At 41.7% G+C, this 288,358-nt stretch overlaps 3 protein-coding genes across 4 annotated transcripts; 2 read left to right on the top strand and 1 right to left on the bottom strand.

Annotated features, from left to right (window-relative positions):
- CLN6 (ceroid-lipofuscinosis, neuronal 6, late infantile, variant) lies at positions 7,906–26,065 on the top strand. 2 transcript variants are annotated; one of them, NM_001243614.1, is given in 7 exon segments: positions 7,914–8,103; positions 15,033–15,147; positions 19,371–19,469; positions 20,719–20,907; positions 21,222–21,277; positions 22,800–22,922; positions 24,694–26,065. In NM_001243614.1, coding segments are annotated over 7 exon segments (939 nt in total). In that variant the 5' UTR covers positions 7,914–8,017; the 3' UTR covers positions 24,965–26,065.
- On the top strand, positions 34,166–44,377 carry CALML4 (calmodulin-like 4). Its single transcript, NM_001244619.1, is given in 5 exon segments — positions 34,166–34,405; positions 34,488–34,518; positions 38,685–38,825; positions 40,977–41,165; positions 44,065–44,377. Coding segments are annotated over 5 exon segments (462 nt in total). The 5' UTR covers positions 34,166–34,402; the 3' UTR covers positions 44,163–44,377.
- Positions 46,718–176,846, bottom strand: PIAS1 (protein inhibitor of activated STAT 1). Its single transcript, XM_003121749.6, has 14 exons — positions 176,796–176,846; positions 137,453–137,897; positions 100,592–100,676; positions 100,293–100,340; positions 96,917–97,007; positions 96,141–96,275; positions 88,979–89,084; positions 75,547–75,620; positions 63,325–63,485; positions 61,272–61,402; positions 60,365–60,545; positions 55,651–55,793; positions 51,640–51,677; positions 46,718–50,747 (listed from the first exon to the last, which is right to left on the bottom strand). Exons 1-14 carry the CDS (start codon positions 176,817–176,819, stop codon positions 50,454–50,456), a joined length of 1,956 nt encoding a protein of 651 aa, XP_003121797.3. The 5' UTR covers positions 176,820–176,846; the 3' UTR covers positions 46,718–50,453.

Below are 288,358 nucleotides of genomic sequence, written 5' to 3'. Positions count from 1 at the left end.
CTGCAGCGGCCCAGGTCGCTGCTAGGGCACAGGTTTGATCTCTGGCCTGGGAACTTCCACATCACGAAAACTGCATGGCTTGCCTGGTCAGACAGTTCGTATGGTGGTATCTAAAGAGTGCAGGCCCCAGAGGCTGGCTGCCTGGTTCAGTGAGGACTATACCAGCCCCAGAGGCTGGCTGCCTGGTTCAGTGAGGACTAACTATACCTGGTTCAGTGAGTGACTCAGCCTCTCTGTGCCTGAGTTTCCTCCTCTGTAAGCAAGACAAAAGTTATTCCTGTTTAGGGCTAGTGCGAGAATCAAATGAGGTCAGACACATAAAGCAGAGCCCAGCATACAGCAACTGTGCTATAAATGTCCATTGTTAAGAGTGAAAGAAAAGGACCCTGAATTCTTCTCTGGGCTTTGCACCCCTGAACTCCTGAAGCAGGAAACACCATGTAAGTTCTGGATTTAGAAGCTTGCATCAGTTTTTTCCATCATGGGCTCAGTCAGAAGCAGGTCCTTAGAAATTCTTTAGAAGGGAGAAATTTGAGGCCCACTGACCTGCCTTTAAAAATGAGTCTAAGAAGTTCCCTGATGGCTCATTGGGTTAAGGATCTGGTGTTAATGCTGCAGCTCCAGTCACTGCTAGGGCGCAGGTTTGATCTCTAGCTCAGGAATTTCTGTATGCTGCAGCCACAAACCAAAAAAAAAAAAAAAAAAAAAGTCTAAGATTAAACATAAGTAAACTTAACTAATGTTCAGGTAAGAGCTCAAGATGTGGCATCATGGCAGTGGCAAGCCCTGGGACCCTCTCAGCCCCCACAACCCCACCAGAAGCAGGTGGGAGGGGGAGGGGCTGGCCGAGAACAACTCAGCTGGGCTCTGATGGGGTAGGCAGACTTCTGGACAAGGTCTGAATTTGTAACACACGTAGTAAAGATTGATCTCTTCCATTAAGGTAGTGCGAAAGAGCACAGAACCTCCTCATGGGACTTTCATTGAAAAACACAGGCCCAAAGTAGTGAACTGCCCACTCCTTCCCTGGCCTGTCTGGTTAGAGAGGGAGCAGCCGTGACTGTACAGCATCTGGCCTCACTGACTGGCCTGGGGTGAGCACCTGCCTCAGTCCCTCCATGAGAACTTAGAATTGGCTCAGAGGAGTCCAGGCTCATTCTGCCTGTCTCCTGGATGTAAGCAAAGTAAACTTGGAAGCTGCTAGCTGAGGCCATTTGCTGCCAGTGCTCCCTAGGACACAGGGCAAGCCAGTTTCAGGGAGAAAAAAGGCTGGAACAGAAGCAGAGCTGGAGGGAGGTGGCTTTCTGGGTTCTCTGAGTTCAGGCCCTGGTTCTTATCTGTTCCCCAAGGAGCTTTAGTGCATCCTTGTACTTAGATTTCCCTAAGAAGCCCCTCTATTGTTATAGTATAAAATGGCTGAGAGTTCTCACTGTGGTTCAGCAGGTTACAAACCTGGCTAACATCCATGAGGACATGGGTTCGACCCCTGGCCTCTCTCAGTGGGTCGGGGATCTGGCATTGCAGTGAGCTGTGGTGTAGGTTGCAGACGCAGCTGCAGCTCGGATCCCACATTGCTGTGCCTCTGGCATAAACCGGCAGCCATAGCTCTGATTGAACCACTAGCCTGGGAACTTCCATATGTTCTGGGTGTGGTCCTAAAAAAACAAAACCAAAAAAAAAATGCTTTTTGTCATCAACCTGGCCCCAACTTGTTTCTAGCAGTCACAACCACAGGAATCTTATGAAAACAACTGGAAGCAAACACCTCCTTCTGTCTTTTTCCCCACAGTGAGGTCACCCTCCCAGCTTCTTTAAGCATGATTTCAGCCTGGAGGAGGGTGTCCTACAGGTGACCCCAGCTGGCCGAGGGGGTTGGGGGAGGGTTGGGAGCCAGTCTCCACCTCCTTCCACAGTCCCTCCCCCTTTCCCCAGGCCTGTCTTCTCTCCCCTGGGGTCTGTCCTTGTGTAGCCTTCAAACCACGTAAGCCCAGTTGCTCACATGCAGAGGTCCCTAAATTTGGCCTTTCCTGACCACCTTTCTCCCAGCATAACTGCCCCGTCTCTGTCCCATTTCCTCTTTGTCTGCTCTCCTGAGTCCCCACTTCTGAGTTCAGAGGTCTGTGCATCAGGCCTCCCAGGTGGTGGCTACAGTCTAACGGGATTTCAGAGCCTTCCAGAGAGATGATGGATATAGCTGAACCTATTGAGGTAATCACTTCAGACTATATGTAAATCAGATCAAGATGTTGCATGCCTTAACCTTGTGCAGTGATGTTATGTCAGTTATTTCTCAACAAAGCTGGACAGGGGGAAGCCTTCCAGGGGTCAACCTGGAAGGTTGATGTTTTGGGAAAAGAAAAAATTTCCAGAAGTTCTTAAGTTCTTACATAAACTTCATAGAGACATGAGGATTAATCTCACTGGATTAGGAGTGAGAAGATGAGACTAGTCCTGGCTTTGCTTCTGACTCACTGTGTGACTTCCAGCTTCAGTTTCCCCAGCAGCAGAATGGCAGAATTGAAGGTGATGAAAGGCTTTTGGGAGCCTTTGGAGAACACCTCGGTCAGCACCTTGGAAATGGTAAGGGGCAAAAGAGATGGTCCCTGGGGCCCCGTTTCCCTTCACGCGGAGTATCTGCTCTCTACACCGAGTATCCTTCTTTGATGTTGTCTTGGCCCAGGTTTCCGAAGAAGCAGATCTTGAGACAGAAGCACACATGTGAACACTCTATGAGAAAGCACCGTGCCAGGAAGCTAAGTGAGGAAAAGGTGGGATGAGAGAGAAGGAGATGGTACAGGGGCTTTGCTGAGCTGGCTGCCATAAGCATCCCCTGGTTACTGAATCAAGTCTGGCTTCTCACCACTTGAAAAAAATCAACCCTTGCAAAAGCTGGTAGAAAGACAAGTTGCTTTGAATCAGAATGCTGGCATTCTGGGGGGATGGTGGACTGACTCATCGTCCCCCAGGAACCATCTCCGAAGAGTCTGCTCAGCCATGAAAGTTTTTAAAGGGAAAAGGGGAAGTGATTTCAGCTAATCATTGAGATGGGGTCAGAGTCATTGCTGTCCCCCACCGTGTGCAGGCTTGTTGTGCAGGCTTCTGGACTTCCTGTGATTTTTCTTTTGGTACTATCTTGTTCACACAGTTTGTTCATGAGATTACTGGAGGGGAAGCTAGGGAGGAGATATGGCCATCTGTTAATTATTTCGTCTTCACTTCTACTTCTTTGATCTACAGAAAGAACCAACAGATTAGGCAAGGTATTGTGTGTTCAAAAGATCTGAGAGGGGTGCCAGGGCCAGAGGAGTAGAGCATAGGGGTGCCTGGTTTAAGGTTAGAGACAAGACCAAGGGGCGACCTGCAGAGAGCTCTTTCCTGCCAAAAGCTGCTTATACCCTGATGCTAGATCTTGCAGGACCTTCTTTAAAGAGGCCATATGAACCTTAGGACAGGCTACCAAGAAAGAGGAAGAGAAAGGAATTCATCTGCGCACCCCTGTTTTTGTTGGTCAAAGATGAGACCCATGGGGTGTGTGACACTCCTGCACTGAAGCCAGGAGTTTGGGGGAGCATGGAGTTGCCATTTGCTTGTGCTGGAAACAAGTGGCAAGACCTGGAAGACAGGTGTAGCTGAGGATCTTAGGCAGTAAATTAAAAAGGAGCTCATAACCTGGTGGCTCAGCAGGTTAAGGATCTGGCACTGTCATTATTGTGGCCTGGGTTGCTGCTGTGGTGTAGGTTCAATCCTTGGCCTAGAAACCTCTGCATGCCATAGGCACAAACATCTGCTAAAATGAAAGTCAAAACCGCTGGGCTCTATAATCCCCAAGGACCTACCCAGCTGAAAATTTCTTTGTTGCTGGTCACTGAAATGGCAGCTCAGATTCCTGAGACCATTAGCCCTTCTGGTGGTCAGAAACCATGTCCCCAGGGAGTTGCAAGCAAGTTCCCTGGAAATTTGTACCCCTCAGTGCCCAAGAGTTGGTGCCAACTTGGCTCTATCCCCTGGCATCTCCCAATTCCCATGCAACAGGAAGGCTAAGGCAGATGGTGTTTTTAAAGAGTCCCGATGGGACAGGAAAGAGGGGGGCTGATAATCCAAGCAGGTGGGGGGAGTTTTAATTTTGTTCATTCAGAAAGTCCTGGCCTCCCTGCCAGCCTGGACTCCACTCCACTCAAGGGGCAGCTGTTGGCTCCAGACAGAAGGCAGATTTGTTGGTATTTAAGGGATTGGAGGATTAAATAGGCCAGAGAGGCCCCCACCACACAGTCTCATCCTCTAATGGCTGGAAGCCCACCCCCTGAGTATTATTAAATCAATGATTACATCCCAGGGCACTGCACGCCCCTTCCTTTGGAGCCCAGCAGGCTCCCAAAGCCAGCAGAGAATGAGAGAGTCGGCTCAGAGTGGGAAGCCTCAATCCTTCTTCTCTGGTGTATGCAGAGATCAATCTGTAGATGGAAGATCAGACGCACCAAAATTAATCCTGAGATCCAATCTGAGTGATGTTACAGGCTGACCTCGTACAGCTCCTTTTTAATTCACTCAGGACACTGGCTTTTTCTGCTGCAAAATAGAATAGCCCCTGTTCTGCTTATGATGTGGCGAAGAAAGCAAGCTATAAAGCCTGTCCTTTAGTGAGGCAGAGCTGGGCCTTGGGGTATGGTCTGTGGGCTGCTGGAGCCCAAGATGGGGCTGATGGAAAATGGCCTCAACGTGGGCACCAGCCACAACCAAGATGGGACATGTGGGCTCAATCAAAAGGAGAAGGAATAAACCCAATTTTAAAAATCTCTCAAAAGAAAAGATAGGAAAGAAAATAGAATGGAATTAGGCACAGCTCAAACCACTCACACATAGTGGGAGACCTCAGGTCCAAAGACAGACCATTGTAATTAACAAACCCAGAAGTGCCAGGCTCTGTGCCAAGTGCTTCAGGTGCCTTATTTCATGGAATCATCACAACGCCAATGCAGTAGATGCAACAGGCTCCTCCTTGTTACAGATGAGTAAACTGAGCAATTTACCCAAGTGTCACAGCTAGTTAGCAAGGGTCCCAGAATTGAAACCCAGGCAGTCGGCCTGGCAGATAGTTCTTTGCCCTTTGTTCTCTTTGCTCACGGGGATGCTATCTCCTAGGCATCCTCCAAGGTTCTAATTCTCCTCTATATCCCATGACTTACTAGTCCATCTGCCCAGCTCCCAAGTCTGGCCTGAGTTTCAGGTCCATGGATCCAACAGCCTTCCTGACCCATCTCAAGCTTAATGTGTCCAAGGATGAATTCTCAGTTAGCCTCAACCTGCTCTAACCCACTTCCCAAGGGGCCCCTCCACCATCCACCCAGCTGCAGAACATGGCAACTACCTAAGTTCTTCCCTCCTTACCCCTGACATCCAAGTCACAGCATCCCGTACAACTCTTTTTTTTTTTTTTTTTTGGTTTTGTTTTGTTTTTTGCTTTTTAGGGCCACACCCATGGCATATGGAGGTTCCCCAGTCTAGGGGTCCAATCGGAGCTACAGCTGCCTATCTATGCCACAGCCACAGTAACGTGGATCCAACCAAGTCTGCAACCTACACCACAGCTGACGGCAATGCCGGATCCTTAACCCATGGAGCGAAGCCAGGGAAGGAACCTGCAACCTCATGGTTCCTAGTTGGATTCATTTCCGCTGCACCACAACAGGAACTCCCTCCCCTACAACTCTTGATGTCATCATGTCTCTCCTTCCCACTGTCCCTGTAACCAGCCCAAGACCCTCACTAGAACAACAGTGCTCCACCTCCGAGTCTCCAGTCCTGCCTCCTCTCCTCCATCTCCCTCTCTCTCACCCCCTGCCCCTGCCCCGTGCTCTGGAGGGAAGGGTCTAAACTCCAAATACTGCGTGTGTGCCACTCCCCTGCCCCAAAGCCTTGCACTGCCTCTCACTGTTCTCAAGATAAAGGCACTGGTCTGTTCTCCAGCTGAATTCCTGTGGCTCTTCCCTGGCCCCCGGCCCTCTGCTGCACTCACTGACCTTCTTTACCTTCCTCCAAACAAGAGGGTCTCTCTGGATTCCTGACTGGCTGTTCTGACTGCCAGGAATGCTCTTACCCACCCCTTGTGTTTTAGGCTGACTCTTGCTCAGACCTCACTGTCAGCTCAGAAGTCCAAAGTCACAGCTAGAATGTCGATCTGAAATCAAGTACCCCAAACCAAGTTCATGATTAATCTATCCCAAACTAGCCCACTTTGACTTCAACTCTGTGCTAATGGAACACACTGATCAACCAGTCAGGTGACTAAAATTGTTACTGTTGATAACATCAAGTGGTCAAAAAAATGTCACCTGTCATTTCAGTAAACAAAGGATGTTGCAGCCATAAAGTCACGAGCCATGGCAGCTGCCCCGAAGGTGCACCCTGAGGTGAATTAAGGATGGAGAAAAACAGGATAATGGCCCTTGATAGTTAAGGGACACATCAAAGGAATGATTTCAATGAGTCCAGAAAAAGTAGAAAAGAGAAAAAATAGAAAAGCACTTGATTAATGGTAATCTTCTGATGTTTGACTCTTTTTTTTTTTTTCAGCAAAAATTTCTATTATCCTGGTTCCTCCCTTAACCTCTGTGGGTGGAACAGTTTCTCAGAGCTATCTGAGAGGCTACCAGCTGCCACTATAACCCTCAGGAAGGTCCCCAAATACAACATAATTCTCAACGTTCAGGTTGTGCTTTTTTTCAACTGACAGTCATTAATGTACAAAAATTACTATTATAGATGTCATGATGAATATACAAACCCAGGTCGTTTCTCCAGGGCAAGATGGATCACCCTGCCAGAGAATTTTAAACTAGGGCTACCCTGATTCCTGAAACTACAATTAACAAATGTCACAAGACACTGATTAATTACAGCTTCTTTGCTCTTCTCTTTTGGAAAACAAAACAAAAAAAATTCCTCTAACTCAATGACTAAATTGGAGTGGAACTGAGCGAGGCTTGTCTCTCACTCCCTCATTTGGTACCCTGCAGTAAACCCTCTATCCTTCACCAGAACCTGGTGTCAGCAGATTGACTTTGCTGCAGGTCCACAGCACACCCACTGGGTCCTCCAGAAGCCTGTCTGAACCCACCCTCTCCAAGTCTCTGCGCACACAATACTCAGTACTTTCCCCAGCACATCACTTACCAATCCTCCTCCCACCACCCCTCAAATGTAAGCCCCACTACAGCAAGATTCATCTGTTCTTGTATGCGCAGTGCGCTGCTCACAGCAAGAGTTAATACAAATTTTAATGGGAGAGAAGGAAGTAACTTTTCCGAATCCACTGAGCCCAAGCGTGACAAAGCCAGAATTGGAATCTGCGTCATCCCACGCCCCCGCCCCCCAGCTTGGAAAAAAAGTCTCTGCTCCTGTGCATCCGACCTTCCTATCCCACGGCTTATTTAATGCCTAGCGTCAAGTGCCACAAAGTTGACATTTTCAGACGCGACATCTTCCATCTGCGGAATGAAGGTGCGTAGCACAGTGGGGAAAGGACATGAACCCCTCTCCCCAAGGACAAAGGAAATCTCGCCTTGCCTCCTCCTCAGGGAAGCATTCCGGTCGGGTGAGTCATTTCCCACGTGCTTAGTCTGCCTTAGACCAATATCTGAGTCTCAGGCAGCCTAGGCAAAGCCTCCCGCCCCTTGTCAGGAGCGGATCCCAGCAAATCCCAGCCCCAGTTGGCCCGAGGCAGGGTGCGCCTGCCTCTGCCTCCGCCCCCGCTCCCCGCTGGGGACGCCACCTACCTCCCGCCCCGACTTCCTCGTGTGGAGCTCGCCCCGCCTCCCTTTCCATCCACCGGTCTCGGAGTAGCACCCGCCGTTCGCCCCGCCCCGCGGGGCCCCGCCTCCGGCCCGCACCTCCCCTCTCCGCGCTCTCCCGAGGGCCCGCCCCAGCGGTTGGCCTGTGTTGTAGCGGCCGCCGGGCCCACCGAGCCAGTCTCCAGCTCGGGACAGCGTGGTGGAGGGCCCGGCCTGCCGGCGGGGCAGCCATGGAAGCGGCGGCGCGGAGGCGGCAGCAACCGGGAGCGGCGGGCGGCCCGGGCGCGCAGCCGGGCGCCTCCTTCCTGCAGGCCAGGTGGGCGCGCGCCGGGCGGCGGAGCGGAACCGCGGCCCCACCACGTGACCGGGCGGGATCGCGGCGCCGGGGCTGCGGAGCCCGGGATGGGTCTTTCCCCCTCTGGCTCTGCAGCTGCTCTCTCGCCCACTCGCCTGGGCCCCGCCTCCGCGCTCTTTCTCTTCCCGGGCGAGCCCTCCGCCCAGGGAGGCTCAGCAGCCTTGACCGGCTTTGGGACAGTCTGTCAGCTAAGGGACGTCTTCAGGGGTCCAAGAAACCTGGAGGGGTGGGGGTGGTGAGCCTAGAGGACACCCCCGCTCACTTGAGTCCCCAAGGCTCCTGCAAGCCCCAGGCGCCACCCCGAGTTCTCCTGCCCCCTCAGCCATCAATAGGAGTTGGATTCTGGTGTTAACATGAGGCTCACTCCTTGCCTCAAGGAACCCAAGAATGTGGGAATGTAAATGAAAGACAGCGAAGTGTGGAAGCTCCCCTCGGGAGAAAATGAGGAAGGGCTTTTCTCACAAGGTTGCTGTTCTCTCGGGAAGAAGTTAATGGTTTATTTAGTTGAGACGAGGCACTTGGGGCGGGGGAAGGTACAGAAGTCATTTTTATTTTATTTTATTTCAGGGAAAAAATCGATTTATTAAGATAGGACGCTAGTGAGACGTGCAAGCGGGCAGGCAAGGAGGCTCTGCCAGAAGCAACTTTTAAATCTTTCCCTCCACTCTGCCTTCATCCCGAAACATTCGTTGCCTATTACAGGCATTCATTAAGCATCTCTGGTGTGCCCCGCTCTGTGTCAGGCGCTGAAATGGTGGATGAGGTGAAGCCGGAGAGTCCCAGAGTCCAGAAGGACCTGGGAGGGACAGAATCCAAGCAGGGGCTGAGAGGTTATCTTGGAGGACTTCCTGGAGGTAGTAGCATTTGAGGTGCATCTCAAAATACTCAGTAGGTGACAGGGGAAGAAAGGCTGTTCCAGCTTGAGGAAAGGCAAGCGGTGCAGTGGTGCTGGAGCTTTCCATGTGTACAGTGGCAGGAGGATGCAGACTGGTTGCAGGCTGGAACCTGAATGAGAGCCTAGAGTGCAAAATTTAAGGAGACGCTCACTCTTGGAACACTCAAAAACCTTCCATGGCTCCCTTGCGCCTATTTAAATGTTGGGCCTATGTGCCTTAATTGCCTCACCCTAAATGGCAGGTTAAGGATGCAGTTTTTGTTCTGTAGGGCACAGGGGAGCCATGGCAGGTTTTTGAGCAGTAGCATGCTCAGAGTCAATTTTAGGAAGTCTGTGGTATGATTTGGGCTGAGGGAAGAAATCTGAGACACTTGGCTGAGAGTAGCTTTCTTCCGCTACTGAAGGACAGCTCTTGTTTTGGATCCCCTGCAACTTAGGAGTCAGCCTTAAACTGGGATAGCCCAGTTGGAACGGTCTGTGAATATCAGATATGGTCAGCACTTTATCTCAAGTGTGGGGTTTCCACATGCAGAATCCTACTCAGTCTTTTTGTATTTTGTATATATGAAAACAGGTCTAGAGAAGGTTACATCATTTGTTGTACAAGAACCAGGGCCTAGCCCCAGGGCTTCTGATTTCAGGCTTCTGCTCTCACTACTCCATTCTGGCTGCTGAGAAGTGATGTCCCTCTTTATTTCTGCATGAGCTCCCCACCAGCCAGGGTGCTAATGAGGGTGGCATGTAGGGCTGGCTCTCTTCCAGGGTGTCTCTGCCCCCCTCATTGGCTGCCTCTAGGCAGATTCTCAGTATTATTACTGCAGAAGACAGTAGACAGAATCATCTTGTCCAACTCCTAGGATGCTTGGATTTCCACTGATGCTTCCACACTTTGCTTACCTACCTCTAATGACAAGGTGCTCACTACCTTTCAGTGGAGCCTATTCCAGCTTCTGCCTGCTATGGCGACAGTTTTTTTTGGTTTTGTTTTGTTTTAATTATTGTAGTCAAAGTAGTATATGTCTATGATTAAAATTGCACAGTTGGGCTTAAAGCAAAAACCAGTGGTCCTTTGTTCACCTCTCCCTAGCACCAGAGACAACCACGTTAGCTTCTTTTAGGTGTTTCTTTTTCCTTTTTTTTTTGACTGCACTGTGGCCCTCGGAAGTTCCCCAGCCAGGGATTGAACCCACACCACAGCAATGACAATGCCAGATCCTAGACTCCTAGGCCACCAGGGAACTCCTAGCTGTTTCTATCAGAATTAAATTCCTATTTCTAAATAATAGTAACAAGTGCTATGTATGTAGCACTTTCTATGGACCAGGCCCTGTTCTAAGTTTCTGTATGTATCAATTCAACCACAGCTCTTGAGGTAGGATGTGTTGTTATCCTCCATTTCACGGATGAGAACATTGAGGCCCAAGAGGTAACTTGCTCAAGATTTGGTTACTGGTAGAGCTGGGATATGAACCCAGGAAGTTTCTAAAGTCCATGCTCTTAAAAGCTGTGCTCAATTACTATTTCTTAGTTTATCAATTTTAGCCTCTAAGCTAATGTTACCAACTAATTTTCTGTTATGATTTGGTTCACTTCTACGTCCCCCATCTTCATGAGATGGTTCTTTTTATTTATTGTCATTTGTCTTTTTAGGGCTGCACCTGCAGCATATGGAGGTTCCCAGGCTAGGGGTGCAATTGGAGCCACAGCTGCTGTCCTACACCACAGCTCACAGCAATGCCAGATCTTCAACCCACTGAGCAAGACCAGGGTTCGAACCCACAACCTCATGGATCCTAGTTGGATTTGTTTCCACTGCACCACGACGGGAACTCCGAGATGGTTCTTTTTATCACCATTTTTAGTTTTGCTCTATGTTACTTTTGTAGCCTTAGGGAATATGTATATACCATTATTTCTTTTTTAGTCAACTATGAGACTATCTCTCTTTTTTTAAGTTTGTTTTTTTACTGAAGTATAGTGGATTTACAATAAGGGCAGTATCTCGATTCCTTTTTAGAAGGAGAATATTAGTACCCTACTCAGCCCTTTACCTTTCTTTACCCTTTCTCCACTCCTGTCATCTGCAATTTTACTTTCAAGTCATCAAAGTTGACAGTATTTCCTCCTTTTTTTTTAAGCATTTCCATATATTGTTAAGTCTAAACTTTGAAAATCATTATACAATGTTTTTATTAGTTAAGCCATGTAAATATTGTTCCCTGCAATAATGGAGTAATGTTTAACATTTATTTTCTCATATTACTTTTGTTTTTCTTGGCGTTGCTAATTGCCTTTCCTTTTTTTTTTCTTCCCCTTCATTTTCTGCCTTTGTTTTCTCATTTTTTGTTCAAAGTTTTCATCACGTCAGGTATTCCACCCTTGTGTATACAGAACCAAAATCGGCTCCTCTGTAGTCCCCATTCACTGGTCCCTGCTTGACCTCACCACGGCCGAGGTGCCTCCGTTTTCTGCCAGGTGGTCCTGCAGGTGCTGCTGCTGCTTTGTTTCATCTGTGTGTTGTGTGCTGTATGGTATACGCTCCCCAACTGTCGTGGTATCCGCTTTCCCAGATGGGAGACTTGTAAAGCTGTGGCGGAGAGCACAGGCCATCCTTGTCTTGGGTTACCTGCCACAGTGCTTTCACCATTGCTCTCATCAGGAGTTTCTGATGATGGAGGCCTCGGGCTGGCAGTCTGGGGGCTCAGTGTGTGGAGTCTGTGGAGTGAGGAACTTGGGTTGGGCTTGAAGGTGCTCAACGCCAGGACAGGGACTCGGGGGAGGACACCTTCACCTCCTTGATCTGCCTCCCTTGCTCAGAGTCCCAGCAGACAAAAACCAGTCAGATGCTCACCAATCTTGATTCCCAAGCTTGGTGTCTGCCCTGCACCTGCTCTTTTCCTTCCTGCCCTGTTCAGCCAGGCTGGACACATGCCAGGGATCCCCACTGACCGAGCTGCCCGTTGAAGTGGAGGAGGAAATAGTTCCCTTGCCCCTAGTCTCTGCTTGGTGTCCACAGCGGACACCACCCTGTCCGAGACCACCCTGTGGTGCTCCCCAGGTTCTCCAAATGCCTTTATTTCCTGTACCAGACATCCTGCTCTTGGCCCAGTTTGGAGGTTTCCAGAATGAAAGACTGAAGGCTGTTATACTCCGTCTCTGTCCAAGTTCTTCAGGCTTGGGGATTGTCACCGGTGGCTTTGTGAGGTCTTGCCCTGATGGTCATTGAGGGCAAGGGGCAGGGTGGGGCCCCACTTTTCATCAGGTCAGGTATTTCACCCTTGTGTGTATAGAACCAAAAATCAGTCCCTCATTTTAGATGCATCTCAGACACTCTTCAGGGTTAGTTTCTGAATATCTGCCCAGTCTGAAGGCCCAGCAGCTCCTCCCTTCCCTTCTCTTCCTTCTGCATTAAGCCAGGCAGCTCTGCTCCCTGCTGTGTCTTTCTCACTTCCAACTCCAGGCCTTGGATCCTGCTCCCTTGCTGCTTTTCTGCCTAGTTACCTCCACCCTTTGGGGTTCCCAGGCTCCCTTCCTTCCTGCAGGCTAGGCATCCTGCTCCAGGCCACACTGATCCCTCTCTTATCTTGATCTCCTGCTGTGCCACATAGCTTATAATAATCAGAAACAGAATATCACGCTACTTAGAGCACGGGTTTTGAATCCATATAGACCCAGATTTGAATTCTCTGCTCTTTAGGATTCCTGGATTGCAAGTAACAGAAAGCGCCCCTCGCAAAACAGAATGTACTGCCTCACGTGACCAAACCATGGCCCTGAGGATGCCTGGAACTGGGAATGTGAACCCTCTCAGGGCTTTGCCTGTAGTTTTCCCCTGCTCCTCTCTGCAAGGCTGCTTCGTTCTTGCCTGGCTGTCCCTTGAGGCTGGAACCTTGGCCACAGGCAGCCCTGGGCTCTCATCCTTGGCACCCCCATACCAGAAAGGAAGGTGCTCTTTCCACTTCTAGTTGAAAAAGTCCCACTGGGCTGGCCTGGATCACTGGGCCTCCCTGTGGCTCAGGAAACATCATACCTCACCAGAAGAAGCAAGGAGTGGGAAATAGGCTGAAAAAGGAATAGGTGATGCAGCTTCTTCTTGGAGGTGTAACCTTGGTTAAGCCCTTAACCCTTTAAGCCTCAGTATCCCCATCTGCAAAGTGGGAGCCTCCCGGTATTGCTGTAGGGATTAGATGAGAAGGTGCAGATGAAGCTCCTAGCGTAGCACACAGTCGGCACTCAGTAAGTGCTGGAGTGCTGAGTAGAGGAGGGGACAGGCAGACTTAACTGACCTAGGAAAGACCCCCTTCTATCTGTCTTGTGGCCACCAGAGGATGATGAGATCCCCTAAGAGCTTGCCTCCCTGTCTCTGGGTTGCTCTACAGCCCAGCATGGACCATTCTTGGAACTGGCTGAAAGGGGCCCCAGAAAGTTATAGAAGCAGTAAGTGTTGACAGAGGAAAACCTTCACGGTGCCTCTAAGCTGATGTTTGCCACTGAAAAGAATGAGTAACTGCTGATTGAGACTGTTTTATATTGGCCCGTAATCAGGTACTTAACTGAGGGCTCTGGAGACTGCAGAGTCACATGACATAGCTCCTGGTCTTGGCACTAACAGGGCACCAAAACTCACACATCCGTCATCTTAGGAGTAGCGGGCTGCTTATGCACGTAGTGGCAGGGACGCTGTAAAGAGGATTTGTCCTCTGTTGGGGAAGTTGGTGAGTTGAGAGAACCTTAAAATCACCCTTCTTGAGGGTCTAGATAAGAGCAAATCTCCAGCTCTGTGACGTCATGGCCGGACTGGGAGTTAGGGATGAAGCGCTCCCTGTGGTGAGCTTTGGGAAAAGCTTTCTCAAGGAAGCATTCTTGGAGGTGGCGGCACAGGCATGTTCTTTGAACTTCAGCTGATCTGTTTGTTGCAGGAGGGATAGGCATCCAAAGATGTGTTGTCAGATGGTGCTCTGTCTCTTGTCTCTCGCTTCACCTTGTCCCTGCTGACTTCCTTCTTAGGTTTCACTTTGGATTGCTGAGAAGGAGGACACCAGGAGCCCTGTTCCGACCTCCTCATGGTTCAGAAACCAAGGGAAAGGGAGGCCCCCTGTTCATCCCAGTCTGTAGTCTATAAGGCATGTCTCACTAGAGGGCTCTGATTGGTCCAGCTCAGGTCACATGCCCATCCTGTGGACCAATCACTGGGGATATGGTGATGGGCTAGAGGTTAAAAAAAGTAAGCTCTGGGGAGTTCCCATCATGATGCAGTGGTTAAACCTGACTAGTATCCTTGAGGACACAGGTTCAGTCCCTGGCCTCACTCAGTGGGTTAAGGATCCAGCGTTTCCGCGAGCTATGGTGTAGGTCGCAGACCAGCTCTGATCTGACGCTGCTGTGGCTGTGTTGTAGGCCGGCAGCTGTAGCTCCGATTGGACCCCTGGCCTGGGAACTTCCATATGCCCTTAAAAAAAAAAAGAAAGAAAGACAAAATATGAAAAAAAAAAAAAGCTCTGGAATGTCATCATTTAGGATCAAATATTTAGCTCTATAGCTTTTGGCAAGTTACTTAACATCTTGGGCCTTATTTTTTTCATGTGTGAAATCAGAGTAGTGTTCTAGTGTTTCTTTGAGGATTAAGAGAGTTAATTGAGATAACACATGTGAACAGCTGTAATAGTGCCTGGAATATTGAAAGTGTTCAATGAAGATTAGCCATCACCATGTTTTTCAGCCACACTTGCATTCTTTGCCCCATCTGACTTCTCCATCATTCTATAGGTGAGGAAGCCCAACAGGTTTACCTGTTGGGCATTTTCTTTTTTGAATCATAGAGGAACTAAGGTTAGGGCAGATGGATGCCTTCCCCTAGACCACAGTATTTCCAGCAGAACCTTTTCCTAGAACTTAATCATGTGTGTTTCCTCCTGCCTCCAAATCTCTGGCTCATCCGAGGAGTGAAGCTTCCCACGAGAGAAAAGCTGAGCCTTCTCATCCACTCCTTTCCCAGGCACAGCTCCGTCAAGGCTGATGAGGCTGCCAGCACAGCTCCCTTCCACCTTGATCTCTGGTTCTACTTCACACTGCAGAACTGGATTCTGGACTTTGGCCGCCCCATTGCCATGGTGAGTGTGAAGTTGTAGACAGAGCCCGAGCCAGCAGTGAAGAGACAGAGTGACATGAATTAAGAGAGTGGCCTCAGACCAGCCATTGCCCCTACCAGAAAACTGAGAATAGACCTGGATGCTTTCATGTCCTTTAGTTCTACATCTGGGACCAGCCATCATTGAGGAGGGTGGGGTCTGGAGGGCCTGAATAGTCATACTGTGCACCTGCCTCCCCCATATCCCATATCCAGGCTTAAGCAAAGCACCAAGTCAGAGAGTGAGGTATGGGAAAGGATCCCATCAGCCGTCCCCGAGCCTTAGGATTGTATTGTTTTTCTGGAGGTGAAGGGTATAGGCTGACTTTGCATATCGTATGACTTGAGTCTTGAGTAATTTTTAGTGCCTTCTGGTGAAACTGTCCCCTTCCCTGTAAGGCTATTTCATGCATCATGGTACAGCAGTAGCCTCTACAGAGATTAATACTGGAAGGCCACTGAAGCCCCTGACTTGTAATTAATAGATAGATAGATAGATAGAAGGTGAAAAAATTGAGGACCACCATGTTCCAAGATGTTAATTTTTAAAAACATTTTATCGTAGTTGATTTATAGTGTTGTGTTAATTTCTGCCCTACAGCAAATTGACTCAGTTTTCATATTCTTTACCATTATGGTCTATCGCAGGATATTGAATATAGTTCCCTGTGCTAGACAGTAGGACCTTGTTTATCCATCCTCTGTATAATAGTTTGCCTCTGCTCATCTCAAACTCCCAATCCTTCCCCCCCGGCCCCGCCCCTTGGCAACCACAAGTCTGCTCTCTATAAGTGTGTTTTTGCATTAGATGCTTATGGCCTCTTCTTTTTGCTTTTTTTGTGAATCTACTGTATGTTTTTGATTTGTGGTTGCCCTGTTTTTCAAATATATTAACCCTTTCCTATAGCTACTTGCTTTAGACTGGTAGTCATACAGGCTCAAATACATCATAGCGGGGTGGGGGGGGAATCTGCATTTTCTTACTTCCCCCACATTTTATGCTTTTGATGTCCTCTTTTACAACGTCATGTTCATTAATGAGTTAATTGTTGCATGTGGGTGGTAAGAATAACAATATCCAACACTGAAACTGACACCTCATACATGCTAATGTGGTAATGCAAAGCCCGTAGGGAAGGCAGTTTGTCAAGGTGATAACTAATACCTAGAATAGTGCCTAGCAAGAGATGAGCTCAGTATACTTGTACTGAATGAATATTAATAACAACAGTAAGGTAGAAATAGCAGTTAACATACATTGAGTGCTTAGTCTGTTCCAAGCTTTTTATGTGTTTAAACGTAGGTAGTTCTCACGTCAATGCTATTATTAATCTCAGCTGTATAGTTGAGAAGACTTGAGGATAGAGAGGGTAAGTAACTGGCTCAGGGTCACCCAACCAGCAAGTGAAGGAGCCAGCATCTGCCCCTAGAGCCACCCGCTTTTGTCATGTAAATATCCAGAACCCTAATATGTTCATCTCTCCTGACTCAGTAAGACCCCTTCCAAGAATCTTCCTTGGAGATATAATCAGCAAGAAGACAGTCTCTGTACCAAAGGTGTTCATGGCAGTGTTGCTTATAATAGCAACTTGGAAGTGACTTCATTGTCCAGCGGTAGGGACTGGTAAATCAACTTTGCTACATGCGGTATAGGGGATGCTCCCTGGGGATTAAACAGGAATTGTGGAGACTACAGAACAGCCTGGAAGATTTAAGGAGAAAAAAGATGCCTAAGTGGCATGCATACTGATGTCCAGTCAGTAACAACGCTGATAATTGTGTACACATTGGATCAAGGTGTTGAAAGGGAAGAAGAAAAGCTTCCTGGCTGCAGTGTTGGGAAGGAGGTATGGCAGATGTTGGGTCTCCTTTCTGCAAGCTTTCCATAAGGTTTCTATGTTGCTTTTTAAATGTAGGTGAGGGAGATCCTATGTGGCTCAGTGGGTTAAGGATCCAGTGTTGTCACTGCATGGCCTGGGTTGTGGCTGTGGTGCCAGCTTGATCCCTGGCCAGGGAATTACACATGCCAAAGGCACAGCCAAAAAAAAAAAGGTAGGCATTCCCGCTGTGGTTCAGTGGGATTGGTGGCATCCCTGTAGCACTGGGATGCGGGTTCAGTCCCCGGCCCAGCACAGCGGGATAAGGATCCAATATTGCCTCAGTTGTAGCATAGGTTGCAACTGTGCAATTATGGCTTGGATCTGATCGCTGGCTCAGAAATTCCATATGTCACAGGGTGTCAAAAAAGAAGGAAAAAAAAATACGGGTGAAAGAAAAGGGACTGAGCCATGAGTCAGTGCAACCAGTCAGGTTTGTCAGTGATGTTGGGCAAATCACTGTTGTCTGGGCTTTGGTTCTCTCGCCTCTAAGAGGACTGGTTGGACTAACTGCTCTGAGCCCCTTTGCAGCATGAAGGTCCCAGATACTGAGGGACAAAGGAGCTGCCCATCAAACTTGTGTTACAGGGAGAGGGGAGATGAGACCAGGTGTGAGCTCCATGGCTGTCCCATCTCACTAGGATTCAGCCTCATCTGGCCTAATAGATCTCCTGTTGGGCAAATCACTTCCCCCCCCTGCTCAGAGTTGCTGTAGCCACTGTAACCCTAAGTAGGCTCAGCAGAAGAATATACATTTGAAAAGCTTGTGTATACACTGGAGCTTTTCAAATGTATACATGATAGTTCCAAATTTCTAATAACTACAAAATAAAACTTTTTACAAATTATAAAAGTAGGAGTTCCCATCATGGTGCAGTGGAAACAAATCCGACTAGGAACCATGAGGTTGTGGGTTCAATCCCTGGCCTTGCTCAGTGAGTTAAGGTCGCAGATATGGCTTGGATCCCACACTGCTGTGTGGCGTAGGGTGGCAGCTACAGCTCTGATTTGACCCTTAGCCTGGGAACCTCCATATGCCACGGATGCGGCCCTAAAAAGCAAAAAAAAAAAAAAAAAAAAAAAAAATAGTGCTTTCAGCTAGCCCTGTTTGGTTGAAGACTTGTTTATTTCTGGTATTTTTCTATCACAAAGAGTATTTCAGCCACAATATATATCTTGCCATAGATAAAGATACAGAGATGCAAACACACAGCAAGTAAGAAAGAGATTGAGATTCCTGTATCCTGGGAGTTTTATTTCTGTAAGTTGGCTTTATCCAGCATGGCATTTTTTTCTTTTTCTTTCTTTTTTAGGGTTGTACCCTCAGCATATGGAGGTTCCCAGGCTAGGGGTCAAATCACAGCTGCAGCTGTCAGGCTATGCCACAGTCACAGCAATGCCAGATCTGAATTGAGTCTGTGGCCTACACCACAGCTCATGGCAATGCCGGATCTTTTAACCCACTGTGCAAGGCCAGGGATCGACCCTGCATCCTCATGGATACTACTCGGGTTCATTACCACCGAGCCATAATGGGAGCTCCAAGCATGGCATTTTTTTCATTAAAAGAGGTAAATATTTAAATTTTTGATTGAAATGTATGATGATTACACATGTTCTCAGTCAGCAGATACGGGAGGTACAGTTTGGCAGGATGAGGGTGGGGAAGTGTTTTGACCCCAAATAGGGGTTTTCACACTGACCTGACAAGGCTGGGACTTCCTGGGGTAGACCAGTAGGAAGAACAAGGGCATTCCAGACAGAGGGACGGCCCTGGCTCCCCTGCCTCTCTTGGGGAAGGTAGGGAAAGAAGAACTGAAGCTGCTGTGTAGAACTTATTTTTCCTTTGTTTCATAATGTGTAGTTTCAGCCTGATGTGGAAGTGGCCCCTCTGCTCAGGGGATAGGGTCTTTTTCTACACCCAGGTGGCCAGGAGATCATATTATCATGCCAGATCCCGAGAGTCCATGTAGACCCCCGGGCCACATTTCTTGTGTTATAGATGGGGAAACCGAGGCCTGGAGAGGGGAGGGACTTGCCCAGGTCACCCGGAAAGTTGGTGGCAGAACAGAGTTCTGCCACCAAAGGAGTTTCCCACACTAAGGCTGGAACCCAGGGACCTTTAGTTGGGGACACTGGGTCAGGCCATGAGCCTGGGGACAAGTCTCTTTACCTTCTCTGGGACTCAGTTTGTCTGTCTGAAGACACCTTCACCTCAGTGCTGCTGAGAGGATCCCCAGAGATCGCAGAGAATTCAGTGGGTGCCAAGGAGGTTCTGAGGGCCTCGGGGCTGTGCCCGGTGAATGTCACTCTTCCCCTTGCTCCGCAGCTGGTGTTCCCTCTTGAATGGTTTCCGCTCAGCAAGCCCAGTGTGGGGGACTACTTTCACATGGCCTACAACATCATCACACCCTTTCTCCTGCTCAAGGTATACTCCTAGGCTCCCTGCCCCCGCTTCCCAGCCTCACCCCTTCCTCTACCCTGAGGGCCCCCAGAGAGGCAGGGTTGTCTCTGCCCAGCAGGGATGGAGAAGGCCTCCCCAAGGAGGGGCTCTGATGTGGGCCTCCACCTGGTGTGCCTGGGGGAGACCTTCAGGCAGGAAGACCTGAGACAAGGCCATGCCTGAGGAACCATAACACATCTGGGGAGGCTCAGGCACAAGGGGTGGCTGGGTTGCCCAGGGAGAGGTCAGGGACCAGCTGAGAAGGTGGGCGGGGTGGGGGGCAGATGGCAGGAAGGGCAGCAAAGGAGGGTGAACTCTTTACCTGAGAGACCTCTGGGAGCACAGAGCTTGCTCCTAGAGGGCGCTGGGAGATGCCACCTCCACCACAGCTCCCGGCAGATCTACTGGCTTTGTGTTTTGCCAAATAAGGGCTTTTAAAACAACTATCACCTTCTACTATCCCTATCATTTTGTTTTTAGAGAAACATTTCAAATCTCCAGAAAGTAAGAAGATATAATGTCAGAATTCTGAGGAGTCTTTAAGTAGTTTGGTCAGTTGCTCAGAAATGGGAGGGTCAGAGTTCCGGTCGTGGCACAGAGGAATGAATCCAACTAGGAACCATGAGGTTGCGGGTTTGATCCCTGGCCTTGCTCAGTGGGTCAAGGATCCGGCGTTTTGTGAGCTGTAGTGTAAGTCGCGGACATGGCTCAGACCTGGCGTTGCTGTGGCTGTGGTGTAGGCTGGCGGCTACAGCTCCGATAAGACTCCTAGCCTGGGAACCTCCATATGCTGTAGGTGCGGTCCTAAAAGAAAAAAACAAAAAACAGACAAACAAACAAAAAACCAGAAGTGGGTCTCAGCAGGCCAGCCCCAACCGGGAGCAGAACTGTGAGTGGTGGGAGGGCAAGGCCTGGAGCCTGGATGCCTGTGTTGAAGGCCTGGTGGTCACCTCCAGGACATGGCTGTGTGTGATGCTGGGCAATGAGCTGGCCCAGCTGAGTCTGTTTCCTCTCTGGGAAAAGAAGGCGCTGTTCCCCAGCCCCTGCTGGGTTCACAGGGAACAAGTGAGACTCTGGAGACTCACCAGCCCCCACTAAAGGGACCCACCAGTTTGAGAGTGACTTTCCAGCTGGTGGCGTCCTTCTCACTGCAGGTGTGAGGGAGGGAAGCAGAGGGTGTCTCCTATCCTGACAGGGGCAGGGGTCATGCTGCCCGGCCTCCCTCTGACCTCAGCTCATCGAGCGGTCCCCCCGCACCCTGCCACGCTCCATGATCTACGTCAGCATCATCACCTTTATCATGGGCGCCAGCATCCACCTGGTGGGCGACTCCGTAAACCACCGCCTGATCTTCAGCGGCTACCAGAACCACCTGTCGGTCCGAGAGAACCCTATCATCAAGAATCTCAAGCCAGAGACGCTGGTGAGCACCCCTGACCGCTTCACTGCATACAAGCCCTCCGGGCACAGTCTGTCCTGGAGGCCAGAGAGACTGCCCTACCCATCCCGGTGACCTGGGGAGGGAAGGTCAGTGGCCAGGCCAGGATGCTCCTGTGTTACCAGGAGACGGCACACGGGGTCCCACCTGGGCTCCCTCCTCCTGGTAGGGAGGGACTGAGAGCGGCTGGGGAGGCCTGGGTGTGGGGGAGGGGAGTGGTGGCCCGCGGGCTGCGCGGGCCTGGGCACCCTCGCTGAAGCCCTTCCCCCTCTCCCCTGTGTCGCCTCTGCTGCCCCCAGATCGACTCCTTTGAGCTGCTCTACTACTACGACGAGTACCTGGGCCACTCCTTGTGGTGAGTGATGGGCCCCATGGCCCCAGCCAGCTCTGCCTCGCAGGCCTTGGTGACACCGAAGCCTTGGGTCTCCAGGTCTCCAGCGCAGCGGCTGGAATGGCGTGCACTTACGGGGGTGGGGGTGGGGGCGCCGCGCCTGGGCTGCGCGGGGCAGCCGGACCCTGGCTCCAGCCGCGAAGCCCTCCGCCCCTTCCAGCCCGCGGTGCCCGCGGTGGCCACTAGAGGGCAGCGAGCGGCTGTGCTCCCTGGGCTGAGGCTGCTGCGCCGTAAACAACCCCCTCCCTCCCAGCTCTGGGGATGGGAATGAGAAAGGCGAGGGGACCCCGCCCTGTCTGGCCACGGTCTGGGTCTTGGGGTCTTAGGCGTGGAGGAGGAGAGGAAGCTTTGAGTGAGGAGGGCTGGCTGGACCAGGTTGGGGGGCCGGGTGGGAGTGGGGGTGCTGTCAGCGCCCCCCCACCCCACCATGCTCCTCCAAACTCCCAGAGGAGCTTCTTCCTCCTACCCCTTCACCCACTGTGGCACAAACCTCACAAATGCAGGCTCAGCTACAGGAGATTCAGGGCCCTGGCTGGGGGCAGGCATCTGTTCCGACCCCCATTTTATAAACAAGATGAGCTTGGCATCTTGTGGGCGGGGTTGTGACCCGTGGGTTGAAGTTAGTGACCCTCATGTCACATGTGCCCTGTACGTGGTCTGTGGGGGGCCTGGAAAGTCAGTGGGTCCCTGGATAGATTGGCCTCTTGGCAGTTCTCCCCGGCCTTGGCCACAGGACCCTACCCTTGGAAGGAGGGGGAAAGGAGGAGGAGAGAGCAGCAGAGGCTTGGAGAAATGAAGGAGCCGAGAGGAGTGGGAGCGCGTGGAGGCCCCAGGCGGGGCAGAGGGAAGCGGGTCATGCGACCAGGTGGTGCATGGGAAGAGGGAGGGCTCGGGAGAGACAGCACAGGCGGTGGGCAAGCGCCTGTGTGTGGAGGCAGGAGACAGTGTACCAGACGTGTGTTTGGAAAGAGGGTGAGGCTGTGTCTTCACAGAGCTCCTTGGAGGCCTCCAACAGGTGCTCTGCCCCCCACCCTTTTTCTAAAACACAGACCTCAGACCTCTCCCTCCTCAGCCCTGCTGGGTGCACCCATTTCCAGGCCAGTGAGAGTCTGAGGCTGCTGGTGTTTGGGTGCGTCAGTGAAGCAGAGGTACCCCACCTGCACATGGAGTGGGCGAGGTGGCCAGGGCAGTATGGGAGGGACCTGCCCCCCACCCGCACCCCCTAGCCTGTGGGCCTCTGATCCTCATGTGCTCAGGGATCAGAGGCCCACCCAACATCCTGCTTCCTTTCTGGACCCCCTACCTGGGAAGGGTTGTCAGGGAAGAGCGCCCTCACCCAAATCAGGCATCTTTGTAAACCGTTAAGTGACACTGCCTGGGATGGTGTGGGGAACCAGTACAAGAAGGGGTGGGGACGAGGCCCTTGGGTGGGCAGGTGGGCAGGGCAGCCAGGCAGGCCTCAGAGACACCGGCTTCCCTGTTGCAGGTACATCCCCTTCTTCCTCATCCTCTTCATGTACTTCAGCGGCTGCTTCACTCCCACCAAAACTGAGAGTGTGATGCCGGGGGCGGCCCTGCTCCTGGTGGTGCCCAGTGGCCTGTACTACTGGTGAGTGGACGTCGGACCTGGGGTGGGAGAGGGGCGGGGCACTCGGTGAGCCAGGTAGTGAAGTGTGCACTGGAGCACAGAGCTGCTGTGTGACCCCGGGTGAGACGCTCCCCGTTTAGGTCCCTGCTCTTTCTCTTCTTCTAATGGGGACTGTGACACTGCCTTATGGTGACCGTTCTTTACCAGAAAGCCAGGTCTCAGAGTGCTGTCTTGGGGCCAATAGAATCCATCTGCAGTGCCAAGGCCTGTAGGGGCCTCAGTTTCCTTCTCTGTGAAGTGGGGGAAACACCTGCCTGTCTCTCTGTGGGACACAGTGAGAATCCGGGAGAGAGAAGAGGGCTCCATAAACTGTAAAGCATCATGGAGATGACAAGGACAGATGGGGTGGGGGGATTCTGTGGACTTAGGGGCTCCCCGCCTGGTTTCTTTTTCCCTCCAGCTCTCTCTTCCCCTTCCAGAGGACCCAGGCCTTAGTCAGGCTCTTAACCCTCCTCTTCACTTCCGCTCTGGGGACAGGCTCCTCTGGGAATTGTGGGTATCCTGTCAAGGACTGACCCTTCTCTGGTGGGGAGTCTCCAGCCAAATGAAACGGGCCTCCTGTCCTGGGGCCAGCTCCAACCCACCTCCAGGGGTGCCAGGGCGAATCTGTACACCTGCTGAGGACAGGATTAAAAAGAATGGGTGGCAGTTACAGCTGGAGGGGAAGAGGGAGGCAAGAGGAGCTTCGGCCCGCTCTTACCCACGGCGCATTAGTGCAGCGGCGACTGCAGAAGGCTGCTTATTGAATGATATGCTTTTCCAAGAGTATGGTTTTTTGTCATTAACCTTGAGAGATAGGGCCACGTATGCCCCCTTTATGAGTAAGAAAACAGGTTCCAAGATGTCATGTGAATTTCCCAAGGTGACACAGCCACTAGGTTGCAGAGCTATGGGTCAGCATTGTGGTTTTCTCTAGGGGCAGGTGGACCAGATAGCTTCTCAGAAGCCCTCTCCCAAGTGTTTCTGAGTCCTGGCCATGTGTAGGTACTGCCTTAAGAGCTGGAGGGAACCCTGGGAGATAAGACTGTCCCAGTCCACAGGGAGACAGTAATGACAACCCCATACACTGAAACTGCATCCCCAAACTCAAATGCATCAAGCAGGCATCAAGCAAGGCAGTAGGGAATGGTGGGGACTGTGGCAAGCTGCAGAACAGCTGTTGCTTTCTCCTCTGATCAGTTCCCTGTCACAAGGGAATACAAGCCTACCATGAAAACCAGAGCTCCTCATCTGCAGGTGATCCATTTGAATATTGGCAGCTAACTTCGCTTTTTAAAGAATAGTAACTCTAGGAGTTCCCATCGTCGCTTAGCAGGTTACAAACTCAGCTAGTATCCATGAGGTTGCAGGTTCGATCCCTGGCCTCGCTCCGTGGGTTAAGGATCTGGCGTTGCCATGCGCTGTGGTGTAGGTCACAGACTCGGCTCGCGTCCCATGTTGCCGTGGCTGTGGCCGGCAGCTGTAGCTCCAATTTGACCCCTAGCCTGGGACCCTCCATATGCCTCAGGTGCAGCCCTAAAAATAAGTGAGTAAATAAATAAATAACAGTAACTCTCCAAGGCAAATCATTATGCTGCATATGGACCACAGCACAGGGCGACGTGGTTCCTCACTCGATGCACTTGCTGTTGGGACTGACTGGACCAGCAGCCTGGTACTTGGGTAGAGGAAGGGATGTGGGCAGGGTGGGCTATGGTGGCGATCACCTCCCCTCCTCCACTGGTCTCCTCAGGTACCTGGTCACCGAGGGCCAGATCTTCATCCTCTTCATCTTCACCTTCTTCGCGATGCTGGCCCTGGTCCTGCACCAGAAGCGCAAGCGCCTCTTCTTGGACAGCAACGGCCTCTTCCTCTTCTACTCCTTTGCCATCACGCTCCTGCTCGTAGCGCTCTGGGTTGCCTGGCTGTGGAATGACCCTGTACTAAGGAAGAAGTACCCAGGTGTCATCTACGTCCCTGAGCCCTGGGCCTTCTACACGCTCCATGTCAGCAGCCGACACTGAGCCCCCGGCCCTGGCTGCTGGTGCTCTGCCGGGTGGGAGGTGGGCCATTGAGGGTGTCTGAGCATGTGGGTGTGTGTCTGTGTCTGTCTCATGTGTGCGTGGCTGAGAGCACGGGTGCGTGAGTTTGCGTTGTGCACATGGATGGGGTGTGTGCGTGTGCTGGCTTGTGCACGTACAGTGAGTGTCACTGTGAGAGTCACTTGTTTTGGTCAAGTCTCTGCGGTTTGGCTCTTCTCAGGACGGGATCTGGTTTGAGGCAGTGTGTCCCGGCCAGGCCCTGGGCCCTGTCCTCCTGTGCACCTGACTGGAGTCAGGCCCTCACTCCCACTGCTCAGGGCTGTCTCTTCTCCTGGGGGTCTTCCAGTAGCTGCACAAGAGAGGCCTGAGTGGGGCAGAGGTCAGGAGGGGACTTGGCCTGTCACCCCCTGACCTGGCTCACTGCTCAGACCCGCCCCGACCCTGGAGGCCGGATGACACAGGTTACATGAACTTGCTGTGTGTTCATGAGCAAAGTGCACCCCTCGGGAGGGATGAGTGGTTCTACCCGGCCCCTGCCCCCTCCTACCCTGGGAGGGTACACACCCCAGATCCTCACCGAACCTCAGGCTGCGGGGAGCCAGAGACCAGCCCTTCCCCTAACCTGATCTTGGCGCCTGGCAGTGGCTATGCCCCAGCCACGTAGCTCTGCCAGCAGCTGTCTCTACCCTCTCCCCGCAACCACAGGTTTTTAGTGGCAGCTGGAGGCAGAGTTCTCCCTACTTGCACTGTGTCCTGAGCCCCTCAGCAGGGACGGGGACATCTTGTCTCAGCCTGAATCTACACCTTCCCCCACACCAAGGCCCTGCGCCCAGAAGAGGGAGGCCTCATCCTGGGACCCCCTCTGCCCCCACCTCCCCAGACACTGGACCAGGTCTCCTCCCACAGCTGATCTCCCAGCAGAATCCTGCGGGCGGCTCAGAGGCCCCGCCTCCTCCCCTGTGCTCTCAGGGAGCCCTGTGCCTCAGATTCTCCTTTCATGTAGGGGTCCCTCCCAGCCCCGTGAGTCCTGTCTGCTGGCAGCATCTGGGCTGAGGGGTGTGAATAAAGGTGGTGTGAATCCAAGCCTGCCTGCTGCTGCTGCTGCTGCTGCTTCTTGGGGTGCGAATTTGGGAGGAGGAGGGTGAAGCAGAGAAAGGAGTGGCTGGTCTGGGGCCTAGGCAGGAGCCCTGGGCAGACCCTGAGGGCCCACTCAGCCCCTTATGCTCCCATCTGAGAGCAGGTGCTGCCATCCATGCCACTTAGTAGGTTGGGGGGCCGCCAGGAAGCAAGGCCTCTTAGTGCCAGCTGTCTTCAGAGGCGTCTGGGGGCTGGGACTGGGCCTTTCCAGACCTGCCCCTCAGAGATGTCTCCTCTGATCCCCTGGGCTGTGCTGCCAGCCTGTTCCAGAGGCTGAAGCAGAGGGTGCCCTTGGCGGAAAGGCAGGGAGGCTGGTCTGTGGGAAGTTGGCACTTAGCCTTGGGCAAATCACTTGATCCCTTGGAGCCTCAGCTCTTGGTCTTTGAGAGTCACTGTGCAGCCACCAGGGACTTACTGAGCTACTCTTAGCAGAAAACACAGAGGAGGCTGCATGGGACAGGAAATGCTTGCACCATCATAGGCCATGTTGTGATGAGAAAAACACCTTTTGATGAAAGCAGCTTTGTTTTTCAGAATTGCTGCCTCTGCATTCTAGTGTGATCACCCTTCTCCCACCCAGAGTCTGGACATAAAGATTGGAGTTTAGGATTCCAGCTGTGAGTTCCTGTTTTGCTTTTCCCGGGCACCTTTTAAAATAACCACTTAAGGGATTTCCCATCATGGCACAGTAGAAACAAATCTGCCTAGCATCCATGAGGATGCAGGTTCAGTCCCTGGCCTTGCTCAGTGAGTTAAGGATCCGGCATTTCCGGGAGCTCTGGTGTGGGTCATAGATCCAGCTCAGCTCTGGCGTTGCTGTGGCTGTGGTGTAGGCCGGCAGCTGCAGCGCCAATTCGACCCCTGGCCTGGGAACCCCCGTATGCTGTGGGTGTGGTCCTTAAAAAAATAAATAAATAAAATAACCACCTAAGAATTTAAACCCATGAAAAGTTAGCAGCCTCTGTCCCCACCCCCACCTTATAAATACCAGGTGCTTGCTGTCCTCCATCTCCTGCTCCCTTAAGGCCTGGGATGGAGGATGGCCCTTCCCTCGGCTCCTTGTGCCCCCTGGATTCTGGGATCTGAAATAATAAATCTTGTGACTTTACTTCCTTTGTGGGGATATATTGAGACTGTGCATTCAGTCAAAATGACCCCATGGGTTTCACTTCCCCAAAGTGGGAGCTGGATGTGGAGGGAGCTCCCTGCTGCCCCCATGTGGGTGGATCGTGCCCTCACTCAGCAGGTCATAATCTGCATTTTCTTAATTCAGGGTGGGCTCTGGCCTCTCAACACACAAGGGCCCCCACCTGCCCAGCAACCTCATTTGACTCCTTCCCACCTCTAGCCACTGCTCCTCCAAAGCCTCTCCAGGGCCTATTCTCCACAGAAGTTCTTTATAGATATCTTCTGAGCAGGTGCAGGCCTGCTTAGGTGGGGTCTGAAGCTTATACAATTTAGGGGATGCTTGATAAGAAACAAACAAAAAAAGTGAATAATAAATTACATCTAAAAATGATGTTTAGAATTGAAAGGAAATCACAGCAAATTATTGGAGCCTTGGAGATTTGTGTTTCTCTTGACCAAGGTCTCTTTGGGCAGTTTAGTGAAAACCATTCCCTAGAAATATTTAACTGCAACCTGGCTTCACCCTGCCTAGAAGATTCTAGGTCAGTGGTCCTCAAAGTGGGGCCCTGATGGGCAGCATCTGGATGGCAGAGGAAAATGGAAATTCTTGCTCTTCTGCTGACTGAATCAGAAATTCTGGCGACGGGGCCCTTCAGGTGACTAAAATCTCTGCCCCCAAATTATGTTGAGGTGGGTTTTGCTTCTCAGGTTGAGTTGAAGTGTAGCACACATACAGCACAGTAAAGCATACAGCTTGGTGAATTTTTGTGTAATTGGACCCGAAGGGAACCACCACCCTGTGCAGGTGTTTTCAATCAGGAGCGATACCTAAAAACAGAAAAAAGGAGCTGGCAAGGGTATGTCAGTTGGGGTGCCTTTGGAGACACACAGCCCCAAACCCCAGCACACACTGACCTAAAGCCAAGGAAATGTCATGTGTGTGGTCAGCCCATTCAAGATGGCTGTCCTCGGAGTTCCCGTCATGGCGCAGTGGAAATGAATCCGACTAGGAACCATGAGGTTGCAGGTTCGATCCTTGGCCTTGCTCAGTGAGTTGATGATCCGGCATTGCTGTGAGTTTTGGTGTAGTTCGCAGACGCAGCTTGGATCTGGCGTTGCTGTGGCTCTGGCGTAGGCTGGTGGCTACAGCTCCAATTAGACCCCTAGCCTGGGAACCTCCAAATGCTGAGAGTGCAGCCCTAAAAAGGACAAAAAAGACAAAAAAAAAAGATGGCTGTCCTCTTGCTCTCTCTGTCCTTTGCTCAACTGGCCCCTGCTTTACTCACATAACTATCCAATTCTCTTAATTATAAGGCTTAACTAGTCACTGGTAACTGATGAGCCCACCTGACATCAACTCCCCCTATAACTGGTAGCCTCTGGTCCTGGGGGTGGAGAGGATTGCTGCTTTGTTCTGCCTGCTATTCACCGTAGGGGTGCAGCTCCAGGATGGTGCTTTGGATGGGTAAGTTCTCCCGTCCAACAAATTGTTGGTTTCTCTGTTACTGTCTCCAGGCTCCTTCTCTGGTCTGAAGGCTGGGCCACCAATGGGCAAGCCAGCCAAGAGGCCAACAAAGCTCCCATGAACACTGGAAAATGGAAAGTTTTAGGGGAAACTAGGGGTGGTCGTCTACTCGAGTATGGAGCCCTGTGACATCTGTCTTTTCTTTTTTTTCTTTGGCCACTCCTAGCACATGGAAGTTCCTGGGCCAGAGATTGAACTCGAGCTACAGCAGTGACCAATGCTTAACTGCTAGGCCACCAGGGAACCCTGGCATCTCTCCTTGATGAATGGGGGCCGCCAAGAGACTACGGGAAATCGGGAGTTCCCATCGTGGCTCAATGGTTAACAAGTGAGAACCATAAGGTTGCAGGTTCGACCCCTGCCCTTGCTCAGTGGGTTAAGGATCCGGCGTTGCTGTGAGCTGTGGTGTAGGTTGCATACGCAGCTCAGGTCCCGCATTGCTGTGGCTCTGGCATAGGCTGGCAGCTACAGCTCCGATTCAACCCCTAGCTTGGGAATCTCCACATGCCGTGGGAGCGGCCCAAGAAACAGCAAAAAGACAAAAAAAAACAAGAGACTACAGGAAGTCCCTTGACTCCCTAAGGGAGTTGTGAACTGTTGGCTGCTGTTACTGTCGGGAAAAGAACCTAGACAGCAAGGCGGTGCCCGTGGCTGTGAGCTGGCCACTGCTTTGGATGCTGAGAAAGGCCACAGACACTGAGCTAGTGGCCAAGGCAGAGGTTAGGAGCCTAGAAGAGGAACTCTAGGCCGGCCCAAACCGAAACTGCTGAATCGTTAATGGCCAGATTGAGGAAATAAAATGGGAAGTAGAGATGTTTGCCTGCCGAGGGACCTGGCTGAAGGAAGGCAGCTTCCCTGAAAGAAGGCTCGAGTGGTCATGGCCCATCCAAAGGAGACCCTCAGAGTTCCCATCGTGACTCAGTGGAAATGAATCTGACTAGTATCATTGAGGGTGCATGTTTGATCCCTGGCCTCATTCAGTGGGTTAAGGATCCAGCATTGCCTTGAACTGTGGTGCAGGTTGCAGACTCAGCTCGGATCTGACATTGCTGTGGCTGTGGTGTAGGCTGCCAGCTGCAGGTCAGATTCAGCCCCCTAGCCTGGAAACCACCACATAGCATGGGTGTGTCCCTAGAAAAAAAAAAGATGGGGGGACCCTCGAGCTGTGGGATCCTGCTGAGAGCCTCCGTCCCACAGGATGCAGATGAAGGGCCGATCCCCGCCCCAGAGCGGAGGCCGCTGACCACCAGGAGAGATGTCCCTCATCCATCACGCTGATGATATCCCGATAACCCTGGGGTCGCCTTCCAGGATAAAAGCTGCAGCCCCCTCGGATCATCTACTATAAAGATGGAAGGAACTGAGATGGGAAAAAGAGTAGCAGCCTCCACGCTCGAGGCTCCCATGACCGCATAGGGCTGGCTGGTGAATGCAGACAAAGTGCAAAGACCTGGATTATCTGTCAGATACTGGGGTGTTATCTGGTTGGGGTGAGACAAAAGTGGCACTCTCAGCAGTTACTGACAAAATGCAAGCATACCCCCATCCCACCAGCTCTAAACAATTAAACATGTCTAGGGCTCCATGGCTATTGACGGCCTTTCATCCCTCATCTGGCCCAACCTTTGCAACAGTATAGGCTTGTGAAGAAGGGGGCTCATTGGGATTGGATCCAGGGGAGGAACATGCCTTCACCCAAGCCCAGGTGGCTGTTAAACAGACACAGGCTTTAGGGATATTAACTCGGGGACAGGCTTCTAAGTTGAATGTGACCCCAGCTACCTGGAAGGATTGGGTTGGGGCCTGTGGTGATGGCAAAATTACAAGAGTACCCTTTGGCTTCTGGCCCCAGCAATAGAAGGGCGCAGAAGGATGTAGCGTGATAGAGCAACAGCTGTGTGCAATCTACACAATGTTTGACAGCAGGTGAAAGACATCACGAAAGGTACCCTAGTAACTTGTATGTAGTCACTTATCCTGTAGCTGGGTGGTAGAGGATGCCTTCCAGAAGCCCAAGTCCAGGCCTGCCCCAATCCAAACCATAGTAGCTAAGTACCATGCCTATTGAAGTCTGCATAGCACTTTATCTAGCAGCCCATTGAGTGTAGAGTTACATGCTGTCTTAGGTCCAGTTACATGCATCACTGGGGCCCCCACCAGCCTGACAAGACAGCTGATCCTCCCGAGATACCATCTTTAGCGAAGGAAGGTGGAGGCCCCACCCCTTCGGAAGCTTGGTGTCGGCCTGGGGTAACTCACGTGGGTGGACAGCGGGGGCCACCAGCCTGTGACGGACACGATATGGATAGATATACTCCGGGGCTTCTCCTACAGGGAAAGGACCTCGAAAGTGACCAAGGAACCCACTTTGCCAGCCAGGACGTTCAGCAATGGGGTGGTAAAAATGATGGACAGAGTTGCCTTCATGACTCGGCAGTTAACGAACCTGACTAGGATCCATGAGGTTTGATCCCCGGCCTCGCTCAGTGGGATAAGGATCCAGCATTGCCGTGAGCTGTGGTGTAGGTTGCGGAAACGGCTTGGATCCTGCGTGGCTGTTGCTGTGGCGAAGGCCGGCAGCTGTAGCTCCACTTAGACCCCTATCCTGGGAACCTCCAAATGCCATGGTTGTTGGCCCTAAAAAGCAAAAGGAAAAAAATGATGGTCACGGACATCCCCTTTCCCCCGACCCCACTGCTGCTGGACTAACTGAAATGATGAACTACTTGCACAACAGTTGAGACGGGACACTCGCTCTCCCAACATGCAGACCAGGAGGCTAACTCAAGCTCTCTGAGCCGTAACTGAGCATCCCAGCGTCTATGCCATGTTAACTCAGAAGCAGCTAGTCAATACCATCCAAGTTTAACTGTTGACTCCCAAAGGACCGTTGCCAACTATCCGGACAATAACTCGTTTTTGCCCATACCACAGACTCTAACACTCCCCCGCCCCCCAGGGGAACACACTAGAAAATGGCCCTGGGTCTGGCAGGTACATCCCCGTGGCTGGGGTTTGCTGCCCTGTGGGGAGTAGGATTAGAAAGGGATTTAGTGATTTCATGTATCTTCTACCTGGCCCCACCTAAGACCACTAAGGTAATTAATCCAGGCTGCTAAGAATGGCACCATTATATTACCCCAGGGTTAGTTGGTATATCATCTCTGCAGTGCTTGGCACCAGCTGTGGAAACTGAGGGTGGATGGGCGGTGTGGTCCTCCTGGCCAGGACAAACCCACGGGCAGGGATGCTATTTTCTCAGGATGCTGGTACGGGTTGTGTTTGGTTTAATGGTTATGGTTTCTCCTGTGTTGTGCCTTAAATTTCATCCCTAGCCCAAGCGGAGGGCCACAGCGGTGGCCTCACTTGGAAATGAATCTGATTGTTGAGTTTACAGCGAGACGCCATTGTCATCCTCCTCTGGACTTCATGAAAAATCGACCCAATAAGCACCTGGCTCCAAAATTTGCCCCCCCCCCCGGTGAATTACTATCTTTAGTATCCTGACTATCTTACTCTTGATATTTTAGCTGCTGAGTTGTCTGCACTGCATTTGTGGGGTTTGGTTGCAGTGCACCTCTGTTCCTCCCCCCAGGAATATAGTGGAAAAGAGTGGGCTGAGACTGCAGGGCATGTAGGGATGGAGTGTATGGTCAGCCACTCAAGATGGCTGTTCTCTTGCTCTCTGCACAGCCCCTGCTCGACCACTTCCTGCTTCACCTGTATCCTACTTGCATGACTATCCAATCCTCTTAATCATAGGGCTTAATTAGTAATTGCCTCTTCACTTGCCCCCTGCCCCAGCCATTGGTTTCCCTGGTACCTGATGAGCCAACCCAATGTCAACTCCCCCTATAAAGAGTAGCTTCTGCCATGCCCCCCCACCCCCCAGCAAGAAATGTCCTACCTGCCATCTGCCATACACAGTGGGGTGCCACTCCAGGACTTGGCTTCAGACAAGATGCCCTGTCCAGTAAATCACTGGTGTCTCTGGCCCTTAGCTGGATGAAGCCCAGCCACGTCTCCCCTGAGAGTCCCTTTCCAAAGGCAGGACGATTCTGAGTGCATTTTTGCCTGGACACTCCAGCCCCCCCAACCCCCTGGCCCCCAAGCTGCCACTCTGTGCCCCTCTCGCACTTCCATGGTCCCATCTCCTTTCCCCACCTCCCCCCACCCCAAGGCTGTTAATGAGAAGCTCCCCTCCTCTCTTGCTCTCCACCAAACTTTCCTCTTCTCAGCCCCAACAGGGAGGGGTCAGAAGCCTCCAGCTGAACATCTCTAGGTCTAGAAATGGGTGTGAAGGTGACTGATAGTGTAGAGGTAAAGGGAACCTTCCATATGGAGGCGGTTGGAGGAGGGAGGGAGAATGGTGGGCAAAGGAGGGCCCCACCTGTCCATGTGTCCCCACAGATTAGCAACAGGTCCCTCCTCTGTGCATGTGCAGCCCCTTTGCAGGCTTCACTTGTCCCTGGGCTGGGAGCTCTGGTGCTGCACACAACCTGTGCTGCCTTCTGTGCTGGTCCTAATAAGGTGGGTGGACCTTGGAGTTGGGGCCCCCAGGCCGGGCAGCCACCAGCCGTGGACAAGGATACAGCAGGTATCTGGGTGCCCAATGGGGAGAGCCCAGCTGTGCCGGGTCCAGCAGCTCCACTCACATCCTCAGGGGCTATGGGCAGCTGTGGGGGTAGAGCTCACACCACTGAGGAAATGGGGAGTCAGCAGCTTCTGCAGGAAGGGTGGGGGCTGCTGTGGTAAGAGGAGGGAAAGGAAGGAAAGTGGGAGGCTTCCTGGTGGAGAAAGTCACCTAAGAGGCCCCTTCTAAGCCCCCTGGGTAGCCTGTCTTGGGGCCAGATCTCCCAGTGCAGTTACCTACCCCTCACCCCCAGACCCAGCCTGAGTCCCTGGAAGGAGGGGAGGGAACTCTCACACATGAGAACTGACAGCACTCTGGCCTTTGACTCTCAAAAAGCCCTATGATGAGGTCCGGCTAGGACAGTGAGGCACAGAGCAGTGTAATGACATGCCAAGGTCACTCAGCAAATGGCTTGAGATCAGCAGGGCCTGTGTCCCTTCTGTCCATAGCATCCCCTGACTCTGGGGGTGGAGGTGGCTGTCACAGGGGTGCCATCAGGGCCGGGTTTTCTTTCACCTACAAGATGGTGTATGAAGAGCCTTAAGGCAGTGTGCCAAGTGCCTGACACCTAGGTGGAGTCTACCAGCCTCCAGAGAGAAAGACCCTGGCATCCCCTTCTGTGTGTCACCAACCCCTTCTTAGTGTCCACAGAGGGTTCCTAGGAAGGAACAATAGCGTTTGTCCCTTGGCTACAGAGCATCAACTTCCGGATGCAGGACTGTATGAAGGGGAAGCCCTTGTGCAGCTCTGGCCTCTCAAACCCCAAGCTGCTACCCGGCCCAGGGAGGCAAGCAGGCAGGCCTGGAACATCAGCAGAGCACAGGAAGCTGGAATCTGACCCCTGGCATTGGGCCTGGTCTCCATGGCAGCCGTGGATTTATTACCCGGGCCTCCACCCAGCTTGGTGGACTTTTGACTTGAAGTGGAGAGGAAGAGGAATGAGAAGGCGGTGCAGGGGACAGAGAGTGCACGGGTGGCAGCCGGAGGACCCTGCGTGATGGTAAGTAGGGGTCACTGTAGCCTGGCAGGGGCAGGGGGTGTTCGTGGGTCCCTCCCTGACGGTTTTTCTCTCTCTGCTCCAGGCCAAGTTTCTTTCCCAGGACCAAATTAATGGTAGGTTGAGTTTTCTTTTTCACTAGCAACTCACAGCGAAATATGGGTCTCATTAGGCGAGTTGCTCTGCTCACATTTTGTTGGTGGGTAGGAAGGCGGCTACAGCTTCGGCTTCAGGGCAGGGGGAGAGCTGGGCCCACCCATGGGCAAGGGGATGGCTGTTGGGTGGAGGCAGGTTGCAGTGGGGAGGGGCAAGGCTTGGAGGAAGGAAATGTCAGTGTTATGTTGTCAGTGTGATTTACAAGACAGTGATGGAAGAGGGCGCTCACTAGGTTTTCCTCCAGAACCTGCTGGTTGGGTTTAGGGAGGGAAGGGGAGAGGGGGTGGACCGAGAGATGCCAGCCACTGGCTGCAGCTGAGGGCCTGAAAAAAGAAGGGGCTTTGTCATTGGCTGAGAAAAAGGGCCCAGGTCTGCATTCTCTGGCAGGTTGCATCTACTCTCAGGGCCTCAGTCTCCTTATCTGTAAAGAGGGATCAGCTTAAGTGGTCTCTGAGGTCCCTCTGCCCTGTGACCAAGCCTAGTTTGGTGTAGGGAGCACTTTATCCCCCGGGTCCCCTTTATTTCTCACTGTGCCTGGTTCTGTTTCCCAAGGCCAAGCCCAGAGAGTTGGGTTACACAGAACGCAGGGGCCCAGATCTGATAGGGGAGGCCCAGCAGGGCTCAGGTTGGGAGGTAAACTGAGGCTTGCCTGGGCAGGGATTCCCGAGTTCTGGGTACCAGGAGCTTGATCTAAGAGGGAGAATGGGTGGGTGGATGGCAAGTTCCCAGTAGGCACCTCTGCATAGACCGCTGGATATCCTTACCCCAAAAGAGGGCCCAGAGCAGGGGCTTCTCTTGCCCAGATCTCAAGGCAAGACTTGGCTGAGTCTCACTGAGGCTGACAGCTGCACTGCAGCCCCATCACCCCACCAATACCTGGTTCTGAGCCTCAGTGACCATCCCTCTGGGGCCTCTGACTCTCCCAGAAGGAAGAAGGTAAGAGTGAGTCCCTTTGTATCCTAATATGTGACACAAAGAAAGTGACAACAAATGTTTAATGAATGATTAGATAGGGTGGCTGGATGGAGTGGGAAGACCCAGGGAACTTGGAGGCAGCAGATCTTGGCTCCAGTCACCTGTGAGCCTCAGTTGTCTCATCTGTGAAGTGGGAACAAAGACACTGCCTCACCAGGCTGCCATGAGAGACAGAGGATGTCAGCCATGAACCTGACATGGGGCCTAGGTGTCACCTAGATGTGTGCTGGAGCCAGCTTTCCCTGCCTAGCTTGAGCCAGCTGGTACAGTTTTAGGAATTTTTGGGAGCAGGTTGTTAAAATCAGCCATTAAATAATGGAAGATGAAAGAATGTTCCAACCTCTCTCTCTGCTACAAAACATTTTAAGATAGCTTTATAGCAATCAATAGTGCTGAAGATTTGACAGATTTCCATTTAATGAATATAATTTGCGCAAAGGTAACATAGTTTAATAGAAGGTCACTCATCAGGCTTAATGACAACATGGTCATTGGGAAAAGAGTTGCATTCACCAGCATGCCACCTCCTGTCACGGTTAAATTGAAACTGAGTTTGGCAAAGGGTACAAGAGCTGGCAGAACTCAGAGTCTGATTAGCTAGATGGAATGTATAATCAAGAATATTGAATATTTGTAAATTAGCCGCACATCCTAAGTCTATAAATCTTATGCTACGTACATATATCACCAGAGCTGGTTGTTACATTCGCCAGCACAAAACTGGTCTTATCCTAGGTCCCAGGGTAGGATTTTTTTCTCACTTTGGGGTATTGGTATTTGCAAGGGGAGAACCTAAAGGGGATTTTAAATTCAATTTATTGAAGCCAACTTGTTCTTTCAACAATCTGAGTCCTTTCTTTGTGCCAGCTCAGCTCTAGGCATTAAAAATACAGCAGTGCACACAAGAGCCCCAAATCTCTGTGCTCATGGGGCTCCCCTTGCAGGGGGAGGGGACAACAAAGGGAAGTAGTAAAAAAACCCAGGATGTTAGATGGGCAGCTTGCAGGGAGAAGAGCCGGGAAGGAGGGGAAGGAAGTGTGGAGGTCGTGTGGGGCCGGGGAGAGGGTGGAAGGAGAGGAGCTGTGTTGTTCCAGCACAGGATTCCAAGGTCAGATCCATCCTTCCAGATCTTTAAAGGCAGGAAGACAGAACATTTTTTATGTAACTGTTAGGAGATGGGCCCCTGTTTGACCCCAGCCCTCTGATACCAGGGGCCACAGGCCCTTCTGATGTAGGACACGAGGGAGGGGGGCAGTTTACCCGCCTGTAGAGCCTGGTGGATTCTAGGCTCCAAGAGTGTAACAATCACTTCCTGACAATGGCCAGGTGGGGACAGCTGTCATAGGATGAATTCTCAGGAAGGCAGAAGGCCCACTGCTCAATAGAGGAAAACCCAGATGGAAGATGAAGCAGGGTGGCCAAGAGAGGGCCCCAGGAGGGGCAGGGGGAGAGCTGAGTTCCTGCAGGGCGGCCCTCTCTGACCCCATCCCCACCGGCACTGGGCCTTCTTGGAGGGAATTAGGTTTTGCAGGAACCCAAGGTGGGGTTAGGCCAGGCTCTGGCTCTGCTTCCCCTGGGCCACTCCAGTCCCTGCCACCAGGTCCTGATGGTGGTCTGCCCCTCCAGAAGCCCAGGCTCTGAAAAGGTGGGCAGTTTCCCTTCAACCTCCCTACAGGCACAAAAGTAGCTAATTGTCCCTAAACCTTGCTGGCCAGATTGCTTTTTCTTAGCAACTTCCCTGAACTCCTGCGCTGCCAGTGGAGGCCTTCATTAGGGAACATGAAGAGGCCCTACCTAGGTCTGGGCTAGGGGGCAGGGCCTGCCTTCTCGCTTCTGCTCTGCTGCCCTCTGGTGGCTTCTGCCTGGGACTGGAGATCCCGTGTGGCCTCAAGGGCAAAGCAGGCTGCCCACTGCAGACCCTCAGCAGCTCCAGCCTTCCTTGGCCCTTCTGCACAATGGGAACAACAAAGGTACCACATCGTAGGGTCACAGTGAGGATTACTCAAGGGCCTTGGGGTAAAGTGCTCAGTAGTACAAGCTGCCATGTTAGCTTTGTTACCATCAGCTAAAGAGCAGCTGGCCCAGGCCTCAGGGACTAGCTGGGTGGCGTGAGAAGCAGGAGAGAGCAGGGCGCTGACAAGGATCATGCAGGGTCTTGCACGTTGTCAAGTGGTCCTCAAACAGGAACCCCACCCCGCAGGCCCCAGGGATTAGATGGGAGTTTTGACCAATTCTGATGAGAGCCCCAGGACCACCCCTACGCCTGGTCAGAACCTGTGAGGAGCCCCTTATCTTGCCCAGCTACTCGCTGACCTCACTGTGCATCAAGGGCTGAGGCCATGGGGAGATGCAGGTGGGGGCCGGCTCAGCTGGACTCAGGGGCTGTGGATCTGGAGGCCTTGGTTCTGACAGCCACTTTGCCTCCAGCAGGGGAGAGAGGGTTCGGGGAGAGCAGCAGGCAGGATCCTGGCAGAGCCTGGAAGGCCTGTTTGGCAGTGTCCCTTGAAGTCTTAAAAAGCAGGGCCAGGGCCTGTGTCAGAGCATATCTTGAGAGTCCAGCAGCCTGGAGGCCGGTGGCTGAAGAAGTGCTCACAGCTGTGATTATTGTCACCACATGTGAGAGACTCTCTGCCAGGCCTTCCCAGAAGGGATTGCTGGTCCTCCAATAACCCAGAGGTACTTTTTATCACATAAGTTTTCCTGCAAAACCTCCTACGAGTCTGGACCCCTTGCTGTGGGCTACTGATCTCCCTGGGCTGGGCCTCTCAAGGCTGAGAGAGGCTTTGCAGAGGTTTTTGTCAGTTGAGGAAGGGAGCAAGGAGGGAGAGAGAGGCGGAAGAAGGAAAGTCAGTAGAGGGAAGGGATAGGGCTGACATTCCGTTAAATACAAATTTCAGATAAACCAATATCTACTGCATAGTTAAAAGTAAGCCCCACGCAAAACTTGGGATTGACTTAACAATAAAAAAATAGTCATTGTCTATCTCGAGTTGACTTTACCTGGGCAGCCCTGTATTTTTCTGTGCTGTATCTGACTGCTCTAGGAGGGGAGGAGCAGGAGGAGGCCAAAGGAGCGGGGGGAGGGCCAGGGAGAGGATGGGGGGGCAGAGGGTGAGAGAGTGCTCCTGACTCTCTCTCTGGGCTGTGGCAGAGTACAAGGAATGCTTCTCCCTGTACGACAAGCAGCAGCGAGGGAAGATTAAGGCCACTGACCTCCTGACTGTGATGAGGTGCCTGGGGGCCAGCCCGACGCCGGTGGAGGCACAGAGGCACCTGCAGACTCACAAGATAGGTAAGTAGGTACTTGCCAGAGAAGGAGGAGTCTGGGCTGGTGGGTGGGTGCTCGGTCTAACAGCAGTGCTCCTGGGGAGGGCCCAACAGGTGGGGGCGGATGGTAGGGGTGTGAACAGCTCAGAAATTTGTGGGGCAGGTGGTGGTCAGAGTTCAGGGCTGGGAGCTGTGGACACATGGCTAGATGTGCTGTGTATGGCTCTGGCTTCCTTGAATCCTCACAGCCCCAGTGCCACCCCTGTCTCGGAGGGCCAGGGGATCTAGGCCATTCCAACAAGGTTGTTGCGAACCTGCAGTCCAGACAGCGCTAACATTGTTTTGAGAGAACAATGGCTCTTTACTATTTGTCATGTGCTTAGCTCGACAACCCAGTGAGGGAGGCATTATCCTAATCCAAGTTTTACAGATTAAGATCAAGATGCAAAGCACATTAGGTAACTTGCCCGAGTGCTTAAGCCAACACTGGGATCAGGCTTGGAACCTAATTCTTTTTTTTTTTTTTTTTTTTCCCCTCTCTCCTTTTTTGGCTGCCCCTTGGCATATGGAGTTCCCAGGCCAGGGATCAGATCCGAGCCACAAAAGTGTGACTTATACCCGACCTGAGGCAATGCTGGATCCTTTAATCCACTGTGCTGGGCTAGGGATCAAACCTATATCCTGGCACTGCAGAGATGCCACCGATCCTGTTGCACCACAGCGGGAACTCCTGGAACCCAATTCTAATTTCCAGGATTGACCTCCAATTCTAATTTCCAGGATTGACCTCCTTAAAAACAGTGCGAAACTGGAAGAAAAAATATATAGGAAAACCCACCCAAAACATTACCAAGTGTTTCTCTCTGGTGATAGAATTATAGATGATTTTCATTCCCTTGTTGTTTCCTGTATTTTTGACAATGGGAACATACAGGACTTTTTTTTGTGGTCTTGCTTTTTTGGGGCCACACTCGTGGCATATGGAGGAAGTTCCCAGGCTAGGGGTCAAATCGGAGCTGTAGCCAGTGGCCTACACCACAGCCACAGCCACAGCCACATGGGATCTGAGCCGCATCTGCGACCTACCCCACAGCTCACAGTAATGACAGATCCATAACCCACTGAGAGAGGCCAGGGATCTAACCTGAGTCCTCATAGATACTAGCTGGGTTCATTACTGCTGAGCCTTGACCGGAACTCCCATACAGGACTTTTAAAACCTGAAACAAACAAGGTTTTGTTTTAAGAGAAAGAGAGAGGGGTGTCAGAGGCTGGGATGGCTGTTTGCATTGGCAGGTGGACACTCAGGCAGGAACAATGATGGGGTGGCCTGGAAAGAACTCCTGCTCAGCACCTGTCTGGACTTCCTTTCCTCACCTCTCCCAACCTGCCTGCTGGGTTATCCTGAGGTCCCATTGGAGGGCGCTTGCCACAGTGCTGGGAGCCCAGCCTCGGGAGGGGTGGGGAGGAGCCTCTGAAGGCCTTAAGCTCAGTGATGGGGTCCTCAGTGACTGAGACCCAGCTCTGAAGGGTGGCGGTTTTCTTTGGTTTGTCTCCTCCAAACAGGAAACTGTGGTCAGAGGCAGTTCTGATTTCCTGCACTTGCCGTCCAGCGAGAGCCAGGGCTGAGGGCCCCCAGGCATGCCTGGAGGAAGGGCAGGGGCTGGGGAGGTTGAGGTGGAGGCTGCAATGAAGGGAAGGGCAGGTAAACATCCCGGGGAGGAGATTGAGGTTGGAGGCTTGAGGCCCCAGGTGGGGGGGGTCATCCATCCGTCTTTAGGGATGTGCCACAGTAGCTGCTAAAGAGGGACAGACATGTCAGTGCAATTCCTGCCAGTTCAGGTCAGAAGCATCTAGAAGGGAGTAGAGGAGGCAGTGCTTCATTCTGGTCCTGCCACTGCTCAGAGGTGACTCTACACTCTGAGCTCTTCTGTCTCCTTAGTGGGCAAAGTGAGATGATAACCTTGTTGGGAGGATTAAGTGAGGCATACCGGTGGTGGGAACTCAGCAGAACAGGCTGCATCCTCTTCCCCATGACCACTGCCACCACCATGGTGCTTCCAGAGTTAGGTGGCCCTTGAGCTGGCCATGAAGGCTTGGGCAGGAGACCATTTGGCTTCCCCAAGAGGAACCTTTTCCTCTTTGCTCACTCTGCTGTGTTTGGGGGTTCCCCCAGACAAAAATGGAGAGCTGGATTTCTCTACTTTCCTGACCATCATGCACATGCAAATGAAACAAGAGGATCCAAAGAAGGAAATTCTTTTGGCCATGCTGATGGCAGACAAGGAGAAGAAAGGATACATCATGGCATCTGAACTGCGGTCCAAACTCATGAAACTGGGGGAGAAGCTCACCCACAAGGAAGGTAATGGCCTGATCCCCCTCCTCCCCCAACAGCAAGAGATGATTAGGGAGTTTGGCGGAAGGCTATCAAAGCCCAATCCATGTCACCAAGGTTGTGCAGGCTCTGCATCCAATGGATGCCTCAGAAGGCCGTGACTAGATGTTGAGCTTGGTGAATTCTGGCCTTAAACCTGGGGGAAACCAAGTTGGGATCTATTTGGGCATCACTCCGTGTTAAAACTTTCACTGTGTGCTTTCATTTAGATTGTGACACTCCTGGGCACACTAGTGCCCCCCTCATACTGGTTAAAGCAGTAGGTGCAGTGTGTAGCTTATGAGCGGCAGAGCTTGGAGCTGCATGCAAGTCTATTAGACACTTGTACCCCAGCACCCCTCAGACTCTTTCCTCACACCATAGCTATCTTCTAGAGTTTCCGTGGCTGCCAAGAGTTTCTAAATTGAGGTGTTACTTTTGCTTCCTTTCCTCATGACCAAGCCAGTTTTTAGAGCTCTTCCAGAAGGTGTCTCTGGTGGCCATTGCCTCACACCTTCCCTGCCCTCCTGCCTCAGAGCAGGATGAAGGACTCAGGTCTTCTGGGAAAGCCTGAGGTCCATGGAAAAGGGCGACCCCAGTGCTGGGCCCTTTTCCAGCATTTTTCCAGCCTGCCGGATGGGCTCCCCAGTCCAGCCATAGCAGTCATCCCAGGTCACCGTCAGAGCCCACAGCCACCAACACCAGAGGCTGGGATTTCTAGTTAGGGCTCTGGGCTTGCCTATGATCAGGGGAGGAGGACACAGTGAGTAGAGGGAAAAAGGCTTCAGTAGCAACGAGCCTTTAGTCTTTCATTAAATCACAACAAACCATTGGAGGGTGTGTAAATTGTGGTTTGAACTAGATTTGAATTCTGGTTCCCCCTCCTTCTACAAGACCTCAGATGAGTTTCTTAACCTCTCTCACCCTCCTCTGTCTTCTCATTGGGAAACAAGGCTACAATAGATAATCACTAAGGTCCTTCCAAGAGCTAACATTGTATAAAGCAGTCTGCTGAGATTTTATCTGCAGTCACAAAGGCACAGTGCAAAGCATGTAAAAATAGCGCTGCAGAAGGCAGATGGAGCTTCTTCCCCCCCACCGCCACCAGCTTTTTCAGGCTGGCAGCTAGCACGATCTCATCTTTCCTTGTGGCTGTATGAACAGGAAAATACGGGCTCTCATTCCCTCCCTGGCTCTGTGGACACTGCTTGGCCTTTTATGTACCAGGTGGAGTGTTAGCAGAGGGGCCTTAATTCTTATGGTTAATGATCTCTAAAGCAATGTAACAGCCCTCAAACTAAACACATCTCTCACTTAACCAGAAAACAAACATTTCAAAGAAATTGGCCAGGGTTGCAGGCAAGCAGAGACTGATGTCCCTTCCGTTGGCTGTGGGAAATAGGAAAGATGATACTAGAAGTAAGACTCCTTTACTGTCGGTGATGAAAAAGCTTCGGTTTGATAACAGAAGCATCCTTGGAGCAGTTGAGATGGCTGCCAGGGAGGTGCTCTATGGGTTTACAAGGAACTGCCATTCTGCTCAGAGGGCATCCTTAGTTTCTGCTGCTCATCTTCAGGACAGTTACAAGCTGTAGTGGTTGGTGCTGGAACTCATGTTGGACCTGTCCATTTGGACAGTTTAACCAAGTGGTTGATGGGTATAAATAATATAAACTGCAGTCTCAATCTTAAAAAAAAAAATGCTGAGAAGTACTATCAGCTTAAGCACAGAGCAGGTAATTATACTTTGGAGGAGGATGGTTAAGCAGGAAGTCACAGGATACTTTCTAACTAACTGCCCAGAATTATGCGGGAGCAGTGAGACAGGGTTGTATGACGGTGAGGATGGTCCTGAGAGGCCACTGGGGGAAGATATAAGCTGGAATGGCTCTTCTTGGACAAGCTAGTACTTTGTACCAGGAAGCCAGAACCTGAAGAAACAAGTAAATGAATTTTTTTTTTTTTTAATATTGGAGAAACATCAGAGAACAAGGGCAATTTTACAGGCTTTGTGCTTAGGCACAGTTGAATTTATTTTCTCTTATACTACCCCCACATCCAAAACACACATTTCTTTTTTCTTTTTTTTTGTCTTTTTTTTTTTTTGCCATTGCTTGGGCCGCTCCCACGGCATATGGGAGGTTCCCAGGCTAGGAGTCTAATCAGAGCCGTAGCCACCAGCCTACGCCAGAGCCACAGCAACGTGGGATCCGAGCCGCGTCTGCAACCTACACCACAGCTCACGGCAACGCCAGATCGTTAACCCACTGAGCAAGGGCAGGGACCGAACCCACAACCTCATGGTTCCTAGTCGGGTTCGTTAACCACTGCGCCACAACGGGAACTCCCAAAACACACATTTCTAAAAGGGGTGATGGTGGCAGATAATTGTCACAAATCCCCCCCCGGGGTGGGAGACTTCAAGTTGGAAAGACAGGCACGCAGGCTAGGGACAGGCCAAAGCCTGATAAGGGGAGTGGCATGACGGAGTGGCAAAGGGTGTCTGTTCTGCAGGGGGCTGAGGGTGGGTTGTGGAAGGTAAATTCATGCCTAAGCTTCCTGGAAATGTTAGCACAGGGGTCAGATATTTTTCTGAAAGAAACAAAAAAAAAACCTGTACCATGACTTGAGTGACTGATTCCTTACCAGTATACCTGCTACCTGGGTCCTTGCACAAAGCCTAACTCAAAGTTGAATCCATAGTCTCTAAGGGGACGAGGGTGGATTGTTCTACTCACTGGTTTACTTCCTCGTCTATGGGAATGGTCAATTGGATGCTCAGGGAAGACCTCTGGGGAGGGCGCCCCCCATCCCCAACCCACAAGAACTGGATGTCCCATAGCCTAACACTAAAGCCAAACTAAAAAATTAATGTGATTTATTGCAGTGGATGATCTTTTCAAGGAAGCAGATATTGAACCTAATGGCAAAGTGAAGTATGACGAATTCATCCACAAGGTCACCATTCCCGTGCAGGACTACTGAATCAAGAGAAGGAGAGAGCCTCCCCTGGGCCTGAGAACTCAAACTGATGCATTTTTAAAAAGAAATGTGTTCCTTTCACTGGAGGGAGATGGCAAACCCAGCAAGCACACAGAGCTGACCACAGCGGAGAATAGCTTAGTAAGGAAACTAAATGACTTCGGCTATGGTATTAGCTAAAACAGCATGTATTTTAATAAAAGACTTTTTTGACTTTACTACCCTGAGTCCGGCCCTTTACACATGCATGAGCCTATGGTTTCAAGGTGGGCCAGGGTTCCAGTCCTGGCTGCCATTTCCCAGCTATAACGTGACTTTGGGCAAATCATTTCACCCCTTAAAACCTTAGGATCCTCAATAAAGTTGGATTCCTACTTCTTACCTCATGGAACCTGTTGAGGATGGTCTTGAAAATGTCTTTGCAAATTGCAGAGCACTGTGTAATCCTCAGTTGCCAGGGTAGGTTCCTCCTAAAAAGGGCAATTTACCAAAAGAAATATATCCCGTATCTGGGTTCTGGAACCATCTTGCACATTCCCAAGATAAAGCCAGTGCTAGCTGAGAAACAGCAACAAGCAAAGAGCTCAAACAAACCATGGCAACATTTCTTGGAGCACCACAGGGCCACATGCGAATTCTCATTCCCAATGCATAGTGATGTTCAGAAGACTCATTCCTCAACAGAATATGGGCGAAAACAGGTTAAAACAAGGCAGCATCAGCTAAACCCTGGGAAGCATGATCTTACTTTATACCCCAAACCAAAGGAAACCAGATGTAATGAGGTGCATTCACTGAGGCTTTGCTGAGTTTGAGAAGACCCTTAATGATACTTCAGGATTTTGAGTGTTCCCCTGGCACATCAGAGAGGTTCACGGAACTAGGATGGTCTGTTCAAGTGGGCAGAATTGATCACAGGGTTCAAGCCATTTCCTCAGGACTAAAGGAAAAGTATAAGGGGTGGAACAGGCCATTGCCATGGCACAGCAAGAGCTCCAGAAAACAGCAGTAGGGGTACTGGTCCTGCTGGGAGCTTTTCCAGCTCAAGCGGCTTTTTAAGTTAGTTATGTAACCAGGAGGTGCCAGGCTGGTGCTGGCTGTGCACTCATCAAACTTGTGGATCCACTGCTAGTGTCAGGACAGCCCTAAAAAGGGCTGGAGTCACACACCAGCATGTTGAAGGGGGAGCAGGGCAGAACTCTAAGGACAGAGATTTTCATCCTTATATGTATCGAAATTGGGCTCTCTGGGCTGTGGCTTCATCTAACGATGCCGTAGTGGCTAAAGCAAAAGAAAACCAAATTAAGAGGGAGGTGTGTCCCTCAGAGATTTACCCATGACACAAATCTAAGGGCCAGACACAAAGGAAACTGCAGGGGAGAAAACAGTCATGGTGCAACTATCTCACAATGCTGCATGGCTTCAGACCAAATGGAGGGCCTGAGAAAGGAGAGCTGCTTTTGTTTCCCTAACAGCGTAACTGCCAATGGAAGTGAGCAGGGATTCCTAGGAGCAGCAGAGCAGGCTTTTGTGGGGGGAGGCAATAAAAAGCCTCCTAAACCACAAAGTAAGTGAAGTTGTGATTGTCTAGCTGGGGATCCTAGGTTCACAGTTACAAGAGATCCAGGTTTTGTGGGGTCTAAGGACCTGGAAGAAGCCGGAGCAAGTGAGGGGCCCCAGTGCTCAAACTTCATTACCTTCAAGGTAACTCCACCTGTGAGCTGGCTGGTTAGATGTTGGCACCCCACGGAGAACCAACCGCTCTATTTCACTTTTAGGCAAGGCTCAAGGGTCCTAGCTCCACATCTCTTTTTAACTCAGCATGGATATGAGGAAGTTAGTCCTGCACAGCCAATCTGGAATGTGAAAGATTGGATAGTAGATAGCTGTGATTTAGATGGTAGAGGCAAAGCAAGTTTTGGGCTATAACAGTGAGGGTATGTTCCTCCAAAACTTTACATCTTGATATGCCACATACAATGGTACCTGTATGGTTTTAAAGCGCATGTTATTAATCTTATTTGCCTAACAAGAATCTGAAGTGTACCTTGCCAAAACACCCAAGTGGTGTGCAATGGCCATTAGAACCTGGGGCTCGCGTCCACTGACTGTGTTTCTAATTATGGATGTTCAGTGGGTAGGATTCCAAGATCTTAGATGTTCTAGTGACTTAAATCTCTACTCCAGGAAAGGCTTTGACACCACCCCATGTCCAGGTTTCATGCACATTCCTGAAATTCCACTTGGTTTACCCAGCACCTAGTATTGTTTGCAAAAAAGGCCACAGTGCTCTTAACAATCAACTTGCAGATTAATTAAACAGATTTAAAACTAAATAGACTCTGGGTCATTACAAAGCTAGCCAAATTTGAGTAAGAAAGGGGAACGATGGCTGTATATTCATTACTTACCCTCAAAGCATGTTGCAAGAGAATGGGTTACTTGTCCTGCTTTGAAATTTCTGGATCAAAGGGGCCCTGGAAGCACAAAGCATTGTCACTTTTTCTCACAGGGACCTTTACCTTGTATACGCAGCAGTGCATTTTACAGAAGACAAATTAACTGAAGGGTTTTCTTTTATTACATCTAAAGAGCTCTACATAAACAGGTAACATTCAATAGGTAAACAATTTTTTTTTCCAATGCATGTAATAAATATTTTCACTTGGTACTTTTATACAAACTGACATTGGTCTACTATACATTTTTAAAAGCCATTTTACTGGTTTGGCATGCGGTATGGAAATTCTAAGAGAGAAAGTTTTAAGGCAATGAATCACAGATTTTAAGTTCATGGAATTTATGGTAACTTTTATATCTGTTTATATACATTTTCCCCTTTGTTAATTAAACAATTAACAGCAGCACACTCCCGGACCACCAGCTATTCTCCCTCCCTCTTTCTGAAATCTTTGTTTTCTTTTAATTAAAAAACAGAAATCAACATGTATTGATAAAACAAAATTCTTACTAAAATAATTTCAAATATGCTTTAAAGTCCTGAAGATCTTGAAGTGTTTTTTATGTGTTTAAAATTGGAACTGTTTAAAAACAATGTTTTTTTTCCCACAATTAGGAATTAAAACTCAGGATACATTTTCATTCAGTTTCAGACATTTGAGTCAAAGGAAAATCTGCCAAGAAATCACATTTTTCAGAAGCTTAAATGAATCTTTGCTAAGTAAGTCAGTAATAATAGAGAACTGTGATAAATCTAAATTAAAAGAAGTAGAAAATTTTTAACACTCAAAATAAATTAGTCAACCAAGTGTGGCATGGCTAAGGTCCAGATTGTTTTCAAAAGATGTGTTCAAATAATGCCCACAAAATAATTAAAAGCCACTTCAACCCTGCTAGTCAAACAGCTATTTTATCAAAGATGTGTGTGTGTACACACACACACATACACACACACACACACACACACAGAGGGTACTATACAGAAACACAAACTTATGCACACCTATTATGAATGACCAAAGCAAGGGGGGTGGTGGCAACTTGACTAAAGATTCTGAGACTTATTTGTCCACAGACAGCATGTCAGTGTTATTAGCATGGGTGTGGGAGTGATGGTGGGCTAAGGAAAAAAATAAATGATTACGTAATTTTTTTTTTTTTTTTTTTAGCTTAGAAGATAAAGATGCAGTGCATGACTCCACTAATAATTACTATGGAGCATAAAATTTCCATTGACATATCGGCTGTGAGACCAACAGAGTGATAACTACTACTGCTGCTGCTGCTGCAAAGTCTTAACAACTGAAGGGAACAAACTCCTTAGAGTGGAATGAACTAAAATAAAAAGACAACTGAATGGTTAGTTTCTCTTGTGGAGACATGACCAAAGCCACTAGACAGACATTTATTTCTCCCTGTTACCTGTTCTTCCCTTGGGTTGGTGTAACACAGGACACTGAGGGAAAATAACCCTCTCCAAAACTGGGCTGAAGAAAGTAGAGGGATGGGTTTTCAACTGGATCATTCAAAGAGTTTGTAATTCAGCATCATACACAAAGTTATTGATCAGAATTTTGAGCTCACTAACAATGACATAAAAAAGAAAAGAAAAAAACCAAAACTATTCATTTTATCTTAGGTAGCTGAATTAATAGAAACATTTCCTATTACAACATGAAGTAAGAAGCAACTCCCCACAATTCAATTTCTACCCCAATCTGAATTTAGACACAAATTATAATACTATTAGATATTAGCCTAAGTTAAGATGGTAATGAGAACTCTAAAGTGTTTACTCACCATAACACCAGATTCATTAAAAACTTAACTATTTCCTGTTTTAACTGACAAAGAACTTTTTTTTATTGCAAATTGTTTAGTGACTATAACTCAGCCATGTATGTGTGAAATACACATGCGTAGGGGAAGACTATATAACTCACTTGTCACTCGCACATATGTCTATAAATACATATATACACACACACATATACATATCAATACCAACTTGTTTTTCAAAATTCAAGTCAACAATTTAGTGGCAGAGTGATGCTGTAAAAATAGGTATTTTTAGATGCCACACAGTCATGTGAACCATTCATTTTATCATACAATTGAAGATATAGCCATCATGAATTCTAACTGGATTAAAGTAGTAGGTCAATCTGTTACCACTGCAAGGTTTAAAATGACAATTTTATACACAAAGGTGGTCCTTCATCAACTCTGAGAACATTGACAGTTGTGATATAAAAAAATCCAATCTGGAAAAGTGGTAATCATTATGCCCCTTCTTTACCTTTTCTGTTAAACCTGCTTAACCAATCAGCTAAAAAGTATTTTCAACACCTTCAGCTATTACCTGAAGAATGTCATCTTCTCTGACGAGGATTTTGGAACACAAGTAAAACCACGTTTTCCTTCCCTCCAACCCTCACTCAATCTCCTGAAAAACAGTTTCAACATATTTACATGTTCCATTATTAATAATAGATCAGACAGATCCATGAATTCTTAAAAAAATTTGACTTTCCTATGTCATGCTTGTCTTTAAAAGGTGAAGGAGAAAAAAAAAAAACCAAACAAGATAACTAGGCTAAAAAAATAAGTACACTTGGAACCAGAGAGTAAATACTACTAAGGATCAAGCTCATTTTGAATTTCAACTGTTTATCAGATGGATAGATTTCTACAGATTGACATGTATGGTGCATAGTATTTTCTGAAGAGAATTTACTTTCAGGATAACTGACTTTCTTTTTTGAGGTGATTTAGCCTTACCTCTGTTAGCTGCACAGGACACCCAACAGGGTTTTCTAAGCTATTTTTACTTCCTACTTTGGTATGAAGATCCTACATGAAAACTTGTTACTCTGTGGCCAAAAAAAGCAGGTGTTCACAGACTTGGTTTAAATACATAATACTGGCAATCCAAATTTAGAGTAAAGAACTAGACTAAAGTGTATTATTCACAGGTCGGCTAAACCTACTCCTTACCCAGACGGCTTTATTCCAATCTCTGAAACATATTCTCAGGGGGTATCTAGCAAATAAAGAGAATATGTGATGGAGAACATGCAATTGGGATAGTCAATAAAAATGCTCATATGTGAGTTCAAAACCTTCAAAGCACTTTGAAAGAAGCAGGCAACTGATTTATCAACGAATGCAAATTCGGGAGAAGGAACAGTAATGACAGAAAAATACACACAGACACACACATTGAACACACACACCCACAAGCTATGTCCTGAAAATACATAGGGAATGCAGTGGGACAGATGAGTTTTATAACTTAAGGCTGGATAAAATATGCATACACACAAACAGAATCCAAGTCTGTCATTTCTAGAAAATAGAAATTAAAACTATCCCCCCAGCCCCTCCCCATAACAAAGAAAAGCCCACAATTTAAAACTTCATACATGCAATTCCTTTTCTGTTATTGCAAATAAAATAATGCCATTGAAGTAAAATAAAACCAAAACCATAAGACAAATGATGAAAAAAATCTTCAGAATCCAGAAAAAATGAAACGAAGGTGGTTTGTGGGTACTTGTTTTTTTTTTTTTTTTTCTTTTCTTTCCTTTTTTTTTCTTTTTTTAAACAAGTGTTTTATCAGACAGGCAGTCTTAGATTTATATACAAAAGTAAAACTGAAAATATAGTTTTGTTCTCTGTACATTTCTTTTAATTTTTTCCCTAAAAAAAGGAAAAAAAACACGCTTGTGTACTTTTCTAAACAGAATAAGGTAAAACATAGCACAAAGTTCTCTTCTTTCTGCCAAGTTCATTTAATCTGGGATGGGGATGGGAGCAGCAGGGGCAAGAGAATCAGTCCAATGAAATAATGTCTGGTATGATGCCGAAGATGGATGCCGTGTCTGTGCTGCTCCTGTTTGCAACGGTGTGGCTATGGCTCTCCCTTAAGCTGTTGGAGGATACCAGGCTGCTGTTACTGCCACTACTGCTTCCATTGGTGGTTGGCAGAGAAGTACTGCCTCCTGCACTTAACTGATCGAGAAACATCTGTGAGGAGGTATATGGAAAAAACCGAGACGAGTGTAAGAGGTCTTGATCATCTGAAACTGCTGCTGCTGCAGCAGCAAGGAGGGAGGTGTTATAATGCTAGGTAGGGGAAAGAAAAGACAAAAAATAATGTTAATTATACTCATAAATTAACAAACTTTCTTCTCACTAGAGCAGAGTCCTAAATTTAACATTTCTGAGTACCTGATGTTTCTGAAATATTTAGTGAAACATTTTGCAAAATCAAATAAATGGGCCTTATACAAGGATCATATCATTGATTTTAAGACATTTTTATATCTGAAATGTGGGGAGATATCAAAATAAAAGTTTTATTGTTTTTTGTTTTAATTTGTATTGCAAGCAGTTCTCAAAATGCTATTTCCAAACAGACATATGCTCAGAAGCAGCAGGAAAGAGGACAGTCCATTTTCTTTCTCTTCTGAAGATAGTTGGCCAAGAAATTTATCAGTCAATATGACTCCCTGCCCCGCTTCTTTATAAAACAGTACTGGGAAACAACAAATAGACACTGTTCTTACTATATATTCAGGCAAAGCTGAAACAAAGGGACTTTTAAAAAATTTTTTATTTTTTAATTCAATCAAAAATTTTTTTTTAGGGTCACACCCAAGGCATATGGAGTTTCCCAGGCTAGGGGCTGAATTGGAGCAGCAGCTGCTAGCCTACGCCATAGTCACAGCAATGCAGGATCCGAGCCACATCTGCAACCTACACCATAGCTCACAGCAACACCGTATCCTTAACCCACCAAGGATCGAACCTGCATCCTCATAGATGCTAGCCAGATTCTTTTCCACTGAGCCACAAAAGGAACGCCACTAAAAATTTAAAACCTTAACAATAGTAAGTATGACTATTTTGAATTTTCTAAGGAAATTTATTTTCTTTCTCTTGGCTATATATTATACTTTAAAGTATTTTAATGTAGAATTAAAATAACAGTAATTTTTTTTTTCATATAACATACCTGATTGTCTCCTGATAAGAAAGGAAAGAAATCTAATCCTGTGGGGAGAAAAATATTTTAGTTAAAAAGAAAAAGAAAGAAAACACCCTCCCAAATGCCCTAATACCAAAAAATAAACAAACAAAAAAACAAAAAAAAAAATCTTAAAAGCTAAATCTAAATTCACTTAGAATTTTATTTAAACAAAGAGAGTTAAGCTGAATGTTTTATGTCTTTCCCATCTCTAGATTACTAAGGCTGAAGTCCAAGCTTTAGCAGTGCTTTGGGCTCCCAGTGACTCCATTTGTGAGACCTGTTAAATCTAACACTGATCCCTTAAACTGATACAACACTTTTCACAAAATGCTCTCCCTTACTCCTCTAAGCAACCTTTCAAACTACTCTCATTACCCCCCCACAAGTAACCCATGAGGTATGTCATTATTTTTGGCCTCATTTTGTGGATGAGAAAGTTTGAAGTTGAAAGTCATTAAGCAAGTTGTAAGATGGGTTTTCTTTCTCAAATTCATTCACTTTCCACTATCTGTCCCAGATTCTAATTAAGACTCTTGAGTGACATGAGGGGGCAAGAGATCTGGAGAGGTGTCTGACTGCTGGCATGGAGGTTATTACAGAAAGACCAGCCTTCATCCCTGGCTGCCAGGAAGTCACTACAAGCTGGCCTCTTCCAATTCACATTCACGTCCATATTGCTCAGCATGTAATATGACAAAGAGCAAGAAAAGCAACGTGAATAAAAGACATCATTAGGATACCTAAACTTGGACAAAAGTACAACAAGCAGATATAGATAAAAATATGACAATGCCACAAATACTTCAGGGATCCACTCACTGCCTACACTAGAACAGATTATATATAAGGATCTGTAAAATGTATACTACTGTGTCTTGTGATCATGAGTTTAGCAGTCTGCTAAGTGAGAAATAGGGCTGCACTGTCCAACAGGGTAGCCACTCATCATCCGATGTGGCTATTTAAATTTACTAAGATTAAGTAAAATGAAAAATTCAGTTCTTCAGTCACAGTAGCCATATTTTAAATCCTCAATAACCACAGGTGGCTAGTGGCTACTGTACTGGTCAGTACAGATTACATTTCTCTCACTGCAGAAAGTTCTATTGAACAGAGCTGAAAGGCAGCTTCATAACAATCACTAAAAATCTACTCCACTGAATACTAATTTGGCAAATGTCATTACTGTATTCTGTTGCATAAGTGAAAGAGTTTCTCTAGGGAACACACCTAATATTGGGAGTTACTGGGCCACAGGGTATGTATGTATTCGATTTTACTACTAAGTTGTTCTCCAAGTAGTTTTAATAATTTACACTAACATTGAGGATAATTATTTGCGCTGCAGCTCATCAATATCTGGTATTATTAGACTTTTCCATTTTTTACCAATCAGGTTGGTATGCATTGGTATTTCTTTTTTTTTTTTTTTGGCAAAGAAGAAAAAATAGCTTTGTTGCTTTGCTAGGCAAAGGGGGCCACAGCAGGCTAATGCCCTAAAGACTGTGTCCTCATTGTTATTTTAATTGCCTTTTACTGATTATTAATGACATAATGTTTATATCATGGAATTCAATATTGACTGGAATAATTTAACTCCATGAAATATTTCATAATTATTTAAATATTATAAAATATTTGTGAAGTGCCTCTCAAGCTTCTTGCCCATTTTCCTACTGAGTTATCTGTCTCTTTCTTTCTTACCTTTTTTTTTTGCTTTTTAGGCCTGCATCTGCAGCATATGGAAGTTCCCGGACTAGGGCTTAGATTGGAGCTGCAGCTGCTGGCCTGTGCCACAGCCACTGCAGTGTAGGATCTGAAGCTTGTCTGTGACCTACACCACAGCTCATGGCAATGCCGGATCCTTAGCCCACTAGGTGAGGCCAGGGATAGAACCCACAACCTCATGGATCCTGGTCAGGTTCATTAACTGCTGAGCCACGAAGGGAACTTCTGTCTTTTTCTTTTTGATTCATACGTGTATTTTATACTTTTTGAATATTAGTCATTTGTTGTCATGTAGGTTGCATATATCTTCTCCCACACTACAGTTTTTCTTTCTATTATCCTTTTGGGGTCTTTTGATGAAAAGGTTTTAATTTAATGTGGTAAAATGTATAAAATTAAAAAGACATGATCGCTTACAAATATAAACCATGGATAGTCAAAAATCATTTTTTTAAGAAATTCCCTTTCCAAAATATTTTCATATGGTCCTCATCTCATCTTGTAGATATATTAATGCATAGATTTATCTTACTCATTTTAATAGTTATACAACATTTCTTTGTTTAGTTGTATTTTATCTAATGGGTTTTAAGATATTCTCAGGGATACAGGGAATACAGCCATTTTTTTTTGTTTTTAATTTATTTTTGGCCATCTCCACAGTATGTAGAAGTTTCCAGGCCTGGGATTGAACTGTGCCTCAGCTGTAACCAGGGCCACAGTAGTGACCGACAATGCTGGATCCTTAAGGCACTGAGCCACAAGAGAACTCCCAGCCAGTGTTTTATATGACTTTAAAGGGAGCTTTAAATGGAGAATAATCTGTAAAAATATTGAATCGCTATGTTGTACAACTGAAGTTTATATTGTAAATCAACTATACTTCAAAAAAATTTTAACAAATAAAAACAGATTATCAGGGGTTTTTATTGTAAATAATACTACAGGAAATATTCATGTACATATTCCTTGGAACATTTGTATGAATAAATATGTTAAATATTCCTAGAAGGTAAAAAAAAAAAAAAAAAAAATCTACTCAACTATCTCAGTTCCCAAGAATCCTTGCCAGTGACCCTGAATTTCAGTGCAGGGAAGGGGTGGAGGAAAAGTTCTACTTTATGCGTTTATGGCCATTTTAAAAAAATGTTTTTAGATTATTCAAACACAAATTATTCAATTCGCTATTATACAAATTATTCAATTACAAAGATGAGAGTAAATTTTTTGCATAATGTAAATGTAAGTGATTAAGGACTCAAAATACATTGTAGAATTGAGTATAATGACATTTCAAATTACTTTCAGAAAGAAAAGTCAGTTTCACCAGAACAAAAATTAAAATTTTCCATTGTTTCAATTCTGCATTATCTAAAAGATAACACAACATAACTACCCACAAATCCTGCTGCATTATAACCAGATTCAGGGAATAAAAAATATTTTTTCTTTTTAAGGCCATACCTGCGGCATATGTAAGTTCCCAGGCTAGGTGTCAAATTGGAGCTATAACTGCCAGCCTACGTAACAGGCATAGCAATGCAGGATCTGCAACCTACACCACAGCACATGGCAGTTCCAGATCCTTAACTCACTTAGCAAGACCAGGGACTGAACCTGCATCCTCATGGAAATTAGTCAGGTTCATTACTGCTGAGCCACAACAGGGACTCCCAAAACATAATTTTCATAAATATCAAAATTCAAAGCAACATGCAGGAAGTCATTCAGAAACAGGTTGCAGACTATTTTGAAGCCATAAAACCTAAAGGTCATTGCACTGTTTTTTACCATTGGTGTAAAACACTGGCTATTGATGAAGGTACTAACAAGGAACTGAGTCTGTATTTATTTATGACTGCAGTATTATATTTCCTCCAGTTTCCTAGATCCAACCCTCTGGTTTTTTTTGTTTTTGTTTTTTTTTGCTTTTTAGGGCTGCACCCATGGCATATGGAGCTTCCCAGGCTAGGGGCTGAATTGGAGCTGCAGCTGCTGGCCTGTGCCACAGCCACAGCAGCATGGGATCTGAGCCGCGTCTGGGACCTACACCACAGCTCACAGCAACGCCATATCCCTGACCCACTGAGCGAGGCGAGAGATCAAACCCACGACCTCATGGTTACTAGTCGGATTAATTTCTGCTGCACAAAGGGAATTCCTCTTTTCTCAATCTTTCAATTCTTCCTTAGACTGCACAAAAGCAGCTTATAGGGATCAAAGGCATTCATAATGCTATGTGACAACAGAGAAGAACCACTGACTCACCTTGTAAGTCATAAGGCATGGGTGTCATGTGGAAAGGATGTCTGTAGTCTTGGATGAGGGATGTGTTAATATAGCTTGTGTCTACAGCAGGTAGGCTTGGGGTGCGTGACACTGGAGATGCTTGATGTGGAAGACTCAATATGCTAGAAGAAGAAAAGGTGGGCAAAATTTTCATGAGTCAGTTGAACTTTTAAATTTAACAAAAGGGGTGCATCTGACAGTGAGTCCCAGTTTTTGTGCTGTAAATAAAAACAAAAGATAAGCAAAGCAATATATAATTTAGACTACCATAATTATTAGGAAATAATCTGTAAACTTAATAGCATCTTGCAGAGGCAACAGGGAAAGAGAGATAGATGCAATGGCATCCAACATTCATATATCACATGATGTCTTTGGAACATCATCTACATTTTCAGAATGCAGGAGGAAGGCATGGCTGAACCACTTCAATGGGATACGAGTGAAAAGAATCTAGAGCAGACAGAATTCTGAAACCTTTAAAAAATAAGCACTAGAGTATTGACAAGTAAAAAGTATAGGTAAATCCTTGTAAAGAAAATATATACAAACAAGACTAGAGGAATGCATCAATCTGCAGTGAGGAGTTCACAGCTGGCCCCTAGACTTATAAGATTTATGAGAACAAAAACTAGGTACTGTTTATCCTGATATATATATTGCCCAGCACAGTCATTAGCACACTGTTTGCACAAAATGCCTGCTGAATGAAGGAGGACAGCAAGACAAGTAGCAGTGGTGCTCCAGAGTGAACAAGAGTGGTGAAGCCTTTTTATTTTTTTAATTAATTAATTTATTTTTTGGTCTTTTTTTTTTTTTTTTTTTTTTTTGCTATTTCTTGGGCCGCTTCCGCAGCATATGGAGGTTCCCAGGCTAGGGGTTGAATCGGAGCTGTAGCCTCCGGCCTACGCCAGAGCCACAGCAACTCGGGATCCGAGCCGCGTTTGCGACCTACACCACAGCTCACGGCAACGCCGGATCCTTAACCCACTGAGCAAGGGCAGGGACCGAACCTGCAACCTCATGGTTCCTAGTCGGATTCGTTAACCACTGCGCCATGACGGGAACTCCATGAAGCCTTTTTAAAAAGAGGTATAATTGGAAAAAGAAAAAAGAACAGAGAGAGGGATTCTGGAAGAGCAGAACGAAATATTTAAGTAGCTAATTAGTTAACTCCTTTTTTTTTTTTTTTTCCCCCCTTTCTTTACAAAAAATTAAGGAAAAGCAAAAAGGAGGGAGAAAGGAAAAAGGAAAGGAAGAACCAAAATTATTTTGAAAAGAAAAAGAAAGGATTCTAATAGTCCTGAATGAAAACATAAGGGTCATATACTATCCCAATCATACAAGAGGCTAACAGATAAGTTATAGAAAGTAAAGAGAAAATAAGGCAGAAAGAGGTTGTCTTTTGCTTTTAAATCTTCATGTAAGGTACAGGGGAGGGGGTATGGAGATGCAATTTCAATGGTAAAGAATATTTCAAAAGTTGCCAAGATTGGAATGGAGTTCTAGCTATGACCTTCTACCATATTTTTATCAATGGGATATGAAGCATAAAATATACTCTCTCTCATCCACCTCGTAAAAATGTTTTCTCTAATGGAAGCTCAATTAAACCTCTTACATCTATAAAAAGTACCACTTTCCATTAGCTATCTCCTTTGACAATGCATAAGGGATTATAAGAGAGACTAAAGCAGTTGAAATGCTTGTCTTTGAAAACATCTTGGTATACCAAACAGCGAAGGAAATTTCTGGATAAATACTAAACAGTGGTTGAAGGCAGCAAAATGTTTTATATTTGCTGATGCGTGCCTCTTTCTAATTCCTGGCTGGCTCCTTTTCTTTCAATTTTGTGATAATGTTCTAACAACGCATTTCCACCTTCATACAGAACAATAACACAACATGCTGGGTTTAGGTTTCTATTGGCTAGTCGTTATTGTAAAACAGTCAATGATACTGAATGTAGTGGTATCCTTCTAAAAATGCCATAAACCTTCAAGTTGCTTATTTTTATTTGAAAAGAGAAAAAGGTCTGGCATTTGCAAATGTTCTCTCTGGGTTCAATTAGTCACTGGGAAGCTCAGGAAGTACTTAATGCATCTAATGTAATTTTCCAAATATAATAAACAAGCTATTTTTGGAAAAATAGCAAAGCAAATATTTGACAAAGAAAAATCAGATTTCTAAACACTCAAAAAATTTCCTTTAAGGAAAAATGTTTACATGCATATGACTACTATCAATATTCTAAACAGTGAAATATATAAAATGATGTATTTAATCTATAAAGTATTTCTATAACCAGTTTTACAAAATATCTTTTAATGCATTTAAAGTAATAATATGATGATATGTTTTTGGCCATACTATGTTAAATACAGTCATACTGTACTGAAATATATATATATTATTAAATATAAAATATCTTAGAATTAAAATTCAATAGAAATTTGTTCTAACTATGCCAGCTTTTGGTATTTTGACTTTTCTTTTTCTCCCACTCAGATTTATAAAAGAGTTGGTGTTTGAGCTCCCTGGTGGCTCAGAGGGTTAAGGATCTGGTATTGTCACTGCTCTGGTTCAGGTTCGATCCCTGAACTGGGGAAGTTGGTGTAATAACAAGGTCAGGCTTGGTGGATAATAGCCATCAAGGTAGGCTTTCATCAGAGGTGGATGTTCATGAAGTAGGATGGGAAGCAGAATTAGTGTTCAAATATTTATTTTGTTTAAAATAATGATACTGCTTTTAATGTGTGTACTTGTTTGTATGCTGAAATAAGCTACTCTGGAGTGAAAATATCAATGTGTAATATATCTGATTGTATTATGAAGACTCCTGAAATAGTCAAAGTCCTTTAATGAGAGGAGCTACAAATCATGATTGTGTGCTTTTACTGTTGCAACTTCATCTTTCAAGTAACTACAAATATATTTAAATAGATCTTTTACCTTCAAAACAGTATCAAGCCTGAAAATAATCTGACTCGCACAGAAATGCCCTCTCCTGGTCTGATATTAACTTCCCCTCTTAAACCTTGAAATCTGTTACAACTTCTGCAGACTTCCCTCCTCTCACATTCTTCTTTCAGGCACTACAGTTCGTCAGAAGATTTTAATAACTCTTATTCAATTATATCAGGCCACATAACTCTCCTGATATATATACCTAAAGGGGTCACATCTATTTCTAGATTTACTTCAGTGTGCAACAACTGTGCCTCAGCAGAACATGAAGTTTTGTTTTGTTTTTTGTCTTTTCTAGGGCTGCACCCTCGGCATATGGAGCTCGAATTAGAGCTGTAGCCGCCGGCCTATGCCACAGGCACAGCAATGTGGGATCCGAGCCGCGTCTGCGACCTACACCACAGCTCACAGCAATGCCAGATCCTTAACCCACTGAGCGAGGCCAGGGATTGAACCCGCAACCTCATGGTTCCTAGGTGGATTCATTAACCACTGCGCCACGACGGGAACTCCCAGAACATGAAGTTTTTTGCTAGGAATTCCCAAAGTGTCATGAGACTAACAGTCCGTTTAAGAGTATAGCTAAAGTTAGCTACTTGTTTGATCAACCTCTACAAAATGTTAAACTCTTTAAGGTTAGGACTGTACTTACTTTATAATCTCCCGTTTGATTTTATATAAAGTAGATAAAAGTGTTTCATGAAGTAAACTGAAGCATAACCAAGGTACACTACTACTGATATGAGACTAATGGGAAGTATGGGAAATGAATTTTCAAACGGAAACTACTATGTACTGCAACTCAGAAGTCTTATAGACTTGTCTTTTTTTTTTTTTTTTGTCTTTTTAGGGTTGAACCCTTGGCATATGGAAGTGCCCAGGCTAGGAGCTGAATCGAAGCTGCAATTGCCGGCCTACACCAAACCATGTCTGCGACCTACACCACAGCTCATGGCAATGCCGGATCCTTAACCCACTGAATGAGGCCAGGGATCAAACCCACATCCTCATGGATACTAGTTGGGTTCGTTACCACTGAGCCAGAACAGGAACTCCTTAGACTTCTTTCACTGCCAGTCTTATACATTCTGAGGCAGTTTCAAGCATTCATCTGGTCTTCCTCTGATTTCTACTTGAAATACATAGGGTTAATTTTATAGCATACAATTTCCAGTTTGAGTAAATATTCTAACCCTATGAGAAGCATTAGGATCATCTGGGAACTTATCAGAAATACAAATTTTCTCAGTTCCTATTCCTGAATCAGACATGAGGGGATAGGGGAGCAATGTGTGTGTGTGTATGCATTTAATGGTCACACCCATGACATATGGAAGTTCTTGGGCCAGGAACGGAATCTGAGCCACAGCTGTGACCTACACCATAGCTGTGGCAACGCCGGATCCTTAACCTGCTGTGCCACAGCGGGAACTCCAGCAATGTGTGTTTTAATAAGTAAGCTCTTGACCTGATTCTGATGTACATCAAAGTTTGTGAACCACTGTACTGGATTTATCTTTTGGTATGATGAATATCATATCTAAGTGACCCCTTTAATACATTATCCCAACCTCTTAAAAGAATATAACGAACCTGAGAAAAAGTCAACCTGTTCTGATTACAAAGTTTTACAATCATGCATAATCATTTTACTTGGCACATCTTTTATCCTATTTGCAAAATTAACTTTCAGAATGACTTTTTAAAAAAAGATCTCAGCACTTACCCTTTATTATTTAGCGGTGATGTGGGAGATAGGGAAGGACAGGTTCTCTTGGCCGATGGCTCTTCCTCCTCTTCATCAGATGAACTGTCTATGGTTAGGTCAATCACCTCTACTTTCTTATTTTTATTTGAGGACTGGTGGTGAGAAGCCACTTGGTGTTCTAATGTGGAACTCAAGCATCCTGTGTGCAAACGATTAAAAACACAAGGCAAAAAAGACCCATGACTTCTGTTTTTCTCAGTGTGCCTACGGATTAGTTCAGCAGTTATAGTTTAGACTTTATCAGTTACAGTTACATTACTGGGATCAGAGAATAGAAAAGCAACAGTGGTTCTGTTCCCCTAAGCGTAATACTACTATTATCAGCTTTTAAGGATTTTTTTGAAAAACAATTCCAAATAGGGCAAACAACCAAAATAAAATGTATGTCTACCTCAGAATAAAAGCAGTCTGAAGGCAAAAACTACATATTACACTTATTTACCTGTACACTACCTGATATACTGAGAAATGTTATGAAAAGATTTTTAAAAAGTCATAGCTTCCTTCCAGCAGAAACATATTAACAGCCAGTGAAAAAAATGTAAATGAAAAAGGAATGTTTACTAACCTGTATCAAGTCTGTTAAAAATTTAAAAGGACACCATTTCAAAAGCATGACTCAACAAATAACTTATAAGATTATGTTACTTTGAAATCTTACACCACAAAATTTTTAAAGCTGGCAAAAAGTGATTTTAAAAAGAGTTTCACTACTTCTGAACATTTAATCAATAGTTTAATAACAGTTATTGAGCTATCCATAAACTGCTGAGTGTTTTTAAAAAATTTATGCTTTTTAATATTGAAAACCAAGGCTTACAACAGCAAGGAGACTGCCCCACCCTTTTGGAGAACTAACACTCACCATCGACTCCATTGTAAGAAGCAGAAACTTCCTGTACTTCCTTTTTTGATCTCATAGGTGCCCAAGAGCCATCCTCCTTAAACTGTATTTCATCACAATCTGTACAGTACTTTAGGATTTCCATAAACAAGCTATAAAAAAACAATTTATTCTTTGAATAATCACATTCTAAATTAAGACTAGATAGAATTATTACTGTTCAAAAAACATTCAACTTTCTATGTCTTATACAAGTATAGATGAGAAAGTAAGTGGAACAGATGAGGTATATTTGTTCTCAAAAATCTAGGACTAAATAGGAAAACAGTTACTTAAATTATGGTAGCTTCATGCAAGAAAATAATACGTAACCTACGAAAAAAGAGGTTTCCAAAGACATTTAATAATATGAAGAGAAAAATATGTTCACAAAAAGTGGGAATAGGCCAAGAAAACTATTTTAAAAATAAAATTCCATGTGTGAGTGGTATATAAATAGTGGTTAACACTGAATGACGACATTGTAGATATTTATTCTTTTTTTTAATACTTTTCTACATAATCCAAACTGCCTGCAATAAAGTACATATCATTTGATAAACTTAAGCAATATATTAAAAAATATGTTTTGAAAGATAAGTCTCCTCAATAAACCATACTGATACTAAGAAATGAAATCTGTGAAATTAATGGTCAAATTCTTAGGTTGTAATGTTAAATAAATCCAAAGGAGGAGTTCCCATCATGGCGCAGTGGAAACAAATCCAACTAGGAACCATGAGGTTGCGGGTTTGATCCCTGGCCTCACTCAGTGCGTTGAGGATCCAGTGTTGCTGTGCGCAGCTCGGATCTGGCATTGCTGTGGCTCTGGAGTAGGCCAGCAGCAACAGCTCTGAATGGACCCCTAGCCTGGGAACCTCCATATGCCGTGGGTGCAGCCCTAAAAAGACAAAAAACAAACAAACAAAAAACAAAAACCCAAAGGATAAAAAACACTAATACTACATAATCACAATTAGGTTAAAAAAAAAAAAATCAAAATAACACAACATAAAAGCTTTTCATTTTTCTATGGTTTCCAAATCTTTTTAGGAGTGAGTGTGTTTGTTTTAGGTGTGTTGTGTATATGGCTTTTCTAATAAGAAAAGAAAATCCCAATTGAGCTATATAATACACAGAATTGGTAAATTATCATTCAATTCAGATTTATTGGTGATCACTGTCATCTCTGAAAAATTAAACTTAAAACATTTAAGTCACATGTTTACTTTTCCCCATATGATTGGTCTGACATTTTTCAAGCTCTAGGTTACACTTGGATTGTTAAATGTACTCTATTCCTTACATTACACCTTTAGGCTCCTACGTTTTCTCAAATGCTATGGAAAAACTGCCTTAAGTGTTTTGCTTGAGGGTGCAGGTGATCTCAATAAGATTCTCCTTTTCACAATTTACCTTGGCTCAGTGGCAAAAAGGGAAAAAAAAAATGAGGCTAGAGAAAAGGAGACAATTTTAGGGAGGGACATTTCAAGATGTCTGGAAGGACACATAAAACACCACAGTGTTAAAAAACAAATGAACAAACAAACCTTAATTTACTGTTGGGATTCTATAGGTGGAGAAGGAAAACAAAGACAGGCTAGGTATGATGTACCAGAAAATCTCCAAAAGCAGACTGATTTTTTGGGTCAGCTTAAGTTAACCAGAGTTTCATAATTCTTTCATTCTTTTTCTGATATTGTCTACATGTCTAGGGATAGATGGATTCATATTAGAAAAAGGGGTAAACACAACCTGCTCAGAACCATTAGAGTTTTAAAATGGTAAATGTCAGGAGGCACTGACGGTAAGGCACACATTTTCAAAATAAGAGGACATAATGTTAAAAAGGAAAAATGTTCATAATATTAAGTACTTATTTAGGAAGATACTGATTTCTACAGTCATGAAACTCTTAAAAATACGTAACTCAGAAAACACTACCTGTAAAATTTTTATCCCAAACCTAATGGATAACAAAACCAGTAACAGATGATTACTTTGAGATGCAAGGAAAAACTTTAAATTGACATACCCATCAATAATAAGGTGTTCATATGGAGCTTTCTTATCACAGACAGGACAAACCCAGGTTGGTTTTTTCTCATTCATCTGAATATAAAGAGTTGCATCAAAACACTGCAGATGAGAACATGTAAGGGCCCGACATGGAATTGTCAGCCGCATTTTCCCAAGCTTTAAAAGAGGGAGACAAAAGTAAATACTAGAAACTGTTATTCAAATATTTTAGTTCTGATAAAAACTTCCTGAAACACAACATGTATGTATTCTGATTTAAAAGCATATTGTATTTATTTTTCATCAGCATGGAAGAACATTAAACACATTTTCTGTGGAACATCTACAGGTTAAAAAATTATAGTATTTCTTTGGATATTAAAATACAGAGACTAAGAAAAGTCTACAGCAAAAGTTATTTACCCTCAATCCACAGCTCACAGATCAGCTTTTTGGGGCTAGGACCATAGGGCGAAGTCATATGCAAAATCTTTAACAGAGAGAGTGCTTTAACCAAATTCTCACAGTAGTCTCTAATCCAAGCAAGTGAAGAAACACTTTACCAGGGATTAGGAAAGGAAAAAGGAATGCTTTATTAAACGCCACAAAACATAGAAACATACATCAATCTGATCTCTGCATGAGAGTGACTTACAGGCAAAAACAGAGTAAGTATTCCCCACAATGTCTGGCATAACTGCCAAAGCAAAGCTCTGAGAAAAAGCCAGGACTGTGCACTCCCTGTATTTCCTCCCTCACTGGGCACCATCACAGGCCATTCAGCAAACACCTCTGGACCTCTAACATGTTATTAGACTTGCTCTTATGGCCCTGCAATTAATGCTTAAGCTGACAGAAGTTGAGTCTGTCCTATGAACAACAAAATCTGCTTCTTCTGGTCCCTGAACTGCTAGCTTTGGCCCAAAGCACAGAAGCTTTCCAGAGACCTGCCCAGGGAGCTACCATGTCATGACCTCCTTGTATGGAGGACACCTCATACAGTACAGCTGGATTATCACTGTAGGGTCCCCAGAGGCCACAATAACTGTACAGGATAGAAATTATCCACTTTCAGTAACCACACTGTTAAACATTAGTATAAGATCTTTCACATATTTGCAAGCTTGAAAAATACAAAGACTTGATAAGGCTACGAGTTAAATGAGGGGAAAAAAAAGGATCTTGGCTTAGGAGAATTTCAGGAAAATGTGCAATTTCATTTTGGGCCCTAAATTACTGTCCGGGTACCAATGATTTACTGTGCCTCTAGGAAAGGCATTTAACCTTGCTGGGCTGCATTTTCTATCTCTGAGGTAACACTGTTTCCTCCTTACTTCAACAGGATGTAGTGATGAAGAATAAAAAAGGACCCAGAATGTGCTATCACTTCATGAGAAGGGAGTAATGCCAGTTTACAGTATCAGAAGTATGGACAGGAGGGATGTAGAGAAAACTGACGGCTCCCTTCTCTGTGCTCCCAACTCTACCCTGCATACGATTACACTATTTATCTATGCATTTCTTCTCATGCTAGCAACACACTGGGCTCATCTCCTAATCCTCGACACCTGGAAATGTATCTGCTATACATACAGCAGAAAGACAGTCTGGTGTATTCATCAGTCTTTTTTTTTTTGCCCCCCCCCCCCCGCTTTTTTTAGGGCTGCATCCAAGGCATATAGAGGTTCTCAGGCTAGAGGTCTAATCAGAGCTAACACTGCTGACCTACACCACAGTCATGGCCACAGCAACACCAGATCCTTAACCCACTGAGCAAGGCCAGGGATCGAATCCACATCCTCATGGATCCTAGTCAGGTTCATTAACCACTGAGTCACGAAGGGAACTCCATATTCATCAGTCTTTGTCTGTGTACACTGAGCAGTGCCAGGAGGCACTATTCATGGACAGCGTGCAGGGTGTATGCAGCTCTTCATGAGGCAGCCCTAAGTATGAGTTCTGGAATTAGACTACCTAGGTTGGAATCCTGGCCCTACTACTTAGGGTGTGAATCTTGGATGTTATTTAGTCTCTCTGAGCTTCAATTTTACTAAATGGGGATAAAAAATAAAAACAGCATCTAGACTATTATTACAAGATTGAGGGGTCTAAACTATATTTATTGCACAAGGCCTGACACACAGTAAATGCTCAATATATGTCCCACATTATAAAGTACAGAAACATATTTGCTTCAACTCACTCTGTAAGTGAGCAAGAGACCCACTCAAATCTCAGCTCAGTCAGTCTTCTAGTCTGAGCTCACACAGTATGCAACAACTTCATTACTTTATACTTCTATACAATTTTCATGATTTGATTTCCCTAAGTACCTGATGAAAAGACACACACACACACACTAACTCCTATAACAGAAAAATCATCTATTTACCATTAGCCAAGACATGCTGCATTAGTCTGAAAACATTCGCCAAATGATCTAAACAGTGGTGCTAAATTAAATTTTTACATCTTAAGTCAAATTAAGACCTTAATTTATCTGTGAAGTGCAAATTCCTACTGAGGAGGCATACTTGCCACTGCCTTAATACTAAGTAGAGAAATCCTAGACAAACATAGTGACTGTAGACAAGGTTTAATGTAACTGCAAATCTAGTGGGCTACTTTTGATAGTTCATGAAGACAATGGATAAGAAAATTAGAAATACTGTTTCAGAATCCAAGCCATAGGCCATAAAACTTATACTCTCAAAAGTAGTTATTCTCCAAAGACTGTCATCTCACATCCCTTCAGTACTATTATCCCCAGCTGTCAGTGACATCTTTTTTGGTGAAAAGAGCAACTCTCAAACATTTATGATAAGCCACACCGACAAGTTTACCTACAGAGTTTTTATGGAACACTGCTACATGAGTGGTACAGGAAGGATATTTACAAACAGGTATGAGAAAGGAAAAGTTCAATTCAAAATGCAGTTTATTAGCTGTCACACAAATGCCTTGCTTCAAAGAATCACAAAATAGTGTCATATGATAATCCTCATATTCCTGATTTTTAAAAACAATCACTAACTTCTAAATACTTATCTACAAATGGACACTGAATTGTCTAACTTGGTATCAGAAAAGAAGCATCATTTGCAAATAATCACCTTGAAAACAACTCTCAAGGTAGTTTTCTAATGCCACTAATCTTTCCATAACATAACAGTAACTGATGATACTACAAGAAAAATACCCTACCTAGATATATAAGTTCAAACCAGCTTGTACCAAAAGGAACCTAAAAACATCAGTAATATATATACTTTTTCTTTATAAAAAGGAATAGTATGATTTTAAGAATTTCACAACTTTTCTATCATCATCATCATAAATATTTCATGAATAAATTTCCAAATATCTTGTTGTTTTCCTTCTATCAACTCCAAGTGAGTTTAGAGGTCTAGGAAGTGTCTCAGGTGTATGAAGTATCTCACTAAGCAGGTTTCTCAAATATTTTTCTAGCTCTATTTTTAATAAATCAGAACTAAAAAATTCCCAAAGAGCAAAAACATTTTTAATTATTTTCATTGCCTTTAGCTAAATGGCAAATAAACAACAGAAACTCATTTATTTTGAGCTGTGTATATCACAAGGGCAATTCAAATGCACAGTCAGACATCGTATTTACATATTTCAAAGGAACAAATCTCTTTTATTATTCTATAAATTTGATATATAGATGAGTTGTCATTACTAAGTTTTACTTTTTAGAGTAAAAACATACCTAAAATATATTGCCTACTGTTCCAGAATAATTGTAAAAGGATTGTCCCTTTGGCCAAATAGAAATCCATCAAAGTATAATAATTATGGATTATATGTATGTTTTTCCTGTAATATGAATTTTGAAAGCATAAGTCAATTTAAAATAAACTGCTAAAACTGTTGAAACTAAAGAGAAAAAGAAGTTCCATTGTGGCACGGAGGAAAAGAGTATGACTAGTATCCATAGGGATGTAGGTTTGATCCCTGGCCTTGCTCAGTGGGTTAAGGATCCTGCATTGCCATGAGCTGTGCTGTACATCATAGATGTGGCTTGGATCCTACTTGCTGTGGCTGTGGCATAGGCTGGCAATGTTAGCTCCGATTCAATTCCTAGCCTGGGAACTTCTACATGCTTTGAGTATGGCCCTAAAAAGAAAACAAACAAACAAAAAACAAACAAACAAAAAACCCTTCAAAACTATTTGGACTTCATGTGGCTCAGCGGAAACAAATCTGACTAGCATCCATGAGGATGCAAGTTTGATCCCTGGCCTCACTCAGTGGATTAAGGATCCAGAGTTGCTGTGAGCTGTGGTGTAGTTCTCAGACGTGGCTCTGATCTGGCATTGTTGTGGCTGTGGTGTAGGCTGGCAGCTGCGGCTCCAACTCAACCCCTAGCCTGGGAACTTCCATATGCCATGGGAACAGTCACATAAAAGACATAAATAAACAAATAAATAAATAAATGAGAAGAAGGGAGATGGAAAGAAAAATTTTAAAGTGGCCCATTAAGAGGAGCAAAATGTGATTAACATTTTCTAATAAAGAAGATCATCTTAACTATGATATTCAAAAATAGTTCTATAAATAAAACATCAAGATTTATATTGTGCTTATTTATATGAATAAATGCTTCATCTAAATAAACACCACATATAGCAGCCAATTATAAACATTTTAAAAGTGAGACCGCAGAAAAACGAGACTCCTTCCAATGATTTCAGTGGATAATAAAGCTTATGCACTTTGCTAAATTTTTCATGTTCTTTTTTTTTTTCCTTTTTTCTTTTTGCCATTTCTTGGGCCATTCCTGTGGCATATGGAGGTTCCCAGGCTAGGGGTCGAATCAGAGCTGTAGCCCCCGGCCTACGCCAGAGCCACAGCAACGCAGGATCCGAGCCGCATCTGCAACCTACACCACAGCTCACGGCAACGCCGGATCCTTAACCCACTGAGCAAGGGCAGGGACTGAACTGGCAACCTCATGGTTCCTAGTCGGATTCGTTAACCACTGCGCCATGACGGGAACTCCTCTCATATTCTTTAAACTGGTGTTTTATAATGGAATGGGAGGGGGAGGGTGGATGAACAGATGTTTGGAGAAAAGAGGGCATGGTAAACACTCACCTTTATAACTCTGGAGTTCCCATTGTGGCTCAGTGGTTAACGAATCCCACTAGTATCCACGAAGACATGGGTTCGATCCATGGCCTTGCTCAATGGGTTAATGATCCATCCAGCATTGCCATGAACTGCAGTGTAGGTTGAAGATGTGGCTTGGATCCTTCATTGCTGTGGCTGTGGTGTAGAATAGCAGGTACAGCTCCGATTTGACTCCTAGCCTGGGAAATTCCATATGCTGTGGGTACGGCCCTAAAAAGCCAAAAAAGAACAAAAAAAAAAACCCCCCAAACAACCTCTTTTTCCCATCCTCCATTTACTTGTTCTGTGAACCATTTTTCTAAATGCTAAAAAACATCACCTATCTTTACACCATAGTCTGTTATAACATTTATCCAATTACTTAAGAATCCACCCCACGTCCCCCAGCAATATTTCTTATTGTAGTAAAAAAAAATTTGATGTTAAATTTACCACTATAACCATCTTGATGTAAGTGAGTAATGCTGAATATATTCACACTGTTGTTTGACAGATCTCTAGAACTTTTTCATCCAGCAATACTGAAACTCTATACCTACTAATTCACCTCTCCTTAGCCCTTGATAACCACCTTTCTACTTCCTGTTTCTATGATTTTTGACTATTTCATGAGTAGAATCACATAGTATTCATGGTTGTGTGACTAGCTTATTTTGCTTATTGTAACGTTCTTGAAGTTAACCATGTTGTAGCATAGGATAGGATTTCCTTCTTTTCAAATGCTACATACATATTTTATTGTATGTATGTATACCTAATTTTATTTGTTCATCTCTTAATGGACATTTGGGTTGTTTCTACCCTTTGGCTATTATGCATAATGCTATGAACATGAGTATACAAATTATTTGACATCTTGCTTTGAATTCTTTTGGATATATACCTAGAGGAATTGCTGAATCATATGGAAATTCTATTTTTAATTTTTAAATTCCATACTGTTTTTCATAATGGTTACGGCATTTTACATTCCCACCAAGAGTGTACAAGTATTCCGGTGTCTCTGGTATCCTCACTGACATTTGTTTTCTTTTTCTTCTGAAAGGAATGAAGTGATGGGTCATGGGATTTTGATATGCATTTTCTTAATGATTAGTGATGCTGAACATCTTTTGATGTGCTTTGTTAGCCATTGTGTATATCTTCTTTGGAGAAATGTCTACTCAATCCTTTTGCCTACTTTTTTTTTTTAAATCTGTCACCTATGCCACAGCTTGTGGCAACACTGGATCTTTAACCCACTATGTGAAGCCAGGGATCAATCCTGCATCCTCGCCAACACTATGTCAGGTTTGTAACCCACTGAGCCACACTGGTAACTCCTCTTGCCTATTTTTAATCAGGCGGTTTTTCTGTTGTTGTTGGGTTATAAAAGTTCCTTATATATTCTGAGTAATTACCTCTTAACAGCTATACAATTTTCAATTATGTCCTTGCATACCTGAGTTGTCTTTTCACTCTGCTAAATTGTTCCCTTTAACAGTTTTTTTAAGTTTGGTGTACCCCCTTTCTCTATTTTTGCTTTTGTTACCTGTGCTTTCTTTTGGTGTCATATCCAAGAAGCTTTTGACAAATTCAAGTGAAACTCCCCCCGCTTCCCATGTCTTCTAGGAGTATAACACACTTTGGGTCATTAATCTATTTTGAGATAATTCTTACATACACTGTATACTAAGGGTCCAACTTCATTATTTTCCATGTGAATATCCAGTTTTCCCAGTGCCATTTTATTTAAAGAGGCCGTCTTTCCCTCATTAGTCTTGGCACTTCTATAAAAAGGCATGTGACCATACATGCAAGACTTTGTTTCTGGGTTCTCTATTTTGTTCCACTGGTCCATACCATCTCTTTCTCTCTTTTTTTTTTTTGTCTTTTTGCCTTTTCTAGGGCCACTTCCACGGCACATGGAGGTTCCCACACTAGGGGTCTAATGGGAGCTGTAGCCACCGGCCTACGCCAGAGCCACAGCAATGCGGGATCCGAGACACGTCTGCAACCTACACCACAGCTCATGGCAACACCGGATCCTTAACCCACTGAGCAAGGGCAGGGACCAAACCCGCAACCTCACGGTTCCTAGTCAGATTCGTTAACTGCTGCGCCACAATGGGAACTCCTCATCTTTCTTTATGTCAGTACCACACCATCTTAATTACTATTGCTTTGGAACATGTTTTGAAATCTGGGTCCTTTGAGATTTCATAGAAATTTTAGTTTTTTTTTCAATTTCTGCAAAAAATGTTATTGGGATTTGATAGGAATTACACTGAATCTGTAGATCATTTTGGATACTATGAACAATTTAACAATATTAACTCTTTTAATCCATAATTATGGGATATCTTTCCATTTATTTCTATCTTCTTTGAATTATTTTTGTAACATTTTATGGTTTTCAATCTTCTTGGTTGAGTTTTTCCCTAAATATTTTATCCTTTTTGATGCTATAGTAAATGGGACTGTGTTCTTAATTTCCTTTTTAATTTGGTCACTGTCAGTGTATAGAAGTGCAACTAATTTTTGACTGTTGATTTTGTATCCTACAACTTTGGTGAATTCAGTTCTAATAGTTTTTTTTTTTTTTTTTTTTTTTTTGGTATGTGTATGGAATTTTTAAGGTTTTCTACATAAAATATCATTAACATCTGGAAACAGATATTTTAATTTTTTCCCAAACTTTTTCTTCTTAAATTGCTGTAGCTAGATTTTCCAGTACTATGTCAAACAGCAGTGGTGAGAGTGGGCATCCCTGCCTTGTTCTTGACCTTAGAGGAAGAGCTTTCAAGTCTTTACATATTAAGGATGATGTTTACTGTGAGCTTTTCATATACAGCTTTTACTATACTAAGGAAGTTTCCTTCCACTCGTAGTATGCTGAGTGTTTTTATCATGAAAGAGTGCTGAATTCTATCAAATGTTTTTGAGTAGATCATGGATTGAGTAGATCATGTGATTTTTGTCCTTCATTCTGTTAATGTGGTATATCACAATGATTTATTTTTCTGTGAACCATCCTCATATTCCAGATATGAGTCCTACTTGGTCTGGTGTATGATCTTTTTAATGTGCTGGTGGATTAAGTTTGCTAGTATTTTGTTTAGGGGTTTTGCATCAATATTTATCAGGGATATTAGTATGCAGTTTTCTGGGGTTTCATGTTTTTTTTTTTTTTCCCATTTTGTTTTGGGGTCAGTAATGCTAGCCTCACAGAATGAGTTTGGGAATAGTCTTCAATTCTTTGGAAGAGCTTTAAAAAGGTGTTAATTCTTTAAATGTTTGGTAGGGGTAGTTCCCAGTGTGGTGCAGCAGAAACAAATCCAACTAGTAACCATGAGGTTGTTAAGTTCAATCCCTGGCCTCGCTCAATGGGTTAAGGATCTGGCATTGCCATGAACTGTGGTATAAGTTGCAGATGTGGCTTGGATCCTGCATTGCTATGGCTGTGGCGTAGGCTGGCGGCTATAGCTCCGATATGATGCCTAGCTTGGGAACCTTCGTATGCCCCAGGTACAGCCCTAACAAGCAAAAAAAAAAAGTTTGGTGGGATTCTCTAGTAAAGCTCTAGAGACCTGACCTTTTCATTGCCGCTTTAAACTTCTCACTAATTTCTTATTTCTTCATGATTCAGTCTTGGTAAGTTGCAGATTTCTAGGAATTCATCCATTTCTTCTAGATTATCCAATTTGTTGGCATAGTAGTTTCTTATAATCCTTTTATTTCTTTGGCATAAGTTAAAATGTCTCCTCTTTCATTTCTAATTTTAGATATTTGAGTCTTCCCTCTTTCTTCTTTTTGTTTTTCTTTTTATGGCTGCATGTGCAGCATATAGAAGTTCCCAGGCTAGAAAAATTAGAGCTGCAGCTATAGGCCTATACCATAGCTGGGCAATGATGGATTCAAGCTGTGTCTGAGATCTACCCCACAGCTTGTGGCAACACTGGATCCTTAGCCAACTGGGCGAGGCCAGGGATCAAACCTGCATCCTCATGGACACTATGTTGTGTTCTTAACCCTGAGTTACAACTCCCCTCTTTTTTTTTCTTGGTCTAGCTAAGGGTTTGTCAAATTTGCTGATCTTGTCAAAAAATCAACTCTTGGTCTCATGATTTTTTTGGAATGTTTTTCTACTCTCTATTTCATTTATCTCTCTTCTAATCTTTTATTATTTCCTTCTGCTGACTTTGGGATTGTTTTCTTTTTTCTCGTTTCCTGAGGTGTAAAAATTAGGTTGCCATTTTATTTTTTTATATATTTTTTTGGTCTTTTTGCCATTTCTTGGGCTGTTCCCGTGGCATATGGAGGTTCCCAGGCTAGGGGTCGAATTGGAGCTGTAGCCGCTGGCCTACACCAGGGCCATAGCAACATGGGATCCAAGCCTCATATGCAACCTACACCAGAGCTCACAGCAATGCTGGATTCTTAACCCACTGAGCAAGGCCAGGATCGAACCCACAACCTCAGGGTTTCTAGTTGGATTCATTAACCACTGAGCCATGACGGGAACTCTTAGGCTGCCATTTTAATATCTCTCTTTTAATTTAAGCACTTACTGCTATAAACTTCCCTGTTCTTGCTGCTTCTGCTTCATTCTGTAAGTTTTGGTATACTGCATTTCATTTTCATTTGTCTTCAGATAAGTTCTAAATTCCCTTGTGATTTCTTCTTTGACCCACTGGTTGTTTAAGAATGCGTTGTTTAATTTCCACATATTTGTGGATTTTCCTCTTTTCCTCCTGCTATTGATTTCTAGTTTCATTCCACTGTGATCAGAAAAGATATTTTATGTAATTTTAATCTTAAATTTGTTACGACTTGTTTTGTGACCTAACATGTGCTCTCTTTTGGAATGTTCTATGTATACTTGAGATGAATATATAATCTGCTTTGTTGGATGTAGTATTCTGTATATGTCTGTTGGGTCCAATCGGTATATAGTGTTGCTTGAGTCCTTTGCTTCCTTGTTGGCCTGTCTCATTATTCCATCCATAACTGAAAGTAGGGTACTGAATAGATGTGCTGCCATATATTTCTCCTTTCAGTTCTATCAATGATTGCATCATATATTGGGGAAAAAAAATTTCAAAATTTAAAACAATAACATAAAATGTCTAGAATCAAAGTAATTTCCCTAAAGAATGGCTACAATAAGAAATAAAAAGAAGGATATACACAAAAGGACACATTTGGTGGTTTTTATTAACATCACCAGGGTCCCCCCCCTCTGTAATTTATAGACGTTTAATAATGCACTATAAAAGTTTTTTAAAAAAGAGCCATGCAAAATACTATATTATAAAATAATTCATGAGCTAATGACTTTTTCATATTGTGCTTGAGGTTTTATAATTATAAAATACTAAAATATAAGACAAATAACATTTAATTTTTGCTTAAAATTTTTAAGAATAAAAAACATCATCACCTTAGGTTAGTAGGATTTCAATATTAAAAGCTTTCACTATCAGGCTTGCCTGAACAATCTCAGCAAATCAGGAAACATCTGTGTCCTCTCATTTTTCATACTTTCTTCCCAACTTATATATAATTAATTTGATTAACTATAGAAAAGGCAATCAAAACATCAAATAATTTACTTTTGGTTTTTCACATATTTTTGTATGAAAGCATCATTCAACCACCATTCTTACTACTGGTGGACCTAACATCAGACTAGTTAAGAAATAAACCTTAACAGCACATGGTTGGAAACTTTTTCACATACTTTAATCGATTTCTATGTCTTAGGCCTTATATATATTTTGTAGAAATGATTGAAACTGATCTCATTTTCTGGTTTAAAAATATTTCTAGTTCATTTTTATTTTTTATTTTATTTTTTGTCCTTTTAGGGCCTCACCCGAAGCATATGGAGGTTCCCATCAAAGCTGTAGCCGCTGGCCCACACCATATCCACAGCAATGTCAGATCTGAGCCACATCTTCAACCTACTCCACAGTTCATGGCAATGCCAGATCCTTAACCCAATGAGCGAGGCTAGGGATCAAACCTGTGTCCTCATGGATGCTAGTTAGATTCGTTTCCACTGAGCCATGATGGGAACTCTTTTTTTTTTTTTTTTAAAGTTCATTTTTATATGCATAGCCAATTCAACTCTTGAGGCTAAATAGAATAAGTTTTTAATTGGTGGATTGGTATAATATAGTCACTATTGGAAAAATGATTAAATTGAATATGTCGGAGTTCCTATCGTGGCTCAGTGGTTAACAAATCCGACTAGGAACCATGAAGTTGCAGGTTCGATCCCTGGCCTTGCCCAGTGGGTTAAGGATCCGGCGTTGCCGTGAGCTGTGGTGTAGTTCGCAGACGCGGCTCGGATCTGGTGTTGCTGTGGCTCTGGCGTAGGCCGGCAGCTACAGCTCTGACTGGACCCCTAGCCTGGGAACCTCCATATGCCTTGGGTGCGGCCCTAGAAAAGACGAAAAAAAAAAAAAAAAAAGAATATGTCAACAATCATGGCCAAATTTTTATTCAGAGGTATACTATTTTTAAAAATGAAATTTTAATAAATACACTGAGAAAATAAACATGCCTTATTTGGAGATTTTACACTTATGTCTGAGAGACAGTCAATTAATAACCACAGCAATATTTAAGTCTAACTTGTTGGAGTAGAAATTTTTTTTTTTCTTTTTGTCTTTAGGGCTGCACTAGCAGCATATGGAGGTTCTCAGGCTAGGGGTCCAATCAGAGCTGTTGCCGCCGGCCTACGCCACAGCCACAGCAACGCTAGATCCGAGCCATGTCTGCAACCTACGCCACAGCTCACGGCAAGGCCGGATCCTTAACCCACTGGGCAAGGCCAGGGATCGAACCCTCAACCTCATGGTTCCTAGTCGGATTCGTTTCCGCTGTGCCACGACAGGAACCCCTAGAGTAGAAAATTTTTACAGACATAAATTTGTTTAGATTTCAAATCTTAAGACTAAATAACAATGTATTTCCCTTTTCATATACTCTAACAAAAATGGGCATGTTTCAAGTTAACAGAATTTTTCAAATACTGGAAATACTTAAAACAGAAAATATACATTAAACCGTCTGGAGAGCAAGTATTAACACTTACTGGACATAGTAGAGAAACCCTCAGGCTGGTTGTAGCTATTTCACTGTCTGGATCCGCAGTCAATTTCTCTTTAACTAACATTCAAACAAACAGAAGAAGTTTATTAAAGACATCACTGATGCAACAAAAGGAAAAAAATAAGAAACTTAAAATGAGTAACTTAAAAAAAAAAGGAACTCAAAAATGATCTGCAGAGTATTTTCCAATAAATTGAATGAAAAGATAAAAGCAATTATATAGTTTATAAGCACTACAATAAGCAAAAGAAAGAAAACAATGGTCTCTCTATAGATTGACCACATTTCCTTTAAGTTTCCTATTTCTCACCCATGAAACAAAAACTGTATTATACTAATATAAGAAAATTTCTATAGCAGGTTGACATATTCAATTGATGGCAGACTCTTTTTCTTTTATAACCCTAAGATTCTGGATAAAGGTTTCTTTCTTTTAAACTATGACAATATTCTTTAAAAGAAAGTAACTATAAAACTAACACAAGCTTTTACAAAGCTCAGGTAACAAAACATTGTAAACAAATTAATTCTATTTTCAAATTATAAACATTCAATTGCTTTTTTACTATGTAATTACTTGTTTTACATTTACTTATCCATAAACTAATTATGCTACTTTGGGCAAATCAATTCTCTCTGAATTTAATTTTACTTCTGGCAAAATAATAGCCCAGACTAGTTAAGTCTAAGTTTTCTCAGTTCAAATTTCCTATTGTTGTTAAGAGAGGACACACTGGTAATTTTACTTTTAAAGCCATTCTATAACTCTCGGTCACTCTAACTTTATACTTCTCATCTGAAAACCTGAGATAAGTTACTTCTCAAAACCTCAGAACTTTAAACTTCAACATAGAAGTGAGACCGAAAATGCCTTAATGTAATATTCCAATAGCTTTAGAAACTGTTCCAAAGTAACTTAAAAGTCTATATGGGTGAGGGTGCTCTCAAGTTGAGTAGTTGTGCACAGTCTATCACAGAATTTCAGAGCTGAGGCACAACTGGATGTGACCTGATAGTTGTAGTTGATAGACTGGTAGGTAGGTAGGTAGGTAGAAAGGAAGAAAGGGGGGGGGGGAAGAGGGAGGGAGAAGAGGAAGGGAAAAATTGGTGGATAAGGAAAAATGATTTCAGAGAAAACATCTGTTGAACTGATAACCATTTATAAGAATTAAGAATTCTGCCTTTATTAAATATGATGATTATACAGTACAAATTTTTTTTTGAGATGGTCCAAATCTTAGATGTTCTAAACTAGTGGATCTCAACTAAGATGCACATCAGAACTATCTTACAACTGTCCACTGAATCAGAACGGAGAAGAGGGACACTAATGGGTGGGTCATTTTTAAAAAGCTCCAGATGTGATTCTGATGAGAGACTAAGAAGTCATTTCACCGCCTAGAAATTCCAAAATCTTAAATTTTATCATATGTAAAAAGGCATACAATCCTTGGGTTTTAGTTTGGAAACAATAGATATCCCATCACTTACGTGAATTAGTATTACATGTAAATTATGAAAAGTATGCTTTTGCCATCACAGACCCAATATTAATCAATCCTTTCTTATAAAGATACATTTAATAAATAGTTTTTTACAGGTGACCAACAATTGCCATAGAAAACAAAAATGTAAATAGAATGCTAATGTGATTATTAACCATTCAGCATGTCTTCACCAACTACCCCTCTAATACCCACCATACACACAGTAATGGGAACAGTAATTGACTTTAGGCTTTGTCTATTTAAACTCCCACTTAAACCAAGCAATACCATAGATCACAGTATCAGCTTTATGTAAAACAAAGTTCAGTGTTAGTATTTCAAATAGAAATGAAAGAGGAGAGGCAACAGGAGGTAGTGGTTCAGAATACAGGACCTAGAGCCAGCCTAGGTTAGAATTCAGCCTTAGTCATTTAACTTTGCTGTGCCTCAATCTCACCATCTAGTAAGTGGAAATAACAGTACCCCATAGTATTATTTTAAGGATTAAATGAGTTAATACATAAAAATGCTTTAAAATAACCTTACATTATGCTCAATAAACATCAGCTATTGTGACTTAAAATGTCTCTCTCTCTCTCTCTTTTTTTTTTTAAATTTAAGGGCCGCACCTGGGGCATATGTAAGTTCCCAGGCTAGGGGTCAAATGAGAGCTGTAGCTGCCAGCTTATGCCACAGCCACAGCAATGCCAGATTCAAGCCGCATCTACAGCTCACAGCAATGCCGGATCCTTAACCCACCAAGAGAGGCCAGGAATCGAACCCACGTCCTCATGGATCCTAGTTGGGTTCATTACCTATGAGCCACAATGGAACCTCCAATTTCGACTTAAAATGTTATTTGTATGTTCATTTTCTTTCAGAAGTGAAAGAATTTTCTGAAATTATTTTAGAATCAGCTTGTCAATTTTACTAAAAAAAAAAAAAAAAGCTTTGCCTTTCACTTTTGCCATTATAGACTCAATCTTAATTCTTTCATGTAAAGATACTTTTGACATTTTAGGATCTTGATTAGATTGAATTTAATCTATAGATTTATTTGGAGAGAACTGACATATCTTCAATAACAATACTGAGTGTTCTGATCGATTAGTTAGGTCTTATTTTAATTTCTCTCAACAATTTTATAGTTTCTAACATACAAATCTTGTACATATTTGGTGTAACATATCCCTAAGTATTTCATATTTTTTGATATATGGTAAATTCTTATTTTTTTAATTTCAATTTCTAATTGTTCACAACTAGTAGAAATATAGTTGTTAAAAAAGGACCATGTATTCTGCAACCTTGCTAAATTCACGCATTAGATATAATAGCTTTTTTTTTCCTTGGGATTTTTCCTACACAATGAGGTCACCTTCAAATAAAAAAATTAATTATTACTCCTATCTAATCTGTATGCTTCTTTTTTCTTGCCTCATTATGTTGGCTAGGATCTCAAGCCAACACAGCGAGACAAAAAAAAAAAAGCATACAGATTAGATAGGAATAATAATTATTGTCTTTATTTGACAAGCTAGGTTCTCTATTGGCAACGCTGAATAGAGGTATTAAAAGCAGATATTCTTGGAGTTCCTACTGCAGCGTAAAGGGTTAAGAATCCAACTGCAGTGGCTTGGGTCACTGTGGAGGCACACATTTGGTCCCCAGTGGGTTAGAGGATCTGGCATTGCTGCAGCTGTAGCATAAGCTGCAGCTGTGGCTCATATTCAGTCCCCGGCCTGGGAACTTTGATACGCCATGGGTATAGCCATAAAAATAAATAAATAGGAGTTCCAGTCATGGCACAGCAGAAATGAATACGATTAGGAAGCATGAGGTTGTGGGTTCAATCTCTGGCCTTGCTCAGTGGGTTAAGGACCTGGCATTGCTGTGAGCTGTGGTGTGGGTCACAGACCTGGTGTTGCTGTGGCTGTGGCATAGGCCAGCAGCTGTAGCTCTGATTAGACCACTGGCCTGGGAACCTCCACATGCCGTGGGTGTGGCCCTCAAAAAGCAAATAAGTAAATAAATAAATTTAAAAAGAGCAGATATTCTTGCATTATTCCCAATCTTAGGGGTGATGCATTGAAACTTTTTACCCTTAACTACATTAGCTAAAGGCTTTTTGTAAATACCCTTTATTACATACATTGAAGCAATTCCCTTCTCTCTCTTTGGCTGAGTAATGGATATTGAATTTGACCAAATGGTTTTTCTGCATCTATGGAGATGATTATGTGATTTTTTTAGTTTGCTGAGAAGGTGAATTATATTGATTAATTTTTGAATGTCATATCAACCTAGTATTCCTGGAATAAATTCTATTTGATCACTATGTATTATCTTTTTATATACTGTACTTAAAATTTTTTGACTTAGCCTAAATACTTTTTTTTTTCTTTTTGTTTTTTGAGGTCCGCAGGTGCAGCGTATGGAAGTTCCCAGGCTAGGGGTCAAACTGGAGCTGCAGCTGCTGGCCTACACCACAGCTCAGACAGCAACACTAGATTCTTAATCCACTGAGCGAGGCCAGGGATCAAACCCACAAACTCATGGATACTACTTGGGTTTGTAACCTGCTGAGCCACAACAGGAACTCCCAAAGTAATTCTTAAAACAAACAAACAAACCAAAGTTGGAGGACTACCTGATTTCAAGAATTACTATCAAGCTTCAATAATTAAGACTGTTATTGTCACAGGATAGACAAAAAGGTCAATGGAAAATAATGGAGTCCAGAAATAAACTCATATATCTACGGCCAACTGGTTTTTGACAAAGGTGCCAAGGTATTTAAAAGAGGAAAAATGAGAATTTTGACAAATGTTATGGAACAACTGGGTATCTACATTGGGAAAAAAAATGAACCTCTTAGCTTACTTTATGTCATATATAAAAATTAAATTGTAGACCTAAATAAAAGAGCTAATACAATAAAACTTCTAGGAAAAAAAAATTTGTCACCTTGGGTTAGGCAATGATATCATAGTACACAAAAAGCGCAAACTGTTAATGAAATGGGAGAAAAATTTGAATAGATATTTCATCAAAGGAGTTATAAAGGTAGCAAATAAGCACATGAAAAGATGCATAGCATCATTAGTCATGAGAAAAATGCAAATCAAACCACAATGGGAATTCTCTGGTGGCCAAGCAGTTAAGGATTCAGCATTGTTACTGCTGAAGCTTGGGTTGATCCCTGGCCCAGAACTTCTGCATGCCACAGGTGCTGCCAGAAGAAAAGAAAAATCACAATAATGTATCATCTATACAGTGACCAGAATAGCTAAAATCAAAGCATCCTGATGATACCAACTGCTAGTGAGGATGGGGAACTACTCAAAATCTCACATATTTTTGGTGGGAATGTAAAAATGGAATGTGCACTATGCACTTATAAAAACTGAGATATACATAAGCAAAATGCAATAGTTTTAGCAGCTTTATTCATGATAATGCAAAACTGGAAACAACGTAAATGTCCATCAACTGATAAATAAATAAACAAATTACAGTACAGATAAATGGAACACTACTCAGTAATAAAGAGGATCAAACTAAATGGATGAACCTAAAAGCATTATACTACATGAAAGAAACTAGAAACAAAAGGCTATAAGCTGTGGGATTTCAAACATCTGATATTCTGGAAAAGGAAAACCACAGAGACAGAAATCACATTAATGGTTACAAGAACTGGGGGTAAACTGATGAGACGGACTGCAAAGGGCCACAGGGGAACTTTTCTGGGGTGAAGAATGTTACATATTTTGATTGTGGCATGTGGTTCATGATTGTATATACCTGTCAAACTCATCAAACTGTACATTTAAGAAGGTAAGTTTTTACTGACTGAAAATTTTACTTCAATAAATATAACCAAAGTAAAGAAAGAAGAAAGGTAGGAGGTGGGAATCATTATGTTAAATTTTACAAGAAAGTATGGAGGAAAAGCAAAGTATTCATCCTTTGTGGGACAGAGAATGAAGAATAAAAGCAAGATATAATATTCAACCTGCTACAACAACCAATAACTGGTAAGTCTTCCAGGTATTCAGGTTCTCTTGTGTCATTGTGAGCTTGCAGTGGTAACAATATTTTACTACATGACTTATAATAAAGTAACAGCTAGCCACATTTAAAATTAATCTTTCTGGAGTTCCCGTCCTGGCGCAGTGGTTAACGAATTTGACTAGGAACCATGAGGTTGAGGGTTCGATCCCTGGCCTTGCTCAGTGGGTTAAGGATCTGGCGTTGCTGTGAGCTGTGGTGTAGGTCGCAGATGCGGCTCAGATCCGGTGTTGCTGTGGCTTTGGCGTAGGCCGGCAGCTACAACTCCGATTCGACTCCTAGCCTGGGAACTTCCATATGCCGCGGGAAGCGGCCCCAGAAAAGAAAAAAGAAAAAAAAAAAAAAAAAAAGACAAACAAATAAATAAAAATAAAATTAATCTTTTAAAATCCCCATTGTCCTGAACTATGAGAGTTAGCCACTAGTTACATGCAGCTATCTTTAAATTTAATTAAGTTTAAAATTCAGTTTCCCAGTTGTACTACCACATTTCAAGAGCTCAATAGACACATGGTGCTGGTGGCTACCATACAGGATAGTGCAGATATAAAACATTTCCATCATCACAGACTGTTCTATTAGATGGTGTGTTCTAGGGTTTTGTTTCAGTTTTTTCCCCCCCTTTTTTGGCTGCCCTGTGGCATATGGAATTCCCGGGCCAGGGATCAGTTCTGAGCTGCAGTTGTAATCCACACCACAGCTGCAGCAATGCTGGATCCTCAACCCACTGTGCCAGGCCAGGGATCAAATCTGCATCCCATTGATCCAGAGATGCCACTGATTCCACTGCACCACAGAAGGAACTCCTGTACTAGGTTTATAAAAATAATTTCTAGCCTTTTTACAATGTTAGGCTGGAAATAAGTTAACATACTAAACAGAATACTTCATCTTATGAGCAAGAAGATAGAAGCACAGAAACCTGATCTTTTACTCAAGACCTCTTCTCATCAGTTTACTTAACAAAAGTCTGATGATCTACTATGTGCCAGGCACTGTGCTAAGAATCAAGATTAAATTCCTGCCCAAAGGAACTCATAGGCCAGTAGAAAACAAAGACACTTAGTGAGATCATCTGTAATACACTCTGATGGAAGCTAGCTAAAAATTAATGTATCTACTCTGGGGGTTCTGAGATACCTCCTAGAAAAGATAAAACATGAAAGATAACTAGAGTTAGGAAAAAGAGGCAACAGGAACTTTTGAGGCATAGAGAACAATACTGGCAAAACACTGAGGGAAAGAAAAGAATTCACTACTTTTGGAATATAGAGGTGACACCAGAAAGATGACCTGCTAACAAAGGTGGAGTTTCTTTTGTCTGTTTTTTAGGGCCACACCTGCAGCATATGGAAGTTCCCAGGCAAGAGATCAAGTTGGAGCTGTAGCTGCCAGCCTATGCCACAGCCACAGCAACACCAGATCCTTAACCCACTGAGTGAGGCCAGGAATCGAACCGGCATCCTTATGAATACTAGTTGGGTTCTTAACCCACTGAGCCACAACGGCAACTCCAAAAGTAGAATTTTTATTCCACTGGTATTGGGAGGCCATGGATTGCTAAGGAATGTTAAGATTAGATCTGTATTAACCACTTAGATTGGTACCAGAAGAGAGATATGAAGAGGGGGGCCAAGAAAGGAGAGGCATTTATCATTTAAGAATAGGTTTTTAAAATAAAGGCAACATATTTTGGGACGGAAATGTTATAAAATTGGGTTGTGATGATCATTGATCATTGTACAACTATAAATGTAATAAATTCATTGAGTAATACAAAAATAAAATAAAGGCAACATATGGGAGCTTAAATGCAGGCAGTGATGGTAGGGAAAAAGAGAACTGGATAGATCTGAGAAATATTTAGGGCACATGTCTGATGAAACTTTTTGAGTTCAGTTTTAACTACTTGAATGTGAGGAACCAGTGGTTTGTTTCAGTGAAGACAGTTAGCTACATGAATCTACCTTTGGAATCCAGGCGAAGGTCTGGGATGAAACATCTATTTGGGAGCTGGTGCTAATTTAAACCACAGGAGCAAATGTGGTTATCTCTAGGCAAAGTATGTAGACAAGTGGCCCAAAGATTGAAAAAAACCCAGCGAAAACAAAAACTTAAGATGCTTCCCTTAAGAGAATCCATTGAAGGTAAGTGATTATGATAAAATAGAGAAGAGAATTTCAAGAAGAAAGTTGATATGAAATGTAGCAAAAATACCTAAGACGAAAACTGAAAAGACAAAACTTTAAATGTGGCAGACTGCCACTTGTGACATCTGCAAGAGCAGTTTCAGTGGAACGATGGGAGTTAAAAGTTCACAATGGGTTGCAGTGAGGAGGTAGAAAGGGAAGTACAGACCACTTTTTGAAGAAACTAGGAAGAGAACCATAGGAGGAACACAGCTCTAGAGTAGTTTGGTTTTGTTTTTGTTTTTTGTTTTTTTTTTTTGTCTTTTTACCATTTCTTGGGCCGTTCCCACAGCATATGGAGGTTCCCAGGCTGGGGGTCCAATCGGAGCTGTAGCCACTGGCCTACACCAGAGCCACGGCAACTCGGGATCCGAGCCGCGTCTGCGACCTACACCACAGCTCACGGCAACGCCGGATCGTTGACCCACTGAGCAAGGGCAGGGATCGAACCCGCAACTCTGGTTCCTAGTCAGATTCGTTAACCACTGCGCCACGACGGGAACTCCTGGTTTTGTATTTTTTAAAGGATGAAACAGACTTGACAGGGAAGGCTGACAGAGCCTGTAAAGAGGAAGGAACTGAAAATACAGGACAGAGAGCAGATAAGTGAAGCACTCATGTCACATAATACTACTTCTGAGCATCTCCATCTGGATGCCTCACAGACGTCTCAAATACCAAGTCCACTGTGATTGTTCCCCTACAACCTGATCTTTTGAACACTGTTTTCCATTTCAGTAAACGGCACTACCATGTAACCTGTTGGCTAGTAAGAAACTTACTCCTCCTTCACTTCTGGTTCTTTACTCCCCACGTGTAGTCACCATTTCTCCCCTTTGACACCTCTCAAGCCATCAACTGCTCTCTATTTCCATCATTACTTTAGTTCAAGACACCATCATCTCTTATCTGTATAATAGGTTCCTAACTGGCCTTACTACATCAGCCTAGCTCCCCTTCAATTCAGTCTTCTAAGTGATTTTTTATTGCCCTTATCTGATCATACTACTCTGCTTAAAAATCCATGGATCTTCTATCATCTATCTTTATTATCACCTATATAAACTCTGGTGAGTGGTTATCTCTCTGGCCACTTTCCCCCTTTGTTCTCTCTACTCCAACTCAAATGGCCTTGTCTCTTGGCATATCCCCCTTCCATGTTCGGGCTTAACTCCTCCTCATCCTTACAGTCTCAACTTAAATATCACAGCACCAGACAGGACTATGTCCTCCTGCTGTTATCTTCAGAGCTCCCTGTCTTTCTTCCTTAGGACATGTCACAACTATAATTCATTAATGACTCATGAAATCATTTAATTTGGTCTTTCCCACCAAACTGCAAACTTCTGATGGATGAAGAGGTAGTGTGTGCTATGTTTAATGCTATATTCTCCTGTACCTGGAACATAGCAGACTCTTAATATAATTTCTTGAATGAGAAGAATATTGAAGAGAGTAAGTAAGGATGGGTACAAATGAAGGTAAGTGGAAAAGTAGTTACGTGACATTAAGATTAAGAAATAAGGGAGTTCCTGTGGTAGTTCAACAGTAACGAACCCGACTAGTATATAAGGACTCGGGTTCAATCCCTGGCCTCACTCAGTGGGTGCTGCCATAAGCTAGAGTATAGGTCACAACTGCAGCTCAGAACCTGCGTTGCTGTGACTGTGGTATAGGTCATAGATGCAGCTTGGTTCCCATGATGCTGTGGCTGTGGTATGCTGGCAGCTACAGCTCCAATTCAATCCCTAGCCTGGGAACTTCCATATGCACAAGTGCGGCCCTAAGAGGCCAAAAAAAAAAAAAAAAAAAAAAAAAAGGATTAAGGAAGAAAGGGGCAGTTAGAGAAGGCACAGAGTGTATTGTTTATTTTATAATGATTTTTATTTTTTCCATTATAGCTGGTTTACAGCGTTCTGTCAGTTTTCTACTGTACAGCAAGATGACCCAGCTACACATACACGTATATATTCTTTTTTCTCACATTATCATGCTCCATTGTAAGTGAATGGATATAGTTCCCAGTGCTATACAGCAGGGATCTCATTGCTTAACCATTCCAAAAGCAAGAGTTTGCATCTATTAACCACAAATTCCCAATCCATCCCACTCCCTCCCCAACCCCCTCCCCGGAGAAGTCACACATTGTAGTAACAATTTTCTTACACTGACAATGTATGTTGAGGAGGAGGAATAATGTTTAAACATGGTCAAGATCTGATGTGATTACTAAAGGGAAGAGGGGGAAGAGTCAGGAACTTGACCAAGAATTAGTAAAGGACTGTTTTGTGATAGTTGTGAAAGGATACCTCTACACAAAGACAGAAACAATAGTACAAAAATCCACTAAATCAAATGAATCAGAAAATGGATTTCTCTATGCAAAGTATAAATACTATTGACTTTATTTCAAGAACAGCACCTGATTTGACTATAAAACTTTGCCAGTAGACTTTATTAATAAGATTAAGAATGACTTAACACTGAACATATTTGTAGATAATTTGATTCTTCAAAAATATCTAAGGAGTTCCCATTGTGGCGCAGCATAAAAGAATCCAACTAGTAACCATGCGTTTTTGGGTTCAATCCCTGGCCTCGTTCAGTGGGTTAAAGATCAGGCGCTGCCATTAGCTGTGGTGTAGGTCGAAGACATGGCTTGGATCCTGAGTTGCTATAGCTGTGGGTGTGGCATAGGCCAGCAGCTGTAGCTGCGATTAGACCCCTAACCTGGGAATTTCCATATGCCGAGGATGCAGCTCTAAAAAGAAAAAAAAAAAAAAAAAAAATTTGAGGGGAGTTCCTGTTGTGGCGCAGTGGAAACAATCCAACTTGTATCCATGAGGATATGGGTTCCAACCCTGGCCTTGCTCAGTGGCTTAAGGATGTGGCACTGCCATCAGCTGAGGTGTAGGTTGTAGACACGGCTCGGATCTCGTGTTGCTGTGGCTGTGGTGTAGGCTGTGGTGTAGGCCGGCAGCTGTAGCTCCGATACAACTCATAGCCTGACAACTTCCATATGCCATGGGTGTGGCCCTAACAAAAAAAAAAAAAAAAAAAAAAAAAACCTGAGAAGCCTGCCAGCATGTTCTTCTGTCAAGTTGTTTCACACAATCTTTCAAGTGCATAATTATTTGGTGGGAAAGGTCTTTCTTTTTTCATTGGCTGCCCCATGGTATATGGATTTTCTGGGCCAGAGGCCAAATCTGGCCAATGCAGAATCCTTTAACCCACTGTGCTGGGCCCTAGGGATGCAACCTGCTTCCTGGTGCTGCAGAGACAACCCTGATCCTGTTGTATTATAGAGGGAACACCAGGAAAGTTATTTCTTTAAGAATAGCATAAAGGCAAACAATCTGTTTTTCAGTCAATTATGACAAATATTTTATTGGTAGGATCCAAATTAACATTTTGTTGGTTCCCCAAGCCAATAAGTAAGATCAGATACAAAGTGCCACAAATAACCTACCCAATTTGCAACTACTCTCTACCTCTAGACTGTACTAGAGATGAAATAAATAGCTTCTGAATTAAGGAGTTTTTGCTGCTTAACAGTGACTACTGGTGGTTTGCTTTAGAAAATAAAACAATTCTAGGCTCACCTTCTCACTCTCCCTCCAGATGGTGCTACAGCTACAGGTGGAGAGAGTTTACAGCTCAAGCAAAGACAGCCTGCTTTATTATTATTATTGTTAAATATAACAGCTTCATCAGTTTTATTTCTTGGTATGAACTTTTCCACACTGGCCCACATAATTCCACAATACTTTCTAACTACATGACATTCTAAAACTATGTTGCAAATATGAAGGTTCTCAGTAGAATGACTAGGAATAGAGTGTGAAAAAAGAATAACCCTGCTCTTGCACTCTCCTTCAAATGAATGAATGACCTTTTTCTTCTTTCAGGATCTTCTATTATCTCCTTGTCCTTGCCAAATGGTGCTTCTACCCCTCTGGTCCCCAAACCAGTGCTGTCAATCTAGCTCCCCACTGTATATCAAGGAATACCCACAGAGATATTAGCCACTAATGTGCTCCTCTTCACCCAGAACATTTGCATTTTTAAAAGAGCCTTTTAGGAGTTCCCATCGTGGTACAGCGGAAATGAATCCAACTAGGAACCACGAGTTTGTGGGTTCAATCCCTGGCCTCGCTCAGTGGGTTAAGGATCTGGCGTTGCCACGAGCTGTGGTGTAGGTCGCAGACGCAGCTCAGATCTGGTGTTGCTGTGGCTGTGGTGTGGGCCGGCAGCTATAGCTTTGATTAGTTCCCTAGCTGAGGAACCTCCATATGCCGCGGGTGGGGCCCAAAGGAAAAAAAAAAAAAATTAAAGAGCCTTTTAATACAGAAAAATCCTTCAATGAACTCTTAAGGGTATACTGAAATTCAGTATCAGTGGGATCTTTGGCATAAAAACAAGTTGGAAAAAAAGATAAAAGCCATGCCACAAAGGCAAGTGAGAGGAAAGCTGGCCTTACTTTAGCTTCTTTCCACCTTGGTGTTCCTAACTACAAACCCAATACTGAGCTTCATTAATCAACTCACATCAAAAATCCCTAAAGGACAGCTAATTATTTAACCCTGGTCTGTAAAAACTTTGTCCTCTAAGTGCCCAGCCCCATTTCCAAATCCATCCATGAAAATCTCTCTCACAGAGAATAAAGGAAGCACTTAGTTTACCTCTTTGGAAACGTCACCAGCCTCTGGCCTTATAATCCACAGAAGTCTGAACAGTCAACTTGCACCTTAACACCTCTCGAATTCAACACGACAAAATGAACCATCTAGTTATTCACACCTAAGAGCCCAGATTTTAGAGGGGTCTTAGATATCATGTAGTATAAATTTTTTGTTATAGATGAGGAGAAAGAGATTTAGAGGAGTAGAGTGATTTGTCTAAGGCCACATAATTGATTAAAAGCAGAATCTACCTTTTTTTTTTTTTTTTTTTTTTTGCTTTATAGGACTGCACCCTCTGCATGTGGACATTCCCAGGCTATGGGTCTAACTGGAGCTATAGCTGCTGGCCCACGCCAAAGCCACAGCAAAGCAGGATCCGAGCCCCATCTGCAACCCAGACCACAGCTCACAGCAATGCCGATCCTTAACACAATGAATAAGGCCAGGGATCGAACCTGAGTCCTCATAGCTCCTAGTCGGGTTCATTTCCACTGAGCCACAATGGGAACTCCTATTTCATTACTATATCTGCCATCTCACTGGCTCTCTTTTTACTTTGTTAATGTAAGGATGCTGTCATCACATATCCTGGATAAACTTAAACATAAAAAAAAAATTGTAAAATATATGCCTAGATTTTCTTCCCATCTCCTACAATTCCTGAACACTTACTTATTTCTAAGACGCTCTGATAAAATATTCTTCAGTGTCCATGTACTGACTTAACAAAGTTAAAGATCAGTAAAACATAAATTATGAAATATAGATCATAACAAAGATATTAAAACTATTCTTAAGTTTTGATTTACTTTAGCTTGCGAAACAAAGTTTTCAGTGTTTTCATCCACTGTGACAAACTCTAGCAAAAGACAAACAAAACCCCCCCCCAAAAACCCCTAAAATTTCTTGAGTTGAGAAAATACTATTCTCAACCTTACCAAAATAGTTCAGCTGCATAAATAAAATAAGGTTATCATACGTACTTAAAGCTCTAGAATGATCCGGATTCCTTATTCCCTTTGCTCGTAACCTCTGAAGAAGAACTGTTGAGGACAATTGTTTTACAAGATATACTGCCATGGAATAGTTCTGGAAAAAAAAAAAAAGATGTAGAAAACAAACAACATATGTAAGTAAATAGGTACATCTATTTTAATCCCACAATAATAGGGAAAGAGAACTAATGCCTATTAAAACACCTACTGTGTGCCAAGCACTATTTTAGGTGTCTTCATGAACAGGAATTCGTTTAATCCTAATCAAAAAGCTGCTGACGTAATCCTACTTTTATCAGTGAGGAAAGTGAAGTGTAGAGAAGTAAAAGAACTTGCCCTAACTTTACAACTTGCAAACAATAAAGCCACTTGTATATTACCTGACTTCTATACTACCTACACTTGAAGCAAATCAATTTTAGGCACTTATACAAAAGGACATTTTAAAACTAAATAAAAACCAAGGCCAGTAAGATGTCAGTCATCATAAAATATATTTGGTAGCTAACATATATCTAAAATAGTAGTTATTTTTAAAATTACAAATTAGATTGGCATCCTATTTTTTATCATTTAATCTCTCTATATGCCTTTAACTAGTTCTTGAAAAGATCCTACCTACTTGGGCCATTATCACAACCAGCAGAGGGAATATTAAACATTTTCAAAGGGAAGCTTCTGGTTTGGCAAATGAACAGATGAATATTCATTACCAGCAGAAGGACTACCCACAGATGGTAGTAGGAGAAAGGGGATAAAGAAAATAATTAGTCAACAAGCCAAGGCAAAGTAAACGGGACATGACTGGATAAGAGAAAGAAAAGAAGTCTGAGGCTTATGAAGGTTAAGAGAGAGATCTAAGTGAGAAGGCTCACTTTTCATTTGGTGTTGGAATCAAGAGGAAGATCAAGAGATTTGGAAAGAGGCAAAAGATAAAATAATTACAGCCATCTTCTACTTATAGCTATATATAGTTTTCTATGCACTCTTAACATATACTATCCACTTTATTTAAACCTCAAAGAAGGCCTATAAGAGACAGGTAGGGTAAGTACATTTCCAAATGAAAGTATGATGATATAGAGGTACCCCCAAATTTTTTAAGTTTCAATTCTAAATTTAAAATATATATGTAATCTGCTCAAGATCATGCACCTGCGTGGTGACAAAATGGCCCTAGAAACCAAGGGAAAAAAGTAAGATGTCAGGACAACTGACTAATGACCAAGGCCACTGTAGTTCTCTATAGCTGATTTCATACACTCCCTGCTTTGACCCTCCATAACCTAACTGAATGTACATTCCAACTCTGAGTTATTTTGGAAAATGCATTCCTCCCTTATGGAAACAAGAGAACATATCCCACACTACCCTCTGGAAGACCAAATTTTCATTTAGAGTTCAGAAACCTATCCATGTTCTTAAGCTACACATTTTTTTCTGGGAAGAAAATGAAGTATCAAAAAAAGCTAATTTACTTTCATTAATAAATTTCACAATTTATTAATGAGGAACAAGTAACCTTAAAACTTGCCTACATTTTATTTATTTGTTTGTTTGCTTTTTAAGGCCGAACCCATAGCATATGGAGGTTCCCAGGCTAGGGATCCAATCGGAACTGCAACTACCGGCCCACACCACAGCTATTGCAATGCCAGATCCGTGACCTACACCACAGCTCACGGCAATGCCAGATCCTTAACCCATGAGTAAGGCCAGGGATTGAACTCGCATCCTCATGGATCCTACTCCAGTTCATTACTGCTGAGCCACAACGGGAACTCCAAACTTGCCTAAATTTTAGAGCATACAACATACCAATCTAATTTTAAAACTAAAAGGCTTCTATTAGAAATAAAAAATCCTTATTCGCTTTTATAATTTGATTAAGGTTTCAAGTATGATAGAAACTAGAGAAATGCTAATTAACACTGTAAAATTTGTAGTGGCAGCTTGAATTTACAGAATTAGGAATTACCCTAAGGCTTTATATAAATTTCTAAGGAGAGATAAGTAGAAAACCACAACTACAAGTTCAGTGAAAAGGTATGTTCACTCTAGTTGAAACATGTAACCTGATAAGAAAAGAAGGGAAACAAAAAGAAGCAGCAGCAGCAAAAGGTCAGGTGTTAACTAACACCACTGTACCGATAACATGGAATTAAATTGTATGACACATAAACCAAGCCCCTCTCCCCATCCTCACAGTGGTATAGTATCTCTTCTGGGTAGATGATATCATATTATTCCTAACCCTTCAAAGTACTTCCTAACTCCAACTACTGGATTTGCATTACACTGATGTTTTGTCAAACGCTTTTTAAGAAGTATTCAAAACTGTCTATCAGGTTCATTGGACATTTTCTTCATTATTAAGATATGATCTACTCATTAAGTGCCCTTTACACTGGTATCTAAAAAACTCTACAAACAGTGACAGATTAATAAATGATAGATGCAGTGATTACCCTGAGGTAAGATAAGAAGTTTCAATATAGTTCACTTATTTCCTTCAAGCACTGTACCAACTCTTTTTATATATAATTTTAAAAATTGAGCTATAATGGATGTATAACATTGTGTAAGTGTTGATTTCATAATTAAATAGTCTAAGATGATTACAACCACAGCATTAGCTAGCACCAGCTCTTCCATTTACTTCCTTTGAAGACATAATACAAACATTTCTCAATGGTAACTAATAATAGACGTTAATTCCCCCAAACAGTAAGAGATCCTACATGTATTATTCAGAGCATCTTCACAAGTTGAATTAAAACTAGTGATCAGAAACTAATCTAATAAGTTATCTTCTGGGCTTTAGAGAAAGACTGATTTTCTTTCAATGTTTTACTTTAAAAAGAAGGTCTCCAACTTGTGATCAGGGTCTACACAAAGATCTCACCTGGTAGACTAATCAAATCATTGTAGATATTGTTTTCTTCCTGAGATGCAGAAGGCCTCCCATGGAAGAATATCCTATCCCTCCCGCCCCCAGTGCTATATATCAGCAACCACACCTCTCTACTCTTTCAGTTTCACACTTCTTTCATAGTTCACTGTAAACATCCTGGTGTTTATACACTTCCCTGGTAGGCTATACTAATCACAAACAGACTAAATCCAAAACATGTGCAACACTCTCTTCAAAAAGACAAAAAGGGGAAAGGTGCACTAGAAAAGAACCATTTTAAAGAATCTTATAAACCTAATGGTGACATATTAATTAGGTAAAGGAAAAAAAATAAGCTTAATAAATGAAAAAAAAGGATTTTGATAAAATTTGAAATCCATTTCTCTCAAAGCTATCCAGTAAAAAGGAGGATCATGGGAATATGTTATTGATGTAATTAAATTTTATCAAAAATTAATAGCAATCACATTATTTAATGTTGTGACACTAGTTGTATTCTCATTAACATAAAGAACAAGTCAAGCAGTCCACTAGCACTCACACTATTTAACACTGTTCTGAAGGTTTTAGACAGCAGTAGAGAACAAGAACAATAAATTATGGCATAAGAATTAAGATTATCATTATTTGTATAATGATATATCTCAAATGCAAAACTGCCTTTCTGGAAATACCAAGAAAAAAACTAAAAAGCTATCAGAACCAATACATGAATTTATGTATTAAGTGAATATTCAACAATGACTAGCTTTTAAGTAAACAAACAATAATATATTTTTCATAAAATGTAATAGAAAAAAGATTTATAATAGCAGTAATAAAAATAAACAAGAGGAATCAATAAAAAAGATTTATAAGAAGAAACCTATTAAATTACTAAGGAACATAAAAGAGGATTTTAATAAATGGAGAAACATACAATTCATGGAATAAGAACATTAAATATTGTAAATAAATTAATCCTAGGTTGATATACAAATTTAAAAGCAATCTCATTCACATTCCCAGAAAGATTTGGGGAAATAATGCAGGGGGAACATGTCTTACTCCCAGTAATTACTTTCCCAATATTTCCACTTTCCTCGAGGTCCCATTTCTTCTCTCACTCATAGCAGACTTATCTCACTTCCTATCTCACAGACATAAGAGAAGTCAGCAGATCAAAGTTTACTCATCTCTCCAGTACCAATCATACTCACTCATCCAGTCCTTTTTTTTTTCCATTTAATAAAGAAGTCCTCCTAACTATAGTGAGTTACTATGCAATTAACTATTGATTATCCTTTCTCTCTCTTGTATATATTTTATCTCTTCCTCTGAAGAAGATACCTGCCATCATCTTTTATGATGATGATGACAACACATTTAAGACTCTCCCATGAAAGCAAACAACTTTCATCTCACATTTCCCTCCAGCTCACACTTACCTCTTTGCAAAGCCACACATCTACAACTAACTCTACTGCCTCACCTCCACCTAGTCACAATCTGGCTTCTCCTCCCATCAGACATCAAAACAGCTCATGCTAAAGTCACCTTCAGTTTCTAACTCAAAAAGTATTTTTTTAGGCTTCAACATACTTGACTTTTCAACATCTGTTCAATATTGCTTACCATCTCCTTTTTTGAAACTCTTTCCCTGGATTCTCATAGCCACCCTCCATTCTGCCCCACCTCTCCAGTACTACTTCCCCATGTCCTCTGCAGGTTCATTCCCTTCTATTCAGTATTAAATGTTATAGTTCCTCAAGAATAAGTCTTCAACACTCTTTTTTCCCCTACTCAATATATTTTCTCTATAAACAATGTCAGCCTGCTTTTATGGCTCCAATAACCACCAATATGCAGATGGCTCACATTTTTTTCCTCTAGCCTAAACTTATCCTCTGAACCTGGATAACCTAACTGTCTATTCAGAATGTCTCAAGGCATCTCTAACTCAAAAACTTCAAAACTGAACTCATGATTGTCTTCATGTAGTCCTCTAATATTCCATCCTTCAAAGCAAAGCAAAAACACACCTGATTTCAGTCCTTTTTTAGTGTTTACTCTTTGTTAGCAATATCATCATTTACTTTGTCCCTCAAGCCAGAAACCAAGGAGTCATCCTTGATCTCTCCCTTTCTCTTAGGCCCTGCTTCTGATCTATCACTTAGTCCTACAGATCTACCTACTGACCTCCATCCTCAATGCCACCACTTTAATATACTGTTTCTCTCATTAATACTTCAGCAATTGTAAGAGGTAAATTCTCCGCAGGATTTTGGCCTCCATTCAAGCTGTTCATTACTCTGAAGAGTAGCCTTTGCTAAAGAGAAATATAGCCGTATAAACTTTTTGCTTAAAAAGAGATATATCCTTAACATTATTACCTCAAAGGGCCTGCATGGTTTGGCCCTTTTTTACCCCTCTACTAGCCTCATCTTGTATACTGCTCTTCCCCAATCTATGTGCTGTAGCCCATACTTGTTCCCTTTCATTTTCTTAAAAAGAACTAGGCTCACTCCTGCCAGTGGGTTATTCTGAAGGTTGTTTTCCTCTGAACTTCACCTAACTGATTCCTTCCACCCTTCTCTCAGCTCCTAGCTCAGTCATTACTTCCTCAGGGAAACCCTGCCTGACCTTTCTCTGGTTCAAAGTGCCCTTTAATATGCTTTAAAACCACCATATACCTTTCCTCTATAGTACTTATGAGTTAGTGAACATAACATGAGCTCATATCAAAAACTGTAATAATGAAAACCATTCTGAAACTGTGCCAGCAAAAGAATGCTAGGCTAAGAAACAATATAAAAAAGTTCTGAAACGTACCTAAGATAAATGAAAATCAAATATATATTAATGGTAGCTTCTGAATTGGCATCTATTTAGTTAATGGTGTTAGAACTAGCTATTTGAAATATTAAAATACATTTTTATTTCCTACCACACACAAATTTACAATGGATTAAATATGTAAAGGTAAAATAAGAAAACTGAAAAGTAGAGACAAAAATATAAACAAATATTTATGTAAGACTGAGAAGGGCAGATTGCCTAAGCATGATGGGGGTTGAGAGGAAAGACTACAGAGAAACAAAACTGAGTAAGATTTGGCTCCATAATAATTTAAACCTTCTACACATTAAATAATCATATAAATAAAAATAAGAGGTAACAAATTAGAAACAAGTTTGTAACATGTGAAAGAGGGTTAAACCAATATATAAAGAACTCATAAATCAATAAGAATTAAAAGCAGCACTAGAGAAATAGACATTGATATAATTTAAAAATGTAAATAATCACAAACACAAATATGTTCAATCTCAGTAATAATAAAAGGAGTAATAATTAAAGCAATGTGGTACCATTATTTACCTATTAAAATTAGTAGAGATGTTAAAGAAAATAAAACTCAGTGTTATCAGTCAACAGGCATGTGAATAAACACTGAAAGTCAGAGAATAAATTTGTACAACATTTTCTGGTAAGGCAATCTGCCAATGTACACAAAATTTCTTTAAATTCTGCATACTCTGACGCAGCAATTCAACTTCTGGGTATTCGCTGTAAGGAAATTAACATGTATGTATGCAAAGTTCTAACTACTAGGATAGTCTTCAAAATGTCCTTTGAAATATTAATGAATCAACCAAATAAATGTTAACATTAGGTAATAGGCTAAATTATGGATACTCATATTGTAATATGATGTAGCCATTTAAAAATCATACAGATGAATACAAAATGACATAGGATGGTGTTTATGAAAATGACTGAGTTATCAGGTTATAAAATACTGGATACTGCCAGATACCTTTTTTAGATCCCTTTTGTGTATGTGTGTGTCTTTTCAGGGCAGCAGGTGCGGCACATGGAAGTTCCCAGGCTGGGAGTTGAATTGGAATTGCAGCTGCTGGCCTACACCACAGCCACAGCAATGCCAGATCTGAGCCACGTCTATGACCTACACCAAAGCTCACGGCAATGCCAGATCCTTAACTCACTGAGCAAGGCCAGGGATGGGACCTGCATCCTCATGGATCCTCGTTGGGTTAGTTACCACTGAGCCATGAGGGGAACTCCAAGATCCCATTTTTTTTTAAAGAGAAATTTTGAAAATTCATTATGAGACAAAAATAAATCCTTTTGTAACTCATTTTATAATATCACTTCTTTATAAAGTTCAGGTAGCCCTGGAGATTAACCCTTCCTTATAATACAAAAATCTGATAGAAATAAAAATTTACTTACTCTCCCAATTTCTGCAGTCCATGAAACAACAATGGTGTTTGGTACAGTTGTGGACAATCGGACAAGTGAGGTGATATTAATTGGTCGGCTGGGTCGCTTTGGTTCCACACCATTTTTAGTAGGTGGAAGATAACCCTAAGGATGAGATACAATTTATTTTTACTTAATATTTCCACAGTCATTTCAACTTCCATTCCTTAAAAAAAAAAAATCCTACAAGCTACATATTAGAAAATATGAGTATTTTCATTTAAAAGTAGCTAAGTAAATATTTAGAAGAGTTACCTGTATGTTTCCCTAAACAACTCTATAGCTTCTTTACAGTAAGCCTGAGAAAAATATTGGCAATAGAACTGAAAATTCTCTAAAATTTAAGAATCCAGCTGAATTCATAAAAGAGTTGAGTAAGTATTTAAAAACGATTTTAAAGATGAATAATAGCAACCCCCATTCCTCTGTTAAAGGCACAGCATTCTTCAAATCTCTATTTTACCACAAGCTTCCAGATTCACACAAATATGTCCGAGGTTTTGTTGAAATAATCTCTTCTTCCCAAAATTCAGTACAACACTAAAGCTACCACATCCAACTCCAAGTCCTAGACTTTATCTCTATAGCTAATGTCACAGCTGTTAATTATACAAGTGTTTCACTTAGTCACATGAATATATATCTAAAGAGGTTTTTCTTAATGAAAAACTATGATTAACAACAGCTGTGATGACATTTGCTAGCTATGCTGTCAATGCAGTTAAAAAACAGCTTTTAGGACTTACTGGAAGGCTGCAAGGTTTTGTATTCACTTTCACACAAAGATTGGGTGGGAAGTGATCTTCTTGTGGACAACTGGTTTCTGATAAACAAAACCTAAACAATAAAGGTAAGTTTAATTTTCATTATTAAAAGATGGCCTTATTAATATTTTTGAGCTATCAGTTCCATAGCTAATCTAGAGATGGACAAACTTATTAACAAATAAACAAAAAAAACCTATTAAAACTAGACATTTCGCAAGATGAAAAAACATTTTTGAACAGGTTCAAAATAAATAATTCTGTCACTGTAGAGTTTCAGTAGTCACAACTACCAAGTAGTTTATAATATTTCCAATCATTTATTTAAGCCTGTTTTTTTTTAAGGGAGGAAGGGGAGGCGCTCTATGAATAAATTTAAGAAATTCTGAATCAAAAAATCAAGTTTCCTTAATATAGAACTTCCTAGAGTGGGGCTAATAAGCACTATAACTTTTTAATAGGGAAATATTTGGCGCATCTCAAATTTATTTGTCTATGAAGCATTTTTTTTCTGGTTCTGAGCTGAAAATGCTAAAGACCACCTATAGGATCAAATTCTTTTCACTAAACCCAGATACTCCATTATACCCTGCAAACTGAAGATACTGAACAATAACATTATTTGTATTATATCCACATGTATTTAGAATACTATTTTAGAAACTCCTGAAGGAGTTCCTGTCATGGCTCAGTGGTTAAGGAATCCGACTAGGAACCATGAGGTTGTGGGTTCGATCCCTGGCCTTGATCAGTGGGTTAAGGATCCAGTGTTGCCATGAACCATGGTGTAGGTCGCAGACGTGGCTTGGGTCCGGCATTGCTGTGGCTGTGGGGTAGTCCGGCAGCTACAGCTCTGATTCGACCCCTAGCCTGGGAACCTCCATACGCTGTGGAAGCGGCCCAAGAAATGGCAAAAAGAAAAAAGAAACTTATGAAAACATTTATTTCTAAATTAAATGCTTGAGCTTTTGGGAAAACCAAGGACAGCCAAATAATTTGTAAATTTTCATTCTACTCATAGATCAAGAAATAAATTACTAACTGCTATTTAAAACAAATTTTTTTTTTTTTTTGGTCTTTTTTGCATTTTCTTGAGCTGCTCCCATGGCACATGGAGGTTCCCAGGCCCTACCAATCAGAGCTGTAGCCATTGGCCTACGCCAGAGCCACAGCAACGTGGGATCAGAGCCGTGTCTGCAACCTACACCACAGCTCATAGCAACACCAGATCCTTAACCCACTGAGCAAGGCCAGGGACCAAACCTGCAACTCAATAATTACATCCTTATTACTAACATAAATCTGAGGATTATTCCACCTTTACAGAATGTTCACAGCAGCTTTGAGTTACATGTTAAGAACAATACTATCTCTGAATTCTGTGAAAGTCACCATGTACAAACATCTTCTCTCAACATCTTGATCTGTCAGCCATGGAATCTGTGTGGGAAGGTCCACAAAATGGGACAATTTGCTATGTAAAATTTAATGGGTACCTACGTATATCATCTTTAAGGAGGAACAACCTATACTCCATCAGATTTTCAAAGGGATTAAAGATCCATATAAAGGTTGAGATTTACTAATCTAAAAAGATTTCCTCAAAATGTACTTAGCAAAGAGATGTCAAAGCTCATAGGATCACCTCTAGCCCTAGCAAAACCTTCTATTACAGACCAGTTCTTTACAGTGCAACAGTAAGAGACTGCCATAGTTTTGGGTTTTTGTTGTTGTTGTTGTTTTTAAATGGCCGCACCTACAGCACATGGAAGTCTCAGGCTAGGGGTCAGTGGAGCTGCAGCTGTTGTCCACACCATAGTCATGGCAACAGTGGGTTTGAGCTGCATCTATGAGCTACGCCATAGCTTGCAGCAACATCACATCCTTAACCACACTGAGCGAGGTCTGGGACTGAATCTGCATCCTCACAAAGACAGTGTCGAGTCCTTAAGCTGCTAAGCCACAATGGGAACTCTCATAAAGTTTTAAATCAATTATGCCAATGCAGTGATAAATTTTAAAAATGGACCTGGCTGCCTGAACCTACAGAAGAAGAATAATGTATATGACAAGTTGACTTTCGATTAAACAAAAAGTGAAAATCAAAACCACCCTAATAAACCAAAGAGAAAAAAGGATTTTTAAAAAGGGGAACAAGAGCAGAAAGTTTCTATATAGGAGTTCATGGGAGTGGGGAGAGAAAACAGATTAAATAAAAATAGATTAGAAATCTAATAGAGAAAATATCTAATTCTAACCAAATTGTTTTCATGTTTTAGAAAAAGACTTATGATTAGGATAGCAGGTAGTTATATGCTCCCAGGATTCTAGTCCTTTCATTTATTCAGTCATTATCATAGTCTTCCCTGACAGAGTAAAGTACCTTTTACATAGAAACACCTTTATTGGTGCCTTCTAAAACCAAGACCCAAAGCAATCTCTCCTCTGCTTTCTCAGTTTTCATCACACTATTTTAAAGCCTACATCAGAGCTTTACACAGAGGCACTGAGCTGGTGCTTTAATCTCTTTCCTGATCTCCTAGTGTATTTATAATCTGTACATACCACTTAGTATCTGATTACTGAGACTGGGCCATCTGTTTGATCCTTCCCACTATATGGGGAAAACAGCTTGTTGAGGAAAACAACTACTGTAACAAGAACAGTGTGGGGCACTTAGGTTTACACAAGGATAGTCACTGAGTAAAAAGAACAGCATAAGATGATTTACATAAGCAAGAGAAACAGACTTATTAACATAAAAGATTTCTTAGATATTCTTAGAAGAAATGGGCTAAGAAAGGAAATAATATGGGGCAGTACCATCTTGGAAAATTTTCCTTTTGTCTTTGCAAAACTATGAAGAGATGTCTCACATGGAATCTAAATTAGAGAGTACTTAAATCAATTATTTAAAATACAGACCAAAGCAAATTAGGCTATTTTAGCTCTTGCTAATCCATAAGACACTGTAAACTTAACTCAAGTACTAGTTTCTTATCTATAGTACAGTAGTTTGCCACTCATGCAGTTAAGATCTTTGCTTTCATAAAACTTGGTACTTCTGAAGAGCTGATCACTATATTTAAACATATCATTAGCTGGAGCTTCTAAACCAACCAAGGGCAACAAAAATCAAGAATGTGGTTAAGTATATGGTACATGACCTGCAATATAAAAATCTAAATTAGATAATAATTAGGGTATTTCATAACAGGAAAAGGTTTTCCCTCACCCAAATGCCTAAACCCAATACTTTCAATATACTTATTGAAAATTAGGTAGGTTAAAAAAAAAAATCTTTTAAGAAATGTTAGCTTTTAAACTTTGGATATATATCCTGTAGTCAACACTATACCTTAACTGGACCTGCACTGTGAAGTCACATTTGGTCCCAGAAATATCCCTAGAAAAGACAGAGTAAGAACTACAATTATTTTAAAGATAGCACATGAAAGCTGATTCAAAGACACTGTTACTCCAGAAACTATTTCAAATTTATCAGAGATACTGTTCTTAAGGTAACTAACACTATAATAGTAACATAATATTAATATTTGCATGACACTAATACCCAATACACTGTTTTAAAAAGTCACTTATTATAGACAAAACTGGATTCAAAGGTCAAACTTCAAGTTACACTTGACAACTTACATGGAACTACTGATTTGCTGCACTTGTTGTGGTGTCAAGGCAAATGCAAAACAGGTTTCTCGAAAGCGCTGACTGTTGTCTGATGCTAAAGAAGAAAATAATTACACTTTTAATTACCTTCAAATTCATCAACAGAAAACACAACAGCAAAAAACCCAAACCAAAACCAAAACCCCAACCATTCACATGCCTTTAATTAACTAGGACAGATTCTAGAGTTTAGATAACAAGGCACTGAAAAATAAGAAATGTGCCAATATTTAATCATATAAATGTTTGCACCTAAAAAGCACACTTGTGGAGCTCCTGTCATGGCTCAGTGGTTAGTGAAACTGACTAGGAACCATGAGGTTGTGGGTTTGATCCCTGCCCTCACTCAGTGGGTTAAGGATCCGGCATTGCCGTGAGCTGTGTGTAGGCTGGTGGCTACAGCTCTGATTCGACCTCTAGCCTGGGAACCTCCATATGCTGGAGGTGCGGCCCTAGAAAAGACAAAAAGACAAAAAGACAAACAAACAAACAAAACAAACAAACAAAAAAAAAAAAAGTAAAAATAAAAAGCACACATATAAAAACATGATGTGAATTTTACTTAATAGTAGGAGGATCTGCACAGATGAGATGACATTTGATTTTTAAGGTAAATTAAGAATTTTATCATCTCCCATCTAACTATACCATGCAAATTTTATATAATAAATATCATTTACAGTTTCTCCAGTGCTTAGATGGCTTGACTTTAAAATTTGCCTGTGGTCACTATCTCAAATGAGGGAAAAGTTTTAAGAAAAAGAGAAGGGAAGGAGGAATGTGGAGATAGGGAGAGAGAAAAAAGCAAGAGGCAGGAAAGTACAGGTCAGTATAGATCTGGGATTCCTACAAAATGATGTTGTGAGTAGTAACAATAGTTCTATTGGCTTTAAAAAAAATTATTGGATCTATTGGCTTTTAATACACATTATATATATCTTAAAAAATCAGTGGTCAATATCCCTCTTGTTCACTGGTGTTTCTTTAGTGCTTGGCACAAAGAAGCACTGAATAACTGTTTGCCAAACGAAGAAAAGACTGAAAATTAAGCCAGCAGGCATATGAAAAGATGTTCAACATCACTAACTATTAGAGAAATACAAATAAAAACTACAATGAGGTATTACCTCACTTTGGTCAGATGGACCATCATTAAAAAGTCTACAAATAACAAATGCTGAAGAGGCTCTGGAGAATAAAGAACACTCCCACAGTATTGGTGGAATGTAAATTGGTATAGCCACTATGGAAAACTGTATGGAGCTTCCTCAGAGAAATAAAAACGTAATTACCACATGATATAGCAATCCCACTTGTGGACATACACCTGGACAAAGCAATGATTCAAAGGGATACGTGCATGCCAATGTTCACTGCAGTTCATGCAATGTTCCTTGTTCATTCACAATAGCCAAGACTTGGAAACAACCTAAATGTCCATTGACAGATGAATGGATTAAGAAGATGTGGTACATATATACAATAGAATACTACTCCGCCATAAAAAAAATACCATTTGCAGCAACAAGGAGGGACCTAGAGGTTATTATACTAAGTGAAATAAGAGAAAGAGAAAGACAAATACCGTATGATATCAATTATATGTGAAATCTAAAATACAACACAAATGAACTCATCTACAAAACAAAAAGACTCATGGACAAGGAGAACATACTTGTGGGTGCCAAGAGGGTAGGATGGAGTGGGAGTTTGGGGTTGGCAGATGTAAACTATTATACATGGAGAGAATAAACAACAAGGTCTATTGCATAGCACAGAGAACTACATTCATGGAAAGGAATATTTTAAAAAAAGAATGCATATATGTGTATAACTAAGTCACTTTGCTGTAGAACAGAAATTAGCACATTATAAATCAACTATACTTTAATTAAAAAATCCCCCCCAAATGATCCAGAGTGTGAAACAAAGACTGAAAATTAAGAAATACCACATTAAATTATTTAAACTGTACTTTTCCAGTACAAATGGATCACTGAAAGTTATTATCAAGGAACTCCCTGCCTGTGGACCACTTAAACCTGTGCAGAAAAAGTAGCTCAACTTGGCTATCTTTTACTGGCAAGCAACACTTCCTTCAAAACAACCACCAAACACAAATGTCTTGCTAAGAAAGCTTTACAAATGTCTCACTATGAGAAAGAAATGAAAAAGAGCACTGGTGATCTACAATGTCATGTCAATATAGGAGTATCTTTTAAAGTCTATAGTGGTGTTTCTGCTTTCTGTCAACTGGGAAGGATTTTTTCTTAAAAGACACTATTGCCAAGAAGTAGTTCTTAACCAGAAAGTTATTTTAATTATCAAATATCAACCTGGCAAAAAAGGCAGATGACCAAGGACCAGAATGTAGAAAAGCAAACTCTGTCAGGCAATGAAAGTAACACCTTTGCTTCTTAAAGGAGATATCTGTAAAAAAATTTTTAGTCCAGTAGGCTTAGTGTGATTTAGAGTTCTGGCTCTGTTCTAAAACAGTGCTAAAATAATTTCCCAAGTACTAAAATTAAAATTTTTCTGTAGGCAAAATTTCAGATTCATTTTAGAATATATAAGCCTAGTAAGTTTTGCACACACACACAGGCAGATTTAGACAGAGAAGACATGGCTAAAATAACGAAGCTGTTTCTTGAGCCACATACAAAAATCAGGTTTATTACTTAATAGAACCTCTTTTTACATCCTCTTTTATATATAGTAGATTGGAATGCTCATGGGGTTATTACTGTTTACCTGAAAATGCATCTTTTGTGCTATTTGATTTTCAGGTTTAATTTGCTATGAATACCAATGAATTTATTACATTTTGGTCTTAGATAATAGATTATTTTAAAAACTTTTCTAAAAGTGAATTAAGTTATCATTATCCCTTTCAGAAAAATTCAGGCCAAACAGAATTATGGAATCTTCATACTGAAAAAGGAGTCTTACAAACCATCTAAAACAATGACCTCCAATGTCAATTGAGGGTATGCTTCTCAGTAGGTACAAAGACAATTTGTAGAGATAAATGGGAAAAAAGCATCTACCTATAAAACAGAAGTTATAAAAAGTTGAGATTTCACATAAAACCTAATTGACAAAAACATCTAAAATTTTATGTCAAATCTTAACTTTTTTTAACTATTTTTGGTATGTTTTATAACATACATTAGGATAATAGTTTAATATCTACACACAGCATATATATAGTATAAGCTAAATTATTTTGCTAAGGGATAAAACGATCTATTTTGCAGTCAGTCTGAAGACCACTGATCTAGATAGCGTTCAACTTTCCTTTCAATTCTTCCCTTTATACTTTGAATCCTTTTAGAGATGGGAGAAGAGTGGTCATTACCTTGTCAGGCAGAAGATGACTGGTGATGAACAATGTAATTCTAAGAAGGTTTACAAGAGTTCCTGCTGTGGCTCAGCAGAAATGAATCTGACAAGTATCCATGAGGATGCAGGTTTGATCCCTGGCCTTGCTCAGTGGGTTAAGGATCCAATATTGCCATGAACTGTGGTTCAGGTCGAAGATGTGGCTCGGCGTAGGCCGTCAGCTACAGCTCAGATCAGACCCCTAGCCTGGGAACCTCCAGGTGCCTCAGGTACAGCCCTAAAAAAAAAAAAAAAGAAGAAGAAGAAGAAGGTTTGCAGCACAACAGGAAAGCAAAGCTTAGTGGGAACTGATGAGACCTCATAGACCTGGATTCCAAACTAGTTTACCACTTATCTGCCATATGACCTTAGGTACTTAACCACTCTAAGTCTGTTTTCTTCAACATTTAAACATAGACACACACAAAGACAAAATCTTTTTAGGGTTACTTTTAAATATAAATGTGGTAAGGTATTTAAAATAAGCACCAATTTCCTTTTCTGTCTCCCTTTCTCTTAGGCTCCTACACTGAATCAAAATATATAATGCTATAAAACTCCTACCCACTGATGTCATATAGCATATATCAGGTCATAATCAACCTTCAGGTTAGACAACATTAATGTGCTCCTCTCTCTCCATTGACTCTTCCCACTGTATTTCAGGGAAGATTTCAGAATTACTTACCATCCTTTGATGTTTCTCCTCTGGACATATCCCTGATTATCACTCTTTTGGAAAGTGAAAGCCAGAACTGAATACATTCTGTCACAGCATATACTATTTCTCCAGATATCTGCTGCCCTCTGTACTAGCCCACCCCCATGGGAGGATTATGACCCAGTGCCCCTGATATTAGCCTTAGTCAATGAAATATGAGCGGAAGTGTACCACTTCCAAGCAGACATTTCAGAACTATCCTTGGGTTAACATCTTTCTTCCCAGTTTGCCTTGATTCTAGATTGAAGAGACCATACAGCAGAGGCACAACCAACCTGCAGCTAAATAAGTAACATTAAGTGAGAAATATATCTTTGCTGTCTGTCACTGAAATTTATGACTGCTTGTATGTTGACTGGTGTACTATTCTAGATGTGATATGACTAGAATAATACTTTTATCAACAACTACCTTCTACTATTGTTAATCCACACAACAATCAGGCAGAAAGGGTAATGCTCTTTTTTCAGATTTAGAAATTGAGGTTCACAAAAGTTATGTACGGCCTCATACTAGGTAGAAGCAAAACTGGGACTCAGATCTATACATTTCTAAAACCTACACTCTTCTTATAACATAGAAGCTTCTTTGATCTAGGTGTTATACTTCTATTAACGCAGTCTAGCATTATATTAGATCATAGAAAACAGGAAAAGAATTACCCACTATACTCTCATAATTGCTTGCCATTTTTACATATTTCTTTCCAATTGAATTATATATAATTTGAAAGCCTGCTTTTAAAAAATTTATAATCTCTACTACCACATTTTAATTAATGCATTGTATTCTATCTATGGGGTATATGAAAAATATAATTACTCCCTTGATTAGCCATTAGGTTCTAATTTTTCAATATTTGAAACACCTCTGTGAAAAGAACTTCTATGTTTGTTTTTCTTGGGGGGGGCATTATTATTTTCTTTGGATCTATTTCCTGGTCAGTTTCTAGGTCAAAAGTATGGAAATTCTTTTTAATGAATCTTGACATATCACCAGAATGGTTTTCAAATGCTTGTAACACTATATATAAGACCATTAGTAATGTATGCATCTACTAATTGCATCCTACTCTGGCCTGCATGGGAGTTGTTGCTAATTTAAGGGGTGGATCTGGGTAACTACTTAGTAGTTTAATTTGCATTTAGAATTTTTTTTTTTCCTGGAGTTCCTGTCATGGTGCAGCAGAAATGAATCCAACTAGGAACCATGAGGTTGTGGGTCCAATCCCTGGCCTTGCTTGGTGGGTTAAGGATCCAACGTTGCTGTGAGCTGTGATGTAGGTGGCAGACGTGGCTCGGATCTGGCATTGCTGTGGCTGTAGCGTAGGTCAGCAGCCATAGCTCTGATTTGACCCTAGCCTGGGAACCTCCATATGCCGTGGGTGCGGCCCTAAAAAAAGACAAACCACCAACACAAAAAAAAAAAAAAAATCCTATTTGAACTTCCTATTTAGTTGTCTAATCTTGTCCTATGCCCATTTTTATATGTGCACAAGAGTTTCATATATAAAAATATTAACCCTTGGAAATTTGGCACAAATACTTCCCCCAGTCTATTTTTTCACTTTGGTTATATTTTTGGATGATGTAAAAGTTAAGTTTTATGCAGTATAATCTGCCAGCCAACTCCTTTATAAATTCTTATTGTTTCCCTTCTTAGGTTCAGTCATTATACAATTCAATTCCTTAGCTTGTCATTTCTATGTAATTATCAATCCATCTAGAAATTGAGTACGTGATATTTAGAAAAATCTAAATTTTTGTTTCTCCAAATTGCTTACAGTTATAGCAACACTATTTGTAAATAATCCTTCTTTCCAATGGATATGTGTGCTTCCTTTATCATATATTAAATCCTTATATCCAACAAGTTCCATTTCCAGGCTATTTTCTCATTAGCCTCTTTTATTCTGGTGCTAGCACTCTATTTTTTAATTGTTATAGTTTCACTATGTTTTAATATCTTCTATTAGGTGTCTCTCCATTCATTCTTCTTTTTTCAGAACTTTAGTATCAACTCAAATGTTGTATCATCTAGATGAACTTCTGGGTCCTTTTGCTATGATTCCCAAAGCCCAATAATATTCTGAGTAGAATTACAACCAACCCATGAATTATTTTGGACCTGACATCTTCATATCATTACATCTTTAATTTTCCCATCCTGGAGTACCATACCTGTGTCCATTTACTCCTATCCTTAACATTTTATTATTTTCATCATATAAATTAGTCTCATAATTCCCATTAAGATTATTCTTATGCAAAATATCAATTGACAGAATGAATGAATAAACTTTCATATAATGGAATACTCTGTAACCAAAAACATAAGAGAAAAAAATAACACAAGAAGCTACTTTCTTTTTGAAGATCAATAAAACTGATAAACTTCTAGCAAAACTAATTAGAAAAAAGCACACAAATAGGAATAAGGAATAAGAGGTGGCATCACTACAGATTTTATAAATAATGAGGGCATACAGGGAAATGTCATAACCACCTTTCTGCCAAAAAATTGACAACTCAGAAAAAAAGGACAAGGCGTTCCTGTTGTGGCGCAGTGGAAACCAATCCAACTAGGAACCACACGGTTGTGGGTTCGATCCCTGGCCTCGCTTAGTGGCTTACGGATCCGGCGTTGCCGTGAGCTGTGGTGTAGGTTGCAGACATGGCTCAGATCTGGTGGCTCAGATCTGACATTGCTGTGGCTGTGGCTATGGCTGTAGGCCGGCAGCTACAGCTCAGATTAGACCCCTAGCCTGGAACCTCCATATGCCGTGGGTGTGGCCCTAAAAAGCAGAAGAAAAATTTAAAGAAGACAAATTTCTTGAAAATCAAAAACTACCAAAGTGTATTCACGAAGAAATAGATAACTCCAATAGCCCTATATATACCCTAATGTTTAAATTTGTAGTTAAATATCTTTCCTGAAAAAAAAAAAGTCTAGTCCCAGATGTCTTCTCTGTGGAATTCTACCAAATATTTAAGAAAGAAATGGTACCAATTCTACATAAATTGTTTCCAAAAACTGAATAATTCTACCAAACATTTAAAAAAGAAGTAATTCGAATTCTAGACAAACTCTTCCCCCAATAAAAAGGGAATACTCAACTCCTTCTATGAGAATACTGCTCCAGTACCAAAACAAGACAAAGACAATAAAAGAAAATTACCAACTGTTACCTCTTATGAGTATAAACACAAACATTTTTAACAGAACTTCAGCAAATCAAATCCAACTATATATACAAAGGATAATATGGAGTTTCTGTTGTGGTGCAGCGGAAAGGAATCTGACTAGGATCCATGAGGACACAGGTTCGAGCTCTGGCCTCTCTCAATGGATTAAGGATATGGCACTGCCATGAGCTGTAGTGTAGGTCAAAGACGTGGCTCAGATCTGGGTTGCTGTGGCGTGGTGTGATGTAGGCCAGCAGCTCCAGTTCCAATTCGACCCCTAGCCTGGGAACCTCCATATGCCACAGGCGCAGCCCTAAAAAGAAAAGATAATACATCAGAACCAGAGAGATTTATCTAAAAAATGCAGGGTTGGTTGAACACTCAAGTCACTAACTAGATTAACAAACCAAAAAATAAATATCATGTTGTCATTTCACTAGATGTAGAAAATGCATCTGACAAAAATTCAACATCCATTCCTCATTTCAAAAAACTCTCAGCAGGGAGCTCCCGTCATGGCACAGTGGTTAATGAATCCAACTAGGAACCATGTGGTTGCGGGTTCAATCCCTGGCCTCGCTCAGTGGGTTAAGCATCCAGCGTTGCTGTGAGCTGTGGTGTAGGTTGCGATGTGGCTCAGATCCTGAGATGCTGTGGCTGAGGGTGTGGTATAGGCCAGTGCCTACAACTTTGATTTGACCTCTAGCGTGGGAACCTACATATGCCATGGGTGCAGCCCTAAAAAAATTTTAAAATAAAAAATGCACATCAAAACCACATACACAAAACCAAAACCATTTCAAATTGACTAGGATGGCTATAATTAAAAAAAAACAATCCTCCAAAAAAAACCAGAAAATAATAAGAGTTGGTGAGGATATGGAGAAATTGGAACCCTTCACACACTGAGGATGGGAATATTAAAATGGGGCAGATGCTGTGGAAAACAATTTGGCAGTTTCTCCAAGAGTTAAATACAGAATTATCATTTAGTCTTGGCAATGTCATTTCTAGGTATATACTACTGCAAAGAACTGAAAGCATGGACTCAAACAGATACCTGCAATGCCATTGTTCATAACAGCTTTATTCACAATAACCAAAAGGTAAAAGAAACCCAAGCGTCCATCAACAGATGAAGGGTAATCAAAATGTGGTATCTCATACAGCAATAAAAAGGAACGAAGTTCTGATACATGCTACAAAATCTTTGAACTTTGAAAACACTATCCTAAGTGAAATAAGGCAGACACAAAGGGGCAAATATTATGAGTCAACTTATAGATATAGAATAGGCAAATTCATAGAGACACAAAGTAGATCAGGGGTTCCTAGGGGCTGAAGGGAAGGGGAAATGGGAAGTTACTGCTCAAATGGGTACAAAGTTATTTAGGATGATATAAATTCAGAAATAGTGGTAATCATTGCACAACACCCTGATTGTAATTAATGCACTGAATTATACACTTAATAATAAAATGACAAATTTTATTTATATTATTTCTTACTACAATAATTGTCATAGGCCTTAATGTAAAACCTAAAGCTACAAAACATCTAAAAGAACTCATAAAAGAAAATCTTTATAATCCTGGGTCAGATAAAGATTTCTTCAGATAGGGCCCCAAAGCACAATCCTTTTTTAAAAACTGACGAATTGGACTTCATCTAAATTAATAAGTTATGCTCTTAGGAAGATACTATTTTACAAAAAAAATGAAAAGAGAAGCCACAGACTGGAAAAAATTTTTTTACAGATCACATATCCATTAAAGGACGTGTAGCCAGAATATATGAAGAACACTTAGAGGTCACTAACATGAAAAGAAAACAACATAACACAATTTAAAATGGGCAGAGTTCCTGTCGTGGTGCAGCAGAAATGAATCTGACTAGGAACCTTGAGGTTGTGGGTTCAATCCCTGCCACTCTCTCAGTGGGTTGTCCTGAGCTGTGGTGTAGGTCGCAGACGCAGCTCGGATCTGGCATTGCTCTGGCTGTGGTGTAGGCCAGCAGCTATAGCTCCGATTAGACCCCTAGCTGGAAACCTCCATATGCCTTGGGTGCAGCCCTAAAAAACGAAAAACAAAAAAAATTATCTGGAGTTCCTGTCGTGGCACAGTGGAAACGAATCCGACTAGGAATCACGGGGTTGCAGGTTCGATTCCTGGCCTTCCTCAGTGGGTTGAAGATGGGGCGTTGCTGTGGCTGTGGTGTAGGCTGGCAGCTGTAGCTCCGACTGGACCCCTAGCCTGGGAACCTCCATATATCACGAGTGTGGCCCTAAAAAATAAATAAAATAAAATAAAATAAAATGGGCAAGCAGATCTGATCAAACACCTCATCAAAGACGATAAGTATATGGATGGCAAAAAAAGTACATTAAAAGATATTCAACATCCTTAGTCTGTGGAAAATGAAAATTAAAAACAAAATGAGATATACACCTATTAGAATGTCTAAAATCTTTAAAATGACAGTATTGTTGACAGGGATGTAGAGCAACTGCAAAGTTCATACGCTGCAGGTGAGAATATAAAATGGCCCAACAGTTTAAACAATTTGGCAGATGCTTACAAAGTTAAACCTGTATCTATCATTTGACCCACTTATTCTATTCCTAAGTAATTTACCCAAGAAAAATATAAACATATATCCATACAAAGATTTAAGCCCAAATTTTCACAGCAGCTTTGTTCTCAACAGCCCCAAACTGGAAACCACTCAAATGTCTATCAATGCGTAATTGAATAAATAGTGTTATATCTATAAAATGATGGAGTTCCCGTCGTGGCGCAGTGGTTGACGAATCCGACTAGGAACCATGAGGTTGCGGGTTCGGTCCCTGGCCTTGATCAGTGGGTTAACGATCCGGCGTTGCCGTGAGCTGTGGTGTAGGTTGCACACGCGGCTCGGATCTTGCATTGCTGTGGCTCTGGTGTAGGCTGGAGGCTACAGCTCCGATTGGACCCCTAGCCTCGGAATCTCCATATGCCGCGGGAGCGGCCCAAGAAATAGCAAAAAGACAAAAAATAAATAAATAAATAAATAAAATGAAATACCACTCAGCAATAAAAAGGAATGAACTGGTAATACACACAATATGGGTAGATCTTAGAATACAATCTTGAGCGAAGTAAGTGGGATCTTGGCCTTCCTCAAAAAAAAAAAAAAAAAAGAAAAGTATACACTCCATGATTCCATTACATAAAATTTTAGAAAATGCAAAGTGATCTATAGTGACAGAAAATACATCTAATCTAGGTCTGGGTGTGAACGGAGGGGGAAGCAGGGAGGGATTACTAATGGGATGAGGAAACTTTGGGGAGTGATGGTTATGTTCATTATTTTTATGGTGGTGATGATTTCAAATTTATGCAGCTTATGGTATCTCAAGGATATTTTGATAAAGTTGTTTAAAAATTAGTAACTACAACAAAATGATGCATGCCTGCACATACACACACACTCAAGCAAAAATAAAAAAGCAGATGGGGAGGGGAAGTAAACAGTAGAACCCTGAGGAACTTGTACTATATTTAAGGCTCAATCAAGGAAAAAATAGCCAGAAATTCAGAAAGAAAAACAGGAGGAAATGGTGTCCCTGACACCAAGAGAAGAGAGAATTTCAAAGTGACCGTGTTAAATGATCAGAGGTTAGTTTCATTAAGAATTAAATTTAATAACTAGCAAGTCACACATGATCTTGGCTGGACCTGTTGCAGTAAAATGTGGAACAAAAGCCAGATTGTAAGAGATTCAGGTATGAATGGTTATTGATTTTAACACTTAAATATATTTGTTTCACATTTGCAATAGGAAATCATATTAATATCTCAGATTGTGAATTCATTAATATGCTGTTTTGAATCATTATAGCCAATCTTGAAGGCCTCCAACGTTCTGCCAAGTACAGTAATTTGAAATTTTTCTAGGCGGGGAGTTAGAATATTAGCTGTTTTGAGGATGTAATATGAGTATCCTCTGGGTAATAATTGAGACTCTCAATGAGGCCTGAATTGTTGTATACTTGTCAGTAGCTCTCAATGAGGGTAAAAACAGTCACATACAGTCTATAGTCCAATTGAAAGAAAGAATGAAATGTTCTAGTAGAACTCATAATTAAGGAAATCTACAAAGGTCATGGAGGATATCTCTTGTGAATATTAAGGGCTTATTGTATTCATGGGAGAAGATTTTTCAATAATCACCCCCCCACACCGTAAGTGTTAATTACTAATGTTTCATCTGTAAGAAAGAAAAGCATTGCCCATAATAACCAGAATATAATTATCATTCAAAATACCTAAGATGGGCAGAGAAAGCTAAGGTTTTAAAAAGTTCACCTTTGTTTAAAACATATTGTTCCACAGAAAGATGAACTAGACTAAAAAGAGAAAGAAGAATCATGTTGTATATTACATAAACTAAAAACATTGGAAGGAAAAACCTAGATACATGAAATAAACAAGGTTATTGAGATTCTGATGATAGAAACACTGAGCTAATATAAGTGGTTGTACTTTCAACTGCTCTAAAAATATTCGCTATTCCACCTCACCAGCAGAAAGAAAAGCTAAAAATAGTAATCTTTCTGTTACAGAGTATTTTTTGCTGTCTTGAGGAAACTGAAACTAAAGTACCTATCTACAAATGTCAGTTAAAATCTTTAATAAGCATTTTCGTTTATTCAAACAAAAACCTGGGTAAATTTAAAAACACAGCTAGAATTACATAATTTCATCATTAGGCTGCTAACTTCCACTAAAACAGAAGGTTGCAGAAAATTTGTTTTCTCCAATAAATCAACAAATTCACATTGCTCTGACTACCTATCTTTAACACAGGAAGGTTTTTGTTTGTTTGTTTGTTTGTCTTTTTTGCCTTTTCTAGGGCCGCTTTCATGGCATATGGAGGTTCTTAGGCTGGGGGGTCTAACAGGAGCTGTAGGTGCTGGCCTGCACCAGAGCCACAACAACATGGGATCCGAGCTGTGTCTGTGACCTACACCACAGCTCACAGCAACACCGGATCCTTAACCCACTGAGCAGGGCCAGGGATCAAACCTGCAACCTCATGGTTCCTAGTCGGGATTCGTTAACCATTGAGCCACGACAGGAACTCCAACACAGGAAGTATTTTAAGTAAACAATATATAATGATATGAGAGCACAGTCAAAATAAATGTTAAGGGCAAAAGATATAAATTTGATATGTACAGCAATAAGTAAAATTATATGTGTGCATATATACATGCATGAAAGATCAAAAAAGCAAAAACTGATTTCATTGTAACTTTATTTTCATATTGAGTATGTACTGCTTTTTTAGAAAACTTTACCTATTTTTTATTTATTTTTGCTTTTTTAGGATCCCATCTGCAGCATATGGAAGTTCCCAGGCTAGGGGTTGAATGGGAGCTATAGCTGCTAGCCTACGCCATGGCCACAGCAACAGCAGATCTGAGCTACCTCTGCGACCTACACTGCAGCTCACAGCAACGCAGGATCCTTAACCCATAGATCGCAGGATCCTTAACCCATCGATCGAGGCCAGGAATCGAATCTGCATCCTCATGTATACTAGTCGTATTCTTAAGCCGCTGAACCACAACAGGAACTCCTGCACTGTTTTTATAATAATTTGTTTTACATATCTTATACAGAATTCACACACACATTAAACATACAGCTATAATAGTCTATCGCTAGATTTTAATTCTCATGGTGGCAAATTATTTCACAATAAAATGTGGCTAAAGTTCTCTGGGGTAAAACAAAAGCCATACATGAATTTTTCCACTCATATAGAACAAAATTACCAATACTAAGAAACAGGAAGCAATACCATAACATGCAATTCTATTGGACTCCAGCTCTGCAAAAGACTCTTATTCCATTTTATCATATCCTAATGTCAGGTTACTAACAAATCCATTTTCACTAAGCTTACAATACTTTTTATCATCTTTTTCCTCTGAAGTTTAATTCTACCTGTTCTATTTATTTTGTCTTTGTAATTTCTCAGATATATTAGCTGGTCTCCTGATCGATTAATCAAATGAGCCTATACAGATTCCTGACTAACTTTAAAGCTAAAAGTATGGTAAATATTTTATCTGGCCTATCTATTCTTTCACAGCTGGCAGGCAATCAGACTATTTTAAGTCCAGGGGAGTTAAGAAACAAGACTGGGTCAAACCAAGCCAGCCAGCTTTGAACTCAGTCTGATGATCAATGTTTAAATGTAAAAAGTAGAAAAAGGAAACAGACTATAATTGGAAGTTAGTTTTCTTTCTTTTACAAACATTTTTCATTTTCCTCTTTTTCTGTTGTTGGCAATACAACCAATCCAAGTTAGAAAAAAACCTGCTACTTGATGACAGCAGCTAAAAAACACTTTGGTATATATACATTCTTCCATGTGTATGTACATCAATGAGTGTAATACACACATAAGTACTTCTCTAAAAAATGTATAATAAAAATCTTTTCATGCCTGAGTTCCCACTGTGACACAGCAGAAACAAATCCAACTAGTATTGATGAATATAGATGCAAAAATTCTCAACAAAATCTTAGCCAACCGAATCCAACAACATACCAAAAAAATTATACACCACGACCAGGTTGGGTTCATCCCAGGTTCACAAGGATGGTTCAACATACGCAAATCAATCAGCATCATACACCACATTAACAAAAAAAAAGTCAAAAATCATATGATCATCTCAATAGACGCAGAAAAAGCATTTGACAAAGTTCAACATCCATTCATGATCAAGACCCTTGCCAAACTGGGTATAGAGGGAACATTCCTGAATATAATCAAAGCCATTTATGATAAACCCACAGCAAATATAATCCTCAATGGGGAAAAACTGAAAGCCTTCTCACTCAAATCTGGAACAAGACAGGGATGCCCACTCTTACCACTGCTCTTCAACATAGTTTTGGAAGTCCTAGCCACAGCAATTAGACAAACAAAAGAAATAAAAGGCATCCATATAGGAAGAGAAGAGATAAAACTGTCACTGTATGCAGATGACATGATACTATACATAGAAAACCCTAAGGACTCAACCCCAAAACTCCTTGAACTGATTAATAAATTCAGCAAAGTGGCAGGATATAAGATTAACATTCAGAAGTCAGTTTTGCATTTCTGTATACCAGCAATGAAACATTAGAAAAGGAATACAAAAATACGATACCTTTTAAAATTGCACCTCACAAAATCAAATACCTCAGAATACACCTGACCAAGGAGGTAAAGGACCTATATGCCGAGAACTCTAAAACTTTAATCAAAGAAATCAAAGAAGATGTAAAGAAATGGAAAGATATTCCATGTTCCTGGATTGGGAAAATCAATATTGTGAAAATGGCCATCCTACCCAAAGCAATCTACAGATTCAATGCAATCCCTATCAAATTACCCAGGACATTTTTCACAGAACTAGAACAAACAATCCAAACATTTATATGGAACAACAAAAGACCCAGAATCGCCAAAGCAATCCTGAGAAACAAAAACCAAGCAGGAGGCATCACTCTCCCAGACTTCAAGAACTACTACAAAGCCACAGTCATCAAAACAGTGTGGTACTGGTATCAAAACAGACAGACAGACCAATGGAACAGAATAGAGAATCCGGAAATAAACCCTGACACCTATGGTCAATTAATCTTTGACAAGGGAGGCAAGAACATCAAATGGGAAAAAGAAAGTCTATTCAGCAAGCATTGCTGGGAAACCTGGACAGCTGCATGCAAAGCAATGAAACTAGAACACACCCTCACACCATGCACAAAAATAAACTCAAAATGGCTGAAAGACTTAAATATATGACAGGACACCATCAAACTCCTAGAAGAAAACATAGGCAAAACACTCTCTGACATCAACATCATGAATATTTTCTCAGGTCAGTCTCCCAAAGCAATAGAAATTAGAGCAAAAATAAACCCATGGGACCTCATCAAACTGAAAAGCTTTTGCACAGCAAAGGAAATCCAAAAGAAAACAAAAAGACAACTTACAGAATGGGAGAAAATAGTTTCAAATGATGCAACTGATAAGGGCTTAATCTCTAGAATATATAAGTAACTTATACAACCCAACAGCAAAAAAGCCAATCAATCAATGGAAAAATAGGCAAAAGACCTGAATAGACATTTCTCCAAAGAAGATATACAGATGGCCAACAAACACATGAAAAAATGCTCAACATCGCTGATTATAAGAGAAATGCAAATCAAAACTACCATGAGATATCACCTCACACCAGTCAGAATGGCCATCATTAATAAATCCACAAATAACAAGTGCTGGAGGGGCTGTGGAGAAAAGGGAACCCTCCTGCACTGTTGGTGGGAATGTAAACTGGTACAGCCACTATGGAGAACAGTCTGGAGATACCTTAGAAATCTATACATAGAACTTCCATATGACCCAGCAATCCCACTCTTGGGCATCTATCCGGACAAAACTCTACTTAAAAGAGACACATGCACCCGCATGTTCATTGCAGCACTATTCACAATAGCCAGGACATGGAAACAACCTAAATGTCCATCGACAGAGTGACTGGATTCGGAGGATGTGGTATATATACACAATGGAATACTACTCAGCCATAAAAAAAGAATGACATAATGCCATTTGCAGCAACATGGATGGAACTAGAGAATCTCATCCTGAGTGAAATGAGCCAGAAAGACAAAGACAAATACCATATGATATCACTTATAACTGGAATCTAATATCCAGCACGAATGAACATCTCCTCAGAAAAGAAAATCATGGACTTGGAGAAGAGACTTGTGGCTGCCTGATGGGACGGGGAGGGAGTGGGAGGGATCGGGAGCTTGGGCTTATCAGACACAACTTGGAATAGATTTACAAGGAGATCCTGCTGAATAGCATTGAGAACTATGTCTAGATACTCATGTTGCAACAGAAGAAAGGGTGGGGGAAAAAATGTAATTGTAATGTATACATGTAAGGATAACCTGACCCCCTTGCTCTACAGTGGGAAAATAAAAAATATATATATATTAAAAAAACAAACAAACAAAAAAACCAAATCCAACTAGTAATCACGAGGAGGTGGGTTCAAACCCTGACCTCACTCAGTGGGTGGGGTCTCTATCTGGTGTTGCAGTGACCTGTGGTGTAGGTTGCAGATGGGGCTGGATCCCTTGTTGCTGTGGTGTAGGCCTGCAGCTGCGGCTCCAATTCAACCCTTAGCCTGGGAACTTCCATATGCCACTAGTGTGGTCCTAAAAAGCCAAAAAAGAAATATATATGTATGTGTATATATAAATCTTTTCATGTAAATAAACCTATCTCTGTCATCATTTTAAGTGGCTACATGGTATTACTCTATTACACAGATATGCTGCAATTTAATTTAATTTAACCAATCTTCCATTGTTGGACATTTAGGTTTTTTTTTTCAAATTTTTTTCTTTTTTTCTGTTTGTCTCTTTGCCTTTTCTAGGGCCGCTTCCAGTGGCATATGGAGGTTCCCAGGCTAGGGATCGAATAGGAGCTGTAGCCACGCCTATGCCAGAGCCACAGCAACGCCAGATCCGAGCCTGTCTGTGACCTACACCACAGCTCACGGCCATGCCGGATCCTTAACCCACTGAGCAAGGCCAGGGATTGAACCCACAACCTCATGGTTCCTAGTCGGATTCATTAAACACTGAGCCAGGCCAGGGATTGAACCCACAACCTCATGGTTCCTAGTCGGATTCATTAACCACTGAGCCACAATGGGAACTCCCAAATTTTCTTTTTAGAAACTATGTCTTGATGAATTTTTTCCTCTCTCCCTGGGTGGCGGGGGTGGGGGTGTACACTTGTATGATCTTTATTTCCTTAGGACATACTCTTAGAAAAGGAATAGAAGGGTCACAAAATATATACATTTCTAAAGCTTTTGTACAAGTTGCCCAATTGCTTCCAGAAATGTTATTCACATGCATAAGTAAATGGTATATGAGAGTTGCAGAGTTCCTTGCCAACACTGGGCAATAGATGAAAAACATCTTATCTTAAATTTGGATTTCTTGGCTACTTTGTAAGTTGACTCCTTTCATACTCCCCTCCTCTTTTTTTGGGGGGAGGGCGCTTTTTAGGGCCACACCTGAGGCATATGGAGATTCTCAAGTTAGGGGTCCAATAAGAGCTACAGCTGTGGGTCTGTGCCACAGCAATGCAGGATCTGAGCCGATTCTTCGACCTATACCACAGCTCACAGCAGTGCCAGATCCTTGACCCAATGAGGGAGGCCAGGGATCGAACCCAAAACCTCATGGTTCCTAGTCGGATTTGTTTCTGCTGTGCCACACATGGGAACTCCTACGTTTCATACCCTCATTGGCTTTGTGTTGTGAGTCACTCTACTTATATCAGTCATCTTTTAATATTTTCTTTTGATGCTTCAAAACTGAGAACCAACCATTGCTTTTAGTGACATAATGGTCACTGATGACCTAGACAACAGCAGTTTCTTTTGGCATGGGTTAAGTGAAAACCTATTTGGAAAGGGTTCATGAGAGAAAGGAAGGTAAGAGAATGAATCAAAACACTCCTGGCAATGATTGTTGTACAACTACAAATGTAATGAAATTCAATGAGTAATTTAACTAATTAATTAATTAAAAATAAATTCCCGGAGTTCCCGTCGTGGCGCAGTGGTTAACGAATCCGACTAGGAACCATGAGGTTGCGGGTTCGGTCCTTGCCCTTGCTCAGTGGGTTAAGGATCCAGCGTTGCCATGAGCTGTGGTGTAGGTTGCAGACGCGGCTCGGATCCCGCGTTGCTGTGGCTCTGGTGTAGGCCGGTGGCTACAGCTCCGATTCAACTCCTAGCCTGGGAACCTCCATATGCCGCGGGAGCGGCCCAAGAAATAGCAACAACAACAGCAACAACAAAAAAAAAAGACAAAAAAGACAAAAAAAGAAAAAAATTCCCTTTCAAAAAGAAAAAAAACAAAACAAACAAACAAACAAACAAAAACCGGCAAGGAATTTTGTGGTGAAGGAAAAGAAAATGGGGAAATGTGGGTATAGTTGGAGGGAAATTTGGAGAAAAGTAGTTTGTTTTTTAAGATGGGGAAGTCAGCATAAAATTGTGTATTAATGGAGTGATCTGGTAAATAGGCAAAAAACAGATGATGTAGGAGAGAAAAGGAAGAATTACTAGGCAACGTCCTTGAATAACCAAGCAAATGGGATCTAATACACACGTGTAAGGACTGGCCTTAGTCCAGAAATCAAAGAATTCGTTCAGAGTCACAGAAGAAGATATATAACATACGGGAAAAGTTGCAGGTGGGTGTCTTTAAGGTACTTATGATGGTGGGAAAGAGAGAGGAAGAACAGCTGTTTGTAACAGAACCGTGTATTGTGAGACGATTAAATGAAACAGTCACTCAGCAAAGTGTGAAGAGTGTATAAATTAGGGTCACACTGTCTGATAGCTGGGTAGGATTAAGCACTCCTGACCACAGAGAAATTATTTCTAACAGTCTTTTATGTATTAAAGATATATAATATGGTCATAAATTATAAATACTTTCCCTTGGTTTATTTAGTCACTTAATGTAATAAAAAAAAAATCTGAGTTCTCACAATGAAATCTTAATGTTTTCTATCCTGAAGGAAAATTCCTTCCTAACCCCAATTTTTAAATATTTTTATATAGTTTAATACATTATTTATGCATTTATTTAAATGCAACCTATATATCTGATATCACTTTAGTTTTATTTTTTAACCATTTAAATCATCAAACCATTTTGCTATTATTCTGACAAGCTGCAAGGCAGGAACCTTACTTTCCAAAGGTTAATTAGGTACTCCTGAACAATTTAATATCTAATACATACCATTAATTAGAAATTTTACTTTTACGTTATCTTAAAATTGTATTTACACTTCATTAGCTGCTTATTCAGGCATTAATTCCACAGTTTCAATTACTATACCTTTGCCACATATATAGACAGCGGACTTTATATGTGTTATGCCATATACCTCTTTTTCAGAATTCCTATATTTTCTTCCAATTTATACTGGGTGTTTTAGGCATGCTATCTACCACAACCAACTTCCCCTCCTAGTTGAATCTTCCCAGCCCACACCTTCTACCAGGGAAGCAGCTCTAGGCTGTTTCTGTACTGAACAGCCATTGATAGCAATAGGGAGCATAATTTTCCCAGGGGTGTATCTACCGGGCAACCCATAAAATGACTGTGTCTGAAGGAATCCATCCATTAGCGACACATTAACTAAAATCAATTCAAACTAGCTTCTAGGATTTGGAGTGTGAAACATAAAGAGGGTCTCCAAGAGCTCTTTGTAGCCAGAGGCAAACAAAATAGATGCTTAGAAAGATAAAGACGTACCATAGAGGAGGAGAATGCACATAATCAGGCAAAGTACATAACCATAACTTTCTAATTCTGGTTTTAATTTCTATATAGCCTTACAATAAACCTTTCTTAAGTAGCATGAGGTACTACCCTTCCTTGTATTAAAAAAAAAACCACCCTATCACACAAAGGAACTTTAAAATCATTTCATCTTTCTCTCCCCTTCATCTCCCTCTCTAATAAATTTGATTTGTAATTACAACTATGCTGAATTTATTGAGAATAGACATCTTTTAAAAACTGTGTCTTTCTATATAGTCAAGTTCTTAGGGGTATCATAAACACAATTTTTCTTCAAATAAATCCTGAGGTTTTTTTTTTTTTTTTTTTTGGTTTTTTTGCTATTTCTTGGGCCACTCCCGCGGCATATGGAGATTCCCAGGCTAGGGGTCCAATCGGAGCTGTAGCCACCGGCCTACACCAGGGCCACAGCAACGCGGGATCCGAGCCGCGTCTGCAACCTACACCACAGCTCACGGCAACGCCGGATCATTAATCCACTGAGCAAGGGCAGGGATCGAACCCGCAACCTCATGGTTCCCAGTCGGATTTGTTAACCACTGCGCCACGACGGGAACTCCTAAATCTTGGGGTTTTTTTGTTGTTGTTTTTGTTTGTTTGTTTGTTTTGGCTATACTTGTAGCATGTGGAAATTCCTTGGGCCAGGGATTGAACCTGAGCCACTGCAGCAACCAGAGCCACAGCAGTGACAACACCAGGTCCTTAATCTACAGAGCCACAAGGGAACTCCGAAATCCTATAAATTTGATGAGTATTCCTCTGTATTTTTTTCTTTTGGTTGTTCTTGCATGAGATTTTCCTTCAATTTTGTAACTAGTTCTTGGCAAACATAATATTTTTTATAGTATGGGCAATGAGAAAACACCATGAGATGTTCTAAAGGGAAAGGGATTCTATGTTCAAAGAATTTTGGTAAGTTGCAGCATAAAACATCTCTCACTTAGAGACTCGTAGAGTACATAATCATATTTAAAACCCTGAGAAATTGTGCAACAATAAAGCTCATTTAAATTAAGTTTCTACCCTTAATGCAACATGGTCAAAGAGTACCTACTAACATCCCATGGAACCAGTATCCAAGGATCAGATTTTGTTAAAAAGTGGTATATAAGTTAATAGACATTTCTTGTATTCAGCTGCAATAGACATTTTTGTTTGTGACTTTACTTCCAGCCTCAAAATGGAACATATGACCAAAGTTTAGGCTGAAAAGTGCATTGCACTCTCTTGCAGGGTTGACTGGTCAAGAGCTGGACATGGCATTTAAAGTAGTTCGATCATAGTGAACCTCAGGACTTTTCCTGGAAATGCTGGGACAAAGACTTTTTCTCTTTGGGGCTAGGTTTAAATCTGGAAGGAGTCCAGGAACTGCTGGGAACTACAGAATGCCTAAAAAATTGAGACCAACATCAAGGAAGCAGTTACAAAATAAAGAACATGAAACAGATTTGTCATACAAACATTTGTTCAACAAATATTTATTGAGAACCTAACATGCATAAGACATTACTCCAAGTGCTTAGGATAATCAGTGAAGAAGAAACCAAAACCTATGCCTTTATGGCACTTATATTCTAAGGGAAAAAGAAAGTTAATAAATGATACAATAAATGTCAGAAAGTGATATTCATTATGGAAAACACAAGACAAAGTAATAGGAACTGGAAAGAATGAAGTGAAATTTTAAATAGAGTAGTCTAGGTAAGTCTTATTAAATAAACGTATTAATAGCTTGACTTGAAGGAAGTAAAGGAGACAGCCATGTGACTATCTTAGGAAGAACATTCCAGGTAAAGAAAACGTCCATGCCAAAGCCCCAAGATAAGAGCATACAGTGTATCTGAGGAATGGCAAGAAAGCCCCAAGATAAGAGCATACAGTGTATCTGAGGAATGGTCAGAGCCAAGTTAAAGAGAATACTAGGTAAATGACGATATCCAATGAATAACAGAGGGCTAAATCATAACAGTTTTGGATTTTACTCTGAATCACAGGAGAGGACATCAGAGAGTTTTAAACTGAGAAGTAACATGATCAAAAGGATCATTCAAAAGAATCACTCTAGCTGCTAAGTTGAAAATATTGTAAAGGAGACAAAGGTAACAGCAGAGATCAACATAATAATTCAGGGAAGAGGTGGTGGCGGCTCAGATCAGGGTAGTGGCAGTGAAGGCTATGAGTGAAGTGAAAAAGACTTTCTTAACTAATTAGACTGGGACATAATAACAGAAAAGGATCCAGGGTGACTTTAAACATTTTAGCCTGAAAACTAGACAGATGGAAGATGCCCTTAACCAAGATGATGACTGTAGGCAGAATTTGTTTTAGAAGAAAGAACAAAAATTTTCCCTCCTAGACATATTAAGTTTGAGACAGACATATGAATAGTGATTCATATGTATGGGCAGTTGGAACTCAGAGGGGACTTGGCTAGAGACATAAATTTAGGGTTATTAATGTTTAGTTACTATTAAAAGCCTTGAGAATAGATATAATCACCGAGGAAGCAAATGTAGACAGAAACAGGTCTGGGAGAAGAGGAACAAAAGAAGTGTAAGAAGAAATGACCAGCGAGATTGAAGGACACCGACAAAGTGTTGCAAGTAGGAGAATCTGATTAACTGTGTCACATGTTACTAACAGGGAGGGATAAATTAGGAGGATGGGATTAACATAACACAAACTACTATATATAAAAATAGGTAACAAGGCTATATTGTATAGTGCATGGAGGTTTACTCTGTTGTGTAATAAACTACAGGGGGGAGAATGAATATATGTATATGTGTAACTGGCCCACTTTGCTGTAAACATGATGCTAATACAACACTGTAAACCAACTATATTCCAATAAAAAAATTTTTTTTTTTTTTTGTCTTTTTGTTATTTCTTTGGGCCGCTCCCACGGCATATGGAGGTTCCCAGGCTAGGGGTCAAATCGGAGCTGTAGCCACTGGCCTATGCCAGAGCCACAGCAACGCGGGATCCAAGCCAAGTCTGCAACCTACACCACAGCTCACGGCAACGCTGGATTGTTAACCCACTGAGCAAGGGCAGGGACCGAACCCGCAACCTCATGGTTCCTAGTTGGATTCGTTAACCACTGCGCCACGACGGGAACTCCTCCAATAAAATTTTTTAAAAGATGCTAACAGAACTAGCAAACTAGGGACTGAGTAGGGATCATGGGCTTTGGTATCACAGCTCTTCTTGACAAGGGAAGTTTCAGTGGAGTAACTGGAACAAAAGCATGGCTGGAGTTTACTTACAGGAGAATGGAAAGTGAGGAAATGGAGGTAGAAACCACACTTGTTTCTACTTGCTCATGGAATCCTGCCACAATGAGGAGAAAAGCAATGGGGTAAAAGCTGGCAGGGGAAGTAGAGGATCAAGAAAAGGATCATGGTGATGTTCATGGAGCTCCACATGAAGACTCTTATCCTTTGGTTATATAAATAGATCAGTTTTTACATTCATGCCAGTTTTAGGTGGATTGTCTATCATTTGTAGCAAAAATAACACTGATTTTTTTCACTGCAACTTTCAATTAGCTCTCATGCTGAACTATTACTTAGTTCTAACGGTTCCTCACAGTTGATTTTCTAGTAGTTTTCTTACAGAAGAGTTCTTGTATAAAAGCAGCTAGAAGTTTCTAACTACACTACAACTCTAGACTAGAAAGGGAAATTACTTAAAATGTTTCATTAACTGCCTGGTAATATAGACTGAAACACAGTGAATGCACTTAGTTTTTTCTCTATGTATCTTTTCTCTAGCTGATATAACCATTAAGTATTAACCATGAACTTTTTTTCTTCTTTAAAAATGCTGGGTACTTTACTTGTCATCATGCATAACTACTATATCTAGATTTAGTTTAACTGCCATTTTCAAATCCATTCTACACTATCCTTTCTTTCTCAAGTGAAATATAAAGTGTTAAAATATTAAAATTTGAGTAGCAACCTAAATTCATGAACTCAAAAAAGGCTCCAAAGACTATTCTCTCATATAAACATCATTAATTCAACCACATTTATCCATAACTGATTTTATATTTATAATAGATGAACTAAAAATTCTAGGCATTTAGGTAAATACTGATTACTCTTGAAATATACTGCTTAAGAGAACTCAATCTTACAGACTATGTTTACTTTCCCACAGGAAGAAATGGAATTTCCTTCTGATAAGGATTAAGAGGACTCATGAGGTGAATGTGGTGCCAAGTGAGCCCATACCCAAGCATACTTGATGTGAACAGTGATCAGAAGGAAATAGTTTTAAGTTAATGAATAATTCCTAACAAACACCTAAATTACAAATATGTAAACATGTACAAATAGCTACTACTATCCTGGATTCCCAACCCTAAGCAGAAAGGTTCAAAAATAGAAAAATAAATTATGAGTATCAAGATTAATTTCATTAATTTGATCTAGAAGAAAGCCAACAAAGTGGGCTTTTTAGGTTTAGCTCCTTGCTCAAAACCACCTTTTCACTGTGGTGCCAAATAATCATAAGTAATGCCAGAAATTCTGTTTGACCACAGTCCCAGGTGAAGAGAAGAGTGTGATTCCCTTTGTCAGTCTGTTTCTTTGCATCTCTCCTAACAAGAGCACCTCACACCATACTGATTATAATGCTAACCTTTTAAAGATCCAGTAATGATTTTTCACACAACATAAGCCAATTTCATCTGTGTTCAACCAAAGAAACAGCAATCTGACCCAATGCTGGAGGAAAGCTTATTGTGCTGTGTATCTATTTAAATATGCTACACTATTGTAACTGATAGAAAATTTCAGGAATTGTCAGCAGTCAGGCTAATACACTAACTTTTAAAACCAACTCCCGGGAGTTCCCATCGTGGCGCAGCAGAAATGTGTCCAACTAGTATCCGTGAGGATACAGGTTCGATCCCTGGCCTTGATCAGTGGGTTAGCAATCCGGCGCTGCCCTGAGCTGTGGTATAGGTTGCAGACGCGGCATGGATTGCCTGTTGCTGTGCCTGTGGTATAGGCTGGCAGCTGTAGCTTTGATTCAACCCCTAGCCTGGGAACTTCCATATGCCACAGGTGGGCCCTAAAAAGCAAAAACAAACAAACAAACAAAAACACATGAAAAAAACAAATAAAAAAAACTCGCAATTCCCTTTACTCTATAGATCAAATTGTTATTTTACAGACAATATTAGCAAGAAAATGGAGGGGGTTTGTGGGAGATTAATAAGGAGTACATATGCAGGCCTGGAAAAAATACCACAGTAAGGAGCTAAAGACACTCAACACTTAAGAAAAAGGCAGAAGGAAGTGGGAGAAGCATGAAGAAAGACAAATGGGAAAAAGCCAAAGACAACTTTCTGCTGAAATTTGGCCTGGGCCAGTTTTGCACACAGAGAAGAGAATATTTTCTTCCTGCTGCTCAAGTTCACCTTCCTGTACCATAAGACCCTCTATTCAGAAAATTCAGAAGGCCTAGAAGCAAAGGTCATTTTCCTCATGGGCACAGAGACAGGTGTTTAACCATCACTTTAGCCTTGATGGGGAAGAAAAGGGGGATGCAAATAGTCTAATATCTCTAATTATACATTCTCACTTATTTCTCTTCCTCTCTCCAACTGTGGATGCAAATGAATGCACTCTTTTACACACACATATTCACGTATGCAAATGCGTATACATGCAAACTACAGTATAAAAAAATCAACTGGAAAAATAAGTGTTACCTTTAATTGAGTCAGTATCTAAAGTATAGTTTGCCATACAGCAGAAGTATGCTTTACAATGACCCTCAAATGAAGAACTGAATTAGACTGGTAACCGTCTTTTTTTTTTTTTTTTTTTAAGGGTAAAATGTTTAACTATGTGAGGTGATTTCTTATGTGTCAAAAAAATTAGTGTCTATCCCGGAATTTTATATTGAAAATCTAATATATGTAGGACAATAAGAGATATAACAAACTATCACTAAGAAATATAATTTCATTTTAAATAAAATTAAAACACATTTCAGAAGATATTTTAAAAGCATAATGGGAGTTCCTGTGGTGGCGCAGCAGAAACGAATCCGACTACCATGAGGTTTCAGGTTCGATCCCTGGCCTCATTCAGTGGGTTAAGGATCTGGCGTTGCTGTGGCTATGGTGTAGGCTGGTAGCTACAGCTCCGATTAGACCCCTAGCCTGGGAACCTCCACATGCCGCAGGTGCGACCCTAAAAAAAGGAGAAAAAGACCAAAAAAAAAAAAAAAAAAAAAAAAAAGGCATAATGGGGGAAAAGCTAGAGATGAAATGCTAGATTGGGGAGCAAAGTAGAAAGCTATAGGCTTAGAAAGGCTGATACAGATTACTCATTAGGCAATAAAAGCGCCAGCATTTTAATTCTAGTCACACAAAGTATCTTTCTCCTCTAGATAGTCTTCTGATTTAGCAAATCTAGATCTTATGGTAGGAAGGAGAGAATCAGTATTTTAAAAAATCATCACTTAGCATTCCTGGTGTGGCTCAGTGGTTAACGAACCTGACTAGCATTCAAAAGGATGCAGGTTCAATCCCTGGCCTCACTCAGTGGGTTAAGGATCCAGCGTTGCCCTGAGCTGTAGTGTAGGTCACAGACTGGGCTCGAATCTGGTGTTGCTGTGGCTGTGGTGTAGGCCAGCAGCTGTAGTTCCAATTCAACTCCTAGCCTGGGAAGCTCCAATATGCCAAGGGTGCGACCCTGAGGGGGAAAAAAAATCACTTACATAAATACAATCTTGGCTTTAAAAATTGACTTCACAAGTACACCATAATCCACACAAGCATAAGCAAATTATACAAAAAAAAAGATAAATACAAACATATGACCTGATTTACTTTATCTAAAAGTAATATGGGATGAATTCTAGAGAAACTTCAACCTTAAGTAGAAATTTATGTTAGAGAGAGCCTCCTGGCCTGCCTGCTTGCATCTCTCACAAGCATCCTACCTTAACAAATCTATTTCTTGCCTATCAAAAAAAAAAAGGAAATTTATGTTATGGCATCAAGGTTATCTGTTAAAGAATAATCTGTTATTTCTATTAAAAAGGAAGTTAACAATCAGGTCCTAGGTGAACTTGAAAATACAAATTTCCTAATCTACTAAATGGATGAAATTGCAATTTGACATGTTAAATATTATTATAGCTCCACTCTCTTGGTTGAGTTTTAACTCAATTCACAATGTATTCATCAGACTTTCTTATCCCTACCCTTCCTACCTTGAGTTGAATGACTTGTTTGTTAGCTTTTGGATTCTACAGAGACCTTTCGAAATAATCTGAAAGCACTAAGGAAAGTAAATGTATTTTTCTGCATCTGACAGCAATTCTCTCACAACCATAATTATTCAATCTATTAAGATTTTAACTCTTACCATGCAATGAGGGAAAATGCTTCTTCTGTCAATAACTTTTTTTTTTTTTTTTTTTTTTTTTTGCTTTTTAGGGCTGCACCCAAAGCATATGGAAGTTTCCAGGCTAGGGGTCAAATCGGTGCTGCAGCTGCCGGCCTATACCACAGCCACAGGATCCGAGCCATGTCTGTGACTTATATATACCACAGCTTATGACAACGCCAGATCCACAAGGGGAACCCTTCAGGGAGATTTTGAAATTACCTACATATACAGGTCATATACAAGTCAACAGAATGAATTTAAGCAAAAACCTGAAATCTAGATTGGACTAAAAAAATGAATTTTTCTTTAAAATATTTAAGTATTGAGTTATGAAGGGTCTATAATTTTAACACTTTAAAAAAAATCTAGTGACTAAGATCTAGAAGTGATAAATCAGAAATCAGAATTCCTCATATGTACTATAAATTTCACACAGGTCCAAACCGATCTACTTTTTTTTTTTTTTTTTTTTTTGTCTTTTTAGGGCCGCACCGGTGGCATATGGAGGTTCCCAGGCTAGGGGCGTAATCGGAGCTGTTGCTGCCAGCCTACACCACAGGTCATGGCAACGCCAGATCCCTAACCCACTGAGCGAGGCCAGGGATTGAACCCACAACCCCATGGTTCCTAGTCGGATGTGTTTCTGCTGTGCCACGAGGGGAACTCCCATATATATTTTAATATAAGCTCTATAGACAAGACTTAAAAATCTCATGGTTGACTTACTTTGAATTTTCTTTGGAATTAGTAAAAGTGAGTACTTTTCATGTTTCCTAGTTGTAAGTGTCCCACCCCCGCCCCCCATGCACACACCTTTTCTTTGTTGCCTAGCAGCACATGGAGCTCCCAGGCCATAGATCAGATCTGAGTCACACTTGTGACCTATGCCACAGCTGTGGCAACACCAGATCCTTCAACCCACTGTGAGGGGCCAGGAATCGAACGCGCATCCTGGCGCTGCAGAGATGCCGCCAATCCCATTGCACCACAGCAGGAACTCCAGTATTTCCCCTTTAATAACTTATCTTTTCACACACTGCCGGATAGTCTTTAGTATCCTCCCCCATTTTGATTTGCAAATTCTTTCTTGTAATTCTATGTTTAATTCAAATATTTTTTATTTGGTATTTACTCTTACAGTTGGGCTTTTAAAAAAACTTGATGTAGGCTTTCCCGTTGTGGCAAGCACAAAGGAATCCAACTAGTAACCATGAGGTTGCAGGTTCGATCCCTGGCCTCGCTCAGTGGGTTAAGGATCCAGCACTGCTGTGGCATAGGCCGGCAGATGTAGTTCCGATTTGACCCCTAGCCTGGGAACCTCCATATGCCTCGGGTGCAGCCCTAAAAAGCAAAAAGAAAACAAAAAAAAGCAAAAAAAAAAAAAAAAAAAAAAAAAAAAAACTGAAAAAACCCCCTGATGTATAGGGGTTTGACAATTTCATGTAATTAACTCCATCATTTCCTTTGAGATTTCTTAAATTGCATGTAAACAAATTGGTAACTTTATATTTAAACTTACATGAAAAGCTGGTGAAAAGAAGCATAAAATGCTATGAGTACTTATAGATAAGTGATTTTCCCATCTAATTCATATCTTATATAATAATATTAAAATTAAAATGATAAAATTTAAGAGCAGAAATAAAACATTGAAAAATACACCACTGGAGAATTCCCTGGTGGTCTAGTCGTTAGGATTCAACACCACTTTCACCACTGTGGCCTGGGCTCAATCCCTGGTCTGGAAACTGAGACCCCACACTAAGCCATTATATGCCTTGGCCAAAAAAAATAAAAAATATATATATCACATATATATAAAACTATATATATATAAATATATAAACTATAGCACCGAAATAAACACTGAAATAAAATTCTAAGAACTGTACAGATTGTGTAGAGGTGACAGACTTAACGTATTTTTAAAAAATAATTCAGCCTTGGAGTTTCCCGTCATGGTACAGTGGTTAATGAATCCGACTAGGAACCATGAGGTTGCGGGTTCGATCCCTGCCCTTCCTCAGTGGGTTAACGATCCGGCGTTGCCGTGAGCTGTGGTGTAGGTCACAGACACCACTCAGATCCCGCGTTGCTGTGGCTCTGGCGGAGGCCAGTGGCTACAGCTCCGATTAGACTCCTAGCCTGGGAACCTCCATATGCCGTGGGTGCGGCCCTAGAAAAGTCAAAAAGACAAAAAAAAATAATAATAATAATAATTCAGCCTTTTTATTTTTACCTATTGCAAAGTGATTTAATTCTAATACTACATTAAACATCCAGCTTCTTTTACACTGAAAAATCCCCATCTTTGGCACATCTAAAGCTTGTTTACATTTTAATGTTCATAAATTTAGCAGCAGTAGTACCAAAGAACCAGAATGACTAATTACTGCTCAAAACTATTGCGGTCATCTGCAAGCACTGTCAACACCAAAATAGTAAGGCTCAAAAAAGGGAATGGCTTAAAATTACCTTCCAATCCCTCAGATATCAATCAACAATATTTTTCTTCAAAAAAAAAAAAAAAAAAAAAAAAAGAAAAAGAAAAAGGAAGAGGAAAAGGTAGTTCCCTGGTGGCTCAGTGGGCTAAAGATCTGGTGTCACTGATGTGGCTCAGGTTGCTGCTGTGATGCAGGTTCAATCCCTGGCCTGGGAACTTCTGCATGCCACAGGCGCAGCCAAAGAAAAAAAAAATGGAAAGAAATGGAATGCTAAAAATGGGTTCTCCCTTTGTTGCACCATCTTACCTATCCTATGATTACCACAACCAAGTTCTCCAGCTGGCTAATCTCAAATCGTTATGCTAACTCAATTTGTGCTTGGGAGACTGGGCCAAAGTGGTATAGAATTCATTAGCAAATTCTGAAATACTGTATTTCAAACATGACATATACTACATATTTGATCTTTACATCTCATTCCAGTAAAATCTTTTATATTGGATTTCTCTATGAAACTGTACTTGCTTCCTTCTAAACCTAAATGGCTGGCTTATTAATCTCACAATTAAAATGCTTTAATGTCATTTTTACAACTATACAGAACAATTCTTTACTGATTTTTACTGTCAAGATTTCTTCCCAACAACAACAAAGTCCATCAATCTTAGTTCCCAAGGTAACACTCAAGAATACAGACCTCTTTTATTAAAAACACAGCAGATTCTTCGGGCCTCTGGCCTCTTGTACAGATGATAATAAGAATATTAAATCAAATTCACCAGATACAAAGACAGATTATCTACAGAGGGATGTAGATTAAAAAAGTAAATCTTAGATTTTGTCTCATAAATCAGAAACCAGTGCTGCCAAATTAGGAAGAGAAGTTTCTAGGGAAGAAACCCATCTACAGAAAAAATTACTGCGTTTGATTTTCCAAAATTCAAGTAGAGAGGAGCACAGTTTGTGCTGAATTGTTAGAAGGCAAATTTTCTAAAAGCAAAGTAGAGTGAATCATAAAACCTTTGAATGCCCTTTCCAATACTTATCAGAGCCTATGTCCCTGAATTTGCATCACCTGATCTCCAGGCATTGGCTATTAGGCATGTGGAGGAAGGCAAACTCAATTATAAAAAATGAGAGGAGAAGGAAACTGTGAAATCTAATCCAATGCCAGAGGAGCCCTTGGCAGAAAACACTGGTAACCAATGTTATTAAGATGTAGCAGAAACCTTACCCGCACTGCACAAAATAAGATGGATCATTTTAACTATTTAGGAGTGCTGAAGCATCTGCTGCCTTGTTTCCTAAGGCAAAAAACCAAATTTACAATTTTTTTATTCAAATCTTTTCTATAAATTATTCATACATCTTCCCAAGCCCAAAATAATTGTAATTTTCCATACAGAAATGTTCTACTTTAAAAAGGGAAAGAGACTGATCTAGCTCTCTAAAATACTGAGAATATAAACCCAGTACACTTCCATAGGAAATACAGGTACTGACTCACATCAAATTAGAACTACCTGTAACTGAGGTGAGGAAAATCAAACATACGTAACAGAGAAATTTGTGGTGTTTAATGGAAAAGATTGTTTGACAAACATTAAAATTTAAATAGAAGCCATCTTCCAAGACTTAAAAAAAAAACAGATAAAATAAGTGACTTGTTTTATCACAAACTTAAGAATGACATCCATATGATCAATTAAAATGTCTCAGTGTTTCAAGTTCCTAAGTCTGTAGCATCCAAATAATTTGCAAAAATGTAAGAACAGACTCTTACTTCTTCAACACTGTATTTAAATAAATTGGAGAGATAATAAATGTTTACTGAACAACTACCACATAGCAGGTTCACAGCTAGCTATTATGGGAATATACAGATGAATACAGCAAGCAGAGTCCTACCATTTTGAGGAACTAACAACAATAAAATGTTATAAGAGCATGAAAGAAAGTCAAGTTGATTTGGATGGGGGTAAGAACTGTCAGATATAAGGGGGGCATCTTAGAAAGATTAATGGAAAAGGTTTTAAACATTAGAAATGGCCTCAGGGAACAAACAGAATTTTAATACTGAGACAAAAATACTGAGTAAATCAAGCATTTTACATTACAACTACTCCACTTCATCTCCCAATTCTTCTAGTTAACTACGGACAATGAAAAGATTTCTCTTTGTGTTCCAAAATGAATAAAAACCTTAAAATTACTTACAGTTAAAGAAATAACAACATGATTATAAAGATGGATAAATATTATCTAATAATATTACAGGGGAATACCAAAACCATTGTTTTGATTTTAGTTAGAAACATGAATCACACATAAAAAACATTCAGCTTACACTGGAACATCTTAAAATCTGTTTAAATCTAGTTCTTAAAAATAAAATGGGAGTTCCTGCCATGGCGCATCAGAAACGAATCCGACTAGGAACTATGAGGTTTTGGGTTAGATCCCTGGCCTGGCTTGGTGGGCTGAGGATCCGGCATCGCCATGAGTTGTGGTGTAGGTCGCAGACATGGCTTAGATCTGGCATTGCTGTGGCTATGGCGTAGGCCGGCAGCAACAGCTCTAATTAGACTCCAAGCCTGGGAACCTACATATGCCGCGGGTGTGGCCCTAAAGAGATGAAAAAAAAAAAGATAAAGAAGAGGGAAAAAAATAAAAAATTAAATTTATTCCATCACATTCTGGACTCAAGTGATTGTGATGAATTATGCTATTATGCAATAGGTCATAACTAAACTCTTAAAAGTTTGTGATGATTTTAAACATCTGTATGTTTAGAAACAAAAAGAATGGTGGAAGGTATTTAACTTGTCTGAAAATATCTTCCTAGATTCAAAACAAGTAATCTACCGGCAAAAGTAACCCTTTAGAAAACTGAATTCTGTGAAGTAGTCACTTCATTTAGTGAAGTACAGAGACAGCCCTTTAACAATGTTAAAAATCTTAGATTCTTTTTTTCAATTATTTTTAATTTAACAGGGCCTATGCTCATCCTAGGAGTTCCCCTTGTGGCTCAGTGGTAACAAACTGGACTGGTATCTAAGAGGATCCCTGGCCTCGCTCAGTGGGTTAAGGATCCAGCATTGCCATGACCTACAGTGTAGGCTGACAGCTACAGCTCCGATTCAACTACCATTTCACTGAAGGTGTGGCCCTTAAAACAAAGCAAAAAAAAAAAAAAAAAAAAAATTTTTTTTTTTAAATGTTCAGCTTAAACTCTGCAGATTACTCAGACTCTTTTCTCAATCTCTTCCAGATCCAGTGAGTATTTCCATCTCAAATATTCGCTGGATCAATACACTTCCACAAATTACTTTCTGGTAGATCTTTTCATGGATAGCCAAAATGTCTACCTTTATCTTAATTTTAGGATAATAATGAGAAATCAGAAATCTATTTACAATATCACCAAGCAAAACTCTACCCTACCTATTCATTTAGTGTGTATACCACAAACAATGGATTTATTCATGAAAACTGGTATTCAAATACAATTACACTTTAAATGTCAATTTTTATTATTTGTGGTAATTATGTTCTATAAAGTCACCACAAACAATGAATTAGTGAATACTGAACCACTGCTCTTAGGGGAAATACAGGATTAGGTTCCTGCAAGCCTCTGGTCACATTTTCATCAACTGATCAATATCTAATCTTGTTTTATGTGTGTTTCTGTCTCAAGACACCTTATTTAATATATACTGATGATTCATTAACACTAAGTTCATAGCAAACAGCAATGTAACTCATGCCTGAACAAAACTGATCTAATACATGTATTCTCTCCATAATGCACAACTCAGCCCTGTTGCATTTAAGAACACTAGACAAAACTTTAGCACTATGCTTGGGGGTCATTTATTTATTTTTTTGGCCACACCCACGGCATGTGGATGTTCTTGTGCCAGGGATCAAATCTGAGTCACAGCAGTAACCCAAGCCACAGCAGTGAGAACACCAAGTCCTTAACCACTGAGTCCTTAACCAGTGAAACCCTGGGGCCATTTTAGACCAAGCAATCACCAACAAAAAGCACAGAAACGCAAAAAATGTGGCATTAAGTAACATGCAAAGAGGACACTTGTTTATGGTAAGAGAGCTGAAAACAAGAAGGCAAGAATCACATAGTTCAGCCACAGGTTCATGTGTGGGAAAGCACACATCAGCCATCTCAAACCTTTTGCAGCTCTGTGCATGTCTATAAATAGCTATAGAACTGTTCTGAGTAGTGATTTTGGATTTACAAATAAGTTTGAGATAGCAGACTTCACAAATACAGAATGTGCAAATGATGAGGCTCGACAAGACAAAGAAAGTCCAATTAAATAAATCTCGTGGGAAGTATTTTAATACTTCAACCCAGTGTCAATTTTGCAAATGCAAGGGTTTACTTACTGGTTATAAAGAATGGGCAAAACTTTACGACATTGTTTTTAAACTGTCACTCAGAAACACCCCATGAAACAGTCTATAAGTTTTCAGCTGGGAGTAAAGACAGAAAAATTATTTTTTGTCTTTTTTTTTTGGCCTTTTCTAGGGCTGCTTCCTACGGCATGAGGTTCCCAGGCTAGGGGTCCAATCAGAGCCACAGCCACCGGCCTACACCAGAGCCACAGCAACGTGGGATCCGAGCCTCGTCTGTGACCCACACCACAGCTCACGGCAACGCCAGATCCTTAACCCACTGAGCAAGGCCAAGGATCGAACCTGCAACCTCATGGTTCCTAGTTGGATTCGTTAACCACTGTGCCACAAAGGGAACTCCAAGCAAGAAAAATTATTTAAAATTTATTGACTATTCTCTGAAAATAGTCATTAGAGGGAAAATACTATAGAAAGACAGCAAATACTATTGTCAGCTTTAATAACATAATTTCTTAAGAACTATCTACTTCAAATATGTGTTTAGGGAGAAATCAGATATATTTTCCCATTACTATTACACATTAAAAATTTCAAAAGGATAAAGTACCCTAAAGTATTAAAACAACAAGATGTAAGATATAAATTATGATATATTAAGCTACAAAGGCATTTAAAAAAAGTATAGACAATTAGAAATGAAGACATAACATATATTCAAGAAAAGTACCTCTGTGAAATAAATTTAAAATGCTCAATTTTTATTTAAAATATTATCAAACATAACCATAATGTATTTCTAGTTTGCATTTCTACTTTTCATAACAAAATTAGATATGTATGTAAACATCATCTATTCACACTGGTACTTGAAATTTACATTAGTGAAACTGAAAACAGGATACATTAATTATTAAGACCAGAAGAAAAATTTGAGAGCTGGGAATCAAATCAAATAAAAGCCACTAACATCTTTTTTTTCTTTCAAATTTCAGATGAGGTTGACTACAGCATGTTTTTGGCAGTGAAAAACTAGAAAAATATGCCTTTTAATAGAGGACTTATTTAGAACACAGAAAAGAACACAGTCTTTAATAAGAAATGAGCTAGAATATATATATATATATATAATTGTGTATATATGGCCTTCAATTAAAAATGAAGAATAAGACAAGGAAAACTGTCTATACTAGTAAAGCCAAAAAAAAAAAAAAAAAAAAAAAAAAAGAGCATGTCAGAGAATACTATGTCTAATACGATTCCTGCTTAAGAACAGGAAACATAACTTGCTCACATATGCATAGATATTAAACTGCTAATGAGGAAGGGACTTCAGCACTTTCATTTTTTATAATGAGCATGTATAGGTTTTAAAAACTTAGGACAGATTCTCAACAAGTGTTAATTTTTCTTATTAATGGCTATTTTAAAAAAGTGACATAAAATTCATGTTGTTTGAAAATGACTCCTATAATGTTAATTTATTCAGGTATTCTACTTGATATAATTTAAAACAAACATTTCCTAGTTCAAAGAGCTTCTGTAAATGTTCTCAAAAATTCAACACTCACCAACCCCCCAAGTTGAAATGTTTAATGATCTGTTAATGGGGTCAGAAAACTTTTTCTGTAAGGATCAGACAAATATTTTAGCTTTTGCAGATACATGATCTCTGCTGCATATTCTTCGTTTTCGTTTTAGTTTATAACTCTTTAGGAATATTAAAAAACAACAACAACAACTTAGCTCAGATCCACAGAAAAAAGGCTGCAGGATGCATCTGCTTTGCCAACCATAGTTTGCCAACCACTGATTTATAATAACAAACCAGCATCTGGAAGTCTGATATTTTAAATATTTTACACCAAAAGTATCAGAGATCACAATAGGGTAAGTTTTATTCTACCCTAAATAAAGGTAGAATTATATAAATTAAAATTTCAAGTTAATACATTGAATTATTAACAGCATATTCTAGACACAAATCAAATGGTAGAACACAGTACATGAAATTTCAAGTATTCATTAGTATTATATAAATATGATCATGTGTGCCCCTGCAAAGCACACACATCCATTTGAAAAAGTCAGCTGAAATTGAAATACTATATATTAGGGTTCAAATATCCTTTTATAATAATTAAAACCATTTACTCATTTAAAGAATCAAAAAGAGTAATTTGCTTTAGATGTCATCAACCCTTGAAAATTAAAAAGTGAATTCAGAGACTGATAGTAATTACTGGGTTTTAATTTATTTAATTTGTAAGGGTTATTGTAAAATATTAATCAACAATCTAAAATGTTAAGACTTTAAAAAGTTTTATATATATATATATATATATATATATTTTTTTTTTGTCTTTTTGCCTTTTCTAGTGCCGCTCCAGCGGCATATGGAGGTTCCCAAGCTAGGGGTTGAACTGGAGCTGCAGCCACTGTCCTACGCCAGAGCCACAGCAATGTGGGATCCGAGCCCACAACCTCATGGTTCCTAGTCAGATTCATTAACCACTGTGCCACGACGGGAACTCCAAGTTTTATATTCTTGAAAACTTTTTAACATTTACTGTGTCAGCAATCATCACTGCAGACCTGAATATACTTTTTTTCTGTCTAAAAGACAGCTTCTACATTCTTGATTTTGTCTAAAATTGAAAGATTCCCCCCAAAAAAGTGAAAAAAAGAAATAAAATTGAAAGATCCTTATTACCATCTGGATGCTACTACCAAATGTAATTGTCATTATGAATAATAAATTGGGTCAAACTCGAAAAAGAAAATATTTCCTCCAAAAGTAACCAAATAACCATTATAGAATAATCTTACCTAGACTGGTGGGTTTTATCAGTTCATCCAGTAAATCATAAAATGGTAATTTTTGAAGTTTTATATCCGGATGGACTGGGTGAAGAGCTGATGTAAGATGTGGGAGTTCCAGTTCATGTTTAGGTCCCAAAAGAGAAACAGGGAGTAACGGTGATGATGCAGGGTGACCATCATAAGTGAGCTGTGGAATGGTAGATGGAGACAAAGTTGCTGGCATAGGACTTGAATGTACGCTGGGGATGGACAAGTCCGCAGGCGTCATGATTTTCTGGGGGAACCTCCGCCTATAGAGTTCTTTAATTTTCATTTGTACAGCAGGACTGCAGCCAGCCTTTAGCAAATGCAGGGCTTTTGTGAGAAGTTCGTGTTTGCGTCCGTGCTTGTTTCTCCCGGCGTAGCCCAACAGTACTTGGAGTTCAGAAACTCTAAGGCTCATAACCATTTGCTTAGAGACAAAACAAAATGTAAAACATTAGTATTCCAATAATATAATTTACAACATTAAACAAAGTGTTATAATAAATACTTTCTCCTTATGGTTTGCTTAAAGGTCAGCTCATTTACAGTCAATTCTAGTTATTTCAAACTTAAAATATTTTAAAAATTTTTATTGGAACATAGTTGACTTAGAAAGTTATGTTAATTTCAGGCATATAGCAAAGTAAATCAGTTATACATACACATACATCCATTCTTCTTCAAATTCTTTTCTCAGATAGGTTACCATACAGTACAGAGTAAATTCTCCTGTGCTATATACAGTAGGTCCCCATTACCATCTATTCTATATATAGTAATTGCTTCTCTGCCTTTTGGCTAAGATCAAGTGTGTTCTATATACAGTAGTCTGAATATTCAAACTTAAAATTTAGCCATTTAATATACGTAACCAAAAAAATCTATTATTTTTTTCTTTCTAGGGCTGCACCTGTGGCATATGGAAGTTCACAGACTAGGAAGGCTGCAGAGCTGCAAATCAGAGCTGCAGCCGCTGGCCTACACCACAACAAAGATAGATCCAAGCAGCATCTGCAACCTAAACCACAGCTCAGGGCAATGCCAGATCCTTATCCCTCTGAGCAAAGGCCAGAAACTGGGCCCACATCTTCAATGGATACTAGTCGGATTCATTACTGCTGAGCCAAAGAACAGGAACTCCAGCTAAAGAAATTTATAATAAATATTCAAAAATTCACCGACTTCTACCTAGTGTTATATAAGATGTAAAAGTATACACCACGTAGAACCACATCTCACCTCATTCCACTGTTACAATGAAATTCTCAGGTATTTATCAAGCACTTACTAAGTCTCCAGGACAGTGCTGAGTGTATTCCGGATGGCAAAAAGTAATGAGCCCTCAAGAACATTTATTTTCTTGGGGAAAAATTAAATAAGTATATGTGAATTACATTAACAGTCTACTTCAAACATCAGATGTAGGCAGGATACAAATAACATCAGATATTACATCCAACACTAACTTCAGAATTTATAAGGTTTAACCTATACTTTTTTTGACCCATTATATGCCAAATATATTTGATATTTTCATATGGGTTGTCATTAAATCTTTACAACTCCACAGGTATTATCCTTCCTGCTTTATATATGAAGAAACTAGTTAAGAAAAGTTAAGCAACTTAACAAAGGCCACACTGATACTAAATATCAATCAGGATTCAAACCCAGATATGTATAATTCTAAAGCCTATGATCTTCCCACTAAACCGTATTATTGACACTCTACTGGCAAAGCCAGGCTAAGAAGTACAGGAATTTAACACCATAACATATAAGGCTGTAGTAAAGAAATTCTAAGTTTTAACTCTGTGTTTCCAAACTTATTTGGTCACTCTTTCACCTTTTTCCCCAATTACTAAGAGACTACCAACAGAAAATACCCACCTACATCAATTCTCTCATTTTAAAGCTGAGGAAACTGCTGTGAGCTGTGGTGTAGGTCGCGGATGTGGCTCAGATCCCGGGTTGCTGTGGCTGTGGCGTAAGCCAGCAGCTGTAGCTGATTCGACCCCTAGCCTGGGAACTTTCATATACCACAATGTGGCCCTAAAAAGCAAAAATAAATAAATAAATAGATAAATAAATAAATAAATAAATAAAGCTGAGGAAAATGAAATCCAAAGGAAGAAACAGCTTACCCAAGATCATACAGGTATTAACAGCAGAATCCTGACTTTACCACCACTGACAGGGAAGAGTCAGGATGAAAGCCACATATGAGATTAACACTTGCTATTTCCCCAACTGTTGTATCCCCTCACCACATCCCAAATATCATAACGCAAAAGCTAAGCTGCCCTAATTTACCAGCACTCCCTGAGATGACACTCATCCCAAGCCAATCATCTAGAAGTTATTTTCAGATTATAAAACAATTAAGAAAAACAAAACAGTGTGAAAAACAAGTGTATAAAGAGCTTTATATGCAATATAGTTGGTTAATCAAAGTAGTATGAACCATTCCCCTGCCTTCTATGGCCTGGTAAATGCTTTATTTCTGTGAAGCTCAGCTTTGGTCAGCCTTGCTTCTTAAGCCTGGCAGAACTAAATGACTCTCTTCTCACAACTCTTACTGGCCATTTTTCCTATCTTTATTTTAGCACTTATCTTGCTATATTATAATTTTCCTTTTTACAAATAATTCCGTGACCAGATTGAAGTCCTCTATGGTACAATGTCATGTTATCTTCAGCATTCTAACACTATGGTACATCTGATAAGTAACTCATCAAATGCCTGGACAATAAATGAATCAACAAAATAAGAAAGTCACACCAGAAGAAAGGGTGGGGGTGAATTCTACAATGATAACTATACATATAACTATAATGCAAACCCAAATCTTATGTTTATCCAAAGATATAACAAAGGCTTTAAAAACAAATTCTACCCCAAATCCTATAAATGTTTCTCTTTTTAGAGTATGTCATCAGAGATTATAATGTCAGAAGATATCAACTTCTCCCTACTCTCCAAACTGTCTTCAGAGTACAAAATAGTTCTTAAGATTTTTTTTTTATTACTTATTTAAGAAGGAACAGGTATTTCAGCAATACAGGCACTGTATTAATAAGTAAGCTTCTCCTGGATGCAAAGTCATAAATCACTGTTTCTCCATTTAGAAAGTATATTTTCACTTAAGTTGTACGTGCCCACATTCATGGGATTTGCAAAGAGAACCCTGCTCTAGACTTCTTTCATTCTAGGAAACTGCAGTGTAATTTGAAAGAGTGCTCTAGCAGAAGATGAGCTGGATGAGCTGGGTGGTGACGCTAAGGGGAGTTGAACTGGGAAAGTCAGGAGTATGTAGATCTAGCTTGATTGCTAGGAATGGACGGTCCATGTGAAGGCAGAGAATTTTAACAGATTTAGGATCTGTGGTTTAAAGAAACAGGAGGAAGTTTGGAGTAGGAGTGGAGACAGTAGCACAAGCTCAAGTGGACAGCCAGGGCAGGGTTCAGGTTGAGACCACCCTGCCAAAGGGAGCCTTGTGAGGAACTGAGAAACAGGCTAAGAAAGGGGTGAAGTCGGGTAGTGTTTCTCTTCACTTACACAGATTTGTATCCTGTAGGCAATAAGGGGTTAATCCAGACTAAGTAGAGAAATGAGAAAAATGTGTAGAAATCTTGAACCTACAGTATTTTATAGCAGGAATTAGAGTGGAGAGTGACTATGGCGAAAATTCCGTATAAATTCAGTTATATTCAATAAAAAGTACTGTAATTCAACAAAACAAAAAAAAATAAGTAAGCTTTTACTCTTAGAGAAATAACACAAATTATGTTTCAAAGATTATAGGTTAAAAACAAATTTAAGTTGGCAATGGTCAAATGCATTTTGTTTTAAAGAGAAAATAAGGTAAATTTTTAGAAAGAGAAGAATGTTTTTCCATTTCAGTTCAACTCTACTCTTCGAAGTCAAACACAATCAAAAACTGAAATTCATTAATTACGGTAAACTTAAGGCAGCTTTTGTCCTGACTCTTTGGGTATAAGGATTTAAATGCAGCACAGATGTATCACTGTTCTTTTTATGAAGAACATATTGACAATTCATATAAAATAAAATCTCTTCCTTGATGATCAGAAGAAAAAAGTTAATGACATAGGTATAATTTTTGTTTTTGCTCTCACAGGATGCATAATTAATCACCATAATTATGAGGTAGGTATTGTCTTCATTTTACAGATGGGAAAACTGAGGCCTAGGAAGGTTAAGAAATTTGTTGAATGTGGGAGGTCACGTCAGTGCTCAGCAGTAACAAACCCAAGTAATATCCATGAGGATGTGAGTTCAATCCCTCACGTTGCTCAGTGGGTTAAGGATGTGGCGTTGCCGTGAGCTGTGGTATAGGCTGGCAGCTATAGCTCCAATTCGACCCCTAATCTGGGAACTTCCATATGCCAGGGTGTGGCCCTAAAAAGACAAGGAAGGAAGAAAATTTGTTGAATGTTACACAACTAATTCTACTCCAAATGTGGTACTTTTACATTGCTAGTGTCTTTTAGAGAAAACAAGCCACATGCCTTTTAACTAGGAAACAGAAAACTTTTTAAAAGATCAATTTATTTAACATTCCATCTCAACCTCAAACTTCAACATTTTGGCTTTTATTTTTATCTTTTTTTGGCTTTTTAGGGCCACACCCAAGGCATATGGAGGTTCCTGGGCTAGGGGTCAAATCGGAGCTACAGCTGCCAGCCTAGGCCACAGCCACAGACACAGCAGGACCTGAGGCACATCTGCAACCTACACCACAGCTCATGGCAATACCAGATCCATAACCCACTGAGCAAGGCCTGGGATTGAACCTGCATCCTCATAGATGCTACTCAGATTCATTTCTGCTAAGTCATGACGGGAACTCCCCATTTCGGCTTTTAAAACAATTACTGGTTAATGACTAGTATCCATGAGGTTGCGGGTTTGATCCCTGGCCTTGCTCAGTGGGTTAAGGATCCCGCATTGCCACAAACTGCAGCACAGGTCACAGATGCAGCTTGGATCCTGCATTGCTGTGGCTGTGGTATGGGCAGCTGCAGCTCTGATTCAACCAATAGCCTGGGAACTTCCATATGCTCCAAGTGCAGGCCTAAAAGGCAAAATCAATCAATCAATCAATCAAGATGGTTAAGATAAAAGAAAACATCTGGATTCAAATTAACCATTGCACCTTATTATCAGGTATAGTGAAAGATGAAGTGCTATCTACTATTATCGGAGCAGCTGCTGCATACTTTTTTAAGGACCGTAATAAGCATACAGTATTTAAAAACCAAACAAAAGAAAGCGGGAAAAACAAACATCTGAAGTTATCACTAAACCAAAAAGCTTCAGGGAAGCATGGAACAGCAGTCAATTCACAATGTAAAGTGTTGACAACACAGAGAAAAACTAAACACATCTGAAATGTTGAAACGCAATATATTTTCATTTTTCATGTGTTTACAAATCTCCATTTGTTAGCACTACAACAAAATGAATATTTATAAGTAAGGATAACATCAACCACTGCTACTAGAAATCACTGCCTCCTCAAATAGCATTCTGGTAACTCTACATCCCCAAATGATACAATTCTCAGGATCCTAGGGAACTTAGAATGCCTGAGAAATAGGTATACTCTGTAAAGAAAGCACTATGAGGGGCACCTTTTTTTTCCTGCCCCCCTCCTTTTTTTTTTTTTAAGGGCCACACCCTTGGCATATGGAAGTTTCCAGGCTAGGGGTTGACTCGGACGTACAGCTACCTGCCTACACCACAGCCACCGCAACACGGGATCCCTGGCCCAGTGAGTGAGGCCAGGGATCAAACCTGCATCCTTATGGACATTAGTCGGATTTGTTTCTGCTGCACCACAATGGGAACTCCTGAGGGGCATCTTTTTTAAATGAATCTTTTAAATCAGATAGATATGCACATGGTTTTTTAAAAATTATTTTTTATTAAAGTATAGTTGAATGACAAAGTTGTGCCAATTTCTGCTGTATAGCAAAGTGACTCAGTCACACAGACATGCATATATATATAAACATATATATTCTTTTTTTATATTATTTTCCATCACGGTCTGGATATAGTTCCCTGTGCTATACAGTAGGAACTTATTGTCTATCTATTCTAAATGTAATACTTCGCATCTATTAACCCCAATCTCCCAGTCTACCCTATTCCCTCCTCATTCCCCCTTGGCCAACCACAAGTCTGTTCTTCAGGTCTGGACATGCACACAGTTTTAAAAGTCAAATAGTTTTAAAGGAAAACAGATGTTTCTCTGCCCTACCCATTTTTCATAAATCTAAGGCATCCACTTTCAAGTCTTTTTAGCTATTTCTACTGCCATTTTTCACTATTTCCACTATATAGTAGATCTTTTAAAGCTATTTAGAATTTTTTACTTTTAGGGAAAAAAATGACCTCTTACTAAAAGAGTGATTTAGATCTGGAGCTCCCACTGTGGCACAATGGGATAAGTGGCATATTGGGAGCTCCAGGACATAGGTTCAATCCCCAGTCCAGCACAGTGGGTTAAGTATCCCGTGTAACTTCAACTGCAGCTTAGGTTGTGACTGTGGCTCAGATCTGATTCCTGGCCTGGGAGCTCTGTATATCACAGGGCAGCCAAAAATGGAGAGGAAAAAAAAAAAAAAAAAAATTTAGATCTATTACATGTCCTCTACCTCCATTTTCCCATCAAAATTTCTGGTTGAATCAACTGTTGGTGTTTAATTATTACTATGGCTATAAATAATATTCACAGCTATACCAAAAGTACATCCTGACTACTGTTCCTTTTACGTATGAGCTTGCTTTCCTTCTAGTTAATAACTGCACCATTTCTGCATTTGCTTAGTTTTCTATGCTACTACTAATTTATCTGTAAACTACTAAAAGCATAACTTTCCTCTCGACATATTCAAATATTCAGGTAAATCACTGCATTTCTTAAAAATATACCTCTTACAGGAGTTCCTATCGTGGCGCAGTGGTTAATCGAATCCGACTAGGAACCATGAGGTTTCGGGTTCGATCCCTGGTCTTGGTCAGTGGGTTAAGGATCCGGTGTTGCTGTGGCTCTGGCGTAGGCTGGTGGCTGCAGCTCCAATTAGACCCCTAGCCTGGGAACCTCCATATGCCGTGGGAGCGGCCCTGGAAAAGGCAAAAAGACAAAAATAAATAAATAAAAATATACCTCTTACAACCCTCTGTCAGGGAAAAAAATGACCAATTTGGACTGCTTACTCTCTAGACGCAGTACAAAACTATGTTCATAGAATTTCCGTTTAACTTATTTTGGGAATTCCCTTGTCTGCCTTCATGTTAGACTCCTGTTTCCTTGATCTCACTTCCTCCTTTCTTGATTTCCTCTTTATAGCGGGGGTTTTTTCTCCAGTAGCTTCCTGAGAAGGAGGCATGGGAAATACACCTTTTTTATTCCTTGCATTGTCTGAAAATATCTTCATTTACCCATATTTAATAATTGAATTTGGCTCAGTATAGAATTCCAAACAGGAAAATATGTTCTTTGAGAATTCTGAAGGCCTTTCCTCATCATCTTAGTACGCCTGGCACAATCTGATCCCCATTCCTTCACAGTCACCTTTTCTTCACGTGTTCTAAAATTTTACAACACTGTATCCTGGATTAGGTTTTTTTTTTTTTTTAATTGTATGAACTGATAATTGCTAATCTTTTACATTTAGAGATGTATGTTCCTCAATTCCGGGAAGTTTTGTTTTGTTTGTTTTGTTTTGTATTGTTTGCTTTAGGCGCCACACATGGAAGTTCTCAGATTAGGAGTAGAATCGAAGCTACAGCTGCCTCCCTATACCACAGCCACAGCAATGCCAGATCCGAGCTGTGTCTGTTACCTACACCGCAGCTCGGGGCAATGCCAGAGCCTTAACCCACTGAGCGAGGCCAGGGATCGAACCCACAACCTCATGGTTCCCAGTCGATTTGCTTTCACTGCACTAGATGGGAACTCCTGGTCTATTTTCTTTTTCCTCTTGCATTTACATCTGTTATCTTTAGCTTTGTTTTCTGAGAAGCTTCCCCAACTTTATCTTCTAACTCTTCTATTAAAATTTTAATTCCAATGAGCTCTTTTTTGTTTGCTCTGTATTTCTTTTTCTTTTCCCTCTGCATTTTGTTCTTATTTTTCATGAATGCAGTATCTTTTTTTCTCTTGAGGATATAAATAAATTGGGTTTTTGATGTTGTTTTCTTCAGCTGACTGCACTGTCTCTGTAATCTCTGAGTTCTTTTTTGCTATTTGCTTTGGTCTCTGCCTTTCTTGCTCTTGATGACTTCCCTTGAATAAGAGGGATGTCTTGGCTGTACATCTATGAGTAAGACACTAAAAAGTTGATCAGGAAGTTCTTTTGTGGCGCAGCTCATTAAAGATCCAGCATTGCCACAGCTGTGACACAGGCCACAACCACTCCATGAGTTTGATCCCTGGCCTGGGAACTTTCACATGCCCTGGGTGCAGTCAAAAAGAAAAAAAAGAGATAGAAAAAAAAAAAAAAAAAAAGATGATCAGATGAACTATGTGGGTGAGCAGACCAGAGTATTTCATTCTAGGATGATTGGGAACTTGGCTATCTTGAGGATTTCTTTTTTTCCTTTTATCTGATAACTTTTGACAGAGCGGGATCCTCTATCCAAAATCCTGATTTGGCTGCCTTTCAATGTTCTCAGGGCAGAGTAGAGGAGATTCTAGCCATTCAATAAGAAGACATTTCAACTTAAATCTCCTCCTCAGATACGTAAGATTTTACAAACACACATCAAGACACATATGTAGATGCGTGTGTATGCATGTAAGGAAGGGACCATATTCTGAGAAAGATAAATACAAGACAATAATCAAGCAATATTAACAAGTATTAAGGACAGAGTGCTTTCTGAGACTAAATAGTGACAATTTTATTGTCTCAATCAAAGGTCATATGTAAATCATGAATAAGAATTAGGTACTTTCTGTTGAACCACATGATTACTCTTGTTTACACATCCCACTGCAGCATTTCAGAGGATTAGTCATAAAGCAGACTCTATATTATGAACCTTTATCTAGCATCAATTTGTAACCAACTGTAAACCAAAATGAATTCTAAAGATAGACAAAACAAATTTAACAATATTTCATTTATACTTTTGCTTTCTACCCATAAAAGTAATCATCAAAAATTCTCTTAGTGCATACATTAAATATTTTATTCATTATTTTCAGAGTCAGATTCTTTATTCAATGGAACTGACTTTTGGGTCATTTCTAATTCTCTCCACTTGAAGTAGTTAATAAGCAGCTGTTAGACTAGCAATTGGTCAACAATGCCCAGTTCAACCAGAAAACCTAGTTAGACAGTTTCTACTAAAGCAGCAAGTCAAGCTAGTTACATACTTCTCCATAATGTTGTTCCACCCAATTTCTCATCTTTTATTTATTTCTCAATTAAGATGACTGAAAAATGACTTGTAGGGCCTACTCCTCGAGCCAATTATCTTCCTCCTCTCCTTGTCTCTTCCATCACATATGAAGCATTTAGCTCCCACAAAATAAAAGAAGAGGGAGATTCAATTCTCCTTCGAGCCAAGAATAAACACTCTTAAAATGGCAAACCATGGCTTTGATTTTTGATAATTTAAACATCATCCCCATTTATGTACTACATTTTATAAAACATATGGATATGTCCTTCAAAAAGCTCCTTCTAGATAATAACTTGAGGACTAAAAATAACAAACCTGAATTTAAAGAAATCTTTTAAAATTTAGATAAAATACTTTTTACAATAAAAAAGTTAATTCAGAGTTTAAAATTCTTCTTTTTTTTTTTTTGTTATTTCTTGGGCTGCTCCCGTGGCATATGGAGGTTCCCAGGCTAGGGGTCTAATCAGAGCTGTAGCCGCCAGCATATGCCAGAGCCACAGCAATGCAGGATCCGAGCCTCGTCTGCAACCTACACCACAGCTCACGGCAACGCCAGACCGTTAACCCACTAAGCAAGGGCAGGGACTGAACCCGCAACCTCATGGTTCCTAGTCGGATTTGTTAACCACTGCGCCACGACGGGAACTCCAGAGTTTAAAATTCTAACACAGTATCAAACTTCTCACACAGAGGTAGGAAGATATAACTTTAAAAGCTGCTTTGGGGAGTTCCTGTTGTGGTATAGAGGAAACGAATCTGACCAGGAACCATGAGGTTGTGGGTTTGACCCCTGGCCTCGCTCAGTGGGTTAAGGATCTGGCACTGCCATGAGCTGTGGTAGAGGTCTCAGATGCAGCTCCAAACCCACGTTACTGTGGCTGTGGTGTAGGCCGGCAGCTGTAGCTTCAATTTAACCCCTAGCCTGGGAATCTCCATATGCCACGGGTGTGGCCTCAAAAAAGCCAAAATATATAAATAAATAAAAGCTGCTCTGCACAGAGAGATTCAATAAATGTGTTTGGTTTGGTTTTTTTTTTTTTTTTTTTTTTGGCTCAATGAGTGAAACCTAAATGAGTTGCTGAAAGAGGAATATAGGGACAATGAACATATAAAGATAGGCTAGTCTTCAAAGACAGAAACAAGTAATCAAATTAATTCAGAAAAGTTACTGTATACCTACTATATGCTAGGTAAAATACAATATAAAACAGTACTACTATACACACAATCTGGAATCTAGTACTGACTTACCCACTAATTTACTGAACCTCAATCTTTCAGGTTCTATTTTCTCACTTCAAAAATGACAAATTTGGGAGTTCTCTTGTGGCTAAGTAGGTTAAGGATCTGGCATCGTCATTGCAGTGGCTTAGGTTGCTGCTATGGCATGGGTTTGATCCCTCACCTGGAAACTTCCACATGCTGCAAGTGTGGCCAAAAAATGAATAAATAAAAAATGAAGTATTTGTGGGTTTTTTTTTCACATTTTAGTGCTGCACATATGGCATATATGGAAGTTCCCAGGTTAGGGGTCGAATCAGAGCTGCAGCTTCCAGCCATAGCAGCCATAGCAATGCGGGATCAGATCTGAGCCAAGACTGTGACCTACACTGCAGCTCAGGGCAATGACAGATCCCCGACCCACTGAGAGAAGACAGGGATAGAACCTGGATACTAGTCAGATTTGTTCCTGCTGCAGCACAACAGAACTCCTGAGGTGTGCTATTTTTTAAAAAAAATGATAGATTCTCAAAGGTTCCTTAAAATTTCAAAATTCTGTAACATGGAGTTCTCGTTGTAGCTCAGCAGTAGTAATGAACCTGACTAATATTCATGAGGATGCGGGTTCGATCCCCGGCCTTGCTCATGGGTTAAGGATCTGGCGTTGCCGTGAGCCATGGTATAGGTCGGCAGGTGCAGCTCCAATTCAACCTCCAGCCTGGGAACTTTCATATGCCAAAGGTGTGCCCCCCAAAAAAAACTGTAACAATTTAACTCTATTTAATAAAATATTCTCATTCTTCTACTCCTCTATAATTAAGGAAATATAATCCTGTATAGTTAGTGAAATCCATTAACAATGTTTTCAAAAATTTAAGTGTCAGGAGTTCCTGCTGTGGCTCAGTGGAAAGGAACCTGACTAGTATCCATGAGGATGCAAGTTCAATCCCTGGCCTTGATCAGTGGTTAAGGATCCAGCATTGCCATGAGCTGTGGTGCAGGTCGCAGAGGTGGCTTTGATTCAGCTTTTCCGTGGCAGCTGGGTAGGCTGGCGGCTACAGCTCCCATTTGACCCCTAGCCTGGGAACCTTCATATGCCACAGATTCTGCCCTAAAAAGACCAAAACAAAAAGAACTTTACAAGTTCCTGTTGTGGCTCAGCAAGTTAAGTACCTGACTAGTATCCATGAGGATGCAGGTTCGATCCCTGGCCTCACTCAGTGGGCTAAAGATTTAGTCTTGCTGTGAGCTATGGCTTGGATCCAGAGTTGCTGTGGCTGTGGTGTAGGCTGGCAGCTACAGCTCAGATTTGACCCCTATCTGGGAACTTCCATATGTTGCAGGTGCAATCCTAAAAAAATAAAATAAAAAATAAAAACAGAACTTTAGAGTTCCCTGGTGGCCTAGTGGGTTAAGGATCTGGTGTTGTCACTGCTGTGACTAGGGTCACTGCCGTGGTATGGGTTCAATTCCGCATGCCATGGGCATGGTCAAAAAAAATTAAAATGAAATTTAAAAAAATTAAAAATTGATAAAAATAGAACTTTAGGAGTTCCCGTCATGGCGCAGTGGTTAACGAATCTGACTAGGAACCATGAGGTTGTGGGTTCGGTCCCTGCCCTTGCTCAGTGGGTTAAGGATCCGGCGTTGCTGTGAGCTATGGTGTAGGTTGCAGACACGGCTCGGATCCCGAGTTGCTGTGGCTGTGGCATAGGCTGGCAGCTACAGCTCCGATTCGACCCCTAGCCTGGGAAACTCCATATGCCGCGGGAGCGGCCGAAGAAATAGCAAAAAGACAAAAAAAAAAAAGAACTTTATATATTTAATGCTGTTAAACTTTCCTTTTTTTCCCCAAGTTCATCATTCCAGCTTTTCAAAACCCTGTTGAAGAATTGCACCCTGCACTATAGAACTTATCAGTGTTGTAAATAGTTCATTTTCTAGTCTATATCCTCTCCTAGACTTTGAGCTTTTCAAGGACAGTTTTCTCCACATCACCTATTCTAAGTACAGTAGATATCATCTAATAAGTGTCCAGGAAATGATGCTGATGATGATGAATTCCTCTTGACTCTGTCTTCTAACATATTCTCCCCAGTTTTGTGTCACCTGCAAAATCTGAGAGTTTTGCTTCTTAAATATTCATACCCTTAAAACTTGGGATTTAAAACTGTCAAGACTATAGAGCCCAGTGGCATATGATAAGAAATTCCCTTCCAATCAAGTTTAAGGTTACAAATAAGATTACTGAACTACTTAGGATTCAGATGACTACTTTTCCCCACGATTCCCAAATCTTAAGGTAATTATTCAATAAACACTGCCCAGGGTGCACAAGAAAAACAATTAAGCTTACCATATTTCAATCTTAAGATTTAAGAGAAAAACAAGCTTAGAAAAAGATATACACAAATGTTCTTTTTACTTATATTCTTTTCTTTCTTTCTTTCTTTTTTTTTTTTTTTTGTCTTTTTTGTTGTTGTTGTTGTTGCTATTTCTTGGGCCGCTCCCTCGGCATATGGAGGTTCCCAAGCTAGGGGTTGAATCGGAGCTGTAGCCACCGGCCTACGCCAGAGCCACAGCAACGCGGGATCCAAGCCGCGTCTGCAACCTACACCACAGCTCACGGCAACGCCGGATCGTTAACCCACTGAGCAAGGGCAGGGACCGAACCCGCAACCTCATGGTTCCTAGTTGGATTCGTTAACCACTGCGCCACGACGGGAACTCCTATATTCTTTTCTATTATGGTTTACTACTGCATATTGTAAGTAGTCCCCTGTGTTATACAATAAGACCTTGCTGTTCATCTATTTTACATACAGAAGTCTGTATCTGTTAATTCCAAACTCCTAATTTACCCCTCCCCATCCTCTTTCCCCTCTGGTAACCGTAAGTTTGTTTCCTAATGTCTGTAAGTCTATTCGTCTCAGAAATAAGTTCATTTGTGTTATTTCAGATTTCACATACAAGTGATATCATATGGTATTTATCTTTCTCTTTCTGACTTAATTCACTTAGTATGATAACCTCTAGGTTCACCCATGTTGCTGCAAATGGCATTATTTCATTCTTTTTTTTATGGCTGGGTAGTATTCTATTTTGTGTGTGTGTGTGTGTGTGTGTCTGTGTGTGTCTGTGTGTGTGTGTCTGTGTGTTCATCTGCTGATAGACATTTAGGTTGTTTCCATGTCTTGGCTATCGTAAAAAGTTCTGCTATGAACACTGGGGTGCATCATACAAATGTTCTAACAGCCCTGGGTATGATTCCTCACAAACTACGAAGACATATTAAAAAAAAAAAATAGTAAAAAAGGAAAGAAACAGGAAAAGTTGTTCAAGTCTTGCAGTGACAGCTTGCCTAAGTAATCATTTAAATCCTATCAGAAACCAATTTAATGATAACACCTCTTCCTTTTCTACACAGAACAGAGTACTTTCACCTGATTATTCTATAAATTACGGGTAAAAGAAACAACAAAAGCATCTTTTATTCTACATAAAGTAAAACTGCTAATGCACTACGAAATTTACACAGATCATTATCTTCAGAACAGACTGGTATGACAGATATTTACAAGCAAAGTGGTTTTTCTGTTTTTTTTTGTTTTTTTTTTTTTTAGGGCCAAACGGAGGTATATGGAAGTTCCCAGGCTAGGGGTCAAATCGGAGCTGTAGCTGTCGATCTATGCCACAGCCACAGCAACTTGGGATCTGAGCTGAGTGTGCAACCTACATCTCGGCTCATGGCAACGCTAGATCCTTAACCCACTAAACAAGGCCAGGGGTCAACCCACGTCATCTTGGATCCTAGTTGGATTCGTCACTGCTAAGCCACAACGGAAACTCCCTACAGTAAAAGCAAGCTTTAAAAAATGCTCATACTACATGTAAGGATAACCTGACCCCCTTGCTGTACAGCTGTACAGTGGGAAAATAAAAATATATATATATTTTAAAAAAAATGGAGAGAAAAAAGCAAAAAAAAAAAATGCTCATACTCTTTTAAGAAATTTCATTAATGCCCATAAAAATACATCTCAAGATGAAGACCATGAAAACATACTACACGCTCTTCCTGAAATTTATCGAGTGGCAAGATTGGCTACTTAACAAGTCTCTGATGTCAAAAACCTAACAGCATCTATTTTAATATATTCAAAACATTAACCACCCCTCACCCACCCCCTCAAAAAAGGCAAAATGCCAATGCCAGAGTTACTGTCAACGAAGTGTAATTTTTTTTTCGAAGCACAAAAATATTTCCAAAAAAGTTTGTTACATCTAGAGGACAATAAAACAAAGAAATATACTATAATTGTCCTAAAAGAAACAAATGAGTTTATCATACTCATGAAGAATAAGCAGAAACTTAATGCCATTCCTTAAACATATAACTAATCAAATTCCAGAGCATTTCTCCAAATACTCAACGCAACTAATATTCTTACAAGTGGAAGTTCAGGAGCTCCCGTTGTGGTACAGTGGTTAACAAATCCAACTAGGAACCATGAGGTTGAGGGTTCGATCCCTGGCCTTGCTCAGGATCCGGCGTTGCTGTGAGCTGTGGTGTAGGTGGCAGACGTAGCTCGGATCTGGCGTTGCTCTGGCATAGGCCGGTGCCTATGGCTCCGACTGGACCCCTAGTCTGGGAACCTCCATATGCTGTGGGAGCGGCCCTAGAAAAGGCAAAAAGACCAAAAAAAAGAAAAAAAAAGGAAGTTCACTTCTTTCTTTCCTAAATCTAGAAGTCAGCATTTGAGGATCAAAAACATAGAGACAGATTTTGTGACCAAGGAGAAACAATACCTATCACTGCATTCGAAGTCTAAAACGAGAAAAAGGAAGAAATAAATGGAGGCGTATTGCCTAGTTTAGAAGAAATAACATTGAAACAGCTTTTGTGTTTAGTTTTTTTTTTTTTTTTAATTTATTTTATAGCCGTACCCACAGCATATTGAAGTTCCTGGGCCAGGGATTAAATCTGAGCCACAGATGTGACCCACACTTCAGCTGTGGCAAGACCAAATCTTTTAACCTATTGTGCCAGATTGGGGATTGAACCGGCAACTCAGTAGCAACACAAGCCACTGCAGTAATATTCTTAACCCACTGTGCAGGAACTCCTGAAAGGCCCTTTCCAAAATCTGTTCATTAAATTAGCACTCAATCCTAAAAGTTCCCCCAATAACAAAACTGCAATGTTTTTCAGGGAAATGTAACTGAGGTTGTATTTATTTTTGTTTTTATTTTTTTGCTTTTATTTAGGGCCGCACCTGTGGCATATGGAAGTTCCCAGGCTAGGGGTCGAATTGGAGCTACAGCTGAGGGCTTATGCTACAGCCACAGCAACACCAGATCTGAGCTGCATCAGCAATCTACACCACAGTTCATGGCAACGCTGGATCCTTAACCCACTGAGCAAGGCCAGGGATCAAACCCACATCTCCATGGATACTAGTTGCATTCATTCCAACTGCACCACAATGGGAATTCTGTATTTTTTTAACTACAAAATTTACTTATTTTAATAAACTTAGCTGCCTAAACATGACAAATCACAATTCCCAAATAAAACTTATAACTAAGAAACAATCAGATTGAGCTTCATATTGAAAAGCTCCAATTTAAATGATAGGATACTCTAAATCAGCATTTTCCAAACTAGGTTCATAAGACATTGTGAGAAACAAGGTGCGGTGACAAAAACAAGTCCAGGAAATTCAAGATTCTGTAATTCCCCACCATGCCCTTCCTTCTCGAATAATATTAACACATTAAAGGTCCTAAGAAGTCCCAGAGGAGTTCCCGTCGTGGCGCAGTGGTTAACGAATCCGACTAGGAACCATGAGGTTGCGGGTTCGGTCCCTGCCCTTGCTCAGTGGGTTAACGATCCGGCCTTGCCGTGAGCTGTGGTGTAGGTTGCAGACGCGGCTTGGATCCCGCGTTGCTGTGGCTCTGGCGTAGGCCGGTGGCTACAGCTCCGATTCAACCCCTAGCCTGGGAACCTCCATATGCCGCAGGAGTGGCCCAAGAAATAGCAACAACAACAACAACAAAAAGACAAAAAAAAAAAAAAAAAAAAAAAAAGTCCCACAGAAAGAAATATGTTAACTTTGCATCCAACATTTTGCAAATTTACTTGGCCAAAAGACGCTTTTTTATTACTAACACTCTAATCTATTGTCATTTCATTTTTTAGCACTTCACAAAAAAAGAATTCTGGAAAAAAAGAACAAGATCTTCAAATTTTTCATTTTATGCCTGCTGTTCTAGCAACATTATTAAAGCACCTCCTTCTACTCTAAAAGTGTCCCAGTTTGGGAGTTCCTGTTGTGGCACAGCAGAAACAAATCCAACTAATATCCATGAAGATGCGGGTTCGATCTCTGGCCTCGCTCAGTGGGTTGGGGACCTAGAGTTGCCACAAGCTGTGTTGCAGGTCGAAGACGCAGCTCATATCCCTTGTGGCTGTGCCCAGCAGCTGTAGCTCCAATTCGACCCTAACCTGGGAACTTCAATATGCCATGGGTGAGGCCCTGAAAAGAAAAAAGAAAAAAAAAGTGGAAATCTCATAAAAATATTAAAGCAAATCCACAGAAGATGTTTTAAAGGGTATTTTTAAAGATTATTCTAGGCCTCAACTATGCAAGTTCCTTAGTCTTTTTAGGGTTGCACCTGCGGTATATGGAAGTTTCCAGGCTAAGGGGTGAATCGGAGGTGTAGCTGCTGACCTATACCACAGCCAGAGCAACATGGGATCTGAGTGGCGCCTGCGACCTACACCACAGCTCATGGCAACGCTGGATCCTTAACCCACTGAGCAGGAATCGAACCTGCATCCTCATGGATGCCAGCAAGATTCGTTTTCACCAAGCCACGAAGTTAATTCCCCGTTCCTTTACACACTCTATTATGTACTCTATTTTCACTCAGTCCAGTCTTCCAGGGTGACCTTTTCCACCTCATGACTTCCAAAATGGCATTTCTAGGCTATTAATTCCCAAATCTTCATTTCCAGTTTAGCCTTTATCTTCTGAATTACAAATCAAATCTGCTAAGCACCCCGTGTCCTAGCAGTGGTCAACATGTCCAAACCTAACAAATCAAATTTCTCTCAAACCACTTAACCAGTTGCCCCAAACCAGAAACTTCTATACCAACTTCTCCTTTGTTCACATTTACCAAGTCATATGAATCCTACCACCTTAAAATACCTAAGTTCCTATTACCACTTTAATGCAGACTACTGTGATTTCTTCCCTAGATGTCTATAAGAAACTCAAATGTTCTCCCTGTCTCCAGTATTATTCCTTAAAGTCACTCTCCACATTGCTGATCTCTCTAAAATATAAATCTGATCATGTCATTCTCATGCTTAAATCTTTCATGATTACCCACTATACTCAGGATAAAGGCCAAATTTCCTAACATGGCCCAAGATATCCTTCATGATCCAGTCTAGCCATTGCCATTAACCCCCTAAACTAGCTCTCCATCCTCCAGGACTCTCATATACATGCTCTTCTTTCGGTAACTCTTCTCTCTCTCATCTCAACCTTTTTCTAGCTAACTTCAACCTTCTTATGTGCTCCCCAATTTAAGTCAATACAGCCCTTATATAAACCACAGTGTAGAGAAGCCCTGTTTACTTGTCTATTCTCTACCAAATTAAGCTCTGTCTGTACAAACTGTGTCTTATGCACTGTCAATGGATATGAGTAATGATGTTCTGGCATCTCAGTTATTATAAGCCATACTGGTATTTCAAACCTATCAGAAATTATACACATTACCTCCCACAAATAAGGACATTATATAATTTTGCTCAGTGCCTACTTAGCATGTTACTGTATTCAAGCAATAATTTACTTAGTTTGGACAGGTAAGTTGAAGTTTGTTCTTAATTCTACAACCAATGGGAAGAGACTGACATATAATCAAAAACTCAATCTGATTAAAGAGTAAATAAATTGAAAAAGAGAAATTAACATATGAGAGCAATTTTTTTGGCCACATCCATAGCGCGCAGACATTCCCGGGCCAGGGATCAAACCTAAACCACAGCAGAGACAAACCCTACTGTACCATCAGAGAACTTCTGATAAGACCAATTTAGAAACTGTTAACACCTAACGTGAAACTATGAGAGTCTGAAATAACGAGGGTGATAGCAAGAAAGGAAAGGAATGCATAACATTAAGAAAGATTTGACAAGACTTGAAAGTAGAGGAAGTATGTAGTTCAGAAATACTGAACATAGGGGAGTTCTCCTCATGGCTCAGCAGTAACAAACCCGACTAGTAACCATGAGGACGTGGGTTCGATCCCTGGCCTCGCTCAGTGGGTTAAGGATCCCGCACTGCCATGAGCTGTGGTGTAGGTTGAAAACATGGCTCGGTTCCTGTGTGGCTGTGGCTCTGGTATAGGCCAGTGGCTACAGTTCTGATTGGACCCCTAGCCTGGGAACCTCCATATGCTGCAGGAGCAGCCCTAAAAGACAAAAAGACCAAAAAAAAAAAAAAAAAAAAAAAAAAGATATCAAACAAAATGACAAAAATCATAGAAAGTAAAACATAGCTTACAATGGTTTATGCTTCTACCACAAAGCTAGACATTTCTTATAACTCTAATATTTAACTTCTTCACATACTAACTACACCACAGACACAGATAAATCTTTTTTTTTCTATTTAGGGCCACATTTGTGGCATACGGAAGTTCCTAGGCTAGGGGTCAAATCAGAGCTACAGCTGCTGGCCTACATAATAGCCACAGCAACTCAGGATCTGAGCCCATCTGCAACCTACACCACAGCTCACAGCAACACCAGATCCTGAATCCACTGAGTGAGGCAAGATATCAAACCTGTATCCTCATGGATACTAGTCTGGGTTTGTTACTGCTGAGCCACAATGGGAACTTCCAGATACTGATAAATCTAGACATTTTTTAAGACTTACAAAAGTGTGGATCACTGTGGCAATTAACCTAAGCCCCCTTTTCTCTCCTGAAAATCAGTGAGCATAACTGCTAGATTCTATGGACATGTATATTTGCCACAGTTAACGCATATTTTCAAAATAAGATCTCCAAAACTTTCCTCTCCACTACAGAATCCTCCTCTTCAAAGAATGCCATATCAAATTTAGAAACTTATAAGACTGTGATATACGTTTAATTAGGAGCAATAACTTAAAAAACAACCTCACAAGAAAATAGTATACAAAACTAGTATTTCACTACTACCTTTGATTTTAAAAGTAACCTATTAATAAAGTTACATGGAGGAAGTGGGGAGGAGACAGGATGTGGGTGCACAAAAGAAAGCCTCAAAGTTTTGGAACACTCTAAGTTTGATGTTTGTTTTATTAGTCATCTATAAGTTATACATTCTTCTATAAAGCTATACATATTATTTTGTATATTATTTTATTTTTTGGCCATAGTATGCAGTGGCTTGATGTGGGATCTCGGTTCCCAGAGAAGGGACTGAATCTGGGCTGCACTGGTGAAAGTGCTAAGTCCTCACCAACAGATCACCAGGGAATTCCATATACATTTATTTTTTTACAAAGGAACCTGGCTTTCTCTCAGAAAAGAACACAATTTCTACTAACACTCAATATAAATCCTAATTCTATACTGGAAATATTTAAAAATGATTATCATATAGTTTGTATCATGAACTTTGCAGAATGTTTAGAATGTCCACTAGTGAAATACAAACTGACCATATACAAACATCTATCATACTCCCTCCCTAAAAAGAACAAAAAGAATAAAGGAATAAAAAAGTTAAAATTAATTCACAAGCACAAAATGCAAAAGACAATAATAGATTTTCTTTTTTTAAATGCAGAGGTCCATTCCTCTGACTAGAGAAAACAGAGAAAAGGAAAGAAAGAAAATTACTAAAGGATTAATATAAGGAAATTTCTCAGAAATTAAGGACATGTGTTTCCAGACTGGGCCACCAGATACCATATTAGCACAATAACTGAAAAAATACCTCCCCTCCCAAAGTTTCCAAATCATGAAGTTTGAGCACATTAGGAATAAACATCCTAAAACCTCCAAACAAATCTTATGTAAAGGTTCAAGAACAGAAATGTCACTCTTTACCCTGTACCTCTTTATGTTACAAGGCAAAAGTACAGAAGAGAAAATGTTCTAAATGTTCAAAAGTAATATCATACCTCAAACTGTCTAGAGTTTATTCAAGGGATAAAATTAGTCTTTAAAGAAAATTTCCTAAAAAGCTAAGATTTGTCAAAGATTTAACTAGCTTTGAGTAAAATCATTAAAATCATTATTAAAATTCAATGTTAACTTTATCTAAACTCTTCTTGCTCCTAAAGATTTTGGTTACTTTAATTTAGGTTGGTAAATAATCTAAAAATGAAGTATATATTTTAAAAACCATGGAGCAAGAAGGGCTGTGGGCAAGGGGCAGGTAGCTGGACAAAAGACAAACAGAAATCAGAGTTCCCCTCATCGCGCAGCAGAAACAAATCTGACTAGGAACCACGAGGTTGTAGGTTCGATCCCTGGCCTTGCTCAGTGGGTTAAGGATCCAGCGTTGCCGTGAGCTGTGGTGTAGGCAGCACATGAGGCTCGGATCTGGCCTGGCTGTGGCTGTGGCTGGCAGCTGTAGCTCTGATTAGACGTCTAGCCTGGGAATCTCCATATGCTGCCAGTGCAGCCCTAAAAAAGACAAAAGACAAAAAAAAAAAAAAAAAAAAAGACAAACATATCTCAGAACAAAAGCCTTTAATACCTAAGTTTTTCAAAAAATAAGTTAGTGATAACTAATTTTTTATTAATCTAAATCATTCAAATGTGAAAACTGAGAAGTAATTTTCTTAAATATATCAGAAATGTAGAGATTCAAAGTTAAGAAAAAATTAAAAAAAAAAAGTTAAGTAAAAAATACAGATCAATCACACACGGCTCTATTATTCACCTTAAGCAGATTCATGATGCAAGATAGTATGTATCCATCTCTACCACAATGAATTCTTTTCCATCAGGAAGTAAGTTTTAATTATCTTTGTATACTGACTGACTAATATAGCACCAGGCACAAATATTTACTGAATAAATAAATGAGTGCATGGAAAGGCCTAACTATATAGAAGTAAAATTTTCTTCAATACCATGTTTTTAACAAACTAAGACTATAAAAGGGAAAATATTGACTTTTAAATCAAATAAAAAAATTTTCATATTCATAAGGCATTATATACTTCTTCAAATACTGTAAATTCATAGCTAATTTATAAGAGCTTGCATTTCTTATCAATATCACTTTTTCCTTTAATTAACTTTATTTGTGGAATTACCTTCATACAGAGGACAAATTCTGAATTCCAACAGTATCCCCAGCATCCCCACTGCAACTATCACACCAGCCTCTCTTTAGACACACAAACACTATCACCCTCAAACCTTGTTCCTTCAAATGGATTATGCAGTTATGATGACATGTGTTTGAAAAAAAAATGCATCACTTTTACCAAAGCTACAAATAAAACAAGTCTGTTTGCAAAACAAAAGCTTCAGGATTACCCTCCACCCTCAACAGAATCACCTGTTAATCAGTAGTTCCCATGGAGTTCCCGTCATGGCTCAGGTGGCTCAGGGGTTAACAAACCCAGCTAGCATCCATGAGGACTCAGGTTCAATCCCTGGCCTCACTCAGGGAGGTAAGGTCTGGTGTTGCTGTGAGCTGTGGTGTAGGTCGCATATGTGGCTCAGATCCCAAGTTGCCATGGCTGTGGTATAGGCTGGCAGCTACAGCTCTGGTTTGACCCCTAGCCTGGGAACCTCCATATGCCAAGGGTACAACCCTAAGAAAACAAAAGAAAAAAAAAAAAAAAACACTAGTTTCCAGAGAATAACTCAGTATTCACCTACAAGAAAATATGTCCTAAACAATTATCAATCAATTTATGAGTATCAAAGCTTAACCTAATCAGTAGTTATAACCCATCTGATTTATAACACAAATGCTACTAATTACCAATGAATCTTATCTAATATTCTTTTCATTGGGCATAACAGGGTTGCCACTTGGAAAAAATTGAACAATACTTGCCACATATACCAAGAAGTAATTTTTAAAGCCTAAAATTAAGGGTTATTAATTTTAATTGTTCATCATCCCCATTAGTCTGAACTATAGCTGGCATTACTGTCTAAATTCAAGATTGAAAACTAATAGCAATCCTAAAATGATGCAAATAGACAAAAGATGCTTTAAAAAAAAAAAAAGATCTGTCACCTCTAAAATGCTACTTTATTTTGAAATCACATATTAGAATAAATTGCGACCAAAAAAAACCAAAAAAAACAAAAAAAACTTCCTTTCCCAGTCTTAGTTTGACGCCTTGAAGAAAGATGTTTGAGAAATATAAAGGTCGAAGTTTTTCAAACACAACCCTAAAAAAAGGTGGAAAGTGAAAAGCATTCATTCTTATAATCTCTATTAATCCCACAACAGGGAAAGGAAGAAAGCAAAACAGGTCAAATGCAAATCAATCACCTTAAATATTTGGTAAAGCTATTAAGATCTGCTAAAGAGGAAATTACTGGCTAAAATCAGACTAGGATATATCTGTGTGAATTTTTCATTTATCCAAGCTATTGCCATCTCATACTACCCCCCAAAAAAGGACAGAAGTTCCTGCCTTGGTACAATCAGTTAAGAATCCAAATGCAGCAGCTCAGCTCAGTGGGGGGTACAGGTTTGATCCCTGGCCCAGCACAATGGGTTAAAGGATCTGGTGTTGCTGCAGCTGGGGCTCAGATTCAATCTCTGGGCCTGGGAACTTCCATATGCTGTGGGTGAGGACGTTAAAAAAAAAAAAAAAAAAGTAATCAAGGGTTGAAACATAATCTTGAAAAAATAAAAAAATATATAATTCCTACACCCTTACTGACAAAGTATTGGAGAACATTTATATAACGCAATGCAAGCCATTACTGCTTAGTATTTTTACCGCAGAGGCACAGGATACAATTAAACAGCTCTGCTGAGCAAACCTGCCTTGTAAATGGATCACTAATTATCTATAAATTATAAAAATATACCATAAATAAGGTGAAAGGGATATTATTCTCATTTTAAACTACAGACTCTTGGAGCACCCTTTGTGGCGCAGTGGAAAAGAATCTGACTAGTATCCATGAGGAATGAAGGTTCAATCCCTGGCCTTGCTCAGTGAGTCAGGGATGTGGCATTGCTTTAAGCTGTAGTGTAAGCCACAGACGCAGCTCAGATCCCGAGTTGCTGTGGTTGTGGTGTAGGCCTGCAGCTACACCTCCAATTCGACCTCTAGCGTGGGAACTTTCCTATTGTATGGATGCAGCTCTAAAAATAAGAAGAAACTACAGACTCTTACACTGTGACTCAATAAAAAGTGTTCTGGGAGTTCCCGTCGTGGCGCAGTGGTTAACGAACCCGACTGGGAACCATGAGGTTGCCAGTTCGATCCCTGGCCTTCCTCAGTGGGTTAAGGATCCAGCGTTGCTGTGAGCTGTGGTGTAGGCCAGTGCCTACAGCTCCGATTCAACCCCTAGCCTGGGAACCTCCATATGCCTCGGGAGTGGCCCCAGAAAAGACAAAAAAAAAAAAAAAAAGAGTGTTCTGGGGGAAGAAAAGACTGCTCAGGTTCTCAAAGTTTCGGCTTCTCTGAACTCTTTTATAGTTCTGAAAATGGAAGGATTCCCCCCTCCCCAATTTCTGTTGATTAAATCTACCCTTGTTTTCTATTTTAGAAGTTAAAACTAGTGTTGCTGTTTAGTCAATATGTAATTTTAATTTTGTAAAAAGTTCTGGGAAGTTCCAGTTGTGGCTTAGTGGTAATGGGTCCAACTTGTATCCATGAGGATGCAGGTTTGATCTCTGGCCTTGCTCAATGGATTAAGGATCTAGCATTGCCATGAGCTGTAGTGTAGGCTGCAGACACCTGGCTTGGATCCCGTGTTGCTGAAGCTGTAGCTCCAATTCGACCCCTCGCCAGGGAACTTCCATATGCCATACCTGAGGCCCTAAAAAGCAAAAAAGGAAAAAAAAAAGTTCTGGAGATTGGCTGCATAACAATGTAAATATACCTAGCAGAACTGAACCATACACACTTAAAAATGGATATAATAGTAAAGTTTAAGTTATGTATATATTACTTTAATTTTAAAATTGTAAAGAAAAAAAAAGTTAAAATAGAAAATTTTAGTAGTCAAAACATTCTCTGACATGAACCGTACAAATGTTTTCTTAGGTCAGTCTCCCAAAGCAATAGAAATAAAAAACAAAATAAATCAATGGGGCCTAATCAAGCTTAAAAGCTTTTGCACAGCAATGGAAACCATTAAAAAAAAAAATAAAATACAACCTACAGAATGGGAGAAAATAATGGCAAATGATGCAACTGACAAGGGCTTAACCTCCAAAATACACAAACAACTCATACAACTCAACAGCAAAAAAACATTCAACCCAATTGAAAAATGGGCAGAAGACCTGAAGAGACATTTCTCCAAAGATACACTGATAGCCAATTGGCACATGCAAAAAAGCTCAACATCACTAATTAGAGAAATGCAAATCAAAACTACAATGAGGTACCACTTCACACCGTCAGAATGGCCATCATTAGTAAATTTACAAATTACAAATGCTGGAGAGGGTGTGGAGAAAAGGGAACCTTCCTACACTGTTGGTGGCAATGTAAAGTGGTACAATCACTATGGTAAACACTATGGAGGTACCTCAGAAAACTATATATAGAACTACCATATGACCCAGCAATCCAACTTCTGGACATATATCCATACAAAAAGATACATGCACCTCTGTGTTCATAGTAGCACTAGTCACAATAGCCAAGACATAAAAACTTAAATGTCCATCAACAGATGAATGGCTTCGGATGTGGTACATATACACAATGGATTACTTCTCAGTCATAAAAAAGAACAAAATAATACCATCTGCAGCAACATGGATGGACCTAGAGACTCTCATATTAAGTAAATCAGAAAGACAAATACCACATGGTATCTCTTATATCTGGAATCTAATATATGGCAAAAATGAACCTATCTACAAAAAGAAACAAACTCAGGGATGTGGAGAAAAGACCTGTGGTTGCCAAGGGGGAGGAGGAGGAGGGAGTGGGATGGACTGGGAGTTCAGGGATAGTAGATGCAAACTATAGCATTTGAAGTGAATAAGCAATGAGATTCTGCTGTATAGCACAGGGAACTATATCTAATCACTTGTGATGAAACATAAGGGAGGATAATGTGAGAAAAAGAAAATATATATATATGTATATAAATAACTGGGTCACTTTACTGTACAGCAGAAATTAACAGAACATTGTAAATCAACTATAATAAAAATTTTTTAACTACCATATGATTTTATTAAAATATTTTAGACTTACTGTCATTTAAAAATAATTACTTGTTAACAAAATCAAAATATTAAATTTACAAAACTATTTCAAACAAAATATTAGCAAAACATTCTTTTGCATTTTTGCAAATCTCTTTAATGTCTAGATTAATAAAGACAGCCTGATTTTCATACCCACTTTTGCATTCAATACACATTATTTTAACTGAAGTATATGAAGAAAAGTCAACCTCATGCAAATGTGTAGTGGGAAGAAAAATGGAGTATTTCAATAGCTTTTTCAGATAACTGTGGATATTTTTTGATTTTTCACCAAAACTCGACAAGTGGCAGTTTCTTAAATGCTGTTACAACATGGAATCTGAAACCTATCAATGAACATTTCCTACTCTGATATATTGAAATCCATTGATTATCTTCCATTTTCAGTGGATCCTTTTACTCATGCATGACTTTTTTTTTTTTTTTTTAATTTTTTTCGGATATGTGCTGCCGAAGTGAGCACACATGCATGACTTTTTGTAACACTATGCATTGGTTATTTATAAGTCAAGTATTGGGACCTATCAAGCTTAAAATAGCAAACACAAGTCTTCCAAATTTCTATTTTCACAAATATTGACAGTTGGTCTTGCAGTAACAGGCTCACTCGGTTTAGTTTGTTTTTGCTTTAGGGCTGCACCCGAGGCATACAGCAGTTCCCAGGTTAGGGGTAGAATCAGAGCTGTAGCTGCAGGCCTATGCCACTGCCACAGCCACAGCCACACAGGATCCAAGTGGTGCCTGTGACCTACACTACAGCTCACAGCAACGCCTTAATCCACTGAGCAAGGCCAGGGATTGAACCTGCATCCTTATGGATGCTAGTCAGATTCATTAACCACTGAGCCACAATGGGAACTCCAACACTGGATTCTTACTGAGCCAGACCAGTGATGGAACCCACATCCTCATGGATACTAGTTGGGTTCGTTATCGCTGAGCCACAAAGGGAATTCCTGGTTTAGTTTTGAGAAAATGTCTGTGGAACGAATACACAAGTCTTTATAACTATACTTTGTCAGCCATTCTTTCAAATAAAAATGGTATTTCATTAAAAAAATTAGCTAGTTCAGCATGCAACTCAAACAACCGCACTAGTTCTTTTCCTTGAATTAACCATCAGATTTTGTATTTAGTAAAAAGTGGTTTACAAGACTTTCCATTTCATTACACAAAATAAAATTTAAAACATAAAGAGTAAGACAATAGAAATAAGTTCCATTACTTCATCAATAAAAGTATAACTAGAATTTATTTCACTTATTTATTTTGCTTTTTAGGGTCACACCCACAGCATGTGGTAAGTTCCCAAGCTAGGAATCGGAGCTGTAGCTGCTGGCCTATGCCACAGCCATAGCAACGCAGAGCTGCATCTGTGACCTGCACCACAGCTCACTGCAATGTCTGATCCCTGACCCACTGACTGAAGCCAGAGATCAAACCTGCATCCTCATGGATACTAGTCCAATTAATTTCCACTGTGCCACAGTGGGAATGCCTAGAATTTATTTTTATTTTTTAATTTTTTTGTCTTTTTAGGGCCACACTTGTGGCACATTGAGGTTCCCTGGCTAGGGAACCACAGCCACAGCAACACAGGATCTGAGCCAAGTCTGTGACCTACACCACAGCTCACAGCAACACGAGATCCTTAACTCACTGAGTGAGGCCAGGGAGTGAACCCGAGTCCTCATGAATACTAGGTCAGGTTCATTACCCACTGAGCCATGACAGGAACTCCCTGGAATTTATCTTTTAATTCCAAGTGCAGGAGTTCCCGTTGTGGCTCAGTGGTTAATGAATCCGACTGGGAACCATGAGGTGAGGGTTCGATTTCTGGCCTTGCTCAGTGGGTTAAGCATCCGGCATTGCCGTGAGCTGCGGTGTAGGCTGCAGATGCAGCTCGTATCTCGTGTTGCTGTGGCTGTGGCGTAGGCTGGTGGCTACAGCTCCGAATGGACCCCTAGCCTGGGAACCTCCATATGGCATGGGAGTGGCCCTAGAAATGGCAAAAAGACAAAAAAAAAAAAATTAATTCCAAGTGCACAATGATGTCCTAAACTAGTACAGTTTAGTGCTACTGTCTTAATTCATGCAATTTTACCCATCATTGATTTTGCAAATGTCAATATGGCAAATAACGCATGGCTTTTATTGAGAAAATAGTTTTGATCTAGAGAATCCCCACAAAGTCTGGAGAATAACCAGAAGTTTGGGAAATAGACTTTGAAAATCACTGAAATAGCTGATGCATTACTTGAATGATTAAGAAAAACACATTTTGGAGTTCCCATGTGCTTCAGTGGGTTAAAGATCCAGTGTTGTCACTGCAGTGGCTCAGGTTACTGCTATGGTATGGATATGATCCCTGGCCTGGGAACTTCCACATGCCTCAGGAGCAGCCACCTCCCACAAAATTTTTTTATTACATATTCCATTGTAACAAGGGTGTTTAAATAAATACACATATAATCTGGTATTATACTGATAATCACTGATAATCTGGTATTTCACACAATCAGAAACTCAAACATAGAATTAATTACAGAATAAGATACTTCTTTTGTCTTTTTTTTTTTTTTTAGTGCCACACCCGTGACATATGGAGGTTCCCAGGCTAGGGGTCTAATCAGAGCTGTAGCCGATGGCCTACACCACAGCCACAGCAACACCAGATCCGAACCGCATCTGCAACCTACACCACAGCTCACGGCAACGCTGGATCCTTAACCCACTGGGTGAGGCAAGGGATCGAACCTGCAACCCCATGGTTTCTAGTTGGATTTGTTTCTGCTGCGCCACGACAGGAACTCTGGTACTTCCTGAATAAAAAAAACAAATAATTACCAAATACCTATCATAAGTCAGACTCTGAGCTAGGAGCCTTTACATTTCCCTTTCTTGGGTAAATCACAGAAGCCCATAGACCAGATTGATGATTTTAATATATGAGAAAAATATTTACCCTGAAATCTTTCAGATCTTACATTTTAAGATTAAACTTTCATGGCTGCAAGAAAAATCTTAAAATTCACCATAAAGCACAAGATAGCATCTTTAAATTCTATTTTAAGCACTATGCCATGAAGCTAAAAACAGGCTTGCTCACATTCAGAAATCCAAATACAAAATGAATTGCTTTGGCTGTGTACTGCTAGAAACCCATAAAGAGTCTACATTCCATTTCTCCTCAAACCAAACAACCCTTACCTGTTACAAATGTAATTCCAATTTTTAAGTAAAACTCCAATATTAATACTATAGTGGATACATTAAATGTGGTAACAATTTAAAAAAAATAACAAAATCATCAAAACAAGTTAAGAACTTTTTGACATAGACACTGATGAATTTAAGAGGTAAACCTATATAAACATACATAAGAAATACCTGTATGGTAAAAAAGAATGAGACCATCTCATTTTGGGACATGTCATGGAAAGAGCTTAAATATAGCATATTGTTAAGTGAAAAAAGCAAGTCAAAGGATACTATGTCTAGGAGTTCCTGTTGTGGCACAGCGGAAATGAATCCGACTGGGAACCATGAGGTTGCAGGTTCGATCCCTGGCCTTGCTCAGTGGGTTAAAGATCTGGCGTTGCTGTGAACTGTGGTGTAGGCGAGCAGCTACAGCTCTGATTAGACCCCTAGCCTGGGAACCTCCATATGCCGCACCATGGGTGCAGCCCTAAAAAAAGACAAAAAAAAGGATACTATGTCTAGTAAGTATAGCATGATTATATATAGTGATGTGTATGCATTCTTTTAATGAGTACTTAAGAGTTTAGTCTTTGTCTCTAGTTCTGAATCTAGACATATACACACACATACAATAAATGTTATACAGACATATATAATGAAGTGTCCAAAGAATAATGAATAGGTCAGACACAAAAGGCCACATATTATATGATTCCATTTATACAAAATGCTCAATGCAGGCAAATCTACAGGTAAGAAAGTAGATTAGTGTTTGCCCAATGGTGGAGGGAGTTGTGGGCAATGAGGGTGATAGCTGAAGGGTGCAAGACTTCTTTGGGAGGATAAAAAAAAAAATGTTCTGAAATTGTGGTGATGTCACACAACTTTTTTAAGAAGATTAATCCCACTTTAAAATTTTTACTCTGGGAGTTCCCATGGGGCGCAGTAGAAACAAATCCGACTAGGAACCATGAGGTTGGGGGTTCCTTCCCTAGCCTCGGGCAGTGGGTTAAGGATCTGGCATTGCCATGAGCCGTGGCGTAGGTCGCAGATGTGGCTTGGATCTGGTGTTGCTGTGGCTCTGGTATAGGCTGGCAGCTGTAGCTCCGATTAGACCCCTAGCCTGGGAACCTCCATATGTTGCAGGTACAGCCCTAAAAAGCAAAAAATAAAAATAATAAAATAAAATTTTTACTCTGCTACTTATCATTACAATATTATCTATATAACTTAAAAGAAATGTAAAAGGCAAACTTAAAACAGTCTTTCATTAATTATTCTGGATTTAATGTTATTCAAATTCATCTACGAAGCAGCCATGATGAAAAGTGTGAAGATATGACTACCTCAGAATATTCACAATTTAGACTGTCATATAAACATGAGACTCTGCCCCCTAACAGAAAGAAATCTTGAACATAATTTGTTCATTTGACAAATACATCTTAGGCACCTAGGGTGTTCATAGAGTAGGGATGGGGAATTACAGAGCAGTGTACAAAGCAGAATACCAGTCAACAACAACAACAAAAAGCAAACTAATAGCTCTGGCTTTAAGTTAAAGACTTTTGCTGCATAATGGAGGAAACAAATCACACACACAAAATGTTCTGGGGTCAGTCAGACTACAGAAAATCTTGAATACCAAACTGAGAGCTAAGACTTTATCCTGTTTTCGATGGAAAGCCAATGAAGTGACAGGATGAAAGGAGTTTTGGGAAATTTGACTTGGCAACCAAAGGGTAAACTGAAAGCAAGGAATAGCAGGAAAAGTAAGAAAGAGGTGACTTTTTAAAAATAGGAACATATACAATAGTCCTGTGAGTTATTGATATTTCAAAGTTATTAATTAATATTCAAAGGGTTTATGTTTGGTTTTTTTTGCTTGATCTAAGGTGAAGCAGTGAAGGAAAAGGTGATTTCTTCATTTAGATGAATTTTATAAGTTCATGCCTAAGAATAAAGGTTTACCAGAGAATTCTGAGGGAAGGGAGGAATCCAGGAGTTATTTTTTCATGTGATACCCTAAAACCAATAGTAAAGGGAATCAGAGGCAATAAATTTGGGAGTTCCCATTGTGGCTCAGCAGTAACAAACCTGACTAGTATCCATGAGGATGCAGGTTCGAACCCTGGCCTCGCTCAATGGGTTAAGGATTACCTTGAGTTGTGGTATGGGTCGCAGACATGGCTTGGATCCCTTGTTGCTGTGGCTGTGGTGCAGGCTGGCAGCTGTAGCTTTGTTTTGACCCCTCACCTGGAAACTTCCATATGCCATGGGTGCGGCCCTTAAAAAAAAAAAAGGAATGTGAGTCCCACTTTTTTTTTTTTAATTTTTTTTTTTTTTTTAGGGCCGCTCTCTCGGCATATGGAGGTTCCCAGGCTAAGGGTCCAATTGGAGCTACAGCTGCCAGCCTACTCCACAGCCACAGCAACGTGGGATCTAAGCCGAATCCTTAACCCACTGAGTGAGGCCAGGGATCGAACCCACAACCTCATGGTTCCTAGGATTTGTTTCCGCTGTGCCATAATAGGAACTCCAAGTTCCACAATTTTTAACATGGAAGGGGAAATAGTACTGTTGCAAACATTTTGTAGTAAGACTAGCAAAAAGTACACAGCAATTAGTACTATTCCTGAAATTGACAGTAAAGGACAACTAAGTATTTTTAAATTTGTCTATCACCTATTTTCTATAAAATTCTAATGACACAATTTGTTACATAAATGCTGAAGACTGGAGTTCCTGTGGTTGCTCAGTGGGTTAGGGACCCCCACATTATCTCTGTGAGGATGCAGGTTCAATCCCTGGCCTTGCTCAGGTGGTTAAGGAGCCAGCATTGCTGTGGCTGTTGTGTAGGCCTCAGCTGCACCTCTGATTCAACCAACCCCTAGCCTGGGAACTTGCATATGCTGCAGGTGCAGCCATAAAAATAAAAATAAAATAAAATAAATGCTAAAGATTTATGTGAGGACCAAATTTAACACATCAATTTACAGAGTGATCAACTTCATATCCGTAATTACATCAGCCATTTCTTCTTAATAAAAGGCAATTATAAAAACAAAGTAAAAGTGTACAGGCAAGAAGAAACAAAACAATGAAAATGTAATTAAAATTAAAAGGTAGGAGAAGAGACGTTAAAAATGATGAGTAAAAAGATTAAGAGGATAAAACAAAGCAAATTAAAAGTTTAAAACTTTTCAGATGTTGCACAAATATTTCTCTCTCTCTTTTAGGCTGTGGCGGCGGCATGAAGAAGTCCTGGGGTTAGGGAGTGAACCCACGCCACAGGTATACTCTGAGGCAGAGCAGTGACAATGCTGGATCCTTAACCCTCTGTGTCACCACAGAACTCCACAAATACCATTCTTAACTCAATTCACATATGCATTTATTGATTTAACCCACAAAGGTTCTTAAAATAGAAAAGTGTTTTCATTGGCCTATGTAACCTCCTTTCTCTAAGGTCCTCCTTGAAACAATGTTACCTACCAATATTATACTATGGCAACACTTTGCTTTGAGATTAAAAATATGGGTATGGCAAAAATTCTCATTTGTGCTTTCTTTATACTAATGCTCAGCATTGCCTTTTTAAAAAAATACCTGTTTAAAAACAGGTGGGCGGAGTTCCCGTCGTGGCTCAGTGGTTAACGAATCCGACTAGGAACCATGAGGTTGCGGGTTCGGTCCCTGCCCTTGCTCAGTGGGTTAACGATCCGGCGTTGCCGTGAGCTGTGGTGTAGGTTGCAGACGCGGCTCGGATCCCGCGTTGCTGTGGCTCTGGCGTAGGCCGGTGGCTACAGCTCCGATTCAACCCCTAGCCTGGGAACCTCCATATGCCACGGGAGGGGCCCAAGAAATAGCAACAACAACAACAACAACAAAAAGACAAAAGACAAAAGACAAAAAAAAAAAAAAAACAGGTGGGCATCTAAATAAGACACATAAACTTGAAATATTAGGTTACAATAATTTCCAAATTGAACATATTTGAAATAAGTTATACATGCTATTTCATAATCTACTTCATACTTTATCAAATGTTCTGATTCAGCAGCAATGTTTACTTATATTTTATAAAGTCTATCTCACCATCATTTAATAATCTTATCTGACAGGTTTACAGAAACAGAAACAATAAAGGTACAGGCAATGAACAAATCAAAAATTACTTATTTCAATCACAACATCTCACCTAATCAAAATTCTATTTGCACTGTTCCCTGAAGCACAAAAAAATGTCTGTCAAATAAATATAATTAGAATAAAACATTTTTGCAAACTTTTTTATCAGGCTGTTTGTCAAAACACTGCTTAAAATAGCAAAAAAAAAAAAAATTGGAGGTAATCTAATTGTCCAATGATAGGGGACTAGCTGAATAAAATAAATGTTAACTTTTTTTTTTTTTTTTTGTCTTTCTGGGGCTGCACCCAGGGCATATAGAGGCTCCCAGGCTAGGGGTCGAATTGGTGCTGTAGCCGCTGGCCTATGCCACAGCCATAACAATGCCAGATCCTTAACCCACTGAGCGAGGCCAGGGATCCAACCTGCATCCTCATGGATGCTAAGTCAGATTTGTTTCTGCTGAGCCATGATGGGAACTCCTAACGTTAACTTTCAAATGATCTATATTTACTAATCTGGAAAGACAGCTACAAAAACAGCAGATTACATTATATAATAATGTAAATTTCAACTCAGAATATCAAACTTTTGGTGTGTGTGTTATATGTTCCAATTGTTCTAAAAAATTACTAATGAAAGTTAATCATTAAAGTTATACCTCACAGGCTGCTACTGTGGTTAGAAGATCGTAGGCAGAATACCCTAATAGTGATATCTGAATAAAATATAAATAATTTCTGCATTAAAAAAAAAATCAGGGAGTTCCTGCTGTGGCAAGTAGGTTAAGAATCTGACTGCAGCAGTTTGGCCAGCTGCAGAGGTGTGGGGGGTTTTTTTGTGTTTTGGGTTTGTCTTTTTTTTTTTTTTGCCTTTTCTAGGGCCGCACCCACGGCCTATGGAGGTTCCCAGGCTAGGGGTCGAATAGGAGCTGTAGCCAATGGGCTACACCAGAGCCACAGCAACGTGGGATCTGAGCCTCATCTGCAACCTACACCACAGTTCACTACAACGCCAGATCCTTAACCCACTGAGCAAGGCCAGGGATCGAACCTGCAACCTCATGGTTCCTAGTCGGATTTGTTAACCACTGAGCCAAGATGGGAACTCCCAGAGGTGTGGGTTTGAGCCAGCCCAGCACAATGGTTTAAAGGATTCACCCTTGCTTCAACTGTAGTTTGAATTAAACCCGTGCCCTGGGAACTTCCATATGCCATGGGTACAGTCATAAAAAAAAAAAAAAAAAAATGCAAAAAAAAAAGATTACAAATAAACAGTATAATCTCTTTTTGTGATGAATATACATATGCATTTGCTTACAGAGAGAAGGTCTAAATGGCAAGACACCCAGATGTCAACTATGATTATTTCTAAGTGCTGGGATTGCAGGTGCTATTTAGTTTTCTACTTACTTTTCAGTACTCTCTGAAACTTTCATAAGTAAAATGATATTTGCAGAATTAACATCTATAATTCTAACAAACTCCAAAGTCTTCCTTGCAAAAAGTCCAAGGAATATCCAAAAATACCCTGGCATAGAGCAAGAAGGAAAGTATTAGCAACAACATTACTAGAATTCTTTGTGAGCAAGGAACCCTAGAGGGCTCCAAGACTGGCAGGGCACCTTTAAAGAAGCCTACAGTACACGGTTTTGAAATGACAAGACCTAGGCTGAAGTCCTTGCCACTTTTATTTGTATGACCTTGAGCTAGTCACTTACCCTTTCTGGGCTTACTTTATTGATAAAAGGGAGATATCACCTGCCTTTCCTACCTCAAAGAATTGTTGGAAAAATCAAATGAGATAATGTGATACATTATGAACTGCGAATATATTATTTTGAATCATATATATTATGGAACATTATGAATCATAAGATATTACTCAAAAAAATTTTTTGTGTTTAATGCCAGAACAGAATACTACAGAACACACTAAAATCAATTTCACAGAATTGAACAGTATTGAATGGGTTTTGTTTTTAAAGGCTACATCTCATCAACACCCAGTTTTTCAGAAACTTAGATAATTCTTCCCAGCCCCTACTACAACTCTAAGCCATTTCCTTTTCTTATCCTTAGTTACAAGCAAGAAAGGGTACAAATTACACTGAACTTTTAAAAAGCCTCAGCAAGAACCCTAGCAGCATGTTGATGGAGTTCAACCAGGAGAAACCCAAGGTTAATCAGCTATGGACTCACCACTAAGCACTACTGCAATCAACAGGGATTACAAGAGACTCTTTGAAGAGAAAGACAATACAATCACACAGAAGAAAACAGCAGAGGAAAGGTGGTATTTCAAAACAACTATAGGAAATACTTAAAAACTAAAGCGTTCTACAAATTGTTTTTAAAACTGTTCAAAAAATGGTGACTAAAAAGCCATCCAAATATGGCACTTGAGAAAAGCAAATTATGGAGATTCAAATCAAATCCATGAATAAACTGTCACATTTACTTGCTTCTATCTGAAATAAAAGCAGACAAATTACACCACAAAGGTCAAAATTAAGTGGCTATTTCTTGAACAAAGAGAGGCAGTATATGACAACAGAATTTACTGGCAACTTATATAGATACTACTTTTAAAAGTATGATTTTTAAAATATGATTTTTCTTCTTCTTGAATTCCATTACTTACTCCACTAAAATTATAATGGAATTCTTTCTTCCTACTGTTCCTCTTGTGACTAAAAATGGCAATATAACTCAATTTGAGTTTTAATGCAAAAAAAAAAAATTGTAATTTTTTAAAAAGTACTTTAGAACTACATGAAGCTGTTAGATAACTTCCAAGATCATCCGGCCATCACACCCTCCTGTTTTTAAGTTCCTAAAAATAATAAAATGCTCACTCTCCGCACTCTTACAAATGTCATTTATGGGTATTTCCCTAATGAAAAATTAAACCTTTCATAAACAAATGCGTACAGAGAATTTTTTGATAGGTATTACTCACAATCTAATTTTATGGGCAATATCTTTAAGTGTTGCCACTTGCACTATTCCTAAAGGGGATACAGGTCTATCCATTTTCCACATCTGATCTTGCAGATCTGTTAACAGATTTAAAAGGACTCACTAAAATGGGCCATGAGGAAAATAATCATGAATACAAATCACAGCAAAATGAAATGCGGATTGTAAATTTATATAATAAAAAGTCACTGTATTTACTCAAAGCCTCATGCTGGAAATTTGGAGTATTGTGTTTTCACCTAAAACTTTGAAAAATCCGAGCTTTTCTTCATTCTTACTCTGATTTTTCATTCCTTATTAGGAATAAATGCTATTTACCTCCAAAAACCATAAATAAAAAACACTCATAAAATATAATTTCCAAAAGGGATACCTTCCAAAGCTCACTGCACAGAAAATTACATACACATATTCTCAAATAACTATGGTAGAGGCATTTCTAAGATCTTCTCCTCTAAAAACAAAAACAGAAACCCAGCAAATGTAACCACAATTAAATATATACAAAATGTTTAACACAGCTATCACTAGCTAAGCAATTTATCCCAGCTCCAAGCAATTTATCACAGCTCCTCAAAGTACTAGTCACACACAGTGCCCAATGCCTGACCAGTATGTTTAGAGTAGTTATTACAATTTGAAAAAAACTATACAACAGAACAAAATAGTAGGGGGAAAAAAAAACTCCTTTAGAAAAACAAGTAGATTTCGAAGAGAGTGAAAAAGGAGACCAATTTTAGAAAAATAATGCCCCCCTCCCCCCAGTGTTTAGTGTTTATCTGATGCAGGCTCATTTTTGTAAAGAGAAACTTTACCTAACAAGATTCACACCAGGGATCTGATCTATCCCCAAAGGCACTTTCTTAAAATGAGAAAGAACAAAGGAGGAAATCTCCCAGCATGTGCTTTCCATACCAGTTTCTTTGGACACCATCAAGAGTGACAACATAGCCAGCACAGGCTTTTCAGCTTTACTCTGCAGTCCACGTATAACAGAACTGATTAGTTATCATTCAAAAGGATTCCTAACAAAATAAATATTAGATGGCAAAGATCAGAGCAACATAGCAACTACATTTTAAGAGTAAAACTATAGAAAACATGTATCTTAAAGTTTCGTACTTTTTTATTTGAAGAGTTAATTATCTCCAAATATTCAAATTCCCTGAGGCTTTTTTTTTTTTTTTTCATTTCAGTCAATAGTTTGTGACTGGAAAAAATGAAAGCATCCCTATTCAATCTGCTCTCCCTTAATTTGCAATTAGAAGTAAATTTAAAAAGAATGACACTCAAAAGCAGAGCTTAAACACACAAATTTTGGAATGTTAGCAGTGAAAAATTATTGTGGAAAACGATTTCCCAGGGAAGCTTTCCACTGGAAAACTCCAGAGACAAACCTGACGTTTGGTTGTTCTGGAAGTTGTTTCATTGTAACAGAGATAATTTTTAAGTAATTTTTATTAATTATAAAACGACAACTCTCCCCAAAGATTTACAACTGTATATCCCATCTCCATTCTGACAGAGATGTCAGTTCTCTGGGTCAAGATACGACCAGCTGCTCGGTTCACACACAGGAAGCCACAGAGAAGGGAATATCGCGTTCACAGCCTCGAAATAATACTCGTTAGTTAAAAACTGATTGGTACTAAAGCAAAATTATTCAAGCGGGGCCCCATTTGTCACAATCCAATCAGGAGGGTTCCACCCCCCCTTCCCCAGCTGCTTGTGTAGTGGTGTATCTGCTTCAGTAAAGAAGCCATCATCAGGTAAAGAAGCTTGGGGTGGGAGAAAAAGCGGGGAAAAGGGGGCACCCTTTCATCCAATTTCGCGAGGCGTGAGTAACTGGTACAGTTGAAAGGAACGGAGGAACGTTCTATTTATTGGGAGTTGAAGTAGGACGAGGGGAGAATTTCGTTCAAATCAACATGGCCAGCAAGATGTCCCTACAAACAAAAGGCAACGGGGGGATATAAACACGAACCATTCACCTCCATCAGCTATAGCATCGCCATCATGGTGTGTGCAGAGACCCCCGAAGGCTCCTCTCACCCTCCACACCAGCCAAAAGGGAAGAAGGGGGAGTAGTTGCTTCCCACCACCTACCACTGCTTCCAAATACACACCCTCCGAGGGGGTTTCAACCCCCAAAGCCCCGCCGCTGCCCAGAATCAGAAAGAGTACCGTCCCGCCCCGACAAACTCCCCCGCTAACCCCCCTGTCGAACCCCAACGCCAGCCCGGGGTTCACTAAACTTTAGCGGAGCTTCTCCCCACATCCCCACCCCTAAGCCCCCAGGATCTTGCTGTCCACCAGTGGGGCACCCCAAGCGCCTCCTGACAGGCGGGCGGCCGGGGAGAGCCGAGTCCCGGGCGGGGGCGGCAGGGAGCCACGGAGGGGCGGGGCGGCCGGAGCCAAGTTCCCGGGGGTCTGGGGAGAGCGCCTGACAGGAGCCCGGGACTGCAAAGGAGGAAGAGGAAGCGGCGGCGAGGAGCTTTCCCAATCCCCCCTACACAAACACCCTGCCCCCGCTCCCCACGGGGGGCGGGGAGGCTGACTGGAAGGTGAAGAAGCCGAGCCCCGAGGACAGCCGCGGCCCCCACCTCCCGACTCCCGATCTCCTCCCCCGCCACCCCCGCCAGAGGCGCCCACAACAATAACACGCCGGGGACGACCCGTCAGCGCCCCCGAGGCACCCGGGGCCCGCGGCCCGCCGCTGCCGGGCCCCCTCTGCCAGGGCCGGGCGCGCCGCTCCTCCCTACAACTCCAGGCCTGGATGGAGTCAGGCTCGAGCGGCCCCCCAGGGTCGGACCCATTCCCCCTGGCACCAGCCGCGCCGTCTCCGCGGCCGAATATTAGAAGTGAATTCGAGCTGCGCTTTACCTTTAGTTCCGCACTGTCCGCCATCTTGCGTCTGTCAGCGCAAGCGCAGTGAATCTCGTCGGGGGCCGCCGCTAGGCCCGCCCCTCTAGCCAGCCTGGCCCCGCCCCGGTCCGTCCCCTCTTGCCCCTCCACCTCCCTGGCCCACCCCCGGCCTCCGCCCCGCTCCCCGTGCTCGCAGCCCCGCCCCGGGCACGTACAGCTGCGAGACAGCCACGTACTATTTAAATAATGGCGCCAAGCGGGGAGGTTTGACAGTTACTCCCCCCCTCTGCTTCCCTGCCCCCCATCCTTGCCAGGCCAGCGCCTTAGGGGAAAGGCCAGAGACAGAGGGCTGCTGGCCTGAAACCCGCCCCTCCGCGGCCTGCGGAACCATTCTGCAAAGCTTCTTTGCCTGCAGTCTCAGGAAACAATAATGCCCCTCTCCCCCAATCAGCAAGTCCTTTTCAGCACCTGCTACCTGCGATGCTACACGTGGGCTAAAAATAACAATCCGTTATCTTTAAGGATCACTTGATGAAGCATTTCCAGGTTCATTAGCTCAGATCCTCCTCATGACGACGCGGTGAGGCAGGCAAGGAAGAGATTACAATTCCTGTGGTATATATATTCAGATATAAAAACTCAGAGGGGAAAAGTGACTTGCCCAAACAAGTACTTAAAAGAAGTTACCCTAAGACAAAATTCTGAAGTTCATTTTTTGTTTTAACAAATAATTATTTAGTGACATTGTACCAGCCCTGTTTCTGGGGGCTATGTTGATATATATACGTTGGGAAGTTAAAAACAATAAAGTCCCTGCCTTCAGTAGTTCTCTAATGAAGGAAACAGACAAGTTAACCAATAAAGATACAATTACAAATGGCGAAGAATACCAAAAATGAGCAAACGGTCCAGTGAGAGAAAACGGGGTTGGGAGAAGATGTGCTTAATACTGGAAGGGCTTTCACCACTAAACCATTTAAGTAGACATGATAAAAGAATTATTTCACACCTTTTCCTCTCTTCTAAAAGCCTCCTGTTCCTCCTCCCAAACTCCACATTTTACTGCTCAACTTTGTCTCATATCTGATGGAAAATAAACCAAATACTAAGTCCCTTGTCTTCTCACTACCAAAACTACACATAGGCATAGTAGCATTTGGGTCATTATGAATGAAGTGTCCCTGCAACTATGAAGGCCAATCCCTCTACTGGATCTGGATTTTTTTTCTCTCCCACATTCCTAAGGATTTTACTTCTACCCTGCCTCCAGCATCCAGCATCATTATTTTTCTGCCCTCTCTATTAGATTACCTTTTTTTTTTTTGGCTGCATCATGGCACGTGGAAGTTCCCGGGCCAGGAGTCAAACCCCCGCTAGAGCTGTGGCAACTGGGATCCTTAACCCACTGTCCACAAGGGAACTTCTTATTAAATTACTTTTATCTGCATATAAACATACTGAAATTTCTCCCATCCAAAACAAACGTTCATGACTGCAAAATCAGAACTGCTCAATTTCTCTGCTCTCCTCACTGCATAAATTCTGAAAAAGGTTTTTCAAGAGCTCTGTACAGTGCTTGTTTCCCCACTTCCTCACTTCACATTCACTTCTCAGCCAACTCTGATCCAGCTTGGAATTCCCTCACCTAGATCACTTATCAAGATTACTAATGATGCCCAGGTTTCCAAAGTCAATTGCCAATTCTCTAGTCTTATCTAAATTGACCTCTCAGCAGAACTGCCAACAGTTGACAAGCTTCCTTTTTTTGAAACACTTTCCCTTCCGAACTTTCTTCAGTATCTTATGGTCTCGATTTTCTTATTCCCTCTTTTGGCTTCCTTTTCAAAATCCTTTGATTTCTCCTTTTTGGCTCAATATTTAAATGTTGTAGTGCTCCAGGGCTCAGTTCTTATCCTCTTTTCTATTTTACTCCCTCCCAAGTGAATCTCATGCAACTCCTTGACTTTAAGTCTACCAACTCATGACTCTTGGATTTCTGTCCAGCTCAGACCTCCCCACCAAAAGCCAGATTCACAAATCCTTCTGGCTACTTAATATCTCTCCTTCGTGGCTCATAGTCATCTCACATTCATCATAGCAAAACTGCCTTTATTTTACCCCCAATCCTGCTCCTTTCGCTATTCTCAGAGGATAGCATCATCATCCACACACCTGTTGAAGATAAATCTTGGAACTCATTCTTGGTTTCACTCTTTCAATAGCCTCTCATATCCAACCCATCAGCCAGTCCAGCTGACCCTACCTCTAAAACATATCCCAGGTCTGCCCATTTCACTGTTTTCACTATTGTCACCCTAACTGCAGTCTGCCACAATTTCAAAAATGTACTGCTAGGAAGACTACTCAACTGATGAGGCAATGAGGCCCTAGGCACTTTTGCCTTCTAGGGATTCCGGTATATTAACAAAGATGACTTGTCCCTGGTTTCTGACACAGAGCTCCTAAAACTCTTATTTCCTGAATGATAAGATTGTCTTTTGTTAATCATAATGAGCCCCTTTCTACCACACCTGAATTTATGTTAATGAGGTGATTTAGGGTGGGGCTCCTGGGATGGGTGCTGGTCTCTAGGAGACCAGACAAGATTAGAAAGAGGTGAAGGCATATAGGGAAGTACTAGGAGGATGCCTGAGAGGGTGTGGAAGCTCTGCAGCCCCTCCCTCTGTACTTTGCTCTCTGCATCTCCCATTTGGCTGTTAACTGAGTTATTTTCTCTGTAATAAACTGGCAAAGGTAAGTAAACTGTTTTCCTGAGTTCTGTCATTTCAGTGAATTATCACAACTAAAGAGGGGAGTTCCTATCATGGCTCAGTGGTTAACGAATCCGACTAGGAACCATGAGGTTGCGGGTTTGATCCCTGGCCTCACTCAGTGGGTTAAGGATCTGGCATTGCCATGAGCTGTGGTGTAGGTCAAAGATGCAGCTCGGATCTGGCGTTGCTGTGGCTCTGGCATAGGCCTGTGGCTACAGCTCCAATTAGATCCCTAGCCTAGGAACCTCCACATGCCGTATGCAGCACTAGAAAAGACAAGACAGAAAGACCAAAAAAAAAAAAAAAAAAAACTACAGAGGGAATTATAGGAAATTCATATGTGGTATATAAAACCTTCAGATTGAGATTAAGTACTTATTATGGAGTCTGAATTTATTCTTGTAGTTACTGTCAAAACTGAATTTTAGATGCCAAATTGGTGTTGGAAAATTGATGTGGAAAGACTCCACATATTTGATGTGAGAAGTAATCTCAGAGGTCCCTTCTTCTAGAAAAAAATTTTAAAAAATTATAGTTTATATCTGCATCAGTATAAAACTAATGTAATCCAAGCTGAATGTACTCATTTTTTTCTTCTGATTGTAAACATTTGAAACATTTTAAAACTATTGTGGGTCTCACTTGACACTTAAAAATTAACCTCAAATGAGTCATAGACCTAAATATGAGTTAAAACTATAAAACTTGGAGTTCCCACTATGGCACCGTGGGTTAAGAGGCTGACTGCAGTGGCTCCAGTCACTGTGGAGGCATAGGTTTGATCCCTTACCTGGCACAGTGGGATAAAGGATCTAGTGTTGCCACAGTCACGGTATAGGTCACAGCTGTGATTCAATCCCTGGCCCTGGAATTTCCATACGTTGTGGGTGCAGCCACAAAAAGCAAACAAATGAAAACTATAAAACTCTTAGAAGAAAACTTTGGAGTACGTCTCAATGACCTTGAGTTAGGCAGTTTCCTTGGCTATGGATCACATATATATTGTTGGTGGGAATCATATAGCCACTTTGGAAAAGGGTTTGGCGATTTCTTTGAAAACTAAAAAGAAAATAAAGAAAGAAAATTAAAAATATACTTATCATATAACAATTATATCTTTGGGAATTCTCCCCATGGAAATGAGGACTTATTTTCATGCAGGAGACTATACAAGAATGTTCATAGCAGCTTTATAAGAGACCCAAACTGGAAACTATCCAAATATCACTTTTTTTTGTCTTTTTAGGGCCGCACCCATGGCACATGGGAGTTCCCAGGCTAGGGGTGGAATGAGAGCTACAGTTGCCAGCCACAGCCACAACCACAGCAACTTGGGATCTGAGCCATGTCTGCAACCTACACCACAGCACATGGCAACACTGGATCCTTAACCCATGTCCTCATAGATAATAGTCGGGTTTGTTAACTGCTAAGCCATGACAGGAACTCCCCAAATATCCTTTAATGAGTAAACATCTAGATAAGCTGATACATCTATACCATGGAATACTTTTTTTAAAATTTATTTTTATTATTTTAATTTTTTTGTCTTTTCTAGGGCCGCACCTGCAGCATATGGAGGTTCCCAGGCTAGGAGTCTAATCGGAGCTACAGCTGCCAGCCTATGCCACAGTCATAGCAATGCCAGATCCAAGCCATGTATGCGACCAACACCACAGCTCACAGAAATGCCGGATCCTTAACCCACTGAGCAAGGCCAGGGATTGAACCCACAACTTCATGGTTCCTAGTCAGATTCATTTCTGCTGTGCCATGACCGGAACTCCAGCAGCAGTCTTAAAGATAGAAGTCTACCTTCCCATCATGGAACCTTGATTCCTGGTAATCATTGAGTTTGTCTGTTCTGTTTTGGGAGCTAACTTCAAGGCACTGGTCTTTTGCCAAACCGTGAATCCAAAACAGAAAAGCAGTGGGTTTTGCTTGAAAACACTGTAAGGTGAACAAATAAACTGCACCTGCCTGAGCCCAAAGATTATAGCTGGTACATACAACAGACGACTAAATCCTGCAAGTAAAAGCTGGGGAGATAAACATGCTAAGAAATTAGAGCATTCAAATTCAAAAGTGTTTGTGCATAGAGGAAGCATTTAGAAAGTTACGCATGTGCCTGAGACAAGATGCATGCTAAGGAAAGACCAGAGAAGACCCGAAGATTTTACCACTGGCTGATCTAAATGTTCAGTGCAACTGAAACCACACATTTCAGATTGGGATTCAAACCCACTGGCCAGGACTTGACTCTACAGACTGGGATTCTAATCCAGCCAAGACTCAGACTAGGCCTTCGACCCACTGTTTTTTAATTAAAATCACATACCTGGTCTCATAACATACTGAAGATCAGGTTCTGATGACTCTATGCAGAAGAAATTCAGCGAGAGGCCAAGTGATAGGTAAGAAGTAGATCTGAGAGAGACCAAGTGTGGGCCAACTCAGGAGGCTAGAGCGGTGTGGGAGATACATTCCACAGACAGAATGTGGTCCATCTCAAAAGGCGAGAGAGAAGTTCCCATCGTGGCGCAGCAGAAACAAATCTGACTAGGAACCATGAGGTTGTAGGTTCGATCCCCGGCCTTTCTCAGTGGGTTAAGGATCCGGCGTTGCCATGAACTGTGGTGTAGGTTGCAGACTCGGCTCAGATCTGGTGTGGCTGTGGCGTAGGCTGGTAGCTTGTAGCTCCGATTAGACCCCCAACCTGGGAACCTCCATATGCCGAGGATGTGGCCCTAAAAAGCAAAAAAAAAAAAAAAAAGGTGAGAGGGCAGCCCTGGGAGAAACACACTCCAAAGAGTGTGGACCATCTCAGAAGGCAAGAGTCCCCAATACATGGGAAGATAAGTTTTTATGGCTTGGGTAATTTCATAGGCTAATGAGTGGGAGATTATCCCAAATATTTTTGGGGAAGGGGAGGAGATTTCCAGGAACTGAGCTACTGCCAACTTTTTGGTATTTTATGGCCAGCCTCTGAAATGTCATGTCACCTGTAGGAGTATTATTTAGTTTGCTAATGTATTACAATGAGGGTATAATGAGCCTCAAGGTCTAGTGGAAACTGAATCTTCTGCTAACTTGGGACTAACCAGTTTTTGTCAGGTTCTCAATGGCTGTCATTTTTTTTTAAAGTTGTGCCCTGCCCCCTCTCCTTCTGTTTCACAACCAGGAAGTGAAGGCTGAGGAAGAATTTCAAAAGGCCTGGCTAAGTATTAAAGGAATACCACCACACAGAGTCAACTGCAAAGACTGGGAAATGTGCTTGGTTTTTTGGTTTGTTTTGTTTTTGTTTTGGCCTTGCCCACAGCATGCAGAAGTTCCTGGGCCTGTGGGGTTGTATCCACCCAGCATCACAGCTGTAACCAGAGCCAGAGCAGTGACAACACTAGGTCCTTAACCCACTGAAATATGAGGAAACTCCAGGAAAGGTGTTTTTTGTTTTAAGCTCTAACTTAAAAGGGAAATATATTTAAAGTGCTAAAAGAAAGAAAAAAAACTGTCAAGAATACTATATCCAGCAAAACTATCCTTCAAGAATGAAGGAGAATATAAGACATTCTAAGATGAATAAAAGCTAAGAGAGTTTGTTACTAATGAATCTGTCCTAGAAGAAATGCTAAAGGAAATCCTTTGGGGTGAGAGCACAGTAAACAATAACTTAGACATGTGAATAAAGAAAGAACACTGGTAAAGGAACAAACATAAATAAATATGAGTCAATCATACTGTACTTTTGGTTTGTAATTTTTTTCTCTGTAAAAGACAAATGCATAAAATAATAAATATAAATCTATGTTAATGGGCACATAAAGTATAAAGATGCAATTTGTGACAATAACGACATAAAGAAGGAGGGATAGAGATACACGAGAACAAGAGTGTTTGTATATTATCGAAATTTAGTTGGTACTATTCAGGTTAGGTTGAAAAATCACTAAAATATGTACATAAAAGGAAAGAAGAAGAGAATTAAAGCAGAATACTACACAAAAATCAACCAAAAAAAATTTAAGGCAGCAGTGAAGGAATTGAGGATTAAAAAGTATATAAATCAGAGTTCCCATTGTGGCTCAGTGGTAGCAAACCAACTAATATCCATGAGGATGTAGGTTCAACCCATGGCTTCACTCAGTGGGTTAGCAATCCCCAGCAGCTGCAGCTGCAATCTGACCCCAGCCTGGGAACTTTCATGTGCTGCAAATGCCACCCTAAAAAAAAAAGTATATAGATCATATAGAAGATAAATAGTTAAATGGCAAAAGAAAGTCTTTCCTTTCTTCTTTTTTTTTTTTTCTTTTTAGGGCAACAGCCATGGCATATAGAGATTTCCAGGCTAGGGTGGAATTGAAGCTGCAGCTGCCAGCCTAGCCATAGCCACAGCAATGCAGGATCTGAGCTGCACCTGGGACCTACACCATCCTCATGGATACTAGTCAGGTTCATTACTGCTGAGCCAGAACCCCTTTTCTTTCTTCCTTCTTTCCTTCCTTCTTTCCTTTCTTTCTTTCTCTCTCTCTCTCTCCTTCTTCTTCTTCTTCTTCTTCTCCTCCTCCTCCTCCTCCTCCTCCTCTTCTTCCTTCTCCTTCTCCTTCTTTCTTCTTGCCAGGGATCAAACCCACACCACAGCAGCAACCCAAGCCACCGCAGTGACAACACCAGATCCTTAACCTGATGTACCACAAGGGAACTCCAAGGGACTTTTCTTATTAATTAAAAGAGATTATCAGAATGTATTTTAAAACCTGATTCATTTATACACTATCTGTAAGAGACACTCTTTAGATATAAGACACGAAGTAGTTGAAAGTAAAAAGATGAAAAAATATTCTATACAAATAATAACCAAAAGAGACTTGCTACAGCTACTCACCTGAGACTGCCCACTTCTTGAGCACATGTTATCACTTAAATAACCCTTACTTTGCTTTCTTGGGAAAACAAAACAAAACAAACAAAAAAAAAAGGGACTTGCAATGGTTATATGATTATCAGACAAATTTTAAGTCAAGAAAGTTTCTAGGAGGCAGGAGTTCCCGTCGTGGCGCAGTGGTTAACAAATCCGACTAGGAACCATGAGGTGGCGGGTTCGGTCCCTGCCCTTGCTCAGTGGGTTAACGATCCGGCGTTGCCGTGAGCTGTGGTGTAGGTTGCAGACGCGGCTCGGATCCCACGTTGCTGTGCCTCTGGCGTAGGCCGGTGGCTACAGCTCTGATTCAACCCCTAGCCTGGGAACCTCCATATGCCGAGGGATCGGCCCAAGAAATAGCAACAACAACAACAAAAGACAAAAAGACAAAAGACAAAAAAAAAAAAAAAAAAAAAAAGAAAGTTTCTAGGAGGCAAAGAAAGACCTTATATATGGATAAACCACAAGAGAAATTACAAAATACTTTGTAACAAATATAAACAAAATACAACATACTGAAATTTGTGGGGTGCAATAAAAAACATACTTAGCTATAAAGAGATACATTCAAAAAAGGAAAACGATTTTAAATCAATAATCTAATTGTACATCTTAAGAAATTAGAAAAAGAAGAGCAAACTAAATCAAAAGATAGCTGAAGGAAAGAAATAATGATTACAGTGGAAATAAAGGAAGCAAAGAACAGAAAAATAGAGAAAATCATCAAAACTGAAAGGTGGCTGTTTGAGAAAATCAACAAAATTGACAAATCTTTAGATCTTAGATTGGCTAAGGTAAACAAAGAAAGACTCAAATTATTAAAATCAGAATTTTTTTTTTCCTTTTTAGGACCACACCCACAGCAGATGAAAGTTCCCAGGCTAGGGATCAAATTGGAGCTGCAGCTGCCAGCCTACACCACAGCTCATGGCAACACCAAATCCTTAACCCACTGATCGAGGCCAGGGATTGAACCTTCCTTTCTTATAATCTAGTAGGGTTTGTTACTACTGAGCCACAATGGGAACTCTCAAAATCAGAAACTGAAAGAGTGGACATTGTTATCAACTTCATGAAAATAAAAAGGGTTATAAACGAATACTATAAACAGTTCTATTTCTGGAATTCCTGTCTTGGCTCAGCAGAAATGAATCTGACTAGTAAACTTGAGGAAGCAGGTTCGATCCCTGACCTCGCTCAGTGGGTTAAGGATCTGGCATTGCCGTGAGCTGTGGTATAGGTGGCAAACATGGCTCAGATCTGGTGTTGCTGTGGCATAGGCCAGCAGCTAGAGCTCCAATTCGACACCTAGCCTGGGGACCTTCATATGCCAAGGGTATGGCCCTAAAAAGACATACACACAGACACACACACACACAGACACACACACACACACGCACACACACACAGAAAGAAAACCCAAGCCACTAGTGGGAGAACATACTTGAAATACATGTATCCAACAAAAGAAATCATTTACAATATTATACAAAAAGTCTATAAAACTTCTTCAAAGCAATTGAACAACAACAACCAAAAAGCAGACAACCCAACAGAGCAAAAACAGACAAGATGGTTGAATTGGCACTTCACTAAAGAGCATATTCCAAATGGCCAAGAGATGTATAAAAAAGATCCTCAACTTCATCAGGCTAGGGGTCAAATCAGAGCTGCAGCTTCCCACCTACACTGCAGCTCACGGCAATGCCAGATCTTAACCCACTGAGAATCAGGGAAACACTCGTTAAAATCACAGTGTGGCAAATTTGGGAAGAGCAAAAGAATGGGTTTGGCTCAGCTTAATTGTTACTCTTTCTGAGATATCTAAGACAGTACTCTTAGTAGAGTGTATTTCACCTCTAGTCAGTATTTGCCCTAATTTTGGCTGACCCACATCCAGTAAAGTAGACATCACAGAGGGAATTCCCCATAGTGAAAATTTTGGTGGGAAGTGAGTGTTCAGAGCTAGCTACCCAAACCAAGGCCAGAAGCAGAGGAAGAATAGCTTTTCAGTTCATCTAGGGGAACAAGTGTGTGAACCAAGCCTATTCAGGCAAAACCTCTGGTTCTCTGGAGAGACACAGAGACATAAGGGCAGAGACCCAGCAAGCACAGCTTTCTGTAGCACCACCTTCTCAGTGGTTCCTGCTTTCCCATTTCCGGATCTCTCAGGGTTCTTGATTCATGTTCCAAGTCCACTTGTCCAGGCTCCCTTTGATCCTAAAAGTTCCCAATTATCTTCTTCTTTTTTTTTTTTTTTTTGTCTTTTTAGGGCAGCACCCGTGGCATATGGAGGTTCCCAGGCTACGGGTCCAATTGGAGCCATAGCCCCCAGCCTACACCAGCCATAGCAATGTGGATCCAAGCCATGTCTTCAACCTACACCAAAGCTCACGGCAACGCCAGATCCTTAACCTGCTGATCGAGGCCAGGGATCGAACCTGAGTCCTCATAGATGCTGGTGGGTTGGTTAACTGCTGAGCCACAATGGGAACTCCCCCAGTTATCTTCTGATAACTTTTCTTTTTTCTTTTTCTAACCTAAGTAGATTTTCTTGCTTGCAGTCAAGAATCCTGTCTGATGCCATCATTCTCTGGTTCATTTTTTTTTCACTGTAGTTATCACATTGTGTAATTATTTTATCTGTTTGTCTACTTGGTGCTGACTTATACCTAAGTGTAAGCTCCAAGAGGTCAGGGTTTATATCTGCCTTACTTTCCACTGTACTGGGAACAGAACCTGACAGGTAACAGGAACTCAGTGAATACCAGCTTAATAAATGAATGAATGAATGAATGCTTCCTTTGCTTACTTCCCTGCTGTCTGGTCTGTTTCTTTTTTATTTTATTTTATTTTATTTTCCCACTGTACAGCAAGGGGATCAAGTTATCCTTACATGTATACATTATTTTTTCCCTACACTTTGTTCTGTTGCAACACGAGTATCTAGACATAGTTCTCAATGGTCTGTTTCTTTACACGCAAGGAGTTTTCAGCAGCCATCCTCCCGGTAATGTTTCACACAACATAATTTCTGTCAAGTCATTTTCAACCAATGATTAAGAAACCTGCATTTAGGGAGCCTAGCTTCAAGATAGACCTTGGATCTAATTTCAGGATGAAATATTAGAAAGCTGCCTCATGTTGCTACTTCTCAAATATGCCCAGATATTTATATTAACCTTTTAGTTGCTAAACAACAGTTCACATTTCTCTCTCACTAACATTCTTCCATTCCACAAAGCAGATCATCATAACTTCATGAATATCCTCTATTTTTGTGGACTAAAGGCCATTTAAAATTTTTAAATAAAAACAAAATAAGATTTTTCATTTTGAATACAAACAAACACTTACTTTATCTTTACTGACCCTTTTGCAAAATACATTACTAACCACGGTTTTCAGTTTTTTTTTGTTTTTTTTTTTTTGTCTTTTGTCTTGTTGTTGTTGTTGTTGTTGCTATTTCTTGGGCCGCTCCCGCAGCATATGGAGGTTCCCAGGCTAGGGGTCTAATCGGAGCTGTAGCCACCGGCCTACGCCAGAGCCACAGCAACGCGGGATCTGAGCCGCGTCTGCAACCTACACCACAGCTCCCGACAACGCCGGATTGTTAACCCACTGAGCAAGCCCAGGGACCGAACCCGCAACCTCATGGTTCCTAGTCGGATTTGTTAACCACTGCTCCACGACGGGAACTCCGGTTTTCAGTTTTTAACAGAATTGCAGAACTAAATATCAGGTAAGGAAGAAAGAATAAGGAGATATCCCAATTATGACTTATTTTAAGTGAGTGTGATGTAGTAAAAAGGAACTCATTCTTAAGGATTAGATATTTTTATTCAGCTTTAAAGCAAAATTAAAAATTTTTAAAGGTGGGCTGAGAATCTGGTGGCCTGCCCTCAGAAACACAAAAATAGAGTAGCAAAAGTCCTACTTGGAGTTAAAAAACTAGACCCAGTGATGTGGATAGTGAGAGGTTGTTATTGCTACCAGATTATTATTGCCACCTATATTCTTTTTTTTTTTTTTTTTTTTTTTGTCTTTTTGCTATTTCTTTGGGCCGCTCCCGCGGCATATGGAGGTTCCCAGGCTAGGGGTCGAACCAGAGCTGTAGCCACCGGCCTACGCCAGAGCCACAGCAATGCAGGATCCAAGCCGCGTGTGCAACCTACACCACAGCTCACGGCAACGCCGGATCGTCAACCCACTGAGCAAGGGCAGGGACCGAACCTGCAACCTCATGGTTCCTAGTCTGATTCGTTAACCACTGCGCCACGACGGGAACTCCTGCCACCTATATTCTATTTCACGGCAAGAAACCTTTAAAACAAAAATACCCCTGATAGGAGTTCCCTGGTGATTTAGCCCGTTAAAGATCCGGCATTGTCATTGCTGTGGCTTAGGTTCAATCCCTGGCCTGCGAACTTATGCATATCCAGGGCACAGCCAAAACAAAACAAAACAAACCTGTGATAGTCATTAAGTTTGTTCACAAATACCCCAAGTGTTAGGAGAAGGAAGATGTGTCACTTCTAGGCAGAGCCATGGATCTGTGCCATATCCCCCTACCTCCCTGCTGTGATAATTGTGGAAGCACATGCTCAAAGTGGATCTTTCATCAGCTAAAGTTCCTGAGTGACTTCAGTGAACAGATGGCCCTGTTGACCCATGTTGGACATGTAGCAGAGGCAAGACAAAAACTTTTATTGTTTTTAGTGATCGAGATCTGGGAGTTTGTAACTATAGCATAACATACTTTATTTTGACCTAATCCCTAAAATATGATGCTACCAGAACAAAAACCTAAAAAGTGTCATTGGCGGTGAAAAGGACGGTGAGTCATGTTACCCAATGGTGAAATATTTGGTAAATTGTTTGCCTGAAATTATTTGGAAGGTAGCTTATGTATCTAATGAACATGTAGCTCTGGAAGAAGCAATTAGAAAACATAATATTAACAGTATGGTTTGACTGTATTTGACAAGTTATTGGGTGGTGGTGGGGGACTGGGTGGTTTGCAAGTAGGAATGAAAGACAAAGGAGAGTCCAGAAATTCAGAGATTTGCAGAGTTGAAGGACAGCGTGCTTTTCATTACAAATAAGATAAAAGATCAAACATTGAAAATTCAGTCTTACAGGAGTTCCCTTGTGGTGCAGCAGGTTAAGGATCTGGCATTATTACTGCAGTGGCATGGGTTTCAGTCCCTGGCCCGGGAACTTCCACACACCACAGGTATAGTCAAAACAAAAAAACAAAATAAAACAGAAAAAACAAAACAAAGCAAAACAAAAACCCTCAATCTTATAGTAAGATTCTGATCAAGGCTATTGACCTTATGTCTACACTTAAATCTCTGAATGGATTAAAATGTGAGAATAAAAGTCCAAGCAGAATGGGATTTGGGGGTTGACTCCCTTCAGAAAGGGTGAGTGAGAAGATTTTTATTGTGGGAAAGGCATTGGGTGGCTAAAATATGGATTATAGTAGTCCTCATGGCTGTTCACAATTATTTTGGTTTTCTTCCAAGCACATGGAAGAATTGTACTTCCCCTTTCCATTTGAAATTAATCCTGACTGTGCGACTGAATTTAGTCAATAAAATATGAAAGGAAGTCATGGATGTCATTTTGGGGCAGAAGCTCTTAGAGCCAGTGCTGACTCATCCTTTCCTCTTCCTCTCCTTCCCTCTGTGTTTGTGTTTGTAGAAGCACATCTTAACTAACACGCAGCCTCTATGGGCCCCTGAGTGACTACAACCCGTACAGATTTCTGCCAATCCAAAATGTATTGTAAGCAGAAATACTTTTATTGAGCTATTCCACTGAGATTTTAGGGCTTTTTTTTTTTCTTGTTGCCACAGCACCTCTAACCTCTCCTCACCAGTATAGTGACCAGAGTACTTAATTCTGTAGGAAGAAAACATTAAACAGGAAAGGAAAGCCACAGCCATAAAGTTTAAAAAAGAAAAAAAGAAAAAGAAGAAGAAAAAAGCAACATTGGCACAGTGGAAATGAATCCAACTAGTATCCATGAGGACGTGGGTTCAATACCTGGCCTTGCTCAGTGGGTCAGGGATCTGGCGTTGGTGTGAGCTATAGTGTAGGTCACAGACTTGGCTTGGATCCCACGTTCCTGTGGCTGTGGCGTAGGGCAGGGGCTGTAGCTCCGATTGGACTGCTAGCTTGGGAACTGCCACATGCCGCAGGTATGGCCCTGAAAAAAAAAAAAAAAGAAAAAGAAAAAGCTGCATTGGACTATATACTAATTTTAAGTTTTATATGGTAAAAGACAAAGAAAACATATGATGGGAAAACATCTGCAATACATATACAAAGAATTAACTAATGTTAGCTATATTCAAAGACCATCAATAAATTGATAACAAAACAACACAACAGGGACAATAGGCAAAAGATATGAGGAAGTTGTAGCAGACATTTGTTGTTTCCTTTTTTTTTTTCTTTTTTTGTCTTTTTGCTATTTCTTTGGGCCACTCCCGCGGCATATGGAGGTTCCCAGGCTAGGGGTCGAATCAGAGCTGCAGCCACTGGCCTACGCCAGAGCCACAGCAATGCGGGATCCGAGCCGCCTCTGCAACCTACACCACAGCTCACGGCAACGCCGGATTGTTAACCCACTGAGCAAGGGCAAGGACCGAACCTGCAACCTCATGGTTCCTAGTCGGATTCGTTAACCACTGCGCCACGATGGGAACTCCTGTTGTTTCCTTCTCCAGCACTCTTTTTCCCTCTGCCCAAAGCACATAGATTTTCTTTTGGAGGAACTGCCCTCCTCATACTCTCAGGCACATGATTACATAGGTTTGGCTACATCCTTAGCCCCAATGGACCCCAGACTGGAATGAGTCACATGACAAACTAACCAATCACTGAAATTGGGAGACTGGATAAATTGTGGCATTTCCATGAGATATCACTGAGAAGCTTTTTAATTTTTCAAATATTTATTTATTTATTTTTGGTCTTTTTAGGGCCGCACTTACAGCATACGGAAGTTCCCAGGCTAGGGGTCGAATCGAAGCTGAAGCTGTCAGTCTACGCCACAGCCACAGCAACGCCAGATCCATGCGGTGTCTGCAACCTACATTTCAACTTGCAGCAACACAGGATCCTTTAACTCACTAAGCAAGGCCAGGGATCAAATCTGTGTCCTCGTGGATACCAGTCAGATTCTTAACCTGCTGAGCCACAACGGGAACTCTCTGAGCAGCTTTTTAAACGTGAAATTGCTCTAGTAAGCTTATCTGGAAAGGTGTGCATGATATATAGTTTAATGAAGCAAGCAAGTTTCCAAAGAGTGTGTATACTATGACCACATTTTTTCTAAGAAAAGGGAGGGGAGTTCCCATTGTGGCGCAGTGGCAACAAATCTGACTAGGAATCATGAGGTTGCATGTTCTATCCCTGGTCTCGCTCAGTGGGTTAAGGATCCAGCGTTGCCCTGAGCTGTGGTGTAGGTCTCAGACGCAGCTCGGATCCTGTGTTGCTGTGGCTGTGGTGTAGGCCAACAGCTGTAGTTCCGATTGGACCCCTGGCCTGGGAACTTCCACATGCCACGGGTGGGGCCCTAAAAAAAAAAGAAAAAGAAAACGGAAAATCCTGTAATACATGGGACAGATCACTGTATGAGCATATAGAAAAGTGTGTAACATACGGACAAAATCATTACCATTGTGTACTTGTTACAGACTATTGTCTCAGGTCAAAAACCTTTAATTCTGCTTTGTGATGCCAGAGCTGAGACTTGACACAAACCACACTTCTGCTTTGCCAGCTTCTGTCTGTTACATTCTGTTAATGAGGGATGCTGGAGGGAGACAGGAAGGCTGGAGGAAGGACTTCCTATTTGCCTTCTGATGGCTTTCTCTTCCTGTTGGAGGGGCCCCAGTAATTTTTTCACTCTGGCAGCAACAGCTGGTTCCAATTTCCAGTATTTTCCACATCCCCAGAATGAGCTTAGTGATGCCACCGTAGAGCATGGTTACTCTGGTATCTACTCCTCACAGGTCGGGGTCCCAGCTCCACAAGGCTTCTTCTCCCAGTTTCTGAGTTTAAATAACCCTGGCCACTTCCCTTGGTTCCCCAGTCCTGGGGGTGGTGAGCCACTTCCTGCAGTTTCTCTGTTATCTCAATGCCCCCATGCCTCCTGAGTCTTTTCGTACCTGTTAAGTCAATTGGATTAGTTTGCTTCTGCTATTCTAATATATTTCCACAATCTTAGTAGCTTAAAACAACATAATTTTTTTTTGTATTTTAGGGCCGAATCCATGGCATATGGAGGTTCTCAGGCTAGGGGTCAAATCAGAGCTACAGCTGCCGGCCTACGCCACATCCACGGCAACTCAGGATCCTAGCTGCTTCTGCAACCTACACCACAGCTCACAGCAATGCCAGATCTTTAACCCACTGAGGGAGGCCAGGGATCGAACTCACAACCTCATGGTTCCTAGTCAGATTTGTTTCTGCTGCACCACAATGGGAACTCCAAAGTAACATAAATTTATCTTATAGTTCTGGAGGCCAGAAGTCCAAAATGGGGTTTCACTGGGTTAAAATCAAGAAGTCAGCTAGCTATCATTCTTTCTGAAGGGGCTGGAAAAGAATCTATTTACAGCTACCAGAAGCTTCCTTCGGGAGTTCCCGCCATGGCGCAACGGAGGCAAATCTGATTGGGAACCATGAGGTTGCGGCCTCCCTCAGTGGATTAGGGATCCCGCATTGCCGTGACCTGTGGTGTAGGTCGAAGATGTGGCTCCGATCCAGTGTTGCTGTGGCTGTGGCGTAGGCTGGTGTTTAAAGCTCCGATTAGACCCCTAGCCTGGGAACCTCCACATGCTGCGAGTGCGGCCCTCAAAAGACAAAAGACAAAAAAACAAAACAAAACAAAAGAAGCTTCCTTGGTTCTTTTGTTTGTGACCCCTTCCTCCACCTTCACAGACAGCATCATAGCATCTTCAAATCTCTGATTCTCCTGCCTCCCTCTATTCCTTGTAAGGACCCTTGCAATGACATTGAATCCACATTGATAATCCATGATACTCCCTTCATCTAAAGATCCTAAACCTTACCATACCTGCAAAGTCCCTTTAGCCATGTAAAGTATCATAATAACTGTTTACCTAGACTAGGATGTAGACTTCTTTGGGGACTATTACTCTGCCTACCACTCCAATCCCCTGGAGCAGGGATTTGCAAACTTTTGCTATGAAGGACAGACAGTAAATATTTTAGGCTCTGCAGGCCATATTGTATCTGTCAAAACTACTCAACCCTGATGTTGTAGCATGGCAACAGCCATAGATGATACAGAAACAAAATGAGCCTGGCTCTGTTCCAATAAAACTTTATTTACAAAAATAGCTTGTGGATGAGATGTGGCCAACTTTTGCACTTAAGTACAGGCCTTAGCATTATCAACTCCATCCTAGATAAAATTATCTCTGTTAAAATATCAATGTATTTTCTATTTTCCTGATAGATTTACTTTATCTCAGAAGAGTGAAACTGAAAGAGGATAGTGAGGAGATAATTAAAATTTTTATATATATCTCCATATTGTTTCACTTGTCACAATTAGAATATATTACTTTTATAATAAAAGTATCAAACATCCAATAAATAAAAAGTGTCTCTCGTGTATCTGTATATAAAAATATGTACTTTACAGTAGCAAAATATTAGAAATAATCTAAATATTCAACCAATGCCTGGACTGGTTGAATAAATTACATACTCACACAATAGGCAGTGCAATGGTTCCCCATTTCACTCACAGCAAATATAAAAATCCTTACAATGGCCAACAAGGCCCTATATGTATTTACTTACTACATTTCTTTTTTTAAAAATATCGGGTCTCCTCTTGCTAAAATGTAAGTTATATGAGGATGGGGATTTTTCTCACTTTTGTTGATTGATGTATCCGAAGAGCCCAGGATAGGGCCTCTCAGACAGCAGGTGCTCAATTACCATTTACAGAGGAAGTGAATGATGGAATACTTTGCAACCATTACAAATGATTTTATAGAATGAAATTTCCACATTTTATCATGTGGGAAAATGGTTAAAATATGTGAAGTGGGAAAAACCTCACTATAAAACAATATATACCTGTAGTCCCATTTTCAAAAGGTGTATTTACACATGGAAAAAACATGCACAGGCATACTCTAATATATTGAACAGCGGTTATCTCAGGGTATGAGATTTTGAGTGATTGTTTTTATTTATTTTTTTTTTATGGGGGGCCTACACCCACGGCATATGAAGGTTCCCAGGCTAGGGGTCTCATCAGAGGTACAGCTGCCAGCCTACACCACAGCCACAGCAACACAGGATCTGAGCCACGTCTGTGAACTACACCACAGCTCAGAGCAACAGTGGATCCCCAACCCACTGAGCAAGGCCAGCGATCAAACCTTCAACCTCATGGTTCCCAGATGGATTCGTTTCTGCTGTACCACGACGGGAACTCCCAGTAATTATTTTTAAATTTTATGGCCACACCTGCAGCATTTGGAACCCAAGCCACAGCTGTAATCTATGATGTTGCTGCAGCAATGACAGATCCTTTAATCCACTGCAGCCAGCTGGTAAATGAACCTGCTCGTCCACAGCAACCTGAGCCACTGCAGTCAGATTCTTAACCCACTGTAATCAGATTCTTAACTCATTGTGCCATAGAAGAAACTCCCTTTGAGCAATTTTTATTTAAAAATTGTATTTCCTTCTACCTGTTAAAAGTTATATATATGATATATATAATATTGAGATATATACTGCTGCTGCTGTCTCTCTCTATTATATATATATATATATATATATATATATAATGAGATGCATTTTAAGGGCCCCACTGCTTTTTCTCACATGACCTCAGAGGAATGATACTGTTCCTAAGATACTCTTTTCCCCATCCCAAACAACAAGCAAAAGAAACAAACTAGCTCTGAAAAAAACCGGTAAGCAGTCCTGATGGCAATAGGAATCGCCTAAGAGCTAGCTATTCTTTAACATCTGTGGCAAACAGCAATATTTCCATCAATCCCTTCCTCCTCCCACTCCAGGTGAATGTCACTCCACCTCCTCTGCATGCCCTGGTCACCTTATTGGCACCTCAGAGGCACTCATATAAAGGATCCTCTCGGACTTCCTGCTGTGGCACAGTGGGTTAAGAGCCTGACTGCGTGGCTCAGATCACTCTGGAGGCAACAGTTTGATCCCATGGCCTGGGAGCTTCCAAATGCCATGGGCGTGGCCATAAAAATAAAATTAAAAAAAAAAAAAAGAATCCTCTCACCTAGAATAGAAGCACCTTGTGGGCAAAAATCCCATTTTAGGTTGAGAAATAGCCTCGGTTAGTAATAAGAGTAATAGCTTTGGAATCACTAAGACCTACTTGATCTCGGGCAAATTTCCTGAGTTCTTGGAGTCTCAGTGTTCTCGTGTGCAGTTTGGTATAATACAGTCCACGTGACATGACCATAGAGGTGTGACTGTTGAGAACCATGGTTTGCAGTTGAACTGGGCTTCACATCTAAGCTCTACCATGTGTGTGAATTGTATCCTTAGGAAAGTCACTTACCTGTGAGAGCCTGAGTATACATGAAGGATCATTATAATATCTGTTTCCAAGGATGGTGGAGGATAAATGAGAATGTAACTGCCATGACCTTGCTGGTCCAAGGATCAGCAGCACCTTTCCTCCAGCTGATAGCCATGACCTCCATTTGTCTCGGTGCTTCTCCCTCCAATCTCTTCTCAACACAGCAGCCAGGCTGCTCTGGCAGAAGCTCAATTATACCCTGTCATTCCTTGTCCGTGAGCAAATCAGTAAGGCCAAATACAGCCCGTAAGCTCAGAATAGTTTTCATATTTTCAAAAGATGGGGGGGGGGGAATCAAAAGAGGAATAATATTTTGTGACACATGAAAATTAAACACAATTCCAAAGTACACAACAACGGAGTTTTGTTGGACCAAAGTTAGACTTATTTTCACACATTATACCTCCACACCAGAGCAGCAATTTTTTGAGTAGTTGTGACAAAGACTACATGGCCAACATAGGATAAAATATTTATCTGGCCCTTTATAGAAAAAGTTTGCCAATCCCTACTTTACAACACAGATTAACAGGAGTTTTCCTGTAAATCAACTATACTATAATTTTAAAATATACTTTAATTTTAAAAAATTAAAAAGAAAAATAAGAACCTCTGAGGAAGCATGCATAATAAGTATAAGGGACACAAGGAAAATTTCGCTGCGTACTACATGTACTTTTTGAATTGTTTATAACAAAAAGTTTTTCTTTTCATTTTTGGCTGCTGGTGGCATATGGAGTTCCCGGGCCAGGGATCAGATCTGGGTCCTAGTCGCAACCTAAGCCAAAGTTGCAGCAATACCAGATCCTTAACCCACTGTGCTGGGCGGGGGGAATTGAACCTGTGTTCCAGTGCTCCAGCGATGGCACCAATCCCATTGCACCACAGTGGGAGCTCCACAAAAAGTTTTTTAATAAAAAATAATTTTTTTCCTTTTTTTAAAAAGGATATTAAGAAAAAAAAAACACAGGAGTTATCTTGTGGCACAGCAGATTAAGGATCTGGCATTGTCACTGCAGCTTGGGTCACCGCTATGGCTTGGGTGGGATTGATCCCTGGCCTGGGAACTTCCGTAAACCATGGGCATGCCCAAAAAACACAGATTAACAAAAACTATAAACACCCTGATGGCTTCCATCTCACTCAAATGTCACTTTCCCAGGGATACCACTTGGCTCACCTATTTAAAATTCAAAGCCTGGGGCGTTCTCTTCAGGGCTCAGTGGTTAACAAACCTGACTAGTATCCGTGAGGACATGGGTTCGATCCCTGGCCTTGCTCAGTGGGTTAAGGATCTGGTGTTGCCATGACCTGTGGTGTAGGTTGCAGATTCGGCTCAGATCCCATGTTGCTGTGGCTGTGGTATAGGCCAGCAGCTACAGCTCTGATTTGACCTCTAGCCTAGGAACCTCCATATGCCGCAGATGTGGACCTAAAAAGACAAAAGAAAAAAATAATAATGACAAAAATTCAAGGTCCCTCTGTACCTTTCTAATATGGGTCCTCCTGATCCACCTAATACAGCTCTATTCTTTTTTTTTTTTTTTTTTCTCTTTTTGGTCTTTTTGTCTTTTTAGGGCCGTACACTCAGCATATGAAGATTTCCAGGCTAGGGGTCTAATCGGAGCTGTAGCTGTCAGCCTACCCCAGAGCCAGAGCAACTCGGGATCTGAGCAGCATCTGCAACCTACACCACAGCTCATGGCAATGTGGATCCTTAACCCACTGATCAAACCCGAAACCTCATGGATACTATTCGGGTTCGTTAACTGCTGAGCCGTGATGGGAACTCCCTGTGTGTGTGTCTTTTTAGGGCTGCACCTGTAGCAGTGGCTAGTGGCCCCACTTTAGTTCTGCCTGAACTACTATGGACAGTGCTAGAGAGAAGTGCAGCTGTGGCACCAGTCTCTGAAAGACCAAAGGCAAAGCTCTTAGGAGGTATGCATGCTTGTCCTGAAGATAAAACAGTTATAAAGTCTCAAGGGTTTGGAAACAGACCTGGCTGTGTAATCACCACGGCGTGGCTTTGTTTAAAGAAGAGTGTTTGAGGAATGCGTTTGGGACTATTTAAACTCAGATGGTTTAAATTGTAAAGAATGCAAAAAATAAGGGTAAACACTTAAATGATTTTAAAGATAAGCAAGATAGGAGACCATATAATTCTTAGAGCTCCCACCCCTAGTTCTGAGGACCAAGTCATTCTATGTGGAATGTCTGGGGAAAACAAATAAAGGTGGGGAGCCGGGAATGGAGTCCATCTATAGGTGTCCAGCAAAGTTGTACATCTTGGATTTTCTGGGGGCATGCTTAACATCAAATCTGACATTGGCAGACAGTGTATCGTAGATTTTTATTTCTGAGAAGATGGCCACAATTTAAATCCGTTTAGATCATCTATTCTGACACCCTTATTTTATTTTATTTTTGCTTTTTAGGCCTGCATGTGAGGCATATGGAAGTTCCCAGGCGAGGGGTTGAATTGGAGCTGCAGCCACTGGCCTAAACCACAGTCACAGCAATGCAGGATCCGTGCCACGTCTCCTACCTATGCCACAGCTCACAGCAATGCTAAGTGGGGCCAGGATTGAACCTGCGTCCTCATGCATACTGGTCAGGCTTGCTACAGCTGAGCCACATCAGGAACTTCCCAACACGCTTATTTTATGAAGAGGAACTTGAGGCCCAGAGAGGGACTCACCGATGCGAGGCGTATTTCCTGGCACATAGGTGCTAACTAAGTATTTACCAACTGACTAAAATTGGGCCAATGACTTGCTTAAAAGTAGTAAGTTGTGGAGTTAGAATGCTTCCTTAGGCTCTCTCACCTTGAGACCATCAAGCCCACAATGTACAGACTCAACTCCACACGGGTTCCAGGCCAATACTGACCAACATAGGGAGGGCATTAGCCTCCACAGGTCCTTCAGGCAGGTGGGTTTGGGATGAGGTGATCTTCTGCACACTTGTTGGGGCCTCTGGGCCTTGGAGTTTCTCCAACACCCATCGCACTGGAAGCATGAGATGCCATTCTTTAGGGCCCTTCTGAGAAAGCGGTTTTGCTCTGAGCCAGGTAGCTCTGCAACCTATGGCCCCATATGATTAGATAGATGGTAAAGCCCAGTCTGTAGAGTGCCAGGCATGAGAACTCTGACAAACAGGAAATTTCTCTACAGCATAGGGACCAGTGGGCCCACCAGAATTACTCTTTTGGGGACAGTCAAACAGAAGATATAGGGGATGCTGTGATATGGCACCACATACCCTCCTTTAGGACTGAGGCACTCATTTTTCCCCCCTGCAGGTATTATTGGCTATTCACAACTCACCTCTCTCCTAGACTTGCCCTCAGCCAGATTGTACTCCTTCCACAGGAGCAGCCCGTATCTAAAACCTTATGAGAGTACAAAGGCCTGGCTCCATTGTCTCAGTCTGAAGCACCTCTGAAAGGCCATCCCAGCTTCAGAATTCCCATATGGTTGGCTAAGGCCTTTGTGTGGATTGCACCAAAGTCCAACCTCTCCCTTGTCTCTTACTCCTCATAGGTGTCAATCTTGGGAATTCTTCCCAATAAACTTCCTACATACAAATATCCACCTCAGAGTCTTTTCCTTGGGAATTCTAAGCCAGAAGGGGAAGCAGACAGTAGAACAGAAGCCCAGACACATTCAGAGAAGACAGTGAGCAACAGGCATGAGATTGCAGACCCCATGTCCTCATAGAAACCTTTCAGAAGTCACAAGCTACAGTGAAAAGGAGAGAAGAAATGTTGAGAGGGTTCAAAGCACTTTCCCGATGCATTCTTAAAAGCAGTTGAGTAACCTGAGTTGTTTCCTTTCCTTCCAACCAGAAGGAGCCTTAGGACCACAATCAGCAGGCATCTGCCTTGTGTCCTCATTGTCTTGCCACTTCCTGCCTTGACTGAGGGACCACGTGACCAGGACACTCTGCCCACATTCATCAGCCTCTCTCTTTGAGGAACTGGCCAAAATTCTCTAAACACCTGACTTCTGGCTGCTGTCTTGTTCTGAATCAACTGATGACCCAGAACAAAGGTGCTTCCGCCTGTCTGATTCTGAGTACCACATGTCCCTTTGGACACTGTCTTGGATGGCTGCCAGCTCCCCTGGGGGCTAGTCTGATGGCAGGGTCATTCTCTCTAGCTCCATGCCCTCAGGCTCTGGCTCCCCTTCTCTCCCCATTACCCCATGATGTTGAGGGTACAGCCAAGTACACTAAGGTTCTATAATCTCCTTTTCCTTTTTGGCTTTAGTTTCACCTCTAAGAAAATACAGACAGGGTTTCTTAGAATTGTAGGTTTTTTCCCCTCACTTCTTCTTCTCTTGGTCTGCTTGTTTCATCCTTTAGCAAGAGACCTTCTAAAATTTTACTGATCATTAGGTCAGAACTAAGGGTTATGGAAAACATCTAACTAGTAGAATAAAGTGTTCACATTGAATCTGAAATATTAGTTCAAATATTTCTGGTCATAATATACAAGTTGATGGATTGTAAAAATTTGCTTTTAAGATGGATTTATGTACTTATTTTTTCAAACGTTAGTATGTAAAATTTTAAACATACCCAAAAGAAATCATATGATGAAACTTCATGTACCCAAGATCCAGCCTAATCTATCTAAAACATCCATATTTATTTCTACCATGTTCACTTGAGTAAGTACAGTCAAGAGATGACAAATCAACGAATTTACTTGCAGGTAACTCAAAGTCAACCTAAAATGACAACTACTCATCACCTTGGGGTTTTTTTGTTGTTGTTGTTTGTCTTTTGTCTTTTTTGGGCTGCACCTTCGGTATATGGAGGTTCCCAGGCTAGAGGTCTAATCGGAGTTGCAGCTGCTGGCCTACACCACAGCTACAGCAATGCAGGATCTGAGCCATGTCTGCAGCCTACACCACAGCTCACACAATGCCAGATCTTTAACCCACTGAGCAAGGTCAGGGATCGAACCCACATCCTTATGCATCCTAGTTGGGTTTGTTAACCACTGAGCCATGACGGGAACTCTCTACTCGCCACCTTGTTTGATTGACCTGTGCATTCCATGACTCCCACATTGAATTGGTTGGCAAAAAATGAATGACTCTTCTACCACATCTCTTGACCTTATTTATCTCCTTCTATCTCCACCCTACTTCTACAGTTCAGCGACCTCAGTTATCTCTTGACTATGTAACTAGATTTTACATTTTAAGATTTTAATATGTTGTCAGCACCCCCCCTCCTCTTATTTGCTCCTCTCTTTTCCTCCTGTTCAACCAGAGGGTCAGCTCTGAACTCTGAAACCTTAAGACAGGTTTGAGTAGAGCAGAAGGCAGAAGGAGGAAAAGCTCTTTGGCTTTTGTTTTCCCAAAACCCAATGAGCTGGAGGGAAAATTAGAGGTTTTGCAAAGGAAAGAAAGGAAGAAGGCTATTTGCAGGTATAGATAATGCTTAGGGGCAAAAATAGAGTTCCTTGGTGGGGGGAGGGCCCTGATCCACAGGGAGCCTGGTTCTTATTTCTGGGAGGTAGCAAATCCCCAGGGAGGAATGGCTATTGGCTTCATCTAAGATGGGTGATTATAAGGAGACTCACAAAAGATGCCCAAATCTCCAATGTGGCACAAAGATAACAGAATTGCTGGGCCTAAAGGGACCATGTGGGCAGGGCCAATGGTTGTCTCAGTGGTATGATGTGTCTGATAGGAGCACATTGCTGCTCACACCCATCTTGGCACTGGGGGAGATTCTGGTGCTGTGTGGCACCGCCCATGCTAGTGAAGCAGGGAACTCAGTTTCAAGTCACAGCAGGATAGCCTTGGAGTCAGTTAAGTCACTTGCCCACATTTACACAGCTGTTAATGCATGGCAGAGCCTGTATTCAAGACCACTTCTGTTGGCTTAACACCCCTCCCACCCCAATTATGCCGCAGGATTGCTGAAATTCAGTGCTTTAATACCTCCATCAGCTCCCTGAGGAGTGACTGATACCAGAGGCATGGGTGCGGACCAGGTACTCTTTCAGGTGACCCCTCCTGAGGCAGCTGGGGGGAGGGTGGTTGGTGAAGGAGCTCAGGCTGGCACAGCCCCAGACTCCCTAAGACTCCTGAGCCATGTGATGATGCCCAGCCTTAGGCTCCTCACCTGTGAAATGGAGCCACAACACCTACATCACAGGGTTCCTGCACAAAAGAAGATAATGGAGATGAAGTATACGATAATAAATATCTGGGTTTAGGAATAATGTCAGGAAGGACAATAACAACTAGCCCTTTCAGAGGTAATAACCACGCCCTTCAAGGGCAGTTACAGTCCTGGAGGCTGAGCTCTCCAGCATCTATCTCAGCCCCTGTCCCCCTTCCTGGAATATCTCACTCCACCCTCCCCTCCCCTTGCAAACTCCTATTGATCCGGTCTCCATATAAAATGTCATCACTTGTTTATTTATTTATTTTTTTATGTATTAAAAAAAATTTTTTTTGTGTCTTTTTGCCTTTTCTAGGGTCGCTTCCCGTGGCATATAGATGTTCCCAGGCTAGGGGTCAAATCGGACCTGTAGCTGCCAGCCTACGCCAGAGCCATAGCAAGGCGGGATCTGCCACGTCTGCAACCTATACCACAGCTCACGGCAACGCCGGATCCTTAACCCACTGAGCAAGGCCAGGGATCGAACCAGAAGCCTCATGGTTCCTAGTTGGATTCGTTAACCACTGCGCCACGACGGGAACTCCTAAAATGTCACCACTTCTGAAGGCCCTTCCTAGACCAGGCCCCACGCAAATGTCTGGGTGACACACCCCTTCTCAGGGCAGCCCCTACATGTATGTTGCTCTGTTAGTACTGAAATGTCCCCCCTTCACCAGCCCATCAGCCTACTCCTCCTCCCCTTCAGCCTCCCCTTTTCAACTAAATTAGCAACCTCCTGGAGAACAGGGGCAGTCTTATTTATCGTTGTTATTTCTAAGGTCTAGAACAAGGCCTCACAAGTGTCATAAGAGACACTCAATGTTTCAAAATCTGTTAAATGAAAGAAGGTACAAATATGCCTGCTAGGTCATCAAAAAAAGACTCATTTATGGCCCCAAGAGTTTCAGTGCCAAATATGTCTTACTATAATCAGATTTTCTGAAAATTAGTAATCCAGATATAGTTTAAACGTAGCATAGCTAGTCCCTAACCACCCCTGAGCAGAACATCAGTTCCTTCTCGAGGGACTTGATAATTCTTCAGCTTGACTAAGAAAGTTCTCGAGAGACATTTGCTGAGTAATTGGTCAACATAATGTACATTCCCATGACTAGTGTGGAGACAGAATCAACTGCAAAAATTCTTACTGCTCACCGCAAACTTGGGGGTGTTTTCTGTTTCGTCAGTTATAGGGATTGGGAGCAGTTTGTTTCCTCTTAAAAAAAAACATCAAAATCTAGTATTTTAAGACTTGATAAGATGGTAAAGGTAATCTAAAGTCTAGATTCTAGACAGCCTGGCTTTCAATTGTTTACAATCTAATGTTGGAAGACAGTAAACAGTGTATCATTCCTGTCTTAACCTTAGCTTTTGTTTAAGTCCACAGATACGGGCTTCGTCTTTTGTACCTGAACTGGTCAATGAGAAGTTAATGGACTAAGAAGTCAGCCAAGCCCTAAACCAAACAACTGTCCTAAATATCGACTAGACTGTTCAGCTACAGACATTTCACAGTGAATGATGGGGGGAAATTCAGTCTTATAGCAAACAGTACTAGATTCAAATGTCTCCCACAATACCATGGCAAGCAGCCGGGCCATTAAAATTAGAAATTGCAAGGTGTTCCGTCGTGGCTTAGCGGTTAATGAATCTGACTAGCATCCATGAGGACACAGGTTCAATCCCTGGCCTGGCTCAGTGGGTGAGGGATCCTGTGTTGCTGTGGCTGTGATGTAGGCCGGTGGCCACAGCTCTGATTGAAGCCCCAGCCTGGGAATCTCCCTATGCTGAGGGTGTGACTCTAAAAAGAAAAAAAAAATTGCCACTTAGGCTAATGTACTTTGTTTGCCCGATGCCCTCTGGAGCTATTCTTCTCTGGCAGAGATGAGAGACATATGTGATATCTTGGTTTTATCTTAGGTTGGAGGTAAGAACAATGAGGTCTGCTATGATGTTCTGGATGGCTGGTCTCAGGACAGCTGTCACCTTTTACAACACCCAGTGGACTCTTGAGTACAAATGATGCATTTCCTCCTAAGGCAAAAAATGGACAGAAAGATGCAGAGTATTTTCCTGTCTGGCTTCCTCAGCCGTGTTGTACATAAGAAGACAGTTTGGTGGGCCCAGGGCTGGGCATCTGGAGCAAGCTGAGCCAATAAGCTCCTTCCCTGGGAATCTAGAACCAAGACTAAGATTCCATTTTCAGTGTGACTGGTTTATAGACTGGACTTATGAACCCAGTATCTGGGACTAGAAATTTCTGCCACATGGCCAGTAGAACAAAAAAAGCCAAAATGCAGTTAGAAAAAAGGAAAGGGAGGATGAAAAATGAGAGAGAAGTTCTGCCAACATTCCCTGTTCTTTTCTGAGACTTGGCTACTTACTGAGATACCATGAGAATTTTCTGTATCCTCATGGTAAATCCCCCTTTTTGCTTAAGTTGGCATAAACTGGATTCTAGTGCCAAATTGTTAATTACCAATTATATTTATTCTACTACAAATTTGGCTTAATCTTTTAGTCAAAAGATTCAAAACTAATACACAGCCAATATTGTGGCAAGTATAAATTGCAATAGGAATTTGAGCACATACAATTCAATGCTAGGACATTATCAAGAAAATCTTGCGCAGTGGATTCAGGTCAATGATTTCTTGGTAAATGTTTAACAGCAGGCTTTATATGTGGGGGGATGGGAAGGGTCAGCCTTAATTTGTAGCATTTTCCAATTTCCAAAGTGTAACTACTCCATTCATGGCCAATTTGAAGCTATCAATGTTAAGACAGCATACAGAGTTAGAAGAAGAATACTACCAAGAAGAGAGGGAAGGGGGCAGGGGATGACTTTTAAAAGAATGACGTAGTTGTTGAGGATACGACATAAACTAGTTAGAACCTACTAGGCCCAAGATGGTAGAAGATTCAACTTGCAGTGGACCTTGAGCCTTATTATATATTCACTGTAATATATTTGCATATGCTAAATGACACACCCACAGGGGCCATGAAAGCTGGAGACCAACCATAAATGGGCAAAAAGTGGACGGTGGCCCAATTCCTGGAAATCTCTACCCCTTCCCTGGAGAAGGAATGGTCCTCCTGCTCATTAGGCCATAAAATTTCCCAGCCCATAAAAACTAACCACTCCCATATCCTGGGGCCTCTGCCTCCTGAGATGGTCTACACTGCCTGTGGAGTGTGTCTCTCTCAATATATCTACTTCTTACCTATTACTTTGCCTCTTGTTCAACTCCTTCTGCACCAAGACATAAAGAACCCCAAGCTTCATTAAGTCCTAAGATGAGTTGTGCAGTTTCAGTTAGAAGATTGTGGGTTCGAGTCCCATCTGAAGTGTGCAGTTTCACTATTATACAGTGGTTCAATGAAACATGTACAAAAGATGTAAATTACCTCCAGAGTATCAGTAACAGTAACATGTAGTAAAATAATTAGGAAGTGATGAGTATTAAATAAGCATTTCTCGCTTCTGTTTTAAATAGAATGTATTTAATATATTCCAATTTAAGCAACTTAATTTTAATAATGGCTGTTTAATAACTGAAATTCCTGCAAATTTGACCATCTGTTTTTGCAAACAGGTACAAGCTGGCTCTAGCACACACAGATTAAGATGAATGTTGGCCAAAATCACATACAGGTTGGAGTTCCCGTTGTGGCTTAGTAGTAAACGAATCTGACTAGGAACCATGAGGTTGCTGGTTCAATCCCTTGCTTCCCTCAGTGGGTTAAGGATCTGGCGTTGCTGTGAGCTGTGGTGTAGGTCGAAGACGCAGCTCGAATCTGGCATTGCTGTGGCTGTGGCATAGGCTGGTGACTACAGCTCCGATTAGACCCCTAGCCTAGGAAACTCCATATGCCACAGCCCTAGAAAAGACCAAAAAAAAAAAAAAAAAATCACATACAGGTTTACTCCTGGGTTAATATAGTAGCTAATACAGAGTAATGTCACCTAACCCTTCAGTGATAGCGCTTGACACAACACACACAGACATATACATTCTTATGTGGTTGTTTTTCCAAGCCAGAACTTTCTCATCCCCCCTGGAAGTGATTCTCAATTTCACCCATCCTTCTTTCAAAAGAAGTGATGCCCCACCCTTTCCAAGCTGTCACCCCCTACCTCCAAGTTCCAGCTCCCAGCCATCTCCTAAGGACAACAGGTCATTAATTGCAGTCAGCCCATCCGAAACCAAACTCATTATTTTCTGTCTGAACTTGCTCTTCCACCCCCCCTTCGCCTATTTTACACCCTAACCACAAAGAACTATTTGTTCCCTATCTCATTTAATACATCTCAATTCACTCTATTTATTAAGGTGGAACTCTGAGTACAGTGACTCCCAAACTTGGCTACATTCGAAGGTACGTGCACCTGAGTCCCACAGGCAGCAATTCAGTCTAATTGGTGTGAGGTGTGGCCTGGGCATCAGGGGAGGGGAGGCTTAAAAGATTCCCAGGTGATTCTGATGTACAGCCAAGGTACAAACCACTGCTTTAGTGTCATCCTTACCTACTCCCACTTCGTTTGTTATTTTAAACTGGCTGCCAAAGACCAGTCAATTCTGCCTCTAAAATGTCTCCCAACCCCATTGCAAATCTCATCTCTACTCTCCTAGCTCCATCACCCCTTCCCTGGACTTCCATAATTGCTTCTTGACTGGTCTCCCCACAGTCAGTCCCTGCTCCTATAGAACATCCTCTTGCACTTACCAGAGTGATCTTTCCAAAAGACAGGTCTGATTGTGTCTTAATACCCACTGAAAAGCCATTAGAGTGGCAAGCGTTTGTACCACAATATTTGGATGCAAGAATCATGGCATCTCATTATCTTTCTCAATCAAATGAAATTGACCTTGAGCTTCCATTTTCCAGAGAGTGGTTTATTATCAAAGATCTTCTTTCCTCAAACTATACAAGAATCCCTGGAGGCTCCAACAAGCCAGAAATGGTGGGGAAAGCCCTTCTGGGTCTATCTTGGTCACTCGCTGCTGAGATAAATATTTACCCAATTTTTGAGGCAACTTTGTCTTCTTTGATTCAAGCAAGTCACTAAGATCTTTCACCTAGACTTCCAGGCTACAGTGCCTAGGGTCTGGCTTCCCTGGGTCACCCTCAATCTGGGGCACCATGTGCCAGTGGTTGCTCACCACCCATGAATCCGTTATTCTGGAACACTCAGTCCTTCCCTGTCTTGGAGAAATGGACTGCCTTCTCAACCCTGGAAGACTAGACTTTCTTCTCCCGGAGGAACTAGTTTCAGAGTTCTACACAAAGTCTAGTTTTCTGAAAGGTGTTTAGCCTGGAAGGTTGAAGCAACCTATTTGGCATAGAGGAGAATCCTGGCCCTGGCCAGGTCTGAGCAGGTCACATCCCTGGTCCAGGTCTCCTCTTTGCCAGAAGGAGTGTGGGGCCAGCACTGCCAGTGTAGGTAGCTCTGACTCTCCCTTTTCTAAGCTTTTGTTGTGAACTCACCATTGTCTTATCAACACATTCCTCTTTTACTTAACTTCGTGGAATTGCAAAATAATAGAAGGAAGGAGTGGCTCGTCAATGGTTAAACAACCTATTATTCTTGCAGAATCTAGCAACAGCCCCAAAAGAGTACACAGGATCTAGGAGTTTGGGAGGAGTGCCTCTACTCTCTTCAGCTGGTCCCTCAGCAGCCTCTTGGCCACTTCTAGCCACTCTCCCTGGGGGTGCTGGGAACAGAATGAGTTAACTGTAGTTCGCCAACCATGCACCCTCTTGTGGCCTCCATAACTCTGCTCGTACTGGTTTCTGCCTCCAGTAACTCCCCTCCTCTTTCTAGACTTGGTAAGCTCCTATTCTTTACTTAACACTCACTTAAATGTTATTTTCTCTAAAAATCTTCCAAAAGCATCTCCCAAACATTTGATTCATACCTCCATCTTAGGCCCCATCATGTTTCTATCATTAATACTATACATACTGGAATTGGGGTTCGATCCCTGGCCTGGGAATATCCACATGCCATGGGCGTGGCCAAAAAAAAATTACTATTTCACCTTCCACACACTCACATGCACACCTTATGCTAGTGTTACCCCCAAAATGGAGTTCACCTCTTGGCGGGTATGTGCCAAGGGATACTAAGCAAAAGATCAGGAGAAGGAAAGATTTATCATTTCTTGCAGCAAATAAGAACGTCAGGGATGTTTCCCAAAGCACTTTCTCCCTGAACAGCAAAATTGGGGAAATTTTAAGCTAAGGGTACATGCATATTCATGAGAGGCCTTTTTTTTTTTTTTTTTTTTTTTTTTTTTTTTGCTTTTTTAGGGCCGTACCTCTGGCATATGGAGGTTCCCAGGCTATGGGTCACATCGGAGCTATAGCTGCTGGCTTACCACAGCTCATGGCAATGCCGGATCCTTAGCCCACTGAGCGAGGCCAGGGATCAAACCTGCATCCTCATGGATGCTAGTCAGATTCGTTTCCTCTGAGCCTCGATAGGAACTCCTTATCAGGGTGCTTGAGCAGAGAATCCAGCATAGAAATGTGGCAAAGATCGACAGAGTCCAAGCTTTAGTTGTTTGAAGGCTGGAGAATCAACATCATCATTTCATCCTCCACCAGGTTGGGGACCTTAGTTCCCACAGAACTTGAAGATATACTATTGTGTAAGTCCCTTGGGGAGGAAATAGGACTCTGCTTTATCACTGCACTATTGTTTGCTTGCTTTTTCTCTGTTCCTGCATTCCTTTGTTCCCTTAAGATTGATGATTACTGAGACCTGTTCAAGGGTGAGCATTGTGGCCAGGCTTAGATCACAAAATGATTTAGCACCCAAAATGGCTTCTCTTATGTCAAGAAAGCCATGCCTATTTCTCTTCCTCTGGGGATCCCCTAACTTACCTGCTTATAGATATAGATGGGGATTGCATTATCCTTCAGCACCTTTCACAAGTCAGGCATATGTTAGATGGATTCTAAATTCCTAGTTTTTTTTCCTTTTTCTTTTTAGGGCTGTATTTGCATGGCATATGGAGGTTCCCAGGCCAGGGGTCCAATCAGAGCTACACCTGCCAGCCTACACCACAGTTACAGCAATGCCAGATCCAAGCCATGTCTGCAATCCACACCACAGCTCACAGCAATGCCAGATCCTTAACCCACTGAGCGAGGCCAGGGATCGAACCCGCAACCTCATGGTTCCTAGTTGGATTCGTATCTGCAGCACCATGACGAGAACTCCCTAAATTCCTAGAATTTTAAATCTGTAATGGACCTTGGAGATTATCTCATCCAGAGGTTTTTGAACTCTATTTCCATTCTGCAATCCTTCTTCAAACAAAATCTCACAAAGAAACATTTAAATAGGTGAGAACAGAGAGGTTCTAGTTAAAGCAGGGGAGACAGTGGTGCTGAGAGAGAGGTCCATGGACCCACCTCCACAGATCAAAATCAAAAACCCACAGGTTGGAGTTCCTATCATGGCTCAACAGGAAACGAACTGACTAGTGTCCCCGAGAACATGGGTTTGAGTCCTGGCCTCACTCAGTGGGTTAAGGATCTGGTGTTGCCATGAGTGGTGGTATAGGTCGAAGACGTGGCTCGGATCCCATATTGCTGTGGCTGTGGTGTAGGTGGGCAGCTACAACTCTGATTCAACCCCTAGCCTGGGAATCTCCATATGCAGGGGGTGCCGCCCTAAAAAGACCAAAAACAAAACAAAACAAAAAACCCCACAGGTCTCAATCTGTGCTTTCATTTTGCTGAGGAAACAACCATGGTCAAGGAACATTTCTATGTCTTAGACATCTACTCTACCCTCTATCCTTAGAAAGTTGTCACTTGACTCTCTCCAATCTTCTAGAATCATTCCAGCCTCACAGGAAGAATAAATGAATGGTCCATTTTAAAAGCCTTTGTGGGAGTTCCCGTTGTGGCGCAGTGGTTAACGAATCCGACTAGGAACCATGAGGTTGCGGGTTCGGTCCCTGCCCTTGCTCAGTGGGTTAACGATCCAGTGTTTCCGTGAGCTGGTGTAGGTTGTAGCTCCGATTGGACCCCTAGCCTGGGAACCTCCATATGCCGAGGGAGCGGCTCAAGAAATAGCAAAAAGACAAAAAAAGAAAAAGCTTTTGTGGGATAAATGATTTCCTTTGCCATGTATTATGCATCCTATTAACCAATTCTTTAAGGAAGGTGTTTACAAGCAAGTTATTACTGTGTCAGGATTGCAGACACATGTATAGCAATTATTCGTTGTTTTTTTTTTTTTATTGCTTTAAAATTTTTTCCCCTGTAATATTGTGTGGGTGTTTGCAAAATTAAACGGCTTGAGTCCATGCCACATAGCTTTGCCAGTGTGCCTCAGTGAGCAGTTCCAACCTGCAAAAAGACTCTTCCAGGCTGAAGATACTCAGGAAGTATCTGTAGTCTCTTTTTACAAGGTCCACTTTAGTCTTTGTTGTTTAATAACCCAGAAAGTGAACCAAAGCACTCCCTTTAAAAGCCGAAGTGCATTGAGGCATTTGCTTCTTCTTAAGTCTTGAGTACCTTTAAATTATAAGGGAAACCACTGAAAATTCTCAGGGTCAGATCACAATCCTGCAGACCTTCCTGCAGAGAGGATGTTGTCAATTCCATCATATACACAAATCTTTAAATCTGACCCTTCCTTTCCTTTCCGCCATTGCCAGCCTGAGTCAGGCCTCACCATCTCATGCATGTACCGTTTCTGTTGCCTTCGAACAAATTTCTTCATCTTCAGTTTCAACCCCTTGGACCCAGCTTTTGAGCTGCTGCAAGAGAGGTCTTTTACAAATGTAGATGAGTCCTTGAGAAGGGGTGGTGACCCAATGGGCTTCTGGTTTGTTCTCTTTCTTGATTTGGATATGTTTACTCTGTGAAAATGCATGAGTCGGTACATTGATGACTTGTATATGTTTCTGTCTTTGTGCATTATCCTGCCACACCTGGTGTGTCGTTCTCTTAGTCTGTGATCCAGGGATGCTTCTTTCATCCCCTTTGTATCCCAGTATCTGGCTGGCAGTGGTTTTTTGACAAATTACTGTTGAATGTTATGGGCATAAATAATTAAAAAAAGGAATAAATGGAATTGAAGACTCGGGTTGCAAGGGCTGGATGATTAGATATGCAAGAATGGAATTATGAAAATTTGGGGAGTGGGTGGAGTAGAGGGCAGGTAGGACATTTGTTTAGAAGTGTTGGTGTTTAGACAGGAGAAAGGCCAGAGCAAAGTGAGATGCACATGGAGTACCTGCCAGCACAAGACACACCCCAGGCCCTGCCCCACTCCAGGCCAGCTCTTCTTCTTGACATTCCTATTTTGGAAGATTGATTAATTAATTGATTGATTTTTAAAATTTGTGTCTGCACCTGCAGCATATGGAAGTTCCTGGACCAGGGACTGAACCCTCGCCACAACAGTGACCCAAGCTGCTGCAGTGACAAGGTTGGATCCTTAACTCACTGCACCATAGGAAAACTCCTTGATGTCCCTATTTTGGTTTCTGGGGCTGCCATCCTCCCTGTCACAAAGGCGCCAAAGCTCTTCCTTTTCTCTCTCTTTTTTGTCCCCCCCACCCTCAGTTTGCTGCCAAACTAAATGGTTCTCTAAGTAATCCTCTTTTCGTTCCCATCCCTGGCCCCCTTGTTAAAATTCTCTTGACTTTTTTTTCTTTTCTTTCTTTCTTTTTTTTTTTTTTGCTTTTTAGAGTCATACCCACAGCATATGGAGGTTCCCAGGCTAGGGGTCCACTTGGAGCTATAGCCGCTGACCTACACCACAGCTCATGGCAACGCTGGGTCCTTAACCCATTGAGCAAGGCCAGGGATCAAACCTGCAACCTCATGGTTCCTAGTCATGTTCGTTTCCGTTGTGTCATGACGGGAACTCCAAAATCCTCTTGACTTCATGGAGCCAACAGTGGAAATGGACTGTTTTAAAAAAAGAAAGAAAGAAAGAAAAGAAAAAAGATTGGCGGGAAAATCCATGAAAAGATTACAAGGATAACCTACAGAAACTCAAAAAAAAAGCTAGAGTTATGGACAAGAAAAATCACCAAGGCTTATTTGTTACCTGTTTCTATGAACTCCTTGGTGATTTTGCTCTATGCATTTTTTTCTCCTGTTCCTCAGACCTCAAGGAGGAAATCATGGCCATTGATCCATAGTTTTACATCTGCTTCCAAGAAACCACACCAGTTAGGGATGAGAATCTCTCAAGCTCAATTCCAAATTCCCATGCAAGACACTCTGATTAGAGGTAGGCTTACCTCTACCCTGGGACCACTCAACTGTGTGCTGGGGACAGCATCCCACTGTGCCAAAGATTGCCCATGATGGAGCAATGTTGCCATGAGGACAGCACAGGGCCATTCCCAGAGAAGAGCAGCTGGACAAACAACCCAAGGATGAATTTATGTCTTTGGCCTTGAATCTGTCTGCCAAGTTGCTACAGGACTGTTGTCCCAAACAAGAGCTCTGATCAGGTCACTTTCACCCAGCAACTTCACCTCAGCTGCAGGGTCACCTCACCAGTGGTAATGCCCCAGGGCAGCCTATAGCTGCCCTACAGTGAAACCAAGGGAGGTGGGGTCTAAAAGTCTGGCCATTGCAACCTGACCCGGGACAGCACAGCCAGACTCTGTGCCTGGCAGAATTCCCCACCTCATTGGTTGAAGATTTGTCAAGTCTGCATTGCAATTCCTCTACTTCCTCTGCCCTTCCTGCTGCCTCTCCCTTCCTTTTATAGATATTAATTTCTAATACACTCTGCTTCTAGAGAAGCCATGCTTTGGCAATTGCACGGATCCTTCTGCCCGCCTAGATTTCCCACTTTCTGCCACCTCTTCCTGCCTCAATTCATCCTATCTTTCAGATGCCACCTCTTCTAAGAAGCCTTGCCTAGGTACCCAATCAGACTTTCTCTCTCCATCCAGTAATCTCTGTCCCCACATTAGATGGTGTGCCTCTTTGGTTGAACTTATCTCATTCTCCCCGATGTTTTAGCTATTTGTGAGCCTTTCCACCAACCCCCTCCCCCCAAAACGTGGCAGGCCACCTTTTTTTTTTTTTTTTCTCCCAATGAACTGCTCAGTACATAGTTAATCCTCAGAGAGGGGTTATTAACATTCCCAAATATTTGGGAGAATCAGACAGTAAATGAATACAAACCACCAAACCTTTTTTTGTTTTGCTTTTTAGGGCAGCACCCATGGCATATGGAAGTTCCCAGACTAGGGGCTGAATCAGAGCTATAGCCACCGGCCTACGCCAGAGCCACAGCAACTCGGGATCCGAGCCGTGTCTGCAATCTATACCACAGCTCACAGCAACACCGGATCCCCAACCCACCGATCGAGGCCAAGGACTGAATCTCCACCCTCATGGATCCCAGTTGGGTTCATTAACTGCTGAACCACAAAGGGAACTCCCACTAAACCTCTTTAAAAAAATTTTTTTTTTCTTGAACAAGACAGGATAGAAATAAATTTTTAAATACCAAATGTTTACAAAATTGTTTAATCTTCAATACTATTTTTTTTTTTTTTTTTTTGCTATTTCTTTGGGCCGCTCCCTTGGCATATGGAGGTTCCCAGGCTAGGGGTCGAATCGGAGCTGTAGCCACCGGCCTACGCCAGGGCCACAGCAACGCGGGATCCGAGCCGCGTCTGCAACCTACACCACAGCTCACGGCAACGCCGGATCGTTAACCCACTGAGCAAGGGCAGGGACCGAACCCGCAACCTCACGGTTCCTAGTCGGGTTCGTTAACCACTGCGCCACGACGGGAACTCCCAATACTATTCTATAAGCTCCTAAACAAGAGACTATATCTTTTTTTTTTTTCCCCTTCTTTTTAGGGCTGCACCCAGGCATATGGAAGTTCCCAGGCTAGGGGTCAAATAAGAGCTGCAGCTGCAGGCTGCCAGGTCCGAGCCACAGCAACACCAGGTCCAAGCTGCATTTGTGACCTACACCACAGCTCACAACAACACTGGATCCTTAACCCACTGAGTGAGGCCAGGGATCAAACCTGCATCCTCATAGATACTAGTTGGGTTCTCAACCTGCTGAGCCACAGTGGGAAATCCCAACAGAGACTATGTTTTTTCAACATATTCATATCCTTCCCACACAATTTTACGTCCATGTAAGATAGGGGCTAAACCCAGATATGAAGCTTATGAGGCCTGGGGCCACGTCTTGACTCTGTAACATCTTACTTCCTGCATAACCTTGAGCAACTCGCTTCACTCATTTAACCTTTCATTTTTCACCTCTAAAATGGGAATGATACCTGCCTCATACGGTTGTTGAAAGACTAAATGAGATAACCAACTCAAATGAAGTATAGTGTCTGAGTCAGGCAAAGGTTTGATACTGATTAGTTGATTTTATTTATTATTAAAGGGTGTTCTATAATATTTACTACATGAATGAGTACAAAGAAAGGAGGAGAAAGAAAGTAACTTGGAGAAAATCTACTTAGACATTAGCTGAAAGTAGAGATAGGAGTCAAAGAATGAGATGCCAAGTCCTGTGAATTTCATAACTCTTTCATCCTACTTTAAACCAGTGTTTGCCCATGGTAAGCACTCAATAAATGGAACTCTTCCAGAGACGAAAATGGGACAGGAGATAAAGGAAATAGATCTGTCATAGACCAGGGCAACTCTTCTCAAACCATTTGGTTTTAGGATCTCTTTACACTTTTAGAAATTATCAAGGATCCTGGAGTTCCCGTCATGGTGCAGCGGAAATTAATCCAACTAGGAACCATGAGGTTGCAGGTTCGATCCCTGGCCTCGCTCAGTGGGTTAAGGATCTGGCCTTGCCATGAGCTGTGGTGTAGGTTGCAGATGCGGCTCGGATCTGGCGTTGCTGTGGCTCTGGTGTAGGCCAGCAGCTACAGCTCCAATTAGAGCCTTAGCCTGGGAACCTCCATGTGCCGTGGGTGCTACCCTAAAAAGCAAAAAAAAAAAAAAAATTTTTAATTTTAAAAAATTATCAAGGATCCTAAGAACTTTTGTTTATTTGGGCTCTGTTGATATATACAGTATCAAAAAATTAAAACTGAGAACATTGTAAGTACTTATTGTTTTACTCTTTAAAAAATAGCAATAACAAGCTCATTACATGTTAACATAATAATATCATTTATGAAAAATAAATATATTTTCCACACCAAAAAAATGGTGAGATAAGTGGCATTTGCAAACACTTTCGATGTCTGGCTAACAGAAGACAGCTGGATCTTCATATCTGCTTCTGCATTCAACCTGCGAAATGTACTGGCTGAAGTACAGGTAGAAGACACTGACTCACACAGTTATTCAAACAGATAAGGGAGGAGTATTTTTTTTTTTTTTTTTTTGCATTTTCTTGGGCTGCTCCCGCGGCATATGGAGGTTCCCAGGCTAGGGGTTGAATCAGAGCTGCAGCCACTGGCCTACGCCAGAGCCACAGCAACTCGGGATCCAAGCTGCATCTACAACCTACATCACAGCTCACGGCAACACCCACTGAGCAAGGGCAGGGATGGAACCCGCAATCTCATGGTTCCTAGTCGGATTTGTTAACCACTGTGCCACGACAGGAACTCCCGGGAGGAGTATTTTATTTTATTTTATTTTTTGCTTTTTAGGGCCGAACCTGCAGCATGTGGAACTTTCCAGGCTTAGGTGTTGAATTGGAGCTGCAGCCCTTGGCCTACTCCACAGCCACAGCAATTCAGGACCCAAGTTGCGCCTGCAACCTACACCTCAGCTCACAGCAACGCCTATCCTTAACCCACTGAGCAAGGCCAGGGATTGAACCCACATCCTCCTGGATCATAGTTGGGTTCGTTAACCACTGAGCCACAAAGGGAAATCCCAAGAGAGGGGTATTTTAAAAGCCTTTTCAGGTAATTGTGAATGTTTCTATCTGCTACCACCCTACTACACATTAAATGATAGTTTCTTAAATTTTAGTTGCAATGTGGATTACACATCATGAACATTCCCTACTCTATTATATTAAAATCCATTTATGGATCATCTTACGCATGTGTGATTTTGGAACAATATGTTTTGGTCATTTAGAAAATATAGGCTAAGTTATATGGATCTTCCAAATATTGACATAGTTCATTATGTAATATTTTTTAAAATCACATTTGTTAATACCACCACTAAACTTATCAGAAAAGTTTTTAAGTGTCAGTAAGCTGTCAAGTTCTCAATGGCAATGACACATTTTCAGTTAAGAATTTGAATTTTATCATTGGCAACAAGTGCTATCAGTTGTTTTCCTTAAAGTAACTGACTACTTTATATTTAAGAGGTTGTCTGCCAAATATTCAAGTTTCAGTAACCATCTTTGTCAGTCTTGAGTTCATTCAAGTTAAAATGGTGTTTCATGGAGTTTCCTGGTGGCTTAATGGATTAAGGATCCAGAGTTGTCACTACTGTGGCTCGAGTCATTGCTGTGTCACAGTTTTGATCTCTGGCCTGGGAACTCCTGCATGCTTCAGGTGTGGCCAGAAAATTATGGTGTTTTAGGGGAAATTCAGAGAATTCAGTTTGCAACTCAAAACAACTTGACTTCTCCTTGAGACAAATATTGTTCTTCAGTATTTAGTAGCAATGCTTTACTTTGCTTTCCATTTCATCATACAGGGTGACATTAAAAAGGCAGGTATGCAAGTGTCAAGATTTAATAAAAGTAATACTTTTACTGCTTCATTAAGGACATTCTTAAGTGAATCTGGGGTTTTTTTTTCTTTTTTTTTCAAACTGAGAGTGCAGAGCGGTGAAAAATGCAACTTTTATCAGGTTTGGTGATAAATCAGTTTGGTGATATTTTATCAGTTTGGTGCCACTGTGTTAATCCATGCTAAGGGACCAGCAGTTGTTCCCACCATCGCTTTTGCACCATCACATCATTGCTTTTGCACTATCAGTGCAAATGTCAACCTTGGGGAAAAAAGCCAATAATGCCTTGGTATTATTATGAAAATGGTTTTGACAGACTCCCTGGAATGGTCTTGGGGATGAACAGGGGTCCACAATTTTGACAAAATTCAACACCCATTTATGATCAAAACTCTTCAAAAAATGGGCATAAAGGAAACCTACCTCAACATAATAAAGGCCATAAATGACAAACCCACAGCTAACATCATTCCCAACAGTGAAAAGATGAAAGCATTTCTGCTAAGATCAGGAACAAGACAAAAGTGTCCACTATCCTCACTTTTATTCAATATAGTTTTGGGAGCCCTAGCCACTGTAATCAGAAAACAAAAGGAAATAAAAGGAATCCAAGTTGAAAAAGAAAAAGTAAAGCTGTCTTTGCTTGCAGACGACATAATACAAGAAAATCCTACTATACACAGAAAATCCTAAAGATGCTACCAGAAAACTACTAGAGCTCATCAATGAACTCAGTAAATTTGCATGTACAAAATTAATGCACAGAAATCTCTTTCATTATTATACACTAACAATGAAAGATCAGAAAGAAAAATTAAGGAAACAATCTCATTTACCACTGCATCAAAAAGAATAACAGACCTAGGAATAAACCTATGTAAGGAGGCAAAAGACCTCTAATCTGAAAACTATGAGATGCTGATGAAAGAAATTGAAGATGACACAAATAGATGGAAAGATATACCTTGTTCTTGGATTGGAAGAATCAATATTGTCAAAATGACTGTACTACCCAAGGGATTGCACTGAATCTGTACATACCAATTACCTATCAAATTACCAAGGGCATTTTTCACAGAATTAGAACAAAAAAATTTTTTTTGTTCATCTTTTTAGGGCCACACCTGTGACATATGGAGGTTTCCAGGCTGGTGGTGGTGGTGGTGGTGGGGTAATCAGAACTGCAGCTGCTGTCCTACACCACAGCTACAGCAATGCCAGATCTGAGATGCATCTGCAACCTACACCAAAGCTCATGGCAATGCCAGATCCTTAACCCGCTGAGCAAGGCGAGGGACTGAACCTGCCTCCTCATGGATATTAGTCAAGTCGGTTACCACTGAGCCACAATGGGAACTCCCAGAACAAAAAATATTTTAATTTGTATGGAAACACAAAATACTTTACATAGCCAAAGCAATATTGAAAAAGAAAAATGAAACTAGAGGAATCAGACTCCTTGACTTCAGACTATACAAAGCCACAGTAATCAAAATAATATGGTACAGAAGTATAGATCAGGGAATGGGATAGAAATCCCAGAGATAAACCCACCCACCTGTGCTCAAGTAATCTATGACAAAGGAGGCAAGAATATGCAATGGAGAAAAGACAGTCTCTTCAATAAATGGTGCTGGGAAAACTGGACAGCTACACGCAAAAGAATAAAATTAGAATATTCTCTAACATTATACACAAAAACAAACTCAAAATTGATTAAAGATCTAAGGTTAAGGCCAGATATTATAAAACTCTTAGAGGAAAACATAGGCAGAACACTCTTTGATAAAAATTGCAGCAATATTTTTTTTGATCCACCTCCTAGAGTAATGAAAATAAAAACAAAAATAAAGTAATGGGATCTAATTAAACTTAAAAGCGTTTGCACAGAAAAGGATCATCAAAAAGTCTACAAACAATAAATGCTAGAGAGAGCGTGGAGAAAAGGAAACCCTCCTACACTGTTGGTGGGAATGTAAATTGGTGCTATGGAGAACAGTATGAAGGTTCCTCAGAAAACTAAATATAGTAGTTCCCGTCGTGGCTCAGTCGTTAATGAACCTGACTGGCATCCATGAGGACGCAGGTTCAACCCCTCACCTCCCTCAGTGGGTAAAGAATCCAGTGCTGCCGTGAGCTGTGGTGTAGGTGGAAGATTCTGCTCGGATCCGACGCTGCTGTGAGCTGTGGTGTTAGATCTGCAGCTCTGATTTGACCCCTAGCCTGGGAACCTCCATATGCCGCAGGTACAGCCCTAAAAAGAAAGACAAAAAACAAACAAACAAAAAAACTAAATATAGAACTACCCTATGATCTAGGCATCCAAGTCCTGGGCATATGTCTAAAGAAAACTGTAATTTGAAAAGATACATGCACTCCACTGTTCATAACAGCACTATGTACAATAGCCAGGACATGGAAACAACCTAAGTGTCCACTGACAAAGAAAAAGTGGTACATATATACAATGGAGTATTATTCAGCCATACAATGGAATGAAATAATACCATTTGCAGCAACATGGATGGACCTAAAGGTTATCATACTAAGTGAAGTAAGCCAAAGACAAATATCATATGATATCACTTATGTGTGGAATGTAAAATAAATAATACAAATGAACTTACCTACAAAACAGAAACAGACTCACAGTTTTCAAAATCAAACTTATGGTTACCAGAGGGGCAATGTGGAGGGGAGGGATGAATGAGAAGCTTGGGATAACATACACACACTACTATATATAAAATAGATAACTAACAAGGACCTGCTGTATAGCACAGGGAAATCTACTCAATATTCTGCAATATCCTGCATGGGGAAAAGAATCTGAAAAAGAATGGATGTAGGTATATGTACAACTGAATCATTTTGCTGTACACCTGAAATCAACACAACAGTATTAGTCAACTATACCCCAATTTTTTTTTTCTTTTTAGAGCCACACCCCTGGCAGATGGAGGGTGCCAGGCTAGGGGTCGAATCACAGCTACAGCTGCCAGCCTATACCACAGCCACAGCAACACAGGATCCAAGTACATCTGTGACCTACATCATAGCTCACGGCAATGCTAGATCCTTAACCCACTGAGCAAGACCAGGGATTGAACCGGAAACCTCATGGTTAATAGTCAGATGCATTTCTACTGTGCCATGATGGGAACTCCTCCAATAATTTTTTTTTAAATTAAAAAAACAAGGGTCCACAAACCACACTCTGTAGCAGCTGGACTAGAGAAAACAACAAGTTGTAACTAAAAGGATTATGGCCTAGAGGAGGGATTTGGGGAACTACAAAGAAATATAAACACAGGGTCCTTGGAAGTGACCATAGAAGATCCCTAAGGCAGACAGATTTTGTAACCGAAGTTTTTTTTTTTTTCTTTTTAGGGCTGCACCCACAAAATATGGACGTTTCAGGCTAGGGGTCAATTCAGAGCTACACCTGCTGGCCTACACCACAGCCACAGCAACACAGGATCCAATCTGCGTCTTTGACCTACACCACCGCTCATGGCAACGCCGGATCCCCAACCCACTGATTGAGGCCAGGAATCAAACCCACATCCTCATGGATACAAGTCATATTCGTTTCCACTGTGCCACTACAGGAACTCCCTGTAACAGAAGTTTTGATTGTCTTTAATGCTGTACCCAGCATAGCCGACTCAGGAGCTGATCATTTTATTTTTGTGCTGATGTTTTTTTTTTTGTTTTTTTTTTTTTTATCTTTTGTCCTTTTTTTAGGGCCACACCAGAGGCATATGGAAGTTCCCAGGCTAGGGGTCTAATCGGAGCTACAGTTGCCAGCCTACATCAGAGGAACTTTTAATTTTAAAGTGATTTCAGATTTAAAGAAATTGAGAGTTCATGTATACTCCACAAACATTTTCCCATTACTAGCACTTTACATTATTATAGTGTGTTTGCTACATATGATGAAACAATTTTTTTTTTTTTTTTTTTTTTTTGGGCACACTTGTGGCATACGGAAGTTCTTGGGCCAGGGATCAGATCCAAGTCACAGCTGTGACCTACACCAGAGCTGTGGCAATGTTGGATCCTTAACCCACTGTGCCACAGCAGAAACTCCAATGAACCACTATTGATACATTATTATTAAAGTCTCTATTCAGATTTCCTTAGTTTTTAATCTAACATCTTTTTTTTTTCTGTTCCAAGATCCCATTCAGGATACCTTATTGCACTTAGCAGCTGTGTCTCATTAGGCTCCTTTGAGTTGTGATAAATATGATCACTTTTTAACATTCCCCTCCTGTATTTGACAATTTTTTTCAATAACAGTAATTAAATAATTTTTTTTGTTGTTTTTTAGGCCCACAGCCATGGCATATGGAGGTTCCCAGGCTAAGGTTCAAATTGGAGCTATAGCTGCTGGCCTATACCACAGCCACAGCAACACCAGATCCAAACCAAGTCTGCAACCTACACCACAGTTCACGGCAACCCTGGATCCTTAACCCACTGAGTGAAGCCAGGGATTGAACCTGTATCCTCAAGGATACTAGTCAGATTTGTTTCCCCTGAGCTACAGCAGGAACTCCAAAAAGCAAATATTAATGGTCAGGAAAAAAAAGGCAGTCATTGAACTGTAGGAGGTATTCATAAATTTTGGAGATTAAACCATTGTCAGTCACTTTATTTGCAAATATTTCCTCCCATTCTGTGTTGTCGCTTCATTTTATTTAGGGTTTCCTTTGCTTTGCAGAAACTTTTAAGTTTAATTAGGTCCCATTTGTTTATTTTTGTTTTTATTGTCATTACTCTAGGAGGTGGATCTGAGAAGACATAGCTGTGGTTTATATCAGAGAGTGTTCAGCCTATGTTTTCCTCTAAGTGTTTTATAGTATCTGGTCTTATATTTAGGTCTTTAATCCATTTTGAGTTTATTTTTGTGTATGGTATTAGGAAGTGTTCTAATTTCATTCTTTTACATATAGCTGTCCAGTTTTCCCAGCACCACTTATCGAAGGGACTATATTTTCTCCATTGTATATTCTTGCCTCATTTGTCATAGATTAGTTGATTGTAAGTGTGTGGGTTTAATTCTGGGATCTCTATCCACTGATCTATATTTCTGTTTTTGTACCAGTACTGTACAGTTTTGATGAATATAGCTTTGTAGTATAGTTTGAAGTCAGGGAGCCTGATACCTCCAGCTTCATTTTTCTTTCTCAAGATGGCTTTGGCTGTTCTGGGTCTTTTGTGCTTCCAAACAAACTTTAAAATGTTTTGTTTTAGTTCTGTGAAAAACGTCCTTGGTAATTTGATAAGGATTGCATTGAATCTGTTGATTGCCTCGGGTAGTATAGCATTTTGATAACACTGATTCTTCCAATCCAAGAGCATGGTATGTCTTTCCATCTGTTTGTGTCATCTCTGATTTTTTTCATCAGTGTCTTACGGTCTTCAGAGTATAGGTCTTTTGTCTCTTTAGGTAGGTTTATTTCTAAGTATTTTATTCTTTTTGATGTGATGGTAAATGGGATTGTTTCCCTAATTTCTCTTTCTGATCTTTTGTTGTTAGTGTATAGAAATGCAGTCAATTTATGTGTATTAATTTTGTATCCTGTGACTTTGCCAAATTCATTGATGGTAGCTCAATACCGAAAAACAAATGACCCCATCAAAAAATGGGCAGAAGATCTAAACAGACAATTCTCCAAAGAAGATATACAGGTGGCCAAAAAACACATGAAAAGATGTTCAACATCACTCATTATTAGAGAAATGCAAATCAAAACTACTATGAGGTACCACCTTATATCAGCCAGAATGGCCATCATCCAAAAGTCTATAAACAATAAATGCTGGACAGGGTGTGGGGAAAAAGGAACTCTATTACACTGTTGGTGGGAATGTAAATTGGTGCAACCACTGTGAAAAACAGTATGGAAGTTTTCAGAAAACTAAAAATAGAATTACCCATTTGATCCAGCAATCACACTTCTGGATATCTATCCAGAGAAAACCCTAACTCAAAAAGATGCATGTACTCCAATGTTCATTGCAGCACTATATAAAATAGCCAAGACATGTAAACAACCTAAATGTCCATCAACATAGGAGTAGGTAAAGAATATGTGGTATGTATACACAATGGAATATTATCAAGCCATTAAAAGGAAAGAAATAATGGCATTTGCAGCAACATGGATGGACCTAGAAATTATCATGCTAAGTAAAGTTAGTGAGATACCAATGTCATATGCTATCACTTACATGTAGAATCTAAAAAAAGGGATACAATGAACTTCTTTGCAGAACAGATACTGACTCACAGACTTTGAAAAACAGTTTACAAAGGAGACAGACTGGGCGTCGGGGAGGATGGGCTGGGGGTTTGGGATGGAAATGCTGTAAAATTGGGTTGTGATGATCATTCTACAACTATAAATGTAATAAAATTCATTGAGTTGAAAAAAGGAAAAAAGGCAGTCAATAAAAATTTTCTTCTATTAAACTTCATATATACAATTATGTCAGGGAAAAATGATACAATGAAAGGGGAAAAAACAAATGAGCAATACTTAATTACATTAATGTATCTTTTTTTTTTAAAGAAGAAAAAACTTACATCTACTTACCAATCTGTTTTAGTAATCAAAAATATCATTACAGTTTCTGTTTTCTTGATTTGTTCTTTAAATACTTAACAATTTAAAAAGATAACTACATTTAAAATGTATCATTCAAAATTATTAAATTCATTCATGGATTGAACTAAAATTTCTACTTATTACATTAAAATATTCCATCTCACATTTCTTACTCTGTTTCAATGTCTTATATTTTATTTTATTCTATTTTTTTAGGGCCACACCCATAGCAAATGGAAGTTCCCAGGCTAGGGGTCAAATCAGAGCTGCAGCTGCCATCCTGCACTGCAGCCACAGCAACACTGGAATCATTTAACCTAAGTGAGGCCAAGGATCGAACCTGAATGCTCATGGATACTAGTTGGGTTCTTAACCCACTGAGCCACAATGGGAATGCCCAATGTTTTATATTTTAAACACAAAAACTGTACATGATATAGAATGACAGAACTGAAATAACTCAAGTTCTTACAGGCACTGTGCTATCACTATTTATTGTAAATGTGCTGTTTGAATGCAGGAAGATGTAGTACCACAAGGGCTGGCAACCTGAACTGGATCCAAAGCAGGCTTATGATTATGGATTTTGAACTGAACACTTGTAGCTGAGTCTGCCAAGTGTGGAACTAGGAGTTCTCCAAATTAACTTCCATGTAGAATACAATGTTTATTAAAGGATATGTAATCATAACACCAATTTTGAATATTCATGGGTTTAGAATTAAAACTCAAGCATAAACTGCTTCAGTTATTTAGATCTTTGACCAACAAAAGATATGTTTTCAGGGAGGATTATTTTATCTTGGACATTGTTTAGAATTGTCAGAACATCATAATACAAAGCAGAGGGATCCTTAGAACTAAGGTTTTATTTTTGTTTTTAGCTTCTCTAGAGAGAGCCCATCCTTTCAAGGCCAGTACCCAGAGAAGATTGCTGCCAACACTGTTTCTTGCTACACCCTGTTGTAGGAGACCTTGAAGGCCTGTGACCTGCCTGCAGTCCTCTGCCCTTTAGTTTTTTTAATTTTTATTATTTGCTACTTTGGGATAGAGAAGCATTTGGGGGATGGTAACATTTGCTTTTCTGTAACTCATCAATTCTGATATGTACACTTTCACATTATAACATCTCTGAAACTGAGACACCTATGGCAATCAAAGCCATCTTAGATTGTTATTGGCCAGAGAGGGGTCATGGTACAGTTGGCACCACCCACACATGTGTGAACTTGGTTGTTACTTCCTATGGCCTGCATAGATGGCTGCAAACCGCCAATGTCTCCATCAACAAACCATTTAAAAGACATCTGGGGAAGAACCATGAGTCCTGCTTATTGTCTAAAACCTCTGTTGGCACTTTCTGGCAAGATTAACTAACAGAATGGGAGGCAAGGGCTTAGAAGAAAATCCCAGTAACAATCGCAGACACTCTTTGAGGACACATTGCATCACTAATGTCTTCATGGCAGAGAGAACACCATTGTATGGAAAACACAGACGTCACTCACTCTCCGTTAAAAAATAATCTAGGAGAGTTAGCCTTGGAATCTGAAGGTATTTCAGGAATAGCTTAGCCAATTTATTTGCCTATATTTCCCTTTTTATGTATGAGTTATATGTAGTGAGTGTCTAAATGAGTCTGAGAGAGCTCTTTCAATAAGTGTAAGATGAAAATCTAAGGGATAAATACTGTGTTGCAGTTTATTTGGCAATATTTTTTGTTGTTCATCTTTTTTTTTTTTTTTTTTGGTCTTTTTAGGGCCATATCCATGGCATATGGAAGTTCCCAGGCTAGGGGTCGAATCAGAGCTTCAGCTGCTGTCCTATGCCACAGCCACAGCAATACCAGATCCAAGCCTCATCTGCAACCTACACCACAACTCATGGCAACACCAGATCCCTAACCCACCAAGCAAGGCCAGGGATGTAACCCACATCCTCATGGATACCAGTTGGGTTCATTACTGCTGAGCCATAATGGGAACTCCCGTTGTTCACTGTTAGCAATACATAAAATGATGGATGTATTTCATAATTGAGATATCTTGGGTTTGATGAATCATGGTGGTAGTATTTGCATTTAGGTACATCTGAGGTTTTGTAACATGGTCTTTGTGGGTGAAGAAACTCCAATGTATTTGTTCCTTGTTTCTTTCCTTATTGTTTTCCTCCCAATACAAACATTTGCATATGAAACATGAAGGATAAAAACAATTTAGAAATGAAAGAGAAAGTCCCCCATAAACTTGATCCCTAGACATACCACTGTAAACTGAATAGTACATACTCTTTCAAAAATAAACTATGTTTTGGAGTTCCTGTTGTGGCTCAGTGATTAACGAACCCAACTAGTACCTGGCTTCCTTCAGTGGGTTAAGAATCTGGCGTTGCTGTGAGTGGTGATGTAGGTCGCAGACGCAGCTCACATCCTGCTTTGCTGTGGCTGTGGTGTAGGCTGGCAGCTACAGAACCAATTGGACCACTAGCCTGGGAACCTCCATATGCCACAGGTGTGGCCCTAAAAAGACCAAAAAAACCCCAAAATTATGTTTTTAATACATTAATTTTGAAGTATTTGATACTCATAAAGGAATATATATAATGTATATGTAAGTTATGAAGCATAAAACTAATAACCATGATCCCATCTCCCACTTTAAGAATTACAACATTCCAGGGAATTCCCACTGTGGAGCAGCAGAAATGAATCTGACTAGTAACCGCAAGGTCACCGGATTGATCCCTGACCTCACTCAGTGGGTTAAGGATCCGGCATTGCCGTGAGCGGTGGTGTAGGTCGCAGACGCAGCTTGGATCCTGTGTTGCTGTGGCTGTGGTGTAGGCCGGCAGCTACAGCTCTGATTCGACCCCTAGCCTGGGAACCTTCATATACCACAAGTGCAGGTCTTTAAAAAAAAAAAAAAGAAAGAAAGAAAAGATTTACAACATTCCAATAGCATCGCATTTAAAATTTTTTTTATTTTATTTTATGTTTTTGGCTGCAATGTGTCCGGGTTGATGTGGGATCTCAGTTCCCAGACCAGGGATTGAACAGGGCCATAGTGGTAAAAGCATCAGGTGCTACCCACTAACCACCAGGGAACTCCCTGCATTTTCTTGCATATGCCTTTCCAACCCCATCCCCAAGTTTCCCCACCAAAGAAACTGATTTTATTGTTGTTTTTATTTCTCTTGCTTTCAGTATAATTTTACTATATATATATATATGTGTGTGTGTGTGTGAATTCCTAAACAATGTATTCTTTTTGTTTCTTGCCTTTGAACTTAAAAAAATAGTATTCTGCAACATGCTTTCTGTGCTCAACATTGTATTTATGATATTCATCTACATTAATGCCTATAATTCAGAGTTTCTCAACCTTGACCTTGCTGTTACATTTTATGGATAACTTTTTGTTGTAGGAGCCTGTCCAGTGTATTGCAGTCTCATGTTAGAGCCTGGCACAAAGCAGCTTCTTAATAAATGTTCTTCCTCTAAAGGCCAACACTGCAGCTTGCACATTAAGGCCCTCAGTAATAATATGTGTTGAATGAATGAACAAACGAATGAAGGAAGCCTTTGCTCTCCCCAGGGATCTCCTTAGGGCTCCTGCTGCTTTAGCTCATCATTCCTGGCTTTGGATTCTGATTGGATCTCATCTAAATGGTGGCCTTTCCACCACAGCTCATCTCCCTGTGGGAAACCACAAGCAATCAGGACAGCCCTTGATCCATTCAAAGAAGGTGAGTTCCGGTGATCCCATCTGAGTGTCAAAGATCAGAATCTTCTGAATTTTAAGAAAATCCTCTAATTCAAGCTTTTATGGATATCTTCTGATACTTAAACATTGACAACAGATTGCATTATTATTATTATTATTATTTTTTTTTTTTACATCACATAGAACTAATTAGAAGTAACTGAGACTGGCTTTGGCCCGCAGGTAGCCAGTTTACAGCCTTTGCTGCAGGCTAGCCACCATGATCCTGCTTTCACGTGACCACGAGGTAATGGCCTTGAAAATAGGGCCTTCACACCGGGCCCTAGGACCCTTTCCACTGGACGCTTTCCACCCTTCCCATGCCATATGTTTTTTTAGTTTTTGTTTTTTTTTGTTTATCAAAATGGGATAATGATAACAACAGCAGCTCAGAATGATCACATCACTTGTTAAAGTTCCACTTTGCTACTAAGTTACAGAACTAGGATTTGAACCCAGAACTATTTGACTAGAATATAAACTGATAAAGAGAAAGAAGAAACAATGCCCTATTCCTCTCTGTATCCTTCCAAACACAGGTCTGGGCACGTAGTCTGGGCTTAGTAGGCATAGTTGATTGATGGTCAGTTGATTGGGGAAAGACATGTTTAAGGCTACAGCCTGTCAATACTTAAGAAGTTGAAATTCAGTTTGCCCAGTCCAGATAGACAAATTCCTCCACCAAACAAGAAAAACCCTGAAATGCCCTGAATTATCTGAATTGAGTTCTTATCTGAATTGCCATCAAAAAGATGAAGAGATAGAGAGTAAATATTTAAAAGAAGAGATTGTGATTAACTACCAGCTTTTCATCAGCTCTTCCCATTCTCCCTGCTTTTCATTCCCTCAAAAAGAACATTTTGGTGATTAAAAGTCCCCAATTATTCTTTCAGGAGCATATCCTGAATGGGGTTCCATACACTGAGTTAGTGTGAGTGGCTGATGATTATGACAGTGATACCGCAACTACGAACAGTGATTACTATCTCTATGTCAGTATTTCACAATATGGAGCTCAAATTACAGGCTTAATCCAGCGAAAAAACATAAGAGGCATTTATAGTCAAAATAGCTGTTGAAAGACTCCCCACCTATAGAAACACAGGATAGCTCCAGGGCAGTATATCATCATCTTCCTAAAATTTTGGCAAGAAGTTACTAGGAGTCCTAAGGCTGGTGACATGGAAGAACATTTCCTCCTCTTGATGGCACCCAGCCAGCCTCGGACAGCCCAGTGCCAGTTTCCCAGAGCTGCAAGTGGCTTGGGGTGATTTTATCTTGACTTTAGTATCCTAACTCACAACCTATAGAAAAGTAATAATAGAGGAAACACAACAGATGAAATGTGAAGCCATCACAATGAGCCACGACCACTTTAAGATGAAGTTCAAAATGCATAACCAAGCAGCAGACTTCATCCAAATGCAAACAGTAGGTAGTAAGATGGACACACCCTAAAGAAAGTGGTCACATTAGAAAAATACAGGGAAAAGAACTAAAATATTCCTTTTGACTCCAAGTGGGGCCAGACAGGTAGAGATTCTTTTTCCTCCTTGGGAGGCTTGAAATGGAAGTCATGGATGAGAAAAGTGATCCTATGTAGTTCGTTGTGCTCAGATATCATTTGCATTATTATCAGACTGGCCATGATTCATTTATGTATTCATTTTAAGAATATGTTTTGAAGGATACATGCACCCCAATGTTCATAGCAGCATTATTTATCATAGCCAAGATATGGAAGCAACCTAACTGTCTATCAATAGATGAATGGATAAAGAAGGTGTGGTGTATATATATATGTAATGGAATAGTATTCAGTCAGAAAAAAAATGAAATTATGCCATTTGCAACAACATGGATGGACTTGGAGAGTATTGTGTCAGTAATACTTCTATGGTAGTATAATAAGTCAACGAAAGGCAAATACCATATGATATAACTTATATGCAGAGTCTAAAAAATAAAACAAAGCAGTGAATGTAACAGAAAAGAAACAGACTCACAAATATAGAGAACAAACTAGTGGTTACCAGTGGGGAGAGAGAAGAGGCAGGGAGAAAGGGTAGGGGATTAAGAGGTACAAACTATCATATATAAAATAAATAAGCTACAAGGATATATTGTATAAAATAGGAAATATAGTCAATATTTTGTAATCACTATAAATGGAGTATAACCTTTAAAAATTGTGAATCACTGTGTTGTACAACTGAGGTTTATATAATATTGTAAATCAACCATATCTCCATAAAATAAAAACTCTGAAGGAAAAAAATATGTTTTAACATCCACCATGCCATATGTTTTTTTAGTTTTTGTTTTGTTTTGTTTTGTTTTGTTTTGTTTTTGCTTTTTAGGGCCACTCCATGGCATATGGAGTTTCCCAGGCTAGGGGTCGAATCGCAGCTGCAGCCGCTGGCCTACGCCACAGCCACAGCAATTCCAGATCTGAGCCTCATCTGCAACCTACACCACAGCTCATGGCAACGCAGGATCCTTAACCCACTGAGTGAGGCCAGGGATCGAACCCACAACCTCGTGGTTACTATTTGTTTCTGCTGAACCACTACATAAACTCTCACCCTGTCATATTTCTGCTTTCAAAGCCCTCACAGTCCAGGGAGGGGCTCAGTCATAAACAAATAGTTACAAGATAAAGTGCTAAGTTCCAGATCAAAAAAGGTGGGAAGCAAAGGGGAGGGAGAAGCCTGACTCCTCCCTTGAAGGTGGAAACCAGGGTGAGGTCTTGAGAATCTGAGGCTGGGGCAGGGAATTCCCATTGCAGATAGTTGAGCCACCAGAAGGTTGAACCAAGTCCAGGGTCCAGCAGAAAGCCAAAGGCCCAAGACAGAATGAAAGTTCTGAGATGGACAAGATAAAGGATTCAGAGGCAACACTCAGTGCTGGAGCACAGATCTGGGAAGGGGGGATGGTGCAGATTGACCATAATTGCCTGAGTACCCCTCCTCTGCTCCCTGTTGCTTCTCTATCCCCATCTCTCCCCTGGGACCTCTCCAGGATCAAGCAACCAGTAGATTCAGATGGCCCACCAGGGACAGGATGGAGTTGCACTGGGCCTGTTTTTTTTTTTTTTTAATTGGCTTTTTAGGGCTGCACCCATGGCATATGGAGGTTCCCAGGCTAGGGGTCTAATCGGAGCTACAGCTGCCAGCCACAGCCACAGCCACAGCAACGCCGGATCCTTAACACACTGAGTAAGGCCAGGAATTGAACCTGCAACCTCATGGTTCCTAGTCAGATTCGTTTCCACCGCACGATGACGGGAACTCCTGTGCTTTTGTTTTGATTGCTTTACATGCTTGTAAGGGGTGTGATGTGCAGGTGGATCAGCCAAGTTTGCTGGTTTAGGATGTGAAGAGAATATCTTGCTCTTTTGGGGGGGAAAGAAGTTTTCTCAGAGACACTGACAAATAAGCAGCTATAGAGCTGGTGGAAATGGGGAAGAAAGCAGTATGAATGCAAAGGCAGGAAATGTGTGAGGAGCTGGGCTCTGGGCTAAAGGGGCTGTGTGTACCAATAAGCCTGAGCCAGAGGGCTTGAGCCATGTGGGGGGAGCCTTGGGTGCAGGCTTCAGGCCTTAAAATGCATCCTATAACCATGGAGAAGACCTTCTTTTCAATGAAGAAGGGGTGGTTCTGAACTCAGGAGCTCTCATTGCCTTACTGGGTTTGTCTGAAAGCTGGTGGTGGCCATGCTTTTTTCTGTGTCCCAGAGGACAAGCCACAAGGAAATGGATGCAAGCTGTGTGCTGCTCTATCACTGCCTCTGTGCTGAGTAGGGCTGCAGATGTTCCAGTCACAAGGATTCGTTGCTTAAGAGAGTGCACAGAGGTGGGCACACAGCAGCAGTACCTGCTGACCATACCCAAGGGGCCTCAGGAGGGTAAGTGGTCCCACTGTCCCAAGTTGTGGGATGCGGCCATTTCCCTGGGCCTTGACCTTTGGCCTCTCGGGCTCTCAAGAGCCTCAGAGTCTAACTATCCAGGGGTGGGGCAGTTTTCACAGGCCCCTTGGGACAAATAATATATCTTTTTTTTTTTTTTTTGTCTTTTTGCCATTTCTTGGGCCACTCCCATGGCATATGGAGGTTCCCAGGCTAGGGGTCAAATTGGAGCTGTAGCTGCCGGCCTACTCCACAGCCACAGCAACACAGGATCCAAGCCACATCTGCAACCTACACCACAGCTCATGGCAACGCTGGATCCTTAACCCACTGAGCAAGGCCAGGGATCAAACCTGCAACCTCATGGTTCCTAGTCGGATTCGTTAACCACTGCACCACAATGGGAACTCCTAATATATCTTCTATAATGAAAGAATGTTATCTTACTAGGGACACAGCTCATGTGTCCCTGGTCTGTTCTTTGAGGAAATAGCTGAATTGTACTGAAAGTTCAAACATCATCTGAGAATCCAACAGCCATTCTTTCCCTCCCATCTGTGTAAAAATTTACCTGTAACACCATTTTAGGCTGCTCAAAGTTTAAGGGACTATTTCAACTAGCTTCACAGCAGCTTGGTGAGGGAGGTGTTACCACCCATCCTACAGCTGAGGAAATGGAGGCCCAGAGAGGGGAAGTTCCACCGTTCATGAAGTTAAGATTCAAACCCAGGGAGTTCCTGTTGTGGCTCATGGTGTTAAGAACCCAACTAGGATCCATGAGGATGTGGGTTTGGCCCTTGGCCTCCCTCAGTGGGTTAAGGACCCAGTGTCGCCGCAAGCTGCGGTGTAGGTCACACGTATGACTTGGATCTGGTGTTGCCAGATCTGGTGTTGTTAGGCTGGCAGCTGCAGCTCTAATTTAACCCCTAGCCTGGGAACTTACATATGACACAGGTGCAGCCCTAAAAAGCAAAAAACATTCAAACCCAGACTTGCCAGTAGCCCCAGCCCATGCACTTCCCACTGGCCCATACTCTCTCTCCTCCCAGGGAAGAGAGGCAAGGCCTATGTGAGGGCTGTTATTTCCAAGGGCCTGGGGTTCCTCTGGATGCTTGCTTGTCAGTTTGCTTGAGTTTAAAAATCTTATAACTCAAAGCACTCTGACTGGGCCTTAAAGAAAACATCTCATGAAAGTGAAAAGCATGTGGGAAGGGAGGGCTCATAATAATACTTTGCATTTATAGGGCTCTATTTTCCTAAGCATTTTACAGTTTCCACTGTACTGAGTCACCCAGCCCTCCTGTGAGGTTGCTGGAGCATTTATTACCACCGGCTCTTTCTGAGGATTTGGGTGGAGATCGGGCAGGTTGCTCCAAATGTCAGCAGCTTCCCCTTTTGGGGGTTACAGTCCTCCATGGCACATTAGGAAAGAGGGGGTGTGAGTGGCAGGGATCCCCTCCAGCATCATGCACTCCTCTTGGACAGCTCCTGGGACCTCCTGGGACCTTTTCATGGCCCCCTTGAGAGCAAGTTGCCTGCTCCAGATGGGAGGGGTGGGCCACTCTCACCATCCTGCCCCCTCCCTTTATTCTCTATGGCATCATCACATGAGGCTCAACTAGGGAAGCAGGGTAACTAGGGACAATCTCAATGCAGCAATGGAAAGAATTTTAAGCATGCATGCTAAATATGATTTTCCCCTCATAGATTGCAAGCAAGTGCCAAGAAGTTAAACTAAGAAGTTTAGGGCCAAGAAGTCATCCCAGGTATGATTGTGGGTACCACAAGCCCTCGAAACCGTCATATGGCACAGCTCAGCCCCGCCAGTCCCTAACCCTATGCCCCAGCTTCAGGCTTCTCTGAGAAAGCGCCTTCCTTTTTACTTCTGCCTTGCAAATCTGCTCCCTTGTTTTAGGAAACGCCACATTCAAACACCAGGACTTGATCTCACTTTAAAGCATTCCCCACCCCAGCAGTACAGTTCCTTAAGTGTGAGTTATGCAGTCTGGAATGATAGCCAGAGGGTCAGCAGGACAGACCGCAAGCGGTAATGACATTCTGTTCCATAAAAGAGTCAGAGGTTGGGAGGGCCTCATCAGTCTCCTTTAGAGCTCCCACACCCCCAACCCCCATTACCACTACCTTGTTACTATCATGTAGGCTTCTTTATTTTTCTGATTTAACCAGTTAGTAACTTTAGAGCAGACATACACATATCTCTAATAGACAGTTTTCAGGCTAAAGCCCTAAAGCCAAATGAAATCTGCTAACATCTACTATTTGGCGAGTGCTATGTTTTTGAAAATATTTGAGAATTTGAACTCCTTTAGGTAGGCCATACCCTCTCCATTAGCCACAGTCCCCTCTGTTCCCTAGTGTCTTACACTCAAGCTAATGCACTCATTTCTATTATCTGTGTTGCCTCTATAGGCATCTGTGTTTGCAACTATTCTTCCGGACCCACAAGGAAGAAGAGAAACATTTTCCTAATTGTCCCCTAATTTGCAAACCTGCTTCTCCCTCAGTGGAGCTGGTGCTGCATATTATGACTATAGTGAGTTTGATCTTTTCCTTCACCCCTCCTTCCTTCTTCCAGATAAGCTTCCTTGGCTCTGTTGGCATTTTAAAATTCCATTACGGAGCGGCTTTTCTCTTAAAGGTTGCTCTTCTAATGATACACACACATGGACAAAGCTTTGAAATCACCTCTGGGGTTGGGGTAAGATGGTGGGGAAGGAGAGGCAATACTGTAGCCCTGTCACCAGCTGAGCAGGACATAGGTCCTGACCCGGCTCTGGCATCGGCCTTCAGACTGTGGGGTTTTTTTTCAGCATGAGCAAAAGGAGTTGCCCAGAATCAATTGGGGCAGCCAACAGCATCAGTTGCAATAGAAGATTGAGATCAGGTTAACTGGAGGTCCCAAATGTTGCAATGTGAGCCACTCTCCATCCCACACACTCACTCCCACAGCTTGGCAGACATGATTAGACAATCTCAGCACTTTTCCCCACCAAGCAGGCTACCCCCTCACAAGCCATCTCAATCCCTCACTCTGGACAGCTACCATAGCCTCAGCTAAGATGACGATTGTGATGAAAGTTATTTCCTATGTTTGGTGTAATGGAAGGTAGACTGAATGGCTAATCAAAAGACAAGGACTCAGGTTTCAACCTTGCCATTGACTCCCTGGGCTATCTGAGGCTTGGGCAAAACGGTTTCCCTCTGCAGACCTCTTTCTTCATCTGTTAAATGAAGTGGTTAGGCAGGTGATTAATTGATTTCCAACTTCAGGTCAAGGCTAAGCAAATGGAATGAAGATTTAGGTGAGGAAGGCTGGAAAAGTACAGAATAGGAAGGGATCCCTGGGGGTCCGTGGCCCCAAGAAGGTCTCTAAGTTAGTAGAATTAATGCAAAGCTGATGGCCACATTTGGGTAAACAAAGAGGGGTTCCAAGGAGGCACTGTCAGCAAAGGCATGGAGGTGAGCACGTACTGAACAAGGAGATGACCCAGATATTAAAAATAATCTTATAAATCCCTGTGCTAGATACACGCAATCACTTGCTCAATAAACCCTTGCTCCGTCCTACCATGAGTTGGGTACTGTGCTAGGTGCTGAAGTCCTACTATGAACAGAAAACACATGCAGAGTGACTGGTGCTGCAAGATGCCTCCTAAACCACACTGAGGCATAAAGAGGGCTGGACACAGCTTGCCCTCTGGCCCTTCCAGATGGGAAGGAGATACATTTTAATGGCCAAGTAACTACAGGCAAGTCACCTAACTGCTCTCAGCAATTTTTTTTTCTCTCAGCACTTTTTAAGATAAGTGAGACAGTCAAGTAAAAGATACCATGTAGGAGTTCCCGTCCCGGCTCAGCAATTTGTGAACCTGACTGCATCCATGAGCATGCAGGTTCGATCTCTGGCCTTGCTCAGTGGGTTAAGGATCCGGCATTGCCGTGAGCTGTGGTGTAGGTAGAAGATGAGGCTCAGATCCCATGTTGCTGTGGCTATGGAGTAGGCCGGCGGCTACAGCTCTGATTGGACCCCTAGCCTGGGAACCTCCATATGCCTTGGGTGCAGCCCTAAAAGATAAAAGATAAAAAAAAAAAAAGATACTATGTCAACTGTAAAATCCAAATTGTAATAATAACAACAGTCAAATGAGATGTTGATGGTAGCAACTCAGGCCAGGGCCCTCAAGTGGCAGCAAACGCTCAAAGCCCCAAGAAACCAACACATCAGAGTAAAGCCAACATTGAGCCTTGCTCCCTGACCATCCAACTTCAATGTTTTGACCCAGTTTAGGCTTCCCTTTAAAAGCTCGTAGAAATATTTCCTCACTATAATTACAGGCAAGGCTCAGGATCTCTGTCGTAAGAAGAGCTGGTAGAAAAGGGACAATTAACCAAGGCATGTAATTGAAGGGTAGATAAATATATCCGGTGGTAGATGCGGCCCTTTCCTATTGGATACTATTCCCAGTATCCAAGGGCAAAGATAGGAATGTGCTTCATTTAGACCGGAGGATGCTGAGCACTGTATGATTAAAGGCTCCTGTCAAGAAGTGAGATGCACGTGAACATGGGCCATGGAGACTTCCGGGTACCTCCCGCATGGAAGGAGTCAACGTGCCCCCTTTCCTACCTGGGGGCTCTCCCTGCTGCCAGCAGTGGCTCCATTTAAACAGTCTGCTAATCATGGGATTGGAGGGCACATTTGGGGTAGAGACAGTGTGACTCCTGTCGCTGAGCAGAGCAATGAGAAGTTCGAAAAGAGTAGTATCTGCTAGTGGAAAACCAATAAACATATAATTTCCAGGTAATTACTATCATATAATTAGCTCTCCGCTTTTATATGCCACAGTGGAAATTGGGTTGGGGAGCAACTGTAACACAGCTTAATAATCACGGTACATTCCATAGCACAATGAAGACTTTTTTTTTTCTCCCAATAAAAATTGAGAGTCAAAGAGCATCAAGGCTGGCAGAACCTGGACCCAGTTCACACTGACTGGTGAGCAAGGTTCCTGGATGACATAAAAGGGCCCTGGGCTTGGAATCTGAAAAGCTGGTTTTCATTCCAGCTCTACCTAATCCCCTTGTGTGACTATTCCTCCAGCTCTCGGTATCTTTCTAATCCATAAAATGATGCTCTTGGACTAACTCAAGCATTCTCTTCACACTCAAGAGGGTGAACATTGGTTCTGGTGGTGAAACAGTCTTAAAACAGGACAATGGCTTATGGCCCTGAAAAGCTCAACCTTATCTGGCAAAATCTTATTCCTTAGTGTTTAATGTATTTCTTCTATCAGGTTTTCTTTGGTATCAAATGAACAGCACTGACAATTAAGTTCATGGAAGATACACAAAATGCGGCCTCAAAAAGACCAAAAAAAAAAAGAGAGAGAGAGAAAGCAGGTAGAGGGTAGCCCATCAGCTGCTCACCACAGCTGGAGAGCTGAAGTAAAGATATGATCTGATGAGGTTGGTTGGTTGTCCAGAGAGGCAAGGCCCTCATTCCAGAATCTTGTCCTCTGAAGTAGAGCTTCAGACACTTGGCTATTGAATCTGAGTGTGACTGGGTTCTGGGAATGGAAGTAAAAGTGGTGGGGAACTATAGAGAGAGCCCTGATTCAGAATTCCCAAGTTCACCAGATACACCAGAGGCCAGTTTATTAATTTAGCATGAGCTATAATGGTCAAGGGCATCAGAACATTTTGTGGGCTGATCAGCACATTCTCTCTACAGAGGAAAAGCTATATGGGAAGTCAAATGCTAAACGCAGGCTGTTTGGAGACTCTGAACCAGAGCCATGGGTTGGAGCAGGTGGTTTCACAGCAGGTGTTACTAAGCTAGGACAGTCTGATCCATCCATCTCTGTTTGGGGGCAGGCTCGCAGGGGGGCTGACAGTGAGCCCACCTTCTCCCCTGACAGGGTTGAGACATGTGGTCAAATTCTGTTCTCTGAGATCTCACCCCAGCTGCCTATACTCCTACTGAGAGTTCTTATGACTCCCAAATTGGATACAATGCAATCAATTTTTAATCAAGTGCCTTAACTGAAGTCCTGGGTCTACTCAACCCTTACAGTCACCCATCAAGGGCTGCTTTAGAGAAGCTGATGGCTTCCATCATGTGTAGATTTTTCCAGTTTGGCTCTCCAAGAGTGTACTGGCTAGCCTTCCTCTACTCCCTGGCAACACACACACACACACACTACCCAGGCCTCATCTCTGCCCTCCTCTGTGCCCTAAAGTCTACCTCTGTGGATGCTTCTCCCAGGCCAGTTTACTTCTGGTTAGCAGGAAACTGGGGACAGGCAGAGATGTGGGTCAGATCTTTTTTTTTGCCCTCCCTCTCTCCCTGCTGTGATGGTCTGTCCTTGGCAGTGGCTGCCTCCCTTTATGGCTATTGCTCCTGATGGGCAGTCCCTTCTTGCAGATCCAATTCATACTGAGCTCTAGTGACACTATTTACTCCTTTGATCCCTTCAGATCTAAGGGTGGAAGCGGCTTCTCTCCCTCTTTCAGATGCTAGTCTCTGAGGACCCCCACCATCCCTTGTTGGTTCCCTGAATTCTGCTCCTGTCTCTCTAAGTATTCCTGTCCATCTAATGCCTTCATGTGAACCATCCAGAGTGAATCTTCTTCTTGCTATGACCCTATCTTTGTAGAGGGTGTCTTTTTTCTCATAGTCTTGGTAAGGACCCATAATAGTTTCCCATCTCTTCACAAAAAGGGCTTTATGTTTTCATGTGACAATGTGTGTCAATTTAAGAGTGAAAGTAATTGACATTGACAGGTTTAGAAACTCTAGACAAGAATAAAGTGTTTCAAGAAAGGCTCAGCTGGACAATGGCACCTTAAGGCAGAGACAATTATGACCATCAGTGACCTTCTCAATGACACATCAAGGAGGGTGTGCTTGCCCAGAGAGTAATCCCATCACATTTCACTTGATGAGAAAATAGAGGTATCAGCTTTAGAAATTAAATAGCTTATCAAATTTTAACTCTCAATCATCAGATATTGAAGTTATTAATTATTAAAATTCTAATCATACATCAAGGTACTTTGAACATTTAAAAATACACTGAGCTTCTAACAAATCAAATTTTACAAAAAGAACATTGGTTGCAATGAATAGGAGTTAATTCTCTGGGCCTCTCTTCCCTCCTTTGTTTGGCAGAACAATTTTTATTACCCTTTTTACTAGTTAGAAAGTCTAAGATTCCATGATCTTTTAGAAATTCATTCTGTGCATCAATGTATTCCTTCTGCTCAGCCTTTCTTCAGCTTATTTGGCCAACTAGCACCATTGCATAAAAAGTATTGTGGAGCCCACTGAGGGGAGGGCTTTGTCCCATACCCACATCTGTTTCAGATCCCTAAATTCTCCTCTGACATCTCAGCCACAAAGATCTCATCCCTCTTTAAACCACAGTTTGCCATCCAGCTGCATAGATTTTGTTTCCTACTTGCCTCCACGTGTCTTTCTTATCTTTTCAATGAAATTATAAATCACACCGTCATACATCATTGAATATTCTCTGCCACGCAGAACAAGGGCAGACTCATAGATCTTCCACATCCATTCAGCCCAAATTTTTGAGCAGCTATTATGTGCCAGGCACAGTGCTAGGCTCTGGGTGTATAAAGATAAGATAAAATCCAGATTCTCATGAAATTCAGAATCCGGAGAGGACAAGAGATGTGTAAATATAAAATAGTAGTCTGTCCTGATAAGCATTCAAATGAAGTTATGATTGAGAATACCAGGGAGAGCAAAGAAGGTGAAGTTGGATGTAGATGTGGAAGAATAAGAAGACTTTTCCAAGAAAGGTAGCACTAGAAGAGATGCCAGTTATAGAGAATTAGGTGTAAAGAACTATAGGTCCACAGAAGGCAAGCAGTGGGGTGTCTGGGCATCCCTTGGCGCGGCAGGGAGGACACGATGGTGGGAAATGAAATGAGGCAGAGGCCTTTGGTGGCCTCCTAGAGCTGGAGTCCTAAGTCATGGATCTGATTTCCAGTTTGTTTGTTTGTTTTGCTTTTTAGGGCCACACTCAAGGTATATGGAAGTTCCCAGGCTAGGGGTTGAATGGGAGCTACAGCTGCTGGCCAATGCCATAGCCACAGTAACATGGGATCTGAATGGTGTCTGTGACCTATACCACAGCTCATGGCAACGCTGGATCCTTAACCCACTGAGCAAAGCCAGGGATTGAACCTGCATCCTCATGGATGCTAGTCAGATTTATTAACTGCCGAGCCATGATGGGAACTCCCTGAATTCCAATTTTGGCTTTTCCTTCATATCAACTTTTTGGAGCCAATATTTTCTTATCTTGAAAATAGGAACAATAACATCTTTTGTATGTGTGTGTGTGTCTTTTTAGGGCCACACCCAGGCATATGAAAGTTCCCAGGCTAGGGGTCAAATCATAGCTGCAGCTGCCAGCCTATGCTACAGCCAAGCAATGTGGGATCTGAGCTGTGTCTGCAACCTACACCACAGCCCACAGCAATGCTGGATCCTTAACCCACTGAGTGAGGCCAGGGATCAAAGCCACATCTTCATGGATACTAATCAGGTTTGCTTTTCTTTTTCCCCCTGCTTTTTAGGGCCCCACCTGTGGCATATGAAGTTTCCCAGACTAGGGGTCTAATTGTGCCATCCTACGCCACAGTCACAGCAATGCCAGATCCGAGCCACGTCTGCCACCTTTACCACAGCTCACAACACTAGATCCCTAACCCATTGATCAAGGCCAGGGATTGAACCCACAACCTCATCGTTTCTAGTCGGATTTGTTTCTGCTGAGCCATGAAGGGAACTCCAATAACACCTATTTCTTATTACCTTTGCAAGGATTAAACAAGGTAATGAAGTTTCTTCTCGGAACTTGCCCAGAGACCAATTTGTGTGCTATCGCTCAGAGGTGTAACACAGCCCACTCTCGTACACACATTGTGCACATCGCAGGTGGTGTGGGGAAACTGTGAAACTCAAGAATATGGTATGGATGTGTCCATTCCTTCACTTGCCCTGAGGTTGATGCCCTCTCCATGCCAGGAGCTGTGACAGGTGACATAGGGATTCAGGGAGGCATCAGACCAGGCCCTGCCCTTTAGGAGCTCACAGCCTAATTGAGGCCTATGACAAGTGCAATAACAGCTGCAGTGTCAAGTCTAAAGTGCCAGGTGCCTCAGGAGCAGGCAGAGTGCAGAAAGAAGCCACATATCACTGCATCTAAGAGTGGGAAGTCAGAGAAGGATTTTGGGAAGAGGTGGCATCTGAGTGAGCCCTGAAGGATGATTAGTTAGTTGAGAGGCAGTAAGTAAGTGAATCCGACTAGGAACCATGAGGTTGTGGGTTCAATCCCTGGCCTCGATCAATGGGTAAGTAAGTAAGTAAGTGAGGCTCTGAGGAAGAAAAGCAAGGAGGGATTTATAGAAAAGGCAGAGCTCAGGTTGGTGGGCAATGAAAAGGTCTATAAAGAATGCTGGGGCCAGGCTTAACCCCTCCTTGGCTTGGAATCATGAGGCATGTATCTTATTGCCTTCACTAGAATGTGTGTCCCCAGAGGAAAGACAGCTGACCTCACCTCCCTGAATTTTCTTGATGCCTGGTGACGTCATGTGTATATTACATTATCATGGATTATATCATATTCATAATGATAATACATAACATTTTATTATAATGTATATATTATGTGTGTATATACATATACACACAGTAGATGGCATATGCATGGATATATTTAGAAGGGAGGAGTGGGGAGGATGTGAAGAGGGAAAGAGGTGGGTAAGTAAACAAACAGGTAAGGAAATTATTTCCTCCTCCTGTCACCCACTCTTCACCCTTTCCTGGAGATAGTGTTTCTTCATTCTGGGAGTCTAAATTGTCAGTTCAATCTTGTGTAGTAATGTGGTTGTGTCACACATGATTTGACTGCATGCTCTACTATGGTAATCACTATTTATTACTTCTTAGAAGTTACAAGCAGCTTTGCTATTCTTACCCCCAGGAGAAATATATGACTGTCATGAATCCCTTCAGGAACCAGGAACCAACACAAAATCCACACTTCTTAGAGGGAAAAAAAACATCCTTTTTAAAGATTAAGGAAATGCCCATTTAAATATATAAAACTGGAGTTCCCAGGTGACCTAGCAGTTAAAGGATCCAGCACTGTCACTGCTGTGGATGGGTTTGATTCCTGGATGAGGGATAAACCAGGAAAAAAAAAGAAAGAAAGAAAGACATATAATTCCCTTCTCCCTTCTTAAATTAGCAAAATGTTTAAATGAGTGAAAACATACATGGGACCTCCCACTGTGGCACAACAGGATCAGTGGCATCGTGGGAATGCTGGGACGAAGGTTCAATCCTAGGCCTGGCACAGTGGGTTAAGGATCAGGGGTTGCTGCAGCTGTGGCTTACGTCAAAAGTGCAGCTCAGATCTGATCTCTGGCCTGGGAACTCCACATGCCACAGGGAGCCAAAAATGAAAAAAAAAAAAAAAGAAAAAAGAACATACATGAACATGATTGGGTTATTCCAATTCATCTGAATCAAGTATGTATTAAGAATCTTAAAAGGTTCATACTCCTGGACAGTAAGGAATATTTTTATGGATTTATCCAAAGGAAGAAATCTGAAATGTGGACAGAGTATTTAATATAAGCATGTTCACTTCAGTACTATCTATCATTGGGAAAAATCAGAAATAATAGAATGTCCAGCATGTAAGTTATGATTAATAAATTACAGCATAGCTAGCCAGTGGAGTATTATGCAGGTCCTACGCTGGGTGTTCACCTCTTGATGGCATAAAAATATGTGCTTTTGTGTATGTGTGTGTGTGTGTTTATCCATAAATACTTAAGTGTGATTTTTTTCTAAAAATACTTTTTTACATAACAATAAGCAAAGAAAGTTAGGAAATAAAATGATATGATACCATCACTTAATCCATAGACATAAACATTCCACTGTTGTCCCAGTAACATTCTTTTTTTTAATTTTTAAATTTTTGGTCACACCTGTGGCATGCAGAAGTTCCCGGGCCAGGGATCCAACCTGAAGTACAGCAGTGACAACGCCAGTTCCTTAACCTTCTGCACCTCCAGGGAACTCTCCAGTAATGATCTTTATACCAAAGGGGAAAAATGTTTCTTCTGGTTCAGGATACAACCTTGGATCACATCTTGCCTTTGGTTGACATGTCACCTTATTATTTATTTATTTATTTGTCTTTTTAGGGCCATACCTGCGGCATATGGAGGTTCCCAGGCTAGAGGTCAAGTGAGAGCTGTAGCCACTGGTCTACACTAGAGCCACAGCAACAACAGATCTGAGCCGTGTCTACAACCTATACCACAGCTCATGGCAACGCTGGATCCTTAACCCTCTGAGCGAGGCCAGGGATCGAACCCAAGTCCTCACGGATGATAGTTAGGTTTGTTAACTGCTGAGCCACGGTGGGAATTCTTGTCATGCCACTTTGGTCTCCTTTAATCCTGAACAGTTTCTCACCCCTTTCTTATCTTTCATGAATTGGTAACTTTGAACAGCACAAGTCAGTTGTTTTGCAGACTGTCCCTCAATCTGGGTTTAATCTGATGTTTCCTCATGATTAGATTCTGATCATGCATTTTTATTGGAACCATGACAGAGGCGGTGGTCCTTATCAAATTAAGAGGCACATGGTGGCTTCTTGTCACATTACTGGTGAAGTAATTACTCAGTCAAGGTGGTGACTGTCAGGTTTCTCCACTGTAAACTTAACTCCTCTTCCCTTTGTAATTAGTAAGTATCTATGAGAGATACTCTGAGACTATGCAAATATCTTATTTCTTGTAATATTTTACCTACTAGTTTTAGAATCTGTTGATGATATTTGTTTGAAATATTTCTTACTATGGTGGTTGCCAAATGGTGATTTTTTTCTGATTCCATCAATCCTTTCTTTTTACTGGTTGTAATTCTAGCCTAAGGAAGAAATTTTCCTTCTCCTCCATTTATATATTTATTCACTTTTTTTATCAGCATGGATTTTATCAGCATGGATTATTTTAGGAGTTATTATTTATTATATCATTTATTTTGAAGCTCAGTTTGTCCCAGATGTGGCCATTGGGAACCCCTTCCACTGACTCCTATATCCTTTTGATTGAATATCATCTTTTTTTTTTTCTTTTTTGGTTTTTGGGGCCATAATTGCGGCATATTGAGGTTCCCAAGCTAGGGGTTTACTCAGAGCTACAGCTGCCGGCCTACACCATGGCCAGAGCAACGCCAGACCCAAGCTGTGTCTACAACCTACACCACAGCTAACAGCAACACTGGATCCTTAACCAACTGAGCAAGGGCAGGGATCAAACCTGCAACCTCATGTTCCTAGTCAGATTAATTTCCACTTAGCCATGACAGGAACTCCAGAACCTCATCATTTTTCCTGGCATTTCCATACTATTTGATGCAACAAGATGTTCCAGGCTTATTTTGTACTGTCCATGCCTCAGTCCTAGGGTTAGTTATTTCTCCAAAGAAGACTTAGTTACTTTTAGTGGCTAATAATATTTAGAAACCAGGATTTTGACAAGTATTCTCTTTACTGCTAAAGTACCATTGCCTCTGGGCCCTGTTAGCAGACACAGCTAGGAAACACACACACACACACACACACACACACACACACACACACTTATACTGGCATATCTGATAATATGTTTTTAACAAAATATTAAGTGGAAAAATACAGAATTACATATATATATACAGCTGACTGAGCCCACACCCAGCCTTAGAAAAGATAGGGGGACAAGATATATGTTCAAAAACAAGTAGGGGCTTTTTGGAGGTGAGGGGGTGCTGCACCTGCAGCATATAAAAGTTCCCAGCCCAGGGATCTAACCCACACCAGATCCTTAACCTGCTGCACCACAGGAGAACTCCAAGAAGGGGCTTTCTTTATGGCCCAGTGGTGTAAAGGATCTCCATGAGACTGAAAGCAGGCAGGATTTAATTAGAAAGGAAATTAGTAGCAGCAATAGCTGAAGTGAGCTACCCCAAAGGAGAGAAGGCTAACAAAGTATTCCATGTCCCAAAGTGAAGGGAGAAAACTGAAAAAAAAAAAAAAAAAGTTCCCAGGAGGAAATTGATAAAGGAATTAATTGGGGAAATGCGGCAGGAGCAGCCAGGCCCACCGACCTTGCATTTCTCCATGTAGCCTACATGTAAGAGCTTTGGGGGAGAGTATTAGATTAATGAGAAAGGGCCATGTACTGAGTGGCTGTTAAAGTCTGGAAGGAATGAAAAACATCTAAGCCCAGAAGACCAGCTGCTGAGGTTCCACCCAGCAGCAGGTCCTGCCCATCAAAGAAGTGTGGAGTACAAGTTCTAGCAGCTGTTTTCCCCTCTCAACAAGCAAACTGCTCAACCAGAGGCAGCTGTCAGGCTAACCAGACACTGCAACTGCAAAAATGCATACACAGTCAAGAATCACCAATTGTTTGAGATGGGCAATATTATAAAAAAGGGAACATAGGCCTGACAAGCAGATAAATGCACAAATGAGGAAAGAGAGTTAATAGATTTTAAAATAAATGTAATGATAAATCCTCAGAGAGATAAGAAACAGTATTTCATTTATGAAACAAGAAGAGCTGGTTGCAAAAAAGAAGCAATTGCTGCTAAAAAACCAATGGGTCAATGAGGAAATCAAAAGGGAAATTAAAAAAATATCTTGAGATAAATGATAATGAAAACACAATTCAAAATCTATGGGATGGGAGTTCCCACCATGGCTCAGCAGAAATGAATCTGACTAGTGTCTATGAGAACGAAGGTTAGATCCTTGGCTCCGATCAGTGGGTTAAGGATCTGGTGTTGCCATGAGCTGTGGTGGAGGTTGCAGACATGGCTCGGATCTGGCATTGCTGTGGCGTAGGCCAGCAGCCATAGCTTCAATGTGACCTCTAGCCTGGCAACCTCCATATCCTGCAGGTGCAGCCCTAAAAAGACACACACACACACACACACACACAAATCAATGCAATGCCGTAAAAGCAGTGCTTAAAGGGAAGTTCAGAGCAATACAGGGCTTTCTCAAAAAAGAAGAAAAATCTCAAATTGACAACTTAACCTACCACCTAAAAAAATAAGAAAAAGAACAAACAAAACCTAAAGTCAGCAGAAGGAAGGAAAACACACAGATCAGGGAGGAAATCAATAAAGCAGAGATTCAAAAAACAATAGAAAAAAATCAATAAAACTAGGAGCTGGTTCTTTGAAAGGGTAAACAAAATTGACAAACCTCTGGCCAGACTCACCAAGAAGAGGAGAGAAAGAATTCAAACAAAATAAGAAATGAAAAAGGAGAACTCTCAATGGATACTGCAGAAATAAAAAAAACCATAACATATGCCAGGAAATTTGATGACCTAGAAGAAATGGACAACTTTCTAGAGACTTACAGCCTGCTAAAACTGAATCAAGAAGAAATAGATCAATTGAACAGACTGATCACTAGAAACAAAATTGAATATGTAATAAAAGCATTCCCTACAAGCAAAAGTCCAGGATCAGATGGCTTCATAGGCAAACTCTACCAAATATACAAAGATCTTATACCAACCTTTCTTAAACTTTTCCAAAAGATTCGGGAAGAAAGAACACTCCCAAAGACATTTTATGAAGCCACCATCACCCTAATACCAAAACCAGACAAAGATACTACCAAAGGAAACTATAGGCCAATATCTTTAATGAATACAGACACAAAAATTCTCAAGAAAATTTCAGCCAACCGAATCCAACAACATATAAAAAAGATGATACACCACGAACATGTAGGATTCATCCAAAGTTCAAAAGGATGGTTCAACATATGCAAATCAATCAGAGTCATACACCACATTAACAAAAGTCAAAAACCACACGATCATCTCAATATATGCAGAAAAAGCATTTGACAAAATCCAACATTCATTCATGATAAAAACTCTTACCAAAGTGGGTATGGAGGGAACACCTCAACGTAATAAAAACCATTTAAGACAAACCCAGCCAATATAATATTCAATGGAGAAAAGCTGAAAGTCTTGCCACTAAAACCTGGAACAAGACAAGGATGCCCACTCTCACTTTTATTCAACACAGTATTGGAAGTCCTAGCCACAGCAATAAGACAAACAAAAGAAATAAAGGGTATCCAAATTGGAAGAGAAGAGGTAAAATTGTCATTCTATGCAGATGACATGATACCATATATGGAATATCCTAAGGACTCTGCACAAAAACTACTCAAACAGATCAATGAACTCAGCAAAGAAAAAGGATATAAAATTATCATTCAGAAATCAGTTGCATTTCTTTATATTAACAATGAAATATCAGAAAAAGAACATAAAAATACAATACCTTTTAAAATCATACCCCAAAAATTAAATACCTAGCAGCAAAACTGACCAAGGAGATGAAAGACTTATATGCTGAGAACTATAAAACTTTATTTTTTTTGGGGGGGGCGCTTTTTAGGGCCACACCAGCAGCATATGGAGGGAGGTTCCTAGGCTAGGGGTCAAATCAGAGCTGTAGCTGCTGGCCTATACCACAGCCCCAGCAACACAGGATCCAAGTCACACCTGTGACCTATACCTCAGCTCACAGCAACACGGATCCTTAACCCACTGAGCAAGGCCAGGGATTGAACCTGCATCCTCATGGGCACTAGTCAGATTCATTTCCACTGACCCATGATGTGAACTCCTGAGAACTCTAAAACATTAATAAAGGAAATTTAAAGAGGATTCAAAGAAATGGAAAGATATTTCATGCTCCTGTGTGGGAAGAATTAACATCATTAAAATGGCCATATTACCCAAGGCAATCTACAGATTCAATGCAATCCCCATCAAATTACCCATGGCGTTTTTCACAGAACTATAACAAACAATCCAAAAATTTATATGGAATCATAAAAGACCCAGAATTGCCAAAGCAATCCTGAGGAACAAAAACCAAGCAGGAGGCATAACTCTCCCAGACTTCAGACAATATTACAAAGCTACAGTAATCAAGACTGTGTGGTACTGATACAAAAACAGACATACAGACTGATGGAACAGACGAGACAACCCAGAAATAAACTCAGACACCTATGGTCAATTAATCTTTGACAAAGGAGGCAAGACTATAAAAAGGTAAAAAGACAGTCTCTTCAGCAGGTGGTGCTATGAAAACTAGACAGCAGCATATAAATCAATGAAACTAGAATTTAGGCAAAACATTCTCTGACATCAACTGTACAAATGTTTTCTTAGGTCAGTCTCCCAAAGCAATAGAAATAAAAGTAAATAAATCAATGGGACCTAATCAAACTTACAAGCTTTGCACAGCAAAGGAAACCACAACAAACAAACAAACAAACAAACAAAAAGACAACCTATGGAATGGTAGAAAATACTCTTAAACAATGCAACTGATAAGGGCCTAATCACCAAAATACACAAGCAACTCAACAGCAAAAAAAAAAAAAAAAAAAAAAAAAGAAAGAAAAATGGGCAGAAGATCTAAATAGATATTTCTCCAAAGAAGACATACAGATGGCCAACTGGCACATTAAAAAATGCTCAAAATCACTAATTATTAGAGAAGAACAAATCAAAACTGCAAGGAGGTTCTACTTCACTCCAGTCAGAATGGCTATCATTAGTAAGTCTACAGATAACAAACGCGGAAGAGAGTGTGGAGAAAAGGGGACCCTCCTACACTGTTGGTGGGAATGTAAAGTGGTACAACCGCTGTGGAAACAGTATGGGGGTACCTCAGAAAACTAAATATAGAGCTACCATATGACCCAGCAATCCCTCTCCTGGGCATATATCCAGACAAAACTTTGATTGAAAAAGTTACACGCACCCTACGTTCATAGTAGCACTATTCACAATAGCCAAGACATGGAAACAACCTAAATGTCCATTGACAGATAAATGGATTAAGAAGATGTGGTACATATACACAATGGGATACTTCTCAGCCATAAAAAAAAGCAAAATATAAGGAACTGGCATTGCTGTGAGCTGTGGTGTAGGTCGCAGATGTGGCTCAGATCCTGAGTTGCTATGGCTCTGGCATAGGCTGGCAGCTACAGCTCTGATCGACCCCTAGCCTGGGAACCTCCATATGCCGAAGGTGCAGCCCTAAAAAGACAAAATAATAATAATAATAATGCTATTTGCAGCATCATGGATGGAATTAGAGACTCTCATACTAGGTGAAGTAAGTCAGAAAGAGAAAGACAAATACCATATGATATCACCTACATCTAATATATGGCACAAATGAACCTCTCTACAAATAAGAAACAAATTCATGGACCTGGACAACAGGTTGTAGTTGCCGAGGGGGAGGGAGAGGGAGTGGGATAGACTGGGAGTTTGGGGTTAATAGATGCAAACTATAGCATTTGGAGTGGATAAGCAACGAGATCCTGCTGTATAGCACAGGGAACTATATTTAATCACTTGTGATGGATGACAGTGGAGGATAATGTGACAAAAAAGAATGTGTGTGTGTGTGTGTGTATATATATATACGTATACATATATGTATGTGTGTATATATATATGTATGTATGTATGTATGTATAACTGGGCCACTTTACTGTACAGCAGAAATCGACAGAACATTGTAAATCAACTGTAATTAAGAAAAATTTAAAAAGAAGCAATTACAGATTTTGTAATAAAATGTAAGTATTAAAATTAAAAATAGATGAGCTAATAGCAAACAAAGTTAAAGAGTAAATCAGGGAGCTGGATGATGAGATCTAGGAATTCTTCTGAAATGCAGCACAAATAACAGAGATGGAGGGTAAAGAGAAAAATTAAGAATATAGGGGATAGACTGAGAAGTGTCAATATTTATCTAATAAGAGTTTTAGAGATATAGAGAAGAGATCATAGAAAGGAATATTTAAGGAAATAATTGCCTTATTACCACAGATTACCAGAATTTTCTTAAAAAGTAAGTCTTCAGAATGAAAGGGTCCATCATGTACCAATAAAATGTTTAAACCCACATTTGGACTCATCACAGTGAAATTTCAGAACATGAAGGACAAAGTAGACATTCTAAATTAAAAGTTCATTTAAAAAATCAGATTTACCAACTGCAAAAGAATGAAGTTGGATTTCTTTTTGGCAACATCGGTTCAATATCTTCAAAATGCTAACCATAAGGACATTTGAATTTAGTATTTAGTAGTCAAATTATTATTTAAATGTGAGGATTAAAAAGTACTCCAGGGAGTTCTGTTGTGGTTCAGAAGAACCTGACTAGTACCCATGAGGATGTGGGTTCAATCCCTGGCCTCGCTCAGTGGGTAAGGATCTGGCATTGCTGTGGCTGTGATGTAGGCCCGTGGCTAGGGCTCTAATTTGAACCCTAGCCTAGGAACATCTATATGCCACAGGTACAGTCCTAAAAAGACACACACACAAAAAGGTACTCAGAAGGTTTACTCACCTCTCTTCTCCAGATCCCTTCTGAAAATGAAATAAAATTAAACAAAAACCAATTCAATGTTGTGTTACAGTTAAGGAAAAAATAAGTAAACCCAAGAGGAAACTGTCATGCAAAGACCAAAATGAACAAAGAATTTAAGAAATCATAAGAACTTCCCGGGAAAGTTATAAAATAACTACTTGGAATTAAATTTCAGGTGTCAACCAAGTAAATGTGTGAAGAAATATCCCACAAAAAGTAAAGGAAAATAAAAAAGTTTCTTTCAGCATTTCTGCCTTGTTTGGATGAGGATATAGATCCTAATTAATTCTTTTAAAAATATATTACATATCTGCATTAAAAATGAATGTTAATAAACACAGGAAAATGTACTCAACATTTATAATACTTAAGAGATTGTGTGCACCTAATAGCATAGCTGTGAAATATACAAGAAAATTTTACAGAATTACTAAGAGAAATTTATAAATCAATATTTATATTAAGAGACTCTAACACACATCCCTCACATCTGATTAATAAGTAAAACAAAGAGTATAAAGGTATGGAGTATATGAGAGTAAAAATGTTTCAATTTAGGTCATGTTAGCATCTATAACAACAACAACAAAAAACAACCTTAAATATCAGGATTTTAACCTTACACAATAGAGATTTATTTCTCTTTCATGTACAGTCTCAACTTAGATCATGGGGTACTGAGAAAAGGTCTCTGCTTCACATAGTCATTCAGGGATTCAAGCTGATAGATACTCTGCTAACTTCAAAATGTGGCTTCCATGGTCTCCTAAGTGTTGAGACCTAGCAGGCAGACATAGTAAAAGAGAGAATGGAGAATTGTACGTGAGCCAGTCCTGGAAGTGACACATTGGCCAAAATTCAGTCACATGGCCACATCTAATTGCAAGAGAGGCCATGAAAGATAGCCTTGTTGTGTGCCCAGGAAAGAAGGTAGAAATAAGTTTGTTTATCAGTTAGCCAGTCTCCAACACAGTAATTAATAACCTGTGAACCTAGTGGATAACTCTGAACCCAAAAGAAAAATGTATGTTCTTTTCAAAGACAAATGAAAAATTTACGAAAATTGACTATTAGGTTGCACAGTAAGTCTCCAAAATATTTTTAAACTGATGTAATACAAAACATTTATTGACAACACAGAAATAAAATTAGATGTCAACAGCAATGTAAAGATGACTAGAAACCTGCATACCACTGGAAACTTAAAAACACAGTTCTAAATAATTAATGGGTTGAAGGAAAATCATAATAAAATTAGAATTGAATGAAGTACTACTTTGGGATGCAAAGTAGTTTTCAAGGAAATATATAGACTGAGAAGCAATTATTATAAAACTATTATAAAAGAAAGACTAATGATGGATGAACTTAGCTTTTGCATTAGGGCTGCCATAAAAAATTACCACAAATGAAGTGGCTTAAAACAACATATGTTTATTGTTTATTAGTTCTAGTAGCTTATACGACTGAAATAAATGTGTTGGCTGGGCTTTGCTCTCTCTGAAGGCTGGAGGGAGGATACTTCCTTGCTTCTTGCTAGCTTTTGGTGCCTGCATGCAATCCTTGGCACTCTTTGGACACTTCACTCTCTCCCTCCATCATCACATGGTGTTCTCCCTATGTGTCTCTTTGGATCCAGAGAAAGATTTCTCTTTTCTTACAGGGAAACCAGTCATATTGGATTTAGGGTTCATCCTAACCCAGCAAGACCTCATTTGAACTTGGGTACATGTGCTAAAACCCTATTTCCAAATAAAGTAATGTTTATAGGTTCTAGATAGACATCAATTTTGGAAGACACTAGTCAATCCAGCACAGCTTCCAATAAAAATAAATAAATTAGTCTTGGGATAGAACATGATGGCCAATAGTATGAGAAAAAGAAGGTGGTGTTGTTCAACGGAATTTGATGAAACACTGTAAATCAACTATACTTCAATAAAAATAAAATTTTTAAAAAGAAACATGAAGAAAGAATTGGAAAAAACCTATGAAATATAAAAAAAGTTGAAAAAACAAAAATCATACAGTAGTTCCCATTGTGGTGCAGTGGTTAATGAATCCAACTAGGAACCATGAGGTTGCAGGTTCGATCCCTGGCCTTGCTCAGTGGGTTAAGGATCCAAGATTGCCATGAACCATGGTGTAGGTCGCAGACGTGGCTTGGGTCCGGCATTGCTGTGGCTGTGGGGTAGTCCGACAGCTACAGCTCTGATTCGACCCCTAGCCTGGGAACCTCCATATGCCGCCGGAAGTGGCCCTAGAAAAGGCAAAAAAACAAAAAAACAAAAAAAAAAGAAAAAGAAAAATCATAAAGACTGCAGTAGAAAGCAATAAAATAGGGGAAAAGTTAATTAGTGATTCTTCTAAGACTTAAAGAACTCGATCAAGTGAAACAAAGAGAGTGAAAATTAATGTTATATATATGGACAAAATGGTCAAACTACCAACTATTGACTCAGAATAGATTATAAAATTTACAAAAAAACTGCTATACACATTGTGCGAAAAAAGAAAAAAGAAACTCAGATGAAATGGAAAACAGGAAAATAGAAAATACCAAACATAAAAGAAATTGAAATTATAGTCAAAGATCTACCCATTAAAAAAATTCTGATCCATGTAGTTCCATGGGAGAGTTTTACTAAACCATAAGGGGACCAATAATTCCTTTTTTTTTTTTTTTTCCCCTGCTTTTTAGGGCTGCAGGTGTGGCATATGGAAGTTCCTGGACTAGGGATCTAATCGGAGTGGCAGCTGCCAGCCTATGCCACAGCCACAGCAACGCAGGATCTGTGCCACGTCTGTGACCTACACCACAGCTCATGGCAATGCCAGATCCTTAAGCCAGGGAGTAGGGCCAGGGATTAAACCTGCATCCTCACGGATACCTGTCAGGTTCATTACTACTGAGCCACAGCAGGAACTCCCCCTATCTTATAAAAACTCTTTCAGACAAGAGATAAAGAGGGAAAACTGCTCATCTTCTTTTCTTGGTGAATATTCCATGTGAACATTAAGAAAAATGTTTATTCTTCTGTTGCTGAAGTAGCCTATAGATAATACCCGGTTGATTGATGGTATTGTTGAGTTCAACTGTGTCCTGATTGTGTGCCTGAGAATCTGTCCATTTCTGACAGAGAAGAGTTGAAATCTCTAAGATAGTAGATTCATCTACTTTTCCTTGCAGTCCTATCAGTTTTTGCCTCATGTAGTTTGACACTTTGTTGTTAGGCCCATACATGTCAAGACTTGTTATGTCTTCTTGGAGAATTGACCTCTTTATTATTATGTAATGCCATTCTTTATCCCAGATAACTCTCTTGAAGTTAATTCTGTCTGAAATTAATATAGCTACTCCTGCTTTCTTTTCACTAACGTCAGCATAGTATATTTTCTCCATCTATTTATTTTTCATCTATATGTGTCTTTATATTTAAAGTGGGTTTTTTGGAGTTCCCGTCATGGTGCTGCAGAAACGAATCTGACTAGGAACCATGAGGTTGCGGGTTTGATCTCTGGCCTCCATCAGTGGGTTAAGGATCCGGCGTTGCCGTGAGCTGTAATGCAGGTGGAAGACATGGCTCGGATCCTGAGTTGCTGAGACTCTGGTGTAAGCCGGCGGCTATAGCTCCGATTAGACCCCTAGCCTGGGACCCTGCATATGCCATGGGTGCAGCCCTGAAAAGACAAAAGACAAAAAATAATAATAATAATTTAAAAAAAATAATAAAGTGGGTTTCTTGTAAACAACACATAGTTGAGTCATGTTTCTTGACTTACTCAGAAAATATCTGTCTTTTAATTGGTGCATTTAGACCAATGATATTCAAAGTGATTACTGACATAGTTGTTTAAAAATCTACCGTATTTTTTACTGGTTTTCTACTTCTTGCCTTTATTCTTTGTCCATGTTTTTGTTTTTCACTCTTTCTGCCTTTTGTGGGTTTAATTAAGCATTTTATCTAATTTCATTTCTCTCCTTTCTTAACAAATCAGTTATTCTTTTTTTAGTGGTTTTCCTAAAGTTTGCAATATATATTTACAACTAATCTAAGTCCATTTTCAAATAATACTATAACACTTCACAGATAGTATAACCTTATAACAACAAAATATCCTAATTCCTTCATTCTGTCCCTTGTATCATTGCTTTTATCTCCAATTATTATGAGCATCAGAATCAAAAACACTGTAGCTCTTACTATTTTAAGCAAACTATTATCTGTTAAATCAATTAAGAATAAGAAAAAGAAGTTCCTGTTGTGGCTCAGTGGTTAACAAACCCTACTAGTATCCATGAGGACAGGGGTTCGATCCCTGGTCTTACTCAGTGGGTTAAGGATCCAGCATTGCTGTGAGCTGTGGTATAGGCCGATTTGACCCCTAGCCTGGGAACCTCCAAATGCCATGGGTGTGGCCCTAAAAAGACAAAAAAAAAAAAAAAAAAAAAAGAATAAGAAAAACAAGTTTTATTTGGCCTTCACTTATTCCTTCTTCAAGCTTTTTTTTTTTTTCCAATGTACATCTGAGTTTTTGACCTAGAGTTTGCCCTCCATATCCATGAGTTCCACATCTATAAATCAACCAACCTTGGATTGAAGTTATTTGGGGAAAAAATCCAGAAAGTTTCAAAAAGCAAAACTTGAATTTGCCATTCCCTGGCAACTATTTACATAGCATTTACATTGTATTTACAGCTATCTATATACCATTTATATAGTATTAGGTATTAGTAATCTAGGGATGCTTTAAAGTATACAGAAGGATATGCATAAGTCACATGCAAATTCTATGACTTTTTTTCTCTCTTTTTTATGGCCGCACCCACAGCATATGCAATTCCCAGGCTAGGGGTCAAATCAGAGCTTCAGCCTGTTCCTTAACCCACTTTTTTCTTTTTTGAGGGCCATACCCGAGGCATATGGAGGTTTGCAGGCTAGGGGTCGAATCAGAGCTGTAGCCGCTGGCCTACACCACAGCCATAGCAATGCCAGATCTGAGCTGTGTCTGTGACCTACAGCATGGCTCACAGCAACACCAGATCCTTAACCCACTGAGCGAGGCTAGGGATCGAACCTGTGTCCTCATGAATTTTAGTCAGGTTTGTTACCACTGAGCCATGACAGGAACTCCTGGGATATAATTCTTACCTCCCCCCCTTCCCCCCGCTATAGTTAAGTGTCTTTTTCCTCTGGTTTCTTTCAGGGATTTTTCTTTATCTTTAATTTTCTGTAATTTAAAACTAAGAAGCCAAGAAGTCACTTTTTAATTTTTTAATTTATTTTTAAGGTCTGCACCCCTGGCATATGGAAGTTCCCATGCTGGGGGTCGAATTGGAGCTGGAGCTGCCAGCCTATGACACAGCCACAGCAATATGGGATCTGAGCCACATGTGTGACCTACACCACAGTCCATGGCAATGCAGGATCTTTAACCCAGTGAGCAACGCCAGGGATTGAACCCACATCCTCATGGATACTAGTTAGGTTCTTAACCTGCTGAGCCATGACAGGAACTCCATGATGCACTTTTTAAATATTTAGGCTTCCTGACTTTGTAGTTGAGTATCTGACATTAATTTGAGAAAATTCTCAGTCATTATTTTTATAAACATTTCTTCTGTTTCTTCTTGAGGTATTTCCATTACACACAGGGTATTATACCTTATATAGTGGCCCCACAGACCTCAGATGTTCTATTTTTTAAAAAATCTTTGTTTTCTTTGCTTTTTGGGTTTTGAGGATTCTATTGAGATATCCTCAAGCTCAAAAATTCTTTCCTTAGTTGTGTCCAGTCTACAAATGAGCACATCAAAGGCATTCATCTGTTACGTGTGTTGTTGTTGTTGTTGTTTTAATCTAGCATTTCTTTTTGGTTCTTTCTTAGATTTCTTAGGATTTCCATCTCTCTGCTCACATTGCCCATCTGTTCTTGCATGCTGTCTACTTTTATCTGTTAGAGCCTTTAGCATACCAATCAGAGTTATTTTAAATTCCCAATCTGACAATTCCAATACTCCCGCCATGTCTGGTTCTGATGATTGCCTTGTCTTCTCAAAGTATTTTTTGTTATTGTTGTTGCTTTGCTTTTTGGCATGCTTTGTAATTTTTTTCTTGGTAGACAGGATGTACCAGGTAACAGGAATGGCTTTATTCATCATTAAATAAAATTATTTTTAAGATTATAATATACTCTGTATAAGGAAAAAAGCATAGAAAAAAGACTGAAAGGAAATGTACAACAATGTTGAACAACTGTTCTGAGTGACATGTTTATGGCTGATTTTGCTTTCTGCTTTTTTTCTCCTGTACTTTATACATTTTCTCGAATAGCCATGTGTTACTTCACAATTAGCCATGAAAATGGAAAATAAAAATAAAGAGCCTTTAAAAAAACTTGCTGTCAAATTCAGTCTTTACAGAGGAGTGTACTGACTCCCTTTCCCACTAAATGAGGCCCTGACATTTAGAAATAATATAAACCACTCTGAAGCACCATTTAATCCTATTACTCTTCTGGACCTCTTATAAACCAGGGGATGATCCTTCTGGCTCTTTAAAATAAATCTCCCAAGGTCACAGGGCTTGTCTGTAACGAGGGGGATGAAACTCCCAGGCCAGTGCTCCTCCCCCTGCACCATCTGGCACCTCGGAATCTCATCAAAGACTGCTTGAGCTAGCCAAGGAGCCAAGTGCTCAAATTTATCTTCTCTCTAAGGGAATATTATCCTCTTAGGATCACACCACTAACAAGGCATTGCCTGTCTCTGGCCTGAGCTTCCTCCTCTGTAAAATTGAGGACCTGCGTTGTGCTGGCAGATCTGGAAATTCTAGGCTCCAAAACAGCTTGTGCCCTCTGTTTTTTCCCCTGTTACCGCAAGGGTTCTGCTTCTTTCTGCTGGCTTCGTCATGGTTCTGGGGAGGCCATGTCCTATCCTGGTTCTGCCACAAACTCATTTACTGGGTATCCTTGAATAAGTTAGTGGCCATCTGGGCACCTCAGTTTTCCCATCTGTTCTATGGGGGTTAGGGCCCAGAGCAGAGATTTTCACATTCTGGGTGCCACAACCCTAGAGTCCTGGACAGGGTTGGGTTGGGTGAGCAGCTCCCTGTGCGCTTGGTTTGTATATTGGGGTTCTGGATAAGACTTCTTTGAAATAAGGATCTGTGGCTACAAACCTGCTTGAAAACTACTGAGACAGGTGACTCTGCAAACCTTTTCCCAGGGCTTACATTCTATTTCTCTATGAACTACAGAACACCCGGCGCCAGGGTGAAAGCATGGGGAAGACTTCGCATCCCTATCGAGGCTGAGCTATTGGGAGATGAAGCAGAGATGGATGCTACGAGATGGTGCTAAGCTCTGAGATGCTTGGATCAATCAATTCAGCCCACTCTGCCACTTCTCCCTCATCCCCCTGCATCACCTAGGCAACTGGGCAGGGCACTGGGCCTGCAGTTTCTCCCTCCCACTCGCTCAAACTCCAGGCCACATTCCCACCCCCTCTGTCTGTCCACAGCTTCTCTGGGTCTGGCCTATCTTTAAGGCTGCCTTTTTGTGAGCATGAAAACCAGATTCCAAATGGACCCCCTAATAGGATAAAATAAGAGGGTCTATCCAAAAAAATCTTCTCACTTTCTGCTAATTTTTTCTATAAACTTAAAACAATCCGGGTTTGCATGCTGAATTTGCCTGCTAAAAAAAATTGTGTTGCAGGCGAAGGGTCTGACCTTGCCAGGGCAGTGCCTGCAGAGCTCGGGGAGGCCTGAGACCAGGGCTCTCTCCTTGGAGACCAGGGTTGCCAGGGGCTGGTGTGGGTAGAGGGGCGACAACAAAGGCAGTGGGTGCCCCCAGCAGTTCTCTGCTCCACGTAGGAGGGTGGGGGTAAAGGGTCCTCGGATTTCATTTACTGAGAGTTATTTTCATGACCAGGCAGCCAGAGCTGACAGCAAGTGTCAAGGCAATAGTCTAGCAGGGCCCTTGATAAAGGTTAAAAAGAGGCAAATGGGAGGTAGAGACTGGGGAACTAGAAGGGACGGACAGGGGACTTGGTGGAACAAACTCAGTAGATTTTACGTCTGTGTATTACAGTTAAAAATCCCGGGTTCAATTATGGGGGTGAACTGGAGTGCTAAACTGGGTGAAAGCTCAGCCATAAGAGGCAGTAGAATCTTTAGTAAGTCCCAGCTACTTAGATTCTTCAACAATTAAACAGGGGTGAAAGAAGATGTGTGGGCTAGAGCGACAGTCACATGTTAATAGCAATTAGACCTAATAAATGCAGCTAGGTTGCAGGGTACAAGATCAATACACAAAAATCAGTTGCATTTCTATACACTAGCAATTAACAACCAGAAATGGAAATGAAGAAAAAAATTCCATTTACAATAGTTTCAAAAAGAATAAAGAGGGTCTATCAAAAATCTCCTTACTTTCTGCTCATTTTTTTCTATAAATTTAAATGTCCCCATAAAGTCCATTAATTTAAAAAAACATTTAGGAAGTTCCTGTTGTGGCTCAGCAGAAATGAATCTGACTAGCATTCATGAGGACACAGGTTTGATCCCTGGCCTTGCTCAGTGGATTAAGGATCCGGGCTTCCTGTGAGCTGTGGTGTAGGCCAGGAGCTACAGCTCCAATTTGGCCCCTAGCCTGCCAATCTCCATATGCCGTGGGTGTGGCCCTAAAAATACAAAAAAAAAAAAAAAAAAAAAAATTAAAAAAATATTTAGGAATAAATATAACCAGTGAGATGTAAAACTTACATTAAAAATATTGCTAGGCACAATAATGTAAGTTAACTCTAATTTAAAAAATAAAATAGGAGTTTCTGTCGTGGCTCAGTGGTTAACGAATCTCACTATGAACCATGAGGTTGCAGGTTCGCTCCCTGGCCTCGCTCAGTGGGTTAAGGATATGGTGTTGCCATGAGCTGTGGTGCAGGTCACAGACATGGCTTGGACCTGGCGTTGCTGTGGCTGTGATGCAGGCTTCAGCTACAGCTCCAATTGGACCCCTAGCCTGGGAACCTCCATATGCCATGGGTGCGGCCCTTAAAAAAAAGACCAAAAAAAAAAACTCAAAATGAATCAGAGAACTAAATGTAAGAGCTAAAAGGCATAAAACTCTTAGAAAAAAAAAGCAAAGGGGAAAAAATTAAAATTTAAAAAAAATTTTCTTAAAAAGCATAGGGGAAAATCCCCATGACCTCAGAATTGGCAATATTTTTTTTTCTTTTTAAAAACACTGAAAACACAAAGAATAAAAAAACAAAATGGATGAATTGGACTTCAGCAACATTAAAAACTTTTGTACATCTAAAAACACTACCAAGAGAGTGTAATGACAACTCACAAAATGAGGCAAAATATTTGCAAATCATATGTCTGTAAGGAACTTTTTCTAGAATATATGAAAAACCCCTACAACTCATCAACAAAAAGACAAACACCCCAATTAAAAAATAGGCAAAGGACTTGAATACACATTTCTCTAAAGAAAATACTCAGTGGCCAATCAGAATATGAAAAGACGCTCAACATCACTAGTCATTAGGGAAATGCACATCAAAACCACAATAACATATGACTTCACACCCACTAGGATAGCCATAATTTTTTAAAATAGAAGTTAACAAGGACATGGAAGAAGTTAACAAGGACATTGGCAAGGACATGGAAAAATCAAAACACTCACATTATTGGTGCAAATGTAAAATGGTATAGGCACTATAGAAACACTTTGGGTTCCTTAGTAACTTAAACATATGACCAGCTATTCCTCTCCTGGATATATACCCCAAAGGATTGAAAACATATGTTCAAACAAAAACTTATACAAAACTGACATTAGCAGTATTATTCACAATGGGCAAAATGTGGAAACAATTCAAACATCCCTCAATGGAATATTATTTAGCCATAAAAAGGAATGAAGAACTGATACATACTACATCATGGAAAACACTGTATTAAGTGAAAGAAGCCAGACACAAAGGGCCATGTGCTGTATGATTTCATTTATATGAAGTATCCAGAATAGGCAAATCCAGAGACAGAGAAAGTACATGAGTGGTTGCCATGAACAAGGGAGAGAGAGGTTAATGGAGAGTGTTTGATGGGCACGAGATCTACAGTTGGAGTGATAAAAATATTCTGGGACAAGATAGCAATGAATATTATAAAACATTGTGACTGTTCTAATTGTTGCTAGTGGTAAATTTTATATTATGTGTATTTTACCACAATAATAAATGTTCAATGAATTGCTTTCCAAAAGAAAGCAAGGTTCCTAAAATGTTTGCTCACCTCTCCATAAACAAACTTGTTTAAACAGCAAAATGATTTTGTTCAAGTAGGAGCTTATGCAGAAACTCCATATCTGAAACAGATAAAAGTGGAGGTCCTGGGGTGGGGGTGCCTTTGTCCCTTCTACATCATATGAAAGTCCCTAAGCAACTGAATAGTTTCTGAGATGTCTTCTAGCCCTATATCCTGAGTTTGAGGCTTCATAAATTTGTGTTGAAGGAATGGTGAGCCGAGGCCACCAGAATGCAGGGGTTCTGGATTGGTGACTACGCCAGAGCTCCAAGTCTAGTCTATGTCCACTGAATTTTATCCAGAGCCTGCTAAGCTCAGCACTGTATGACTTTCTCTGAAAGATGACAAAATGAACCGGTAGCAAAGGGCCGGAGAATGTCTGGGGTAGAGAGGGGATAGGTTGTGGTGCTTAGGAGTTGGGGGCTATGGACCCTGTCTGCCTGGCTTTGATTCCTGCATCCATACTTCCTAGCTATTTCCTGGAGGGTAGGTTCTCAAATGGTCTAGACACTAGGGATTAATAATACTACCTATTACATGGTGGTGTCATGAGGATTAAATGCACTTATTGCAGTAAAGTGCTTAGAAAATGCCTGGCATGTAGAAAGCCCTCAATAATTAATCTTATTTTTATTCTAGAATTATAGTGGCCCCTTTTACCATATGACTTAATACAGTCAATCCTATGGGGACTGAGAATCTCTCACCGAGGAGGGTCCAAGAGATGACCTTGGGCCACAATTTGCCCTTCATCCTGGTTTCTCCTGTAGTACACATGGCCATGGCAAACTACGGTTTTCTCTCCAAAATGCCTGCATAATTTGGTTGTCGTTGAGTGTATATCGAACTGCTGGTCTTAACAACTGAATGAGTTGTGAGCAGTTATTTCAAAACGTGAAAAAGAATAGAATAAAAAACAATCAGAGTACAGCATAGATAATTAAGGATTTTTTTTTTTTTTTTTTTTTTTTTTTTTTTTTTTTTTTTTTGCTTTTTAGGGCCACACACATGGCATATGGAGGTTCCCAGGCTAGGGGGTCCAACTGGAGATACAGCTGCCAGTCTACACCACAGCCACAGCAACATCAGATCCAAGCCACGTCTACGATCTACACCACAGCTCATAGCAACGCCAGATCCTTAACCCACTGAGCGAGGCCAGAGATCGAACCTGCAACCTCAGGGTTCCTAGCTGGATTCATTTCCACTGCACCACAATGGGAACTCCTAAGGTAAATATTAAGTATTGTTTGTTGAAGCTTCACTTTCAGTATATGTGTATGTATGTGTGTATTTGTACTTGTATGTGTGTGAACGCATGCACAAGTGCTAGTGAGCACCTAGGTGATGAGTTGTGATATAACATGTATTTCTTGGTGAGGGTTGCAATAAAAATTTGAAGTCCATGATCTGGTAACACCCAGGGGCTTTCCCAAAGTTCTCGAGCTGAGCTGAGGAGGGCTACCTGCCCTAGGAAAGCAGACCTGACTTGGTGGGCAGGACTGACTGACTGATCTCAGGTAACCTGCCCATCCCCCAGCAAAGCTGGGACAGTGGCCCACACCAGGACTGGAGGCTGGTAGGAAGGGAGATTCAAAGGGTGGAACAGGTACCCTGATGCCTGAATCAAGTCCACAGAACTTAGAGACTCCTCTACCCAGTCCCGCACCTGCCTTTACACATAAAACACATACTGGAATCATTTAGGAGTGAACCCAGGGCCTGTCTCAGGTGCTGGGCTATCTCTTTCACAGTATTTTATATTTTCTGCACTACTTTATTCCCCAGGGTTATTTTGCTCCAGAAGCCCTCTCTTTCCCTTGCCTTTGTTGGGGGGTGGGGGGCATGCCAGGGATCAAACCCACAAGGCAGCAGTGACAACACCAGAACCTTAACCCACTAGGCCACCAGAGAACTCCCCACCTTCCCTGCCTTTATTTTTATTTATTTATTTATTTATTTTCCACTGTACAGCATGGGGACCAAGTTACACATACATGTATACATAATTTTTCCTCCCATTGTTGTGTTGCAACCTAAGTATCTAGACATAGTTCTCAATGCTACACAGCAGTATCTCATTGTAAATCCATTCCAAGAGCAATAGTTTGCATCTGTTAACCCCAAGCTCCCAATCCCTCCCACTCCCTCCCTCTCCTCCCACCCCTGCCGGGCAGCCACAAGTCTATTCTCCAAGTCTATGATTTTCTTTTCTGTGGAAAGATTCATTTGTGCTGTATATTTGATTCCAGTTATAAGTGATATCATATGGTATTTGTCTTTCTCTTTCTGACTTACTTCACTTAGGATGAGAGTCTCTAGTTCCATCCATGTTGCTGGAAATAGCATTATTTTGTTCTTTTTATGGCTGAGTAGTATTCCATTGTGTATATATACCACATCTTCCTAATCTGTTGATGGACATTTGGGTTGGTTCCGTATCTTGGCTATTGTGATCAGTGCTGCAATGAACATGTGGGTGTATGTGTCTTTTTTAAGGAAAGTTTTGTCTGGATATATGCCCAAGAGTGGGATTTGCTGGGTCATATGGTAGTTCTAAGTATAGATTCCTAAGGTACCTCCATACTGTTCTCCATAGTGGCTGTACCAGTTTACATTCCCACCAACAATGCAGGAGGGTCTCCCCCACCTTTAAAGTGACCCATGAAGACTCATTTCAGAACTCCTGGCTTTTCTGCTACTCTTACCCCCTCCATTCTCAGATGTCACTGGCCCCCCTGGGTCCAATTCCTCCTGGCAGCTGTGGCCATGCACAGACTCCTCCGCCTCCCCTTCCCTATATAAAAACTTAGACTCCTCAAAAACAAACAAACAAAAAAAACTTGGACTCCTCAGAGGTCTGGGGGCCTGGGCAAGGGCTGCTGGCTTTGTGTAAGGGGGCTTCTGGGGACTTCCCAGCTGGGAACTTATCCTAAGAAAGAGGTGGCAAGAGTTGGAAGTGGTGTTGAAAATGTGGGCAGTGGACAAGCTGGACTACTGTTTGGTATTGCTTAATCCAGGATTGAGTGGGTGGGAAGCAAAGCTGCCTTCTATTGCTTGGGACTTCAAACCCCTACCCTCACTCACCCTCCCCTGGCTCTCCGGGAAGTACGACAATTCTATGAAGCTGGGACATCAAAAGTCAAAAGGAGGGGGATTTGACCTCAGCTGGGGAAGGATACATTGAGACCCAGTTTTTAAGGACTATTCATGTACTTCAGAGGGGGTTCATCACATTGGAGGCTTTAGATTCAGTCCTTATGAAAAACTGGGTGTTGACCTCATCCTTGATTTGAATTGTGCATCAGCCAGGACCACAGACAGAGTCTCAACACTTAAGTTCTATCTTCTTCACTTGCAAAATTGTTCTAAGAGTGTTTTTCCTAGGGGGTTATGAGGATAAAATAAACTACTATGTGAAAATATTCCAGCACAGAACCTAAAGCAATATAGACACATTACAGATCAATCAAGCACCCTTACAACGTCATATTTTGTAAGTGATATTGCATTTTATAATTTGGTTGAAAATTGGTGAAAACACGTAAAGAAAAACCCACACAAAACCCAGCAATGCTTAAAACGAACTGTACAAAGAGCTGTTCCACTTCCCAAATTAACAATTTGCTGTATCTCCCTCTTTATTATTTTCTTCGAGTTTAACTGGATCCTCTTTCTGCTTTTTTAATACAGAGGAATTAAATCATGCTGTCTATCTATTTAATTTGCTAACTTGCTTTTTTCATTTAATATATCATGAGCAATATATGAGTGCAGCCATTCCTTACTGGGTATTAACTGTCTTTTTCTTTTTTTCCAATCTGTTGGCCAAAAATTATATCTCATTGTTTTGTTGCTTTTCTCTGAACAAGCATCATTTTACATCTTCTAGAGGTTTGTATTTTGTTCTCTATGAATTGCCAGTTCAAACCTTAACCCACTTTTCTATTTTTCTTATTAAATTACAAAGCACTCTCTCTCTGTCCTTTTTTTTTTTTTTTAAATCTTTTTAGGGCCACACTTGCAGCATATGGAAGTTCCCAGGCTAGGGGTCAAATCAGAGTTGCAGCTATGCCACAGCCACAGCCACACCAGATCCAAACTTCATCTGTGATCTATACTACAGCTTACAATAATGTGGGATCCTTTTTGTTTGTTTGTTTTTTGTCTTTTTGTCTTTTCTGGGGCCACACCCTCAGCATATGGAGATTCCCAGGCTAGAGATCGAATCAGAGCTGTAGCCGCCAGCCTACGCCAGAGCCACAGCAATGCCAGATCTGATCCGCGTCTGCAACCTACACCACAGCTCACAGCAATGCCGGATCCTTAACCCTCTGAGCGAGGCCAGGGATCAAACCTGCATCCTCATGGTTCCTAGTAGGATTTGTTAACCCGTTAACCACTGAGCCACGATGAGAACTCTTATAATGAGGGATCCTTAACCCACTGAGGGAGGCCAGGTATCAAACCTGCATCTTCATGGATTCTAGTCGGGTTCTTAACCCTTGAGCCACAACAGGAACTCCTAGAGCACTCTTTTAATAGGAATGACATTTACCTTTTGTCTGTTACATGGGTTGCAGATATTTTTCCTCCATCTATCTTTTGCCTTCTGACTTTATTTGTGGCATTGTTTGCCATTCAGAAATTTAAAATATTTTATGGAGTCAAATGTATTTATTTTCCCCTTATGGCTTCTGGATTTCTTTTTGGGTTGTGTAGCAAGCCTTTGTTTTCTGGCTTTCCTAAGCCAAGTGCTATATTCTCCATCCACTCCCAGGTGACAGCTGGCAAAGAATGTCCTCACTGAGGCCTGGTCTGTCCCTCATGCTAGCACCTTGGGTGCCTTATCTATTAACACTGCATAATAATGTCTGGTGCTGGAAAATATTACATTGTATCAGAAGAACATGGAGAAAGTCAAGGGTGGAGGAGCCAAGACAGTCTGAGAAGGCAGTGCAAGAAGTGGTGTGGTAGGAGTTCCCATTGTGGTGCAGCGGAAATGAATCTGACTGGAAACCCTGAGGTTGCAGGTTTGATCCCTGGTCTCTCTCAGTGGGTTAAGGATCCAGTGTTGCTGGTGAGCTATGATGTATGTTGCAGACGAGGCTCGGATCTGGCATTGCTATAGCATAGCCTGGTGGCTCTAACTCAGATTCAATCCCCTAGACTGGGAACCTCCATATGCCAAAGGTGTGGCCCTAAAAAGCAAAAAAAGAAGAGGAGTTCCCGTCGTGGCGCAGTGGTTAACGAACCCGACTAGGAACCATGAGGTTGCGGGTTCGGTCCCTGCCCTTGCTCAGTGGGTTAACGATCCGGCGTTGCCGTGAGCTGTGGTGTAGGTCGCAGACGCGGCTCGGATCCCGAGTTGCTGTGGCTCTGGCGTAGGCCGGTGGCTACAGCTCCGATTGGACCCCTAGCCTGGGAACCTCCATATGCGGACGGAGTGGCCCAAGAAATAGCAAAAAGACAAAAAAAAAAAAAAAAAGAAGAAGAAGAAGAATTGGGGTGGTTGTTGGTGTAGCTGAAAGCTTGAAAAAGCAGAGATGAGGAGGGAGAGGAATTTCATGACCTTGACTTGAGCCTCTAAAAGTCACACTGATACTCTGAGTAGGATTCTTAGAGCCAACAGCATCATGGAAAGGAATTTTGTTTAGCTTTTTTCAAAGCTCATTTCATTCTTTACAAGCACTACATACTGGCTAGTCCTCACACCTGGGAGGCAATCTATAAAGCTCCTGCCAGACCCAAAATACAAGAAAAAGGAATTGGAAAATCAGACCTCAGCTCAAAAGTATGTCTCTTCTTGAGTAAATTTTAATAGGTATTCCAGGCTCCATAGATCAAATGCTTAAGAAAAAAAAAATCAAGCAATTAACAATACTTTTGGTTAAAGTGAGTCTGAGTTCCCTATGTCTCCAAGGTTTATCTTCCTAAATAAACAGACAGAAATAGCCCAGACCACCACATACATGGGAGCACCTACCCTGCACCAGCTCTCTCTCCTTGAAATAGCCCTCAAGGTGTACAGGATGTGGTATAAGGGGTCGTTGGGGATTTACTGCAGCTCTGAAGCCTGGAGCACTGCCTAAAGGTCCACTGGCCCTAACTCTGGGGCTCCACCATCAGGCAATACAGCTACTCTCTGTGCCAGCATTTACAACTCCTACAGCTTTGCTCTACCTTGGGGCTTCTGCTCTCTGCACATCTGTAGATACCTGTCTCCTCCCAGGCCTCCTCGGCATGGGATGCCTTCTTGAGACTCATACTCAAACCCTCCTAAGAAATGGGGGTCTGAGTGGTTCATTTAGTTACTGGAGTCCTTTGGAGGTTGTCTCATTGACTGCTGATCAATCTTGGATTTGCTGCCCAGCTCAGCTCATTGGTGGCAGGGTCGCATAGCTAGCTTTCCTCAAAAAGAGTTCCATGTGGGCATTAAAACCCCAGAAGTAAAATAAGCAGCTTTCCAATACTGACTCCTTCCAGCAGCATACCCACTGCAACAAGTCTGACATTTGGCTATGCTGTTTATAGCAGATTAGAAGTAGCTAATGTCAAAGAGGAGAAATGGAAGATGAGAAAGCATTTATAGTCATTAGTCAAACATTACTCATCAACCAACATTTGCTAACATTTCAACACTTATCATTTTCCAAGCAGTAAGACAGGGTTTCTTAAGGCCTCTAGTGAGGACATAGGCCCCAAACTACAATACAAAAAAGTGTAACTGGGATATAAGAGCTCAAGAAGCTACCGAATGGGTCCACATAGTGTAATGACAAGACTTGCACCCTTGGTAATGCCAGTCCACTCCTATTTTATAGCAGTGAATAACACTTGAGATTCAGAACAATACTTGAGCCACAGAATTGTTAAGCTGGGTTCTAAAGACCCTACTGAGTGGTTGAGAACTTCAGTTTTGTAATTATTGAACTGTCATCACCTGTTCACTCCACTGACCACAGTCACCTGCGGGCCCAGTTGTGGGATCTTAGTGCAGGCATCAGGCATAGTGTAGACATTTGCCAGAGAATTCAATGTGGGATATTCTGAACAACCATTTTTTTTGAGATCTTTCTAATCTCAACCTAATATCTATTTGGATTCAAAACAGTCTTTCAGATTATATCATTTTTTTAAATCCAAGATTATTATTAAAAACAGCCATAATTAACATTTCTACATCATTTCTTTTCCTTTCTTTTTTCCTTTTTTTCTTTCTTTCTTTCTTTTCGTCCTTCCTTATTTCTTTCTTTCCTTCCTTCCTTCCTTCTTTCTTTCTTTTTCTTCTGCTTTTGAGGACCACACTAGCAGCATATGGATGTTCCCAGGCTAGGGGTCAAATCAGAGCTACAGGAGCTCCCCTCGTGGCTCAGCGGAAATGAATCTGACTAGTATCCTCAAGGACAAAGGTTCAATCCCTGGCCTCATTAAGAATACCGAGATGCTGTGAGTTGTGGCGTAGGCCAGCAACTACAGCTCTGATTTGATCCCTAGCCTGGGAACCTCCATATGCCTCGGGTGCAGCCCTAAAAGACAAAAGACAAAAAAAAAAAAAAAAAAAAAAATCCGGAGCTACAGCTGCCGGCCTACCCACTGCTGTAGCAACATGGGATCTGAGCCTCGTCTGCGACCTACACCACAGCTCACAGCAACACTGGATCTTTGACCCACTGAGCAAGGTCAGGGATCAGACCTGCAACCTCATGGATCCTAGTAGGGTTCATTACTGCTGAGCCACAATGGGAACTCCTCTACATCATTTCTAAGCTATATGTGTCACTTAGGATGTTTCTATGAGATGTGAGGAGAGTTTATAAATGAACTATATATAAAAGTATGAAGGCAGAGTTTAGGGAAACTACCATGGGACTGTGCAGCACCCTGGGGAGCAGTTACCATCCCTAGGCCTAGAGGGGAGAGGGGAGGAAGGGGTGACGCCTACCACGACAGTGAGTGTATATGGAGTGTGTCCGCTGACAGGAGCTGTAGCCTTAGCTAGAGGCACAAAGCCAAACCATGGTGACCTGGCAGAGAGAAAACCAAGGAAATATACTCTCTCCTCACTCCCCTCTGGCCTCTTATCTCCAGTCTCTCCTACTTGCCAAAATCTACCAAAAGCCTGAGTGTAAGAGATGTAGTCTATGGAGGTCAGTTTCCTGGGGCACAGAATAGAGTGGGAAAAGATGAGGGGGTGGACATAGAGGGGCAAATAGAAGACGTCCAGTGCTTCTGCCACTAGTGCAACAACATTAATAACTCCTTCCATGTGAGCCCCTGCTTTGCACCCTTCACACCAGTTTGCCTTTTGCAGTTGGGGAAATGGTACTTCACAGGCTACAGTGCCCTTCAGTGTTCCCGTAGAACAGAAGTTAAGATTACCTTCTGAGAAGGAAATTCATAAGAATGAAAAAAAAAAAAAAAAAAGGTGACCTCAGTCATCTAGGATATATTAGTTATCTGTCATTGCTAACAAATTACCTCAGGACTTAGCAGTATAAACTAATAAACTTTTATTATTACACACAGTCTCTGTGGGTCAGGCACAGCTTGCTGGGTGGTTCTTGCCCAGGGTCTATTATGAGATTGTCTAGAGGTTGGCCAAGGCTGCAGTCCTCTGAAAGCCTGATCGGGGCTGAAGGATTCACTTCCTATACAGCTCACTTGCTTAACTGGCAAGTGAGAGCTGGCTTTCAGCAGGAGGCCTCGGTTCCCCATCACATGGAGCTCTCACAAGACCTGTAGAGTGTCCTCCGGACTTGACAGTTGTCTTCTCCTAAAGTGAGTGATCCAAGGGAGCAAAGCAGGGGGGAACCACAGTGCTTTTTATGACCCAGTCTCACAAGTTATACACCATCACTTCCGCCATATGATATTCATTAGACGTAAGTCGCAAAGCCCAGCCCACACTTGTGGAGGGCAGCAGATACGTGGCAGGGATTAAGTTTTGTCTTTTACTGAGAATCTTAAAGAATATGTGAACATATTCTAAAAACACCATCTGTCATAATAACAATACCAAAGATATTGTGGTTATCTGCCTGAAGAGCTTCGGGAAGATTTATACTGAAATTTGACTATCACCAAGCAAGGTGAACTCTCCCAAGTATACTGTGCTCTGTCTGAAGAAAGAGCAGGTTAACAGGAGAGGGCTGGTGTCCAAGGCTTCTATGAGAAGATGGCCCAGGAGTTCCCCTTGTGGCTCGGCGGTTAACAAATCTGACTAGCATCCATGAGGACGTGGGTCTGATCCCTGGCTTTGCTCAGCGGGTTAAGGATCCGGCGTTTCTGTGAGCTGGGTTGTAGGTCAGATACGCAGCTTGGATCTGGCATTGCTATGGCTGTGGTATAGGCCGGTAGCTACAGCTCTGATTCAACCCCCAGCCTGGGAACCTCCATATGCTGCAGATGTGGCCCTAAAAAGCCATAAATAAATAAATAAATAACTTAAAAAAAACAAGATGGCCCAGAGTTGTAATACTGTACAGAGAATGGAAAACCCAGTGGATACAAGTTATCTGACCGAAGGGGAGTCATACTTGGTTTGAAGACAGGAACTGATCATGTCTGGATGAAATATCACCCATTTCCCCCAGGTAAGAGATGCCTTCTGGGGAAGGCAACAGGCATGAGGATTTCAGTAAATCTACAGAATCACCTCCACTTGATATCAACTGCTAAAGTTGGATGCCCATCAGTGTCTTACAAGTATTGCTAAAGTGACTCGGGCCTGAGCATTTCCAGGCCTGCAAAGCTAAGGACTGGATAGACCCATGAAAGGAGAGGTTCCACCCTGCAGAGAAATCACTGCCTTGTGTGATATCCTTATCTTACCAAGCTTTTTGTTATTACAGAGCCCCCTCTATGAAAATTCATGTGCCTTTTGCCTCCTTGTACTCCTGAAAACAAAGCTAGGTCACTAGCAGCATTACTAGGGCCACCTGGGAAAATTCAGCCAGGGTTCTCACTCTTGCTGTGTCTGCACAAACCAGCACGGTCTGATCTTGTAAATATGGCTTCATTATGAGACACTGGAGTTTCTATCAGTACACAGAGGGTACAGGCTTCATCAAGTGGGACTAAGTGGTTTTCTTTGAATGGATTACCCATGACATCTAAATACCCACCCAGTGAATAAACAATGCCAGCTCTTTGTACAGCAAATTTTTTAAAAACTTCAAAAAAAATTTCATGTGAGAATAGGGCACTGTTTATGACACTAAAAATAGTACAAACAACCCAAATGTCCAGCAATATAGAACTGGTAGCATTGACTATATTACAACCGTACAGTTGAATCCATTAGCTGTATTTAACTTTCTAGTATGATGGGAAACTTCTACTCTCAATAATTGCATATGGTAACCTCTAACCATATGCAATTATTGAGGTTGTGAAATGTGGCTAGTTTGGCCAAGGAATTAAATTTTAATTTTATGAATTTTAGTTAAATAACCGTATGTGGCCAATAGGCTATCTTAATGGACACTGCTCTCATATGATCTCCAGGACAGATTGTGAAGTGAAAAAACAATATGCAGGAAGTGTAAACCAGTGTATAGAGGATGTTACTCTTTGTGAATGAAAGGGAGAGAAGTAAAAAAAAGCTCTTTATATTTGTATTAATTTGCTCATAACCACTAAAAGGATAAATGAAAATGGTTACTTCTTAGACAAGGGAAACAGGGTCAACAGGGATGGAATGAAAGTGAGACTGCTCACTTTTTAGTATTAGCATGTACTTTTAAATATTATTTAGATTTTTAAACCATACAAACATATTGTCTACTCAATAAAATAGAACACAGCAAAATAAAATAAAAACTTTAAGATAATTAAGGAAAAAAAATCCCTGCGAAGATATACTCAGCATATGAATCTTTGAATCTTAAGAAAAGATCTTTCTGTCTTTGGCTTCTCATTGACTTCCTGCTATCTGATAAGGCAAGACAGATAAATCACCATGCTTCTTTGTGGCTTAGTTGCCTAGTAGGGCAGAGCAAAATTTAATGCTTAGCTACAGTATCTTCCATTTATCTAGATTTCTAGTATAACCCATCCCCACAGGCTTACCCCTTACCTGGCTTTTGTTAAATTATCCTTCTTTCTGACTTGCATTGTAAACCCATTCTAATCCTTTCTCAGGCAAAATGGTCAAACAAGAAGGGAAAGAATAAATATAAAATATTTGATTTAAGAAGACAAGAAAGTGGGCACTCTTGCACACTTTTGATAGAAGTTTAAAATGATGCAATCTTTTAAGAATGTAATTTTGAAGTGTCTATTAATTTTCTACATGTGCATGGTCTTTGATTCAACAGTTCTAGGAATTTGTCCTATGAAAATACTTGCAAAAGTGTAAGATATAAGTACAAAAGACACACATTGACCACTAAAAATAATAATGAAAAAAGTATAATCCGTTTAAATGTGCCTCAGTATGGGGAGGATTAAGTAAATTATGAAAAAGCATGCGATAGGAATAAAGAGCCCCCTAGACCTCTGTTTACTGCCATGTAATAATGATACTTACGAAACAATATGTAGAGCTGCGGTTCACAATGTTTTTGGTCTCAGGACTCCTTTATACTCTTAACAATTAATTAGGATCCCAAAGAGCTTTTGTTGTATAAGTTATGTCTATTGGTATTTACCATATTCAAAATTTTCTAAGTCATTTTAAAAATGTACTTTTTGATTTTTTTTCTTTTTAGGGCCGCACTTGTGGCATATGGAAGTTCCCAGGCTAGGGGTCAAACTGGAGCTGTAGCCACTGGCCTACACCACAGCCACAGCAACGCCAGATCCTCAACCAGTGAGCAAGACCAGGGATTGAATCCAAAACCTCATGGTTCCTAGTCAGATGTGTTTCCACTGAGCCACGACGGCAATTCCAATGTACTTCTTAATTTACTTAAAATAACAACAATAAACTCATTACATGTCTATGTCAGTCACACCCTCTCTATAAAAATGTACTATATCAAAGCATAATTTAGTGAGAAGACTGGTATTAACTCATATTTTTGCAAATGTATTTAATATCTGGCTAAATAGAAGACAGCTGGATTCTCCTATCTGCTACGTTCCATCACTTATAAGATGGTGTTTTGATTAAAGTACAGGGAGAGGAGTTCCTGTCATGGTGCAGTAGTTAACGAATCTGACTAGGACCATGAGGTTTCGGGTTCCATCCCTGGTCTTGCTCAGTGGGTTAAGGATCAGGCGTTGCTTTGAGCTGTGGTGTGGGTTGCAGATGTGGCTCAGATCCCACGTTTCTGTGGCTGTGTGGTAGGCAGGTGGCTGCAGCTCCGATTGGCCCCCTAGCCTGGGAACCTCCATATGCCGAGGGAGTGCTCAAGAAAATGCAAAAAGACAAAAAATAAAATAAAATAAAATAAAATAAATAAAGTACAGAGAGAAAATCCAGCCTCATACTCATATGTAGTTGGAAAAGGGAGGATAGTTTTAATAGCCTTTTCAGATCATTGTAGATATTCTTGGGGAAATCACCAAACTTCTACAAGTGGTGGCTTCTCAAAGGTGAGTTGCAGTGTGGATTCTGAAACTGTATCAATAAATTTTTCCTACATTGTTACATTATAATCCATTGGTCAGTCTTCCACTTTGAATGATTCTCTTACCCATGCATGATTTTGTGACATCACGCATTGGTCATTTAAACAACACTGGTTCACTGAGTTAGATAGATGTCTTATATATTGACATATTTGATTAACAATATCAAAAATCACATTGGTGGTCAATATCACCACCAATCTCATCACTAGAGTCGTTAAGTGTTGGCAAGTTGTCAGATCACAATGACAAATGCGAGTCATAGAGCACCCTTTGAGAACAGCTAGGTGGCTTATAATCGCTTTTTTGTTAAAAAAAAATCCTAATTTTTGCTTGAAAGTTTGAATCTCATTATTAGTAATAAACATTGTCCATTTTCTTGAAGTGACAGGTTCATTAAGTTTTGAGAAAATGTCTGAAAAATGCCCAAATCTGACCCACCATAGCTTGCTTATTAGTCATTATTTCAAGTAAAAAATTTCTCCCCCTGAAACCCAAACAAACAATTGAATTCAGATTGCAAATCAAACAATTGCCTAAATTCTACTCCTCCAGACCATCACTGTACCTTGAAACAGCTGAAGTGTTTCATGTGTACTTCTTATTGCATCATACAGAATCTTACACAGGTACTTTAGGGTTGAAACTTAATAAAATTAATCATCTTTACTACTTCATCAAGGGCATTTCTAAGGAAACTAGCATTCCTGTTATTCAGAGGGTAGTGGCAAAGGATGCAATGACCACTAGGACAATTTGCTGCCACCACCTTAATCTAAGGCACCAGCAGTTTTACCTACTTTTGCCTTTTGCAGCATCAGTGCAAACGTCAAAACTGTGAAGAGAGCAAATAATACCTTAGCATAATGACAAAAACCGCTTTGGCCTTGTGGACCCTCTGAAATGGTCTCAGGGACGTTTTGGAATTCCTAAGAACATGCTTTGAGATCTGCTGTTAAAGCCTATGATCCAGTTTTGTTTTGTTTTGTTTTGCTTTTTTAAAAAAAGGAAAAACAAAAATGGAAAAAAGATACACACCAAAGTGCTAAGAGTGGCTACCTCTAGCAATAGAAGATGATAAAATGATGTTTTACTTGGTACTTCACATACTTTCTTTCTTTCTTTTTTTTTTTGAATCTCTTACCAAGAGTATGTATTTCTTAAGTAATTAAAAACACTAAAGAAAGAAAAAAATTAAATTTAAATTATGAACACCAATTACAACACAGGCAGAGAATATAAAATGCCCCTTGGACCTGTGTTCATATCGAAAATATGAAGAGATTAGATACATAAAGCAGGGAGCTTAAATTATTAAAAAAACAAAACAAGACAAAACAGAAAGCTCACCCTAAGAAATACCTCATTTCCCACAGGGCTGGAGGAAGGAAGTGGTGCTGTGCCTGTGGTGCTGTGCCTGAGAGCTGAGGCCTCCACCAGACTCAGGTAGCTTAAATGAATGACCCTGCTGATACCTTTAGATGCAGCCTGAAAATAAATCTAAAACACATTCTCTCTAGAAGGCAATAGGATTAGACTCGAAGAGTGATCTGACACTTTAGAAAGCTCCCAGCTTCCTTCCCAGAGGAAAGAGAAAATCAGGCACAGGACCCAGGGCTTACAAAGCAGGTATTAAGTTTCCCTTTGGTGTCTCAAGCCTCCTAGCTCTGTGCCCTCCTCCCTCCAGACCGAGCCCGTCATCTCCTGCCTTTGCAGGATCCAGTGCTCCTCTGATCTGCCCTCCCCGGCCCCCCTACCTACATCTCTTGGTGTCAAAAACCATGTTATCAGTCATCCATGCCTATCAGTCATCTATGCCCTAGTGTAAATGAGTTTCTGTTATCATGCTCCCTCCCCACTGCATTTGCTGGTTAGGCTGATCTCTGATGGTGGACTAGGAAGCAGCTTAGGCATTGGCAACTGCTAGGGAAGCCCCTGAAGTGGAAATCTCCTCCTTAGGGGCTTCTGAAATCTTGCGCCATGGGTGGCCACCTATAGCAAAGCTTCTTTCTGCTGTGTGACAACAAAGGCGTTGCTGCCCCTTTCTGGGCTCTATAAACCAAGCGTGTTGGACTAGTGACCTTTTAAGCAGACTGTGCTCTGGGTTTCTGTGGCTGAGCTCCATTAAGGCAAGGTATTGCTAACTCAGGGAGGCCTCGGAAAAGGGGCATCTTGTTTTCAGCTCCTGAATTAAAAGACGATTCACTGGAAGCTCCCCACGCGCTCCTGCAGATTGCCTCCCCTCCCCCTTCTCTTCCTCCTGACCTGTGTCTCCAGGGGGAAGATCAAACAAAGAGGTTGCAGAGGGTGGTGGAATGCTGTGTTTGGTTAACTCTCAGGCTGGATGTGATTACAAAGTTCCTGTGACTGGGGAGACGTGGTGGGGAATGTGGTGGGAGGGATTCTGATCTCAGCGAATGTCTCAGGCACACCCCCCACACCCAGGCACAAAGGACTCTCAACTCTCTTCATCCCCCACGCCTTTCACCATGCCTGGTATATATTTGATGCCTTCCCCAATGCTGCTTTATGTAGAAACACATGAATAAGTATATGAATGGAAAAACCAATGTTTTCACCAAGGTTCAAAACAATGTTTTTACGAGTTCCCACTGTGGTGCAGAGAGTTAAGAACTGGCTGCAGCGGATTGAGTTGCTGCAGAGGCACGGTTTCAATCTCCAGTCTGGCGCAGTGAGTTAAAGGACCCAGCATTGCCATAGCCGCAGTGTAGGTAGCTCAAGTTCAATTCCTGGCCCATATGAAGTTCCCCGGGAACTTTCATATGCTGTGGATGCAGCCATAGTTTTTTTTTTTTAATTTTTTTTGTCTTTTTTAGGGCCGCTCCCGCGGCATATGGAGGTTCCCAGGCTAGGGGCCTAATTGGAGCTGTAGCCGCCGGCCTATGCCATAGCCACAGCAACACCAGATCCAGGCCATGTCTTCGACCTACACCACAGCTCACAGCAACACCCGATCCTTGACCCACTGAGTGAGGCCAGGGATTGAACCTACAACCTAATGGCTCCTATTTGGATTCACTTCCATGGCGCCTCAATGGGAAATCCCCAGCCATAATTTTTTTTAAAATGTTTTTAAAGGTAATGGGTTATCCTTGACTGAGTGTCACCACATCACTCAACATGTCTTCTTGTCTCCATTTTCTTCACCTTATTCACAAAAGACTGGCCCTAGGGTAGGGTTCATATTAAATAGGAAGAGCAAAATAAGGACCTTGTGCTGGCATGTTCAGCTGTAGGACCTTAAGAAACTCACTAGCCTTCTCTAGACCTCAGTTTCAACCAAAAAATAGGGTTAAAAATAGCCGCCTCAAGCCTATAGGGCCTATATGAGCTCATATGAGACTCCAGATGAGTGAACAAGATTTGTCAGGGCCACTCAGTGAATTAGGGACAGTGACAGCCAGGCTAGTTGACAGTACAATTCTAGGGTGTATTCCTCACCGACTGCCCAAGTTCCCTAATCTTTGAAGACTCACAGCAACGTAAGAGAAGAGAATGCTATATCTTCTTTACCCACCAGCCCCTCAGAGCAGCTGGGCCCATCAACTCAGGGGGGTCTTCTGGAATTGCCTTTGGGGAGATGGTTGCGTGGCTGGGATGAGGCCAGGATTTCAGACTCAGGCTGTAACCATCAGATAGTTTTGTTGCCTTCTGGGCTCGCTGCACCTGCAGACAGCCTGGGCTGGTGGTGAGGAGGTGGGGATGACAGTGTAGACGCCCCTCCAGCAGATGCTGCCAATGGCCTCCCTGTAGCCCCAAGGCCAGTCCCTGAATTCACAGGCCTTCCACGTCAAAGCCTGCTTCTCTCTACCCAAGGGCTCTCTCCAGCAACAGAAGCACAGGGAAGGCCGAGGGTGCAGAAAATCAAGAGCCCATGATGTAAACCTCACCCAGTGAGGAATAGCTGTTGATTGATAACAGCTTCCTGACCCTTCAGAGGGTCTCCAGGAGCCCAGAGGAATAACCTGCTCATCAATACCCCTTAATAAAGGAGTGACTTTTCTGCCTTCCCTGTTCCACTTCCCCAACCCCTCACCTAGATTTCCTGGGATCATCTCCTAAATAAGTAATTACCACCAAACCCTGCACTTAGGGTCTGCTTAAGGAGATCCCAGTGAGGACAACCACCTCCATGATCTCTAGGTGGGGAACCTGCAAGGAGGGCCATGTCCTGTCCACATACCCATCCGTCAAACCCCTTTGCTGGGCAAAGTTCCTCTGTGTATCTTCTCTGCAAAGGCCACTGTGTTTGGGAATGGGGATGCCGAGATGTAGCCCCAACTGATAAAGTCACAGGTGGCATCATGAAGAGCTTAGCTGCCACCCAGGCAGTTGGTTTGGCCTTGAACCCTAGTCAAAGCGACTCTTTGAGAGGCAAGGCAAAGTCAAGGCAACTGTCCAACCTTGAAGCAGAACAGCCTCCAGGCTTGCTTGGTCTTGATCTGTTCATTCCTTCCTTTATCACTTTTTTTTTTTTTTTTTTTTGAGAACCAACTAGGGGCAAAGCCTTGTGCTGGGGGCGCACCTGCAGTGCTGAGCAACAGACCCAGCTCCCCTTTCTATGTGGGGCATTGCATTAGCTCAGGTCCCGCAGGCCAAGGCTTCTTGAAAAAACTCTCTCCATTCTGGGCTGGACCAGATCATCTCTAAGGCCTTTCCAGGCAAAGTATCCACGCCTCTATGACAGGGCCCCTGCCATCCAGCAATGGAAACCCTAGTGGTTCCTGGAGGGACAGAAATGTCCCCATTGAGACTCTGCACGGCATAAAAATGGTCAGTGTTACAATGTATAATGGAATTTCTTCCTTAAAAGAAACATACAATGGAAAGGAAGTTTAAAAATTCTTTCAACTTGGCAATAAAGTAGCTGACTCTCACTCCTCGGTGCAGAGGGTATCATGATCCCAGATCCCCAGCTGCCAGAGTCCCATGCTCAGGTCAGAGAGTTCAGGGCCTAGCTACATGGGACCGTCTGCCCCAGGGCCCTGAGCACAGTGTTATCAGCCCCTGCTGAACAGGATGTTCTGGGAAAGCTGGGGTGGGAGACAAAACCCTTGACACCAAAGGGACCTTGGCAAGAAGCGGTCAGCCCCTCGGACTCCAGCCCAGGAGTCAAGGACGGTTGCCCTGTAGCTCTGCCCTGGACTGGTCCTGGATCCTCAGCCAGCAAGGTCAGGGAAGGGGCCGGAGCACCTGCAGGGAGGACGGTTCAGGTCAGGATGAGGTCACGAGAGCAGATTCTGCCAGGACTGGGCTGTCAGCCCCATGCACAGCCACTTTGCCATCAGCTTCTCTGGAATCAGTAACATTCTGCAGGACACTTGGTCAGATGTTGTGGGAGGTGTAGCAGCCACTGTTCTTTTTTGGCAGAGACACTAGGAACAGGGTGGATTTTGAACCCAACTGTGACCTAGGGAGTCTGTGGTGGGCTGGTGGTGGTGGGTTTCTCTGGCTCTGTACCCTCGGCCTGTCCCTCTTATGATAAGTAGGAGAGTGGAGTCTCAGACTCAGCTCTGTTTGTTCACAAAGCCCATGATCTTCCACTCTGCCGTACAGGGTCATGGGAGGAACTGCCTCCAGGCGCCCTCTTCCTCTCTGGGCCACTCTCCAGTACCCCAGCCCCAGGAAGCCAGGGTCCTTTGGGTAAGGACACATCCTACCTCTTATGAGGAAGGCAACAGACAATAAGCCCATCCGGGCTGAAGTTTTGCAGATTTAATTAGTACACTCTCAAAAGGGGAGAGGGATGAAAAAAAATGTATTTCAGAAAAATGGCCTATTCGCTGTGTGGCTTTGGGTTACTGACCCAACCTCACTGAGCTCTAGTATCTTCATCGATAGCCTGAGAATAACACCATCTTTGCTTTATGGAGGTAATGATTAACTGTGGGAAATGCCTAGAATGTAATAGGAATCCATATATTTAGCATCTTAGGCACAAGAGAGATTTGGGCCTTCTTTATTGATTTCCTTCTCCATTATAAGACCCATCACTCTGATTTTAAGCTTTTTGCATTTACCTGAGGAAGATGAGGCTGTATTTCCCTGGTGAAGGACTTTTAACATGCTTGACCATTTTTAAGAAGGCAGCAGTAATGAGAGTCTGGGAAAGATGTCAGGGATAATAGGCCTCAGTGAGGCCTCCACTTCTAGCTTAACCCTGAAAGGAATTTGAGGGTTAGACAGAGGAGGGGACCTGGATTAGAACAGTCTGTGTAGTTGAATCAAAGCTCCCAACACCTTTAGTCTGTGTTTCTCTAAATTTCCACCAAAGAACCCTTTATAGCAGCAGAGAAGAACATGTACTGCCAAGAGGTTTAGATACGCATATGGAATTGGCTCTCTGCCAGCAGGAAATTTCTTAGAACACACTCGTGTTCTCATAAAAATTCCTGCAGATTTTATTCCTATGCCCAATACATATATATTTTTTCTTTAAAACTAAAAACAACAACAACAACAAAACTCTACGATGTCTCCCTACGCCCGTAAAATCTTCACATTGGCACTTTGACAAGATACAGTGTATTCAGCCTGTGGCCTCATGCGCTTCCTGGATCTGCCATGAGCCTCCTCCCATGGCTGTGCAAGTCCAATCTGACAGTCTGGTTAAGGACCTAGGAGATGAATCTGTCTGACTTCACCATCTCTCTTAGCTCCTAACACCCAACCTGGCTGGCCTCCTTCGACCACTGCCCACATTCCATCCACAGCATAAATAAAATACAGCAGGACCCCACATATGCACACACATGGAGAGGCCTTAACCATTGCTAGGGGAGGCAATGGGGCTTGAAAGACCTAAGTGACATTGGTGCCACATTAGCCCAGGGTCTTAGATGGTAAGCAATAGAAACTGAATCTGCGTAACTTACCCAGAAAGGACTTTATAGGAAGACATGAGGAAACAGAGAACTCCAGGAAAAGCTGAAGCCAGAAGGATGCGCAGCAGGGCAGTTCCAGGAATCTGGGAAGCAGACACCAGGGGGTAATGACCAGAACTAGGACGAATTGGCCCCAAACATTTTCTGGTTTTGTATCACCTCCTCAAAAAATTTAACTTCCTAGGACAGAGTATCCAATTTGCCTAATTTGGGTGACATGGTCCATCTGGCCAGGAATGACAGGGTCCCTCGATGGACAGTCCCACCAAAACTGTATCAAATGAAAGATGAGTCAATTACTAAGGCAAAACTGTGCTGTCACCTGAAGGGTGGGCCTCGGTCTGCTGGTCAGAAGCAATTCAAAGCTATTCACAACAATGGATCTAGAAAATATTGTGATCAGTGAAGTAAGAGAAAGCCAAGGACTATATGATATCGCTTATATGTGGAATTTAAGAAGTAATAGAAATGAATCTCTATACAAAACAGAAAGAGTCTCGCAGACATAGAAAACAAATCTGTGGTTACCAAAGGGGAGAGGGTAGAGGGGCAGGACAAATTAGGAATATTTGTTGCTTACTATACATGAAATAGATAAGCAACAAGGATATATTATATAGCACAGGGAGTTATATCCATTATCTTATAATAATCTATAACAGAATATAAGCTATAAAAATACTGAATCACTATGCTCTACACCTGAAACTGACACAGTGTTGTAAATCAACTATACCTCAAACAAACCAACAAGCGAGCAAATAAATAAAAGTTATCCATGACTTGTCTCCAAAGCCAGCCAGGCTCTCCCCAAGGGACTCATGGGTCCTCTCTAGAGAGAGTCTGCCATCACCAGATCACCAGCTGCTGCTGAGTGTTCCTTTCTCAGGACACAGAGTCTTTCACCCTCATCGAGACAGCCCAGCACAAAGTACAAAGCCCCAGGGAAGAGGAAGCCCATCTGGAGAGAACTCTGTCCTCAGCAGGACGACCCACAATCAGAATCATTCAAGGGAAAGGGTTTCAGGGTGAGAGGGGAGAGGACATGCCCATGGAGGGAAAGCCCAGACAGAGAGGCCTGGGCTCCTGTAGGCAGCCTGATTACCTTCATAATCTGGCCAAAGGCAGGTGCTGGCCTAGAGGTGTCTGGAGCTAGGCCTGGTGTGTCTGCCAGAGTCTTCTTCCTGCAATGCCCAAAACAGCTATAAACAAGTGGAGCAACTCACAGCAGCAACACTAAACATGCAACCCACACAGCACACATTCTAAAACATGCAAGTAGCACAGGACTATACAGTGTAAAAAATTAAAGTCTGTAGAAGGACTCCCTTTCATCCTCCCCATCCCCGCCAACCTGGGCCCCATTTCATGGGATCTCCAGGCACCTGCTTTTCCCTTCTCAGCAGACAGCCAGAGGAGTCCACAGACTGAAGAAACAAGAGGGGACAGGGTCGAGGAACTATACCTGCTATTCCAGCTGAAACCAGAGATGAGGAGCAAACAGGGTTGCCTTAGATATGTGCCTGCATGCATAGCAGCTCTACCCCGGGCACCCAGGCAATAAAGAGGTGGTGCAAAGATGGGGAGATTAGAGGGCAAGGGCAGAGAGAGAGAGAGATTGAGAATTAAAGTTCTCCTTTCCTGCCCCACTCTATCCTTTTACTCCCTCCCAGAGATGGCCACTGTTAACATCCTTTCCTTACTTACTTACATATGGCAGAAAATCAGATGAGAAACTGACCGGGCATTATTTTCCCATAGGCATCTTATGAAAAGACAAGACATATATTTTGCTCCTCCTTCTTTCAAGTAGACAAGGCTGCTGGGAGCCCCGGAGGACCCAAGCTGGCCTCCTCCTTGTCCTCCTCCAGAGAAAGGAAGCTCCATAGGATGGGAGCTCCAGTGACTTTCTTCTCATTTCTTGGAATATAGTAACCCCTCTGTCAATTTTTTTTTTTTTTTTTTTTTTTTGGTCTTTTTGTCTTTTTTAGGGCCGCTCCCATGGCATATGGATGTTCCCAGGCTACGGGTCGAATCGGAGATATAGCCGCTGGCCTACGCCAGAGCCACAGCAATGTGGGATCTGAGCCACATCTGCGGCCTACACCACAGCTCACGGGAACGCCATATCCTTAACCCACTGAGCAGGGCCAGGGATCGAACTCACAACCTCATGGTTCCTAGTCGGATTCGTTAACCAACTGAGCCACGACAGGAACTCCTCCATCAATGTTTTTACGTGAATGAAATTTCTCCTCTCTCCTTAGATGAAGATGAGATTCCTTTTTAACACCTCCTCCTCCCTCTGACTGACCAGGTTTGCCTGGGATACTGTTCTTTTGATCAACGACCCCCAGCTGGAGCTCATGGTCTTGGTCACGCACCCTGAGATGGGGAACCCAGGGTGGAGCTGGAGAAACAGGGCTAACCTGGTTAGGTTTGGAGTAAGAGGACCTACGAGCGGGTTCCGGCTTAGCCACTAGCTAGAGCCCAGAGCCTAGTGCGCCCCCTGCAGGGCTGAGGCAATCCTTCCCCCCAGCAGCTGGAAGTGCTGAAGGCTGGTCACCCTGAGCCGGGTCCCTTGAGGGAACTGCCCTTGGGTGAAAAGGACCACCTCCCTCAAGCCCCAGGACTGCCCCCAGGCAAGAGCACAAAGCATCAGCCCCCACTTGCCAGCAGGGACAAACTTGAAGAGCCAGCCCAGCTCCAGAACCTCCTGTGGGACTCTCCCAAGGCCTCTGGAGTGACACATCACAGCCCAGCTTCTCTCTCGGCCCAGTCCTGCCTTCAGCACTCCCCCAGGGGTGTCAATCCTGAGAGAACTTCCCAATCAATTTCCCACAGGCCACTCTACCTCTGCCACAGAGCCTGCTTCCCAGGGAGCCCAAAATGCAACAAGAGGCCACTTTCGGTTCCCTGGCTCCTTAGCTGTGCAATGCAGGTATTAAAGAAGATGGGTTTTGTAGTCAGGCAGACCTAGATTTTAATCCAAATCCATCACTTAGCAGCTCTGTGTTCTCGGGAAGTTTATTTAACCTCTCTGAGACTTAGTCGCCTCATCTGTAAATGGGATACAGTAGACACCTGTGGTGCCCTATGACTAGCCCCTGAGTTTACCTGTGATATCAGCTGCAGCTGTAGGGGACCATTTCCTGGAGGCTCAGACTCCTCTGTGCTGGCAATGTCCTACCATGGGTTCTTTACATCCTTTACTTTGGAGGGGATGTCCCCAGGCCACTCAACCTCTATACACTTCACTCATGTGTCAGGCCCTAAATGCATCATACTTGTCACTTCTTACTCATGTGGCCTCATGAACGTGAGGTCATTGATATGGTGCATGAATGTGATGTTGTGTGGAATGTCCAGATGGTCCTGGTCCCTTCAGACTCCGTTATGATAGAAGTCGGGAGGGTTAACACAGTCCTGGTACAAGACACAAATGTATCCCATCCTCTGCTCCATGTGAATGTGAATTGCTTTGAGTCTCCTTTCTGCTAGGAATAGAAAATGAAGTGAGTTTCTGTTGTGGCTCAGCAGGTTAAAAACCTGACTAGCATCTATGAGGATGCAGGTTCAATCCCTGGCCTCGCTCAGTGGGTTAAGGATCTGGCACTGCCGTGAACTGTGGTGTAGGCCACAGACACAGCTCAGATCTGGCATTGCTGTGGCTGTGGCAAAGGTCAGTGGCTGCAGCTCCAATTGGGCCCCTAGCCTGGGAACCTCCATATGCCGCAGGTGTGGCCTTAAAGAGAGAGAGATAGAAGGAAAGGAAGGAAGGAAGGAGGGAGAGAGGGAGGGAGGGAAGGAAAGGAAATGAAAGAAGGAAGGAAAGAAAGAAAAGAAAGAAGGAAGGAAAGAAAGAGAAAGAAAGAAGGAAAGAGAAGGAAGGAAGGAAGGAAGGAAGGAAGGAAAGAAAGAAAGAAAGAAAGAAAGAAAGAAAGAAAGAAAGAAAGAGAGAGAGAGAGAAAATGAAGCAATAACCAGATCAATGGGCATGCACCATGCACTGGAGGCCATGCTGTTCTGCTGCAGCAAATACCCCGTACTTAGCACAACAGCAACAACTGTGGCTAGGGCTTCAGTTTGTGCTTGTTTACTCTCATCCGCCATTTTACCCAGTTTTTGTAGGGGCCCAACTAGTGACATAAATGGGAACATGACAGAGACCACCATCCCTGCTTTCTTTCATTGTTGAGGGAGGCACTAATTCCTGCCATCTCTCTCTGGGACAGTCCTGTATTTGACTTACCATCCTGGCCCAAGAGGGAGCATTTTAGAGACTTCCACTGGCCTTCCTCACCACACTAGCTCTTACTTAGTCCATAGGTCCAAGAACCAATGTTGGAGTTCTACCAACTACCAAGTGTGTCTATTCCCATGTGCATCCAATAGATATAGAACCACAGTGGGCCCCGTGACCTCACTGTGAGCTGGAGCAAGGCCAGGGCTCCATTACTCCCAGGCCCCCCACACTCCCTCAGTCTAATGGGGGGCATGATGGCATTTTCGGTCACCAGATGCCAGTGTCAATTCAGACCCTATCACCAGCAATTCTCCCAAGTCCTGCTATTCCTCCCTTCCTCACGCTCAGTCACACAAGTAAATGGTCATGGATTCTCTTGGAAAAGGACTAGGGGGGATACCACTGAATACCTGTGCCATGATGTTGCATGTCCTTTAATCAATGGCTCAGGCCCAGGATCAGGTTAAGGAATCATGACATTGTACTGGGGGCAGCTGCCTTCAACCCCCTGATCATCCATCCTTGATTTCTTTTTTTTTTTGTTTTTTTGTTTTTTGTTTTTTTTGTTGTTGTTGTTGTTGCTATTTCTTGGGCTGCTCCCGCGGCATATGGAGATTCCCAGGCTAGGGGTCTAATCGAAGCTGTAGCCACTGGCCTACACCAGAGCCACAGCACCTCGGGATCCGAGCCGCGTCTGCAACCTACACCACAGCTCACGGCAACACCGGATCCTTAACCCACTGAGCAAGGGCAGGGACCGAACCCGCAACCTCATGGTTCCTAGTCGGATTCGTTAACCACTGTGCCACGACGGGAACTCCTGATTTCTTTTGATTGTCTAAATTAAGCAACACAACTGTTGGCCACGCACTATTTTGCCTCCGGGAACACTGTGTTCTATTAACCATCTCCACAGCCTCTGCCAGTCAGGCCATCCCGACTGCCACTTGGATTTTCTGCTCTCTGCATAATTGTGCCTACCTGGGTTCTAGGTTAAGCACTGCCACCCGACCTCTGTTAAACTTGGATTCTGTAATCTCCATGGGTATCTGAGAGCCCACTTCTGTAATGGCATCTCCTGTGCCCCTCCCTCACCAGCTCCTCCCACCCCTTTCAACAAAGGGTATTCTCCAGGGCCTCCCAGAGGAGTGGCTGGTAGGTTTTCTGGCCTCATGTACTGCAAACATTCTGGCATGTCCACTCCTCTGAGCCTTTTTTTTTTTTTAATCTCATAGCCCAAAGTTTTAATATTTATTTATTTGCTTGTTTGTTTATTGCCTTTTTTTTTAGGGCCAAACATGCGGCATGTGGAAGTTCCCAGATTAGGGGTCAATTCAGAGATACAGCTGCCAGGCTATGCCACAGCCACAGCAACACCAGATCGGAGCCTCGTCTGTGACCTACACCACAGCTCACAGCCACACCGGAGCCTTAACCTACTGAGTGGGGCCAGGGATCAAACCCATGTCCTCATGGATACAAGTCGGATTTGTTTCCACTGGGCCAGAATGGGAACTCCCTCCTCTGAGCCTTTTGATCTCTTCCTCCACTGTCTGCCCTAGCAGCTCTGTTACTTCTACTTCACTCGTGTGCACATGCTTTTCCAAAGCTTCTAAAATGCATCTTTGGAATTCCCATTGTGGCTCAGCTGTAACGAACACAACTAGGGTCTATGAGGACGCATGTTGGATCCATGGCCTCAATCAGTGGGTCGGGAATCCATTGTTGCATGAGCTGTGGTCACAGATGCAGCTCAGATCCTACATTGCTGTGGCTACAGCATAGGCTGGCAGCTAAAGCTACAATTTGACTCTTAGCCTGGGAAACTCTGTATGCCACAGGTGCAGCCCTAAATTAAAAAAAAAAAAAAAATGCATCTTTAAAGTGTGTTAGTGTGTTAGCACCACATTCTGGGTTCCTGGCCAGATGCTAAATCCCTATCACAGGAGAGTGCTTCTGCATCAACACTTGCTCTCAGCCAAATTCGCCCTCCTTCCCTCTTGATCTGACCCCTCAGAATTCAGTTCTGCACACACTTCATGCCCCTATGTATGAGCCAGATCCTGTAGCTCCTTTAGGGTATAATCCTCTCCTCCCCTAGCAGGCCCAGCACAGCTGGGATTTGGCTCTTGTTGTCCATCAAGACAGGAGGTGGAGGGAGGCTCTGAGGGAGAAGAGCTTTAACTTAGAGGGCACCTGTCTCATTGGAAACCATGTGCAATCTTCCTAGAAGGGGAACCATTATTTGCCAACAAAAAGTGAGTCACATCTGCATGCCCAGTGGGTTCAAAAGAATTTGAGAGGTCAAGGTTCACAACTGCCTTTACTCATATATAGCCAACCCAGGTCTCCGGTTCCCACCCCTTTCGTAATAGCGCTCTGACCTTGACACACAAGGCCTGTCAGAACTAGGAATTTCACCTCAGAAGCTCTACCTGCCTTGCCATTGAGTCTTTTTTTTTTTTTTTTTTTTTGTCTTTTTAGGGCCACACCTGCAGCTTATGGAGGTCCCAGGCCAGGGGTCCAATTGGAGCTGAAGTCGCCAGCCTACACCAGAGCCACAGCCACGCAGGATCTGAGCCATGGCTGCAACCTACACCACAGCTCACAGCAACGCCAGATCCTTAACCTGCTGAGCAAAGTCAGGGATTGAACCCACAATCTCATGGTTCCTAGTCAGATTCCTTTCCACTGTGCTATGAAGGGAATTCCTTGCCATTAAGTCTTAATCCTGGTCCTCCCTCTGAAGGTGGGATTTCTTCAAATGTTGCCCAGGAGTTCCTCTGACTTTTGCCTTTGCCTGGGTGATTTTTCTCTCAAAGACTGTCATTACCCCTTGTTAGCAAATCAATGGGCTCAGCAAAGTCATTCATTTCCACAGTCCTAAATCTCACTACTTCCCTCAATTGCCAAAGACATTGCACCAGCTAGTGTGACCCCTTACACCCATATCCCAACCCAATTCACCAGCAGTGAGTTTTTGGTTGTTGTTTTTTTCTTTTATTTTCTTTTCTTTAAGGCTGCACCTGCGACATATGGAAGTTCCCCAGCAAGGGGTCAAATGAGGGCAGCAGCTGTAGCCTACGCCACAGTCATGGCAAAACATGATCTGAGCTGCATGGGCAAACTATGCTGCAGCTTGTAGCAATTCCAGATCGGTAACCCACTGAGGCCAGGGATCAAAATTGCAACTTCACAGAGACAACGTAGGGTCCTTAACCTACTGAGCCACAATGGGAACTCCACCAGCAATGAATTCTGTTTTGCTTTTTTTTTCTTTTTAGGGTCGCACTTGTGGAATATGGAAGTTCTCAGACTAGGCATTGAATTGGAGTTGCAACTGCTGGCCTACACAACAGCCATAGCAATGTGGGATCTAAGACATGTCTTCGACCTACACTAGAGCTCACAGCAATGCCGGATCCTTAACCTACTGAGCGAGGCCAGGGATCAACCGCATCCTCATGGATGCTAGTGGTTTCATTTCCACTGAGCCACAATGGGAACTCCCAGAAGTGAGTTTTAACAATCATGAAACTATGGCATGCCAGGGACTAACGTTACTCTATACCTGCAATGGGGCTCTTCACTGAAGGCTGGCTGGCAAATGATTCTCCTTCAAATTCCCATTTCTGCTTCCTAGGACCACTTCTGGCCCAAACTGTCTTGGTTTGGGTTCCCTGAAAGCAGACTCTGAGACAGAATTGTCTACAGAAGACTTATCAAGCAGTGCTCTTGGGAGGTACATTGAGAGGACAGGACTGGAAAGAGGGAGAAGCTGATCCCAATGTCGTTGCAACCGAGGCCTCAGCTGATCCTGCAGGAAGCTCTGAGCTGGGATGGGACGGCCCTTCAGAGGGTTGCAGAATGAGGCAAAGAGGCTAAGGCGTGCCATCCCTATATCAACCAGTCCCTGGCTGCACACTGCCCTGGGGACCGGGCCTCTTCTTTGTGGAGGCAATGACTTGTAGTCAGAACAAGACCCTGTGAGGGAAGGAGCACTGAGACATCAGTATCCAATATCCCCAGATGCTGGGAAGGGGTTTATGGACCTAAAGGAATGCCAAGGAGGAACCCTGCTACATCCTAGAGTTCCATCTCAGCAAGTTCTTGTGAGAACCGAAAGGGAGAAAATGTGATAAGAGCTTAGCAATCTTCAGGCATGTAATGGCTTTTTTTTTTTTTTTTTTTGTCTTTTTGCCTTTTCTAGGGCCGCTCCCACGGCATATGGAGGTTCCCAGGCCAGGGGTCTAATCGGAGCTGTAGCTGCATGTCACAGGTACAGCCAAAAAATTAATTAATTAATTTTTAAAAGGTACCTATTATTACTGTTTTCAATAATAATTATAGGTTATGGTTCCTATAATAATATTCATCTGAACCATGTAAGTTGATATTTAACCACATGTGACTGATAAATACAGAGATTTCACATGGCTCATCCTGTTAAATAATAAGAACA

This window comes from Sus scrofa, chromosome 1, assembly GCF_000003025.6.
Source record: "Sus scrofa isolate TJ Tabasco breed Duroc chromosome 1, Sscrofa11.1, whole genome shotgun sequence".
NCBI lineage: Eukaryota > Metazoa > Chordata > Mammalia > Artiodactyla > Suidae > Sus > Sus scrofa.
This window is presented reverse-complemented; position numbering and strand designations above follow the sequence as displayed.

What these genes read in the sequence shown, in the direction of transcription:
- CLN6 (XM_021095640.1), top strand. Translation starts at nt 8,018, where the DNA reads ATGGAAGCGGCGGCGCGGAGGCGGCAGCAACCGGGAGCGGCGGGCGGC. An exon ending in ATCTCAAGCCAGAGACGCTG is followed by an intron (nt 20,908 to 21,221) that starts GTGAGCACCCCT and finishes TGCTGCCCCCAG; the next exon opens with ATCGACTCCTTTGAGCTGCT. An exon ending in TACCTGGGCCACTCCTTGTG is followed by an intron (nt 21,278 to 22,799) that starts GTGAGTGATGGG and finishes TCCCTGTTGCAG; the next exon opens with GTACATCCCCTTCTTCCTCA.
- PIAS1 (XM_003121749.6), bottom strand. Translation starts at nt 176,819, where the DNA reads ATGGCGGACAGTGCGGAACTAAAG. An exon ending in TCACCGCTAAATAATAAAGG is followed by an intron (nt 55,794 to 60,364) that starts GTAAGTGCTGAG and finishes TTCTTCTTCTAG; the next exon opens with CATATTGAGTCTTCCACATC. An exon ending in TCTTATCAGGAGACAATCAG is followed by an intron (nt 50,748 to 51,639) that starts GTATGTTATATG and finishes TCCCCTACCTAG; the next exon opens with CATTATAACACCTCCCTCCT.